This window comes from Crotalus tigris, unplaced genomic scaffold, assembly GCF_016545835.1.
Source record: "Crotalus tigris isolate CLP2741 ecotype Arizona unplaced genomic scaffold, ASM1654583v1 scf7180000017666.27876245, whole genome shotgun sequence".
Lineage (NCBI taxonomy): Eukaryota > Metazoa > Chordata > Lepidosauria > Squamata > Viperidae > Crotalus > Crotalus tigris.
The window spans coordinates 1,493,261-1,757,500 of record NW_024096551.1 but is presented as its reverse complement, the minus strand read 5'-3'; the positions used below and the strand labels follow the sequence as shown (position 1 = coordinate 1,757,500).

Below are 264,240 nucleotides of genomic sequence, written 5' to 3'. Positions count from 1 at the left end.
TATATATATATATATGATATGTGGACAATATTTAATCATAGTATGATTACAGAACTGGGTAAACAGGAAAATAATCAATACCACATAATATGGTGGAATCCTGCCTTCCTTCCCAAATCTTCTCTGGCTCATATTCCACTCCTCTAGGACAGATTTATCTAGGGGAAGAGAGGAGATATAATCTCTTCTGGTTATAGATATTTCTCTGCCAATAAAAATATCCCATTGCATTATTCCCAATACTACAGATTCAAGCAATAAGTTTGAATTTGAAGGTTGGTTACACTTGCAGAAAAGGAGATCAGGTGCAGGACAATATCCCTAATACTCAAATGCCTGGCACCAACTTTATTTTAGTAATAATAAAACCATAATTATCTTATTAAACTTTGAGTACTTCTAAGAAAAAAAGTAAATTCATTAAATCTGATGTAAATATGACCTTATGCATTTGGATTTAATTAAACTGCAGAAAATGGCTGTGTTTAAAGCTGAGCCAATATGCTGCATTCTTTTTCATTACAGGTAGCCCTCAATTTATAATCAAAATGGAGCCTGCCCATCACAGTTGTAAGTCGTGACGGTCATAAAATGGATTGATCACATGATCGACCCATTTTTACAACTTTTTTTGCAGCAATCATTAAACGAATACAGCAATTGTAAAATGGCAGTTGTAGTTGTTAAGTGAATGCCATGGTTGTTAAGCAATCCAGTGTTTTGCTATAGGTGCAGTTTTGCAGAAAACCAGAAGTAAATTCCAGTTTTCAATCGAACTTGTAAAACTAGGCCACAAATGCTGCCTAGTTTCAAAGTGCCTGAAGTTTGGCAATGTGACTGGGGGGAGAGGAAACTGTCAGAACTTCAAATCCAGTTCTGTTGCAACTTTGAACAATTGCTAAGTGACCAATTGTAAATCAAGGACTATCTATATCAGGGGTCCCCAACCCCTAGTCCGTGGACCAGTACTGGGCTGCGGCATGCCAGCAACCGGTCCACACAAACAAGGAAAGCCCCATCTGCAGGAGGCAGGCAGCATACAAAACCAAGCCCCCTCCGGTCTGCAGAAAAACCTCTCTCCACACAACCAATCCCTGGTGCCCAAAAGATTGGGGGCCTCTGAGCTATATCATAAACTACAGACTGGTAGTGAGCTGTCTTTCAGTTCCATTAAGGAAGTAGAAATTTTGAAATGCTACCAAAAAAAAGAAATTTGTGGGTGCCTCTGGATTTTTGCTATGCGCAATATGACTAATATAGCTACTTTCTGAAAATGATACATCATTAATCCATTCTCATCAATTATGCCTTGCAGCTAGAGCAACTAGCAAACCCCAAGACCTGGATTAATGCAGCTACTCAAATCTTCTTCTCTCTCGGCCTGGGCTTTGGTAGTTTGATAGCGTTTGCCAGCTACAATGAGCCAAACAACAATTGTGAGCGACATGCCATCATTGTTTCCTTAATAAATAGTGGCACCTCAATATTTGCCAGCATTGTCACATTCTCCATTTATGGTTTTAAAGCAACTTTCAACTATGAAAGCTGCATGAACAAGTAAGCTTGGTTTTTAATCCAGATTTGTTTTTCTCTTTTAAATCTGCTCAATCAACATACACATTTAAAATTGATTTACTGAAGTTAGGATTTTTTTCAATAAATAATTCCTGATTCATACTCCAAGAAAAGTTTCTTTTATGATATATAAGGTATCTGGTTTTAGAAAGGTTTCTGAAATAAGATGACAACTAAGTATGAAATCTCATTAAAAATGGATCTTAATACTTGTAACCACAGCTAATGTGCTGCTAACAACTGTCTAAAATTTAATAATATTTTTTGTTATGATAAATAAACAGTAATTCTGTCTTCCTTGAATTGCTTTCCCCTTCTTACTTTTTGAAAACTCTAAAATGTTGAAAAGTGTTCAGAATCCTGTTATTTGTTTTATTATATATTTTTTAAATTGCCTTTCAGAGTGATCTTGCTGTTGACTAATTTTTTTGATCTGAAAGAAGGTTTATTGACAACAGAAAACCTTGAGAATATGAAACAGTACCTAGAATCTTCTTATCCTGGAAAATATGCAGAAGTATTGCCACAGATCAAGAACTGCACTTTGGAAACTGAACTAGACACTGTGAGTTCCTCCCTCTCTCATTCCTTCCTTCCTTCCTTCCTTCCTTCCTTCCTTCCTTCCTTCCTTCCTTCCTTCCTTCCTTCCTTCCTTCCTTCCTTCCTTCCTCCCTCCCTCCCTCCCTCCCTCCCTCCCTTCCTTCCTTCCTTCCTCTCTTTTTTCCAGAAATAATATGATGACACCCACTTGCTGATGTCAAGAAATTTGGTCAGTGCCTTGAATATGCAATGGCTGATCTATTGAGAATGGGAGACCTTGTTTAAATCCTCATTTAACCAGGTCTAAGATTTATAAGCTTGTACATCTATATAAACCAACCTGACCTGTTATACATCTAGCTATAATAACAGGTTAATCAACAACTACGTTAAACTTTAAAAGCCCTTTATTAACAATTTTTATTGTAATAAGCTCATAGAAAGTTTACAACAGTTTCTTATAACTTCAATCCTTATCTCTAATCTGGCCAAGATCCTCGTTTGACTTTTGATAATAAAACCATTCTTTAGATTTTTAATTGGGATATTTCCCAACAATTGCATCCCATTTCACAGAGCCAGGAGTTTCTGTTATAAGTATCTCTGCAACATCCACTGTTCAAAAAGTCTGTCTGAAAAGGTAGGATTCATCCTAAAAAACCCAATCACTCATAAATTCCATTATTTCTGAATTTCTTGTATTCGTGTCCTTGTCAAACTTTTCTGCCAGATCTGAATTTTCAGACCAGGTTTGTCCTTCTTCATGTCTTGCAGCAACAAATCATATTCCAATTCATCAAATTGCGAAGTCCAACTGTTATTTTCTGCTTTTTGGTGTTATCCTGAGTTTGATTCTAAACCACTGTTAACCCATCTTTTTTTTATTTAGAAAAAAAGCCAGTAAAATAGAAAGCATTCTTTTTTAAAATGTTCCCAGAAAAGCTTTATCTTCTTTTGTAGATATTTTGAAAAACACACAATTCCTTTCAGGGATAAGAGAAGCAGATATATCATTAGAAAATGTCTATAGAGAGAGAAGTTAAGATATTTTTCCCAGGGTAAAAAGTAATCAAAAGAATTTTCCCATTTTTCTTTCCTTTAAAAAAAATATTGGTAAGAATAAAATTCTTATAATATAATCCAATGTAAGTGTAAGTCCTACACTTACTACCAGAAAGTGAATTATCCCCGCCAGCTTCCCTACGGAAAATGAAAGTGTTTTGTAATTCAATTGCAAACAATGAGAGAACAAAGAAAAAAGTTGTAAAAATCCGGCAAGGGTTGTAAGATAGGTCAGCGGTCAACTAGTCCAACCTTTCTGGCTTTGTGGATTGGCAAGGAGAAGACAAGAATGGTTCCACACAAGTGGCTGGTAAACGTGTGCATGCAGCTCCATTTGTGCAAGCAGCATGGACGCACGCCTACCACTCATACAAATGGAGCTTGCGTGCATGGATTTGCCTGCTGCTCACACAAATGTGGATGTGCATGTGCGTGTGAGCCTGCCACTTCCATGGCCCAGTTGCAAATAGCTTACAATCTGTTACTGGGCTGTGGCTCAGGAGTTGGGAATCCCTGCACTAGTTTATTAAAAAGTATAGATAGAAAAGTAAAGAAATTTTAAAAGTGCAATTAAAACCAAGGCATGCTTAAAAAAATTATCAGCTGAATGGTAAAGATGGTAAAAGACTTGACCTTCTGATTGCTCCTTACTGAGAATTGCAATCTTCAAGATCCCTCTCCTTTGAAGATGCACAAAAGTCCAAAGATTTTCTTTGTCCTTCCTTCTTGTTTCTGTTCGATGCTAGGGAGCAAAGTTGATAAATAGCCAGCTTTGGTGACAAAAATCAGCAATTTGTCAGTGGGAGAGAAAAAAATTGCCTGCTGCTCAGCACGCCATCTTGGGGGAAATCAGTAATTACCTCTTAGTCTTACTTCAGATTATTGTCAGTTCTCCATTTTTATCTTCATAGCAATGCATATTCCTGTTTGGGTATTGAAACTTGTTGAATCTTAACATTTTTTCAAGCAGTTAAGTTCTTCTTCAATTTACATTTCCATGTAAACAAAGCTTCACCAACTTGATTAATTAATACTAATAATTAATATTATTAATAAATAATAAATAAAGTGGACCTAGAACAACAATCCTTTGAAGTGGGTTGATTGTAATTATAACTACCTACATTGTGGTGAATGAATGAATGAATGAATGATAAACCTTGAAAGTCAGGGTAAAATTTTGTGTTTGTGTATGCGTGTGTGTTTGTGTTCAAAACTATATAGTAGTTTTCCCACCTGGTAATCTGGATCAAATTGCAAAAAGAGGCTTATAATTGATGCTGCAATGGCAACAGTATTAAGACTTTTTCCTAATGCTATGTCTCAGTTTTACAATCGGTGTTGTTTTCTTTATATGTTACAATGCTCACAAAGGCAAAACATAACTTTTGAAAAACATTATAATAGTACTAGATATGATTTGGCAAAAAATTAGTAACTATAAAAGATTAACAGAAATCAGGTGTTGCAAAATGTGCAAGGCAACTTTTCACAGGTTATTGTGCACTTATCCAGAATGAATGTCACTTCCACTATCCATACCATTGTTCAATTTCATCATCCCTTCTACAATCCCATACTATTGTTTTGTTTCAACATCTAGTTCTAGATCATAATTAATACCAATTTTGACTGAATGGTATCATCTCAAGCTCTGAAGCACTTATGGAAATCATTTAGATTGGATGAAATACTCATAGTGAGTGTAGGACTATTATTGGATTCTAGCATGCCACCTAAATTGATGTGTGATTTGTTCTGAACTACAAAAACACAGATGATGAATAGTTGGCAACTAAGTTAAGAGTTTTTTGAGTAAATGTTGCCATCTAATTGTCATGTGGATTTTGCAGGCCATATATGGCCAGGCAGATGAAACATAAATGAACAGAGATTAATTTCAATATTCTTTACTGGGTACACATGGTGAAATATGGCTTGCTTGTTTGGAAATTAGGGTTTTTAGAAATAGCTCTTAAGATTTGCTGAATGATTGTTTAGCAAATTAAGTGAACCCAACAAATTGAAATTATTCTGGCTAATCAAATAACCCAGTAAATTTTATATATATATATATGTATGTATGTATGTATGTATGTATGTATGTATGCATGCATGTATGTACATATGTATGTATGTACATGTACATGTATATATGTGTGTGTGTGTGTAATTCTTGTTTAGTAATTCACTAATTTAGCAATCATTCATGGTTACAGTGATAATGATTTTTTTTTTTTGCAATCAATCTTCACATTTACAACAGTTGCAGATCTGTAAAGCAAAGGAAATCTGAAACAGGAATGTAAGCAATCACAGTTTCACATTGCAAATGCTTCGCTTAATAACTGTGCCAATCCAAATTATGATGGCTAACTGAGGACTACCTGTATCTCTTCACTTTATATATTGCTTTTCTTCGTAGAGGTATTGGAAGAGATACAGGACCATTTCCTCCAATGGCTTCGGATATTACATAAAAACAGCCAATAAATGGCTCTCACTGGCTTCCAGTTCATTCTTAGGCTCACTTGAAAGTGCTACTCCTTATCTATAACTTTTTAAATGGTTGAGATCTGATAGCAGAAAGATCTATCAAACAGCAATAAACAAGTGAATAGGACCCCACAAAGAAATAATGTCAAAACAACTTTCTTCATATTTTTTCCAAGCATATAAATTAAAAATATTCAGCATTTTATTTTAGTTCAGCCACATTCTAAAATATTTACATCATAGTCAAATACAGCAGCCATCTGACCTAACTGCCTTGCAATTTTTTTATCCTCTAAGTGAAACCATCGTTGTAATAATAGACTTAGTTCAACTCATTTTTTTTTCTCAAGTTTTAAACAATAATTTACAATTGTTAAGGCAATGGTTAGGCCCTGGGAAAAAAATGATTTTTCCTTTAACCAATGGTTCTTGTATACAAGACACTGAATTTGTTCTTCTTAATAATTTTGCTCTTTTTTCATCAGGCTGTGCAAGGGACTGGGCTAGCATTCATAGTATATTCTGAAGCAATTAAAAATATGGAGATCTCACAATTGTATTCAGTGCTATATTTTGTCATGCTGCTGATGCTTGGAATAGGCAGCATGCTGGGAAACACTGCAGCCATTCTTACTCCTCTGACTGACATCAAGTTCCTCTCTTCTCATGTACCCAGGGAGATTATCTCAGGTAAATTTGATAGCTACAATGATATTGAATAATTTCAAGGCCTGGTAAGACTAGCAGTACAATTAGAAGATATCATGATATGCCTGTAATTGCAATACAGGTAGTTCTCGAATTACGACAGTTCATTTAGCAATGGTTCAAAGTTATGACACAACCCTGCCAAAAGTACTTATGATACAGTCCCGAAGTTATAAATGTTGCAGCATCGCAGCAGTCAGTCACCCTTATGACCAACCACAGAGACACTGCAACCTCCCCTCTGCCTATTCCCCCTCCCTGACAGGAACCTAACAGACACTGGCCCTGCTATATTAGCCCACCGGCTCCTCTCCATCCTGTTACCGATCGCTCATTTACCTTTCGAAGATCCTGAGTTCCAGAACAGGCTGACTGCTCCTTCTCTCTCCCCAAGGGAGCTGTTTCCTCTCCAGCCTCTCTGCTGCGGGGTTTGTGTGGCAGCCTGGTTTCTTTGCCTGCTACCTGAGTTCCAAAAATGGAGTGGAGAGAGTGGAGGAAGAGCAGGAGGGGCATGGTCTGCTCAGCTTGGCTGTCTGCACAGGACACCTGATCCACTTTTGGAGTGCCACACAGCCTTGGTGAGCCAGAAGGAGTGCGAGATCGATCCCCGAACCATCCCTTTGCAAAAGTTTTGGCCATGGAGAACAGAAATCTTTGGGGGCATGAGATTGCATTCCTTCAGGCCTCTATTCTCCACGCTGAAAGCTTTTGCAAAGGGACAGAAGGCTTTGAGCAGCATTAGATCGCTCCTCCCAAACTTCCATCCCTTTGCAAAAGTTTTCGGCGTGAGAACAGAGGATTTGGGGACGCGAAATCGCATTCCTTCAGACTTATAGAGGCCGCCTGGTACTCCAAAAGCAGAATGGGTGTCCTGTGCAGGCAGTCTCGGTGAGTTAACGAAGCTGAGCAGGGCGCACTTGTCCTGTTGTCTTTGCTTTCTGCTTTTGGAATGCCAGGAGCAAACAAAGAAACTGCAGCAAAGAGGCTGGAGAGGAAACAGCTTGCTTGATCATCACGATCTTCGAAAAGTGAATCCCCACAGGCCCAGTGCCTGTGGGGACCCAGTGGGGCAGGATGGGGGGGGGAAGCATGATATATCTCAGTGGATTGGAGGCCTTGGGTGGTTGGAAGCAGAGCCCCCCCATGGTCTTCCTCACCCTGAGATACCTCACGTGTACTTAACGGCCTATGCATTTGACTAGTGAATACATTGGGTAAAACAGGGATCACTTTCATTTAATGTGATCTAATTAATGACTCTTCGGGTTACGAATGTAATTGGCAGGCTCTATTACATTCATAACTTGAGGATTACCTGTATGGCTTTGATCATAATCATGCATAATCCTTCTTATGGTTATATGTGAATGCCAACTGCAGGCAGTTCCTCTTCTAATTAGCAAAATATCCATGACTAGAAATGTGAACATCCTTATTTCTAAAAAGGAGCCAATTTGGTGTAGTGATTAAGGTCCTGAGCTAGAAACTGTGAAACCATCTATTCTAGGCCTGCCTTAGGCATAAAGCCAGCTGAGTGACCTTGGGCCAGTCCTTCTCTTAATCCTAAGAAGAACACTAATGGCAAACCACTCCCCAAAAAGCTTGCCAAGAACATTGCAGAGACTTGTTCAGTCACCAGGAGTTAAAGCTGATTTAAAGGTACCTCCCCACTCCAATTGTACCTATAATCTTGTGAGACAATGCAAATCAGACAATGTTGATATATCAGTTCAATCCAATTTGTTTTCTATTTTTTTAAAGACTGAGATTCAACACTATAGATTATTTTGCTATAAGCTAGTTTTCTCTCTGTAAATTGTATGACTATACCAATTCTAGCCATCATCGGTAAGTTGAAAAAACTGCAATATATCTTGTCTGATTTGAAATTAAAGCAACTATTATTTCTAGCAGGACTACATATTCAGTAAAAAGAATATAAAATTTGTTCTGATCCAAGCTTTTTTAAACATTGAGGTTGAAAGCATTTGTTATTTTTATAGGTAGCGTGTGCATCATCAACTGTGTCATTGGCCTAATATTTACTACGAGGGCTGGTAACTATTGGTTTAATATCTTCAATGATTATGCTGCTACTCTTTCCTTGCTGCTTATTGTACTGGTGGAAACTATTGCTGTTTGTTACATATATGGGTTAAAAAGGTAAGTTAGTAACAATGCTTTCTTATCACATCATTACCATGTCATTGTATAATTTATTATTTTGCACTTACATACCAATTTCTTCCAAGATATCAAGAGCTTTTTAAAGCATTTTAAGATAGCATTCTAACATAATGCTTCATAGCAACTGCTTTATAATAGGAATGATAAATGCCAATTTGGTGCTTATTTTTCTTTAATAGATTTAGTAAAGACCTTTGCGTGATGATTGGACATGAGCCAAGTTGGTATTGGAAAATTTTATGGGCTTTTATCAGTCCAATATTAATCATAAGCCTATTTGTGTTTTACATCACGGACTACATCAGGACTGGGATATCCCAGTATCAAGCCTGGGATGCAACAGAGGTATTTTACTGAATTTGTTTTTTCTGTTTGCAGCTTAAATTTAGCAGTTGGGAGAGATGGGCGATCTAAAAATATAAAAAATAAATAATTCATAAAACACATTGGTGTAAAACATCCTTTCCTAACATGGCAGTTTTTCAATATTATAGAATGCAATTTTCAAATTTGCTGGTCAATATAGCAAAAAATTATATTGGCTGGGAATTCCAGGAATTGCAACCAGTAAAATGGACCCAAGCTGGAAAAATGGTGAAAAATATCTGCCTTTGAATTTGAAATGATTCAATCTAGGCGACTACGGTAGCATCTATATAATTGCCATTCTATAATTGCATTATAATTACCATTACTGAAATTTGAAGCATGAAAAATTATACTATGAAAAGAATGCAAATGAAAAAATGCAATCATTTAATAATAGAAATGTTTTACCATCAACCCCAAGATTAAAATACCAACATATCTTTCCTTGGCATTATTGTAGGCAGTTTCATAATTTGGTTGTTTTTCTTGTAGGGAAAGCTGGTTACAAAAGATTATCCAAGAGGTGGCCTAGCAGTTATTGGTCTGCTTGTGGCATCAACATCATTATGCATACCATTAGGAGCATTAGTAACTTTTATAAAGCTCAGAAGAAATCACCAATAATTGGACTTTAGCAACCGATGCAGCTTTCATATCCCAGTTTGAAGATTATAGGTTTTAAGTCGCAGCAATCAAAAAAGCAAATCCCGGGTAACCAAATATTCCTGCCAAAATAGTCTTATCCATTCTCCATCAAGAAAACGGCTTTGCAGAAGATAACTGGAGATTGGTTTTAATAAAGACAAGATTATACTTGAAAATACTGGTTCTGTTCAATTACACAAAGGAAATCTGGCATATGTGAATGTGAACTCTGGTTGTAAAACATCCAAGAAGTCATATGGTACAAGAAACTGATTTTTCTATATGGATAGTTTGATTATTTTCATAGTAATTTGTAAGTTATATGAACAAAGCATTGTCATTCTTTACTACCTATCAGAACTGTAGCAATCTAATGAATGTCCATAATTCCCAAATGAACTACAAAAACAATGGGCAACAGGGCTGGAAAATTTTAAGGGCTACATTGGAATTATGAACTAAGAAACTAAAGTCATACAAATTTTAGTTATATACTGAACATGGCATCATGTTTAAATAATTACTGTGAAATATTTTTTAATGTTATTATCAAATCACAGAAACCTAAATCAGAAAATCCTGTGAGGAAAATTGTTACTTTTGTTTTACTTGCCTATTTCTTAGTTTTTATTGCTTTTAAGACAAAGGGATTTCGGTAAAATGTTTTTGTTTCCTTATGCCACTCTTCAAAGTAATTTCAAAATACAGATTATCCTTGCTTATTAATTACCTTGTTCAGAAACCATTTGAAATTACAATGGTAAAGAACTTTATAAGCAACTACCATATTTGCAGTCTCCACAGCATTCTCTCAGTCACAAGTGCCATTACAGTCAGCACCGATTGTATTGTAAATGACCTATTATTTTTCCTTGGTCCCCTCCCTTTGTAGAGTGGAAAGATTGGAAAGGGATTACAAGAGAGTAAGGAAGGTCACAATGGGGAATACATATTGAAAGCAACATATTGTCAACGTGGCAGCTAAGAATGCACTATGCAAACCTGGTGCATTTCCCATTATTTATTTGCTTACTCTCTTGTAAGCCATTGATTCTCCAGCAAATATAAATACAAGTGTTAATTCCCTTGTTGCCAATTATCCCAGTGTCATGGTGAGAATTTCAAAGGATAGAGAAGTGCAAAAAAGAAAAGCACTCTTAGAGCCTTAACAACAGAGCTGCTGGTCCCAAATGTGGCTGCTAAATGAGGACTATATTTAATTTCTCTATAAACTGAAATATTCACAAATCCTTCAGGTTTCAGCAGATGATATAAGAAGAAAAGATAGACTGCAAATTTCACAATTCTGGAATTCAGAATTAAATTTTTCTATTTAAAGTTAATTTCTAAGTTTTGGCTATCAATGTTAAAGATAATACATATGTAATCAGGGGTTTCATGTAATGTATGAATGTAGAATTTGAACTTAGTGACACATTTTCCATATTTGTTTATTTAAACTGACACAAAACAAAACCTGTAAAAAAAATACCAGTTGTTTGAGGCCTTTTTTTTAATAACAGATATAAAGAAGTTATCGTCTTGGACCCCCTCTTCCTCTTCCACGTCCTCTTCCACGTCCTCTTCCTCTTCCACGTCCTCTTCCTGCAACTGAACATAAAGAAATAAAACTTTATTTTTAAAAAGGCAATCATACCATAGTACTTTTTACTGTATGTTTGTATTTTGTATATATTATTTTTAAACTTATTTCAAATAACTCAAAAGTGAAAAAATATCACTATTTGCTAAATTTGTTAAATTATTCTCTTTTCTTACAATGATCTTATCAAGTCATTTATCTCTGCTTCCAAATTCGAAAATGAGTAGGTTTTGTGAAATATAAACTTGTAAGAAATAATGCTCTAAAATATGTAACTTGACTGTGTTATTCTAAATATATGGACCAGGTCTCCAATCTTCCAATTTTGCACTAGTTCTTTTTCTATCTTCTGTCTGGTGTCATCTCTGATGGTGTCCAGTCACCATGTTCTTTTGACATCCTGGTTTCCTTTTAGCACTAACACTTCCATAATTGCTTTCTTCAGTGAATTCCTCTGCATGACATGGCCAAAGCAAGGGAGATACAGTTTTGTGATTTTGCCTTCTAGTGACATGTCTGGTGATATGTACTCCAGTATTTGCTGTTAGTCCCTGTTTCTGTCCAAGGAAAATTAACTGTTTAATTTAAGTAACTTAAGAAATATGTATTTGCTATTTAAGAATTATTTAAGCAATTGTTATTGCTCCATTAAAATTACAAGACAAAGGATAGAGAATTTAAGATTGAAAGAACTTTTTTAAAATGAAAGACAGTATGTGATTCCTTTATTCAAAAATTAGTCTTACGTGATATCTAGCCAGGTACCAAACAATCTATACTTAGTTTTATAGAATCAAAGCTGATTTGAAGGGGTGTGATAATAAAAGATCATTACAGAATCACATGATTATGCAAAAATAACAGCAAATGAGTGAGAAATCTTCCAACTTTTATTTTTGAAGTGATACAAATCAATGCGAAATAAACCTTTTATTGTTAAAACTTGTTTTTAAAACCACTACAGTAAGAATTAAAGCTACAATTTAGGCATCATCACAGATGTTAAATTAAAATATTCTTAAATGAAGCAGATATTTACTGCTGAAGTCTGAAATCAAGAACTAACCTGCCTCCCTTTTTTTGGATTTGACTTTTGGTTCAACATCCACCAACAAAGTATCAAGAGGCAAACTGTCTGGCAGAATAAAATATCTGATATTATTGCCTCGAATGCTCAATGTCTCCAACTGGACTGGTTCTCTGTTCTTCAAAGTCATCTTTACAGCTTTAAGATGGGTATTCATGCTGACATCCACTCCTGAAAAATAAAATATAGAACATTTCCTAATCTTATGGAAGGCTATGTTATTCCAAGATTGCCTACCTATGGCCATACAACTAGCATAAATTATCTTATGTAAGATACGTGAGAATGCTATACATTTGATCATCACTATATAGAGCAGTGGTTCGCAAACTTTTTAATGCCGCGACCCCCCAACCGGTCGTAAGTCGAGGACTACTCAACTGGTGCAGCACCGTTTGCAGAATGGGACTTTTGGCGGGCTCAGCAGAGCAGAGGCAGCCTGGACAATTCCTATTGGCTTTTGAAAGCCACTAGAATTAGACTCTATTCAAAAGAGTCTATTCTATTGGCTTTCAAAAGCCAGTAGAATAAAAGGGAGTAGCACAGCTAAGGAAAAGGTGAAAAAATGGCGGACTGCGTTGTTTGGCGACCCCCGTGAAATGGTCGTTTGACCCCAAATGGGGTCCCGACCCACAGGCTGAGAACCACTGATATAGAGCTTGAAAAATCATGAGGATCATTAAAACACATATTTTAAAAAACACTGCACTTTCTTAGACTCTTTTGTCTCACCTATTTCCAAAATATCATTTCTGTTTTCTTTTTTAATATTCTCAATCACATTTCCTACATAGATACAGAAATTCTCTCTTCCATACACTCACTATTCATGTACTTGACCTATCCTCCAGTCATTCAAAACTTTTTTCCTATCACAATCTTTCTCTAACTAGAACTATGGTCTATAACAAGTAAGTCAACTGGCCACACTTCTTCCCTTGGCAACTATCAGGCCTTTTGTTCTACCCAATGTCCTACAATTAAAAAAAAAGCTTTTAAAAAGGAACATAGATATGCTACAACACAGTCCCCAACCTCTACTACCAGGCCTTGAGCCATTCGGAACCAGGCCATGGAAGTAAGTGCATGAGCAGCAGGCAAACACATGCACTTCATTTCACAAGCACAGGTGTGCGTGCCTGCCACTTGCACGGGACCATTCCCCGCCCCGCCCCCCCCCGGCTGGTCAGCAAAGCCAGAAAGGTTGGGAAAATCTGTGTTACAACCAAACTTTATTTTCAAGAATTGCTGACCACAGATGGTCTACATAAGATCAAAAATAAATGTTTGCTAGATATAACCAGATCTTTTACTTGGAGTTGCCTAACTGTCCAAACAAATATAAGCAGGGATAAAGGAATATCCTATGGAAGAATTTAATAGAGGGAATATTCATTACAACCCCTCATTATGACCATTTTATTCAATTCCCCAGCTGTTTGCAACAATGCCACATCATATTCTTAAGATACCAACTGTATACAGTAATTTAAGAAAAGTAAAGACTTCTAGCTGGAATATCATACAAGTATTAAAACATAAATGACAATTTCTTCTTTATTTTGACAATGAAATTTTTTGTGAAAATGTTGTCATTGATTTCTATGAAACACAAAATATACAGAAAGCAATGCTCCAAAAGAATAGCTGGAGTTTTAGAAGTTTTGGAAAAAATCATATAGTGAGTTTGGGTAAGCAGATTTTTCAGTCTAATCCAGAATGCAATTCTAATAATGCTAGATATTTCTCAGTTCTGTAATTTTGTTTCAAAGCATACTTGCATCAATAAAATGGGAACATGTACACACTCGTCATTTAAGTGAAAGATACCTGTGAATTCTGCCAAATGTTCAGAATTTTATTTAGTTACAAATCTTTTTGACTATTTCTTCATCAAAACCTCATACCTGTAATGGTTCCATGTACCTGGGTCCCATTTTTCAGTTCAATGGTGACAGTTTCATGACTAAGCTTCATAAGAAATCTGCATAATTGGAACAAACATGTTAGTTTATATGTAAATGAATTTCTTTACATAATGAGACAATGACAATAAAAGCTGAAATTCATGCAAAAGGCAAGTGTCTCCACAAGCAAATGTCAAAAACCATTTGACATCTGAATCATTCTATGGGCTGATCAATAATATTAAACAAAGGCAGGTAATTCTTTGTAGTAACAATTGGGAACCTTCTAGAGTCCAAGTAAAGTCAACCCAGAAAGATGAGGAATCATGTACAAGAAATCCTGATTCAGGCTCTTGAAGATACAACATTAAGGCCTGTTATAAATGCTACTTTAATTTGCCACTAAGTAAAGTCTGCCTCAGATGACTTCATGTTAGCATTATTAAATCAATTTATATACAGTAGTTGCCCATCTCACAAATGACTTTGGGCAGAAAACAATAGAACTAAAACAATAGATTAAAAAGTGTAACAATCAAATTAAAACAATTAAAAAAAGGAATGCCAAAATAGTGACACCATCTCACTAGTTCACTCATCCCCTAGAGTCCCAAGTCAGCTGGCACAACTACGTCTTGAGAGACTTTCAGAAGTTCAGTAGTGACCAGGACATCCTCACCATAGGGGGGAGAAAATTTCAGTGTGGACACAACTGCAGAAAAATTCTCTTACCTAGGGCCTATGAAATACAGCTCCCTAGGTAAAGGAACCCATAACATGCCCTCTCTGCTGGATCTGGTAGGATGGGAAGATGAAATTGGAGAGAGGCAATCCCTTAAATAACACAGTCTCATGCCATTAATGTTCAGAATTCTGTGTTATAAATTTTCAAATTTAGTCAAGTATCTAAGTGTTCCACTTATTTTTGAATTTTCTTATTACTTGTTTGGACATACTGAAACCAGAGATATGATTCTGATAATTCTGAAGAAAGAATCCCAAAAGTATTTCAACCTTGCATTTTTAATAATTAAATTGTGCAATATGTATGACATATCATGAATGCTCAAGTCGCTTCCATATTTATTATCAAAGCATGGTAAGACTGGATCAATTTTTTCTTCTGTTTAAATATGTTGCTTATTATTAAATGGTTATTGTTTATATTTTTACATTTTTTCAAGCTAAATATATTTATGTAAATTAGTCAGATGTTCTGTTTCCTTGATAGAAGAATCCAGCCATAAAGTTATATAATCCAATCTATAAACTAAACATGTAACTTGGTAGTAGTTTGAAATCTATCAATCCACCTTTCAAATCCTGTAAAATCTAAGCTTGATACTTCTACTAGACAAATAACTAGAACTAAAGTTAGTTATTTGTCTTCCATTTGTTTAATATTTTGTCTTCAATTCTTTCCAAAATAATTTGAAAGTAAAAAAATTAGGCCAAATGTTCATTTTATCACTGCAATTCTTCTTACTCAAAACAATATAAAATGTTTCCATCTAAGGAAATCAGCTAGTCTTTTTCAAGTCTGTTAATAAGTATTTTTAAAAAATGTTTATTACCTTTTTTAATTCTTTATTTTTTTAATTAATTTAATTAAATAAATTCTCAAATACCAAATATTTTCAACAGAAATGTTAAATACCATTTTTGTTACTGCAAATACAGTTTTTTTCTTTTAGGTAAGCTCTATATTATCTGAGTCTTAATCAGATATCATGCCATACTACTTATGTTTTGTTGTCAATTTTAGAAAATCCTTTCAATCAGTATTAAGTACTACATCATCTACATATGTCTTAATTTTATTTTATTTGCTAGTTTGATTCCTGAAATTTTATTTTCTTGTTATAGATTCTCAACCAATGGTCTAATTTCAGTAGAAATAAGGAAGGAGAGGAAGAGACAGCTTTGTCTTGTTCTCTTCAATTTTGTGATAAATAAAAATAGGTTTTAGTTGAATAGCAAAATATCTGTTCTATTGTGGAATCCTTGGTGTTCTCTAAGCTTGGTGGTTTTCTTGCAGATGTTTCATTAAGCAACTAGGTATTATCACCAGTGCTATCTATTCTATTCAATGCTTTCTTGAAGTCTTAGTCCATAATTCATAAATGTTTAGTAAGTATATCAGTATAAAACTTGATTTAAAAAACATGTTTCAAGTTCCTCAGATTTGCATGGACAAACCTGCGTGTGTATGGGAAAATGTCACCCTTCGAAGACCGCTTGAAGGCATTAAAAGTCTTTGAAAAAGGTCTAGCTATATTTAGAGTAGGTAAATTGGTAATTCACAGGACAGCATTTTAGACTTTCTCTTAATATAACAGCCTGGTGGTTTGGCTATTTCAAATTATAACATTTATGTGCCCAATGCATACCTTCATTGCTTGCTTGACTTTGTCTATTTAGGTACATAATGGGCACTCAAGATACAGCTACTACATGCATAGTTTGTTTACAATCTGTCCCAACCTCGATTGTATTTGCCCAATAATATTAATAGTTGCAGCTTACAATACCAGACTGAGCCTTAGCATGTGGTGATATATATAAAATGAGCAGATAATAATCACTCACGCTTCTGAATAAGGTTACCTAAAATCAGATCTGTAAAATACTGCTATTTAAGCAGCTATAGTTTTTCCCTTATTTTAACCTGCATCTGTTAGGATTTCGCTATATACTCTGTACTAGAAATAATAGCTTCGCCGTCCTTTGTGAATGGCCACCTAATAAAGCAAAGTCCTGGCTCTGAAGACATTTAAGGGTGATAATACTGATTCTCTATTTCAAAATGGAGTGGATCTCAAATCCTTATCATTTATCAGTATCAAAGAAAAAAAAGGAGATGAAATGGATTTTATTCTGAGAATAGATGGCCAAAATCAAGGGAAAATTATTGCTCTTCTGAAGATCAAGCAGAACCAAGCCAAAGCTAAAGAGCACAAAACGGGACAACAAAAGGTCTTCAAGCGCGTCGGAAAGAACTCAAGTCTAGTGAAGGGAGAGGCGGCCATGAAAAGAAAGCTAGGGCCTGGCTGAACGTGTTTCCGAATTATTCCCGCTTTTCCCGAAGAGCTGACACTTACCGCACGAGTTTCATGGTGGAAAGGCAAGAGGCGCAACTCGAAGCGGCTAAACCAGAGACAGAGACCTCCCCGAGGGTGAGAAGCCAAAAGGAATGATCAAAAATTGAGCTTGGAGCAGCCACTTCAAACTAGGCCGCTTCCGTTACTCGCGAAGGGAAGCCACTGGCACGCTTCTGACCGAGTGCTGAATGAATGGCCGGAAGCACCGCCTCTCCGTTTTCTCTTCCGGAAGTCAAGATTTAATTAGAGGGCTGTTTTAAAAGAAGCGCCTTCTCTGCAGGATCATCAGATGTAAGCTCATAGCTTCAGTGCAATAAAGAAGGCGACCTTTGTCAGAAAATAGGCGGGGCAGAGCTATCAGTCCAGACAGTATAGGAAAGAAAAAAAGCAGAGGTAAAGCTCATCTCTAAACTGGTCTTTAATGGGCGCCTTCTCAAATACCAAGTTTCCTGTGGTCATTTATGGGAGGGTGCGATAAGGATTTTTCTAATGGGTGAAGAAACATGAGCCCGTCCCAGGGAACTATGGTATAAATCCCGGAGATCTCCTGTTGGATGTAAGAGGTGCTTCAGCGTTCTGCTTCAAATTTTCTATCCATGTCTTAAATTTAAATTTACCGACAAAGAATTAAAGGGAGACTAGCTATTTCAAACCATTTAGCTCTCATCAGCTAGCTCGAAATAACCATACTAGTCTCCTTTAATTCTTTGTCGGTAAATTTAAATGTAATACAGAAATAGTTCGTCACAGAAGCGACTGCCTGTGAAGGCTCCTTGATTGAGACTGAAAGGCGAAAGCGGAAGCAGCATGCTCCGTCGCATATTTGGGTAGATCAGGCTGCTCTAATAGACAGATTTTACCGGAAAACACTGTATCCATGTGTTCAATATTTGAAATTGAAGGAAATAAAAGTTATTCTTTTATAAAATTGTAGAAAAATAATTGTAGAAATGCAATGCCAATATATGACCAAATGTATACTATATCCTGCCTAAAAATCTCCCGGACACAGGAACTTACACTTTGAGTGGAAATCCTACTATCAAAGAAGGGGATTTTAACCCAAAGTGAGAATTCCAAATAAACAAGATAACAGCAGATGGACGGAAGAGGTCAGGTTAACAAAGTACAACTTCAGAGAACACCATAAAGATGAAAGAGCTGTTTAGGTGTGACAATGCATTGAAGGGCTATAAAATGCAAAACCTGAAACCAGGTCAGTGTGCTCCTGGAATCCAATCCATAGGGAAGGATCTAGGGGGCTGCGTTTGCAAACGCTCCTCTCTTCTATTCTTTCTCTTTTCTCTTTTATTCTGTTTATGTTATTCTCCAATAAACCTTTGTTTTGTTAACCAGACTTGTCTTTGTATTGTGAGTATCAAAATTTGGGGTTTTTACATCTCACAAAATTATTTCCGGATAAATGAAAACTCTTTTCTCCCCATATGTTCATGGGTAGAAATAGGGAAGGAAAATCACTGATTCTACACTTGCACAAAATCTCTGTTTGCTAGAAAATGAAATTTTGAAAAGACATGTAGCATTTAGAATTATTTATGTGTTCAGGTTTAAAGAATAACAATAACAAATTTAAAGTTATTTTATTGTATGATTGATTTTTTTCCTTGTAAATCACAGTTGCATAATGGCATTGTTTAAATATATGATAATATCTAATTCTGTAAGATTGATAAACATTCAAGGCCAGTTAGAATGATTGACATATACTTCCATTTTGTACAAGCACATGTGCAAAATAGTATTCAACAAGCAGCAAAACTAGTTCATGTTCCTATAATTAATTCTGCCATTTCTTCAGCTTTAATAGAAAGAAATATTTAAAGGTTCTCCCACCATTTGCATTTAATTTCCAAAAGCATTGAAAATGCTTAAAAATTTTGCTACCCCACTGTAATTTTAAGTGAGACAAAGTAAAAGTATTAAATACATGGGGAAGAATCTTATTAATCATAATTGTAACTTATGTTGTCCCATTGTGGCTGTGAGAGTGTTCTTGGGAGAAATAAACAAAGAATGTTGGGAGTGGTTGCCTAAATCAGTGGTTCTTAACCTGGGTGATATCGCCCCCCAGGGGGCGATTTCATTTTTCAGGGGGGCGATGGAACGAAAAGGGGTGATGTGGGGGCGAAGGAAGAAAAAGGGGGCGATATGGGGGCGATGGAGCGAGAAGTTTTGGGGACACTTTTGAGACTTTTTCGTACAATGAATCGCTGTATATCTGTCGTTCAAAAACATCAGATCTCTCACTATTAGTGGATTGAATTTTGTTTTCAGTGATCATTACATTTAAGTGTTTTGAATAAATAAGATAATAACGAAATACATGTATCACGAAGTTTGGGAATAAAGTGACGGGTGGCACCAAAATTTTTCACACAGTTGAGATATGGGAAAAAGACTGGAAATAAATTATTTGCATCAATATGTCCTGATGACAATTTTAAGGAAAACAAAAAAAGTGTTTGCATAAATTGAAGAATTATTTCCTATGTTGTGATTGAGAGGTTATGTTGGGGGAGGGGGGCGATGACAACTTCCTTATTGGCTTAAGGGGGTGATTCGTTCAAAAAGGTTAAGAACTATTGGCCTAAAATACTTTTCTCCAGTGATCAACCATAAGTAAAAGCCACTCCAGCTAAAGCAAATGCCTACCAGAAGGCAGTGATGAACTACTCCTGTATTTTTACCAAAAAATCCCATATAGATAGAAAATATAAAATGATTGATAACGAGAAAATTTATATAGTCAATAAGCACCGATATTGATTTGATGCACAAATTTTCACTTAAAAAGTCTCTAATTTGAATTCCATTTTAATGAAACTAAACATTTAGTTTTTCTTGTGACTTTGATTACATTGTGGAACATCGCTTCTGCTGTATTTTTCTTTTAAGAATAAATGCAACAAATGCATTTGATATTTGCGGCTCACTTGTCTCCCACTTCATAAGCAATTTAGCAGCAGAACTAATGAGGGAAATTGCAGATGAACAGAAGAATAGAATAGAACAGGGGTGTCAAACTGCTGGCCCATGGGTGGATGCGTCATGGCGAATGGAAAAAAAATTGCAATACGTCATGATACGTCATGTGACGTTGCAAGTTTGACACCCCTGGAATAGAAATAATAACTTTATTGTCACTTTGTATGTACACTAATTGGAATACATTAAAATAAAATTTTGTTGCATACAGCTCTCAAATGGTCACCACCTCCAATATACACTACATAAATATGACAAAATACAGAATTATGCATATAGCCACATGTATTATATGACACAGAGAAACAACAGTTCAAGAAAGCATACACTTTACACCTTAATACATTTACACATTGTCAACTCTGAACACACATCACACGCAAGAAATGTGCTACTATTATGAAACTGATGTTACCTATTTGGGTAATAAAATATCTGTAAGAAAACCACCAAGCTCAGAGAGCATGAAGGAACCCATTAATTCAACCCTGATCTATAAATCTTCTCTATTGGTATTATTAAACTGAACTGGATGTTTCAATAAATGGTTTTGAGTCATGAAGAGGAAAAAATGCCATTGCAAACTGTGGAATCATCAAACTGACACATACTGTGAATAAAGCTGCTATAATCTCTAAAGAGATTGTACATTTAATAGAAGAGATATGGAAAATACCTATTATGTGAGCAGAAACTGTAGGTGGCCCCTCAGGTGACCATGTTCTATGCCCTATAGGGTTTTATAGGGAATGACCATCTTTAATTGTACTTACAAGTTGTTGCCATTACAGCAGTGGTGATGCATAAGCATACTGGGAAGGAACACTGCTTGTGTTGTTACATTTTGTACCAATGTAGCTGGAATGATCTCTTTTCTGCCTTGAATTGGGCGCACTGCAGCTTTGAAACATCTGAGCCACCACAACGGTAGTTTAGCACAATGTAGGAACACAGTGGAATATTTAGTATAAAAACTAACACTAAATACTAATATCTCTGCCAGGCATGGTGTACAAACAATATTGGAGTAAGATAAATAGGTAAGGTACCGCTAGTTTAGTAGTTATAAAGAATGAATTAAAGGTTTGAGGAAGAAGAAAAGTGAAAGCATCGAGCCAGCCAGGAGTCGAACCTAGAATCTTCTGATCCGTAGTCAGACGCGTTATCCATTGCGCCACTGGCCCACGCTGGAGGAAAGAAGAACTTTTTTGCTTGTATTCTAAATTCCGGGGCATTGTAAATTTCATCCACAGGTTTTTTAAGGGTGGCGCCATAAGGTTAAACCAATCAAAACCTTTCAATAGTCTTTCATTTTAGACCAGTATTTCTCAACCATGGCAGTTTGAAGATATGTAAACTCAAACTTACAGAATTCCCCAGACAACATGTTACTGGGGAATTCTGATAGCTGATGTCCATACATCTTCAAGCTGCAAAAGTTGAAAACATTATTTTAACCTCAATTAGGAGCAGCCGTACTTCTATAAATCGAAATTACAACGGATGATGGGCAACCCCAGGTCGCTTTCCATTCGGCGTTGCCTAGAGCCGGAGCTAACGTCACAATTGTGGTTCCCGCCTACTCATCTAGTATAGGTTGGCGTGGTTAGAACGACAGATTCCACCAATCCCAGCTTTCCTAGTCATTGCCTCGTTCTTCGGGAGGCCGTGGAATGCTTTCTCATTAAGTTTGTCCTAAATGGTGTGCCGTCTTAAAGGCCTGAACGACCGGGAAGCAAGGAAAGAATTCTAAATAGAAAGCAGGCAGAGTCCGAGCTTAACTGCGCGGCTGGCGAAGGAGCAAATGGGAACCAAGGTCATAGCCGCGGCAGCAGCAGCCGCCTACGAGGAGCTGAAGCTGTGAGTGAAGCGGCCAATGGTCGGCGGGAACTACCACTTTTAATTTCGTGCCCCTCTAGGGGGTTAAACAAGCCCTCTTATGAAGGTGCCTCTGGCGCCCCCTCCCCTTCTCTTCCCTTTAACAGACTTCTGTTTTCTCCGGCTACGTCCTGGGTCGAGCCTCCCCCAGCTGAGGGTCTCTGCATCTGCGAAATGACCAGCCCCGTTGTAATAAACGCTTGCCGTGGGAATTGCCGTTCAACGCATATGTGATGCCACCAGCTTGGGAAAGGCTATCCCGGACCATCCTTGGCCTCTCTAGCTTTTCTCGCCCCAAGAAATCCTTCTCTTTTCGATTCCCTTTTTTCTAATGTATTATGGCCAGTAATCCCAACCACTGAGCTTTCTGGTGGGTCACTTAACTCCGCCTCGATTTTTGCTTCTTCCGGGGCTTTTCTTCTCTAACATATTGTTATGTTATGTACTTGTACATGGTCGCTTCCAGCACACCTGACTCTCTTCAGAGTCTTTGAAAACATTTATCTGTAGGGTTGACTCTTCACTTCCACTAAAATCTCCCTTGCCTTGCTAAAATTATCTTTGTTTTCTTCACTGCTTTGTCCTGGTAAAAAGTAGAGCTCATCTCCCCTTCCCCAGCCCGAATAACAATTTTCTGTTACTGGCCCTGCCACAAATCATTCAGGTGATCTAACCTGCAAACATTTTTGCAATATAGATTACTTTAACTGGGTAAGATGAAAGCTATTGTCCAACAGATATGAAGGTCATGAAGGGCTGACCAAGAGTGAAATGAATTCTTCTATTGTGCAATGAGTTGTTGTAGGGGAAGGCTTATGTTATTAGAAGAAGCTCCTTGCAAATAGTTATGTAGAGAGAGAACTTGCATTATGAGAGTATGATAAGTCCATGGTTTTATTTGATGTGAATACATTTTTACCTTAACATAACTGCTGCAGTAGTCTGCCTGGTACTAAGTATTAGTGATGGAGAGTCTTTGGAAAGCCCAAGACACTGTCTCAAGTGTCTCTGTGTGTGTGACAGAGCTGTTTTTCAGGGGTTTGTTGTGTGGGGGCATATATTGTATAATGTTCTCCCTTCGCTGTTGCTCCTTGGGCCAGCCTCTTCCTAGTGCTTATCTTATGTAATTATGTGGTTACAGTGCTTGCATAGTACAGTAGTTATAGGAGGGAGTGAGGCAGTATTGCATTCTGTGCAATACTGTAGTCTCCAGAAACAATATATCTAGATAGTGAAAGTTAACTCAAGTTAGATTAAAATCGTGTGTGTGTGTGTGTGTGTGTGTGTGTGTGTGTGTGTGTGTGTGTGTGTGTAAGGTCATTTATCTTACTGATCTTAAGCATATTTACATGGTAATGCTGCTTAGGGATTCAGTGAGGTGAACATCCCAAAAAAATTGCAAAGAAATGTAGAATTAGTATTTTAAAGACTACTGCTTTTATTTATATATTCATTTATTGATAAATAATCTAATAAAGTTGATCAGTCCAAATGTATCTTGGCCTATCAGCCCTTATTTTGTGTTATGATACAGTAATAGGAAACACATTTTATATGGGCTGTCCTTTCAGAAGTGTACAATTAAATCCTTAATATTTATGAGGCAGTTTAATGCTTGATACAAATATTTCAAGTAATCTGATCAAATGGGAATAATATGCAAGCATATTTTTAAGCTAATTCAATTGTTTAATGATTGTTTTTTTCCCCTTTGATAAAATTGAAATCAGGACAAGCTGGCTACAGTGTTTCAACATAACATTGCAGAAAACTTTAAGTAATATTGTTCACTAACTATGGTAGATTTCTTAAGAATGAAGGTTGAACTTCTAGCTTTACTCTTCAATTATAAGCTTTCTATATGAATGCTTTGGAACAAGTTAATGAATAATTTTTATTTTAAATGGAAGAAGTAGGTAATATGTAAGCAGTTATCATAACGGAAAGATTTAACAGTGAGTGTGTGTATGCAGTTTGGTTGAAATTAAAGGGGTTAGCTTCTGGACTTGTCATACTACTGAGTAAAGGTACCATCTAGTGGCTTAATGAGTCAGGATCATCATCATTCCAGATTTTTGGCCACTTATATCAGGGATCCAGGTTTAATATTGAAATCTCTGTGGCAAACAGAGATATTATGTGATTATATCAGATGGAACAGGAAACAAGTAAAGGGATGTTTAAAAAATACCTGATTAAGAGCTGATAGAGTAGAAGGATTGCATCCTGAATGAGAATCTCCATCCTAAAGCATTACACATTCTCTCTGGCAGTTTCCCACCAGCTGTTAGGCTGATCATTTTTTCAAAGCCAGATTGCCTCAGACTTTTTGTTACAAGAGAAAATCCAGTTTGAAAGAACCGAACTTTGCTGCTGCCTAAAGAAGAATGATCCTGAACTCAAGGACCAGAGCAGAAGGACATGCTGGGGTTCAGAAGAAGACAATCTCATAGTGATGCAGAAGAAAAAAGAGTTGTGAACATATTAATGCTGGGATTAGTTGCCAAAGAGAAAGAAAAGGCTTTCAAAGAATGGAACTGTGTATGTTGAGAAAAAGATAAGTAAATGGCAAAATAGAGCTTTAACATTATGGAATAAATTGTTAAAACGTAAATATAACGGTTATGTGAATGAAATTGTGCTTTTTATTGAATCTCAAGTTGCTGGCCAGACAAAAATTATGTTGATCTTCATGCTGGTAGAAATTTTTGTTGTCCTTCTTGCCAATCCCTACTCTTTATATTTACATTTTGAGTCACTGCTGAATGGTGTTATCCTGACTGGTAAATGTACTATCCATTATAAATAACAATATTAGTTTTCTCTTCTGGCTTTGCTGCCTTCCACTTTCAGCATGTCACTGGTCAGTTTGAAAACCGCCTACCAATCTGTAGCACTAGTGACGTGTGTCTTAATTCAAGCCTCTGCCTGCTTTTTCCAGACTAGTTTGTTTGTGATTTCATGTCCCTCTTGGGCATGTTCCAAGTTAAAAAAAAATAATTGGAAAAGATATTCAGATGCTATTCTGATCTATACCTACCAATATCAGAATAGTGCAAGTAATTATATTCTCTATAATAGCCTATGGAAGTAAAAGTTGAATTTTGAAGAAACAAAAAGAGTAATGATGCTTTTAAACTTGGGTGTTAAAAATGATTCCTGGGAATGTTGTGGACAGCCAGAAAACAAACAAATGGATCATCAAATAAAACCTGGAAGTCTCTTTCGAGACACAAATAACCAGACTCAAATTACACTGAACAACAACAGTTTTGCTTCCGGAATGCTTTTGGGTGTATCTGTGGATTTTTGGCTGCTAATCATGAAAATAACTTGTAATTTAACCTGTCATGGATTATTTTATAAAATTCTTCTATTTTTGCAATGATACATACATACATATATACATACATACATAAAACTAATTTTCATTTGTGTTATAAGGTGCTTTTTGAGCTCATGCATGTCCAGGCATGCATGCTGGGCATATTGCATAACATTTGTGGAACTGTGTAGTTTGGACATGCCTAGGCATGCTTAGGCTGGATGAATGATGCTTGGAAAGGTATAAAAGAAGCTTACATGCATAGACACTACTTATTTCATTGATATTAGTTTCCATGTATTTTGATGTGATTATTTCAAGGCTGTTTCATTGTCCATGTGCATGAAATTTACATAACAAGCCAATTATAGACTTGCAATGCTATAGGATGATTAGTAACATCAAAAATGTCTCACCAATGTTGGAATAGCTGTGATCCATTCTGCTATATTTGTAGCAAATAGATGTTTTAAGCCTCAAGATGTACCATGACTAGGCTTATCAAGAAAATGTATGAACTGTACTTCGGTTGAATTAAGACAAGACCTCTGAAAGAATTTGATTCCAGAATAGAAAAACATGGCACATGAACCACTTGTTGGCCCAACAAAGATATTTTTGCCTCCCCTTAAAATAGAACTTAAGCTGGTTAAAAAAAAATTGTGAAAGCAATGAATAAGGAAGATGAAGGTTTCCACGATTTGAGACAGATTTCCAGGAATAACTGATGCCAAGATTGAGAAGAACATTTTTGTTGGTCCACAGATCAGATACACCATCAATGACAAGCAGTTCAAAGATCTTTTAGTAAAGCCAGAGAAAATCGTTTGGAAAGCATTTAGGGATGATGTTGAGAATTTTCTTGCTAACTACAGCGCCCCAAACTACATTCAGCTGATTGACAAACTTTTTATAATGTACAAGACCATGAAGTGCAACATGTCATTGAAGATTCATTTTCTGCATTCACACTTGGACCTTTTCCCCCAAAAATCTAGGTGCAGTCAGTAATGAACATGGTGAAAAGTTTCACTAGGACATTGCTACAATGGAAAAACAGTAGGGCAATTGAAATAGCCATCAATGCTGGCTATTATTGCACACTACAGTGACATGGATCAGAGACCAAATACAAACGAAAATTGATAGCCAAACACTTTTAGCCATGCAGCATATTAGAAACATTATGTGATTAACTACATTATAGTCCCTAAAAGTTAATTTCATATTTCTCCAGCACTGGAGATGGATAATCCACGCAGTGGGTTGAGACTGTATTCCTGGCCAATCAGATCAGTCAGCCAAAGTTGCCACGCCCCGTCTTGGACCATGATCCTCCAGTCTTGACTGATCTCGCCATGAAGACACATCTAGAACTTTTGGCTCCTGGGCAGGTATAGTTCCTTTCCATTAGGGGGGGATTTTTTCTAGTAGCTGAAATTGCTTAGTTTAAAAGTTAATTAGAGATAATTTAATTCAATTTAATTGACCACTCAAAAATTTCCTTGCTAAATTGTAAAACTCAGGAAGTCAGATTCCTACAGGGGAAACCTCCCCCACTTAAAAGGGGGAAATCCCTAACTCCCCTCCCTAACCAACCCCAGCCACCTTCCAACAGCCGGCAGCCGCCTTAAACAAACGGGGGGGAGGCTCGGGCAACCCCTCGCGTTTAAAACAAACAAACAAACAAAAAAAAGACAGAAAGGCAAGCAGTTAGCGAGGGAAGCGGAGGACAAAGGGGACGCATGCTGGGAGGGAGATTGATTAAGGGAAACAGCTGGCGTGCGAAGGAGCAGTCTTTTCACTCCAGGCTGCTCAGGATTTTTTAAACGAGGCGCCATTGTCTGCACAGCTGGAAGCACGCGCAGCTCTTTGTTACAACCGCACGTGGCATAGGCAGCCTTGTTAACACATGCGCAGTAGTTTCCTGGCAGCGGCGGCCATATTTTTTGTCCAAACAGGGGAGTTAAAGTTCCTTAAGGAAGCTAGGTTCAGCCGCTGGAGTGAATAATAGGCAAGCAGTACTGGGGTACTAAAGCATCTATTAGTCATTCAGAGACATTCAAATCAGACACATAGCTACTGATGCCAGGACTTGGTGTCTTCTACCTAAAGTAAATAAGAACCTTTCATAACTAACTGTGTTTAGTTGCCTTTGGCTCCTTCCAGACTTCGGGTCCCCCATTAGTGGCCCGTACGCCTCTGGATTTAGTGGTGGGTTCCAGGCATCCCCAGTCGCGTGCCTGTCCTTACCCACCATAGTCAAGCCGGGTTCCAGGCATTCCCATTAGCGTGCCTGTTCTTATCCGTGCACAGTGACTAACTCTGACAATTTGGCAGAGTCTGCTCCTGAGTTCCAGACGCCCCCAGTAGTGCGCCTGTCCTTACTCAAAGTTGGAGCTCTCCTACTACCTGGGTCCCCCCTATCGCGGCCCAGCGTTAGTGGAGAATGGAGGAAGCAATCATTCCCTCCACTGGAGCCCCGCCTTCATCCTCTGGAGCACCTGCTTCAGAGGATTCGGAATCCTCTGCAGCCCCTAGAAAGGCTGCAAGGAAGTCATCAAAGAAGGCTGACAAACAGGCAATCAGAAGACACCAAGCCCTAGAAAAAGAGTTCGACAGAGCCCAGAAAAGGGCCAGAATTGAAAATAGGCAGAATGGGGGAATAGGTTCTGATCTACCGCTGGGTCTCCCTTCATCCCCACGGGCCATTTGGTCATTAGGGAGCTCATCACAGTCCCAAACAGAGGGTGGGATAGGCGAATTCTCATCGCTCTCCCGATCCCCCTCCCCACGGAGGTTGCAGGAAACCCCGAGGACCATGCTAACCACAGCACCTGCAGGGTCCCAGGCAATGGTCACTCCTCCTGCATTGACGGGGGATCTGCTAGCTACCCTAATAGCACAGGCAGTGGACCGTGCATTTGAGGCCAGGGCTCAAACTTCAAAAGCCAAGTCTCTAGGACTTAGAACGAGGCATCGGGAGGAAACGGAGGACCATCAGGACCTCTCCTCCGTCTCAGACTCGTCGGTCTCTGAGGAAGCTTACCTGGACCAGCCAGGTACGTCACAAGGGATTCAAATGTCTGAGGAGGAGGAGGACACCTCACCTCAAGGGCCGTCCTTCAGCGGCCTGTTTAACCCTTCTCTTTTTGTTACTATTCTGCGCAAGGCTGAGGCCACAGCCCATCTGGGGCATGGGACACCAGCGGAGCCTGTCACAGTTGACACGGAGGCTGAGCCGACGTTCGCCGAAAAGGTAACCACTCAACACCGCATACCATGCCCGACCATGTTCCTAAACACAATAAGGAAACAGTGGGCAGCGCCAACCTCCCTACCGCTTCCTAGCAATGCGGAGAGGAAGCTATTTAACGTAGCAAAGGAGCTAGAGGGAACATTAGAGGTGCCGGTGGTGGACGAACCCATAGGTCCCCTGATATCGGACACGGCCATATCAGGAGATTTTGCTGAGGCTCTTAAAGCCGAGGACCGAAAGAGTGAGTCCAACTACAGGAGAACGCACCAGGCAATAGCTTGGGCTACCAGGGCGTCTACCTCCGCGTCCTTTTTCACCAGAGCCACACTTTGTTGGCTCCGTGAGCTACAGGGCCGGGTTCCCATGGAAGATATACGCACTCATCAGGAACTCAGCAAAATGGTAGCGGCCACGGAATATGCGTCGGACGCAACACTGTTAGCGACCAAGTTTTCAGCCAAGGCAATGGCGGCAAACAACACGAGCAGGCGCATCCTCTGGCTAAAGAACTGGCAGGCGGATACCAAATCCAAGTGGAAATTGGCTTCGGCTCCGTACCAAGGGGCAAAGCTGTTTGGTGAGGCACTAACGCCATACCTGACAGAGAACAAGGACAAGCGCAAGGTCCTTAAACACATGCTTAAAAGGCAGGACAAGAGACCCGGCTCCTGGGGAAGGAAACAATCCTTTCGTACGGAAGCCAGGGTCAACTACTTTCAAAATTCCCAACCCTTCCAAGCTAGACAGGATAGGGAAAGACAGGGGGACAGACAGAACACAAGACATAGGCAAACACAGGGAAGACGGCCCTTTCGGGGGAACAACCGCCCCTTCCGCCGTACCAGATGACTCCCGCCCAGACCTTCCCATAGGGGGCAGACTAGCAGGGTTTGCTCCCCAGTGGGAAGAGACCACCACGGACGTATGGGTCAGGAACACCATACGTCATGGTCTATATCTAGAATTTCTCTCAAAGCCCCCGAACCGCTTCCGCCCGTGCCCCTGCCCCACAAACCCAACAAAGAGAAGGCTCATGAACGAGGCCGTTCAGCACCTTCTAAACATACGGGCCGTAGAGCCGGTGCCTATGAACCAGAGAGACCAGGGGTTTTATTCTATCCTCTTCGTGGTCCCAAAACCCTCGGGGGGTTGGAGAGCCGTTTTGGATTTGAAAAGGCTAAATTTCTACATAAAATACCGCAAATTCAAAATGCAGACACTACGCTCCATCCTTGGAAGCGTAAGGAAAGGGGATTTTCTGGCATCGATCGACCTCACGGAGGCATACTTGCACATCCCTATCTCTCTGGCTCACCGCCGCTTTCTACGGTTTGCCTACAGGGGGCACCATTTTCAATACAGGGCACTTCCATTCGGCCTGTCATCAGCGCCCAGGGTGTTCACCAAGATTCTGGCGGTTCTGGCAGCACAACTAAGAAACGTACCAGTCAGAGTCCAGTGCTACCTGGACGATATTCTAATCCAGTCATCGTCCGCCCAGCAGTCTCGGGCGGACCTAAAGTTAGTGATAAAAATGCTGCAGGACCACGGCTTCTCGGTGAACTTTCCAAAGAGCCATCTAACCCCAACTACGAGAATACTCCACCTGGGAGCGGTCATAGACACAAAGGAATGCAAGGTGTACCTATCACAGGAACGCCTCAGCAGCATAAAGAAAGCCGTAAAACAGGTAAGCCGCGGTCAGTCAGTGACGCTGGTCTGCCTCTCCCAGCTGCTAGGGAAGATGATATCGACCATAGCAATAGTTCCTTGGGCAAGGCTGCACTCAAGAGAACTGCAATGGTTCATGCTCCCGTTTCAGAGACAACAAATCAGTGCATCCCGGAAGAGGGTAGGCATACCTCTGAGAGTACGACACTCCCTCAGGTGGTGGCTATCTCCAGCTCTCCTCAGGGGGTCCCCCTTCAGGGAACCAGACAGAGTAGTAGTCACAACAGATGCGAGCTTATTCGGCTGGGGAGGCCACTTGGGGACCAAGTGGACACAGGGCCGCTGGTCAGCGGTGGATCTCCGACACAACATAAACTGGCTCGAGCTGCGGGCTATTCACCTAGCGTTAAGGCATTTTCACAGCAGCATAAAAGGCAGGCACGTACTGGTCCTGACGGACAACGTGACAGCCAAGGCCCACATAAACCGTCAGGGGGGCACACACTCTCGCTCGCTCTCGGCCGAGGCCCTCCTACTGGGGGCCTGGGCGGAACAAAATCTGGCCTCCATAAAGGCCGACCACATATCGGGGGAGGCAAACATCCAAGCAGATCTGTTGAGCAGATCAACAATAGATCACTCGGAGTGGCAACTACACCCGAGGATCTTCAGGGAGGTCTGTCACCGCTTCGGGCTTCCCCAGGTGGACCTTTTTGCCTCTCCTTCCAATGCCCACCTAACTCGCTTCTTCTCCCGATTCCCATCCAAGGGAGCAGAGCAGACGGACGCGTTACGGAGCCCATGGCCAAGGGGGCTCCTGTACGCGTTTCCACCCTTACCTCTCCTTCCGGCGGTAGTACGCAAGATTCTGCGGGAAAGGGCCGAGGTAATCCTTGTGGCCCCTTATTGGCCAAGGAGACCTTGGTTCGCAGACTTGAGGAGTCTCTCCCGCACGAATCCATGGCGGATTCCTCCGGAGAGGATCTCCCTCAAGCAGGGGGAGATCTCCCACCCAGAGCCACAATGGCTACAACTAGCCGTCTGGCTCTTGAACGGTCAATTTTAGCCAAGGGGGCTTGCTCACAGGGTGTAATTAGGGTCATACAGGCATCAAGGCGCCCCTCCACGAACCGTATCTACGAGGCCACGTGGAGAAGCTTCCAATCATGGTGCTCTAAACAGGAATTGTTACTCGAAGGGATCACAATTCCCAAGATCCTAGAATTTTTACTAGATGGCCTAGAGAGGGACCTCTCGCCAAACACACTGCGCAGGCAAATCGCCGCCCTCTCAACTATACTTTCTGCCAGCCCCGGTGAATCCTTGGGCAAGCATCCCTTAATACGATCCTTCCTCAAGGGGGCTGCAAACATCAGACCGCCAACCGTGCATAGGTATCCATCGTGGGAACTACCACGAGTACTACAAGCTCTTACCAGAGCGCCCTTCGAACCACTCAAAACATGTGACATTCGCTATCTGACCCATAAGGTAGCATTCTTGGTAGCCATCACGTCAGCTCGGCGGATATCCGAGTTAGCTTCTCTCTCAATGAGGAAGGACCTGTGCCATTTTCACAGGGACAAGGTAGTCCTAAGAATAGACCCTTCATTCATTCCAAAGGTCAACTCCCTTTTTCACAGATCACAGGAAATAGTCCTACCAGACTTCTGTCCAAACCCAGCTCATCCCCTGGAGCAACAATGGCACACCTTGGACGTACGCAGGGCACTAAGACATTACATTTCACGCACAGCGGAATTCCGACGCTCGGAAGCGCTTTTCATATCCTTCAACCCTGCTACTAGGGGCCGGAAGGTCTCGTCCTCTACCATCGGTAGGTGGATTAGGGCATGCATCACGGGGGCATACCAGGCGGAGTCCTTGCAAGTCCCCAAGCATATCACGGCCCATTCCACAAGGAGTGCTGCCACCTCAGCAGCATGGGCCATGCAGGCTTCTATTGAAGAGGTATGCAGGGCAGCCACTTGGGCCTCGCCCTCTCCATTCATTCGTCATTACAAAATCGACAGGTACTCCTCTGCAGAGGCCTCCTTCGGTAGGAGGGTTCTCCAGCAGGTGCTAGACCAAAGTTGCACACGGGACCAGTCTATTCCCCAACCCAAGGGACAATAGGCTTTGGTATGTCCCACTGCGTGGATTATCCATCTCCAGTGCTGGAGAAGGGGCGTTGACTTACCTGAACGCCTTTTCTCAGCACGGAGATGGATAATCCACACCCACCCTTATAGACTAGAATAATAGGGTATATTTAGTGGAGCCAAAACGTCTTACTGTCAGTCAATGGCTGCGCTCGAGTCAAGACTGGAGGATCATGGTCCAAGACGGGGCGTGGCAACTTTGGCTGACTGATCTGATTGGCCAGGAATACAGTCTCAACCCACTGCGTGGATTATCCATCTCCGTGCTGAGAAAAGGCGTTCAGGTAAGTCAACGCCCCTTCTCAAGAATCCCATGTGATATAATTGTGAAATTATACTTGTGTTCAATCTGAAGGGGTCTATCATAATCAACAGAAGCTTTCAAGAAATGAAACCTTGGAAAAAAAATCTTGTCCAGTGATCATGTTTTGGACATACAGTATTATGCAAAGTTGTAGCTCTCTGGAGAAGGGTCTAATGCTGGGTAAGGTGGAAGGAAACAGAAGAGTAGGATGACCAGCACTAAGGTACACTATTGGAAGGCCCAAAGGACCAATTCAGGGAGAGATCATCATGGAGAAGATATATTTATGTGATTGCTAAGAATTGACATATATTTGATGGCATATAAGTTAGAATAAGATGAAATAGTGGAAGAATCCAAAGTTGAAAAAGACAGATCCTGCTACAGTTGTGCCAATAATTGGGTCTTATAGAATGGGATAATTGAAATGGACTCTCTGGACACTTTTTACTTAAGGTGAAGGAGATTGATTAAATTCAGATACAATTCTTCCTTCTTAATTAAAACATGGGTGGTCTGTTCTCCTTTATGTTCCTTGAGATCTGGAGAAAGATTGGTTTCAAAAAAGGTAATTTGCTTAAAAGGAGCTTAATAAAAAAAAAAGGATGACGTTAAAGGCTGGGACAGAAATGATTAAGTTGGATGTTGGCTAGAGACCAGAGATGCAAAGCCATAGTTCTTTCTTTCAATGTTCCCCAAATGCAGCTATAATAAATCTGCTGATTTTGCCTGTAACATAATAGATGTCAAAAGTGTATGAGATTTCATTTTCTTGAAATATTGTTAGTATAAAGAGAGAAATACCACTTTTATAACTCAGTGTTTCTCCTTCATGGGTGGGGAATGACATGAAGACAATATTGGGGAAACAAGAGAGAAAATTTGTTTTCAGGGCATATTTATTCTCTACAAAGGTACAAGTAAAGTCAGGATCTGAAGGGTTTTTTTAATCTCTTTACCTTGCATCTAGGCTATCTATCTGTCTGTCTGTCTGTCTGTCTATCATCCATCCATCCATCCATCTTATCTGGCTATTCATCTCACAAGAAATTAGACTGGGTGGTATACAGCAAAAAACAAGTATAAGAACCATAAATATGTCAAATGCAATCTTTTTTGATTGATCAGCAGTGAAACCACCTCAGGATCTCATCAGTCCCTTGAGACTCATAACCTGATGACAAAGCCAAATTAATAACATATCTGGGCATATTTAAGACCAGGCTTGTCTAGTCTGAGCCCACAGGCTACAAACATCCTTGAACAACTAATAATGCATACCTACAACATTATGTGATTTATTTACATTAATTATATATTTTATGTGTGTCCCAAGACAATTCCTCCTCACTCAGTGCAGGCCAGGCAGGTCAGAAAGTCTGACACCTATATTTTAGACTGTTGAAAGTGCTTGGTGATCTTTTGTGTGTCATATCAAGATCTGTATTATCTTCAGAAGATTGCAATGAAGTTATATCTCATAAAAATAATAAGTTGGATTGCAACAGTTTTGATGATGACACTATGCTAGTGTTTCATTTGAATTCAATACTTGTGTGAAAACCTCTTCTCATTGTCCTGAATAGCTAGATTAAGCTCCTTTGATAATTTTAATATACAACAAACATTATTTTGAACTACAACATTACAGTAAGAGTGTCTGATGAGAAAAAAAACACTATGTATGAACAGGAATAGCAATGTGAATACAGTTCCATATACATTTATTATGATTTCATAATATAAGTTTTATACTGTTGATCAGACATGTCAAATACAAGGTGAAGTGGTTTCATGTGACCTGCAAAGCCATCTTGGAAACAGTGAGGGAACAGCCCCTGCTGCCTTGGCCCTGGCCCAGGCCAGCCGGGAGCCAATGTACAATTTTGTGGTGGCCATCTGTGCTAAAACGCGTTCAATCTTAGCTCCACAAGACCATCTGGAAACAGTGAGGAACCCGCCCCTGCCGCATCGACCCCGCCCCCTGGGTGCATGCTGGAGAGGTGTCACCCTTTGTGAGGAATGAAGAAATGCATCATCGCCTGGAAGTGGCCAGCAAATGGCCCTCACCTACTTCACATATCCGGCTTGATGGGCTCCAGGGGAGGGGTTTCGGCAGGCAGCGGTGCGCTCTCCTCACAGCGCCAAGAGGCTGAGCTGGGCAGCATAAATCCAAAAAGAAGCATGACGATGCCCAGCCTCCAGCCTGCCCGGTTTCGGCAAGCAGCAGGGCGCTCTCCTCACAGCGCCAAGAGCTGAGCCGGGTGGCGCGAAACTAATGAGAAGTGCAATGCTGCCTAGCCCCCAGCCTGCCCGGTTTCAGCAGGTAGCAAGGTGCAAAGCTGGCGAGCTTCACACTGCCCAGCTTAACCTTAACCTTAACCTATGAGGAAAGCGCCCCATTGCCTGCTGAAACTGGACAGGCTGGGGCTGGGCAGCATCGCGCTTCTTTCAGATTCTCGTCATCTGGCTCAGCCTCTCTGCGCTGTGAGGAGAGTACCTTGCTGCCTGCTGAAACCAGGCAGGCTGGGGGCTGGGCAGCATTGTGCAGGTAACATTGAATCTCACGCAGCTCATGGCATCTCCTCCCCCAGAGCCCACCAAGCCAGATATGTGAAGTAGGTGAAGGCCATGTGCTGGCTATTTCCAGGCAATTTCTTCATTCCTCACGAAGGGTGACACCTCCACAGCTGCGTTTCTTGCCTGTTTTTCTCCCTCCCTCATCTCAAATATTTTCCCACCACTCTGTACTTAGACAGGAAGAAAGGAAAGAAGGAGATGGAGGGTCTGGTGGAAGTCCTGCCTTAGTTCTGCCCTGCTGCCCTTTTACCATCCTCTTGCCCCCTCCTCCTGTCCTATCCTGGGGGTCTCCCATCTTATTACTAAGGAAGCTTTAGATACAAAGCTGGGTCTCTTCCTATGGAGAGGGAATGGGCCTCCCTCTGACTTTGTCCTCGTACCCATCATGAACAACCTGGCTAAGGAGAGCAAGCACAGCAGCAGCAGCCTTGAGGAGGTAAGTGCAACTGTGCGCCCCCTTAGGAAGTGGGACTGGGCTTTGTGCTGTGGGTGCTCAAGGGCCAGGCTGGGCAGCCCGCACTACCATCCAGTCCCCCCGTATGGTCTGAGAGGAACGATGAGGCTCCTCCAGTGGACCATGCCTTCACACTTTCCCTGGTCCCACCCCCCTTCTGGCAGAGACCCTCAGATCTGTCCCACTCCTGCCCAGGCCCCCACAGGTACCCTTGACACGAACGATGTAGAGCTGGCCATGTCCACCCAATAGGCCACACCTACTCTGTCAATGCCCACCCAGTAGGCCTCACCTACCCTGGCCACACCCACCTGGCCTCCCAAGGGCAACTGCAATACAAATGCAGCCCTCAATGAAATTGAGTTTGACACCCCTGCTGTTGATGAAACAGTATAAATTATACTGTATCAAGAAAAACATTTGCCTTGCTAGCTGGTTTTTAGAATATCAAGGAATTTGTACTTCTTTTGATTTATTATTAAAATTATTCAATATTAGTATAGAATGTTAGAGAGTCATATAAAGGGCACAAAGCCCATACTTGAAACTAAAAGATTTTGAGAAAGTTGTTTTATATGGGCATTTTATGAGGTTGAGGTTTTGAAAGCAGACTTTTCTTTAGAAAAAAAAGGCATTTTCTCTTTCTTATATTTTCCTTTCCCAATCTTTCCCCAAATAGGAGTTATAGTACCTTAATGTTTTGACAGATTATTCTACATTCTATCAGTTTGCTAAGATATTTTACATAGTTGCTAATTTGCTGAAATGTGAAGTATATTAATATCCATCTTTCAGCTTTCTTGTCCCAGCTGCTATCTCCATGGGACTGTGGGAGATGACAGAAGTTCAGTTTACTGCCTTTATGAAGGGTCAGGTTGGTTCTTTGCTTTGGGTCCTTTGAAGAAAAACAAACACTCTATAATTTTTTCCCAAAATTTGCAATCATTTCCACGCTTTTGATTGCCATCCAACTTAGGTGTTTTCCTACAAGTTTTTTTGTAAGCAGATTCATTAAACTAGTCAATTTATTTATGCATTCAGCAATATGATTACTGCTTTTGATACCGAATAAGGAACTCATACTTTTAGATTCCTAGAATTACTATTTTTGACTCTTTTTTTTTTCTTTCCTTCTCTATTTCAGAACCACAACCTTGTAAAACTTCGTATTCAAATAGGATTCAGTCTTACTTTTTATTATTAACATATTTGTGCTTAGGGGAGTGACAAGAATCTAAGAGCATCAGTATTATAAATTATTTATATTAATTCACTTTGCAAATAATTAAAGTCCTCAAGACTACTGTAATCTTGATTTTAGTATAGGATGAGGCAACTTGGCTATTTTTTTTTTTATAAATAGTTTCTGAGTTGTGCCCTTGTTCACAACTGTCATACCCAGAGCTAAATCTGATTTGCATTAAACACCAATTTTTTCCTTCATCTTGTTGCCTCATTATCTTATCTAGGAGAAAGAAAAAAATGAAGCATCTTATTTGCCAGGTTGACTACAGGTCATGATTAGACCACTATAGTAGGATAGGGGAAACAATTTTTAAACCTCCATTCGATAGTAAAGCTCACCAAGTGACTTTAGGCCAGTGATTTCTTGCACCCTTATAAGGTTATTGTGAAAATAAAAAAGGGTGGGTCAACATGTCAGTTAGTATGCTGCCTTCAATATCTGGAGGAAGATGGAAAATTAATGTAAGAAATTATGGGAAACCTAGGTTTATGAAATGATTTTGTCATTGCACACTTCTGAAGAATTTTTATAATTTCTCAGTCTAGTTTTCAGCTCTTGGGATTTCCTGGTAATTTCCCACCTAAGTATTTTGAGATTTTATGCTATGCTTTTTTATTACATTTGTATTAGTTTTTTTGTGCAAATGGGATTTCCCCCATTGTTTTATCTTTGTAGCAATATCCTTGTAAACTAAGATGAAAATTAATCTGGCTGAAATTCACAAAAGGAGCTCCATCTGTATTGCCCAGTGTAGAACTGCTTTTTTTCTGGATTCTTAATATATGACAGCCACTATTTGTGTTATATTTTTTAAAAAAGATATTAAGCATTTTTGAAGAAAATATGCTCATTACTACAATCAGGTTTGGCATAATGAAAGCTGAGAGGTTTCTTATATGACACTTAATGCAATGCTATATTTAGGTACCATTACAGAGCACTAAAAAGTCAATCCATAGTATCTTTCCACTTAATTGGGCAGGAGAGGAAAGAGAAAGGTGCTTTGGAGAATATGGAAATCCCAGATGACTGTTAATTTTTCGAAGTGGTGTGCCTCTGCTGCATTCCATTACCTCTTGCATAATATCATTTCAGTTGAGATTCTGTGTCTTTTAAATGTTTCCAGAAATAGCACTGGGGATGTTGTGCTATTTAAATATAGCCAGAAATATTCAGATATATATGATATTCCAAATAAGGTAATGCTACATATTGATCTTAATCATGAATATCATCAGATTTGTATGTAGGAAGTTCAAATTAAATGAAAGTTCTGACATGCTGCTGTCTACATAATTGAAGCAGATGGAGATAGAGGAAAGAGGGCCATACCATAAATTTTACTGAGATACTGAAATTTTTAGGTTTTACTACTTTGTATTAATTTTAGACTGAAGAGTAGCTATTGATGCTTTAAATCAAATACAAACATTTTTATTCCAATTTTTGTGCCTGTCTTACTTAAACATTAACTTCAAGAGAATAGAGAAATGAATTCCACTAATTTTTGACTAACATCCTGGAGACAGGGAGAATAGCAAAATTCATAACAAAGGAAAATTCAGTTAAGAAGAGAAGGTATCCTGTTTCATTGATGCTGTTCAGTTCCAGGTTTTATTCCCCATTTATTCAATCTGTGGTTATAGACCAACATACAGAAAGGAAGATGAAAGGAAAAGAAAAACCATATTGTGTTGTTGTTTAAAAGCCAACTAAAAGAAAAGGAAAAGAGAGTAAATAATTAGGATATTTTAGGGCAGAATATTTCTCTTCTTAGATCAGAATTTGGCTTTTGATTTAAGCTCCACTTCAAAAATAAGCTCCAGTTAAGATTGTCAGTCAGACAGATTTAGTACCATATTTCCCCGAATATAAGCCCAAACTGGAAAACAAGCCCTAATGCATCTTTTGGAGCAAAAATTAATATAACCCAGTCTTATTTTTCAGGGGAAAATGGTTCCTACTTTACATGCCTGTTAATGCCCAACTATCTGTGGTGATACTCTTTGTAATCATTTATGAGTGTATTAGACTTCTGTCAGCATAATGGATCCAGATGTGTGAAGTTCTCTTACGTATCCTCTTCATGTTTTACTGACAATAAAGCATAATTTTTATTATGCTAACAATAAAATTTAGTTATTTTCTCATTGAAATTGGAGTTGAAATCCCTCTTTTTAACTTACTGGATCATGCCATTTTTAATGAACATAAAAATAGAATCCATTATGGTAGTTGCTTTATGGCAAAGAAGGTTGTATGTAATTTAAACTAAACTCTTTAACTTGTCCATGACCAATGAATAAATAAACAAATACAGGCCTATTTAAACATTTCTTAGATCACACCATTTTGCACCCATATATCTGTTTATCACTATTTACATTTTGTTTTTTGCTACTTATTCTATATCATAACTAACACAATATTGGTAAATTGGGAATAGATTAGAGAGAAGAAGGAAAGCCAAATTAAAGTCTTAGCGGACAATCACTTAAATATGAGCCAACACAATGCTAGGCTGCATTAACAGAAGGATAGAATCAAGATCATGTGAGGTTTAATGCCACTTTATAATGTCTTGGTAAGGCCATATACTGCATCCAGTTTTGTTTACCACGATGTATAAAAGACGTTGAGAGTTTAGAAAGAATATAGAGAAGAGCACCAAAGATGATTAGGGGACTGGAGGCTAAAACATATAAAGAAAGGTTGCTGGAATTGGGTATGTATAGTTTAATGAAAAGGGCACTGCTGTTCTCCAAAGCACCTGAAGCCAGGACAAGAAGCAATGGATGGAAACTTATCAAGGAGAGAAGCAACCTAGAACTAAGGAGAAATTTCCTGACAGTTAGAACAATTAACCAATGGAACAACCTGCCTCCAGAAGTCATGAATGCTCCAACTGGAAGTTTTTAAGAAGAGAATGGACAACCATTTGTCTGAAATGGTATAGAGTTTTCTGCCTGAGCAAGGGGTTGGACTAGAAGACCTCCAAGGTTCCTTCCAACCCTATTATTATAATATTATTATTAAAGAATTGAGTGATCAACTAGCAAAATATATGCCAACATAATAAACTCCAATAGAACAATTTAAATAACAAAACAAATGCTGAATAATAACAAAGCTTTTGAATTTCGTATGTTTTCAAAAATACATTGACACAAATGATCCTGAACATTTTAAGATGGATAATATCATGTAATCATTGTTTACTTTTACTATTCTGCAAAATGGAAATATAACGTTCTAAAGATTGCTAGTATTAGTCCTTATATATATAAGCAGTATATATAAGCATTCTTTGGAATATTAAAATTATGCTGCTTGTCTGTGATCTTATACATTTCTTGTATCTTAGACACATAACACCAGAAAAATTTTACGTGGAAGCTTGCGATGTTGGAGCAGATGATGTACTTACCATTGACAGAGTGTCCACAGAAATTACTCTTACAGGTATCTTCACCATGACTTTAAACATTTTCTAATGCGGCATTCATATTTGTAGAAAAAATTTCTAAAACATCTCTCACTCATTTTCATTCACAATGACATATTTTCCCAAAAATATTTGTTATTTATCTGCACAGCATGAAAATGCAAATTTTATCAAAATTACAGAAGCTGATATGTACATGTCTTATATATACAAGTTAATTCTTTAAAATATAAGCTTCTGAGAAGTTGTCTTTAAACTGTTAAAGTTGAAGAGGATCGAGTTAGCTTCTTATCTATATTATACTGCTAGAGATTAAGCACTGCCAGTAATATTTAAGGTAGGAAGAAGTAATATATTTGGTATGTACATACCAGGAGGGAGAGGACTCCTTTGTAGAGCTAGCTACATGTGGATCTGCTAGGCTCATTTTTACTGCAAAAAGGATATGAGATGTGTGTTTTATTGTATTGGCTTTGCCACTTGAGTTTTGTTTTTGTTTTCCACAGAGATTCAGCTAGAAACACCTGAAATAATAACCCCAGGCCTGAATAATAATTCCAGACTTCTATGAAAAGTACTATTTAATTAGTTTAATTACTACAGCACCTGTGTTGTAGAAGTCTGATTTGGATAGTTCTAATTTACCTTGTTTAACATTGGCATTTTAATTATTTTATTTATTCCCCTGATTGCTTTCTGCTTTCAATTAGTGCCTCCAGGGCAGTTATGTTATGTAGTTCAAAAACAATCCTATCCAGCCACATACAGTCCTTCACAGAGAAGATATCAGTTTTGAGGTGTTTCATACTAAATAGGCTCATTTAAATCAAGGAGATGTTAATAATTATTAGTTTAATTTCCACAGATTTCTCTAAGTCCACTATAAGTATGTAAAGTCTGATCATGATGTAGTACTAATATCAGTTACTATTAAATGAAGTGTTGATTTTGAATTTTTAATCTGTGAAATAACCTTGTGAAATAAATAAATTTATTGTGAAATAAATAAAAATATATAATATTTATATGAGATGTTAAAACACTTTGTACTCCTTTTGTTATCTTTAAAGCTTAAGTTTAATAAAATGGTAATTATTAAATACATAGTGTAATTTACAGTGTTATTAAATCTTACAATATTTCATACAACAGTTTATACTGTTTTTTCTTTGCAGTTAAAAAAGATATTCCACCTTCAGCCATTACCAGGCAAATATGTGGTATTTTGGGAACAATCCGTCTAGTGGCAGGTATGGGGCTTTCAGAAGAAGTGAAATAAAATTACAACCAGAACAATGAAAACTCTTGCCTAATATTTATTAAGTAATAATTATTTTATACAACAATTATTTTATTGATAACAATACATAAAAGTGAAGGTTACATATTTGTGATCTTGTACATATTTAAGTGGTCAAAATTTGGTCTACAAAATGCTTTAGTATTGAAGGGTAAGAAGAGAATTTGAACTGCAACTTTATATATTTTTAAAGTGAATATTTTGCTAGTTCAGATGCAACTTGAGCATTGCTTTCTCAAGGTTCTTATAAGTAAATATTCAATATTTTGTGTACCTTTGTAGTTATTTCAGTCTGCTAGTTGATTAAATACCTATATACAATTATTACAATATATAATAATAAGTTATTAAGTACCTATATAAAATAATATGAAATTATTTTGTTATTAAAGTCATGTTGCATGTAATCAGTATATCTTACCGTGGGTTAAGCTACAGAAGTATAGTTTTTTATACATATAGGAGATTATTTGCTGCCTTCTGAAATGGCAAACAGATTGGAATATGGTTGTACAATTTTTATATCTCTGAATATCATTCTATAAATGAGGTAGACCCATATCAGAAAGGTAAAAGTGGACAGGACAAAAAAAACAAATTAATTTTAACCTTGGAAGGGAAAGGGCGTTGATTGAGAAAATTGTATACGAGGAAGACAAAGGCACCAAACAAACATATTTCCTTTGGGAGAAAAGAAGAAGAGATGGAGCAGATTTTGAAAGTGGTCCAGTGAGATAGGTTAAGGAGAAGAGAATGAGGAATCAGAATGACATGATGGCACTAGCCAAATTTAGGGGGAAACACAGGGTTCCCCTGAGTATCTGGTGACCTATATTCAGGCTGTAGACTCTAGGTTGCATACCCATTGATAAAAATGTATAGCTGGAATGTTTTATTTTTCATTGAGGACTTTAGAAATCTGGAATGTTAGCAATTCAGTAGAAACTCAGTTTGTGAATATATTTTTGTCATAGAAAATCCTTGGGGGCAAAGAAATTAAAATATAGTTCTTAATACAGGTAGTCCTTAACGTATAAACACAATTGAGCCCAAAATTTCTGTTGTTAAGTGAGACATTTGTTAAGTTTGTTTTACCCCATTTTATGACCTTTCTTGTCACAGTTGTTAAATGAATCACTCCAGTTGTTAAATTAGTAACAAAAGTTGTTAAGTGAATCTGGTTTCCCCATTGACATTGCTTATCAGAAGGTCAAAAAAGGTAATCACATGACCCCGGATATTGCAACCATCATAAATATGAACTAGTTATCAAAGATCTGAATTTTAATCATGTGACTAGGGGGATGATGTAACAATTGTTAGTGTGAAGATGGTCATAAGTCACATTTTTCAGGGCCGTTGTAACAGTCACTAAATTAATTTTTATAAGTCGAGGACTACCTGTAGTATGTCTGCTTCAAGGAGGGAGGGGGGATGATCTAACAAATATGTAATAACAATATAATAATGGGGAGAAATAAGAGGGAGAAAATTAGTTTTACTCTCTTTGCCCACCCTTCTCTCTCTCTCTCTCTCTTTTTTTTTTTTTTTTTTACAAAAAATGAGACATAGAAGAACAGTCATCAGAGCTGACCCATCGTTTGTTATTTTACAGGCACTTATCTTATTGTTATAACAAGAAAGAGAAAAGTAGGTGAATTTTTCAATCATGTAGTCTGGAAAGCAACTGATTTTGACATCCTCTCTTACAAAAAGACAATGCTACATTTAACTGATATTCAGGTATGAGTTAATATATTTTGAATGTTTTAGAAATTTCCTGTGGACATGTAAAATAAATGAAAATTTATTTAATCCCTGAAATGTTTCTATAAGAACATGATTGCTGATAAGTTGAACATATAATTTTTCTGAAATTCAGCAGCTAATCCATTAATTGGGATTCAAAGGGCCTCATGAGAACAGATTTTCCAATGCCACTTGAAAAACTTTATAGACTAAAATTCTGTACTATATATGAATTTTCATCGTAATATTTTGTAATTTGCATGTGTGATTTTTGGATCTTGAACAGTTTCAAAGCCAATGACTGTTTTTAGCATAATACAGGTAGTTCTCGACTTATGACCACAACTGAGCCCCAAATTACTGTTGCTAAATGAGACAGTTGTTAAGTGAGTTTTGCCCCATTTTACAACTTTTCTTGCTATAGTTGTTAAATGAAACAGTGCAGTTGATAAGTTAGTAACGCGGTTGTTAAGTGAATCTGCCTTCACTATTGATTTTGCTTATCAGACAGTCACAAAAGTTAATCACATGATCTCGGGACACTGCAACCGTCATAAATATGGGTCAGTTGCAAAGCATCTTCATTTTGATCACATAACCCTGGGAATACTGTAATGGTTGTAAGTGTGAAAAACGGTCATAAGTCACTTTTTTCAGTGCTATTGTAACTTTGAACGGTCACTAAATGAACTGATATAAAGTTGTCAAAGGTGACTTTGAGCCATTCACTTTGTCTCAGCCCAGCCCAACTCACAGAGTTGTTGTTGAAGGGAAATTGGGGGGAAGAGGGGAGTATTAGGTATGTTTGCCACCTTCAGTTATTTATAAAAATAATAAAGAAGTATATGAGCTGGTATGATTATATTTTTAGTTTTTCTGAAACCTCCAAGTTAGCATTTCTTTAATGACCTTCATTATAAATGGAGTTGGATTATGTATTTCTCTCTGCCCAAGAAAAGAAAAACTTTTGAAGATTATCTGCTAAAACGCTTCATCAAATTTTATGAACTCTTAGTAACAAAAGGGACAAAAATAATAACAATGCTTTTTCATTTATCAGGTGCAGGATAATAAAGTCTTTTCAGCAATGATTAGTCATATATTGAGTGTGGATGGATTTTATTTTTCTACAACATATGACTTGACACACACCTTGCAACGATTGGCCAATACCAGTCCAGAGTTTCAAGAAATGAGCTTGCTAGAGAGGGTAAGAATATTTCTTTCAAAATTTTTAGAAAAACAAGACATTATATACAGATAAAACAGCTCTCTCTCTCTCTCCATTTCTCTCTCTCTCTCTCTCTCTCTCTCTCTCTCTCTCTCTCTCTCTCTGTGTGTGTGTGTGTGTGTGTGTGTGTGTATGTATATATATACTGAATAGATTGTCTTTGTTTTTAAACTGCCAGTGAGATAGTTTTAATTTTTAATGTCATAGTGACCAAAGTATAATATACTTTAATAGCCTGGTGGTTTTTAAATTGTCACTTCAATACTTCTGTGAATCCATGATGTGTTTACTCCATATTCTTAGTCCTCTTTTCTTATGTATATTTCTGGAAAGTTGGGTTGGTTCCTTATTTAGTCATCCCTGGAGATCAATTGAAATTTTATGCCGTTTTTCCACTAATAAAACTGCTTCTATTAGCAGGATTGGAAAGAAAAGTCATGCCGTCTTCCCAGAAATCTATATCCTTCCTTCAGATCTGCCCCATAGTATTTAGAGGGCACTCTGAAGCATATTTATAATGGGAAGCTGCAGGAAGAAGGCAAAAGTCCATTACCTGACTAGATTTCATCCTGATTCACTTTCTTCTGGTAGCTTTGTATAGTTCTGCTCTGAAATATAAATCTAGCTCAAACTTGGTTTTTAATTATATTTCTGTTTCTTTTTCTTTTCTTTTTTTTTTTTACAGGCAGATCAACGGTTTGTGTGGAATGGGCACCTTCTTAGAGAACTTGCTGCTCAACCTGAGGTAGTTCATTGTGCTTGGTGTAATCTTCAAAATGTTACTTTGTGTCTTTATAGCTTTGCTATTTGGTTGGCAAATCAGATATGCCAACCAACTACATTAGAAGAGGATTACTCTTCTAATGTAGTTGGTTGGCATATCTGATTTGTTCATAGATAATTTGATGTAGCTATAGGAATTAATAAAGTTAATCTTTATTGATAGAAACCAGTTAGCATCTGGCTCATTGAAAATTGAACGTTTTTACCATATTCAGATAAACATCCTTAAATCTTTCCAAAGGAACTCCCCTAGTCAACCTGGACTTGAGGGAGTAGAACAGGGGTAGTCAATCTTGGCTCTTTTATGACTCGTGGACTTCAACTCCCAGAATTCCTGAGCCAGCCAAGCTGGCTCAGGAATTCTGGGAATTGAAGTCCACGAGTCATAAAGAGCCAAGGTTGACTACCCCTGAAGTAGAAGGTGAAGATCAATAGTGCTTGCTTGCACATATTCCTTTTTCAACACATGAGAAGCAAGCCCCAGTACAAGCTAATATGATGCATTCTTTGTTGTACAAACTCTTTTAAATAGTGAGATAAATTTAATTTTTATGAAATTCCAATAATTTATTTTAATGCTTCTGCAGCTATAGCAACTAAATATTTGATTCGGCTCTTCACTCACTATGTGGGGTAGAATACAGAAAGAATTTTGTTAGGATAGCATAATAGAGATTGTTAATATTCAGATAAAATATTGGAGGAGTGGTTTTTTTTAAAAAAGAAACTGAGCTCAGTGAGATCTAGAGCACAGCATGGCGCTAGGAGATACATGCTGTCTTTCATCCTAAACAAGTCATTGGTGAAGATGTATAAGAGAATTCATTTGTTTTAATAATAAATTCAGAATATATGCCTGTAAAAATGGAAGGGTAATATTACTTTATAATCTTCTTAATATGATGTCATTAATTAGACATCTCCTAATTGTTTGAATATCTTTTGGTTCAAAATTTAAATTTGTGATTGTTATTATGTTATTTCAGAAACAAGAGTATTTAGCTGTCTTCTTCCACAGCTAATTAAATTATGCACAGCCAAGACCTAGTATTATTGGTTCTCACAACTATTAATTCCTTTCTTCTACAGGCAGATAGCAAATATGTTAACTTCTTTGTTAACTGTTGATTATCAAATGAATTAATTAACTCTCTTGGCTTAATAGAATAATACTTACGAATCTGTCCATACTTCCTTGCCAATGGTTTTATTATAAGTTGCAAACACCACAGTTTTATGCTTTTTATTATATACTATATACTATATAATTTTATGATATTTATTATGCTTATAATAATATTATATAATGAATTATCCTATACACTAGCAAGTGATCATTTTATTGCTCTCTCCTTATGACAGTATAGAAATATAAGGAATTCCTAGATTTTGTCTACCCTCCCTCATTTATAATTTGGGAAAAATAATTTGGAAACTGTTTCTAAGCCAAGAATTGTAGAAGCTAAAAAGAGAAGCAAACTTAAAGATTTCAATAAACGAAAGACGACTGTGCATTATTTCCAAATCTAACTTTACTAAAGAAGCTTTTTAAAGTCCTATCAATATTAGTCCTTTAACTTGAGATTTCCTATGGATGTATCCCTCTTATATCAGAATGGATCTATTTTTCTTATGATGTTATGTCTTTGAATAGTTGCATATTGATTTCATTTCATCTAAAATTTCACAGAGGAATTGTGGTTTTTGAAAAGGGTTAAGAGAAACCTAGAGCGCTGCTAGAGGAAAGTGATGGATGACTCCAACCAGACATGACTTAGAGCTGCTATTAAGGTCTATCTCACGCAGTAAGAGCAACAAAGTAGCATTATTTCTCTGCCCTTATTGAGTCTGCAGAGTGTTGCCGGCAGCCCTGTTCCAGATCACCAAGTCTTCCTGGGGCAGGGGGGCTTGAGTGATCATCTTCAGGGCTGTGCAGATGAACTTGTTCAACACCTGATAGACAGAATCATTGGATTTGTTCCCAGTTAGAGCCCATGCATGGAGCTAGTCCATATTAGATGCCTGCGGAGAAGTCTTGCCTGGCAACAGTTGGAGCCTGTTGGATCTGAGGAAGAGGAGAGGGTCCTTGATGCTTTCAGTGCCATCACCTGTCAGTAAGATCCTTGTCACTCCTGGATGTGAAAGCCTCCAGGATAGTGAGTGAGTGCATGGAGCCCCAAGATTAGAGACTTTGACATCTTTAGTTCCAGATGAGGTGGCACTACCCCAGATAGATGCGGTCCTCAACGTGGGGATTCTCCTGGGCTTTTAACTCCTGTTCAAAGAGCAAATGGCAGTTGCAACCAGGAGAGAATTTATACAACTTTGGGTTATAAGTTTCTCTTTTAAGCTGTACCTATTAAACTAAATTTTTGAGATGTATCTGTTCCTCAACAAAGAGATGAAGTTTCTCTAATCACTCAGAAATAGAATTCTTATCTGCACTCCCCTTCAGATTGAAAATGATAAATTCAGTTATGCAGTACTCAGAATTAAGTATTTTTTTTCAGTTCTGGGGTAATTATGATAGAGAGAATGCATGACCAAACAGTCATTGGCAAGTGGGCAGCCTCAGAAATTGGATGGATGAATGGATGAATGGATGGATGGATGGGAGAAGAAGATGGGTCAGATTAGGTCTTAGTGCTAAGATAGTGTACAGTGTAAGTAGCATCAACTTGAGAAACTTATTATAGCAGTTACTGAATAAACTATGTAAAGGGCTCAAAATTATATATTTGTGTGGGATAAGTAAGCATCATAAAACACACATAAGAGGACTGTTTTTCTGTAAAGACAATAGTATTAAATAGTAAAGATACAGTTCTTTAAGTATATTAATTTTCCTGTTTTTTAGCTCCATAGGTTTGCAGTTCCAGTTATACATGGTTGTATCCTTTTATTTGCCTACCATAGAAACTTAATGTGGGTATGAGGGATTGCTCTCAGATGAATTTCAGTAAATGATACATAGAGAAAGAGTGAAATATCTTGACAATTTGTGGATGAAAATTCAGAACTATATATATATAGTCTTAATTCATAAGATGGTTGTTACTTGAGGAAAATTTGGGGAACGAGTGCTATGCATGCTGCTTGGACACTTGGAGAAAAGGCAACATATCAGTTAAATAAAGAGATAAATATATTCTCATATTTCATACTTGCTTCCTTTAATTTAATTATCTTCTGATTATGTGGTCCATCAGTCTTGGTCCTTCAGCTGTCAGACCTGAGCCTTTTTCATTTTAGTATGATATTTTTGCGAACCACAAAAATATTGGATCTACATTGTTGGTTAGGATTATTTAAAAAATATATAAGTTTTTTGTGATACATAAAACCACTTGCTTTATGAGATGGGTGGCTATATAAATTTGAAAAATAGATAAAAATTAAAAAATAATGAAAAAATTTAATAAGCAGTTTTCTTTCCTAATCAAATTCTTACTTATTTGGTGTCCTCTTTCTTCATTATGCATTAATTGTCATTCAGAACTAATAAGAAACACCCTTTTTTCTTATTAAATTGAAAATGGGTGAAAAATGCATCTTTCTCTGCTTAGAATATTTTTTCTAGTTATAGTTTGTTGAGCAACTGTATATTGTATACTGGAATACAGAAAAATGCTGTTGTGCTCATAATATCCACTGAATATTCTAATATGTTTTATTTTTTTTCAGTAAGTGTTAACATGTATTCCTTAATTGCTGTTTTACACCAGTTATTATTATGCATACTTGTTCCATTAATGGTAAATACTTTGACTGGATTCTAATTTCTCGACGAAGCTGTTTCAGAGCTGGTGTACGCTACTATGTGAGGGGTAATATTTCTTTGAAATTGTTACATGAATATGAGCAAAAATTATACTTTGTGAACTATTCTCTTAAATTGCCACACTCTTCTGCCAGTACTAAAAGAGAATTTGCTAGTACTTTCTTGTAGTACTTTTAATATTTGTGTTGATTTATTTTTTATTGGTTAAGACTAAGTGGTAAACTGCTATAGATTGCTTTTAAGAAGCAAGCACACAGGCACACAAACATTTAGTACAGGCTTAGTTTAAAATGTATTTAAAATGGAGTGAAGATTAGATTTGATATGAAAAACTACAATTTCAGATTTCTTCTTGGCTAGAAAGCCTCGCATTGCTGCGCTCTTTGAAGGATGGGTGGAAATCAAAATATATCGATGAACATCTTTCCTTTATATAAATGGATCTGAGGGAAGGATAAGACAGTAACTTCCATAATTCTATTGCACAAGAGGCATTAAAATATATTTAGTGACCTTTATTTTTCTTTGAACAAACTCCTCCTGTGGGGCTGCTACAGTTATCTCATTTCTTTTCCCAGTTTCTTTCCGAAGTGGCATGTCTAAAAGGCAGTTTTAGAGTTCCCTGGATTTTTATTATCATTTTGACACATATAATTGGTAGAGAAGTATTTTCCTTTGTGACTACTTAAACCTCATAGTTATGAAAAAAACAAATATGTCTGAAACAGAAATAGGTTATCATTACCATTTTAAAAAGTCCTGTGATACCCTTTGGTTTTGTTGGTTAGATTTTGCTGCATGAAAGCTGTCACAAAAATAGCTTTCAACTAGATTTGAAAGTAATAAGGCTTGCTCTATATTTTAAATCCTTCCTATTTCACAGGTATTGATTCTGAAGGACATGCAGCTAACTTTGTAGAAACAGAACAAATTATACATTATAATGGAAACAAAGCTTCTTTTGTCCAGGTACTTTTTATTATGCTGGGATGCTTGTCTAGTCTGTATAATTTAATTCTTATCCCTACCCTTTTAATGCACGTCTCTGCATTTTATCTTACAATAAATGACTTGGGAATTTATGCTAGTTTTGTTAAGTTTCACTTCTTATTATCTTTGTTTTCCAGACACGAGGATCAATTCCCTTTTTCTGGTCACAGAGACCAAACCTCAAATATAAGCCAAAGCCACAGATCAGCAAAACAGTAAACCATGTGTGTATTTTCTATATCTTTTCCTGTCCTTCTGTAGGAGAGGTGTAATATACAGCCTTCATATACATATGCAAACTATCTTAAGTTGATTGCTTTAAACAATATATAACTTCAGGCTACAGTTCCCAACCTTTTCGTGCCCAACTATGTCAAGAAGAGAAATTTATGAAGAATAGCCTGCAAACCAGGATTTTGCAATGTCAGACTGCAGCAGATCTTGAACATAATGTTTGCAGATCTCCAAAATTATATAAATGTCTTAAAAGATGTTGAAATTTCATGAGATTGTTGGCTTTCATAACATATGTGTACATGTACATGTATATGTACACACACACATATATACATATATACATACATATATATGTGTTGTATATGTATGTACATATATATATGTACATATACATGTACATGTATATATACATATACATATATGTGTACATGTACATGTGTGTGTGTGTGTGTGTGTGTATGTATGTATATCTCTCCTGATACAGCTGACAAAGTGAGGAGAGCCTGTGGCTTAGAGGTTATAACAACTGCCTAACATGCAGATAGCCCAGGTTCGAATCTCAGAAGAGTAAGTTTGGCTGAAGAGAGTTAAAAGAACTCGAAATAGCTATACTATTCTCTCTTTATTCTTTGTTATATACATATATATATATAATATTTATTAATATAATAATATAATATAAAATTCAAATAGAAATAAAGGGAATGGAAAAACGGAAAAGGAATGGGAATAGAGAGGATAAAGTGAGGGAAGGGAAGGAGAAGAATTTTTTTAAAAAGCAGTGACTTCAGAGTCTTTTCATTGCAATAAGATATATTGTAAAGGTATAATATTAACTTTCTATTTATGCCAAATAAAGTCTAGAAGTGGTTTCCAAATCAAAACTAGTTCATTCTTGTCCCTAATTAATGCAGTCAGCTTTGCCATCTCCACCAATTCCATCATCTTTTCAATAAATTCCTCCATTGTGGGAATTAACACTTCTTTCTATTTTTGGGCATATAGAATTCTTGCAGTTGTCAACATGTATAGCACCCGAGTTCCAATATTTTTTTTCTAATTCTTTATCTAATAGTCCTAAAAGAAAAGTTTCTGGTTTCCATTATAAATCCATTTTTAAAATTTTCTGAATTAATCCATGAATCTTTACCTAATATTTCCTGTCAGGTGCCCACTGTATATGATAAAAAGTACTCTCCTTACATTTGCATTTCCAAAATATATTTGAAATACCCTTCTGAAGTTGAAGTTTGAAGTTCTCTTTAAAATTATAATTCAATGTGAATTGCAGTCCGTTTAGTCTACATATTTTCTCTTTGCTCTAATATCATATTGTAATCAAAATTTCTGCTCACTGAGTGTTAAATGTTTAACATAATTCACTTTTTAGGTTTAATTGTAACAACATTTTATAAACCTTAGTTATAAGATGTTGATCATAGGTACAGAGTTTCATTTCAAATTCATTTTAGTAGCATCAAAACCATATTTGTTTTTGTCTAAAGTGAACCTTTCTTTCAACTGTAAATAGGTAAACCAATAACATAACCTTCCAGTTCCAAATCTTTTGTTTTAATAGTAGGTTCACCTTGAACAAATGATATTATTTCACTATAAATCCATCAGTTAGGATTCACTGTCATCTGCATCTTAAAAAAGGCTTCTGTGGGTAACACCCAAAGAGGTAGTTTAGTAAACAACTTTTCTTTGTATTTATTTCAAACTTTATAAATGGTATTCCTTACAATAGCAGCCCCCAACTTCTTGGGCAACAGGGACGGATCCATGGAGAAACAGTTTTCCGTGGACCAGAGGGGGTGTGGTTTTGTGTGCTGCCTGCATCCCGCAGATGGAACTTTGTTTGTTTGTATGGCCCGGTTTCTGGCATGCTCCAGACCGATGCCGATCCAAGGACTGGGGTTTGGGGACTTCTGCCTTACAAAGTAATTCTTGAAATCTGCATTCATTTTAACTTTATCATACCATAGATAGCTGTGCCATCCAAACTTCAATTCGTGACTTTCCAAGTCCAATAATGTTTTATTCTTTAGGGTTACCCATTCCTTCATCCATATCAAATAAGATGCCTCAGAATACAGTTTTAAATTTGGAACACTCATACCATTTATTTCTTTGGCATCCTACACAATTTATATCTCTTGATTTTTTTTCTTGCCAAATAAATTTAGAGATGTCCTTTTGCCATTGCTTAAATGGAGCCTCATCATCAATATTGGCAGGATCTGAAATAGGAACAGCATCTTTGATACGACATTTATCTGAATTACAGAGATGATGCCCAACAGAGATAGTAGCAGTTTACCCCACTTTACTAAATCTTTCTTAATCATTCTAGATGAATATGTAATTATTTTGAAACAATTTGGAATTTGCATATATTTAACCTTTTCCATCTTAAAACATTTTTTTTTAAATTTCATGCTTGTATGCAGCCATATTCTTGACTGGCATCTTTGCTTTCTGTTTGTTTATTCTAAAGCCAGGCAAAATTCCAAAGTCATTCACCTTCTTCCTCAAACATCCAAACGTTTGCAAAAATACAGCTCAATCATCTGTGAGGGCTCTTAACTTCTAAGTCTCCTTAATTCACAGCAGTTATTTTGTCATCTCATCTGATGTTTCTATTCAAAAGTTCTAAAACTAGAATAAAAAGCAATGGCAACAAGGGATCAACCTTGTCTTGTATCTTTTTGGATCTCACATGTTTTAGACAATTCACCATGAATAATACAGGCATATTTGGATGTGTAGATTGAGCTGATGCCTCAAATACATTGTCTCCGAAATCCATTTCCTTCAGAAGTCTAAAGAGAAAAGCCCAATTGTCAAAAGCTTTTTTTGCTTCTAAGAATCTAGGCTGTCTGGGTTTCATTATGATATTGCAGATATTCAGTAACATTTAGGACATTCTGATATTATCCCTGTTTTTGATAAAAAGCCAAGTTGGTCCTCATGTATAAAGTTGTTCAAAATCGTCTTCATTCTTTTCCTCAACATTGCCATAAAGCAGGGGTGTCAAGCTGCCGGCCCATGGCCCGGTTTCTTCATACCAGAGCCGCATCCACCCCATTGCCGGCAACGGCGAAAAAGCTCTGATATGTTGCGCAACGTCACGTGATGTTGCGAGTTTGACAAACTCTGCCATAAAGAGTTTATATGCATTATTTAATAAGGAAATTGGTCTATAGTTTTTTTTTATCACTGTTAGCATCTTGACCTTCCTTTGAAAGCAAGGCAATATTAGCTTTCCTCCATGATTAAGGCATTTAGATCCCTGTAGTACAGAAGTCATTACCTCTTGGTGGTTTCAACAGTTGGCCTTCAAAACATTTGTAATATTACTTAAAAATCCATCTGGGCCTGGTTCTTTGTCCATTTTCATCTTTTTAATAGCATCTGATATTTCAAAATTAGTTATAAGATCATTCATAAATTATTTTGCCCCTGTGAAAGCTTCAATAGCTGTTGTTTTAAAAGGTATTCAAATATTTTTGTAAGTTTGTGTTCTTTCCCTTGTACAAATTTGAAATAATAATAAATCTTTATTGATTAGCCTTTGGGCCATATCAAAGTGCAAAGTTTCAGCAACAAATTATTATTAAAGTTTGACAAAAGAAATTTAAAATGAAATTTGATAAAATACAGTTTAAAATAGAATTAGAGTAAAATATGACTTAAAATGAAATTGGAATAAAATACAGTCTAAAATGAAATTAAAATAGAGTACAGTAATTTAAAAAATTTGAAATAGAAATTATAGAATAAATTTTTAATAGAATTATTATCTGTCAATACCTTACCAGTCACGGTCTTTTCTCTTTCTTTTCTCAATTTTCTTAGTCTGTATGTCAACCATCTTCCTGGTTTATTTGCAAACTCAAATAACTTTGTTTTGCATAGTTCAATTTTATTTCCATTTTCTGAACAGTCAACATTGATAGTTGTTGGCATAGTAATTTAATTTGATGTAAAATTTGAGTCTTTTGGTGTCTGTGCAAACCAAATTCTTTTCTTTTAAAGTACATTCAATATCTTTTGCAATTTTTTGAGTTTTCTTGTTTTTCTAAATGATTGTATTGGATGAAATAATTTCTCATAACAGTTTTGATCATTTCTCAAACAGTCATTAAGCCTCCGCCTTTACCCAAATTATTAAAATATTCATTCAGTTTCTCTTTACAGTCTTTTAAAATATTCTCCTTCTATAGTATAATCTCATTCAATCTCCATCTGAACTGTGATGTCCTTCTTCTAAATGTCAGAAAAACTGGATTGTATTCCAGAAAGGTTTTAGGCAAAATATCCACTTTTGAGACTTCATTAGTTTTGGAAATCCATATCATATCTATTCTTGAAAAGGATTTATGTCTTTCTGGAAAAAAAGGTGTGGCCTCTTGCTAATTCTCCAATAAACATTAAATTGTCCATCAACTCAAAAAAGACTTGTGGTAGTTTACCTTGTCAAGGTTGTATCCCTTTACTTGATGTTTTGTTGAGAGTCAGCGAAGTAACACTATTCTAGTCACCAAGCAAACACAAAATTGCCTTAAGTAAATGATATTAATTGGTCCATAAGATACTCAAGAAATTTCTATTGTCTTCATTTGGTACATAAATTCCAATTACCATTGTCTTTATCTCATTCAAGTCCATCTCTGTTGCTACAAAACTACCATACTCATCTGATTCTTCTAGCTAATGTTTTAGCTAATGTTTTACATATAAGACAGCTCTATTTCTCTTGTTTAATCCTGCCAAGATAAATTCCTCTCCTAATTTTCTATTAACCAAATATTTTCTGTCTGCTTTTTTAATATGAACTTCTTGTAGGCTAAAGATAAAGGTTTCCCTTGTCCAATTGTGTCTGACTCTAGGGGACAGTGCACATTTCCATTTTTTTAGCTGAGAGAGCCAGCATTGTCTGAAAACACTTCTGTGGTCATGTGGCCAGCATGACTCTATGCTGAGGCACACAGAATACTGTTACCTTCCCACCTGAGTAGTACCTATTTACCTACATTTGCAGGCAAAATATACCCAAATTTAATTTCCTCAAATAATGAAATACTTTCTTCCACTTTGAGAGGGCATAGCTCTATTAATATTCCACATTAAGTGTTTAAGTTCCTTTTTTTTTCCTAAGAGGATGATAAATCTAAATCTTGTACAGCTACTCCTTCCATCACTTCTTGTTTCCAGAATCTACTAACTCTTTTTGATTTTGTTGTGGATCAAGTTTGTTCTCCATTGCTCTCGTTTCTTGTGTCTGGTCTACAATGAGTATGTGTTTGAGAAGAAAGTCTTGTGCTTTCTCTGTAGAACTCAGTCTGAATCTTCTTTCTTAGTATATGAAGATTGCCCCTTTCAATTTATCTCAAAGAAATGGAATCTTTCTCTTTTTAAAAATATCTGTCAGAAAGGCATATGTTTTTCTTTTCTTCAGGATTCTGATGGGGATTTCCTTCAAAACATTATTTCTACTTTATCAACTACAATTTAGTCTTAAAGTGACAATCCAGAACTTGATCTCTTATTCTCCTCTTCTTGAAATGGACTAGCACATTTTTGGATTTTCCTGTCATAGCATAACAAGAATTTATCCTCTAAATTTTATCCTCTTCCCTATACATCTTTTCTTCCTTAAGGTTCAATAATTGTGCCAAAGTTTGACTATTTTACTTCTTACATTCTCCCCAGCTTCCTCAGGGCTAGCACAAAATCTTAATTGAAGGCAAAATTATCCATATTTCCTTCATACTGTAAATCTTTGATGTCCATTCTATGTTCCAAAAAAAAATCTACTTTCTCATTTATCAGTTTGACCTCCCCCACAATTTGATGCCTCTCCTCCTGAAGTTCTTTGACTATGTTATCCATTTTTGCCTTTATTGCCTGTAGTTTTAGCTGGTTATTTTTCCAAAATAGCCCTCATAGGGTCTCCTGATCCTCTTCTTTCCTTATGTCTCCTGGCCATTTTGTAAATTTTATTAATTTTGCTAAATTAAATTTTAAATTACTAAATTTTACAAAATAATATTTATACCAGAAAAATACATTCTGTATTAAACTAGCTATAAAAGGCCATTGATGTATTTTTTTCTATTTTATATTAAATTTCATATTTCAATGCTAGCTTTCTAATCTTATGATATTTAGCTCCCTCTTGTGTCTAAAAAAATTATTCTATCCAGATTTCTGCAACTTTCATCAAATTAGCTTTTTGCTCCCTCTTGTGGTTAATGTTATGATGGCAGTTAAATACAACAAGACAAAGGCAAATCAAAGTTCTTTTGCAATCATGCCCCACCTTCATCAAAAAGTTTCTTTCCCTCACAAAACACACTTTATAAATCCAAAAAGACAAAACAAAGGACTGGAAGGGGAAAAAAACCTCCCAATTCATTAAAGAAGATTCTATGGCCGTTAATTTGCAATTAGCTTAAGACAGTCTGAAGGAAAAAAAACAGCAAAGTGCAAGTTTCTTTACTTCTACATGAACTAGTCACTCCCTTCTCCTTGCTATTTTATTTACCAAAATTCGCTAAATGACATTATTCAACAAAAGGAAAAAGTAATCTGCAAATAAAAAAAATCTCTTACTCTGCTACAGAAAGTAAATAGGCAATTAAGAGTTATTAGGACATACCAGGCAAGTCTTAGTATCTGTATTTGGTTAAAGGAATGGTCTCACCCAAGCGGCTTCTTGCTACAGCTTTAAAGCCCAGGAGTGTCAAACTGCCGGCCCATAGGCCAGTTTCAACATTCTAAAGCCACGCCCACTCCATTGCTGGCAATGCAAAAAGAGTCGTGATACACTGTGACACGTGACATGGCGAGTTTAACACCCGTGCTTTAAGTGAATATCAGCTCTTCAGAAGATTGAAGGAGTTGATTCTTTGGCTTCCCCTGTCCCAGGAAATCTCATCAGACTAAAAGGAAAGAAATTGCCCAAGCCACAGAGAAAAAAACTGGATTGCGAGCTTGTTGTAAAACAATTCTGACTGATTCAGATTGACACAGAAAGTCCTCATGATATATATATTGAAAGGCAACCCACTTCAGGGCCTAGTAGTCCCCAGAAACTCCTGCCTAAAGTAATCTCGAACTAAATATGTACAGCAATATATGAAAGTTACAAATATTGATGCATTAGCACCTTCATTTAACATTAACCAAGCCTCTCTGACATTGAAATTAGGCAGTTCAATGATGCTAAACATTTTTAACATGCCATCTTCTGTCTCTTAAAGTACTGCTCATGTTGTGAGGCCTCAAAATAGCAGTTCAGTTATTTATTAAGCTATTTACATTGGGTGGCTGAAGTTTCATTTATGAAACTATTCATATTACATTTTTTGGCTGAAAATGTCTTCTGTTTCCAGTAATATCTTCCATGAACCCTGAAGGTTTTTTCAGTCTTTTCCAATGGGACATCTTCCAGTTATGTTGTACATGCAACTCTTACAAGCTTAAAGTTCCATGAGATGTAAACATCGAGCAGGGTGATTTTAAATCAACAAAATACGCCTGAATCTTGCTCTCTGTAGTAAAAGAGTCTTAAATTGATGTTAGAACTAGGGATTTTTCTCATTGCCCCCCATTCCCATCTCCAAGACTTATGGCAGATAAATCTCTCACATCAGAAACAAATTTGTGGAGGAATTAAAAGAACAAAAGTTCAGATAAAGAGTTATTTCTTAATATAACTGTCATGCTATCATCTGCTACATTTGTGAAAAAGATGTACAATTTAATTCAAATGCAATTCAAAATATATATTGTGTTTATCATAATCTTTCTGTTATTTTCATGTATCAGTTTGTATTTCTGTTCAAAAGAATTCTTCTATAACAGCTATTCAATATATGTATTGTACCCTCTTTTAGATGGATGGCTTCCAAAGACACTTTGATTCACAGATTATTAGCTATGGAAAACAAATGATTGTTAATCTGGTAGGATTTTAATTTAATTCTATATCCAAGAATTAATGTTGTTGTTGATGTTGTATGTAACTGTTTTGTCCTTCTTTTACAGGTTAACCAGAAAGGTTCAGAAAAGCCTCTGGAACAAACTTTTTCCAAAATGGTAGCTGGTTTAGGAAGTGGAATGGTCAAGTATGTATTAATGGAATGTGCTTTCATCACTTTCAATATAATTGATGATTTAGAGCAAGGGTGTCAAATTGCCAGCCTGTGGGCTATCCGTGTCACATGGAAGCCACGCTCACCCATTGCCAGCAATGGCAAAACAGTCCCGATATGTTGCGTGATGTCATGTGACATCGTGAGTTTGACATGTCTGATTTAGAACATTTAGTAAAGTATCTATACAGTCTGATCTTCTGTGGATGAGAACGCTGACATGTATTTTAGAGCTGCATAGATTTCTTTTAAACTTTATTTAGTTTTGCAAACAACATAAGGGGTTATGGTATAATTTGCTTTAAAGAGCAAATATTTTCCTTCATATTATGGCACATATGCAAAAGCTTTTTTTTCTTAACGTGATCCAATGTGTGCCCATGTCCCTGCAGACCTCGTTGTTGCCTATGAGGCTTCTTGCCTTACCAGAAGCATACTAGAAATAAAATTTAGGATTTTGCTTTGCAGTATAATTTTCTGTTCATCTCTCCTAATAAAAACATACTTTTTATTTCTAATTATGCTGTATCCCCTGAAAATGTGTTTAGAAAATAAAAGTGAAAGGGAGCTATTCCTTCCTCCTTTGTTTGGAAGTATGCCTATCTAACCAAAAAGTGACAGATCAGATCTCAGGTGAGCATTCTATAAAACTAGAGAAAGTAGTAGAAAGCAAGGTAAAGTAAATCAGTGTCCTATGACTGGGAGACCACTATGGAAAAGGAAAGAAAGTAAAGAAATAAAATCTCATTCGCTGGAAACTGCTCCATGATAGAATAATTACATCTCACTTTGCACATGGACATATCAAAGTGATTGTTATACAAACCTATGCACCAATAGATAACTCAAACAATATGACAAAGGACAAATTTTATGGACAACTACAAAATACTTTTTTTTTAAATATTTTTATTCATAATACAATTAAAACAACAATGGACAAACACAACATTCCAGAATGAGTTTTCCTATCAGTTCCTATCATGGTACAAAAGCTTAACACATCGTTCTTAACCTCTATATAAGCCTTATCTTTTATACAATACAATTATATATACAATTATATGTACAGTTATATATATATATCTTTTAATTCTACCATTAACTTGAAGTCCGAGCAGTTCTCCTTGATTCATACCAACGCTAAAATTTGCCCCAGATTTCGAAGTATTCGTGTTCTGTCTTGTCTTTCATAATCATCGTAAGCCTGTCCATCTCAGCACATGATAAAATTTTATACAGGATCTCTTCTTCCGTTGGGGTTCCCTTATTCCTCCAATTTTGAGCAAAAACCAGTCTGGAAGCCGTTAAAATGTGTAGCATTAAATAAAATACGCCTTTGTCATGCTTTTGTGTAGTTAAACCTAATAGAAAGAGTTCTGGTTTTGGTTCTACCATTTGCTCTAATATTTCTTCCAACCATACTTTAATCTTATTCCAAAAATCACGAGCTCGCGTGCTTTCCCACCACATATGATAGTAAGTTCCACTTGTCAAATTACATTTCCAACATTTAGGGGAGACATTGGTACACATTTTAGCCAATCTTATGGGTGGGAGATGCCATCTATAAAACATTTTGTAAAGGTTCTCTTTGTAAGAGGTGGCCAAAGTAAGCTTCTTGTTTCTTGCCCATAGTTCTTGCCAGATGTGCAGATCAAAATTAAGACCAAAGTCCTTACTCCAATTCAACATAGTCACTTTTACTTGTTCCTCGTACATTGCCTGATCTAACAAATAGTGGTATAATTTTTTAATCATTTTATCCTCTGACCCCAATATTATTTTATCCAATTCTATTGGTTCTAATTTAATGCCTAATTCTTTTTTGTCTTTCCAATATCTTGCCTGCAGTTGCAGGTATGCCCACCATTCTAATTCTATCCCTTCATCCTGGAGGGTTTTCCTGGATTTCAATTCTCCTCTTTCATCTAAGATATTTTTATATGTTATGGTCCTGTCTAATTGGGTAAATTTTGGGTGTACATATATTTCTAATGGTGAGATCCAACTAGGTACTTGGGTATAATTTGGTTGCCAAATTTTTGTCCATGCATCAATAAGAGCTTGCCTAATATAGTGTCTTCGAAAATATTTATGTACTTTATATTTATGATCCCATAATATGGCATGCCATCCTATTTGTAGGTCATGGCCCTCCAGACATAATAGTCTCCTGTTTTTTAGTAATATCCAATCTCTTACCCATACTAATGCTGCAGCCTGGTAATATTTCTCCAGGTCTGGAAGACCAAATTCCCCCCTTTCCTTTGAGTCCTGCAATAATTTTAATTTAATCCTTGCTCTTTTTCCTTGCCAGATGAATTTACACATCATTTTATTCAAATTTTGAAAAAAAATTCTTGTCTAATTTTATAGGTATACATTGGAACAAAAATAAGATTTTTGGCAACACATTCATTTTAATCACCACAATTCTGCCCATAAGAGAGAGCTGTAGGTTAGTCCAAATATCAAAGACTTTTTGAATCTGTTCTATTAACTTATCATAGTTATCCCTTTTAATTGTAGCGCATTTGGCAGTCAATTGTATCCCTAAATGTCTAATTTTATTTGTGATTTGAACACCTATTCTGTCAACCAATTCATTTTTCTGTATTTTAGTCATATTTTTGACAAGCATTTTAGTTTTTTCTTTATTTATCTTTAAACCTGGTATTTCCCCGTATCTATTCAGTGTTTCCATCAGTCTTGTCCCTGGCTGTAGTGGTTCTTCAATTATAAAGACTAAATCATCTGCAAAGGCTTGTATTTTAAATGTCTCTTTCTTGATTTCTAAACCTTTGATCTCTTCATCTTGCCGGATTACTCTAGTTAATACCTCAAGAGATAATATAAACAACAGTGGTGATAGTGGGCAACTTTGCCTCGTGCCTTTTTGAATTTGGAAACTCTCAGTCAGTTCTCCATTGATTATTACTTTGGCCACCTGCTTAGAATAAACTGATTTAAACATATTTAAGAAATTTTCCCCAAAGTCCATATACAATAGTTGCTTGAACATAAAATCCCATTTTACATTGTCGAATGCTTTTTGTGCATCAAGAAAAATTAAACACATTTGCTTTTCATTATGTACTTCATAATGCTCCAATGTGTCCTAAACAGTCCTAATATTGTTTTTTATATATCTTTTAGATAGAAAGCCATTTTGATCAGTATGTATAAAATCCACTAAGAATCTTTCAAATCTTGGCGCCATTATTGCCATAAGTAAGAATCAAAGTGAGGAAGGCTTCTTCCCATGAGGCTGGTATTTTAGCTTGGGTTAAAACCTCATTAAATAAATCCAACAGCATTGGGCTTAAAGATTCTTGTGCAATTTTATACATTTCTGCAGGTATACCATCTGGCCCAGGTGCTTTATTATTCTTCTGTTTCTTAATTGCGACTGAGAGCTCTAAATGTGTTATCTCTTTATTCAGAAGAGTTTTAAATTCTGGCACCTTGGGTAAATTGGCTAATTGTAAATATTGTACTATGTCATAGTTATTTCTCTTTTCGTCGTCCTTGTATAAATTCTTATAAAGCTCATATGCCACTAGCTTCTTTCCTTCGTTCTGGCATACCTTATCACCTTAACTACAAAATACTTTTGACAGCATTCCAGATTATGACTTAAGGAACCTAATTGACGATTTTAATACCCAGTTTGGAGATGATCAGCATAGCTTAGAGAATGTGATCAGAGCACACACATCTTCAACTCAGCTTATAATAATGGAGAGTGATTGACACCTGTGAATATAATGGACTGTGTGTTGGAAACACATTTTAACATTCACAAATCCATAAGATGACCTGGCAATCACTAGATGGTTACCTTTTCAATGAAATCAATTTTATTTGTATTAATCAGAAGTGGAGATTGTCTCTCCATGATACAGTGCGATTTGGAAGGCGTCAGTAAGTATTAACAGGAAACTTGACATCTTCCAATAAAGATTCCTTCCAACGAATCCTAAAAATTTGCTATTTTGACCATATTATTAAAGAAGAAATGCTCCAAAAAGTTTCTTTAGCAAACTATATAACATTGTTACACACAGAAGATTCCAACCTATACATCATATTCTTTGCATGGAGAACAATCAAATCTCCAAGATGGAAATAAGATAGACTCCCCCTTCCGATGACAAATGGCCAACAGGATATCCTTGAAATACATGGCAAAAAACATTCTTGGAAGACTCACCCAAGACCGAAAATGCTGAAGATCCCTTGCTGCCTGATATGCCACATATAGCATGGGCAGATCTAATGCTAATGGCCACTATGGAAGCCATTTTATGATTGTGTTGATAACATATTCATGGTAAAATGTTAAAAATACATATATCTCTCTAAAAGTTTCATAACTCCTATAAGTAAGCCCCAAGGTGGGGTAGGAATATGTAAGGTACAATGATTGTTATAGGTATCTTAAATCTAAGACATTGGCAGTGGAACAGGACTTACTATAAGAACTTCCAAGATGGGTAAGCTTATAATTAGAAATTCTGAATGCACTAATAGTAGGCCGAGTATCCTATAATTTTGGGAAAGGTAATCTTCAGCAGTTTTTGCTTTTGTTTGAGAAAGAAAGCAAAAAGCTGTAGACCCATTCATGAAGAGTAAAGAATGCAAAATGTTACACAATATAAAGATTATTTTTAAAAATTCAGTGCTTAATATCATTAATGTTTCTTGAGGAACATTTCTTGACCTTACCTGTATGACTTTGCTGTCCAGTATAGATTTTTACTGTCCCCATAATAAAACAAAATTTAAAAATAGTTATATGGATGTTGCATTTTGAAGGAAAATCTTACCATTGCTTAGTAGAAATTGCTCAGAATATTTATTTTTTATAAGCCTTTTGTCTACATGATCCTTTTTCAAGTATTAGTGAATGCTTTCTTTATTCACATGTTCTTTCTTTGCCCAGATATATAGCCTTTGATTTTCATAAAGAATGCAGTCATATGAGATGGGATAGACTCCAAATTTTACTAGATCAACTTGCTGCACCACAAGATGAATATGGGTAATATATGCAACTGAAGTACAGTAGGCAAACATATCATTGTTGAATAGCTGAAACTGCCTAATAACAGCAGATGCCTGATATGCCTGTTTACTTCCCCCCCCCAAAAAAAACATTCTTTTGGTAATGTTTAAATATGATGATCTGAGCACAGACCTGTATAGGCTGTAATAGAAAGCCCATGGATTATTACCCATGGAGTGCACATCCATTTGAATTTGTATAGAATTGTAATCCAAAAGATCTCATTATCTTTCTCATTGTATTTAAGAATATAAAGATTTGTCTGTGCTTTTGTCATACAGTGTATTGTTTCTGTCAACTAAATGTATAGATAAATCTGGATATATTTGAATTTGCAAAAAGTTATTGTTAGGAAACTGGCTAATTTCATTATTTGAATTTCTAGAAAATATAAATAGTCTTCTATTAGAAAAATGGCTTAGTGCTTATTTCCAATTGTTTATAGATTTACAAATGGGCAGTCCTCGACTTACAACAATTGAGACCAAAATTTCTATTGCTAAGTAAGATATTTATTAAGGGAGTTTTGCCCCATTTTACATTTTTTTGCCACAATTAATAAGTGAATCACTGCAGTTGTTCAGTTAGTAATACAGCTGTTAAATGAATCTCGCTTCCTCATTGACTTTGCTTGTCAGAAAGTTACAAAAGATGATCACAAAACCCTGAGGCATCACAGTAGTTATAAATATGAGTCAGTTGCCGAGCATCTGAATTCTGATCACATGATCATGGGGATACAGCAATTGTTGTAAGTGTGAGAAATGTTCATAAATCACTTTTTTTCAGTGCTGTTGTAACTTCTGTCACTAAATGAGCTTGTAAAGTAAAGGGCTACCTATCTGCAAACTTATAAACATTAAGCTTTTTTCTAATATGATATATCTTTAGCCAAAGAAGCTCTTGTGTATTTAATATCTTTGTTGTCTTACGTGAGTTGTCTGTAGTTACAAATATAGTTAGATCTAATCCTTTCTATTGCTGTTGGTAAGATATCTTGGAAATTTCTTTGGCGGACAAAAGATGAAGGCTAGTTGAAATCAATATTTTTTTTATTCAGCTATTTTCTAGTTGATGCAGAAGGAAAGGTGGATATGCAACAGGAAGGAATATTCCGCAGCAACTGTATGGATTGCCTGGACAGGACAAATGTGATTCAGAGCCTTTTAGCACACCGTTCTCTACAATCACAGCTGCAGGTTAAGATTGCTTTCTGTATAAGGACCTATTGCTGGTATTTTAATAATTAAAGAATGTAATAATTCTAATAGCCATTTGGTATACAAGATGTACTTTTCTTGGAAGTGATATATTAGAACATGCATATATGCCTCTGTGTATGGGTGTTTTTCTGAAACATTAATTAGTTCTAATTTCCATGCTTTTAAACTCTTAGAAGAATTTTAGTTAATAATGGTTTCTTTTATCCTTGTAGAGATTAGGTGTTTTGCATGCTACCCAGAGACTTGAAGAACAAGCAGAATTTGAGAAAATTTATAAAAATGGTGGGTTTCTATTTTGATAAGTAAAACCTTATCCTGTATTCTACTTACTTGCTATCTCTTTTTTACAAAAAACTATTCTCTGTTCGTAGCATGGGCTGATAACGCAAATGCTTGTGCCAAACAGTATGCTGGAACGGGTGCCTTAAAGACAGACTATACCAGGCAAGTTTGAGTCAGCCTTTCTTTACAACAAATATATTGATATGATTTCAGGAAGAGTATTTAGAGATTGTTAATTTCCTTTCTGATATATTAAACTCACATCATAATGTAATAGTGTAATAGTTAATAGCTACATCAATGGAAAAACTTGATGTAAATTTGCAGGAAGAGGAAGATAGTCTTCTCAAAAGAGTCTAGGACAGGGGGAGGCTGGCTCAGGAATTCTGGGAGTTGAAGTCCACGAGTCATAAAAGAGCCAAGGTTGCCTACCTCTGGTCTAGAAGAACTCAGTGCTATCAGCTTGACATGACTAGCTCATCACCGCCAAGCTTCTGCCAACTCACCTCTGTTAAGTCTTTGCATAACAGCCAGCCAGAGGGATAGCTGGGTGGGTAGGTGGACAGGCGACTGAGCAGGTGGGCAAAGTGCAGAGTAGTGGTGCTGGCCAGGGACCTCCCCAGGGGCCTCTCACTGGAGGGAGAACTATGTGGGTGGGCAAATGAGTGAATAGAGCAGAGAGCAGTGGCAGCAGCCAGGGGCTTCCCATTTCCCCACACCATGACCATCGGTGCCATTGCACCAAGTTCCAGGCCATTTGGAATTGGGGCCATTTGCCCTGGTCTTCACCACCTCCCTTAATGGCCCAAACACCACTGCCACTGCTGAACAGCCCAGAGTTCAGTATGGGAGCAGCAGTGGCCTCAGAGGTGTGGAAATGGAAAGCTACTCCCGCCACTCTGTTGCTCACCCACTAACTCACCCACCAATCCATCTCTCCCTCTGGTGAGAAGCTCCTGGTCACCACCAGCGCTCTGTGCTCTGCCCACTGGCTTGCTCACCTGTCCGTCCGCGTGCCTGGCTCTGCTTCCAGCTGCCCGCAGCGAGTTGTTCCTGTAGCGAATTGGCCATGTTCAGTTGCCCTGCAATGATTTTCAGTTGGCAGAGGCAACTTGGCAGAGGCGAGACGGCCATGCCTAGCTGTCCCGTGCTGTTCTCAAAGGGCCTATTAACATTTGCAAGGGCTTTGGAATTTGTTGGTTTCTCTTTTGATTGACAGCAGAAAGAAAAATTCTCTTACTTCAAAAACAGGTATAATTATAATAGCCTAATAAGACTTAGTCCTCCCTTTTAATCATGAAGGTAACACTTACTGAAAGAGCAGTATAAATAAAATTAATGCAAGTAGTTCTCAACTTAGGACCACAATTGTGCCCAAAATTTCGGTTGCTAAGACAGCTGTTAAGTGTGTTTTGCCCCCTTTTATTATCTTTCTTGCCACAGTTGTTAAATAAATCATTGTAGTTCCTAAGTTATTAACACAATTGTTAAATGAATTTGGCTTTCCCCATTAACTTTGCTTGTCAAAAGGTCGCAGAAGGTGATCACATGATCCTGGGTCACTGCAACTGTTATAAACATATGCCAGTTGCCAAGCATCCAAATTATGATTATGTGACTGGGGATGCTGCAACGGTCGTTAAAAATGTGAAAAACAGTCACTTGTCACTTTTTTCAGCACTATTCAAATGAATGAAAGGCTATACGTTTAGGGCTACTTGTAACAGGTGCATCTCAACTGTATATTTACAGAAATAAGTCGATACAAGGAATTTCAATACAGTTCAGTTTCTAGTATGGCAGAACCTGATACTAAATTTCTGATTTTCTTGAGAGATCTTCTGTATTAATGTTGAAATCCTATTTTCAAAAATTCAGAACTGGAAAGAGAACACAATGGGGCCTGTTAATGGATGGTTGGAACTCACTAATTCGTTACTATAAAAACAACTTTTCTGATGGGTTTAGACAGGTAAGCTTTGACATTGTCACTTGTTGCATTTATTTAGCTTTAGCTGTTGCTTTGTATTGAATTTTAAAAAAATGTCATCACTGTGCTCAGGGATATGGATATTTATTTATATTTCTTATTACTAAACCACCTACTGTAAATCCCTCACAGAGCTTCTGCTGCTTTGTTAAATTGTCACAAGTTGGACTGTGTTTTGAAGACCATCAAGTACTTTGGGGTAGGGGGAAATGGTTAAGGTGACATGGCATTTAATTTATATTCTGGGTTGTTTTTCAGGATGCTATAGATCTCTTTCTTGGAAATTATTCAGTGGATGAAGTAGATTCTCTCAGTCCTTTTCACATACAGAAAGACTGGAAGTTTTTGGCTGTAAGAATTTTATAAATGTTTCGCTATTTGTTTATTTTTTAAAAATAAAATTGTTGAATTTGGTTAGACTAATGAAGTTTGTGATTACAGGTCTTTCAGCAGTTCCAAACTTTGTTTTATAAAATGTAGGACATATTTTTACGATATAAATATTCACTGTAAGGGAGAATTCCAAGTTTGTTAGATGAGTCTCATTCTTTTTCCTAAGGGTTGAGAATTATGTAGAAATTCAAACAGTTTTGGAAATGAACTTTAAGTCTTGCAGTAGTCTGATTCAGGCTGCCCATACCTGACTTCCTATCTGCTAACATAGGAGTCTGCAACCTTGACAACTTTAAGACTTGTGGACTTCAGTTCAGCTGAGGAATTCTGGGAGCCAAAGTCCACAAGTCTTAAAGTTGTCAAGGTTGCAGACCCCTGTGCTAACATGTTACCTTCTTTACCAGAAATTTCTACTCTATCTAATCCCCAATCATAGCCAGTGACTTCCAAACAAGGCAGTATTTGAAAGCAAATTTAAAACTGTGGTATCACATCTTGTTGTGTTTGGAAGATTTTAGCTGTAATTATCACGGGTTATACTGGACAGAGTGAAATAAGATGACTTGATTGTCATAGCTTTGTACTTTGTACTTAAATGTGTTGTGTAATTTTGTAATGGCAGAGGATAACAAGTGGAATTGCAGGAGTGATTATAAATGTTAAAAAGAGATTAATGCACTGAATGCAGTTTTTTTCTCAGCTTTTTTTCCATCCATGCAATTTATGAGATTAGAAAAAGAAATGTAAATTAATAATTGGATTTTCTTGTTTAGTAATTCAAGAGGAAATTCATAGGTCAGAAAGTTGCATTTAGTATTATGGGCAATAGTAATTCAGCGCCTTTTAGTTTGTGTTTTTAATAAGCTTAATAGAAAAAGCAGACATAGCAAAGTTTTTGTAGTCAAGGCCTCTTCTTTTTTTAAAAAAAATGTATACTAAAGAAAGCTGGGAAGCGATTGTGAACAAATGTTCATGCCTTTTTTTGAGAGAGAGAGAGATGGAAAGAATAAATCTTAAAGTATCTGTTTTGCTATTCTACTTAAAAAAAAAACCAGGTCGCCACTCATTTCCAGATGACACAAAGATGGAGTTACAGGGCAAACTTCTTGTTTGTTGACCAACTTCACTTTTTTCTTTAAATTTGTTTAGAGAGAATCTGGTTCTTTTAGAACTAGATTAAATATGTAATTTAGCATCATTGACAATATTTTCTATTTTATATATGAGAAATATGCACTGAACAACAAGAGATTTTCTTTTGCAGTGTGCAACATCAGTTTTGTATTTGGGATGCATAATAGGTTTTCATGATGACATACTGTATGTTCTAAAATATTATATATGTTCTTAGAAACGTTAAGGACTGATATATGTATTGTGACTTTTAAAACTTTTTTGGGAGCTGAAGCTATAATACTGTACTATTGGGTTCTGTATGTATATCATATATAACCGGACTTTCAAGTTGTTATGCATTGTGCATTACCTCCTAACTATGTGCATTTCTTTCTTTTCCCAGTTACCTATCATTATGGTAGTTGCTTTTTCAATGTGCATTATCTGTTTGCTTATGGCTGGTAAGTAATCATTCAGCCTTTCTAAACTTCATACCATATTACAGATAGTCTTTGACTTAAGACTTATCACCAGTTACAAGATTTCTCTGTGGTACAGCCTGGATTCAAAGTGGTCCCTGTGGTCATGTGACCAAACTTTGGGCACTTGACAAGTGGATTGCATTTACAGCCATTTTCAACATCCCATAGTCACATGACAGCATTTTATGATGGTTTTGCCAAAACCAGCATTTACATCCAATTTTCAGCAAAACTGCACCTATAGTGAACCATTGGTTTGCTTAATGACTGCTGTAAGAAAGGTTGTAAAATTGGGTTGGTCATGCTATTGACCCATTTACAAGTATCATGACTTATGATCATGATACTTAGACTCCCTTACAGTCATAAATTGAGGTTTTGGGGGGTTTTTTTGTTTGTTTGTTTGTTTTTTTGCAAGATTTCAGAAGTGGCTTGTTGATATCACCCCAGGGCTGAAAGAGAGTATGACTGGTCCAAAGTAACTTTACTTACTTTGTACTTAAGGTAGGACTAGAATTCACAGTCTTCTAGTTTCTTATTATAGTTTATTAAAGGTTAATCAGAAGTGTTTGAATTTGCTTTCTGGAGTTTTAAATCTTCAAGATTCCTGATACCCCTCATGTATCATCTTCTTTCAAATTCACAAATGGGGAAAATAGCTTTTACAAGTTCATATGTTAGAATAACCTTTCACCACAGTGATGATTGTCCTTATCATGTAGAAAAGAGTTTTTTTTTTTTAAGGGAAGGCAGTTGTCATGATCACCATTTTTGTGGCTTGTAATTGAAAAGAATTTATTACATTTTGCAGGGGACACATGGACAGAGACACTGGCCTACGTGATGTTCTGGGGAACTGCAAGTTTTGGAACTCTTGCTATCATCCTTTACAATGGCAAAGATTTTGTAGATGCACCTAGGCTGGTTCAAAAGGAAAAAATGGACTGAATTTGTGTGTGTGGAAAGCGGCTTGGTAGAGATGACTCCTCAGTTCATACATGGAGTCTTTACTGACCTGCTTTCCACACTAACGTCTGGGGGCAGGGTTAGGTTTCATTTTTGAAGGGTGAGAAAGTGATTCCACTTGGTTACTTGGTGGAAGGGACTGACTTTTTTGTTCTGTAGTTGCAATGATTGCATTTGTTGGGGAACTTGCATACACAAGATGGAAATGAAAGCCACTAACGCTGTGCCTAACACAGGGAGACCTGAATTCCTAAAGAATCTGTGACTGTATTATTCCAGCAGTATAATATTGTAAGAAGTCTTAGATAGTTCCATTACTAAGGAAGATTATGATCTTCTGGTGTGTCAAGAGATCTATCTGTTGCTAGGTTAAAGTATGTATCAGTTATCTTCTCTGGTACATGGAAAAGCTTTGCTTATTAATCGTAACAATTGCTGCTTTACTGATTTCGGATTGGATATCCATATAGTCAGTTTGTAATATTGCAAATACAAGGTTATTTTTTTTTAATTACGTAAATCCAAGAGCATCTGTTTTCTTAGATTTCTTTAATAAAATACTTTTTTTTCTGAAGAAAACTTCCTTCAGCCAGCTATGGATGAAAATAATGCAATATTCTGTTAAAACATTGTTGTGAGGATGAGACGTAGAACTGATTTTTCTGGGATATGTCTTGTGCTGCTTTAATAACTGTTGCTCTTAGCTTCAGATAACAAATTTCCATGTGATTCAAATAGTTTTTTTTTTTAAAAAAAAGATGTACATGAAATCAAAGAATGTAGAAAATGGTTATTTAAACCCTCATGCTAAAGGTCCAAAGTATTCATTTCTTTCTGAAGAATCTCAAATGGAGATGGATTTTTGAAATTGGCAATCCAGTTACTGTATCTGCTGCCTTGGATTTAGTAAGAATGATCTATGGAAAATTGAATGAATATTCGATAATTTTTTCTTTGGAAATATTCCATGTTTCCACTTGGGATCAAAATCAGCTTTTTGTGCATGCCATAACTATTTCTCTACAACTGTAACTCTCAAAATGAGCAAGCTATAATATAGTCTTATGCTAATTATTAATAAATACATGTCTCAATTCTAGTGCTTCCAAGCTTTCTATTGAAACTATACCTAAATCAAGGACCAATTTAAAACCATTCTGTCATCTATTTTCTATTTATGTTCAAAACCAGACATGAATCAGCTTCAAGTGCAGTGCATTATTTTTAGTAAATTCAGCTGAAATTATGTTATTTAAATACTAGGAGACTCTGTAGCAAGTTTCAGCAGATAAGGTTTCCTCTCCTAAATTAAAACTAAGCGGATTGCTACAATATTTTCATTGTTTAAAAATTGAACCTCTTATTATATGAACTTTGGAAACAAAAACTGTTAACTGAATGGGGTGGGGTTTGTTTTTGTTTTGTTTTTTTGATTATCCTTTCAGTTATTTGTAACAAATACATGCTGTTCCTGTTTTCTTTTTAAATAATCTAGTTTAAAGAAAGCAATAGAGGTTTGAGTCTGCTTAAATATGTGGGAAATACAAGAAAACTGTGCATTAAATGGATGGTCTCTATGTTGTTGTTTTTCTTTTAAAAGACTCTTCCTTGATCCTTCTGTGCATTTCTTAAAAATAATTGCAGCAGAAGAAAAAGATCTGGATAGTTTCTAGTTGCTAGATGGAAACTCAAATTCTTTAAATTTGGAGGTTGGGAGAATGTCTCTATTCCAGTGCATTATAAAAAAGGTTGCAAACAATATATTTAAACAATAATAAAACTTCAATTTTTTTAAAGTAATGTCTTTTGTGTCTGAATGTTAGACAATGTGTACAATATATATAACATTTACATTATGAAATTCCTTCTTCCATCAAATATCAACTTTGTAAAATCATTCATACTGTATTATTTTCAACATCTTGCAGGTTGTTCTATGGCTATGCATTATGCTAAGTACCACTGTTTTATACCATTGTATCTGATTAGCTAATTACATATCAAATTCATACCAGCAAATGAGCTTTTTTTTTTTTTTACTATAAACTCCTTTAAATGAAGGCTGGAATAAAATAAATTCAGTCTCTTGGAGAAAAAATGTATAAATGTTCCCATCTCAAAAAAAAAAAAAGTAACCATTTCTAGCAATGTGGTTTTAAGTTTTCCAGCAATTTCTAATGCTGCAATTAATTGGCTCTTGTTTTAAAACAATGTTTCCACCTTAATCAATACAGAAGCAGGGATAATTGATTGACTTAGAGTGGGGGGGATTATGGGAAAAGTAGCAAGGCTTGCAGCATCATCTTTGGATCAGGATTGAAATGATTATGAGTGGAACATCACTGGTAAGTCTGCTGCCTTATCTCAGGTAGTTCTGTTCAAGTCTGCTTTAATTTTAGTTTGAAGCACTACAGATATTGGTGAAAGTTTGGAGTGGAAAGAAGACAATAATGCATTAACAGGAGGAAGAACAATATTTTGAAAAACAAACAATATGCTTCTGCTCTCTGCTTGCACATGTAGAATTTTTGGGTTAAAAGTTATTTTGATGGCTGTTCCTTTGCCTGCCTATTCTAGCAACAACTATTTACTTCTTTCCACTATATAAATTAATCAGTCCCAAAAGCTTACAATTGTTTATATTGAATGACTGTTGTGGCTATGAAGAAAAACGTATGTAGAATTTTTTTAAAAAAAAGGTGTACGATGAATTTAGTAAATAAATTTGAAATGACAACAGCCAAATTATGTTTTTTTTAATTGAAAGTTTTTTAAATTTTACAACAGCCAAATTATGTTTTTTTAATTGAAAGTTTTTTAAATTTTACAAAACAAATCCCCTCCCCAAACCCCCCACCCTCCCATACCCTCCCCCACCTCCCCAAACCTCCCAAACCCTCCCCCAACCTTCCCAGAGCTGAGTACAGGCTTAATTAAAATTTTTCAGAAAAAGAAAAGAAAAACTTAAAACACATATAAATCCTAAACAAATCTAAATACATTAAATTAAATAGGTTATCTTCTCTAAAAAAATAATAATTGCAATCATTAAACACATTATAATATACTCTAAACATTTTCTAGTATCATACTTATATTATTATCCATCATTCTGTATAAACTCCCTCCAAAACACAAATTTAAACATTACTTTCTTTGAATATCTATACCTACAATATAAAATCTAATCTCTCCCTCTTTCTTTATCCTAGAACACAAAAATAAACATATAAACCTTCATTATACCATTAAAACTAAATACTCTTTGAATACTTAAACTAAATACTTAAACTTAAACTTCTTATCTAAGATTTTCATTCAATCTCCATAATCTTCTATCAAAAAAAAACCTTAAAAGACATATAAATCCTAAACAAATCTAGGTACATCATCATTCTTTATAAACTCCCTCTAAAACACAAATTTGAACATTACTTAAAACATTAGAATTCCCTTATACACATTTAAATCTTTACCAATAACAAATTCCATCCACAATAAACACATTCCTTATCAGTCTCTCTTGTCCATAAACCATTAAAATTCCCTTATACACATTTAAATCTTTACCAATAACAAATTCCATCCACAATAAACACATTCCTTATCAGTCTCTCTTGTCCATAAACCTCAAAAGAAGTGCTTTGAAAACTGCCCTTAAAGCTAACTCCAAAAAGTTTGTAAATCTTGCTTCTCCCACAGACTCAGTACTCTTTTGAATACTTAAACTAAGTACTTAAACTTAAACTTCTTATCTAGAATTTTCATTCGATCTCCATCCTTGTCAGTCTCTCTTATCCATAAATCTTGAAAGAAGTGCTTTGAAATCTGCCCTTAAAGGTAGCTCCAAAAAGTTTATAAATCCTGCTTCTCTCACAGACTCAGGAGCCAATACTTGTGAGGCTTCCTTAAACTCCTTCTTCTGTTGCTCTTTTTCTTTACAGTTATATGGTTGCACAGGTTATCCTCTGCTCCTCCATCTCAACTTGTTGAGGCCCCTCAAACTGAGGTTTCCCAATTTTCATTAATATAGGGTCTTCAGACTGCAATTCTACCCTTAAAGGTTGCTCCAAAAAATTTATAAATCCTACTTCTCCCGCAGATTCAGAAACCAATAGTTGTGAGGCTTCCTTAACCTTCTTCTGTTGCTCCTTTTCTTTACAGTTATATGTTGCACAGGTTATCCTCTGCTCCTCCATCTCAACTTGTTGAGGCCCCTCAAACTGAGGTTTCCCAATTTTCATAAGTATAGGCTCTTCAGACTGCAATTCTATCTTCTTTTCTTCCAAAACTTTAAACTTAATAGATGGCGATGAACATACCCCCAGGACCGAAGTATAAAAGTCTTTTGCTTGAGAAACAGTATTAAGTCTATAACATATCCCCAGGTAGTTCACCACCATTCCAATCGGAACATCCCATCTGAACAAGATTCGTCTCTTTTTAAGTTCACCTGCTAAAAAAGCAAACTCCTTTCTTCTTCTTAAAATTTTAGATGGGATCTCCTTTAGAATTATAACATCTTAACAGCCAAATTATGTTTTTGAAGAAGCCTTCTGTAAAGAATCCAGATTGCAAGCAAGTGACTTGCACTTGTACAAATGTGGAAAGTAGTGTCACCAACTAATGTGCCTCCTTAACAATCAACCATCTATCTTGTCAAGGCAATGCTCCTAAAGTATACCTGAAATGTTTAATTTCTGTATATATAAAAATACAGACTTCATAACTATGGCGCAATATTCTTATTAAAATGTTGCTGGGATCCTCTGCATCATTTTGTATATGGAGCTATCTCATGGTTTTACCCACCTCAGCATGCTAGAATTTGTGATATTGCAATGGTTTCAATTTTATGAGGACTAAGACCATTTCTAAAGTTAGACATACAAACCAGAAAAGATGTGAAATTAGTTTATTGACACACAATAAATTGGGGTATTATATGGATAATCAAATGATAAACATCTGGGACAAAAAATTAAATTAACATTATCTAATCTGCTTAGGTTGATCCTAAGAATTAGTAACAAGTACACAAGATGTAATATCAGACATATTAAACATAACATCTATGATTTAAGGACCAAGAATTCAAGAAATAGATATTAATTTTTATTCCTTCAGTACAGATAATTCTCAGTGTTTCTCTAAACAAAATTACCTCAGAAGTTCATATCATCTCAAATTGTTTCAAGTGCTCAAATAAAAGTTATAAAAGTAGCTACATCTATCAATTGTCTCCATATGTGCTCTCGGTTATTCTGACCACTGGCATTTCACACATGTACATAATGTCTCATTTCTGACGTTATGTAGAAAGATTGGACTCTAAATGAAATGGGGAAAATACCAGATCAATTGTTTTCAAAATATCTGCAATTTTAGAAATCTGGATCAAATTATAAAGGGGGAGGCAAAAGGCAACCTGCATTAAAAAAAATTAACACTAAGCTCACTAAGACAGCCCATTAATACATTGACAGAACTCAAAACCAGTCACCATCTGGACCAACTAGTAAAATGTATACTGTATCTAATAAGCTAAAGAAAATAGGACAAGAAAATCCTGCTGGTGATGTTACCTAATCTGGCAACCAAACATTCAGAAACTAAATTAAAACAAGCTTGGAGAGCAAACCTCTGCCAAAATCTAAAACCAAGCTACAAGTATTTTCTATTATTTTAAAATATACTGCATCTTCACAAATGACGGTAGGAACTATAATTGACATATATACTGTACAGATCTGAAGACCTACAGTTTGGAAGGCTGTATCACATTTGCTTCTAACGTTTTTCTATCAAATGACCCAAATATCACTTTCCCCTTTTTCAGCCTACGGGCAGAAAAACTACAAGTACTCTGGATAATACCATATGTATCCTGTCAGTCTCCTATGCACATAAAAGATCTTCACTCCCATATGGATACAACTGCTTCCCCAAATTACTGATTCTTTGACAGGATTCTGGAAACTTTTAACACTATTAGCCAACTAATAGTGATGCCAATAGGAAGCTACAGGGCTAGTGCCTTTTTCTATATGCTTAAGATGGCAAGAATGGCAAAGCAAATGTTCATCTAATGGGTAGCAACGGTGACCATCTTCATCATTGAGTTCCATTCCACAGTCCTGTGTAAAAGAGAAGGAAATAGAATGTTGATTAATACACTCACATTGCTCGATGTAAGTAACGGTCAACCGATTCATGTTAAAAGTAAATCATTAAAATATGCTACCTCCCTAAAAGTATCTGCCTGCAGTCCCTATTGATAAGGAACACTCTTCTTATCAAGCTAATTGGTTCATTATGTAGGAGAATCTGAGAACCAGGCATTTCTATTTTGGAGAATTGGCTAAATTCAATTTTTAATTTCATTAAAAACATAACTCTTTGTGATAGCTAATTCAATATACCCAGAACTGTTTGAGTGTGCAAATATCACAATATCTATGCTATTTTAGTCAGGCTTTATAATTGGGGGGGGGAGGGAGGAGAGGAAAAGAAACAATATCAGTAATGAAGCATTTTATCAGCAGAACTAAGATGACTGAAATCTGATTTTCTTGCCATAAATCTTAAACCAAAAGATAGCACTTACAGGTAGTCCTTGACTTACAAGTGATTACTTAGTGACTATTCAAAATTACAACAAATCCCCAAAAGGTTATGTATGTATGTATATATGTATGTATGTATGTATTTCCAAAGGTCTGTCAGCCACCATCTCCTGATCACATGACCCATTTCGGAAACTCGGTAATCGGCCTTCATTTACTGCTGATTGCAGTAACTGCCATTTGACATTTTTTGCTGAAAACTGGTGTTTACTTCTGATTTTTATTAAAAACACCCCCCAATGAACTATGGATTGGCTTATCATGGATGGCATATTTATCTGTCTGTCTGTTTATCCATCCCTATCTATCTATCTATCTATCTATCTATCTATCTATCTATCTATCTATCTATCTATTGCATTTCTAGGCTGTCCATCTCTCTCAGGGATTTATAATTTAATTTAAACATAAAATATTAGCCTTGGTTAAAATCAGTAGAAGAATACAGTAATACAGTAGAAGAACTACAAGACTTTGTTTTTAAAACTAGTTTTTAAAACTATTTGCAAATTATGTATTTCCAGTCTATATACTGAAAGAATTATATGCATTAAACAAGGTTTGCTAATGAGCAAAAATTACACTGAGTGCAATATTTAAAATCTCTACTTTCCCATGCTGGATTTCCAGCACTTGCGGAATAAAAGTTTTCAACTATGGATATGTACAATTCCTAGAAATCGTTAGCTTTGTTTAATATACTGTTTATTCAAGAACACTGTAGTTACCTCACAGCGGTAACATTCTATGTGATAATCCTTGTCCATTGACACCACACGGATAGTCTCATCAGATCCCTGTAAAAGTTTTATTTGTTTAAAGGAGAAATCACATTGTTCTAATTCTTATGAAATGTTCTTTTGGCAAAAGTAAAACATGAACTAGTATGTTTATTGCTATTGCTATATACATCAAATAAGTTTTCAAAATACTATAATTAAATTTCAAAGTTATGTCAGTGGCTCCTAAGGAGACAAATTAAATGGCAAATTCTTCATTATACTGTTTAAATAAGAGATAACATTTAATATGAACAGCACTTAAGCATTTTGAGTTACCTACCTAAGTTCTCCTTCATTTATATCAAGTAATAAGTGTTAATTAGCTGCTGAGTGAGCTTTTAGGAATTAATTCATGTTAATGAAATCATTTGTATACCATTAAAAGTCTTTTATGTGTTTTATTCATAAAACCAAAGGGCACCAACTCTGATTTATCCCACTTTACAAAACCACACAGTGTATTCATTTTGCTTTTAAAAAATATAATTGTAGTTGAAATTTGTGGTATATTAATTTTATGTAAAGCGTTATGCAAATACAGAAGAATTTTTTATTATATCTCAACCACTACAATACATCTTAATATTATCAAACAGTTTAGCACATCAAGCATGGTGCTTTGAAACCAAATCAAAAGAAAAAGAAACCAAACAGGAAAGAAACTCTTGCCATGTCCCATAAGATAAATCATGTATAAGGATCTCATGGAAAATAAAATAAAAAAATCTCAAATTCAAAATTTCAAAAAGAAAGATGAAAACACTCTTCCCATATTTATCCCCCTGTAAATCACATAAAACCTTTTTTCAGCTTCTTAAAAAATAAAAGCAGCTGGATATTGCCTCTTACGAGAACATATAAAGTTGAACATTATCAGATTTTTTACAACCCTATATAAACAACCACAATGAATACAAGCTGAATGCGATGCGCAAATTCTTAGTTATCAATTTTTAAGTCCACCGAGGACTTAAATGGCGTTTCATATTTGCATTTATGAAAATGGTAGAATACAGTAAGAGGCACTTTCCAAACTTGGGGAGGAAAATCATATGAAATTGCAATATAAAAAAGAGATGGATTTATTTAAAAGCACTGCAACCAAAAATAATATAAAGAAATATCATTACTTACTTCAGTTGGCAAAATAGGAAGGCCACAAGCTGCACATTTTGGCGCCAAAACTCTTCACAAAAAAAAATAACACATTTTTTAAAAATGAAAGATAATCTAAGATTCTATCAGTTTTTAAATCGTTTCAGTTGATTTTTTTAAATGTTATTTTTGATGGCATTCTATACTAATTCTCAAGTTTTCTTCTAAAATGCAACCTGATCCAATTTCTCCATGTCAGACAACAACTAAGGATCCCATTTTTGCATATCCCTCTACACAAAATAAAGGCATTTGCAAGAAAAAAATGTGTTAATGTTTTTACTTTTTAAAAAACTTGAGAGGAGCATTGAAAAATAACACAAGGTAATAGCAATTTAAATGGTATCAATCATAATAATACTTCGGTATTCTTCTACCTTATTCTGCTGAAATTGTAGAAGTCTACAAATCTAGGGAATCAGACAAATGTAGAGTTGAAAGTGGGTGTTCTACTAAAGGTATCAGGAAATAAGTGTTTAATTCTCATTGGCTATGCTGGCTATGACTAAAGAATGTTGAAGACTAACATTGTCTATTAGGCCACAGTTTTATTACTCCAGTCTTAACAATGGAAATAAATAGGGCAAAATTCTTCACTTTTCTATTATTTAATTGTACATTCCTAAGACTGTCTCTCTGAATTTTTTTTTTCATTTTTTGTTTTGTTTTCAAGGCATCGAAGTACTTTAGATTTATTTATTTATCAATTTATATAGCCGCCCATATCAGCAAATGATGCTGGGCATCAAACAGAGTTAAAATAAAATAAAAAAATCATAAACATCATAAATACACAGCAATCAAGCAGCACCAACACAAAGAAAGCACTGGCATAATCAAGAAGCAAGCCCCTGCCAACTCTCAGGAGTCCCAGGCCCTGGGACAGAATCTGACTTTTAGAGCCTTAAGAAATGCCAACAGGGTTAGGGGACAACCTGATCTACAGAGGTAAAATGTTCCAGAGGCTGGGAGCTATGGGGGGAGGGAATTGTCTTCTAGGTCCCACCAATCAATGTTCTTTGAATTCATCAGAACATCTGCTACAACACAGCCATAAATTAGAAACAACTTATATATTACTGTTCAATCCTCTCTTACTTCTATTAGGATAAAGTACCATTTGTATTCATGCTGGTTGCTTTACTTCAATACAATTTCTCCATGTATGAAATTGCAATAAATACTTATATTTGTATTTTACACTCTTTTATTTCTGACATTTCCTCATGTTCTAATGTCTTTCCTTTACCTTGTTTTAAAATGCAACAATTTTAGGGCAGAAATCCAATATATGTCAATTAATAAATAATAAAAATGCTTGATAATTCTATTGGCTATTTTTAATTAAACCTGCTTCTAATATTGAATTTCAAGCAGGAAAATAAAATAATTATATATAATAACATGTCATTTAAATATGATAAAAACAGGGCCTTGTTCACTTTCTAGTGAACTTGTAGTAATGAAAAGATAGTAATGACACTTATTTCTAGAGAAAGAACATGATGAAAATGTACGTCCGTGGTATTTTGACAAATTTCCCCATGCACTCATTTTCATCAAATACCAATAATACTCTAAATCTGTATTAGTTACTTGGACACAAATTATATAGATTGCAACTTTTCGAATTTAATTTTTTCCTTACTTGTGATAATCTCGGACACAATAGATTTTGTTCTCACTGTCTACTGTGAATGGCACTCCATCAAGACATTCATTACAAATCACACAACGAAAGCAGCCTGGATGGTATGACTTCCCCAAAGCTTGCAAAATCTACAATAAGAGATTAAAAATTTACTCCTTTAAAAAAAAAGCATGTAGAATTTTAAAATGCATTTCTAAAAATACAAAGAATTGAATAAATGTTAATCAGGATTGTATTCATATATAAATAATAGGTCGCATCATAAAACTGCAATATTGTCTAGTGTTTGATAATCAATTGGGATATATGTTGGTGAAAACTCTGTTGGAGTTTTATCATATGGTAATATTCGTAGTATACCATACCACAGCAAAGAGAAAGAAACCTCCATATTGGAGTTAACATATAAACCAATTGTGAATCTTACATAGCTCTTTATGTTACTGCACCTTAATTTATGACACACCGGATAACTTCTAAGAATAATTTCAAATCAACCATTCAAATCAGTTTTTAAGATAACTATAACCATACTATCAATGAATGCCAAGAAAAAAAAAATACAAAATGATGCAATATCTTTAAAGGTCAATTCTTTTTTGCATTCATGTTGCTTTATTGGAAGCTACTTGTGAGGATTAGAATCCATGAAGAAACAAACATCTACATTTGACAAGAAACCAGTATGTTGGATCATACTTTTCATTTTGGAAGAACATTTTGCTGGAGTTAAAAAGATTCCCAAAATTAATGTACTAGCTACTTTGTTTAATTTATTTTAGACTCAAGAACTATTTTAAACTCAAGCTCAGAGACAATCAAGGACCCCTTTTTTTTCTTTAAAACGACTTTTCTTGTCTGTACCTTTTCCTGATATAATTGAGTAAATAACAAAAAATTCTATGTTATACTGACTAGGAGTTTTCAAACAAGATATTAATTCTAGCAATACTGCTAAGGATTGGAGTGGCTAGGTGACTGTAAGGCAGTGACTCTCTCAGCCCATATGACTGCTTTACTCAATGATCACAATCCTGGCACCTCTGGTTGTGGTCATCCGTCTGCTAATATGATTGTGCACGTTACCAGACTCCCAGATTAAAGAGAGCAGGGTGCCTCAGGAGGAGTTGGGGAGACCCTGGGAGGCTCTACTCAGGTGCTGAAAATCCTGTCCAAATCCAAGCAGAATTTTTCAGCCCAACAGATGGACACTCACATGTGGCCTTCCCAGCCACCTGAGCCATCCCATGCTCCTTATCTTAGCTCACTGTCTTTCCATTCAGTTTCCTCTCATCTCTAGGAGTGGCAGAAGGGTATGGCTTTGGCAGGAGGGAATAACAGCTCAGATCCTGAAAATATCATATTTCTCTACCCCACAAGTCGATGTTAATTTTTATCCAGGCATTGAAGGAAGTATGTTTGGTGCATATAGGAACAGACCTCAGATCTTTAGGATCTGAGCTCCATTTCTCCATTCCACTGAAGGAGTTCAAATCCCCTCAGCAGGCCGCTCTTTCAGCCAACCCCCATGAGACAAGAGGGAGTCTCTTTGGCAGGCCACAGCAGCTTGCTTTTTTTTTTTTTTTCTGCCTTCCCCATTGACTTTCTGCAGAAAATGGAAGATGAAATAATAGAAATGGTCATTCTGTTTGCCAACTGCTTGAAAATCTGTTGTAAGTATGAACTGGTTGCCAAGCAACCAGATCAGAATCACGTGGCTTCAGGGTGGGGTCAGTATGATGTTTTATTTAGGTCAGAAGCAATTGTTAAGCAACTGGTTGTAAATTGAAGACTACCTGTAGTACTGGTTTATTGCATTTTCTCTTAGTTGCTTACATAAATATATTTAGAATGTTTTCTTGCTTGCTTTACTTCTTGAAAGAAATATATCTTGTAAGCTAAATTGGCACACTGAACTGTTAGTGCATTATTCTACACTGTTCTTCTTTCTTCCACTGGTTTTTCCATATATAAAATGTCCCTTACCATATCCATGATCAAATGACCACATATATAGCATCGATCAGCCGACTGCTGAAAGCCTGAATACTGCAGTTCAAAAAGAAAAAAAATCAGAATTGTTTATCACACCAACAAATGATCTCTCTGGCACCAGGAGTCTTAAAAGCCGTTCTCATTTATTTGCTTTTAAAAACTTCCTAAATGCTAATATAGTGTGGCAACTAAGAAAATAAAATCTCCAGTTAAAATTTCAGCAAGATGGAAACATTATTGATCTCTTTTCCAAGCATTGAGGTAAATAATGCTGAGTCACCTGAGTTGTTAACTAGAAACACATGAATTCTCAGCAAATATACATAAAACCCAAACATTTTAGTAGACATACAGGCCTCTGGTATAAAACCCAGTGATAAAAAAAATGAAAAAAACATCTTTGAAGATATCACAATGCAAACCCAACCCTTCCATATTTGCATCTTGATATCACACATCCCTATCTAAATCACAGTTTGCATCATAGCACATAGTGCCATTGGTAACAACAGAAGTAGAACTGAGACAAGAAAATACATGCCACATTTGGTGTTTCGGTTAAGTACTTTGTATTCTTAGAAAAAATATATGAATCACAATCTAGATTCTATTTTTATGTACCTGTAGCTCTAAACATGTTAATCATCAATAAATGTCACAATGCTACATTTATGAAAGATGTCATCATTACTGATTGCTTTATTTAATCTCATTTTTAGAGAGATTCTTAATCAGAGGAAGTTGATGAGAAGTGATTTGTTTAACTCTTTACATTACTTTTAAAATAAATCAAAAGCACAGAGCTGCCAATGAAATACATCCAGTCCATAATGTTACTGTAACTACTGAAATATATACAACTAGTTCATAAGCAACATTTGTGTTGCCATTTTATGTTGAATAAGGATCCTTTCACCTCTGACAAAAACAATTTTTTTGACCATGGTCAGCATCATGAAAGACTGCAGCATACTTACCAGAAAATCTTCTTCACAAAACACCTTCCCGTTAACAAAATAAAAGGCCTTCCCTCTCAATTTCCGGCCTAGAGGATAACAAAAATATAAAATCAAGTATCAGAATGTAGAAATATAAAATGTTTAACACCAGGGCAAAGTAACAACTCATTTGAATAGTTTATGTCAGGGCTTTTCAACCAGTAGTATGGGTACCACCTGTGGTACATTGGCACCTGGCAGGTGGTATGCGACCATCCTAGAAAAGTGGTAGCGGGAGAGGGGAATGAGCTGAACCATTGGCAGCACGCACAAGCCTGAGCGAGAGATGGCTGGAGCTGTAGGGCTGTCAGGGCTCAGCAGAAGCGCCAGGATCAGTGCCGCTTTCCAGCTGATCGGCGCTTCTTCGGGGCTGTCAGGGCTCAGTGGAAGCACCAGGATCAGTGCCAGGCTCCAGTTGGAGCTCAGTGCTGATCCTGGCACTTCTGCTGAGCCCAGAAGAAGCGCCGATCAGCTGGAATGTTGCAGCATCTCCAGGGTCTTGTGATTTAATTCAGATGCTTGGCAACTGATTCATATTTATGATGGTCACAGTGTCCCAGGGTCATGTGAAGTGACCAAAACCTGCTGCAACCACCCAGCAGACAGGCAGAATAAAAACCAAACACCCCCCACCCCACCTCTGCTGCCAATCCCCAACAGAAATGCTCACAACAATGAAAACCTCAGACCGGAGGAAGAGCACCGCCAGGTGGGCAGGCAGGTATCTAGCTGGGCTGTGGCTTGGGGGGGCACTTTTTTCAGTGCCATTGTAACTTCGAACAGTCATTAAGCGAACTGTTGTAAGTCGAGGACTACCTGTACTTTATCACTTTTTTTCCTTTTTTTATTTTTGGTCATCAAGTTTTTGACACCGTGCTAGGCGACTGGTGGTATTTGGATATTGCGATATCCTAAAAGTGATAAAATGGTTTATGTCATGGGAAAAAGATGATCTGAAAAATTATGCCAACAAGTACATGTAAAAGAGATGGATCCGAATGAACTTTATCCTCACTCTGTTTTCATGACGCTTTGCTTCAATATAATATGGGCCTCCAATTTATCTTATCTGTGCAAACTGGGTGCATGCATAGTTACAACTGCAACAAATAGAAAATAACTCTCCATTCTATTTACCACATAATTAACCCCACGGTAATATTTAGAATGAAATTTAGCTTCTGAATAAGAATAATATTATTTAATGCCAATCTGCAACCAAGATATTTATTGTTTATTTATTGTTTTATAACCCATATCCATTGCTCCTTCTTTTTACCTCCCCTATGTTTCTCCCCGTGCAAAACTTAAGTGAGTGTGGTTCCTTTAATGGAACATAGTTTAGGACAGAGCATGATCAGCTTACCAACTTGGTAGTTAATCAACAATCTAATATTTAAAAACACACAAAGCCAACAAGAGCAGAATATACGCATACCACTCCCTTTACCAGCTTAAAGAAAGCTTTAACTTTAGCTATTCATACCTGAAGTTCTTGCTTCATGTAAAGGGTACACCCAAAACAGGTCATCAGTATGAAATACAATATACAAACATCTGAGATTTTGAGCTATTTCCATTATTTGATATTTGGTATTGCCAAATCTTTTTGTTTGTTTGTTAGACAAATAATAAGCTATGACATACCTGTGTTCTGTTCACAGTTGTTAGCATGAAATAAAAATGCAGTTGAAAATCAGTATCTCAAAAATGATACAGATGCATATCCAAGACTTTTACAGTTTAAATGTACTGTTTCTTCATCACTGTCTAAAGACATACAGATAATATACAAGCACATTATGCTTTTAACAGAGAACTGAGAACTCAGCCTAACATATTATATCTTAAAAGCTCTGGCTGACGGTGATCGATAACGAATATACCTGGCACAAAATGAGAAAGTCCTTTTGGTGCTGGCACGCCTCTTTGTATTAGGCACTCCCACAGAGAGGCACAGTTGTACCCATTTAACTATATTTTTGGCACTAGAAAAAAGTATCCAGGCTTTTAACCAGTTAAAGTTATTGGCATCAGGGCACAAGACCACTTCATCTCATTGTATGACAATCAAAAAGCAAGAATTAGAATGGAAAATGGAGTAATTAGATATATCAAAAATGAGAAAGGAGTTGCCAAGATTGTCTCTTGCCCCCCAACTAATCATATATATAAGCAATATATACCATGAAAAATCCTGGGCCAGAAGAAATAAAAATTAGAATTTAAATCGCTTGGAGAGACAACAAAAATACATGATGGTTGGCTGGAATTAAGGAAGCTTAAAGTCTCTCTTGCTGAAGTGAAAGGAGGGAATCAAAAGCCTGCTGTTCAATATTTTAAAAATGAAAAAAGAAAAAGATGTTAATAACAGATAATGCCAGCCCAATGCAATCACAGAAGAAGTCAGAGAGCCAGTTTGATCTAGTTATTAAGCCACCAGGCTAGAAAGCAGGACACCATGAGTTCAGGTCCCACCCCAGCCATGAAAGCCAGGGTGACTTTGGGCCAATCAGTCTCTCTTAGCCCAACTCACCTCAAAGGACAGTTTTTGTAGAGAAAATAGGAGGAGGAAAGTGTGTTGGGTGTGTTTGAGTTACTTGTAAAAATAATAAAGGCATGTTCCTTTTTTTTCCTTTTTAAACCCTTGTAATTCCTTAATTTGGGGTAGAGTTAGAGCGACTAGATGGAGCTGAATGCTTACTGGCCAGATGCTCTTCCTGATGCCATGCAGAGTTCATAGCATATATTTAATTTTTTGTTATTCTAAGAGAGAAACATCTGCCGCTACCTAGGATTGACATCTCAACTTTCCAAATGGGAGGCGAATGCCTTCACCACTAGGCCACTAGACCGCTCTAAGGCAGGATACAAATAAATAAATAAATTGAAATTTTAAAAAAGTTGTAGTAGCAATAGATTTTACCTTTCTTGGCTCAAACTTCAGAGATATGATAAGCATAAGCATGATAGATATCTGCTACTTCAGAGAAAGATTATGAAACCCCTATGATAAAATTATAGAGTGAAGAGAGTTACACTCACAACAAAAAATATTTATTTTCAGGGCCATGTTTTTGCCAGTTGTAACACATGGCTGTAAAAGCTGTTCCATCCAAAGCCAGTATAAATAAAAATTAATGCTTTTATATTGTGGAGCCAATTCTTTAAGCATTGCAAAAAGGCAATACTTACATGAAGTAAGATGAAATTGCTTACTGGAATCATTAAGCTTTGACATTTATTTTATTATGCTTATTTTATATTTAATTTATTTAATCTTATATGCCACTACCATCCAGCATGACTTTGAAAGAGCAGGACTCTTTCCTACAGCAATAATATCAACAGAGTGAAAACCATATAACACAAGAACATAAGTAACGTAACAAAAATGTTAACAAAAAATTACCAAAATGATTATAGCTATCTAGGACCAATAGTCATCCAAACACAATTCAGGATGGGTGCATCAGGCTTACATCAGATTTTCCATAGGGGCTTTCTTTAAAAACACCCCAAGCTTTAATTACTCTTCTAATCCTTAAATAAGTGGGTTCCGCATCATCTATGAATTAATCCAATGGAGGGTTGCACTTGAGAAGACTTGGCTCTTTGGACCATGCAATGGCAGTTCGTCCCTAAGTGAGGTGATCTAATGAGCCTGTCCTACTTGGTTTTACTGAATAGACAGACATCGCTAGAAGTAGAAAGTTTCCTCAAATATCTTGGCTGTGAATCATGAAGGGTTTTAAAACAAAAATCACTTTTATCTTCTTTTTTACATATTCCATGGCTTTAGAATTAATTTTGGAGTGAGAATGCATAAAATTATAACTCTATCCATGAAATGTGACTGTATAATAAAATAATTACTAGATTTTTCCTACTCTTTAAATGCAAGCAGAAGGGTGATTTATATGCTCAGGGTATTCTTTCATTCTACTTCTCTTTGCAGGAAAAAGGATATAAAATATCTTCAGTGACATTAAGGAAATGCAAACATACTGGATGCTATGCAAAATTTATAACAAAATATCTTTTGTGATAAAAAAAATCACTACCAAATGATTACAAAACAAAACATGTTTAGAAAGCTGCTTGTTACTCTCAGTTTAATATTTAAAAGTACAAGTGGCTAATAAAAATAGAATCCACTGAAATATCCTTTGAACAGATGCTGTACTCAGACAATTAGTGGGGGATGAAAGTTCTGAATAAATCCTTCAATTTGGAAGGCTGCCGTTATCATGTGTGACGACCAAAATCATTTAACAGTCAATTAATTCTGCATTGTGTTTGTTTTAAAAAACTGTGGTAATATGACTAGATCAGTGATGGCAAACCTTTTAGAGACCGAGTGCCCAAACTGCAACCCAAAACCCACTTATGCATCGTTGGGTGCTGGGTGGTGTGGCCGATTAGGTGGGTGTGGCCCATTGGGTGGGTGTGGCCCATTGGGTGGGCATGGCTGCAGTGGTAACAGCAGACTGAGTGGGACTAAAAAGTTCAATTAATTCCAACTTTGCAAGATCTTTTTTTTTTCCTGTGAGAAGCTGAAATTGATTGAATCTTTTTTTTTTGTACACGGTGGCGGAGGCCTAAAATGAAAAGGTTTTATAAAACCCAGCTGAAGGCCTAGGACTGGGGCGACGGCGCACTTGCCCACAGAGAGGACTCTGAGTGCCACCTCTGGCACCTGTGCCATAGGTTTGCCACCACCGGACTAGATGATACAATTTATATTATTATATAATTTACATGAATGTGAACTGGGAAGGACAGGGAAGGACTATAGGTTAATTGCAGAGTTCTGTAACCAGAAGATCTCAAAAAGTTTACTCTACCTACACTTAAGTGATCTATTTAGAACCAGGATTTGGCTAGATGGATAATAACACAGAAAAAACTGATTACAAGATTACTAGGAAACTTGTGTTAAAAGTAACTGGCTTCTTAATGTTCATCCTCACTTCACACCGCAGGGTGCATAAAACATGTTATTGGACCGAAATAGCATGAGATGGCAATTTCAGGCCAGTATCCAATATTAGAAAATAGACTCATTTGTAATTTTCAAAAGTTTTTCAGTGACTGTAAGATCTTCACAAAGTTCCAAAACCAATGTTTTATTTATACAACAATTACTATTAGCAGAAACAAGAAGGTGTTTTTTTTGCCGTTAAAAATACAGGAAAGGAAAATTTGGAATACTCTACAATGCTTATTAACAAAATTACTAGTTATAAATTTATGTGGGAAGAAAAAAGTCAGAAAATATTGGAACTTCCAAACTTAAACTGGCATAGACTTACAGAATGAATTATTCAAGATAATTTCATTCTTACAGAATGAATTATTCAAGATAATCTCAAATTAAACCATATTTAGATTCAATTTGTAGGATTTATTGGCATCTATCATTTATTTTGCTCACATATAAATTATGTATATATTAATTCTGATATAATACTGACCAAAATACATTTAAAACAGTAAATCAAAACAAGCTGAATAAGACAAAAAAATATTTTTTATCAATCTGTCTATAAGATTATGCAAACTGCATTCTCTATATTCAAATGGGATTCCTTTTTACTTTGACTTACACCTATAATTAAATCTAAAATTTCTGGGGCTAAGCAAGACAATTATTAAGTGAATTTTGCCCCATTTTACAACCTTTCTTGCTATAATTGTTAAGTGAATCATTGCCGTTGTAAAGTTAGTAACACAATTGTTAAGTGAATATAGTTTCCCCTTTGACTTTGCTTATCAGAAGATTGCAAAAGGTGATCACATGACCCTGGGATACTTCAACTGTCATAAATGCATGCCAGTTGCCAAGCATCTGAGCTCTGATCACACTACAATTGTGAAAAACAGTCACCAGTCACTTTTTTCAGTGCTATAGTGAATTTGAACGGTCACAACAAATGGCTGTAAGTCGAGGACTACCTGTATTTGCTGTTATTTGTATGTAGGTAGAAATCGTGAGAGAAACATAAAAACAAACCGAATATATACTATATAGCAGGGGTTCCCAACCCTCAGGCCGTGACCCACTACTGGGTCTTGAGCCATTAGGAACTGGGTCGCAGAAGTGACGGGTGAGCACATGCGTGCATTCACACTTGCCTGAGCAATGGGCACATGCATGTACATGCTAGCAGAGAACCATCCCCCATCCCCCCTCTGGCAAAGCCAGAAAGGTTGGGGAACTCTATCATATAGTATGCTCAGAAATAGGAATAAACTAGTTGCCTGGTAGATAAGAGACATGATTAAGGAGGGAGAAATGTATTTTATTTCCATTTCCTTCAGAAATATATTATTATTTGGAGGAAGAAATTACAATCACTTCTTTCTAAGTTATGCAGAAGTAACTCTGGAATCATAGAAGTATTTAAGCCCTATTGGAAAGCTGTTTGGATTTTGATGCTGAATTTCATTATTCCAATACTTTATGGAAGAAATCTACTTTTAAAACAGATGGTATGACATAGTACTAGAAAGTATGAGCAAAGTCTGTAGTAGTTATTTTAAGCTAATTACTTCCTAATGAAAACTTAAGGATTTCAAAAACTTCAGATAATTTTTCTTTGCCTAATTCAAAATAGCAGCAATAGAATCAAGCACACTTTGATTGCTTAATATGGACCAAATACCTTAATCACCTTAAGGATGCCTGAGACACTGTCATTTTTGTTGATGTTGTTTAAACCAGTCTGATTTTGAAATTACGTGTATTGGAAATTTAAAATATCTTTGAAATTCAAATTACTGGCATTTATTACTTACACATTTTTTTCTTCCATTCAATCATGTACAATTCTCAGAGAATCTGAGTTGTTGAGTTCTGCAGTTTTTTTGGCAAGATTTTTAAGAAGTGGTTTGACATTGCCTATTTTTAGTTGAGAGTAAGTTACTGTCCCAGGTCATGCAACTGGCTTTGTGCCTAAAGGTGACTAGAATTCACAATCTCCTGGTTTCAAGCCTGATGCCTCAACTGCTATACCACCTGGCTCCCACTTACATAATATAGACCTAAAATATTGATAACGGTGTATCAATGAATGCAACTATTAAAAATATTAAATTCTTTTCAGACTTGAGATACATTAACTCATACAATGTAACTCATATAAGGTCCATTAACTCATATCCAACTTCGGTTTTATTTTGGAACAGTATTGTAACTTATATAGGTAGATGTATGGATAAATGTTTTCACGTTAAAGATGTTAATGGTATTTTGAATTACATTTTATGAAACCATAGATTGTTTTAAAGGAACTTGTTTATAATGGGGAACAGTATTGACAGATTGGAAAGGTACTACTTTTCTAGGTATCAAGGAAAATATTTCTATTCCAGGTTTCAAAAACAAGTTTCAAGAAATGTGTAATTTATCAATATTTGAAAAGGTTCCTTCACCACAAATCAAAAAGTGATACACTATGTTTCCCTTTGACATAGATTTTATTGTATTTTCCAAGAATAAATACTTTAATGTATAATCTAGGCAATGTATACCAATATAACATTATTTTTTTAGGATTTCTAATTTATTATTAAGTTTTTTTTGTTTGATAGTATAACTTAACAATTACATTATTTGTTGGATGCATCGATGTTACCTTTTTAAAACTTATTTACGAACAACAACAACAATAAGGGACCTTGGAGGTCATCTAGTTCAACCCCCTGCTGAGGCAGGAAACCCTACACCATTTCAGACAAATGGCTGTCCAGTCTCTTCTTAAAAACTTCCAGTGCTGGAGCATTCACAACTTCTGGAGGCAGGTTGATTAATTAATTGTCATGATTAATTGTTCTAACTGTCATTATTTTCTGTGTATTTTATTTTTTAAACTGCATTTTGTAAATAAATTGTTTTGTTATGATTTTATCTATCATCACTGAGAGAAATCCTATTTTTGTTTCTTCAGTCTGATGGTTCCGTACTTCCTCAACCCAGATAAATTCAGTGAAGAGCGGGGGACCCTGATCATAAGAGCATTCTAGAGAGCATTTGCAGCTTACTCTTCCTTAGTCTAGTTACCAAATTCCAAGAGCAGTTGTCTTCGTTTAAAATATGTAAACAGTAATAAATAAAAAGTGTAGCAGATGTTGAGAGTTATCAGAGGAGTTAATAATGTGTTATTCAGAGTCCCATCCAAATAAAATATGGCATAGATTGTGACTGGAGAAACCATAACAGAAGCTCCTTTGGAAAAACATACAATATTTCCTGGGTTGACTCCAGATTTTCTGGAGATACCTCATTTTCCTCTTCTGCATAACTATTTTTTTCCTAAATTTTGCCTGACAGTATGTCAATAAGTGTAAATATTTAGGTGGAAGATTAGAAAACTGGACTTGAATAAACATGAAGCAGATAGATTCCTGAACCGCTTAGCAACAAGAAACTAACCCAAAAATTAAACCAAGCACACCAGAACCTGTACAAAAGTCAGTCTAAGTGGATTTTGCCATATTCACCTGCAAAATGCATGGAAACATGAAAATGTTGGCAAAGAGAATTCCACTTCCTGCCAAAGTAGACACCAAAGGATGTCTGACTTTGCTCACTTTTGATAGTAGAGTTCTACTTCTTGTGGAGCAAAAATTTAATAAGACAGCTGAATTTCCAAAGTTAGCTTTAAACATTTTCAAGCACCAGGAACTTGTCATAGTACAAAAAAAATGATATGTGGGCATCAATTACTAGCACAGAATTTCCACTTTAAATAGCATCTACGATAAGAGAGTTTGGTTTAATATAGTTACGGTACTTACTACATGCTCCACAGGTGAAGCATCCATCATGGTAGAGATTCCCCATTGCCTGGCAGGCCTGGTTTGCACCGTATACACCTTTGTTGCATTTCACACAGGTTCCTAAAGAAGAGAAGGAGGAGGAGGAGGAGGAGGAGGAGGAGGAGGAAAAGATAATTTATTAGAATCAGATTACACAAATAACAAAAATTTCAAAAATTATCCCCAGGACTAAATGAGATATTTAGTTTTATAGCATCAAGAATTTGATGAAATGTTACATTAAAGCAGACAAAGGAGGAACAAGGCAGTGAGAAGCAAGGAAATTTAAGCAGATTTTCTTTTTAATTATCAGAAACAAACACATTCTGTGCAATTTCATCATCCTATTACCTTAACAAGGTTCATATGCTCAAAGAAGGAAAAAATGCTCTATGGAAAAAGGATTTTCTTCCCTCTAAATGCTATGATTATTTTATTTTATTTTATTACAGCACTGGCTTAGGAAGTAAGTGTGCCAATGCATGCATATATTCATTTATTTCATTCTTTTGTCGTATGTAGCAGGAGTGGGAATCCAGTAGACCAGGGGTACCCAACCCTTGATCTGTGGACTGGTACTGGGCCGTGTCATGCCAGCAACCGGGCTGCACAAACAAGCCAAGCCCCATCTGCAGGATGCAGGCAACACACAAAATCACGCACCGTCCAGTCCGTGGAAAAACCTCTCTCCACAGAACTGGTCCCTGGTGTCCAAAAGGTTGGGGACCTCTGCAGTAGACTATGCTCATTGGTTACAATTGGCTTTGAAAACTATGAACTGCCAAGACTGGAAGACTTAAATAACATTTATTCAAATATTATTATTTAATACTACAGGATGTCTGTATATGTGTTAAGGAAAACAGAAGAATGTGTCTAATAAGTGAATAATAATTAAATGGGATGAAATCTACTTTGGAATTATGTCCAAAAGGACAATGCATTTATATCGATATTCAGTAGGAATATACCCTTTAATATCATTATTTGTTTTACAATGCTATTGTACTTTATTCTTTTTTGCCAATATCTAGTAAGAAATCTATTTTCTCAACTGAGAACTGAAATTTTCCCACCAGTTTTCAGGTCTTCTCAATACTACTTTATCATGCTTCTGATAATTTTCTCCTTGATTTCCTTAAACTCGAGATTTATTTATTTTATTTTATTTTTAAAATTTATAAGCCACCCCACTCCCGAAGGACTCTGGGCGGCTAACAATAAAAAACACATAAAACATAACAAAACAACAATACAAAAACAATCATCCAGGGGTAAGGTTTTATAAATCCCAGGCCTGCCGGAAAAGCCAGGTCTTAAGTAGCTTACGGAAGACCAACAGGGTGGGAGCGGTCCTAATCTCCGGGGGGAGCTGATTCCAAAGCGTGGGCACCATCACAGAGAAGGCCCTCCTCCGCGGCCCTGACAAATGGCACTGCTTGGCCGACGGGGCCTGAAGGAGGCCCAGCCTGTGGGATCTAACTGGACATAGGGAACTATGAGGTAGTAGGCGGTCTCACAAATAGCTTGGCCCTGAGCCATATAGGGCTTTAAAGGTAATGACCAACACCTTGAATTGGACCCGGAGACCAATAGGAAACCAGTGCAGCTCACGGAGGATAGGTGTTACATAGGTGTATCAAGGAACACCCACTATCACTCGCGCGGCTGCATTCTGGACCAACTGTAGTCTCCGAATACTTTTCAAGGGTAGCCCCATGAAATGGGGATGAAATTTTCTTTCATTTTTATTTATGATACATTTTCCCATTCACATCTAAATGCTAAAGTTGGCTTTCTGGGTATTTTTTTTCCTATTTCTTACAGCAATTCTTATTGGCTTTCTACCTTTAACTTTTTAAGACTCTCTATACCAGGAGGCCTGCCCACCAAACCCAACCCGCGAAGTGGTTTCATGTGGTCCGTAGAGCCATCCTGGAAACAACAAGGGAATGGTCCCTGCTGCCTTGGCCCCAGCCCAGGCCGGCCGGGAGCCAATGCATAATTTTGTAGTGGCCATCCATGCTGGAACACATTTAGTCTTAGCTCTACAAGGCCGCCTGGAAACAGCGAGGGACCGGTTCCTGCTGCATCAGCCCTGCCCCATGGGCGCACTCTGGGGAGGTGTCACCCTTCTTCAGGAATGAAGAAATGCACCATTGTCTGGAAGTGGCCAGCAAATGGCCCTCTCCTATTTCACATATCTGGTCGGCTCCGGGGGAGGAGATGCTGCGAGTAATGTGAGAGTCGACGTTACCTGTGCAATGCTGCCCACCCCTCAAGCCTGCTTGATTTCGGCAGGCAGTGGGACGCTGTCCTCACAGCACTGAGAGGCCAGGTGGCGTTGCATAAAGGTCATAATTGTGAAAAATGGTCAAGTCATTTTTTTCATGACCATTGTAACACTAAAAGCTCACCAACTGAATGGTTGCAAGTCATGCACTACTACCTTGTATTAAAAATGAAAAGGAGCTAAAAGACAGAATAATCTGTTTACACTAAGTGGTTAAACAATTTAATAACAACTTCAAATATTAACCTAGGAAGCACGCCAAAATGCAATTGCTACCACTGAAAAGTCTTATATGCAAGAGACTAATTGTGTAACCCATAAAAGAATCTTTCCAAATAATCTTAGTGATTGTGCAGGTTTATAATGGGGAAGGCAATCTAACAGATATTTTGTTTATTTTATGGCCTATATGTCAATAGTTAAATCTTAAACTAGAAGTAACTTGTAGCTAAGATAAGAGTAAGATTAACATGTGGATGGGAGGGGTCCACTAAGCCACCTGACTATTGCATTTTGCACTAGCAACAACTTCCAGACTACATATTACAGTACTGTACTGTAAGCCAAATATGAGGATGGGCTAGAATAGTCCTGCAGTTGCTGGACTGACCCTGTACAGGAAAGGCATACCATAGTTGGTATCTAAAACTGTTTTCAAAATATAAATATAAAAATAAAGAATCTGAAATCTTAAGAGATTTATGATTTTACAAGATAAATTATAAACATCTTATTTCTTGGTATGCAGCTTTTCTCAAGTTTTTTAAAAAATCTACTTAAATAAAACATGAAGAAAGGTTTGAACAGAAAAGAGAAAGTCAACAACACAGGACTTGTCTGTATGATGTGAACCACCCATAAGGCTATAAATGAGAATATTCCAGGTACCAAGAAAATAAGGCAAAACAGCAAATTGTTTTTTCTTTACCTCATCAAGTCTGCTATTCTTCATCAAAATGTTTTTTAAAGTCTTGTCTGCAAAGTGAAACACATGTCACCTTTATTCAACACATTTTGAAGGAAAGAATAAACAATAGGAAGCATACATGTTTTCCCAAAAATAAGACACGGTCTTTTAATTTTTTTGGTACCAAAAGATGCATTAGGACTTATTTTCAGGGAAACATGATATCAGGGTGATCAGTCCAGACAGGTGCCCCAACCTCCAGCACACACAAGAGGTGGTGAGCATGTGGATGCTGATGGTATCCAGCAGCAGTCTGCTGTCCCCTTGGTGCAGCACAGGTAAGTCTGAGCACGGAGGCGGAGGCGGGGGAGGCAGGCGATCCGGATGTGCTGTGTGGCTACCTGGCTCGCGGCAGGCTCGCATAGCGGCTCCGGCAGCAGGCAAAAGAAGAGGCACAGGAGGAGGCAGGTGATCCTGATGTGCCGCTATTCTGTCCCATTGTCTCCCAGCTTGCCCACAGCCATGCTGGGGCAGGCAATCCTGACATGCTGCCCACTCCATCCCACCATCGCTCAATTTGCCTGCAGCCATGCCAGGCAGATGATCTCAACATGCCCCATAGCCTCTTGGCTCAACGCAGTCGCGGGCAAGCCAATGCACTCACTGCCTCCTATGTGGTCCACACGCTCACTGTCTCCTGTGCTGGCCATATACACTCCTCTGGGCTTATTTTTGGGGGTAGGGCTTACATTAGGCGCACCCTAAAAAATCAGAGTAGGACTTATTTTCTGGATGGGTCTTGTTTTCTGGGGCACACAGTAGTCTTGAGAATTAAATATGCCATATTTAATTGGTCTTTTTAAAAAATGATTTGGAATATCTGTCTCTAACAGTCTTTCATAACTGGTGCCTTTAACATAAGTTGCACTAAATGTTCTACAAATTCTAGTTATACTCGCTGCATTATTTTTGAAGGAAAATCCTTCATTAACACAAGGAGTTGCAAGGAACTGTTTAGAGAATTTATAGTCATTCCTCTCTGCCTGCTTACCTCCTAACACAGGGACAGTATAATACAGTGCAGCTACTTCATCAACTTATATATTCACTCTCTGACTAAATTCCAACATCAATTTAAGTCTTGGCCTTTTATCGATTGTCTACAGAAGAACCATCAATTGGCTGAATTTACACAACATATTAACTTATAAACCAAGGTTCATAGTAGCATTGGCTACTTTCATTACAAGATTCCTTACATGCCCAGTAATTCCCCAAAAATATGATTAATAAATAACTTGCTTAGTAATTGTATCTAGGCATTCACCATATTGAAATACTGTGTTTCCCCCCAAATAAAACCCGATCTTATATTTTTTTTGCCTCCAAAAGAGGCACCAGATCTTACTTTCAGCGGATGTCTTACCTTAGGAGCACTGCAGCCAGGCCTCCCATGCTCCGACACCTGTCACACCGCTGCTTTATTTCTTCAGCAGCCACTTGCTGCCACTTGTGGCTGGATGCCACGTGGCACATTGCATCGTTGCCACTGCTTGTGGTAGGAGGCCGCATGGTGCTTCAGGCTGCCATTGCCACTCAAGGCCGCATACCACATGGCACCAATCATGCCAGCACCGCCACTTGCGTCAGGAGGTCATGCAGCGCTTTGGGCCAATGCTGCCACTCATGGCTGCATGCACAAAGTGCCACATGGCCTCTTGCTATGAGTAGCAAAACGGCCTGAAGCACTATGCAGCCTCCTGCCGCGAGTGGTGGCACCAGTCCAAAACAAGTCATGTGGCTGCAAGCAATCACAGAAGAACTCCGGCAGCAGCTTGGCAAGTGTCGGGGCGTGGGAAGCCTGGCTGTGGCAGTCCTACCATGCCCTAGCTTGATTTTTAGGCATGCACCTCACCTCAAAAATAGGGCTTATTTTGGGGGAAGGGTTTATATTAGCCCCCCCTCAATCAAGCTAGGGCTTATTTTCAGGGTAGGATATGTAATTATAATGGTTGCAATGTCCTAGGTTCGTGTGATCACCTTTTGCAATCTTCTGATGAAGTCAATGGGGAATCCAGATTCACCTAACTGCTAACTTAACCCATTGTAGTGATTCACTTAACAACTGTAGCAAGAGAGGGTATAAAATGGGGGCAAAACTAACTTAGCAATGGAAATGTTGGGCTCAATTGTGATCATGAGGTGAGGACTATGGGTACAGTGACTAGCACCAATACCAAACAAACCCATTATGAATCAGCATGACATGCATGCCCAATCAACATATAGTACAGAATGTGCCACTAATTGTACAGAATGTGCCCTCAATTGACTCATTGCATTGCTATCATTTACACAGGTGAGGAGCTTAAGCAGCAACTGTTCCTTCTAAAATAATGAAAAGTCTTGGCACTTCATCCCAACAACCATACAGTGAGTCCAACAAATAGGGATTGAAAGCCAACTTTGCAATTATTCCTTGACATCAGCTGGGAAAGTTGTTGACTTAGTTGCAAACAAAAACAATCTAAAATCAGAACAGATTACCATCAAGTACAACTGCAAAGAATCTGAAACAGGTGCTTTGCAAAATACATTATTATGAGCAAATAACCTCTCCTTGAAGCATTAAGGCCTCAGCATCCTTTGGAAAATGGGCATGGCTGCCCTGAAAGCAGTCCATGGCTGTCTGTTGCATGCATTTGCTGCCATAACAGGAAGTGTTATCTAAATATGTAGAGGTACATGAAAACAAGTGGAGGGAGTCTTCAAAGCAGCTATGTGAATCTTTAAAGGATGTAATGCCCTGAGTGAAAGTACTTTGCTTTGCTAAAGTGCTTGGTAAAACAACTCTTTCAAATGCTTTGCACAGCTGTACAGTTAAGTGCAACACTTATCTTTTTACCATTCACTTCAAAATAACGTGTGTGGCCAATATTATTATTTATGCTATCTGCCAAATTCCCAAAAATGTTGGTTATAAACACTCAGTTATTAGCTTTTAATTTATTGCTCCAGAAAAAATGATTTTAGGAAACAAAAATTGGGGCTGCATACTTTAAAGTTCATCTTTAAAAAGGGGGTTTAATTCATTTCTTCTCTAATTTATTATCTACCTAAGTTATTACATTAAAATAGTAGTTTTCAGAAAGTATAATTTTAAAAGTATTAGTTAAACCAGTGATCAACAGTAAAGAAAAATACATGAAAAAGTATGTTCACAGGTACAAATATTGTAACATTTATCATTAAACACACTATTTTAAAAGATGTACACTATGCTATAAAGAAAATACAAATACTTACCAAAGTAGTCAGCCTTGGGACATGCATCCATCTCCTGCTCCAGGCGCTGAGTAAGAGCTTCTAATTTTAATTCAGCAGTAGAGGGCCCTTGGTCTTGCTGTGAAAGGAGCATCTGACAAGGTAATTTTATTTTTGCAGAACCAGACATTTCTTGGGGACCAGAGTCATGCTGCTGAACAGCGATACTCTCCTTAAAAGGAGATCTGGGAACATCAGAAATCATCGGTCCATGAGATGTTGCAGTGATAGAATTCTGTTCGAGACTCAGACCAGAGCCAGAAGAATTAAGCCTGTGATTTTGACCATGAACTACAAAATGATCTGAAGTATATGGATGAATATTGTGCTGCTGATAATCTGCACTTGAAGGCACTGGAGTAGAAATTGAAGGTTGAGTGCTTTTGCTGTGCCTTGGGTGGTTGTCTCCACTACTTTTATTTGGATGAAAATTAACAGACTGATGAGTCTGAGAAGAATGTACTGATGAAACAGAACATGATGGAGATTTCTGCTGTGAATATCTCATGGCTGATTCATCATCAATCCCAACTGAAGAAGACAAGGGGGTACTATCATGGGAAAAAGATGGTCTCTGGCAAGTTAGGTTTTGGATACAGCTCTTAAGTCCAGAGCCTTCATTTCCACTTTCCTGACTTCCATACCCACTTTCTGAAGATCTGTAAGGGGTTTGGGATTGTTGGCAGAGATGAAGATCCGCATGAGGTTTTGTAGGGCTTCTCTGCAATGAGCCATCTTGGCTGTTTGACCATAAATGGGAGCCGATATTTGATTTGCAAAGCTTACCAGCACTTTTCCTCCTTCCTTGAACACCTGTTTGATTATCACCATTGCTGTGTTCATCCCATGACAGGGAAGGAAGAACTGTCTTAGAACCACCTGGGTTTGTCTGACCTGACCTGTGGCAGCTTGATCCTCCAGGAGTTTCTGAACTCTGTAGACTGTTGCTATATCCACAGTCATCTTGATATATTTTTGTTCGCTCCCCATCACTGTGACATTGAGGCTGGCTTGGAAAAGCGAGCTGATGACCTGCACATACTGTTGATGATACAGACAAAGGGGGCTTAGCAACATTTTCTCCTGGATGCAATTTATTTGTTTCTGTGGTGTCTTTGACTACAAAATAACTTGGAAGCTGACCACTAAAATTAAATCCACCATTCAAAGCCCCCGAGGCTCCTTTCACCAGTTCCTCTTGTTCTTGTTGTTTCTGCAGATGAATTTTAGCCATTTTTGAAGCAAAAACTCTTCTGGTTTCTTCAAATTCTGGGTTATTTCCAACAGCTTTGTCTACTCGAAAGAGACCATCTTTGGAAGCTTCATACATATTGAGGTCTTCTATAAATTTACTTGCCTCTAAACCCAGATCATCGTATTTATCCATTTTTAAATGTTTATTTGTTCATTCAAATTAGTCAATATTTTCAATATTAAAGTTAATATATTATGTTTAACTCAACAAAATTCCACGGTTACTAAAATTCTTTGCTACTTCTTATGAGAAAAATAGAGAGGGAAAATTTCACATTTCAGAATATTTTTCAAAACAGCAGAATATTTTTTAGATTATCCACTGGAACCTTTAAGTCCTGATTACTCCTTAAGAAACTTAAAGTCCAAGTTCTTTGAATTTTCAATTTGTGACGAAATCTATGGCTCCCACAAATAGTTCTTCAATTCTGCCTAGCATCATTTCAGCAAAAATACTAAAATTAAAAAAGATAAGATTAATTTAGCAATAAATCCAAGACAAAATGCACCTTTTGTCATCAGAAAAAGGAATTACACTGTAGTTTAATATTAACCTTCAGGCCAACGTTATCTCAGTGAATTTAGTTTGCGGTAGCTCGAAAATTTTTAGGCTGAAAAGAAAACATTTATACTATGACAGAATATACTAGAAAAGCCCCCAAACTCTGGAGAAAGAAAGACAAGCTTCGGAAAAATAACAATTTAGTCAGAGGCGGAAGGAAGCCCGTTCCGATCTTTTCCCCAGCTAGAGGAAATCTTGGCTATTCGCACGTCTTGCCTTTCACCGCCCACCTTATACGTGAAAGAGTTATCTTTTTCTCCCCAAATCGTCTCCAGATTTCCTTAACTTCCTCAAGACTGGACCCAATCACTGCTTAAAATGAGCCGCTAAAGCAAGAGAGAGAAAGAGACATTGGCCCATGGCAAGCAGCCCGAGTATATTTGCTAGTCCTACCCCGATATAGTATGCAAACATTCGGATGATCACTGGTTGGCACTACAGAACTGGAGTTTTCTGTATCCGTTTGCTGCCATTTAGAGGTAAATGTGGAGCTTTCTGTAGCCCCAATCTTTTTCATCGCTGCGGGGCGCGGGCTAACCCGGGATATTCCGCTGCGCACGAAAGAACGAAGCCGAAAAGTCGTCAGCCCGGTCTTATGGACGCTTCGTCTGAAAGAACAAGGCCGGCTTGTTCTCACTGACTCCATTGTAAGCACGCGCTTAGTCACAGACTTACTTACTCCAGTGCGGGTCCTACCTGCGGCTCGCGGGAAATGAATCGTTTGCTTTGCTTTCTCGATGTCGTGGCACTTTGAGGACTGTGGCTGTAGTGGGAGGTCACGCTCCGCTCAAAACGTCCGTGGCGTGGCGGCTGGATGTTCTCTCCGCCCCGCGGTCGGGTTTGCTTTAATTTCTTCGCGCTTTGACCGTTCAAGCTCAAAGCTGTGGGCCGCTGAGGCGCTTCGGGCGCCGCCGCCTCTTCCTTTTCTTTCTACAACTCCTCTCCTTCCAATACCCGTAAAGTTATCGGAGGAGGAGTTTGCAACGTGGTTGAGAGAGCGAGATGTGTCAGCACTCGCTGGCAATGCAGATTTGGGAGGGGAGGGACGTTGCGGGGGGCGGGGACAATTCTGGTCTTCTCTCTGCTGTGTCAGTCAGTCCTAAAAGGCGAGAGGAGCAGGCCGTAGACTTTTTTTCTGCTTGAGTCGAATGCTTCGGCGCCGAGCTGGAATTTAAAAGTAATTCCAAAGCTGTAGAATTTGTGATCCGGGAACCAGATTTCTATCTCGGGCGGGAAGGACGCGCCTCGGCACATGTTCGTTTGAAGACAGCGCTTGATAAAGAGACCTTTCACTGCGTTCTGACTGATGCATTTTTCAGAGGCCCTAATACTTCCGGAAAACTGTTCCTAGCAAAGCAAGAATGAGCAAGCTACAACTTTAGGACCTGTATAATTCCCCCACTATCCCCTTTTCTCTGTCTTCAAAGCTCATTTTAAACAGACTAGACTGAAAGTCCTACTTCTTGTCGTTTAGAGATGAAAACAGTTAAAATTAACAAACTTAATATTTTTAGAAGCAGCACAACAGTGTGCCATGTTCTCCATCCCATTCTTTAGCTAATGCTGCCATAGCCTCTATTTATTAGCTGATGCTCTTATCCACTAAAACGGGGGTGTCAAACTCACCTCTCTAAACTTGGTATGTACCCAGATGTGTTGAGAATGTAGCCTGAGAATTCCAAGGTCATTGACAAGAAAGTTAACTTGGAAAAGTTGGTTTATCTATTACATTTTATGCCAGTTTACATAGCAGACAACACATAAAATCCGGATACATGTTTATGGAGTCTGAAATTAGAAATGAACCAGTGCTAAACTATATCACACCAATGAAATATTGGGAACAGGCAACATAAAACAAGAGGTGGTAGAGATGGATGGATGGATGAATAGATAGATAGATAGATAGATAGATAGATAGATAGATAGATAGATAGATAGATAGATAGATAGATAACCTTTATTGTTATTTTTACTGTGGGCACAATGGCACATATTAAAAATGAAATTTAGTTGCTCTCAAAGTGTACACATAACACACATTTAAGCATCCTATATACAACATATGTATAGACCTATACCCTTACATATCAGTAATATATAAATAATATTAATCACTGTCCATCCTGAATGCATAACGAAAGGAGGAAGCTTTAGAGTTCACAAGATTAATACTGTATGGAACAAAACTGACTGAATCTGGATGTTCTGTTTCAGATACCACGGAGCCTTCTCTCAGAAGGTAACAAGGAAAACACCATGAAGAGGATGTGTAGCATCCCAGACCATCTTGCAAACCCTGCTCAAGCAACGCTTATATCCCATGTCTTGGATGGAAGGGAGGGAGCTGCCAATGATCTTTTCAGCCATTCTCACCACTCTCTGCACCGCCTTCCTGTCTGAAGCAGTGATGCTTCTAAACCAGACTGTTATGCTGTTTGACAGGATGTTCTCAATTGTTCCTCTGTAGAAAATGGTAAGGATAGGGGAAGGAAGATGTGCTTTTCTTATGCGACGCAGAAAATGCATGTGCTGCAGTGCCTGCTTCATAGTGTCTTGCTGTTGAGCAACCAAGACAGCACACCCAGGAATTTGATATTGGTAACCATCTCTACAGGTGAATCATTAATGCAGAAAGAAGGGTGGCTTTGCCTGCCTTTTTTGAAATCTACAATGATCTCTTTGGTTTTTCCAGTGTTTAAAACTAAGCTGTTTTCCTTACACCAGTTCACCAAGCCCTCAAGCTCCTTGTGGTAAGCACCCTCATTGTCATCATGAATAAGGCCCACTACTGTTGTATCATCTGCGAACTTCACAATATGATTGATGGCAAACCTAGCACAACAGTGATGGGTCAACAGGGTGAACAGCAGCGGACTTAGGAAGCAGTCCTGAGGAGAACCTGTGCTCAAGGAAGTGGTGTTAGAAATATTTTGGAAGCTGGCACGTATTGGGTTGTATATTAGGAATGAACTCAGCTGTATTGCATTCTATTAAACTTAGTAGGACTAAAATCCAGTTTGGTGATAGTGGTTAAGACATCAGTCTAGAAACCAGGAGACTTTGAATTCTAGTCTTGCTTTGGGCATGAGGCCAGATGGGTGACTTTGGCCAATCGTTCTCTCAGCACTAGGAAGCAGGCAATACAAAACCACTTTTGAAATTTTGCCAAGAAAACTTTACTGATTTTAAGGCATGAAGAAAAAAAAGCCCTCTCTGTAGTAATATGCAGTGCTTTTTTGTAAAAAAAAAAAAAAAAAGTGCCGGAACTCACACATGTCATATCACCCGCCTTGCCTACCCTACAAAGTTCCATCCAAAAAAGGTGCCGGAACTCCATTCTGGGCGTTCTATGACAAAAAAAAAAAAGCCCTGGTAATATGAGTGTTGAAAATATTGGGTTAAGAGAAAAGATCTGATGGTTTGCTATAGACCACCAAAACAGTCAGGACACACAAATAAAGATTTATTTATTATTCCAAACACAAGCCGTCAGATAAATTCTTCATTTGGGTGGATAGAAATTTTTCTTTTGAAATACAGAGGTGCGCTTTAGGTGCTCTTTCTGGGTCCTTACCACAGGAGTTTATTGAAGATATTAAGATTTTGGGAACTTTGGGTGCAATGACTGTGCATTGTTAAAGTTCTTGATTTACAGAAAAACTTGGGAGGGGCAGACACAAAGCATGGATTTTAGAAAAACTGACTTTAATAACTAATAGGAAGATTTTTGATTGTTTGTATCACAACAAATTGTGGCAAATTCTTAAAAAGATGGGAGTACCAGACCATCTTATTTGTCTCTTGAGAAACCTATATGTGGGTCAAGAATCAACAGTGAGAACTGGACACTGAACCACTGATTGGTTCAAAATTGGGAAAGGAGTTCAGCAAGGCTGTATTCTATCACCCTGCCTATTTAACTTATATGCAGAGCACATCATAAGAAAGACAGGGCTAGATGAATCAAAAGTTGTAATTAAGATTGCTGCAAGAAATATCAACAACCTAGGATATGCAGATGATACCACTCTAATAGCAGAAAATGGAGAGGAACTAAAGAGCCTTTTGATGCGGGTGAAGAAGGACAGTGCAAAAGTTGGCTTGAAACTCAACATTAAGAAAACCAAGATCATGGCATCCAGCCCTCTCAATTCCTCGCAAATAGATGGGGAAGTGACAGATGGAGGTAGTGACAGATTTTATCTTCCTGGGCTCCAAGATCACCACAGATGGGGACTGCAGCCAAGAAATTAAAAGATGCTTGCTCCTGGGGAGGAAAGCTATGGCAAATCTAGACAGCATACTAAAAAGCAGAGACATCACCCTGCCAACAAAAGTGCATATAGTCAAGGCCATGGTTTTCCCAGTTGCAATGTATGGCTGTGAAAGTTGGACCATAAGAAAGGCTGAGTGCAAAAGGATTGAGGCCTTTGAACTATGGTGCTGGAGAAGACTCCTGTGAGTCCCTTGGACTGCAAGGCGTTCAAACCGGTTAGTCCTAGAAGAGATCAACCTGACTGCGCTTTAGAAGGCCAGATCATGATGTTGAAACTCAAGTATTTTGGCCATCTAATGAGAAGGAAGGACTTAATGGAGAAGAGCCTAATGCTGGCAAAGATTGAGGGCAATAGAAGAAAGGGACGACAGAGAATGAGGTGGCTGGATGGAGTCACTGAAGCAGTAGGTGTGAGCTTAAATGGACTCCAGAAGATGGTAGAGGACTGGAAGGCCTGGAGGAACGTTGTCCATGGGGTCACAATGGGTCGGACACGACTTTGCAACTAACAACAACAACAAGGAAGATGTCAGGGGAAGATAGCCTTAAAGCAAAGGCATTATACTTGTCTGTGTTTTTTTGAAAAAGATATTAAGGTGAGCACAGCTTCAAACACTTCAGTGAGGAAGAAAACTAGGAGATTTCTAAAGCTAATGTAGTTGAATAGAGAAAAAAGGTTGAGATTAAGGATGAGTACTTATGGCAATGGAAGCAAGGATAATTCCTGAAGAATTCTATAGAGCTGTAGCTCAGAAGTATAGGAATGAGGCCAGGAAGGCAAAGATGGAAAATTACAGCTAATAAGAGACAAAATGCAACAAGAAAAATATTTCTTCAAATATGCCAGCAGCAAGAGAAGGATGAAGTTGGTTTATTACTTATTCCACATGAAGAAATTTTAATAGATGACCTAAGAGAAAGCAGATGAGCTCAACTCTGTTTTGCTGTGGCCTTAACAGCCAAAGTAAATGGCAATTTAAATTGTGAACAAACATAACAGGAAGTTTCAGGTCAGCAAAGTTATGTTAAAGCAACTGCTGCTAATTCAAATGGCTTCAGTGTTTATGTTTAATGACCTGGATAACATAGTTAATGGGCATCTTATCAGATGGCAAAGTTGGGAGGTCTGGCCAACACTCAAGATGACAGAATGAAATTGCAAATGAATTTGGATAGTTTGGGTGACTGCTAAGAGGAAAAGATGTCCTTTTACAGAGAAAAATATAAGGTATTATATTTAAGGAGAAAAATGTAAGTTCACATATATGCAAGATAGGGAATTCATACACACACACTCCATCAGAAAGAACTTGAATGTGGTCATTGATACAAACCAACAGTGTGAGACAGCAGCTAAAAGGGCTAATGTAGTTGGTAAGTAGCATTAGAACAGGCATGTCAAACTCGCGACGTCACATGACGTCGCGCAACATGTTGGGCGAGTTTTGCTATTGCTGGCAATGGGGTGGGTGTGACTTCCACATGATGTGTCCAGCCCGCGGGCCGGCAGTTTGACACCCCTGCATTAGAAGAAGCATAATATCAAAGTTGTGGCTTTGCAATCTGCAGTTAAATCATAATGTTAGGCCTACCATATCTGGATTGTAAATTTTTCATAATTGCTAGTTGGAGAGCTGCATATCTTTTTACTGCCATCTAGTGGTTACCTAGATTTTTAAATCTAGTAGCCCTAAGCAGCATAATTTATCTGTTTGGGATTAATGCTTTTTATATCTTTATTTTAGTTTATAAATTATGATTTTGGTTTAACAGTAAACAGTGATTTGTAATTTGTGATGTTCTGTCTTACCTTATTCAGACTATTTCATACTAGCATTTCTTCTTCTTCTTTTGCTATATCTGTTATCGGGCATTGGCGATCATGTTGGCGATCCAAACTAGCGTTGGCTTAATGAAATTTTCAAAGCAGTTTCTCACAGCTCTGGTTCCAGTCCTGTAATATTTCTAGGCCAATCAGATGGTCTTCATTCCTCAGAAGACAGATTTAGAATACAGTAAGAATAAGTTTTCCTTCTGGTCCCTGAAACTCAAGAAGCAGAAGAGATAGGACAATTGCTTGAAAAGTGGAAAACTAGCTCCAGAAAAGAAACTGACAATGTAATTGCAAAAAATAAGGGGTTAATGATGATAATGATAATTATGATTTTACATGATTTGGATTTAAACTAAACTAGAAATAAATTAGTTCAGCTTCTAAAAGCCATGAGATTACAGAAGTTCAGAACTGCTTTTGAACTTTTTCAGAGTCTTCCGGTGGAAGTGCCCTCAGCTTAGTCTGCCTCAGTGAGGATATAAATTCAAGAAATAATTGATTATGTGTATCATTGGCAACTTCTGGAGATAAGATGATACAGATTTTAAGTAAAGATAGATAGGCTGCAGTAGCAATGTCATTTTGATGGGTGAACAAAGTAGCTTGAAAGCACTGTACCTGAGATTGGTATATTCTGGATAGTCCCACATAATATTATGGGCAATTAAGTAAGTGACCTTTGAAAGGGATCTTGCCATTATTATCAATTTTATTCAGCGATGCTACTATGGGGAAAGTACAGGGGAAATTAAAGGAAGCCTTTTTCCTGCATTTTTATAACTGCCTAAAAAAAATTTAGATCATTTCTATTGTTGGTAAGATCAACTTGTGAAATTGTGGAAAAGGGGACAACGGGAAGATTAGGAGAGACAACATTACTAAAAATGATTTTATATAGATTCTGGTTGGCCAGTCATTGTTTGACCATGGATAAATGGTCTTGGTGATTTGGGGAGTGCTGGGGAGAGAAGCAGCTAAACTTTGTAATGTCTTGGAACTTTTTAACATCTTGAAATTCCTTGCAACTTGGAAGCCACTAATCCTGAAAAGAAAACAAGGGAAAAATTGCTTGGACTTATGACTGAAGATTCTGGCTAGTATTTATCAGCTATAATTTAATTAGGAGCTTCAGTATCCTCTAGCCCAGGTATGTCAAACTCGCGACGTCACATGATGTCCCGTAATGTATCGGGCTGTTTTGCCATTGCTGGCAATGGGGTGGGCATGGCTTTCATATGACGTGTCCGGCCCGTGGGCCGGCAGTTTGATACCCCTGCTTTAGCCAGATTAATCATCCTGATCATTTGGAAACATAATGGCTTATGTAGGGGGGAAAGGGAAAATGCAGTATAGAAGCACATTCTAATCCTTTTTATATCCACACATTCTTGATTTAAATCATTTTTCTTGGATTGGTTTGTCTGTAACTTATTGTTAAGACTTTAGATAATTACAGTTTCCCTAATATCTATGAAAAAGTATCTTTTGAATATAAACAAGTGTTAATCATACCTAATTAGGAGCCGTGCTGGCACAGTGGTTAGAATTGCAGTATTGCAGGCTAATTCTGCCCACAGCCAGGAGTTCAATCCTGATGGGGCTCAAGATTGACTCAGCTTTCCATCTTTCCGAGATTGGTAAAATGAAGACCCAGATAGTTGGGGGCAACATTTGTAACCTGCTCAGAGAGTGCTGTAAAGCACTATGGAGCGGTATGTATGTCTGAGTTCTATTACTATTGCTATTTCTAAAAAAAACCTCCATCCATATTGTTGCCACTTTTACTTCAAAACAAAAGTAGTCATAGAACTCTTGTAGTGTCCAACATTTGCTCCCATGCACAACTGAGACCTTGCATTGGCAAAATGTGGCTCTCTCCAAATGCTATTTACTCTCAAATGTACTACCTTGAGAGTAATATGTCAGTGTTAATACAGCTAGTCTTTAACTTAATGGCAATTCATGACCATTTGAAGTTATGCCAGTGATGAAAAATGTTATTTTCCTCCTTTAAAAAATTAGTTTATTTTTCAATTGAATTGTACAGTTTATATGCTACATTAAAAACTCTGAAATGATTTATCTTGGTCTGACTTTTTACATCTCAAAAACCTGGCATTTCAACAGGAGTGTGTAGACTGTTTATATCCAGTGTACAATTGTCACAGCATTCCTGCAGTTACATGATAAAAATGTAGATGCTTGGCAATCGGCATGTATTTATAATGATTGCAGTGTTCCAGGGTCATGTGATCATTATTTGAGACTTTCCCAGGGGACTTCTGATAATCAAAGAAATGGAGATAGCAGTTTTGCTTAATGACCATGTGATTCATTGAAAGATTATGGTGGTTCACTTAATGACTGCAGCAAAAAGATCATAAAATTGGGCATGACTCAGTTAAAATTGCATTGCTTAGCGATGGAATTTTTGGTCCCAATTCTGGTTATAAATTGAGACCAGCCTGAATTAGTTTGAAGGTATATAGCAATAGAATAGTAAATCTTTATCTAAATCTGGAACTTCAAAATAGAAATGGTAGCCTGCCTTTTTTTTTAATGATTTGTCTAACACACATTTGATCCTAAGGCTGCAATACTATGAAAAACCCACTGAAAGTGGAATATAATTCTCTGTAAATCTGTACAGGATCATGCTGACCATATTTTTCCTTTCAAATGAGCAAATATTTAAACAGGTGAGCAATTCTTAAGGTGTTTTTTTTGCAGTTTCTTTTAACAGTATACCAAGTTATTTTGAAGTAGAATGAACATTACAGTATCTAGTCTAAAGTACATTAATACATTAAAAACACAAAAGGACCCTCTCAAGATGGAACCCTATTTCAAGATGGAATAAAGAACCCTCCTATCTTGAAATATCTTGCCATATGCATAGTCTTATTTTTGTTGCATTATTGCTCAGTCATCAAGCCTCTGTATCTTCCATGCCATTAAATGAGACCCAAGTACTAAACCACTTTAAAAGATGTTTAAATAAGTCATACTGTATTTTTTATTGGCTTCCAAGTTGCCACAGCTTGCTAGGAAAGTCATGTTAAATTATTTGTCCTGTCTGGGAATAAAATGATGAACAAAAAAGAGAAAGAAACATGGACTTTACTGTAAAAATTTTTTGTGTTGGTTTGCCTTTTTATGAATCACTACACACTTCGTATATCTTCTTCTCTTTTTTCCAATCTGTAGTATTATTCAGTTTTCTAATCTGAACTCAGTATTTATTAAGAAGGAAGCAGCCATCTTATTTTCTTTTTCCCTGACTTTGCTTGGCCTTAGCAAACAATGTAATACATATAGTATATCCTTCCTGTTCACAGAGAATTAGATTGGGCATATGTAAAACAATATGGATACAGACAGTATGGAAAGTATTCCTTTGTTTTTTCACATTTGACCTGGAGATCTTTTTTAGAATTTCGTCAGCCTCTATGGCAATGTGTACATTCCCAAGAGCAGGTCTGCAAATATAAAATTATGCCAGACTTATCAATGCTGGAATATTTTCCTATCTTTGCTTTCATATTTCAAGTGAAGTAACCACTTTTGTTTTTCTAGTAGCAGGATATATTTGTGACAATCATTTTTTTCACATGTGACAATAACAATGCTTTTAAAATGTAATTTATTTAGGTACTTATTTCCTGATCTTCAGGATGTTACCTGGGTTAATAACACGGGTCAAAGAAAACATTTTCTTCTCACAATGAGAAATACAATCCTACATAGGAAAAATGCTATGCCTGGTTGCTCTCATCCTTCTTTTTAACTAAAGGAGCAGATAGATTTTATTGAAAGACATAGACCCCTGTGAGCATCTGCTCACAAATTCTCATGCCTTAGAATTAATTTATAGGAAAAGGTGCTACTAGACTGCTATTTTTTTTACCACTGTCAAGTAACATAATTCTTCTCAAACAAAGCTTTCATTTTACTGTTTTCTTAGTCAAACAAATCCTTGTGTTTGCCTGCAGGAGATAGGAAAAGGGAGTAGAGTCAAAGGAATAGATGGTCATGAAAATTGGAAGCATACTTTTAAGAATTTATTAGAACAGAACAGAAAAGAACAGAACAGAGAATTATCTAAAGTAAATAATGCTTATTTCTTCAAAGACATTTTATTATTAAATGATAATTTTATATCTAGCTTCTCAATTCAGATTTATTGTACAGAAGCTCATTCAGGCAATACAATAACATGTAGAACTCATTACATATCTTGTGGCATGCACCCACCCCTTCAGTAGGTTTTGCTATATATGTAGAATATGGGTGCCCTTTCCCCATTGTGCTTTTCCTATGGAACTTTCTCCCACCAGAGATCAGAGGAGGAAGCTGCTGGCCTTTCATGGCCCTAAGTATCTACTTCTGTGCCCAAGCCTGGAGCCTGGAATATGTAAAGGGACCTATCTCCTGGTTGTTTTAGCAATTTTGCACTGTGATACTTCCTTGGCTGTTATATATTTTATGTTGTCTATGTGTTTTTGTTTGCATTTTGATATTGTTTGCTTCTCAGACACTCTTGTTAAGATGGGTGGCTGTACAAATCAATTAACTAAATAAACAAACATGGCTGCCTTATGGGAAACTTTTTATATAGAGAATTGTCCGTGCAAAGATTTTGCAAAGATTTGCCCTTTAAGAGGAAGAGTTTTAAATTAAGTCAATACTTGTGTTAGATTTAATTTTTTCTGTTTGCTTCTTTTACCCCCATAAAATGTCCTTTAAATTAAGGTAACCAACTTTTTTACAATGAAAAGGAGGACACAAATAAATTGAAGAAAAAATATCGTAAATAAAAGAAACATTTTATTCATTGCAACAATAATACAGAATACACTATAATATGATAAATGCATAATAAAAACATTTTTAACAATATTTTATATTGTAATTATGTTTACACGCCTATTAATTATTATTTAAATGAATTCTTTTCCATTGAATGACTATTTTTTGTCAATGTATTATCTTCTAACAATATATTGGAAATATCTGAACAAGAAATATCCTTCATATTGAATTTTACGGCAAGTGCTTGATTTCTCTCTTTTCCAAAAATCATTAGCAATTTTAAAAATGCTTTCAACTGCTGCATTAGTTCCAGGGCAGCACAACATAAATTGAACAAGAATAAATAAATTTTCACATGGAATATGTTCATTTTTGAAATGGCTGAATATTTCCACCCATCTTTTATCAATTTCAACGTGTTTATTTTCCCATTGTATTAATTTTTCAGAATTTAAAAATACATTCAGTCTTATAATTTCTTCAAAGAGACAATTGTTGTCTATTTTAATGACTGGCATTTCTTTAAATAAAAACTCAACACAAGATTCAATATCTGTCCAATATACTTGCGATAAAGTCAAAAAACACCATTGAAAACTGTTATTTCCTGTGATGTTTGTTTCAGATCATTCTTCGATATATTGAAAACATGTTTGATAAAAATTCTGCACTTCTTTGATAAACTTTTCCGTTATGCCTGGATTTGATTCCTCTAAGTCTGACAATTTTCTTTTTATAACTAAAGGAAGAAATTTTTCTTCAAATTGAGTTTTATATTGAAGGATAAAGTCATTCAAAATAAGACTAACTTCTGTAGCTGAAATGTGTTCACCTTCAATCTTTTGAATCGTTTTGTGAAAAATAGATGCTTGATTATGTACAAAATATATTAATATCTCAGATATTTCATTATTGAAAAACGATTCCAGGATTTTAGGACATTTGTCTAAACTTAAAAAATATGGAGAGGCTCAAATAATTGTAGAACACGCTCTATAGCAGGTGTTAGAGCAAACCATCTAACTTTTGAATATCCTAAAAGTTTTTTGCATTGAACATTCACTTCTTCACAAAATTGTTTTAAAGTAGCCACATGAACGGTAAAATGACTAAAATACAAATAAATTGTAGTTATTATTACTTCTACATCAATTGGCATGGCATATGACACCGTGTTGATTGCATTTGACAAAATATGTGCATTACAACCTATTCCTAGTATTTTCTTTTGGAATAAATCTTGTAATTTTACGTACATATTATTCATCCCTTTGCGTCTTTGCCCACCAAAATTTGTGTTTCTATTATCAGCTGTTAGTGCAACAACTTTGGATTTCAAATTGTTTTCATTTATTACTCTGTATAGATGGTTTGACAAAATTTCAGCAGTTTTGCCCTCAATGGATTCTAAATTTAAAATTTTTACTTGAATGCCCTTGGTAACATTAAAATATCTTACTAGTATTGGATACAATTTAGTTTCATTATGATTGGATGCATCAGATAAAACTGTTACAAATGCTGCAGTTTTCAAGTCTTCTGTAAGTATTTTGTCACAGTAATTTTTAAATACAGATTTAATAATAGCCTCGCATTTTGTCCTGGTGCATGAAAATTTAGCATTGTGAAACTTTTTCAATAATTTAGTTGTACAATCCATACTACGAAAACTGATTGTGAATTATGGTATGGTATGGAATGCAAATGTTCCCTCCATTGCAACTAACTGTTTTTCATCTTCAGAATATTTCGAAGTTTTAAAAAAACTTGTTACTTTACAACTGGAAGCAGATGCATCTGATCATTTCTTATGTTTCTTAGTGGTCAAGTGTTTTGTAATAGCTGCTCTGCCCCCAACTGCAATACAAAATTCTCCGCTGCAAATATTGCAGAAAACAATGTTATCCTTCTTTGATATGATGAATGGAAATTCCTTATTCAATTTATCGTTGAAATGGCATTTCCTCTTTTTTGATTTTTCCATCCCTAAATGGAAGTTAGTCTCCTCCAGGTATCTTTGGGACTAACTAGGACACAGGTTGGCAACCTGTGCCTCCGGAGCCGCATGCGGCTCTTTGAGCCTTTCCCTGTGGCTCCCAGCCTCCTCTGCCATTTACAGAGATAGAGACAGAGAGAGGCACTTGCGTTTCCCTGCTTCTCTCTCTCTGTTTGTGATTGTGTGTGTGTGTGTGTGTAAAAGAGAGTAGACTCACGGTGTTCTCCGACAAGCTGAAAAGCTTTTTGGGTGGGGCTCCTCCCTTTGCTGCGTCTCTGCAGGAAGCAGGAAGCAGGAAGGGCAGGAGAGAGCTAGATAGTCAGCTATGCTGACTCAGGAATTCTGGGAGTTGAAGTCCATGAATCATAAAAGAGCTGAGGTTGCCTACCTCTGAGCTTGTTGGACTATGGGTGAATCCATAGTCAATTACCAATAAAACGTGAACACCAGGAATATAATAAACTATAAAAGTTTAATACCATCACCGATCACCAAGCTTTCGTCAGATACTTCTGACATTGTCAGGGTTAATGCTGGTCTGTGGGAGAGTGCCTTTATAGGTGAGCTGTCATTTGCACACGGCTCCTAGATCTTGTCGTAGGTCCTAACTGATTTAACTGGTTTTTAATTATGGCTTCCATACTGATGACTCCTCTTTTCTTACTTTTACTGCTTGTGGGTGTGTCATTATTCCCCTCTACCTCCCACTGTCTTGAATTAGGGAGGTTCTTTCCTCCCCTTTTTTGGTCATTCGTATGTCTAAGTTGTTCCCTCTTCACACCTCCGTGTCTCCTACCTTCCTCCTTCTTCTGGTCTTTACTTGCTCCCCAATTGTCATCCCTCATTCTATGGGGGCGCACTCTCAGCCTTTCTCCCCATCCCTTGCTTTCCATTTCCCTCTCTTTGGCTGCATAAACTCCGTTTCTGTCATTGCCATTCCGTCTGACATCTACTTGCTCTTTCATTTGCAGAGACAGAGACAGAGAGAGGCACTTGCACTTCCCTTCTCTCTCTTTCTCTGTCTCCGATCTTCTGCTCACCTGGCCAGCTGGCCTCACACTGTTCTCCGACAAGCTGACAAGCTTATTGGGTGGGCTCCCTGCCCTTGCTGCATCTCTGCAGGAAGCAGCAGAAAGCAGAGAGCAGCAGCTCTCTCTCTCTCTCTCACACACACACACATACACACACACTTTTACTTACTTAGTGGGGGGAAAAGGACTGGCAGACTAAGGGCAAGAGAGAGCCAGCCCAATAACAATGTGTGTCAGTTTGTCGGAGAACAGTGAGGCCAGCTGGCCAGGTGAGCAGAAGATCGGAGAGAGGAAGAGAGAGGAAAGAGAGAGAGAGGAGAAAGAGAGAGAGAGGGAGAGGAAAGAGAGAGAGAGAGGAGAGAGAAAGAAAGAGAAAGAATGAGAATATGAATATATGTTGTCCTTACTAGACTTTTAGTAAAGAATGTTTAATGAAATATTTTGATTTTTTTAAAGTTAAGAGATGAGATATGGGGATAATTATGCTGTATTTAAAGATGGTAGATAAGCTACTAAAATTGTTTTCACCTGTTGGGATGAAAGAGAAAGGGTTTTTTTGCCCTCTTTCTCCAACATAAAAATTTGTTTTCTTTGTAGCAATTCATTGATTTCATAAATGCAACACACTATAGCTTTTTTATACATAGCATAAAGGTAAAAAAAAGGATATATGCAGTGTTATCTTCATTTTAGATGTCAAAAGGGTTTTGTGGCTCCCAATGTTTTATTTTCTGTGAGAAACGGGTTCAAGTGGCTCTTTGAGTGTTTAAGGTTGCTGACCCCTGAACTAGGAGATGGTGTAATTGGGTAGCAGAGAGAGGTGCAAAGTTCCTGCCAATTCACCTTCGCTGCAGACAACTTGCATGTGCAAAGTTTGCCGACTGGGTGTTTTGGTGCACTTAGCAGCAATTCCTATTGGCTTTCGAAAGCCAATAGAGGGAGTAGCACAGTTCATGCAAAAGTTGAAAAAAAAACATCAAAAAAAGGTGTTGGAATGTTCTATGAGAAAAAAAAGCCCTGCAGATTAGTCTTCAAATATCGAAAAGGAGGACATTTAGGAGGACATTTTTTGAGGGAGGACAGAACTTACAAAAGGAGGACTGTTTAAATAACCTTATTTAAATTTGACCTTCTGGCAAGTGTTGAGAAACATGGTAGGGAAAAGCCATTCAAAACCAAACTGCAAGATTAACCATTGCAGCCAAAAGAATGAGTGGCACCAGGTATCAAAAGAACAGGCAGCAGCAGGAATGATCCAACAAATCAACAGGAAATAATTCATTCCTTGAGCATATAAAAAAAAATCCAATAACCCAAAACAAGGAAGGAGAAGGGTAAAAGGGAAAAATTAATACATATCAGCAAACACTTTTAATGAATTTCCGATGAACTGTTAGATCATTAGAATAACATAACACATGTACACACTCCTCTTCCACAGACTATGTTCCCCTTTGCATGCACCCCCCCCCCCACACCTTTTCCTATAAATTTAAGCCCCTGGGAAAAACATTTCCATAAACTACTTTTTGGGGAGACAACCTCTGTGCTATACTTTTAAAAATTAAATGGAGAACTTCCTCTTCTAGCAACCTAATTTTGAATATTAATTTTCAATTTTAATCTTCCAATACTTCTTGGAAGACTTTTTGAAGACTTTTTTAAAATCACCATTCTGTTCATTAATTAATATGGTGCCCTGGTACTGTGAATGAGCCTGTTCTTTGGATATATTGAATGGATGCTTGTTATAAATTGTTGCCTGGCCACTGTTTATGACATCTATAATTTTAGCTTATTGTTTTTATTTTGCTTTTGCTTTTGCTTTTTAACCTTTCAGAATCAAACATTTAATTCCAATGATATGAAGAAGTCTCAGATATTATATCTCTGCACTCGTATCAGATCTAATCAGCATGGCCAATATTCTAGAACAATAGAATTTGAGCTCTAAGCGAATTTGAATTGAAATAAGACAAAAGGAGTAGTTGGGATGCTACAAAACCCCAGCTTCTAACTTTTTGTTTACAAGAATATTTCTGGCCCCTATGAATTTGCATAATTTATTTTTGATTTATAACATTAGCTTTTCTCGAAGCAGATTTTTTAAATTTCTATTCAGTGTTCAAGTTGCACATGTCACAAACTATTATTACTTCTTTCCCTCAAATCTAATATTTTTTGTTTAGTATGAGAACAGGAAATAAACATTTTCATTAATTTCCCCAGTGACTGCTAGAGGCTTAAATTCTCTCTTTATTAATACAAAGAGTCAATCCATGTTTTTACAATACAATAATGCACATAGTCCAGAGAAGGATTTAGGGTGTGTGAAGAGGGAACATTTTCATTTCAGCCTTCTATGAACAAACACAACCCTTTTCTAAAGAGGAATTTAAAGAATTTCTCTGCTTTCCTGGAGGGCAACTGATTGCTCTGTCTTGGTTTTAAAGACAAAGTGAAATTGTGCCTTGGCATGCCAGATCCGCCCACTGGAATGCATGTGACCAACTGACAGAAATATTTCTGGAACTGGACTCAAGCAGACAGCATTATTTGTACTTGGGAACATTCATATTTGGACATATAATTGCCGTTAAATCACGAACCAGTTTCAACACTGAACAGCTGAAATTAATTTCATTTTGTCTGATGTGGACCATTTTGTCCCATATTTGTCACCAAGACATGCGTCAATATTGTGGGCAATCATGGGATATCATAGAGCAAGAAGTTACCTCAGAGACTAGTCCAAATCCTTAGTGCAGTTTCTCTAAAGCAGTTTGGACAGATAGCTATCCAGACTCAGCAATCTCCAATGAAAAGAAACAATCCAGTTTACAAGGTAATTTGTTTCATCAACTGACAACTCTGCTGTTGTGAATTTCTAACCAATATCTAGCCAGAAGTTTGAATAGAAATAAAAAAAAATCTGCATTAAGAAAAACCAACATTATACATCAAAATAAATTATGCAAATTCATGTGGCGCTAGAGACTTTCTTGTAAATAAAAATTCTTCCTTATAGTTTGAATTCAGTGGTTCTGCCACAAAAATGAACAAGCCCAATCCTTCATCTACAAGACAATTGTTCAGTATTTGAAAGCTACAATTGAATCTCTTCCTTAGTCTTCTTTTCTGTATGTTATGCATACAGTTTAATTATGGTTCAAGGATATGATTTCCAATTTCCTCACCATCTTGACAGCCCTCTTCCAATTTCATTTTTTGATGCCCTTTCCAGCTGTATTACTACTATTCTGAAAACTATGGAGCCCAAAAATGGGCATAGTGTCCAAAGGGGCCTGACCTAGTAGAATGGAAAAATCCCATCTCATGATCTGGACTCTGCTCTTGTGACTACATCCCAAAATAGCATTTGTCATTTTAGCAACTGGGTCATGTTATTGGCTGGTGTTCAGTCTACAGGAACATCTTGATCTTTTTATATGTTTGACTATCAAGTCAGATTTTTCTCCATTTCACACTTGTGCCTTTCATTTTTTTTTCCTGTCAAGATATTGTATTTTTAAAACCTCATTTTCTATTCTAAACTATTAGCCATTCTTCTGAATTTTGTGTCATCTGGGGATTCGATCAATATTCTCTCAATCTCTTCCTTCAGGCTGTTAATAATAACATGACAATGTGTCCAATTAAGTCATAATTTCAGAGATCTTTCCTTATCTAAACAAACAGAATGATCACAGGCAGGCAAAAAGGCATGGGAGTGGGAGGGATGTCCATCCTCCTGACAGTTCCAACTTCCAAAACTGACAGTGAGGGTCCTGGTATCTAGGCCAGCACAAAACCACTCTTTTATCCCTTTTCTTTTCAATATTTTGTTCTATGTGTATCCAGTGTTTTTTTAAATGTCCATAATTTTTCCTCCTAGTGAGAATTTATCCATTACCACATTTTCTAGAATTTCCCATACTTTCTGAACACAAAAATCTTGAGTCTTGGTTTATCTTGCGAAATGATTTTTAAAAAGTGTTTTAATTATGGAGGATAGTAGGTACTGTGCTGCCTGTTGCCTGCTTATTAAAATGTCTTGGGCAATTTAACTCTAAAAGACAAGACTATTAATTACAGGCCTATTGGAGTTCCATAGAAAATATGCCAGATTCAGCTTTAGATGACGTTTAAAAACAATTTAAAATGCTAAGGAAGTAAAGAAATTTCCCCAAACAGAAAATCTCTAAATATTATTTTTGTCTTATGAGAAGTGTAATTGCTGTAATCACTTCTACTCTGAGGAAGGTGGAAGAGGAAGGGTGCATGTGGTCTTTTTTTAGGGAACTGAAAGGGATTAACTGCAAATAGAAAAGTGAGATCCAAGGAAGATTCTGCCAGTCTCTAAACTAAAGCAATGTTTCTCAACCTCATTTTAAGACTTCAAATCCCATAATTTCAGAGCCAGCATAGTGGGAATGGGTGAATTAGGGCAGGGAAATCCCAGATTCAGATCTGCAACTATTTAATTCTTTCAGTCTTGGGAGGAAATGGGAGGTACTCTTTTCCCTTCACTTCTTTTAGTTCCATTGATTTATCAACAACAGTGTTTCTCAGTCTTGGCACCTTCAAGATATCCAGATTGTAACTCTCAGAATTCCTCAGATAAACTGTCTGCATTATTAGAAAACTATAATCTTTATCTGTGAAATATTAAAGAAAGCAAAGAGAGGGTTTATGGGGCTAAAAGAAAAATTAGTCTGGTTTATTAACCAAGTAACAGCTGCATATTTGAGACTATTAACAAGCAATATAAAAATGAACCCCTAATGGTCTGATTCTGTAGCCTTGAAGTTTCATTTCTTTTCCTGCCAGAGATATAGCATATTTGAGCCCAAGCAATTCCTTCCACATCCACATGGATAATGACGAACCAAAAGAGGGTCTAAGGCCATCCTTAAATGAAGGACTGGACTGTTTAGTGAGGATGGTTTTATTCTTAGTGAGGGAAGTTTGTGTTAAATATTGAATAACACATTGCCTTTGGCATTTCTTTCTAAATCATGTTTTTAATATCCTGGAGAATTGCCCATCGTTTTGCTATTGCAGCTGGATTGGTTGCACTGTCACCTAATTGCACACACTATTAATCCAGATTCTTGTTCTCAACTTTTGACTTTTAATTTCTAGATATCCACTGTTATTCAGAACAAACTTTACTAGACATAACCTATGGGGATGGAGAATTCAGTTAAATAGTTTGCAGACTAATGTCAATATGGAAAATAGAACTAATTATAGTTTATGTAATCTGTATTTTGCAAATAATAATTGGTGCTATGATTCATTCCCTTTTTTCTTTTTTTGGAATCTTTGGCTGAAAAATTCTTAAGCCAATTGTTAAGCCTATTGTTCGTCTATTTAACATACCCATCCATAACAGATTTTAGGAACAGTAAATGCAGCTAATTCCCAGGATGTCTTTGAAGGTTTGACTAGTTGTAGATCTTATATGGTTTTCATACAAAGAAATTTTTGAAGTGATAATATTGTTTCATCTTTGCTTTTTTTATACACACCCAAAACCAGACCAGACTTTGCACATAGAAAACCCATTAGCAAAATAAGTATGATCTACTAGGAACTTCTTTATTGCAGGCTTCATTGAAATGAAATGGCAACTTTGCAGGAACACTACTGTTCTTGCATAGTTTTATTTATTACAATAGAACTGAATTAAAACATGGATTTTGCAAACATTTTGGGATAAAATATATTTTGACTGATCATCAGTGGAAAAATACTGATTTGCTTTTGAAAGAGTAATTGAAATTCTTTCCTGATGTATAACTAGTCATACAATTTCAGACTATCACTTTTAAAGCTGTACAATTACCATTGAAGTCTATTGTGTTTTTTTTTAATCACCAACTAGCAATAATTTATTCTTTTGTAGAGGGTGGAGAAGTAAACTTGCATCCAAAATTACAGAATGCAATTTTAAAGGCTTGCTTTTAAAATAGCAGAAAAGTAAACCATATTACAATCAATGTAGTCTGCAAACCTGAAGATTCTATAAATTTTTTGTAATATAATTTTTAGACACACAGTATGAAATATATAAGATTTTCTCTTGGTGCCCCCCACTATATATACATATTTCTTGGGATGTTGAGCTGAACTGCAAATTTTTCCTTATATGAAAGTTTTCTTGATCACAGCTTATTATTTAGTTCAGTACTAACATTTACATATAGTTGTCATAATAGCTCTACAAAAGTAATTAAAATTAACTTTTTTCCAAGTGGAACCTTAGAAAGCAATTTGTCTACCATTTTTCAATACCTGTACCTCTGAAATAATCATGTTTAGGACTACAAATCCTATCATTTCTAATTGTATTATATGATTTAACATTACAATCAAAACTTTTTGATGTTTGAACATTGGGTTGCTTATTATTTTTCTCAGGTGGAAGAGAAATTGATAGGGAGAATAGAGATTCATGCAACCCTTCCACTTGGAAATATTATTAGATAATTGTCATAATAGAAAACTGTTAACATAGATAACACAATTAAGAGCTGAAATTATTTGAAATGTAAAAATTATATGTATCCATTATACTTCATAAACAACCATGAGCTAATCACAAATGCAGGCTCATTCATTTTAATGATTCTTTCATAGCATAAACAGCTCCAATTGTTCTTATCTTAACAGATAAAAATTCAGTTGTGATATTGAATGAAACCAGATTTTTAAGGTGACATAGCAGAATTACAGAATTTTTGCCATATTTAATTTAATTTTAGTTTTGGCTTCCATGATTTACTTTTACATTGTATTTAGGGATGAATGTCTGCAATGCAAGATTATATATGATTTATAGAGATTACTAAGATAAATTATTAACTTTTGAAACTGTTGAATGAAGTCATTTGGCCTCCTTTTTTGATCTTTCCTGAAATAAGGATATCTTTATCCTTATTTCTGCCACAATCATAGTTACATAGACAATTCTAAGAAAATATATTCTTAATCCTGGATGAGGAAGTTGATGAGGGCAGTTCGAGGAGATAAGAAAAACTTTGTAATTGTTCTTCCTTGAAGGTGTTCACTTCCTAGTTCACTTTGAATAACCAGTTCACAAACTACTTCTGCATCTCGGGATACTTGTTGGGGTACTTTAACTTTACCACAGAGTTTATTGTTGATCTGAAGAGAAAGGAATAAACAGGTGAAAACTGAAGAAAGCATCTAAAATCTCTTACTTTTGTTTTAGCTTCAGTCAATTTATACAAGGTTGTAATAGATAATCCTCATTTAATGACCCTAATTGGGATTGAAATTTCCATCATTAAGCAAAGTGTAGTTAGGCGAAGCATGTGTGTGTGTGTGTGTGTGTGTGTGTGTGTGTGTGTGTGAGTGTGTGTGTGTGTGAGAGAGAGAGGGGGGGGAGAGAGAGGGAGGATTTAGACACTGGGGAAGGACATAACTCTGGGATGTGTGCACAGCAAGGCAGATGAACCTTATCTGCCAAATGGCCTGGGGATGGAAGAAGTAGTAGGCCAGCGAAGAAGGAAAGATAAGTGGTGTGGGTAGTGCTTCACACAGCACCTAAATTTTGTGCCAACAATGGTAAAACTTCAAGATAATTATTAGCTGGGGGTGGCAGGGGTAAATTGTGGCCAAAGAATGCAGGGTAATTAAGAGGGCAGGGATGGGAGGGGAATAGGTGGGTGGGGGAATTGAAGCACATGCTGCAGTTGTGAATGTGGCCTGGTTCCCTAGCATTTGAATTTTGATTCCATGACCACAGGGTTGCTGGAATAACTGTGACTTCAACAAGCAGTCATAAGTATTATTTGTTCAGAGCCGTCATAATTTTGAACAGTGATTGAATGAATAGTCATTAAACCAGGACTACCTGTACTGTGAAGCACAAAATATTTTTGTAACAGTTCAAATATTGCTATTGAAAACTTAGAATCTGTTACTACTAGTTTATTTATCACAAATATGTCAACACACAAACACACACATATGTGCGCATGCACACACATACACACAAAAATCAAAGAGGCTCCTGGAAGATATATATCCATGGCTGGAGGACTGGCTTCCAGAAACTCTTAGTAAAAAAAAGAGTCTGACTATTTAATTTTTATCTTATAAAATGAAGGATAATAAATATTCTTTTGTAAAATGAGTTTGTATAGTTATTTCCAGAGTATTTTAGTCTCGTTTTATACTATAAAATTACTTTTTGAAAAAGGCCTATTATAGCTAATACACAGCCTTGCAATAAAATCTGGAGCTACAGTCAGATAGATGTATCTTTCATTATGTTTGCTGCAAAAATCCAAAATTTGTGGCAACTTTTATTATGTTATTCCACCCGGTACTTTTGGCTAAATATAAGCAGGGATAGAATGAACATCAAATGGAAATAATGGAGTATGTTATGCCAACCCAGACCAAATTACAATTGTCTAGGAAAGCAACATGTCATTGGCCTGGGATACTGAGACAAATAGTGAGCTGTAGCTTAGAATACCAATTCCCTTTTGGAACCTTATTAAAAACAATATTTGGATTTTCTTATTTGTCCTGTGAATAAAGAAGTACTTATTATATCTAACTTTTGTGTATGCTACCAAAAATGGCAATTTGGTACCAGATCCCATTGCCCACTCATAAAATGGAGAGGTGTGAAAACCTGTGTCACTATATTGCCTTCTAGTTTCTATTATGCCTCTTTAAGAAGGAGTGAAATACACTAAACAGAGCTTCTGGATAAGTCTGTTGCCAGATACTTTGCCTCCCACATCAACACACTGTAGGCTCAAATATCTATGCTTGGATGACTTTGCTTTTTTTCTTTTCTTTCTTCATTGGTGCTCCAGATATCATTTCTGCCATTTCATTCCCTGGAGGGTCTCAGTAAACCAAGATGCCAGTCAAGATTGACACTTCAAAAAAAAAAACAAACCAATTCCAGGGTAATAGAGTCCAGCACCTGATTTATCTCCTGTTGCCAATATTTCATCAGACACCAGACTAACCTGCCTACCACAGTTCTGAGAAACTCCTGGAGTCCTTTCAAGAAGCTAACAATTATCTGTGTTCCCATGACATTTCAATGAAAATACTAGGACTAATAACTAGACAAGTACCAGATAAGAAAAAGCAAGATTTCTCAGCCTTTTACGGGTTCGAAGCAAGAAACCAGTCACAATCTCAGTTACTTTTCAATTTAATTTCTGCCCCATTTCTTAACTGAAATATATGCGTTTCAGTTGTATGGAGAATATAATTATAAAAATATTCATGAGAACCAGCTAACATACTGTGGTATCAGACATACTTTAGAATTCTCCTCTGTAAAAGGTATGTAAATTAAAGGGTAGGTCTATGTTTCTACATGCTTGAATGTTTACTTATCTCCATCACATTTGACATATTTCTTGTAAGCAAACATAACAAAAATTAATTACTAAAAAAACCATGCATTTTCTGAAGGGACAGAAAAATTAAGCACAAATTGCACAGGCATATATATAAGTATATATTTTATATCTATCTGGATAAAAAACTATATGTAAAGGAAACCTTACTGATTATTATAGTTTACTCTCTACACCTTGCTTTATATGTCTGTGCTACTGACCTTCTACTTCCGGGGTGTCAAACTGCCGGCCCATGGGCCGGACGCATCACACGCAAGCCACACCCACTCCATTGCTGGCAATGGCAAAACTATCCCAATATAATAATAATAATAGTAGTAAAGTTGGAAGGGACCTTGGAGGTCATCTAGTCCAACCCCCTGCTCAGGCAGGAAACCCTACACCATTTCGGACAAATGGCTGTCCAGTCTCTTCTTAAAAACTTCCAGTGTTGGAGCATTTACTGCTTCTGGAGGCAGGCTGTTCCACTGATTAATTGTTCTCACTGTCAGGAAGTTTCTCCTTAGTCTTAATGTCCCCAAACAGCTTCTAAAATTATCAAAATGCATTCCAAAAACGTTTTGGAAAGCTCAGAGAACTTTTTACAATAAAAGAGAAAGCATCAGCATTACGAATTTGCATTTAAACACTGTCCCAAACCTATTACTCCAGGGAGATATATTTTCATATTAATGCAACTTAAAAACAATAATATGCAGTGGCCAGAAAACAATAATAAATACTCAGTTCTTTAAGGCAATGTATTTTTAAGCACTTCTCATTTTCCTGAGCTTTAGAGGAAACATGTATTTGGGAAGGTAACAAAGTCCAGTGGTCTCTATTCCAAACTGTCTGCTTAGCTTTAACAATTTGGCAGCACTAAGTGTTCCAAGACAATGAGCAACAAGGCATACATCCACATACTTCCCCAGTTAATTTGAGGTGATGAGTATTCAAGAATATTTACACATCTCTTGTTGGTCACTCTTGAAATAAAAATACATTTACTCACCAGTACTGACATTTCTACTATGTCTGGCAGTTGAAAATATTCAGGATCTACCATGGGCCAAGGCTGCTGCAGTATATCTTTGTCCCAGTGATGACGAGTACAGAGTTTATTTGGAACATGTGACAATCCTGAAATGCAATATCAATAGATTACTTATATTTAGGAAAACATTTTTATTTTTTGAAATAATAGAAAATACTTCTAGCTCGGGTTTTAGATTTTGGCAGTGATTTGCTCTCCAAACTTGTTTCAATTTAGTTTCTGAATATTTTGTTACCAGACTAGGTAACATCACCAGCAGGATTTTCTTGTCCTATTTTCCTTAGCTTATAACTGTCTTACATGCCTGGATTGTAAGTTGGCCATGTGATTGGTTGTTCGTTTGGAGCTATATTTAAATTCTGAGCAGTTGATTGATTCTCTTGTTGACTGATAGTTCAAATGGTCTGGTTTTGAACTACCAACCAACAAGAGAACCAATCAGCTGCTCAGAATTTAAATATAGCTCCAAACAAACAACAATCATATGACCAACTGACCAGTCTGGCACAAAAGACATTTATAAGCTAAGGAAAATAGGACAAGAAAATCTTGCTGGTGATGTTACCTAATCTGGTAACAAAACATTCAGAAACTAAATTGAAACAAGCTTGGAGAACAAAGCGCTACCATTTTTATAGATTGTTTAATTAAGTTTTACAGATGCTAGAGTGAAAATGCTGGTAGCTTGTTTTATTACTGATGAGCTAATAGACCAAAAACTGAACATTCAAAGAATCTGAGATTACATCTAAAGAGTGGGAGGTGAAAAAATATATAACCATTTTATTATTAGAAAATCATGCATTTAGCTGAAAAGAAGGTTGATGGCTCTGTGTTTTAAAAACAAAAAGGATTATAAAACATAACCACTAGATTTGATCCTAAAATTTAATAAAATATGCATTCCTAAATTTATTTTCTCAGAGATATGGGATTAATTACATGGCATAAAAAGAGACAAACTGCTATTTGGGGCTCTCAAGAAAGAGTGAGACCAAAAATGTGGACTTTTTTTGCTTTTTTAAACAAGTTTTGGAATACTTAACAGGTTAAAAAATGATCGTCTTAAACTTTGCAGAAGCTTATGATATGCATAGCACTTAAAGAACTCAAAATCAGGCTTCCGGTTTTGTGCAGTAGCGCAGCAGCCGAGGGATCGTGGGGCTCCGCACTCTATGGCTGATTTTTTTTTTTCTGTTTGGGGACCACAAATGAGCCTAAACTCGCCCCAGAGAGGCAACAAAGACGGACGGGTGCCCTGCCGACTGTGGAGACTGCAGTTGATCCAGTCATCCAGGGAAAGCCCTCCAGAAACAAGTAGAAGAAAGGCTAGGTTAACTCCAGAGTCTAGCCCAAGCTATAAGCATCTGAAGCCCAAAAGCACTATTTTAAGCTGACTGTAAACAACGTGATTGGAACTAGGTAAGAACTTCTATTTTCTCTCTTCTTGGAGGAAAAAAAAACAAGAAGCAAAAAGCCTCCAAAAGTGAGAAGGAGGGGGATTTTTGCCCCACCCTCCTACAGATGAAAGCGGCAAATTAAATGTTTTATGGGGGACAGAAATATATTGAAATGAAATGAATATAAGACCTAAAGCTGGACAAGTTTGAAATTGGTGGAATTTGTTAAGATTTTCTTTTTAAATTATGAAAACAGAAGAAAGTTATTATTTTGAAAACTGAAAAATGAACTAGTGCTGACATCTAGTGGTGGAGCAAAATAGTTGCTCCAATATAGGAACTGGCAAAGTCCAGGAAAAGATAACTTGATTTGGTGACCTTCAATATCTTAATAACAGAGAACAGCTGTGACAAAAAATAAAACATTTTGGGCTACCTACAAAGCAAGAATTATAAACTTTAGAAAAAATATTGACCTTTCTGCATTATAAATACCTATTCTAAAGCTGTTTCTAGAGAAAGGAAAATCCTGATTTTTGGCTATCATGGAAAATCAGAGATCTGCAGAAAGAATATACCAAGAAAAAACAAATACTTTCCAGGAGGAGATGTATGCTATGTTGCAACTAATTCAAACAACATTGATCTCAACATTGATCTCTCTCTCTCTCTCTTTCTCTCTCACACACATACACTTTTACTTACTTAGTGGGGGAAAAGGACTGGCAGACCAAGGGCAGGAAAGAGCCAGCCCAATAACAAGGTGTGTCAGTTTGTCGGAGAACAGTGAGGCCAGCTGGCCAGGTGAGCAGAAGATCAGAGACAGAGGAAAGAGAGAGAGAGAGGAAAGAGAGAGAGAGAGGGAGGGGAGAGAGAGAGAGAGAGAGAGAGAGAGAGAGAGAGAGAGAGAGAGAATGAGAATATGAATATATGTTGTCCTTACTGGACTTTTAGTAAAGAATGTTTAATGAAATATTTTGATTTTTTTAAAATTAAGAGATGAGATATGGGGATAATTATGCTGTATTTAAAAATAGTAGATAAGCTACTAATTTTTTTCACCTGTTGGGAGGAAAGAGAAAGGGTTTTTTTTGCCCCCTTTCTCCGGCATAAAAATTTGTTTTCTTTGTAGCAACACACTATAGCTTTTTTATACATAGCATAATGGTAAAAAAGGATATATGCAGTGTTATCTTCATTTTAGATGTCAAAAGGGTTTTGTGGTTCCCAATGTTTTATTTTCTGTGAGAAACGGGTTCAAGTGGCTCTTTGAGTGTTTAAGGTTGATGACCACTGCCTTAGGTACTTAAGTGTAATTGATCTTGAGAAAACTTCAATGGATAAAAATGTTTTGAATAGATCTAAAAGATTAGATAATTGGATTTATTAAATGGAACATTTAAAGATTAAATATATGTTTGAATATGATTAAAAAGAAAAGAAAAATGTTGGATATAAATGTAAATTAGCCTAAGAGAGACATGTATTTTAAGTAGTAAACTATCTTCTTATTCCTTTTTCTTCTCTTTGTTGTTGTTGTTATTTTAAAGAAGTGATAAAGGTAAATTAATTACACTTAAATATTTAAGTGTAATTAACTTTGAGAAAATCTTAACCAGTAAGAATGTTCTGAACATTGCAGGAAAAACAAACTTAAACAAGAATTTTGTAAACAGGATCTATGACGAGGGACGATCAGTTAAAAGAGAAGCCTTATATTAACGTGGTTGTTATTTGCAGAAATATTAGAAAAATATCTATATTTAATTGTTATTATCAAAATAATAAGAATTGTATTAATTCAAGGTTGGCAAAAGAGAATATTATTGGAAGAAGAGAAAATCAAGCAAAGTTACTATGTGGACTGTAGAATTATAGAAAGTAATTGTTAGTGATTGTTTTTTTAAAATATAAACCCAGACAACATGCTGTTTATCAAATAGTATGGTGATTGTTAAAAAAATCAATAAGATATATTTTAAAAAATAAAAACAACTTTGAAAATATAACTGAATCTTCAATTTAACTACACAACAAAAAAACTCTCAGATAATTAAAAAAGAGATTGATTAAATAAAGCAGACAATTGAACATAACCCAGAGGAAAGACATTTAAAGATGGAACACAACAATGGAAAGAATTATGACTTAACCCAGGTCAAGAAAAAAACTTGCAGGAAATATCGGTCATGGAAAAGTTAATTTATAGTTCAAGATTGCAAAATAAATCTGAGGACAAGAAAAAAAATTCGACAAAATGGATTATAGAACTGTTAGGAGAACGAGAACTTGACAAACAAAAAGCTCCCAGCAGGACCGCTACCGCCAGAGGACGAGTGTAGAGGGAGGAGGAGAAAAAGCAGTTATCGTAGGGAGAGGTAGATATGGCGGGAGCCAAGGGGTGGGCTATCTTCGGGGAACAAGGACTCGCTGCATTAAAGCGATTACCTGTTCCGACCCCTTGGACTCTTCTCCAATACCTGGAGAGGGGGGTGTTCAGGACCCTGGCCTCAGGTTGCTGCTTCTTAATGCCAGGTCGGTTATTAATAAAGCCCCCCTCATCCGGGACTTGATACTAGATGAGGAGGCCGACCTGGCATGTATTACTGAGACCTGGCTGGGCCAAGAGGGAGGTGTTCCTCTCTCAGAGATGTGCCCAGACGGGTTTCAGATAATGCACCAACCACGACTCCAGGGAAGGGGTGGGGGAGTAGCGATTCTTGTCTGAGAATCCTTGAGACCTCGCAGGATCCCAGCCCCAGAGGTTGTTGGGTGTGAGTCCCTTCTCTTGAGGTTGGATTCAAGGGTTCACTTGGGCTTGTTGTTGACATACCTGCCTCCCAGCTATGTGACAACAGCCCTGCCTGAGCTGCTGGAGGGGGTAGCCGGCTTGGCAGTGGAATTCCCCAGGCTTATGGTGCTGGGGGATTTCAATCTGCCGTCACTCGGCGAATCCTCTGGTGTGGCTCAGGAGTTCATGGCTTCCATAACAACCATGGACCTGACCCAGATAATTCAGGGTCCGACCCATAGGGGAGGACACACGCTCGACTTGGTATTCCTCTCGGGGCAGTGGAGACGTGATTTCGATTTAAGGGGTATAGTTACTTCTCCCTTGTCATGGTCGGATCACTTCCTGTTGAGGTTAGATTTCTCGGTCCTACTCCCCCACCGCAGGGAGGTGGAACCGATTAGGTGGTTGCGCCCCAGGCATTTAATGGACCCGGAGGGGTTCCAAATAGCGCTTGGGGTTTTTCCTGATTCCCTCCTCCACGAACCGGCTGAGTCCTTGGTTGCTGCTTGGAATAAGGCAGCATCAGGGGCGTTAGACCGGATCACGCCTTTGCGACCTCTCTGTGATTGTGGATCCGGGAGGGCACCTTGGTTTACCGAGGAGCTACGGGAGATGAAGCATCAGAAGAGACGTCTAGAGCGACGCTGGAGGGCTAGTAACTCCGAATCCGACCGGACACTTCTAAGAGCCTATATTAGGACTTATTTAGTGGCGATACGAGCGGCAAAATGTTCGCATTTTTCCGCACGTATTGCATCTGCAGAATCTCGCCCCGCCGCCCTGTTCAGGGTGACCCATTCCCTACTTAACGTTCGGGAAGCCGGGGAGCCCTTACAGGGGAGAGCGGAGGAATTTGTGCAATTCCTATCAGACAAAATCGCTCGGATTTGGACAAACCTAGACTCCGATTGGGCAGGGCCTTCTGAGATGACTGGGGCAGGTCTTAGCTCAGTTTTATGGGATGAATTTGAGTCTGTGACTGCTGAGGATGTTGACAGAGCGGTGGGAGCAATGAGCACCTCCACTTGTTTATTGGACCCGTGTCCTTCCTGGTTGGTCTCGGCTGCCAAGGAGGTGACACGAGGCTGGCTCCAGGTGTTGATCAATGCTTCGTTGAGGAAGGAGTCTTTCCCACAATCCTTGAAGGAGGCGGTTGTGAGGCCCCTTCTCAAGAAGCCTACCCTGGACCCGGCTGACTTAAATAACTTCCGTCCAGTCTCCAATCTCCCCTTTTTGGGGAAGGTTGTAGAGAGAGTGGTGGCGCTCCAGCTCCGATGGTCTCTGGATGAAGCGGATTATCTAGTCCCTTTTCAATCTGGCTTCAGGCCCGGCTTCAGCACAGAAACTGCTTTGGTCGCGCTGATGGATGATCTCTGGCAGGCCCGAGACAGGGGTTATTCCTCTGTCTTGGTGCTACTTGACCTCTCAGCGGCTTTTGATACCATCGATCATGGTATCTTTTTGCGACGACTTGAAGGGGTGGGAGTGGGAGGCACCGTTTTACGGTGGTTCTCCTACCTCTCTGGCCGGTCGCAATCAGTACTGGTGGGAGGGCAGAGGTCAACCCCGAGACCCCTTGAATGCGGTGTGCCGCAGGGGTCGGTCCTCTCCCCCCTCCTATTTTACATTTATATGAAGCCGCTGGGTGAGATCATCAGACAGCACGGGGTGAGGTTTCATCAGTATGCTGATGATACCCAGTTATATATCTCCTCCCCGAGCTCTCTCAGTGAAGCGGCCGATGTGATGGGCCGTTGCCTCGAAGCCGTGAGGGTCTGTATGGGGGTTAACAGACTCAGGCTCAATCCTGACAAGACCAAGTGGCTTTGGATGTTGCCTCCCAAGGATCATGTCGACTGTCCAGTGTTGACTCTTGCGGGGGAAAATATACCCCCTTTGGAGTGGGTTCGCAACTTGGGTGTCCTCCTTGATCCACAGCTGAATTTGGAACATCATTTGATGGCTGTGGCTGGGAGGACCTTTGCGCAAGTTCGTCTATTGCACCAGTTGCGACCCTACCTGGACCGGGAGGCTCTCCTTACAGTCACTCATGCCCTTGTCACCTCACGTCTGGACTACTGCTACGCGCTCTACATGGGGCTACCCTTGAAAAGTATTCGGAGACTACAGTTGGTCCAGAATGCAGCCGCGCAAGTGATAGTGGGTGCTCCTCGATACACCCACGTTACACCTATCCTCCGTGAGCTGCACTGGTTGCCTATTGGTCTCCGGGTCCAATTCAAGGTGTTGGTTATTATCTTTAAAGCCCTATATGGCTCAGGGCCAGGCTATTTGTGAGACCACCTACTACCTCATAGTTCCCTTCGTCCGGTTAGATCCCACAGGCTGGGCCTCCTTCAGGTTCCGTTGGCCAAGCAGTGCCATTTGGCAGGGCCACGGAGGAGGGCTTTCTCTGTGATGGCACCCACGTCTTGGAATCAGCTCCCCCCGGAGATTAGGACCGCTCCCACCCTGTTGGTTTTCCGTAAGTTGCTTAAGACCTGGCTTTTCCGGCAGGCCTGGGGTTTATAAAATCTGACCCCTGGATGACTGTTCTTGTACTGTTTGTTTTGTTATGTTTTATGTCTTTTTATTGTTAGCCGTCCAGAGTGCTCCGGGAGTGGGGTGGCTTATAAATTTTAAAAATAAAATAAAATAAATAAGTGATAAGAGAAATTAAGAAAGAAAGAAAGAAAAAGATTTTCAATGAATATGAAGGGATGAAACATTCCTACTAAAACATCTTACTTGACTTGTCTCTTGTACCTACAACAACATCTACAAGACTATGGGAAGATCTTCTGGTCCAGCAGAGCATACTGATTAGGACAAATGTTTGGCGCAAAAAAAAAAAAAAAAAAAAAAAAAGGCTAAAGTTAGAATCAAGAAATTAGATGATGGGATTTATCAGATGGAATATTTAAAGATTGAATATGGTTAAATAAATAGAAAAATTCTGGATATAAATAAATTTCAGTTTAAGAAGGATGGGCCCCTCAAGTAACATGGTATTTTTTTTATGATATGAGAAATATAAAAATGTTGGGATGATTTATATGAGAGAAATGTCTCAGATCTTAAGTGTAATTGATTTTGAGAAAATTTCAATTGATAAGAATATTTTGAATAGATTTAAAAGATAAGATGATTGGATTTATTAGATGGAATACTTAAAGCTTAAATATTTGTTTGAATATGGTTAAAAAGAAAATAAAAATTCTGGATATAAATGTATTTTAGCTTAAGAAGGACATGTTTCTCAAGTAGTATACTATTTCCTTTTTTTTCTTCTCTCTTTTTTTTAAGACATAAGAAATGTAAAATTGTTGGGATAGCTTGTATGAGGAAAAAGATTTAAATACTTAAGTGTAATTAACTCTGAGAAATCTTAACTGGTAAGAATGTTTTGAACATTGTGGGTAAAACAAATCTAAATAAGAACTCTAAAAACAGGATTTATGACAAGGTAATTAAGATTATCAATTAGAAAAGAAGCTTTATATTGATGTGGTTGTTACTTGTAGAAATATTAGAAAAATGTTTATATTCAATTGTTATCAAAATACTAAGAATGTACTAACTCAAGATTGATAAAAAAGAATATTATTGAAAGAAGAGAAAATCAAGCTACTATGTGGATTATGGACTTATAGAAATTGTTATTGATTGTTTTTAAATATAAGCCCAGACAACACACTATTTACCAAATATTAACGTGATTATGTTAAAATAATTAATAAAATATATTTTTAAAAAAGAATTCAAAACCAAGCAGAATAGTGTTAAGCATTCATTTTACTACTTCACTCCAACCCTAATAAAGGTTCTAAAATTTTAGTCCCACCCCTTACAGCATCACTATTGGTACTACTTGTGGCCTCAGGCTAGCAAAAAGAGAAAGTGGAGAACCTAGGCTTAAAATAATGTAGAATATACAGGAAGGAGCAACACATCCATTGTTAAATCACAACTCTAGTGAATACTGTCAGCAGTGGGGAAGAAACTGCAATGCAAAAACATCTCCCCACTTGTACATAAAGAACTATATAAAATAAGTATTTTGCCAATAATACTAAGCAGGTGGTACTCTTAAGTAAGGACTGTAACCTGGACAAGTTAACACCTCAATAAATGTTCTATTGAAATCAACGCTGTGTAACTGGTTCATTTCAAAGTTGAGAATAGATAATGTAATATTTTAAATAGCTATCCTTCAACAGAAAAGAATTATCATTTGAAGACAGCCAATTCTTTCCTCCTTAAAACAACAACAAATGTCCCATTATGTGCAAACAATATCTACAATATGGTCAGTTAGTGCAAAAAGTTGTTTTCATAGTAGAAATGTTGAATCATGCAGCCAAGTGTAAAATCATTTTTAAATTAATTAAAGAATGTTAAGTAAGGATTTTGGAGTGAAGATTCATTTTCCTAATGGTTCCTTCTTCTTAGAACATGTTCATTTAAAAATAAGCACAGTCCTTATATAATGCTCACATGGACAAAAAAAACATAGCAAATGGTGCTCCTTGTTTCCTACCTAAACAGGATTTTTCATTCTCTTAAAAGCCCTTCAATGATACGCTGAAATAACCACATGACACATAAAAATAAATATGTGATGTTGTATCTTTCCCAATAATACTGTCTCGTGTTTCAGCCATCTTGTCTGGCCAAAATTTGGAACGATGACTCCAGATGGGAAAAGGCTAGTTTAGGAGAAGTAGAGTTTAGAGCAAATTGAGTACAGACAATCTGCAATTTACAACCATAATTGAACCCAAAATTTCTCTTTCCAAACAAGGCAGTTGGTGAGTTTTGTCCCATTCTGCAACTCTTCTTGCCGCAATTGTTAAGTGAATCACTGCAGTTATTAAAGTTGTTAAGTAAATCTGGCTTTCCCACTGACTTTACTTATCAGAAGGTTGCAAAAGGGGAACCAATGACCTTAGGTCTAGGACACTGCAACCATCATAAATACCATTTGCCAAGCCTCCAAAATCAACAATCATTAAGTGATTCATTCAACAATCATTAAGTGTGAAAAAAGTCACAAGCCACTTTTTTTCATTACCACTGTAATTTCAAATGGTGACTAAATGAATAACCATTAATTAAATCAAGGACTACGTGTATCTTTTGATTAATAAGGCTTACTAGGTTGAATGTCCAGGATAGATGCAGAGAATTGCCTTTACACCTATTTTCTGATCGGGACATTCAGACTAGGTTTACTTTTATTGTCCTACTGTCTAATAACTGTAATCCAGAAGGAAAGATTAAAAGCTTGTGTCTTTTCTCCCCTTCTTTTTTTAAATTATTTTATAGTACAGGCAATAGAAGGGAAAAGATTAAGGATAACCAGCTGGAATATTAGCAAAGCTGCTGAAATGATAAGGGGGAATCCCACGTTAGGACACACCTTTGTGTCTCCAGAGGAGGGAATTCAAACAATTCCATGCTGATATGCCTTTAATGATGGAAGAACAATGCTATTTGCCTATATTATCAAAAAGTATTTTAGATATAAAGTACTTCAGTAATACAAAAATTATTTCTTGTTTAACTTTTTAATTTAAAAAGTATGTTTTTCAATTTCATATTTTTATATACATCTTGATTATAAACAAACATAATTCAAATGTGGAATGCTGTAATTATAGTTTATAGATGAATTATATGAGAATAAAAAAAAGTGTAATCAACTCCCTGAACATTCTAACAAAATATAGGTTAAATGAAATGGAAAAAATCTGATAAGACATTAATCTAAGACTACAAATAATATAACTGGATTCAAATCATCCTCAGGAGGTTTATATGATTTGTTGTGGGAATGTAAATCCACTAGGAATGGACTGAATCCCCAATTTCAGATTTGTTTTCTCCTGATGAACAATTCCTCCATTTTATCTGGATTAAATCTTACATCTAGATAGCCACAGTCTTCCTGGTATCCATTGGTAAAGAATAAAAAAGCACAATAACATTACCCAATCTCCAAACCTGAGGTTGTTTTACTTTGCTTTATTTATATCTGCCTGGGAAACAGAATCCTGAAAACATTGCACAGACCAATTTCACGGGGCCAAGTAAAAGTCCTGTTGGACTATATTTTCAAAGTGCAGAAACGTTTAAGATTAACCCCTGTAAAATAATATCCCATGTTTAGCAAATGCTTCAAAGGATAACTTGCTTAATAGTACTGAATGCTCTAAAAGTGCAGTTGAATCCATGGGAACAAAATTTTCTTCTGCAAAGGTCATTCAATGAATCAACAAAAGCTGTTTTTTACCTCCAAGTTGCTTTTTTTTAATACAATAGTCTTAGATATATCCGAATGTTTTTCAAATTCAAGCTCTCAGGAAGGAAATGTATTTCTACATCCTGTTCACCATTACCAGTTGCCAAATTATCAATCTAATTAGATTTAATGAAATGCAAGGAAATACTCACAAATATACTAAGGGAATTGCATACAGACTAATGAAGCATACCATATTTTTAAAAGGCTGTGGACATCCACCTTTCCATATGCTACTTTGCAGAGAAGAATGCTACAACCAAAATAAAAACTATCAATAATACTCTTAATTACACTTGATAAGTGGATTTTTATTTTAGAATAAGCTTTTTCCTGAATAGAATCCCAAGAACATTTTATACAACTAAAAATCAACAGTAACAACAATACTGTATTTGGTTTGGAAAAAAAATAGTTATCCAACCCTATTCTCAACAAAATATTGAGAATTTGACTATTATATGTCATTTCGTTTCATGTGACATTATGGCTATTACAAGTTTTGTCATCAGTAGAAAACCAACTAAGAGGTCTAACTAAATAAGATTAAAAAAGGAGTGGACAGCGGTAGAAAAATTTATAACAGAAAAATATGCCTTTCCCCTTCTTTTTAATGACATTTTGCAGCTTTAGGTAATTGACCCTACATAAAGATAAGCCAAGCAATAACAATAATTAACAATATTAGCAGAATGCCAACTATTGGTTTTTATGGTTTTACTCATAAACTATCAAGGAATATGATTTAAAGGTAAAAAGACCTTAAGAAGTAACACTAAAATTAAAAAAAATAACAACTGCACTTAAACTTATATACCACTCCATAGTGCTTTACAGCACTCTTTGAGAGGTATACAAATGTCAGCATACTGACTCCAACAATCTGGATCCTCATTTTTCCAACCTCTGAAGGATCAAAGGCTGAGTCAGCTTGAGCTGATCAGGATTGAACTCTTTGCTGTCTTCATTCTATCCACTGCACTGCATTCTAACCACATACATTGCAAAAATGTAATTCAACCTAGTAGACTATATAATGAATTAGTCAGTGAATGAAAAGTGTATCTTCTAGTGAACCACAGAATGATTAGTAGTAGATTAACAAAGAAGGCTGATTCCTTGGTAGCACAACTCTCATCAACATCAAATCTTAAATTATACTGCTGTAATGAATTCTAGTCTTGTAGTCCAAATCAATTGTTGATTAATTCTCAGTGTATTTTTTTTTCTTACCATGTTTCAGTTAGTGGATTTGGAGTTCTGGTTTTTTTAATTTTTAAAATCTATTCTGCAAGTTTATTATTTGTAAGCTGCCTAAAGTCACCTTATCAGGGAGATGGGCTGCATCTATATTTAATAAATAGTTTTTATAACATTTGACCGCTAAATATTGCTAGTTTTTTTCTTCAAAAAGTCATAAAGAAATAACTGAGTAGAAGAAATATATGTGAAATTTATTTTCTCTCCTGCACATATTATCTTGTTTATAAACCAAAAGTCCTGGTTTATGTTTTTATTTAGCTGCATTATGAACCATATGAAAATGAAAGAATTACAGATTTGTTACTGGCTAGTGGCTAATCATCCCTTATGAAAAGCAGTACATGTGACAGTTTTTACTACAATCTCTGCCTCATAAATAACAGTCCTATGGACAGACTCCTCTAAACAACATATGTTTTAAGCTTCATATATATGGTGGTAGAGGAACTGAAAGGTCAGGAAACGACCTGGAAACAAGTAGTTGATGTTTAGAATTGAAGCTAATCAGGTCTTGCTCTGTAAATTGCTTAGAAAATATTGGTGGGCAATTTGCATTATCTGGAGAAAAAGAACATCAGAGCAATAAGTAAAATTATGACAATATTAAGGATATTATGAGTTTAAGAAGAACTTAGATAGAGGTGTTCCTCTGTGAAGCCTGAGTAAAAATAATTCCAAAGATTTCAAGTAAAAGTTTTACCTTCGTAGGAGAAACTATTTCTGTACCTTCTTTTCCAAAGCCTGGCCTGAATGAAAGTTTATAGCAGGCATGTCAAACTCGCGACGTCATGTGATGTCGCGCAACATATCGGGCCGATTTTGCCATTGCCAACAATGGGGTGGGTGCGGCTTCCATGTGATGTGTCCGGCCTGCACCCCTGGTTTATAGCATGTAAAAGCTGAAGAAAAGCTCCATCAGACATTTAAATTAAACTCCGCGTTCCAAATTGAGAAACTTTGTTAACATGAGTTTGCTGCTTTTTTACCTTAGTGATGGTTCTATGCTTTTGAACCATTTTGAGCTATCTGACCAGGTTAACAGATAATGTTGCCATGTTTTAAACAACAATATACATCAACTAATCTTTAAACATTCCACATTTATATGCAGAATCATCTATTACCATAAAGTTTCTAACAGCCATCTTTTAATCAATGTCTCCAATCTGATATATTCCACATATATTTGAATATAATGGCCATCGTCCCCAGCTGAGATAATTAATGGGCATGCTAATCAGTATAATGAGATTTCTAAGCCAAAGCAACTTCCAGGGACCCATTTCAGGCTGTCTTATGTAACCAACTGAATGCAGTTAATTCAAGCACTGCATTTAGAATTTTATTTCATAGTTTTTTTTCTCCAGTTAAGCAAATCAGGAGAATAATACTTTGAGTGGTCTGATACTAGTGAGAAGGAGTTTGTCTTGATTCTTGTTTTTACTGCTTATTGTAAGCTACCTAGGACCATATGAAATAGGTGCCCATATAAGTTCTATAAATAGCACTAAATTCATAAAGTTACCTTTCCAGATCTCTGAAGTCAGGAGTGGTGCCAGTGGGGCAAGCATAATAAAGAGAGTTGCCAGAGCATCTTCAAATTCTGCACTATGGATAATAAGCTGTTCAGAAGTTTGCTATGAAAGGAAAGAATGAAGAAAATGGATTTTGTTAACAGTGGGAATAAAATTAAAACATTAAGAAGTTTGTAATAGCATACTATAGCATTTGATATTAGGTGAAAAATTATCTATAAATATTTTTTTCATAATAACATGATAAATACGTTGTAGAATCCAATTCATAGGAATGTCAGCATTTAGCAAATTTCAAAGAATGCTCCAGAAGACCAATTTATAACAATAAGGCTTCAAAGAGCAAGCCAGAAATAAGCAATTGTGAAAGATACGCTAGGCAAAATATGTACGCCTGGCTAGGCCTGGGTTTTGTGGACTTCAATTGCCAGAATTTGGGGAATTAAAATCCTCACGTTTTAAAGTTGCTAAAATTGAAAAACATTAGTCTAGATCAGTGGTTCTCAACCTGTGGGTCGGGACCCCATTTGGGGTCGAACGACCATTTCACGGGGGTCACCAAACCATGATGTCCGCCATTTTTTCCCTTTTTCCTAGCTGTCCTACTCCCTCTTATTGGTGGCCACACCCACTTGGGGGTCACCACAACATGGGGAACTGTATTATGGGGTCACGGCATTAGAAAGGTTGAGAACCACTGGTCTAGATAAAGTCATAGAATGAAAAGAAGTGAAGGAAAAACAGTTCCTCCCATTCCCAATATTGAAGGAATTAATAAACAATGGCACATTTGAATCTGCCTTTCTCCTGCCCTATTCCCAGTGAAAGTGATGGAACTAAGGATAGGAAATAATAAATTAAAGTCCAATCTCAAACAAGGCTATATTAATGGGTTTGTTGCTATCTCTCAGTACCACCTGTATTTGAAGTGAGTTGGGAGGATACTCTATACCAGAAGTCGCCAACCTTTTGGGCACCAGGGACCGGTTCTGTGGAGAAAGGTTTTTCAGTGGACTGGACAGTGCGTGGTTTTGTGTGCTACCTACATCCCATGGATGGGACTTTACTTGTTTGTGAGGCCCGGTTGCTGGCATGCTGCGGCCCGATACCGGTCCATGGACTGGAGGGGGGGCATTGAGGACTCCTGCTCTACACACTGACAAGAACCCTTGGAGGCACAAGAATATACATAATAAAAGCACCAACTTCACATGCAGGCTCTGCCATAGCTACATTATTCCCCCAAAAATTCTGCATGTGTAAAAACAGAATGATTTCACATTCACACATTCAATGTGAGTGGAAAGGAGGAAGTGAAAAAAGAAAATTTTCTGCTTCTTTGAAACCAAGTGAGAAATGATGAGAGTCATAGAAATCACCCAGTCAGGCAAACAATTCAAAAGCTTTAAGGGAATAATTTTGTTTTGTCTATTCAAACAAGCACTCATTGGATAGATTTACATAATACTAAATAAACACAAAATGGCTAGAATGGGCAAAGCTGTATCGCACATTAGAAGCAAGAAAATAAGCATTAATCAGTAGGAAGTAAGTGCAGTTCAATTCCACACAATAATTAGGGTAGTAATAAACATTCTAATTGAAAATATTTCTTTAAAACTGCTATGAAAATATAAAATTCCTCTAATATACTTGAAATACACACCAGCCATTTCCCCAGCTGTATTGTAAGGCTGATTGTCTTGCCACTTTCTATCTATTATCAATCAACTTGATTCACAACAGGACTTCAGTGTTTGTGTTTACCACTACTGGAAGAAGAAAACTTTTTAAAGGAAAACTATCCTGTCTTTGGAAGACGTGTACTTTCTGGTTTTAATTTTAGCTTTCATATTTCCTCATTCGGGGAGAAGTGAAAATTAATATTAAAACTTGTTCTGCCACACTAAGTTTTACTCTACTGCTCTGTTTTATTCAACCCTCCAATCAGTTAAGGATGTAAAAAGATAGCCTGCAGAAAAAATGCTATTATATTAGCAGCAAGAGATGTAGTTTAAGTCTTTTCTTTCAATGTAGTCAGTCTATGCCAGATTCTGATTTAGCTGTTAAATATTTTCAGATAGAAAATGAAAGTTTTATTTTTTTTTAAAAAAGTAATAGTTATCTGATTGCCTTTTAAAACTCCATTATTAGAAATACATCACAATTTACAGTCAATAAATAAATACAGTGATTATATTCATAATATTGCAGGGCACAAATTTACTTGATACCTATATTTCACTACTAATAGTTATCAATTATATTGAAATTAAATTTTATATATTTCCAAAAGGACAACTTCATATTTTCTTTTATGTGAGTGTGTGTGTCTGTTTGTGTGTATATTATGAAAATTATTTCATAGAAATACAAGATGAAACATTATGCCACATGTATTGATATATTATATTAGATAGGATTGATATTGTACATTGAAGGAATAAACAGACTTTTTGTAAAATAGCAAATTTACACAGCATACTCACCAACAATATGTTACTGAGACCCATTAGTCGAGAAATTATGCCATTAAATAAATAATCCTCCAGGAAGTATTCTGTTACCTAAAATACAAAAGCAAGCATTTTCTTCAGTTAATTTGGATTACAACAGACGTTCTCCAGCAAAGGTTTTGTTCTCTATTTTTTCAAAATTTGACACCTTTTATAGACTACGGAACTTACATAGGAACATATAGAAACAATGCTTCATTGATTTTTAAAAAACAGTATTTTATCATAAAAAAACGTAAACCAGTTGAGTTTTGGTTATTATCCCTTTAGCTTCGAAATATTAAGAGCTATGGGATGGGAGAACAGCATTCTAGATATTCTATAATTAATTGGAATTGGTAGAGTATGTGAATTGGCTTTAAGTGGTAATCTTTAAAAAAGATAAAATGAAGGCAATTTAACATTCCTGGCTTTGGAGCAGGACAAAGATAGTTGCTATTTGATAACATCTGAGAAATCATTACAATTGTCATTCATGACTTTTTTTTTTTTTTGGTGCTACAATATTATGGAAGAAATAGAAACAAGTACGGTATGTGTGAAACAGAACATTGTTATTTTTATCTGCAAAACAATAACTGATTTTCAAAAAACATTCTCTAGTTCAGGGCTTTTCAACCTTTTCACAGATTGTACCACTTTTAGGACATGACAATATTTGAGTACCACCAGTGCTTAGCAAGGTGTCAAAAACTTGATGACTAAAAAAAAAAGAGGGGGGGGATTTTGGGTTTTACTGATTAGATTCATTTGTTATAGAAATGGCTACTTTATAATATTATGGAAAAGTAAAAAGTTGAGGTTCAATGTTAATGCTTCCTTCTACTGCAACAGAGGAACTATATTCTTTTTCCCTTCTCCCCCTCACTTTCCCCCCCTTTTTCCTCCCCACTGTGTCCTACTATTTGCTTTTGTATTTTATTCTATAATCTAATAAAATATTACAAACTGTAGAAAAAAAGAAAAAAGTACCAGTTTTATTTTCTTTGGTGGCTGTTCCTTTGCTGAATTACTTTCTCTTTGCACTGATAAATGTATGATGAATTTAACCATGTTTATTAATATGCACCACTACCAGCTAGTTCAGGGTCTTCAAACTTGGCACTTTTAAGACTTGTGGACTTCAACTCCCAGAATTCCTCAGCCCTCATGGCTGGTTGAGGAATTTTGGGAGTTGAAGTCCACAGGTCTTAAATTTGCTAAGTTTGTAGACTCCTGAGCTAGCTGGTTTGCCCTTCTGAGCTCTTTCACAGTGTTGTAAGAATGCACTTCCCCAATCCCTTCCCTGTACCCTTAAAGACACAGGAATCAAGTGCAAAGCAAGAAAATAAAGAAACAAACTTTTTTTTCTCTTTAAGCTGCCTCAGGCTGTCATGTGTCACAATGTTGCAATTCTAGACTGAAAGGCTCTGGCAATTGCGAAAAGCGTTAGCTTTAAATTAAGCCTCTTTACCTTCAAAGAAAACTTTCTAAAAGCCAGACAGACTCAATTAAAGGGGGTAAAACTAATTACATTTGTTTAAAGGGATTGAACCTTTCCTGTTGTCTTTTTTCCCCTTCTCCCACCCAAACCACATTGGTTTATAACCTCTCCTCTCTTCCGCCCCTTTTTACTTCAGTTCACTTCCAGCTCCGAGCTGCTTCTGGAAGCGCCAATCAGCTGGAGCCCTGCCAGCACCTGGGGCTTCTGCCAAGCCCAGATAGTCTTGCAGCTGCCTTTCCCTCAGGCTTAGCTCACTTCGCCTCATTCCCCTCCCCTGCTACACTTGGCTAGCAATCGCATACCACCTGCCATGTGGCAAAGTACCACAAGTGCTACGTGTACCACCGGTTGAAAAGCTCTGGTCTAGACAAATAAAAAATTATATCTCTGTTGCAGTTGGTGTTAAACATCAGTTAAAATTTGCTAACATGTTTGGAATAGGCAGAATCTCTTTCCAACCTCAGAGACAGTGAAGTTCTTCTGAATCCAGATATGTTTGGCATTCAGCTTATCTTTCTGGCTAAGTAAGTGAGGACTGGGTAGAGGACCAGCATTTCTGGCTTCTATAAATTTAGTTGCCAGGTGCCAGATGCGGGTTTGCCATCGTAACACCCCAGGGATTGCATCAGCTGAATGAAAAATGATAAACAGAAGTTTTCATTAGCTCACATTAAGACAGCAATTTCATCTAGGAAAAAAGAAAAAAAATAATGAATAGTTCTGCCCTTCTTTACTAATCAGTCATTAGTGCCAGTTTTTAATTTTAGAATTAAAAACATTCTTATTTAATTGGGATAAAATGATATTCATCTTGTTTGATGGTATAGTAAGTAGTCATTGTATTTAAAATATTCTGTTTTTTCTTTCTTTCTTCAGGCTTATGATTTAGTGCTAGAAACCATTTACCAGATCTGTCCACTGTAAAGTTAGATAAAAAAGTGATGTCTAAACAAATTGCTCTCTTAACATTGAAATAAAAAAATAGATCCTAGTAGTGCTGCTTACAGAAGGAAGATAAGACATTCCCACTTTCTACAGAATTAAAGAATATGAGCTTATAACAGTTCAGATCCTCATTTCCGAGTTGCTACTTGATAGATCCGCATCATAAATACTTCTGCAAAATCACTGAAAACCCTCTAATTCTCACAATTGTACCCTCTATGGCAAGGGTGTCAAACTGGCAGCCTGTGGACCGGATGCGCAGGCCATGCCCACCCTGACTCCGCAAAAGCAAAAACATTGCAATACATCATGTGACGTGATCGAGTTTGAAACCTGTGCTCTATGAGCATCCCTTCTATATGAATGTTAAGGATTCTTCTGCTCTTCTAACTAATGGCAAAGTGCAAAATTCTGTGGTCAGCCAATATCTATTTACACACATTTGTTGTGCAATAAAAAGCAAACTACTCTGTGTGGGGAACAGAGCTACCCTCAGATTGTTCAACTAGGATGAGGAAGGAATGATGGGACTAATGTCATTAAGGCCCCATGACCTCATGAGGAAAATAGGCCCAGAGGCAGGGAGTTGACAAGAGGTCAGCCAGCAATCAAATAATTCTTTCCCTCAGTTCCATGAGGATTATTGTGTTAACTTGCAACGTTAACTGACTCATCTATGACCCTTGTATGGCTTTGTACAGACAGAGAAGTAACAATGTGGTTTCAAATCAATGAAGGAGTTATACATAGGAAGAATCTAAATTAATACATCCTGTCAGGGAGTTACATTTATACTTAATATTAAATGCTTCTTTCAAAAACACATCTGCTTCTGTTTTCAGTAGTGTTCAAAATATCTCCAAAATAAAAATCACTCATTACACTCTAATGACTTTTTTCCAGTGTACTGAACTGTAGTTTCCATGAGTTGGAATATTTGATGACTGAGAATTAAGGCACACCTGGATGCTGCCAGCTTGAGGAAGGTTGCCATAAAACATTTGTGCCTGGCAAATATTTGGAATGGAAAGTGTGTTTGGGCTATAGGTTAGAAAAGGTTGCTAGAAAGAGAATTGGATGTCTTCCTATGGCAACTTGTAAATAGCACAATTATAAATAATGTATGAAAGAAAACCCAATAAACATACTTCAATTCAGACCAGATGGTTTCTTCATGAAAACAACAAAAAGATTTAATCTGAGAATTTTGTCAGCATTTTGAAAGTATAAAAGGAATTTTGCAACAAAAATACCAACTGATATCAGAAGAATTTGGATTTTTGGAAGGATTCTTACTCTTTGCTTCCCATAAGATGTCCTGCTCTGGAGGGGCAGTAAATAGGATGTATAGTCGGACTGTATCAATTCCATACTTCTGAATTATATCTTCAGGTTCAATTCCATTGTACTTGGATTTGCTCATTTTTTCCCACAATAACTGTAGTTTCTCTTTGTTTTTTGCATGAATGGGTTCAGGACCTAAATATATACATCAAGAAAAATGTAAGATACAACCTCAGAAATATTTCACATTAAAAGCTGATTGCTTTAAATCCTTTGCTGCACCCATATTCAAAATATATTCTACTCAATATCATCTTCAATAAGCAGGTTGTAGTCATGCTGTCTGAGGTGAAAGGAATGATTCTCTTGTCTGAAGGAATTAAGTTAGAAAGGCAGGTCTTTGGAATAAAAAATTGATTTGTTTATTCTCTTCTAGGAATTTTTACTTATCCAAATTAGATAATATTTGTACTGTACATAGAAATTTTAATTTTTCTTACTTTAAATTCAATAATGTGCAAAATAATTTGTTTGTATTAAATGTGATCTCATATAAAATATATTTACCCCATGTAATGGTTATCTAATGTCCCACTTATAGCAATTCACATCTGGTTCAGCATCTGAATGTGAGCCCCAAATGAACTATGCTTTTATCAAAATATAAAAACCCCATAAAGCTCACAATTTAACTATCTGCAACAGCTTGATCAGCAATAGTAGATATTATTGTGCGTATCTATGGCAAAAATTTACATTTCTACACCCTCAAAGCTGATTAATTTGATTAAAGGTGCATAGTATTTAAATGAAGTAAAGATTAAATATCAAAGTTTAGTCTCTAGTCAGGTATTCAACAATTTTTCCTATCACATTAAATATATATAATTTAGTAATAATTGTAAAGATCTCTAGGACTCCATCCAAAATTTTGGGGTTGTTAGATATAATACTGTTGAGTATCAGTTATGCATAAAAAAGCCAACATTCTTCACTTAGAAATACTATGGGCCAACTAGAAACACTCAGCTAGTGGCATCTTAGGCATAAAATTGTTTATCAATCAATAAAAACATTCATTGTTGAACTATAATATCTCTAGTAAATCAGCCAGCTCAAGGAGTTAAATAATGTTACTAAGGTCTGATAAATAACATTCTCTAATAAATACTGGCATTTGATTTTGTCTGATTATACAGTGGATATAAAATGTCTACTCCCCCTTTTTGAGATATATATAAAAAAAATCGGACCAAGATAAATCAGATTCAGATTTTTTCTCACCTTTAATATAACACACAAGCTGTACCATTCAATTGAAAAACAAACAGATCTTTTAGGGAAAAAATAAAAAACGTACAATAAAGTAGTTGCATAAGTGTGCACAACCAATAATATTTTGTTGAAACACTTTTTGATTTTATGACAGCATAAAGTATGAACAGTAAACAGGATGAACTAGAAATCCAGGTAAATGAGGGCAGATATGATATTGTTGCCATTACGGAAACATGGGTGGGATGAAATCCACAAATGGAACACACAGCTAGAGGGATTTAAATTCTTTAAAAGAACCACTGAACCATAATTTTCAAAGATCCTGGAGTACTGGGGAACTACCAGAGGACTGGAAAAGAACTGATGTAGTTCCCATCTTCAAAAAAGGGGAAAAAAATGGATCCAGGAAATTACAGACCTATCAGCCTGACCTCAAAACCTGGGAAGATTCTGGAAAAGATAATTAAACTATGAATCAGTGAACACCTAGAGGCAAAAATCATTACTAAAAGCCAACATGGGTTTATCAAAAACAGATCATGCCAGACAAATCTTATTGCATTCTTTGACCAAGTGACAAATTGGTGGACCAGAGGAATTCTGTGGATATAATTTATTTGGACTTCAGTAAGGCATTTAATAACTTACTACTTGATAAGATAGAAAAATGTGGGTTAGACAGCATCACCACCAGATGGATTCATAGCTGGCTGATCGGCAGTACTCAGCGTGTGGTCCTCAATGGAACTGCATCTATATGGAGGGAAGTGTGTAGTGGGGTGCCCCAGGGCTCTGTTCTGGGCCCAGTGCTCTTCATCAATGATTTGGACGAGGGAATAGATAGGGAACTCATTAATTTTGCAGACAACACCAAGCTGGCAGGTATAGCCAACACTCCAGAAGATAGGTTTAAGATACAGGAGGATCTGGACAAACTTGAACACTGGGTGCTATCTAAAAAAATGAAATTCAATGGTGAAAAAAGTAAGGTTCTACATTTAGGCAAGAAAAACCAAATGTTTTAGGTGGTACCTTGCTCAATAGTAGTAACTGTGAGAGGGATCTTGGAGTCCCAGTGGACAATCATTTAAATATGAGCCAGCAGTGTGCTGCAGCTGCCAAAAAAGCCAACACAGTGCTAGGCTGCATTAACAAAGGGATAGAAGCAAAATCACGTGAAGTATTAATACCACTTTACAATGCCTTGGCTAGGCCACACTTGGAATACTGCTTCCAGTTTTGGTCACCATGATGTAAAAAAGATGTTGAGACTCTAGAAAGAGTACAGAGAAGAGCAACAAAGATGATTAGAGGTCTGGAGGCTAAAACATATAAGGAACGGTTGCTGAAATTGGGTATGTCTAGTTTAATGAAGAGAAGGACAAGGGGAGACATGATAGCAATCTTCCAATATCTCAGAGGCTGCCCCAAAGATGAGGGGGTCAAATTATTTTCCAAAGCGCCTGAAGGCAGAAGAAGCAGCAACGGATGGAAACTAATCAAGGAGAGAAGCAACTTAGACCTAAGGAGAAACTTCCTGACAGTTAGAACAATTAACAATTCACCAGAAGCGGTAAATGCTCCAAGACTGGAAGTTTTTAAGAAGAGACTGGACAGCCATTTGTCCAAAATGGTATAGGATTTCCTGCCTGAGCAGAGGTTTGAACTAGATGACCTTCAAGGTCCCTTTCAACTACTACTACTACTTATTATTATTATTAATAATAATAATAATAACAATAATAATTTTTGCCTATTTTTTCATGCAAAAGTGCTTCAAATGTCAGATTGCAAGGGCACAGCCCTCTTCAGGTCACCCACAGATTTTCAATTGAATTCAGGTCCAGGCTCTGACTTGGCTTTCCCAAAACTTTGATGTATTTCTGGTAAATTCATTCTTGTATTGATTTAGAGGTATGCTTTGGCTGGTTGACATGTTGAAAGGAGAAATTCCTCTTCATCTCCAGAATATTAGAGGCCTGAAGATTTTGTGCCAAAATTAATTGATATTTGGAACTGTCCATAATTCCTTCCATCTTCATGGAAGCCCCAGTTCCAGTTGAAGAAAAGCAGCCACAAAGCATAATGTTGCCGCCATCTTGCTTCACTGTGGTATGGTGTACTTTTGGTGTTGTGATGCACTGTTTTTGTGCCAAACACACTTTTTGGAATTATGGCCAAAAAGTTCAACCTTGGTCTCATCACACCATAAAACATTTTCCCACATGCTTTTGTCAGACATGAGTTTTTGCAAAATGTGATTGGGTTTGGATGTTTTTCTTGTAAAAAAAAGCTTCTGTCTTCCCACCATATTTCACAGCCCACATATATGAAGAATAAGGGAGATTATTGCCACATGCAGTACATAACCATACTTGTCAAAAATTCCAGACTCTCTTTTAACATTGCTATAGGCCTCTTGACAGCCTCTAGAACCAGTTTTCTTTTTTTTTTTCATCATTTTTGGAGTGACATTCATTTGTTAGAAATGTCAGTGTTCTACCACATTTTCTCCACATATTAATGACTGTCTTCATTGTGTTCAATGGTATATCCAATGCCTTGAAAAAATTTCTTCTCCTGATGGATACTTTCTAGGAATGAGATCCCTTTGATACTTTGTAATCTCTTTGTTGGCCATAGTTTTTGCTGCAAGAGGCAACTGAATAAATGTCAGAAAAATCCTATTAGAATAGCTAAACTTTACATGGGCTTGATCAGAATCATTTAATTAGGAAGTGTGTACTGACTACTATTTAACATCAAGTCGAATGTAATTGGTTAATTCTGAAGACAGTTACATCCCTATTTATAGAAAGATATGCACCTTTATGCAACCTCATTATTATAGGTTTTTTATTTTTATTTTTCCCCCTGAAAAATTCTGGTGATTTATCTTGATCAATTTTTTTTTAGATCTCAAAAATCTGGCATTTTAACAGGGGTGTATAGATTTTTTATACTCACTGTATCTAGAATGATATCATACCTGTAGCAACATCACTAGAGATGTCATGAAATGGAGAAACTGTTTGTGTCAAACTTGGAGAAAACCATTACATCACAGAGACCCTGCTGAACCATTTCAGATCAGCTATGATTCAGCAGACTACTTTGCTACTTTCAGATTTCAGACAAAACAAAATCCAGGCAGGCAAGTAGGGCAAGGCTCATACACATTGCCTCTTCGCTTTCAGCCTCTGCATAGAAATTTCCAGCAAGAATATCCGACTGAACTACCACTGACATTTTCATCTTCCCTCTCTCTGTTAGTTTCTGCCAAAGTCCAAAATACACTTTCTTCTCAGGATCTACTCTTTCTCTCAGTACTGCCAACATCCAAGCATGGCATATCTTACCAGACCCTCTGTCAGCAATGTTTTTGGCTGCCTTCTGCCCAAAGCAAGAGTCTCAAATATCAAACATGAATGTTTCAATTCAGGCCCAGGCACCGTGCAAAACACTATGCACATTGCTAAGCCTCACTTACCAGAAAAATCAACTTCTTCTCTTTTCAAATACTGGCCCGTTTTTGGTAGCTTGAATGTTTGATTCTTGATTAGTCCTTGAACTAAGAGCTTATGAAAAGGTTCTCTAAGGACAGAAAAATGTTGAAATGGTCAAGATACATTTCAAGAATATTCTATTTACATAATTTTAATAGTGGAATATCACAACAAGCATATAATGAACAGAGATTTGGGGCTTTTCAAAGTCAACTGTACATCAATATATTTGAAGGATTTTAAACTGGGGAATCAGAGAAAGATAATATAGCTCATTGACTAATAATTAGAAACATAAATGCAAAAGTATAATAAAATTAGGAGCTATTCAATGAGGGAACTATGAAGATGTACGCTATCTAGCCTTTTCTAACTTGGTAGCCTGCAGGTCTTTTGTTCTGCAATTTTCATATTTCTTAGCCATTGTTACACAGGAAGTGGTCTGCCCAATCTTTAGACAGTAAGTGTTTCCTGTTGGATAATCCCAATTCTGAACAGCATGAAGGATTCAAGACCAGTCATGAAAGCTGGGCAGATACCAAATTCAGACTTGGATGTCAATGCTGTCTCCAAGAACTCTTTTAGTCAGATATCCTTAATTTAGATTCTACTCCACTTCTTGCTGTCCAGTTCAAGAAACAGATAAGTTAGCAGTTGAATGCTAGAGTGCAAGCCATTCTGCAAGATACTGAAGGCAGTTACATTCTTAGGTAGATGAACATATGCAGCTGGGTGATTTTAGTAAAAGAACATAACATAAAATAATATACAAAATATACAGTACAATTTTCCAAAGTAAATAGTCATAATTGGTGAAATTGATAAATAGCAAAAGGACAGGACTTCTTTTTTATACACAGATATTTTGCCATTAAAAATCGATCTATCTAAAACTTCCAAACTTTACTAGACATGGAAAAGTCAACTTAAGGTAAGGTTACATATGTAAGCTTAGATAGCCAGTTTGGTCTAGCAGTTAAGGTACTAGGTTAGAAAACAAGAAACAGTGAGCTCAAGGGCATCAGCCAAGAAAGCCAGCTGGGTTACTTTGGGCCAGTCAGTCTCCCTTAGTCCAACCTACCTCACAGGGTTGTGACTGTGGGGAAAATAGGTGGAGGAAGGATGTCTTGGATACATTTGTTGCCTTGAGTTATTTGTAAAAATAATAAGAGTGGGATGCAAATAAATAAGTAAGATAAGCTTCCAGCTCAAAGTTAATCGTTTAGAGAATGTTTTATTTTTTATTATATAGTGCAGATTCACATATATTCCCTTGTTGATTCAAGCTAAGTTTTCAGTTTGTGTTTGCTTGTAGAAATTGTTACTTGAGAAAGGTCAAATTATTTTACCATCTATGGAAGCAAATACAAATTCTTATTTATAAAGATGAAGAAGAGGAACTAATGAACAAACAACTTAAATAGAGTGCTTTTAAATGTATGAAAATCTGGAAACAGGTCATACTGAATTATTAGAAAGTCTACTTCCTAGTCTACTTCCATTTATTATTCCATTCCTTAGCAGTTATTGATGATATTACAATTAGAGCTCCCTCTCCTGGTGATAGGAAAAACTACAAGCTAACTGCTTGACAATTAATTTAATGGAGAAGTTTGCTTTCAATTTTAGTTATGTTATATACTTTAGCACAATCCTGGACTCCTATTATTTTTTTAAATAGTTAATTTTGTATCATTGTCTATCCTTTTACTAGCTCTGATATAGCACAGTAATTCAGTCGGTCCACTTTTTTGCTTGTTCTCCTGAGTAAGGAAATTACTTGAGTTTAAATTACTTGAATTTAAAGAAAAAAAACAAAGAAAACAAAAAAAATGAACGTACAGATGATACATTCTACATATACATATATAAATGTATAAATGAAGATATAGATTTTTATTGTTAAAGAGGAATGGAAATCTCCCACTTTAATCCTAGATCAGAACAGTTAACCAAAAGCTTTCCCGTTAAGACAAAGAAGAGGGAGATTGTTATAAAGGGAACTCCTTGGGCTCCTTAGGTGATTTCCATTTTAAAAATGTGGACTTACCATCTATAGATGTAACATAAAAGAAACAAAATATGATTGGGCCAAAACAAAGGCACTAGTATCACTGCTCCCCCCCCTTTTTTCATGTCTTTCTCCAGATGATATCTTTAGACAGTAAACCCTTGGTTTAAGACTTTTTTAAAACAAGATTGTACATTAGCTATCCTTAGAGCTCTTCATGCTGAAGAATGAGGAGGAAATCCATTAATAAACAAATAGTGTAAATGCAGTGAAGGAGAAAGCATTCTGACACAATGGGTAATCTCTGCTTCACTTCTTAACCACTGATTTCATGCCCTTATTTCCATACGTCAATATTATTATCTCTCTCTCATACACACACACACAAACCCAGAGAAAGAGAGGGGGGAGGGAGGGAGGAAGAGAGAGAATTTATATTGTGCATTTGATGGAGGTAGATTGAGATCAGAGTCACTGAATAGCTCAAAAGTTAATGTCTGAGTGGCATCTTCCCAGCCTAGTCTAACATTAACAAATGTATGATATTGTGACCAGATTAGACTATATACTTTTCTTCATTACTATTTTCTACAAATCAGGAATGCATATCCCCCTCTTTTTTTTTTTTATTGAAAATTTTTACATTTTACAAAAACAAATCCCCTTCCCATACCCCCCCCACCTCACCCCCCCCCCTTCCCAACCTCCCAAACCCTCCCCTGGACTTCCCAGAGCTGAGTACAGGCTTAATTAAAAAAAAAACTTAAAACACTTTTAAAACCTAAACAAATTTAAATACAATCATCATTTTATATAAACTCCCTCCAAAAACACAAATTTAAACATTACTTTCTTTGAATATCTATATCTATAGTATAAAATCTAATTTCTCCCTCTTTCTTTATCCTAAAACAAAAAAATAAACATACAAATCTTTGTTATACCATTAAAGCTAAATACTCTTAAAGAACTTAAAGTAAGTACATATTTCCTTCAATCTTCATAATCTTCTCTCCTATCCAAAAAGAAAAAAACTTAAAAAACCTATAAGTCCTAAACAAATCTAAGCACATTTAATTAAACAAATTATTTTCTCTTAAAAATATTAATAATAATATTTAAAAACTAGAAACACTTTTAAATCCTAAACAAATCTAAATACAATCATCATTCTATATAAACTCCCTCCAAAACCACAAATTTAAACATTACTTTCTTTCCTAAACAAATCTAAACATTTAATTAAACAAATTATTTTCTCTTAAAAATATTAATAATATTTAAAAACCAAATTTAAGCATACTTAAAACTTGAACAAGTTATACTCCCTTCAAAACACAAATTTAAACATTACTTAAAATTTAAAACATTAGAATCCCCTCACTAAAATAAGCAAATTATAATCCCTTCAAAACATAAATTTAAACAATATTATCATTAAAGGTTCAAAACTTAAAACAACAAAATTAATAAATACATTAAACATTTCAATCTTCACCAATAACAAATTCCATCCGTAAGAAACTGCATCCTTATCAGTCTCAATTATATTAGTATTATTAATTATTCACATTCCAGTTTTTTCCATTCTCCATTCTTCCATTCTTCCATTTCCCTTCTCCATTCTTGTATCAAACTCGTAAGAAATGCTGCAAGTTCTGCCTTAGGAGACTGCTCCAAAATTCCTGAATCTCCCATCGACTCCGAAGCCAATAAGGGTTCCTTGAATTCCTCCTTGTATTGGTCTTTACAATTGTAAGTTGTACAAGTTATCCTCTGCCCGTTCCTCTCTTGTTGATGCCCCTCAAACTGAGATTTCCCAATTTCCATTTCAGGCAGCAATTCCACCCTTAAAGATTGCTCCAAAGACTTTGTAGGTCTAACATCTCCCAGAGATTCAGAAACCACTGAGTATGAAACTTCCTTAACCTTCTTCTGTTGCTGCTTTTCTTTGGAATTGTATACTGCACAAGTTGTCTTCTGCTCCTCAACCTGGACTTGTTGAGGCCTCTCACACAAAGATTCTCCAGTTTTCATAAATATAGGCTCTTCAAACTGTGATTCTACATTCTTTTCTTCCAAAGCTTTAAACTTAGTAGATGGCGATGCACATACCCCCAGGACCGAAGTATAAAAGTCTTTTGCTTGAGAAACAGTATTAAGTCTATAACATGTCCCCAGGTAATTCACCACCATTCCAGTCGGAACATCCCATCTGAATAAAATTTTTCTCTTTTTAAGTTCATTTGCTAGAAAAGCAAACTCCTTTCTTCTTCTTAAAATTTTAGATGGGATCTCCTTAAAAATTATAACATCTTGTGAAGCAATTTGAAATCTCTTCTTATAATAGGCTTGCACAATTTCATTGCGTAAAGATCTTTTACCAAAGTAAATTACCACATCTCTTGGCAGATTCTTCTGTGCTGCCACCACAGAGTTAACCCTAAATAATTTTTCAATTTCACTAAGTATTCCCTCTTTTTCTTTATTCAAAATCAATGCAAAGTCCTTTGCAACCATCTCCTTCAGATCTCCTTGCAAAGACTCTCCCAGGCCTCTAATTCTTAAGGCATATTCCATTTGTCCATATTGAAGCATAAGAATCTCATTTTCCATTTCTTTTTCCATACTTTCAATTTTCCCCTCCATTATGTCCACTTTTTCAGCTACCTCTTCCACATGGGAGTTCACCTTTTCAAGAACAGAAGCAACACCTTCTAAAGCCAAAACAAAATCTTGTCTCAAGATCTTATTGTTTTCCTCTAAAATCTTTTTCATTTCTGCCCTAATTTGAATTATAACATCTCCCATCATGTCTTGCAAATCCTTCATAGTTATTAGCTGACCCCCAGAAGAGGGTGAAACTGTTGATTTAGAAGCTGTAGAAATCCCTGGACGCTTTGGAGCCATCTTAAAGAAAAACCTTTAGTCCTTCTTAAAAAATTATAAAAATTCCTTCAAAAATCATAACTCCCTCCAAAGAGTTATAATAAAAAGAAAAAAAGGGAAGAAAAAAAAGAGAAAAGGAATTAAAAAAAAGCTTTACTCCTTCTTAAAAATTACAAAAATTAAACAGAAAAAAGTCCTTCAAAAAAGGGTCATTACAATAAAAAGAAGAGAGTTCAAAGAGAAAAAAAAAAAAAGGGAGAAGAAAAAAAAATAATTAAATAGAAAAAGTCCGTTCCAAAAAAAATACTTAGAGATACCAAAAACAACCATTCCAATCATAAGGAAATAAAAAGAGAAAGGGAAAGGAAAGAAAGAGAAACACCAAAAAGCCTGCCGGTCAGCATTCTAACTTCCAGAAAAAAAAACACCGAGGGATTTGCCGATCGCCATTTTACTTTCCCTTTCAACAAAGAAAAATAAAAAGAGAGAATAAAAATAGAAACAAGTCTTAAAACTTAAAATCCAAATAAGTCAAAGAAAGCAAAAACTAAATCCTCTACTCAGCTCTGTCCGTTTATAAAAAAAAAAACTCACCAGTTCTCTTTAAGCACGGAGGTGTTTGCAGCGGCTCGTTTTGTCCCTGAGGACAAAAACAGCTGGGAAGCGGAGACAAGTCTGAACTCCGTGGGAGCACTCCTTTCACCCCCCCAAAAAAACTTGGGGGGTGCAAAAGAGGCTCTACCACTATTCAGACACTCTCTACCCCCCCCCTTTGCCCGGGAGGGGGATTTTGAACCGCTGAACAGCTGATGTCTGCTGTTCATAGCGGTTCTTACACTTACCCAGGAGAGACGGCTACAAAGTAGCCGCCATCGCGCGCGCAAAATCCATCGGAAGTCCCTGCATATCCCCCTCTTATCAGATTTTCTTAGTTCGCCTTTGTCACCACTGTATGTATCCTCATGGGTCTAGTGTTCAATAGATTGCGTATACATTAAATCCAATGTATTAAGCTCATATCTCATAGTTAGTTTCCTTGACTGTACCACCAGAGCTTTATACATATATATGAATCTTTTTAATATTAATAATATTTATGGATAACTGACAATAGTAAATGTTGGACAAATATTTTGGAGGAGAAAAACAGACATCTTTTGATTCTCTGTTGAATACCTTAAAAGTATTAAGTATATTGTTGAATCCACCTGACAATTACTGGACTTGCATTCATCTGTGGGAAAGCGGGCAATAATTTATTAGGTGTGCACGTATGTATGTATTGTGTACTCAAGCATGTTTGTAGGCACACCTACACATGAACATACTTTTACATGCATATCTAGCCTTCTTTGAGAGTTGCATCTGAATAAAGCCACAGATACTATAAGACTGACTTTGCCCTAACCATGCCACTTACTTGTGTTTAGTCATATTCTGATTATGACAAAAATGACTGAAAAACCTGGCAAAATACAAATGCAAGACTGCGTGCTCCTTTCCTCCAATGTACAAATCTACAGGCATCCAGTAATCAGCCAAATCTTTATCAAAAGGCCTAATAGGAAAAAAAGATTTAAGAAATAAAAATTATGAAAGAATGTTAGAATCACCTCAAGTCATAATAGTCACTAAAACATTATTATCCTGATTTAAAGGGTGTTGTTAATTTGAGACTACCATTAGGGGGCAACAAGAATATATTATATCACAACAAAATCTATTCTGAACCACAACTCAAAAGATAGTACTTCCTTTTTAAGTCACATTGTGTATGTGGCCTTGAACAATGGTAAAGGATGTCAAACAGCTCTGTAGGAGTTATCCAGGTCTGTGCTTTTGGCAGGTGATCAAGCAGCTCTTTCAGGATAAGAATATTTATAGAAGTAGTCATTTAATACATAGGAATATGACTTTAAAAGTACTAACTGATTGCAAGGCAAAAATTTATTCAGAATTAGACATACACGCACACAAACTATAAATCAGGATTAACAAAATATTAATGCAAAATCATTTCAATTATAGAAAAAGTATTCTCCAATATAGAAATAAATGATGTCTCATGGATTAAGAACAAGTACTGAATCCAAGTTATGTCAGAGGAAACTGGGGAGGTAAGGATAGATTTGGGAGATATTCAAATCAATATTGCTCTTACAAAAAAAGATAAAAATTTGAATTCTCCTAAAGCAGTGGTTCTCAACCTTTCTAATGCTGTGACCCCATAATACAGTTCCCCATGTTGTGGTGACCCCCAAGTGGGTGTGGCCACCAATAAGAGGGAGTAGGACAGCTAGGAAAAAGGGAAAAAATTGGCGGACAGCGTGGTTTGGCGACCCCTGTGAAATGGTCGTTCGACCCCAAATGGGGTCCCGACCCACAGGTTGAGAACCACTGTCCTAAAGCATCTTTAACCATCTGAAATTTGATACAACTCATTCAGGCAACACAGCTACACAATGCTGTGTTTCTCTTTAATCTTGCTGTACAAGGAAAATACAATATGGAAATAGATGAGGCTCTAGTTTCAGGATGAATAGCTCGAGTTTCTAATAATTTTACTAAAGTTTTTCTTGGGTTCTTCAGTAATGGTGTTTCAAGGGAAATTTCCTGAAATAACAAGTTAGAGGATTGTTCTATGGTTCTCTTTCTTCATTATCCACTGATGGAATCTTTGAGATGTAGCAGATTGTGGTATGGGAAGCTGGCTTGGAAAATGCTGGAGGTTCCTAATCCTTCCACATGTGCTTCCTGTTCATCTCACACACATTATATGCTGCAATCTTTAAATGATACCAATCCCAAAAAAGCTTTAAACTGTTTTTCATTTGCTTTGAAAATTTGTATCACTCCACTGAAGATTTCTTACTAAAGAACACTTCTATCAGAATTGATCTCAAAAACGCAAATGAAAATATGTTTTTGAAATCCATTATCTTGAATATCTTCTCTAGCATAATATTGCTGTCTGTCTGTCTGTCTGTCTGTCTGTCTCTGGGAAACTTGGCAAATGATAACTTGCTTGGAAATCTCATTCAACTCTATTTTTATTTCAAATAAGTTAAATATATTTGTAATATTATCTCTTCTGAATTTAAATAAGTTGTATCCAAAACACTTTTTATCCTAAAGTAGCTGTCGAAAATCTGGAAAGTTTTGACAATATACATCCTTCCAAGAGGGAAGAGGTCCACAACAGGTAAGAGAGTATCCCATGACATTTAAAGCAATGAAAGGCTAATCTTTTTACATTCTGTATCTGCAGTGAAGCCAATAATAACTCACAAGAGATTCTCTTAGAAGAATCATTTCGGCATAAGCTGAAGACAAGTAATAGAAATATTAGCTAGAGGAGAACCTTCCACCTGGGCTATAAAAAGACTAATGAGCCTATAGAACTATATATAAGTGTAAAATGAAAAATATTCAAATACTTACCTTTCTGTATTATGAGGATCAGTGTACCTTAAATAATACCAAGCTGAATCAACAAATGTATCCATTGTGTCAGTTTCTCTCCTTGCAGGCTTCTTACATCTGATAATAAATTATAATTGATATTTCTAAGGATCTATTAAGATAAAAGGGAGTAGGAGAGGGGAAGGGGGTCTGTTTTTTTAAGATGGGAGAAAATACATATGATCCAAACTGTGAACTACCGTTCTCTCTTCACCATCTATTGTGCTAATACAAGTAAATGGCGGTCTAATGAATGTAAAATCCTTAAGTCCTTACTGAGGAAATCAGAAACTCAAAAGTATTCAATAATATTCCTACTGTGATTAAGAAAAGAATGGATTCTCATATTACCATTTATTTTATTTTATTTTATTTATTAAACAAATTTATATAGCTGCCCAATCACCCCACAGGTGATTTTGGGTGCTTACAAGATCAAAAATCTGTAACATAAAAACCATAAGATCCACATTCTTGCACCCATATGGCAGCAGTATCATAATCAGATCAACCACTTAATCAGCTGCATCTCCTGCTTGTGGTCCTTGGGCCCATTGACAAAACCATGTCTTCGGGGCCTTTTGGAAAAACAACAAGGGTGGAAGCCATTTGTACATCTGGGGGAATGATATTCCACAGAGAAGGCATCACCACCAAGCAGGTCCTTTCTTGATGTCCCACCAAATGTGCAACCCTAACAGATGCAATCTGCAACATATCCTGCCTTCCCACCCTGATGGGCTGGGTGGATATAAAGGGTGAGAGAAGGTCCTTCAAATAGCCTGGCTCCAAGTCATGTAAAGTTTTAAAGATGGTAACCTGCACTTATAAGCAGATTGGCAGCAAATGCAGCTCCCGCAAAAGAGGTGACACATGCACAAGTCTAAGTTTAAGCAAAAGTGTTCAGGTTGCTGAATTCTAACTCAACTGAAACTTTTGGATACTCTTCGTGAGCAGCCCAATGCAGAGCACATTACAATAGTCCAGATAGGATAGACTTCCCATTTAAAAAAAATCTTTGTACTGGGCTTAGGATTTATTCTACCTCTTGCTCTCTCTGCCTGTTGAGACCACTGCCATGTGGAACATTAATAATCAATTAATTTTGTCTTGATAATCTCAAACAATCTCTATTAATCATCTTGTCACTATTATCTTAGTATTAAAGAAGCATCAGCTGCCAATGGGTTTTTAACGGGAACTAAGTACAGCTAAATTAATATGGAGCCATCCCTTTTATTGCAAAGGATAGGCAACACTGAATTATTCCATGATTTCCAATTAGCATGGCCAGCAGCAAGAAAATTATGTTATTGCAGCCACAATTAGATGCACCAGGAATCTTATTCCTGGTCTTGAACAAATAATTCTCTCTTTCCCACATGCACACTTTCATATTCCAGACTTCACAAGGGCTGAACACATAATTCCCTAATGCTGAACTTCACTGAATGCTGAATCACAGCATACTCTGTGGAGAAAATTCTATTAACAGGAAGAAGGAGAATGCCAACACCTAAATCTTAGAACTTATGGCTTGATCAATAGTTGGATATAACATGGCTGATGCAGATTAAAAAAACAGCACATCTATTAAAAGAAAAAAATATTTTATGTTTTTACTCTGCTTACTGACTGGATTAACTATACCACTTTGATATATCAATTAATGTAATAAAGAAATTTATTAAAAAAGAATGTATGATTTTAGATAAGAGGCAAGAGTGTTTTTCAAGTTAAGCACTGATTAATCCTCTTCTGTAACAGAGAATTACTATGGTCTAGATTGCCCAATAACATTTTTACATTAGCTATGTTTTTAGAGGAAGACTGCTAATGACCCTAAATAAGAATTTCTCAAGATTGCCAGTGTCTGAACCTCACTTTTTATCTTGAATGCTCCTTGCAACAGCAAGAGTAAAGAATGAGCTGTGAGGCGTTACAATACAGAGGTAAGCCTTATTACCAGAAGGAATTTATTCAGAACCTCTTTGAACTATAGAGAGAAAGTGACAGGTTTACTGCCTCTGTGTTCTGAAGTATGAATGGTTTCAGATCGCTTAAAGCTCTGGCAAGGCAGCCTAATAATAACAAATTCATCATGTTAGCTTTGCTGAGAGCAGTGTTCCATAATGCACATGATGAAGAAAGTCTTCCAAGGAATCTTGATGGGTCTTTTCCACTCACCAACCTCATGCCCTTAAAGAGTATAGATTTAATTTCCTCAGTGAATATGTAATGTTCTGAATTTGAATTATATTCTTGCAGACCAAACAAACAAGAATGTTAAATGTGGCCCGTATAAAATTTATTTATTTATTTATGAAACTTATATACCGCTTTAAGTGCAAGCACTCTCTAAGCGGTGTACACCAGTAAGCAATGTATATATATATTTACATTGCCCCCAACAATCTGGGTCCTCATTTTACCTACCCCGGAAGGATGGAAGGCTGAGTCAACCTTGAGCCGGTGAGATTTGAACCGCTGACCTGCTAAAGTGGCCTGCAGTACTGCACTCTAACTGCTGCGCCACCCTCTCTAATTCAAATACCCCTTATATAGAGCAGCAGTAGGTCTCAGACTGATTGCAAAAATATAAGGCAACTCATGCATTAAAATTTTCTAATGCAGAGACAGTCTTTTGGAACATAAAGCAATAGCTTTTAAGTTCCTATGCTCCTATTTTTTTAGACAATGTAAAAGAAAAATGTGTTTGTAATATCTTGCTGCAAATAAATGAACACAGTTCCTTAATTTCTAATGTAAAAATAATAAAAAAGTAGTAATCGATCTTACTTAAACTCTAAAAATAGATTTCTTCTTTATTTTTTTTAGCAGCTGCTTAACCTCCCAAAATGCAAAAACAGTACAATAGTTAACAATTTCCTTGTAGACAAACTATGGTTCAAAGATGTAATGTGTAAACATTAGTTTATTTTTAACTGAGCTGAACTATTTAATAATATGAGATTTTTTTAATTCTAATTCAGGGCAGAATATTTTTTAAAAGCCATTAAATATTCAGCACCATGAAAACAACATAAAACCTAAAAGACTGTGCATAATATAAAGGACCAACTTGAATGTAAACATTAAAATATTAAATATACAGAAAATATACTCACCTTGGACATGGGCAATTAACCCATTGTGAAATGGAAAGTAAAGGTGAGACCTCTTTTTCCTTAAAGGAAATAATGCTGGGCAATTGCACAGGTAAGTCCTCATAAGGTACAGGAACGGTACCACAATTCTGACAATGAATAATTGGAATAGGAGTGCCCCAGTAACGCTGACGTGAGATCAGCCAATCTTTTAGTTTATTACTTGTTAGGAATCCTCCTATGTTTTTATTTTTGGTTTGCTGAATGATCGCATTTAATGCATTTTCTCTAGTCATACCTGTAAACTGTTTAAAAAAAAAAAGATGTGCTGCTTTACTCAACAATCACATTTTGCAACAAACTACTTCAAGTAGATAATCTAATTAAAAATAAAGTACATACTATTATGAATAATAGTATGTATATTCACTTATTCATGATAGTGTGAATACAACTGAATTAATTTTGTACACAATAACAGATGGAATTTATTTTAATTAATTAAGAGACAGAGGGAAGATTTTTCTATCTCAAAGGGAAGTTAAAAACCAAAGAACTGGTGGCTTCCAATTGTAATATGTACCTTAGTAGTAAACATAGAAATTTTCTGAAGTTCTATATAGTAAACATGCTTTTCTTTACTAAATTTGGTACATCTTACCTCATACTGTAGCTCTGGCAACATTTGCTCTGAGATAACATACTTGTTAAGTTTTTTACCATGGCAATGAAAAATAAATGCCTGAATTTTTTTAAAAAATGTATGCTGCTTAATACTTCATCACTGACAGAATGGCCAACTGTGTTAGAGGACATTTGCAGGGTCTGGCAGCTGAAGGGAGTTGAGCTTTTCATATTCTGGTCAAAATAAAATCTACTTTACTAGCACAATTGTGGATCTATCCTGAATCCATCTAAAAACCAGTGCCTATTCAAGGCAGCAGAATGTCATGAGCATTAAGCAACTTAGAGCCATTGCTGCAAGTAATTGTGGCTTGTTCATATAATTCCTGGTTTTTCTCTCCATAGCTTATTTTGATGCTAAATGAAGCATAAAGACATTGCATAATTTGGAAGTGATGTAATCTGAATAATTTAACATAGCCTATACAGATTGCCTTTAAATTAGTTTCATTTATTATTGTATTCTTCAAGTTTTAAAAAGTGCCTGATATATTACAGTACAGTACAATATGGAGAGGAATACTATGCTCAAATTATTTACAGGCAGCATGGAAGAATGGGGAGATAAAGCAGAAACTCACACTAAAATACGAACCTCTCCAGAGTTTATCAGCTTCTCTGAGCCATCTGGAAGTGTTTCAATTACTTCAGCAAAAGCAAGGCCCAATTTTTTAGCAACTTCAGCATCATCTGGACTAATGCAAGGGATTCCTGGAAAGAAAATTTTATCTTAAAACAAATTTTCAACATGATTTCCACTTTTGTGTGAATATACAAAAGTAGCTTCCTATTAAGTGTTTATCTAATGATGGTAATTATATGCTCTGGTGATTACTTCTATTTTCCTGAAATCATGATTCTCTATTTCTTTAAGCCTTCAGTCTTCAAATTCAAAGTGCCTTCATCTTCTTTAAAGTAAGATTTTTGTGTATGCACAAAAGTTACATATAAACATAACTTTACAAGAATCAAATATATATTATATGAAATTATTTGTCTTGTTTTTATCTATACTGTACATTCCAAGAATTATTACTTTTATAAATAAAACCAAGTTGCAAATATACCTAATACTCCTTCTTCTTTGTATTTTTTCTATAATAACCCAACTCCCATGAAATGGATTGTACTTACAAAGAGTGACTGGCCCAAAGCCACCCAGCTGACCTTCATGCCTAAGGCAGGGCTAAAACTAATGATCTCCTGATGTCTTCAAAATCTAAATGTGGTAACTATAATGATAACTATGTCAAGTAGATCTTCTCTTTCAAGTCAAAGAAGTTAGTTTTAATGTAAATTAAACTGAAATAAAAATAATAGTGATGGTCTATTTTACTAACCTATTTTAAAATCAAGGCAGCCTTCAAACTCTGATTTTGCTGAGATGACTACAGGAATTTCCTGATTGGTGAGTAAATTCATAGCAGTCACTGAAGTAAGAGAGTCTGTAAAATGTAGTTTGTAGGTATTGAAGCATTATTTCACATGGTATATTACTCCATCAATAATATCTAAGATAGATAAATCATACAATAATGGATATAGGTATTGCAGATGTCAGGAAGTAGAAAAAACTTACCACATGTGGTGGACATGTGAAAAAATACAAAAATAGCAGAAATACATCCAGTGGACAATGCAGAAAATGTTAAAATTAAAATGAAATAACTTTTTTATTAGGAATAATTTCAGTAAAATATTAAGAAAGATAATAATTTAATGAGATATATGATCACAGGAGCAAGAATAAATTATGCTCACTAATGGAAAAAGGAAACATTTCTGATAATATCTGATAAGGAATTCTTGGAAACTTGGAAAATAGGTAGCAATGGCAAACTAATAGTAATAATAGAAATTTAACTAAATTTAAGAAGAACCATTCCATATATGTAAAACACATCATGCAGCATGGCAAATTTAATAATTTACAGACTGTCTCAGTTTTTCCGTGAGAAAGAATAAAATGTTTCATTTCTCATCCAAGAAGCTTCATCAGTCATTCATCAGGAAAAAACAGTCCAGCTGCCTTTTGAAAAAGCAACTTTGAGACAACCATGACCTAGATCAGTGCTTTTCAACCTTTTCATAGATTGTACCCACTTTTAGGACATCACAATATTTAGGTATCACCAGTGCTTAGCAAGGTGACAAAAACTTGATGACTAAAAAAAGGGGGGGAAGAATTTTGGGTTTTACTGATTAGATTTATTTGTTGTTATAGAAATAATATTATGGAAAAGTAAAATTTGAGGTTCAGTGTTAATGCTTTCTTCTAGTGCACAGGTCGGCAACCTAAGGCTCTGGAACTGCATGTGGCTCTTTGAACCTTCCCCTGTGGCTCCCACCCTCCTCTGCCATTTGCAGAGAGAGACAGAGACAGACAGAGACACTTGCGCTTCCCTGCTTCTCTCTGTCTCTCCCTCCCTCTCTCTCTCTCTCTCTCTCTGTGTGTGTGTGTGTGTATGTGTATAAAAGAGTGGACTCACGGTGTTCTCCGACAAGCTGAAAAGCTTTTTGGGCGGGGCTCCTCCCTTTGCTGCGTCTCTGCAGGAAGCAGGAAGGGCAGGAGAGCTAGCTAGCCCAGCTATGCTGGCTCAGGAATTCTGGGAGTTGAAGCCAATGAGTCATAAAAGAGCTGAGGTTGCCTACCCCTGAGTTTGTTGGAGAACAGCTTGAAACCAGCTTGCCAAGTGAGCAGAAGATCGGAGGGAGGGAGAGAGAGGGGGGGAAGAGAGAGAGAGAGAAAGAGAGTGGGGCAAACCAAGGGCAGAAAGAAGGAGGGGAGGGAGAGAGAGATCCTTTTGATATTTAAAATGAAGATAACACTGCTATATCCTTTTTTACCTTTATGAGATAAATACACATACACACGCACAAACACATTCATACATACATATATACATAAACAGACCGGTCTGATTGATTGCACCTTGGCATTTTGATTGCTATAGTGCAGTTTTTTGTTTTTTATTTAATAATCATTTTTGCCTTGCAGCCCCCCAACTAGGGGCATTAAGCAGGTTCAAGTCGCTACTGCGATACATTACAAATTCAGATTTCTTTTTGCTGACAAAAAGATGTCAGTAAAAAGAAATCTGAATACACACACACACACACACACACACACATTTTCATTTTAGATATCAAAAGGGTTTTGTGGCTTCCAGTGTTTTGTTTTTGGTGGGAAACGGGTCCAAGTGGCTCTTTGAGTGTTTTGGGTTGCCTACCCCTGGTATATACTGTAAACATTTGTGTTAAATATTAAAAATGTTAATGTAATGTTGAATTTTATGCAAAAGCTTTCGAATTTAACTGTTTATCAAGAATGGGGGGAAGGAATAAAGAATTACATTTAGAAATTAGAAACCAGACGCTAAGGAATAATTGTCAGGCATGTGTGATCTGTTTCAAAAAGTATTATCTACTAATCAAAGGATTATGAAAAATATTTTGTAACATTTTAAATAAAATTTGTACTGTTCATATTATTTAAAAAGGTAAAGGAGTTCCTCTATAGTCAGCAACGACTATAGGGAGTGGTGCTCAATGTTTCAAGGACATTGAGCCAGGGCTGTCTAAAAACATTTCCGCGGTCATATAGACTATATTCCAAGGTGCACGGAATGCTGTTACCTTCCCACTGAAGTGGTATCCATTTATCTACTTGCATTTGCATGCTTTCGAACTGCTAGATTGGAAGGAGCTGGGGCAAGTAATGGGAACTTACCCAATTCCATGGTGCTCCGGTCTCAAACCCTGGCTAACAACTGCTTTTGAACTGCTAGGTTGGCAGAACCTGGGGTGAGGACAGGAGCGTATCCCGTCGCAAGGTGGTCAGGTTTCGAACCTGGGCTGTTGGCTTTCCAACTTAACTTTTGAGACACCACACCATCCAGTTAATGTTATAGTAATATAGGGACTGTTGATGAGTATAAAATATAAGGTAGGTTTTTCCATCTTCTTTCTTTGTATTTTTACTGGTTTGGTGTTGTCTTTCTTTTTATGCATACATTTGTGTATGCATAAAGTTAAAAAAAGGAAGGTTTAACATTATGTTTTGCTATTAACTATGCATAAAGCCATCTTTGAAGATCAAATGTTATTTGTTTGAAGTGAGATCAACATTTTTCAACTTAATTAGATTTTAAAGAATACAAAGCTGTTTTCCACTTTTAAAGAATACAAAGCTGTTTTTCACTTTTTTCCTCTTCAGTTAATTTTTCTTCCTGAATTATTGTTCTCTAAGGCTTTATGAATAACATCACAATGGAAATTAATAGGCAAAGAGATCTTCTTAAATTTTTATTATTATTCTAAGAGATTTTTGTTCTTTAAACTGTTAAAAGATTGTTCCTTAAAAATCCATGTATTGTTTACATATGAATATTTGTTTATGTTTTAGCTGTTTTGCTTACCAGTGTTTGTTTTTAAAAGGGACCGTTTCTCTCTTTTACGCTTGACTAATACAATAAAATGTTATATTCTAATTAATAGGAGCAGAAGCAAACATTTCAGGGGAAAATTAGCTATATACAGTATAGTGATCATATTGATTGATAACCATCATAATTCATATTATATATTGTACTATTTGCTTTGAATATGTATTGTGATAATCTTGACAGATAACCATCATAATTCAGATTATGTATTTGTATCTATTTTTTTTGCAGGTGTGCCTTCTCATGATGCAATATGATATGTGTGAACTGACCAATTCTGATGATCAAATCATGCAATATTAAAATAGACAATAAATAGGGAGAAAAAAAATCACCTTTTCCTTGAACAAACTCCCTCTGGAAGATTTCTTTCAGATGGCTATTTCCATGTAACAGTCGATGGTTAGATAAGATATACAAATGGGATGAACCATATATAGCTTCAGGTGTTGAGGCATACGCTGCTACTGTTTCTCCTGTCGATTTATTATTAATCTATCAAACAAGGAGGTAGGATTATCACAGTTTATTCAAAACATTATTTCTTTGCAGGTATATCTGAAATATTGAAGACATACCAGTTGTGTTCTGAGGACCATATTTTGCATCTGAAAATATCATATCATGGTTTGAATTGAATACAGTGCTAAACTCTATTTTGTTTATTTTGACCGAATTTCTGGACCTAATCAAGCTGGCCAATTATAGTCTGTAATCATTAGCTAAAATCATAAATGGACTGTAGTTAATTACTTTGTGAAACTTGGCTTGTGTTCACCTCTTAGAAATTCAACAGAGAAAAGAAGAGTATCTTGTTCATTCATTTCAATGAATGAAATTACTCACATACCTTGAGAGCTTTTTTCTGGGTATTTCTTCCTTGTCTAAAAAGGCTTTTACCTGTTCATTTTCTTATTAATATATTTTTATTAAGGCGGCCATACACATGTTTATATTTTAAGAGCCATATCTAATATGGGCTACATATTGAAAGTTCCCCTTTGCTCTTAAATGCAACTGTAGCCTTCTCCGTCATCAAAATTCATTTACCTTCTGCTGTCAGAAAGTACACCAGTGGGAATTTCAATTACTTTTCATATAAACCAGTTTCAAAGGACTCTACCCATATTTCACAGATAACTTCTAATAGTTTTCAACCATTTGCAATATATACTTCTCAGTGATTTCCAAGGAACAACTTACTTTCAGCATAAACTCAAAATAACATCCAGTGCAATCTCCAAGCCAATTAGCTTGCATTTCCTTTATTCCATACCATTTGGGGAGATCTGACAAGCCATCAAGCAGGGCCTGCAATAATGGTAAGAAGACATTTTAAATCTTTGACATTAAACATACACAGAACAAATTGTGTATGGCCTCTACATATTTAAAATGTAAAAAGGTAAAATGAGGACCCAGATTGTTGGGGGCAATGTAAATATATATATACATTGCTTACTGGTGTACACCGCTTAGAGAGTGCTTGCACTTAAAGCGGTATATAAGTCTCATAAATAAATAAAATAAATAAAAGAGTACACAATTAAAAATACACAGCCATTTGGCATCTGCAATTAGTTCTAAAGATAGTACAGAGATTGTATTCTTCCTTGAATTTTAATAGCTTCTATGGTATATAAAAGACTACTTAGGTTTAGCATTAATTTCAACAGTGTAAAACAGTTCTCAGAGCTTGGAAAAAAGCTATCTGCACATTCCCCCTTTATTAGGAAGATGATGGTCATCTCTCTACTTTATTAATGGATGGTTAGCAAGAATCCCCATCCTAATGATAAATAGGATCCTACAGTCAACATATCTTCTTTTCAAAACTGTTACAACCTAATCCCTTTTCTCTTTTTAATACATTTGTAATAAAATTCATAGAATTTTAGCTTTCTTAGTAATAAGCAGCTTTCGGGACCTTGAAAATCAAGCTCAAAATTACATATAGTAGGATTATTATAAGCATTAGAATAATGTGCAGTATTTGCTTTATGTTTCCCTCTTGGAGAGTCTTAATGTTATCCATTATCAAGCTAAAGATGAAATAGCTGAATCCTCATGTCAGACAAGCACAGAACAGAAATATTAATACAACAAGAAAATACAATGCTGAGTTGTGCTATAAATATGCAGTTGTAAGAAAGCTGCAGGAATTGTGATCCAAAACAATCCAAATGGCATACTTTACCAGTCTAAAACATCTCAGGAAATTCAATAGCAACATATCAGTTAATAATAATAGAACCAAGTTGGTAACTGAGACATCAGCTTTCTTAATTGCAGATTGGACGCTTTTAAGAGATTTTTGGGGTGGGTCTTATTTTCGGGAAAACACGGTATGTGTATTTTAGTTTACGTAAGCCTACTAAGACCACACAAAATTATTAAATAGAATTCCAGTAAAAAACAGAAGCCAGGCTTCTGTTATAAAGAAAGGTTAAGTTCAGCATATATTAAGAACCTATCAGAAACACTCATATAATATAAAGAAAACAAAGAAAATAACAAGTTATTATTCGGATTCAAAAACAAAAACAATGGATGCTATAGCAATCAAAATCATCTGAGTAAAGACAGAAAGAACTTTAATAAATACCAGAAGTCTTAAAATTAGAACATTTAAGCTGACAATTTTGAGGCTGAAGATGACATTTATTTAACGCACCCACAATATTTTAAAATGCTATTTCAATAGACTAATGGGACACAAACAATTAGTTTGCAACATGCAGATTTACCTGTACCTTTCTAAATATTGTTCTGCTAAATATTTTATGACTGATAGCCATGGTGCAAAATTCAAATAGGGCAACATTCATTTTTCAGAAATATATGGAGAATAATATAAAATATATTATTTTAAATTTACATAAAGGTATCAGTAAAGGTTTTCCCTGTCCAGTTATGTCTGATTCTAAAGAGTGGTGCTTATCTCCATTTCTTAACCAAAGGAGCCAGTGTTGTCTAAAGACACTTCCAGGATGACTATACCAAAGTGCATGGAATGCTATCATCTTGCCACTATTTATCTACTTGTTTTTGAACTGCTAGGTTGGCAGCAGCTGGAACAAATAATAGGAACTCACTCAGTTGCGTGGTGCTCAGATCTCAAACCCTGGGTGTCAGCCTTCCAGCTGACAATTTCACCATCTTTAATTGTTGAGCCATTGTGCCTCTTCTTAAATTAAATCAATCTATAAATATAATGCTATATTCTATGGTGCTTTTTCATTAATATCATAAATAGATTCAAGAGGAAATAATTGGTGGGAAAAAAGCAGTAGGCATATACAATTGGACACAACTCATACAAAATTGGAAATCGACAGAGGTAAATTGTATCAATTAAGACTGTATTTACGTAATACTTCAAAACTTCGATGTTTAATGGATTCCCCCCCCCACCCATTCCATCAGGTTTTCACATGTTCCCAACCCAGCCACATAAGGGAGCCTAAAGCTGCAGCAGTAGCTAATAGCCCACAGCAGGCTGATATAGTTTATAGGTCTTTGCCTGCTTCCACCCTGTGTCAGTAATTTTGCTGTCTGGTTTTAGGATACCTTGCATGGCTTAGTGACCGGGTTGGGAACAGGCCAAAGCAATTGGGGGATGCCTCAGGGAATGGGGTAGGCCTTAGGAGGCTCAGGGCAGCTGGACTTTCCTATGCTAGGCCTCCGAAGGCCTCCCACCACCACTGAAGCAGTCCAATATTCTGCTTAACCACCCGCATATTTCTTTAATGCTTCATGAGAGCAGGGGTGGGCTTCATTAAGTGAAGTCATCACTATTTTCAACTGTAATGGGCAGGCTCCATTATAATCATAAGTTGGAATTATTCATACTTGTGAAACCACGCTTTAATACAGCTAGCATTATAGACTTAGCATATCTGGTTGTTGCTATATCTGTATATGCCAAAATATGCACCAATGGGAATTATGAATATCTTTAGAAAAACGAGGGCAGGTAGATGAAGAACCATCAATGGAACTAAATGTGACTCCTAGGGGAAAAAAATCTGCTTCTTAGTGGAGCTGACAGTCATGCTAAAAGCAGCTAAATAAAGGAAACAAAAGAAACAATAACAGGCACAACTGAATCCTTGCAAACAAGCGTGTCTTTATAATCCTTGCTCTGAATCTCAAATAGCTAAAACAGGCAGCTACTGAAAATAAATCCTTAGTTAAAAAGGACATATCTCTACTTTAAGGATTTGGTCAAATTTCACTTGACTTCTCCTTTACAGTAAAGAATATTTCAAATATTTAGGAAAAAAAAGAGATAATGTAAAATCCACCAAACAGAATTAGTTCATATTTAGCAAAATTTATGCCCAATCAGAGTTTATTCACATACAAACTATGTGTTCACTATGTCCTCCTCCCTGTTTTGTCCTTCCTCCATTAGCACATCTTTCTTTGGCTAAACTTTTCAATAGCTTAATTTGATTTTAAAATTCACAGACAATGTGAATTAAAGAGTTCCAACTAATACTGAGAAAGTCTGGAAGCATAATCACAATAGCTACCTTGATAGGTAAATAATGATTGTATCCCACCTTCCTTATGATGGTCTATTACCTAATAAAGATTTGATGGATGGCAATCATTAAATCAGTTTTCTGATTTGGATGTTACAAGAAACTGAGGCTTTAAGAGAGACTTTTAATGAATACAGTGAGCAATAAAAGAAGGAAAATGAGAAGCAAGGCAGACATGTACTGTACCGGGGCCAATTGACCATCATTTGTTGAACTGATTTGTTAAATCTGCACTTAATTACATGAAAATTACATGAAAATTATATGAGCAGGAAAAATAAAACCAAAAGACTTCTGAGGGAGCTACATGATCCTTTTTAAAAAGGAGCTTAAATTTTAGATTAAAGAAAACAGACTGAATTCAGCTTCCAGGTAGATAGTAAATTTACAATTTATCTCACAATAAAGGAAGGTAATTTGGTTTAGATGGTTAAGAAGATGCAAGTAAAAAATCCAAAATACCAAGCTTGAATTTAGCCACATAAAATAAGGTAGTCCTATTTTACAAATTAAAGAAAAATCTAAAATAATTACTTTGAGACTGGAACTAGAGTATAGGATATCTAATGTGGGATATAAAGGATGAAAAATTTCACTGGTATATTTGAAAATAACAATTGTAAATAAACATAAAAGGAAACAACACTAATTTCATAAAGTAAGCATATTAAACAAGCCTATATACCTTCATGTATCGAAACAGGGGGACAATTTTAACCAGTTTTTCATTTCTGTCAGGCATTTTGATATTAAAATAGATAATGAAACTAAACAGCCATTAAACACTAATCCATGTATATTTTTGAATGTAAAAAGTGACAGGAGAAGGAAGAACTTTTTTTACTCCTTTTCAAACTATCTATTATAAGGCATAATTCTAGCACTACAGGAAGAAATCTTGACATGGTTGGAAAGTGGCAGTCAACAGTACCAGTTGCTAAGAGACAGTGAGACAAGGGAATTATAAGCTGGATGTTTCAAGCAAAGTGATGACCTAGATTGAAAACTGATCTGAGATGTTGCAAAGAGAAATGATTATTATCCAGAACATTTCATTTTTTCTCATTCTCTTTCATTTCCCCCCTTCAAAAACAATTTATGTAGTGAAATTATCCTCTATTGAACATCAAAAACAACATGTGACTCATTAAAAATAAGAATTAAAAATAATTCTTCCAACTTATGGAAAACTACTACTAAGCCATAAGTATTGAAAATATGAATTTTTTACAAAAAAAAATAAGCCACCTGATAAATGAGCATTTTTTCTTATCATTTGTAATATAACCTCCCACCTGATTCACCAAATGGAAGCTCTGAATACCAATTCAAAGGAAAGGTCTCTGACAAAAGAGGGAGGGGGAAGATGGTTTTATATCTATAAGATCATTTCAAAATTCATATTGGGGCAAATGTATTTAATAGGCAGTTAAGATCACAAAATAGCAAAAACTTTTCATTAGATAAAATGTTAAATAATATTTTTAAAGGGGGGAAGTAATGGAAAAAAATGAGATTGTTGTTAAACATGGAGTCTGCATTTAGCAAAAGTTTCTTGGAATGTGTGAATTGTACAGTATATAGTGAGTTGATGTCATGAAAAATAGAAGGTGTTTAGATTTCTATTAAGAAAAAAGAGAAATGGATTTCCCAGCATTTTTCAGAACATATACTTCAACTAGTGTCTCAACTGTATTTCCAATATCAGACAAAGAATATGTTTAATAGATGAAAACAAAATATAGAGAAACTAGACAGTTATATTATATTATATTATATTATATTATTACATTACATTACATACCATATCTGAAAATAGTTTTAGAAGCTATTTTAAAATGTTAAAAAATAATAAACCAAATTACAGGGCTTGCCTTGGTGGTTAGGTCCAATAATTGGTATCTCCATTTAGAGATGAACAAGACATAAAGATTTCATCACCACTAGCAAGCACATGCCTGAACTTCATCTAGACTTTCATCTATATTTGAATCTCATAATATTATGCTCGTTACTCTGCAGAAGTTGGGGGGGAGGGGGAAGGCACACATTTAGTCCATGGCTGTTTTGTGATTAAGCTTGTCGTACATTACTGAATCCATTGTATAAAGCATTGAAGATACATGAAAGAAATCAAATGGGTCTTGTCAAATATTAATGACAAGGGACACATTCTTTTATTACAAATGTTTAAAGCACACAGATTAGTTTTCAAAAAAATAAATCTCAGGTTGAAGTTAAGGAAGCCTTCCAATTTGCCATAAAGGAAAAAGAATACCAAATATTCCCTAATTCTCAAAAATAGTTCCAATATCATATCCAACTATTTTTCCTCTATACAGTAGATCTTCAGCAAATAATATGATCTGTGTGTGTGTGTTTGCCTGTGTGGGGTGTTACTTCATTTAAATATTGGTATGCAAGGAAGGCTGAATCCCAAAAATTGGGCAAAGGCATATTCTTTTAGTGTGGATAAATCAGGATTTAAGACATTCAATTTATCTTTGTCACACAAATGTGTTTCATTTGTTACTGAATATAAAGAAACTGTCATAAAAGGACAAATTTTATTAGTTTAGCATGACCTATTATTTTAACACATTTGTTCGCAACAAAAGACATTATTAGAGAAGCAAACTGCCCTAAGAACATTACATTAATGCAACTCTATCCATTTTTGTAAGCAGTTATAAAGGCACCACAGGAGAGAGGAGAAAAAATATACAATAATTCTATATTGATGTACTGATACTGATTTCTACTGATATAAAGATATAAAGGTTTGCTTATGGTTTAGAATTTTGGGGGACTAACTCCCCTCTCCAAAACAATTTATACTCATACCTTTGCATAAGCAGTTGTCTTAATGAACCACTGTTTAAGATATTTTTTTTCCACCTTTGCTCCTGAACGCCACGAACAGCCATTTTCATCAACTTGTTCATTAGCAAGGACAGTCTGATCCACTGGGTCCCAATTCACCATTGCCTAAGTAATGCCCAAAATCAGAGATAAGAAATACTCGCATGAGCAAGCCCATAACTTGGGCAATTTTTCAAATAGGAGATTGACACAAATATTTGTACTTCCTGAACCCTTAAGCACATACCAATTTTTCAAAGCTTTTCCAAAGCTTTTTTTTCTAGAACTCAAGTTATCTTTTATTCTTCTATGCCAAAATCACATTTTGCTTATTCTCTAATCATTTTCAAGCCAATGCAAGGAGTTAATGTTTAATCAAACGTTCTATCGAGATTGGAACCAAAATGCCTGAAAGATCATTTACATCAGAACATACCTGCAAAATAAAATGCTAAGCCAGTGAATCCAGTTGTGATTATACCATGGTTATATCTAAGACATATTTTTATTTTTCTGAATTGGGCCACTATTGTTGTTGTTGTTGTTAATTGCGAAATCGTGTCCGACCCATCGTGACCCCATGGACAACGTTCCTCCAGGTCTTCCTGTCCTCTACCATCTTCTGGAGTCCATTTAAGTTCACACCTACTGCTTCAGTGACTCCATCCAGCCATCTCATTCTCTGTCGTCCCCTTCTTCTATTGCCCTCAATCTTTCCCAGCATTAGGCCCTTCTCCAGTGAGTCCTTCTTTCTCATTAGGTGGCCAAAGTATTTGAGTTTCAACTTCAGGATCTGGCCTTCTAAAGAGCAGTCGGGGTTAATCTCTTCTAGGACTGACTAGTTTGAACGCCTTGCAGTCCAAAGGACTCGCAGGAGTCTTCTCCAGCACCATAGTTCAAAGGCCTCAATTCTTTGGCGCTCAGCCTTTCTTATGGTCCAACTTTCACAGCCATACCTTGCAACTGGGAAAACCATGGCCTGGACTATACGTACTTTTGTTGGCAGGGTGATGTCTCTACTTTTTAGTATGCTGTCTAGATTTGCCATAGCTTTCCTCCCCAGGAGCAAGCGTCTTTTAATTTCTTGGCTGCAGTCCCCATCTGAGGTGATCTTTGAGCCCAGAAAAATAAAATCTGTGGGCCACTATATCTTATCCAATAAACCATATATTTTTGACTGCAATATGTGAATCTAGCTTGCATTTTTGAAAAACCTTCTCTGGCTGCAGCATTTTCTTTCTGAACTGGGACCTCCTCAGATGAACAGAAAAACCTTCTTGACTATGATGTCCCATTTTAGAATGTTATCTTCAAAGAAGTTTGCCTGGCACACAAATTTATTTGTTCTGATGCAAGTATTTTTTTTAAAAAAAATTTAGCTCCTATGATTCTTTAATGTTATGGTTGTGTTATTTTTGCTGATGTATTATTAATTCTAATGTTTTATTTCTTTGTATCACATATCATAATGGAGACAAAAACACTGAAATGTAGTGGAAGAAATGTTTAAATACAAAGCAAATCATCTTTCTCCTTTCCTTTATGGATTTACCGAATGAAGTTTTTATCTTTCGAGCTACATACTTGTCTCAGAAGCAATAATTACTCAAATTTGGAAAGGTAATCTAAAATATCAGTTTGAAAGCAATAGTAAAACTTACTTCATTCTGATAAACTAAACCAGCTTCATAAAGCTTAATAAAAAGATACTGTGTCCACTTGTAATACTTAGGAGAGCAAGTGATTATTTCCTGTAAACATAAAAAAAATCTATCAAATCAACATAGTATACGTTAGAAGAAGAAAATAATCTGATGCAGAACTCATCTATACTTTATGAAAGGAATTTAGTATTTTGTCCATTAAAACAAATGAGAATTTTTTTTTAGATTAGGAGAAGTCTCAATACTCAAATTAAGCAAAGAATTAAACTCATTCATTTTGCAGGTTATTGTATGGGAACACTGTTTAATAATCTCTAGATATTTATTATATTTTTATGTCACTCATCTCCTCTATAACGTGACTCTAGGGAAGAATAAGATAGGAATTAAATTACTAAAGATTCTGTCAAGATTCTGCATAAATTTTAATTAAAACTGCAAAAAATGTTTTGTAATCAAAGACATTCTCCCTCCCCCACTTGCTAGAAGTGCTTTGATTCTGTCCTGGATTATTTCAACTTTTGTTTCATGATCAAAGTGGGATTGTTTAAGGTCAAACTACTTTCTAAAGTAGATGAAGTCTGTTCCAACATATTTTGAGGCTCTTAATATTTCCCCTTCCCCAAATATTTGGTATACCTCTAGTCTTGATACCAAGAGCAAAGATCAAAGCATTATTTTGGCCACAAACAAAAGTAAGCAGCTTTCTAAATTAAATCAGGATTGAGTACAAAAGTAATTCCCCAGCAATGTTATTACTTTCTTTTCTTTCATATCCTTATTTATATATATATATCTCATGCCTCAGGAGAGAATGTTATCACACCGGGAGAGTTGAAGTAAAAATACTTTACTAAAAATATATTAATACTAAAAAGTTGCCAAGCTTTCACTGTCCTCCCCCCGACACGGCAGACGTTGGTATTATCGGAAGAGGAGGGGATGTAAGGTTACTAACGCCTCTAAAGACCAATAGTGGAGGGATAGGGAAGGGCATCCGAAGAAAAGAACATAACGTTATAGACACATCTTGGCTTTCAGCTGGCCAATCAGGGCCAGTAACACCGTCTAAGAGCCATGCGCAAACGTTACTTGAACCTACTTAAACCACCTTTACTGCAATGGCCTTTTAGCCCTGACGATGCTGGGGAGTTCCCCCAGCGAAAGCTTGGCAACTTTTTAGTATTAATATATTTTTAGTAAAGTATTTTTACTTCAACTCTCCCGGTGATCGTGTTTTTTTTATTTATATATATATATATATATATATATATATATATATATATACACACATACATACATACACACACACACACACACACACACACACACCAATATTCTTGAATACACACACACACACACACACACAATTTAATATTTATGTGCTGATGAAATATTTTCTCCAGCCAACCATATTGTATCTAAGCCTACATGCAAGTAAATTCTTTTCTACCTCCTTCTCTTTTCTCTGTTTTTTTTTCCTTATTAAATTCAATTCTGCCAGCTTCTAGGTGTGAATAGTCACACAGTAAAATTAATACAAAAGAAATCATAAAGAAAGGAGTAGCTTCACATTGTTTCAAATACACGAATATGCATATTTTAGATAGTTCATAGGTAAGTTACATTCTAAAATATATCAATTTCATTTTAAAAATAAAATAAAATAAAATATTTATTTATTTATTTAAACCAGTACATTTATTTATGTACTGGTTTGGACAAAACTCAGTAGCACTTTTTCGTGTGGCTGCTGATAAAAACAGGATCACCAACATAAGAGCCGAGGTGGCGCAGCAGTTAGGGTGCAGTACTGCAGGCCACTTTAGCTGACTGTGTTCAGCAGGTCAGCAGTTCAAATCTCACTGGCTCAAGGTTGACTCAGCCTTCCATCCTTCCGGGGTAGGTAAAATGAGGACCCAGATTGTTGGGGGCAATGTAAATATATATATATACATTGCTTACTGGTGTACACCGCTTAGAGAATGCTCGCACTTAAAGCGGTATATAAGTCTCATAAATAAAATAAAATAAAATAATAATCGCCAATGTCTGATAATGGATATGGCACAACAACAAGAAGAATTTATTTATTTATTTAAAAAAACCTTACCCGATCCCAGCTGAAAGATAAGCCTAATACATCAAGCTGCTCTCGCATATGTTGAATATTACTGTAAAGCAAAACAAAATCTCTGTGAAAAATTATCAGTTCTCCAATATGAACCATGATGGTTAGAACAGAAAGTTTCTCCAATCTGCACAATAGTTTTAACTATCATTTATTTTGCTACAATATTTTTGAAAGACTATTACTTTGCTAGACAATACTGTGATCTTCTCCATTCAATTTAAGAGACAACAGATAGCAACACACACTAAATCAAATAAATTTATGTGGTCCCAGATTTTTGAGACAAACCAATTTATACACAAACTTAACATTGTTAAGAGGGTTAAATTAATGTAGGAAGGATTAAGTACTGCAAATTCTCACTTTATTGTTGAATGAGTTTTCATGAGCTATAACTCCCTTCATCAGATTCATGAAATAACTAAACTGATGCACAGAATCATAGGATTTGAATGGACCTTGGATATCTTCTAGTACAGCTTCTTGTCCAAGGTAGGAGTTCTCATTTCAGACAAATGGTTGTTCAATATTTTTTTGAAAATCTCCAGTGATGAAACATCAACAATTCTTAGAGACAAGCTGTTCCACTGCTTAATAGTTCATCCTTAGTTCCAGATTGGATCTCCCTCTGATCAGCCTGCCTTCAGCTACTATGGAGAATAAATTGACACTCTCTTGCCTGTGGCAGCCCTTCAAGTATTGGAAGACTATTATCATATATCCCTTTATTCTTCATTTGGTAAAGTTTCTGCATGAGCAGTCCTGCAGAATGCCTTTATTCTACAGTTAGTGGCCAAAATTGTGGAAACCTTTTGGGAAAAGTGTATTTTTGAGGTTTGATGGCTAATAACACCACTTTTTTTGGAGCAGTACCATAAAATTATATATCAATGGAAAGATAATTTAATCAAGAACGTAATGCAATAAAGTTTGTTCAATTATCTGTACTGTATTCTATGAAATGTTATAGCCAAATAAGGAAAAAGGAAGCACAATTTACTTAGGTTGATATCAGATAGCTTTCCTTCATCTGACTGTAGCCAATGAGCATGAGTGTTTAGACAGCCAATCAGGTGTCATCTTGTTTTGCCAATGAGCCAATCAGATCACAGTAGGATTTAGTTATTGATGTCATCTATTGAAGCTGAGAAGAGGACATTTGTCAGTGTGTTATGTGATCGCCATCAAGTTGGCTAGTTTTTTTGTGTTCTTTCATTTAGTGAGCTTGTAAAACATAATAAAATTAAAGAAATGGTGCAAAGAGTTGACTGGTTACCCAGAAAGCGATGTAAAATAGTATTATTAAGTGAACAAGGCTATAGTTATAAAGAAGTTAGAAGAAAAAATAGTGGAAGTTTAACCAAGGGTGGCATTTCTACTGTACACTTTTCCCAAAAGATTTCCACAATTTTGGCCACTACTGTACTTTCTTTGCTTGAGCTCTTGTGTTGGAAGACAGCTATACTATAGTTCTGTTCCTTCTTCAAAAAACAACAGTAGCTGTTTCTGTTGATTGCTGCCAACCTCACCTCCTCTGCCTGCTCAGACGGCAATCCATACAGTTGGATTTGACTGCTCCAGCCAACTGACTCCACATTTAAGTCCACAGTGAGACTCAGTCAACCCACTGCTGACTCATACTTAAGTGGCCTACCAGAACACTTAGATCCCTTTCATAGGCATTATTGCTGAGTCACTGACTATCCTGTATCTGGATCTAGTATCTCAAATCTGTTTTTTCCTGCTTAAGTGAAGGGTCTTACTCTTCTTGCCTCTGAACATCTTGTTGAATAGGACCCAGTGCTCAAGTCTCTCAAGAGCTTTCTGAATTTTGAGTGTTTTCTGAAATGTCAGAAATCCACCCCCCCCCCAGCTCTGTGTCATCTGCAAATTTGATTCAATCTCTTCATATAGATTGTTTATTTAAATGTTGAAGAGCACTAGGCTCAAGACAGAATCTTGTGGAACATCACTGCATATTGATGTAGGATTTAAATTGAAATGAGGTGATGGAAAGGAAGGAAAAATAGTTGGCTATGCAGATAAAATTTCAGTCTCTGGATATTTAACTACCCACCCAATAAAATCAAATTATCTGTCCAAGAGGACCAGTAAATAAATCAACAGAAACAGATCAATTCTCAGGTTTTAATCAGCTTTTCTGATAGCATGAAATATAAAAAGGGCAACAAATAAACATAATAATAACAATAATTAAGAAGCAGATTACAAACACAGAACAGCAAAGCACTACTGGTTGTCACTACAGTAGCTCACAATTCAAACCACTCAAATTCATTATGTAGCCCATAATGGATAATTATATTGCACTTTCTCAGAAACTGCCCATACCACATATATACTATTGATCAATCTGAAACAAATTATCACAAACGACAAGAATATAACAATGATGCTAAGATGGGAACCAGACTCTGCAACAAACCCAGATGTCTACTTTGTCACCAAATCTACACCAATAGCACCATCACAGGCCTTAATAAATACACAAAAGATTAGAGGCAGCTTTGCATGCCTCTATAATATAATCTGACAGCAATGTCCTTCTGGATTCTACATAGGGCAAGCTTGGTACAAAAGTTTGATATCAGGAGTCAAAATGAGAACAAAGTAATATCAGAGCATTTCAACCCCCCAGGATTCTATTGCAGACCACAAAAGCGACCATTTTGGAAGTAAGAGACTTTAATAACATAACTGAGCAAGAAATTGCTGAATTACTATTGTAATTATTAGTAATCTATCATACAGATCTGTAACAAATCTATATAACATGTTTCTCCTCTCTGCCCCATACCCATTTCATCTCAATTAAAATTCTACATTCAGTTAAGCAACTCTACGCATCTGATGAAGTGAGTTGTAGCTCATGAAATCATATCCTTTTAACTAAAATTTACTGAACTTTGTTAATCAGAAAGGGCACCACCAAACTTCTATTTTTTGTCTATCCTTTATCAACATAGTTTTCCTCTTACTATGACAACTTCTGTACTGTTATATTTGACAAAGAGCTAGGAAAACAAAAACCTTTGGGTCCACTCTGCAGGATGGAATCCATGCTCAATTGCTGCATTTTCTGCTGGTAATCCAAATGCATCCCATCCCATTGGATTTATCACCTGTGCAAAACCAAGAAATGTTATTTTTCTCATTTTCCAGAGTTTCAGGGCTCAAAATAATGAAATGTTTCCAAATTCAGCATTTTCAGTTTGTTTCAAAATCATACAAGCTATGCTTGTCACATACAATTTAAGTATAATGCATAGGATATTTTTTATGTTACTTGAAAACAATCAAACTAGTGTATATGCTATACCAGTGATGGCAAACTTTTTAGAGGCTGAGTGCCCAAACTGCAACACAAACCCCACTTATTTATCATCGGGTGCCGAGTGGGTGTGGCCCAGTGGGTGGGCGTTGACCACTGGGTGGGCATGGCTGCAGTGGTCATGGCAGACTGGGTGGGCGTGGCCAGGGTGGGCACGGCCACCTCGATGTTGCTCGTGGAGAGGGATGCCTGTGGGGGCCGGGCAGGGGGAGATCCAGGGGGTCTCTGGCAGGTGGGACGGTGGGCAGGAGGCTCGTCCTGCAGGGTGAGATGAGACCAGACAGGGGGCAGGGCAGGGGTGCCATTGCCGCAGGGCAAGGCAAGGACCAGGGCGGCTGCTGCCTGACACCATCAGCCCCCGCACATAGTGAGTGCATGGGGACCACAGCTTACCGCCCCCTCAACCGGTGCACTCTGAGGCTCCACAGCCTGCTGCGAATATCAGGCCAGCCTTCCAGCTTTAGGCAGAGTAGGGGAGGGGGATCCGGTATATCAGTTTCTTACTGCCGCGCGGCTTGTTCCGCGGCCTCATGGCAGCATTGTGCAGAACATGGCAAACAGCTGGTTTTGGTGTGGTTCGGCTGTTTGCTACCTTGCGTATTGCGTCCAATCCCGCTGCAATGCAGCTCGGCTGAAAGAGGCCATGGAACAAGTGTGGCAGGTTCCCCCCTCACTTGCCCATTCAGCTATAGCTTTGTTGGTACTATAGGCAGTGTTGCGAAGTTCTCTTCTCTGTCAGTCCTTGTGAGAAGTTAGAAAGTCTGATGAAACTTTTTTTTTAACTGATAGTCCCACAAACACGCGGCGAAGGCTGAGAAGTGAATGGAGAAACGGAATGCAGCTGAAAGGCAGGCTAGTAAAAAAAACACTTGGAGGTGAGGGTATCTGGGTGGGGGTGGGCCCGGCAACCTTACCCTGTGCAGCTTCGGCAGTGTCTGGCAGGGGGATGGAAGTAACTGGTCTACCACCATGCTACCACCACCGCATTGCTTCTTACTCCATGCACAGGTCCCGCCCTTCTCCCGCTGCTCTCCCACCCCATGCAGCACCTTTCCAGTTCCGACATGTCATTTCCTCTGCCACTATGTGGGACTAAAAATAAAATTCAATCAATCAATTCCAACTTTGTGAGATCTTTTTTTTCCCCGTGAGTTGAAATTGATTGATTGAACTTTTTTTTTTTTTTTTTTGCAATGATGGTGGAGGTCTAAAAGCGAAAAGGTTTTATAAAACCCAGCTTAAAAAGCCACTTGCCGGGGAGATTTTGATGCAGGTTGCCCATCGACGGGACTTAAGGCCTTGGACTGGGTCGACAGTGCGTGTGCTCACAGAGAGGGCTCTGTGTGCCACCTATGGTACGCGTGCCATAGGTTCACCACCACGGAGCTATACTATGTACTTGTACATGCTAGTGTACATCCAGTCATTTTGATGATGTCCTATTATGTTTAGTACACATATACTTATAACAAAATAATCCCTCCCTTCGTCCCGTTTCCATCAGTACATATCTGCAAGGTTTTTTTTTGTTTAGGTTAAATAGAGTGATCAGGAATGAATTCTGCCTTATTGTTCTGGCTTCTAAAGATAGAATATGCCAAGAATCCACTTTATGCATAATCCTAAAGTAAGTTTCAAAGGCCTTTTTATTTATTTAAATAATCCTCTGGAAAGAGATGCCAAGGAAAGCCCTTAAGGACACCTTTGCTTTGGTCTTGATAAGCCAGGTACTAAAGTACTGTGGTTCATTCTAAATTCCAAATCAGACTATTGTTAAGACGTGATTATCTGCATGTATGAAAGAAAAACAGTTGAAAGAGATAAGACTAATTAACAGTAACCATGTTTTTACCACTCGGTAGGTAGATTTCTGAATTATCAACGATTTAGGTATCAGATATTATTATCAAATGGATGAGATCTTACTATTTCCAGAAGAAAAACTGAAATTTCTTATTCTTCCTATGTGGCAAGGTGATTATATAAATGAAGAGCACATATATCTAGCTATTTTGATGGTGTGGTATTATGTTTGTTATATGACAAAGCAAATGTACACTAGAAAAGGGATACAACAGTTATTTATCTGGGAAAATAAATTTATTGCCAACAAAAAAGACAAGTGGAATTCTGTGAAATCATATGTTATGCAAAATAAAATATCAAATGTGTATTCTGTGTAGTAACAATAAAATACAAAGAATAGAGAAAAAGGTTATAGAATCTCCTGCTTTTGATGTATATTCAACACAACATCATTTATTTATTCAGTATATTTATTTCCATCTCCGTCCTTCCTTCCTGTTTTTCTCCCTCCCTCCCTGCCTCGCTTTCTCATTCCCATCTTTTTCCTTCCTTCCTTTCCCTCCCTCCCTCCTTCCCTTTCCCATCTTCCTTCCCTTTCTTCTTGTTTCCCTCTCTCATTCCCATCACCTTCCTTCTCTTCTCCCTTTCTCCTCACTGCTTCTCTCACAAAAAGGCTTTTCTCTTTCTCATGCACACATCTGTCCAAAAGCCTCCCCATTCTCACGCACACGGCTCTGCAAAGGTTCTCTCTCTCTCCCCCCCCTTCTATGACAAAAGCCTTTTCTCTTCTGACTCTTTTTCCAACATCTTTTTTCTCTCTCCCTCTTCTGCAAAACTGCCTCCTTTTATATCGCACTGCGCCACTTTGGCTCGTTCCCTCAACTGTTACACTTGGCTAGGCTAGGTCGGGTCGCGTACCACCTGTCGGGTGCCAATGTATCACCGGTGATATGCATACCACAGGCTGAAAAGCTCAGTTCTAAGGTATCTTGGATGTTGACATCTCTGTTGCATAGTGTTTCAGTAAGGCATTTGATAAAGTAGATCACAATCTACTACTTGATAAGATAGAAAAATGTGGGTTAGCCAGCATCACTACCAGATGGATTCTTAACTGGCTGACCAGCCATACTCAGTGTGTGGTCCTCAATGGAAATGCATCTACATGGAGGGAAGTGTGTAGTTCTGGGCACAGTGCTCTTCAACATCTTCATCAATGATTTGGATGAGGGGATAGATGGAGATCTCATCAAATGTGCAGACGACACCAAGCTGGCAGGAATAGCCAATACTCCAGAAGACAGGCTTAAAATACAGAAGGATCTTGACAGAATTGAACATTGGGCGCTATCTAACAAAATGAATTTCAATGGTGGAAAAAAGTAAGATTTTACATTTAGGCAAGAAAAACCAAATGCACAGGTATAGTATAACTGGTACCTTGCTCAATAGTAGTAACTGTGAGAGGGATCTTGGAGTCCTAGAGGACAATCACTTAAATATGAGCCAGCAGTGTGCTGCAACTGCCAAAAAAGCCAACACAGTGCTAGGCTGCATTAACAGAGGAATAAAATCAAGATCACGTGAAGTGTTAATACCACTTTATAATGTCTTGGTAGGCCACACTTGGAATACTGCATCCAGTTTTGGTCACCACAATGTAAAAAAGATGTTGAGACTCTAGAAAGAGTACAGAGAAGAGCAACAAAGATGATTAAGGGACTGGAGGCTAAAACATATAAGGAACGGAATTGGGTATGTGTCGTTTAATGAAGAGAAGGATGAGGGGTGACATGATAGCAGTGTTCCAATATCTCAGGGGCTGCCACAAAGAAGAGGGAGTCAAGCTATTCTCCAAAGCACCTAAAGGCAAGACAAAAAACAATGGATGGAAACTAACCAAAGAGAGAAGCAATCTAAAACTAAGAATAAATTTCCTGACAGAACAATTAATCAGTGGAACAACCTACCTCCAGAACTGTGAATGCTTCAAAAGTGGAAGTTTTTAAGAAGAGATCGGACAGCCATTTGTCTGAAATAGTATAGGGTTTCCTGCCTGAGCAAATGGTTGGACTAGATGACTTCCAAGGTCCCTTCCAATTTTTTTTATTTTTTTATTTTATTATTATTATTTGCTTTCCATCTTAGTTTGATCTCTATTTAATCATTTACTAATTGTCCATTGGTCCCCTTTAACACACCAATTTGAAGTTGGAACTTCCTTCTAAGTTTGGGCTCCTGTAAATATATGAATGTCATATTTTGTTGCTAAAATGTTGTGTTTATTGTTTGCTTTTGTAATGTGACAATTTAACCTTGCTAGCCATCCAGAGTCACTTTGAAAGTGGGTTTATATACACTGAATAAATAAGTAAGTGAAAACTGCACTTTCAGCATTGCAGGATAAATCTACCTGCTTCTACCCTAAGAAAGGAAAGATATATTACTATATTAGAATTGTGGGCTTCCACTGAAACTCATAATTCTCTTTCAATGTCTTTAAATTGTAATTATGATCTTAAATAATCTTTCCCCATATTTTGATATTATTATCATGCATTTCCTTGTTTTCTTCAATTACTGACTATGTCTAGCAGGGTTAAGGAAACTTATATTGAATTTTCTTGCTAAGGCACAGCATGGTTTGTTTGTTATTGGTTTAGCGTGATTTGTGAATTCAGTTGTTGTTTATAAATTATATTTGTGGCAACTGTTCCCAATTGTGGACCACAAGGATTCTGCAAGGAAAGTTGAATTTGTTTGAGATTTTGGCAATTATTTTTAAGTATTTCTGGCCATTGACTTGGAAGCCCATTATTTAATTCCAATTTTAATCCCGCTATTAAAATAAATTATTTCTTAATGACTATGTAATTATTGCAAAATCAAGATTGAGAAAATATTGAATTAATTTCCTTGAGCCCTGTTTTTTGCAATCTGTAATTCTAATTTCACGGGAGGCTTAAAATGGAAAAATCACTTTTAATTTTCAAATTGCCAGTGTTTTGAAGTATGTCAACACTGCTAGACATGTGAAATGAATACTGTATTATTACTTTTGAAATTGTTACTAGTACTATTATTCCTATTATTGTTTTTACATTACGTTTCATTATTCACAATTGTATCTAGTAAATTGGAAACACATTTTGCACCAGAGGCTCAGTTGCCACTGGGATAAGTAAAAGCAATTCTTAGACAAAGGATCTCTGATAAAGAACTATAAACTGAATCCAGCAAAAATACCACCTGGAATATAATTGGCACACAGTAACTTCTATTTCAACTAAACTAAAATTTTAGCCAGCTCTTACTTAATAAATTCCATTGGGTCTTTACACTGTAGTGCTTTGACAACCTGCCATCAGCTGTAATGGAGGGCAACCTTCAGAAAACCACTATGGAAAAAGGATTTATCTCTGTTATTCCAGGATGAATTATTGGCCCATGTGTTATTTTATTGTCACTATTCTGGAGATATGCATAGTAAGCGTCTAATACCCATGATTAGCTATTTACCAGATGACCAGATAAATTGTATGCAAAATTCTTCTGGCAGTTAACATTTTTAAAGAAACAATTTATTGCTAAGTTTGTATCCCCAGGTTACAAAGCTCATCTTTATTCATAGCTTTGTACAAACTAACTTTGGATTGATAACTCGATATATTATTTATAGTATTGTATAGCATAACAGAATGTTGTTTTCTACTTTTTATTATTCTTTTACTTTTTTATTCATTTTCTTATTTTACTGAATTTTATGTTAAGTGCTCCAGTCAGTTATTTCTCACAAGAAAATTGTAACACAGAAGTCTTACTCAAGCTGCAGTTAGAGCTTTGAAATCAAACTGGATTAGCATACTTCTTTTTCTAATCACTTTCATAAATGGCTTGTTTACCGCTTTTCAACTGTGAGAAATTTTTGGATCAACAAGTTTGACAGTACTGGGAGTTTCCCTTCAATTCTTAACAAAAGAAAGTTTTAACTACAAGTTCAAGAACTTAATTTTTTTTTGTTGGAGTAAACAGCAAAAGAATGATTAAAACTTTTATTTTAGAAAGTTATTACATCTTAAGGGCCCAGATAAATTTTAAATAAGATTCTGGAATTAATTATGAACAATCCATTCCGTTTTGTTTTGAATTTTTAAAAAACAATAAAGATAAGACTTTAAAAGTTGGATACTAGAGGGAAAAAGAAGTTAAAGAATACAATTAAAGGAGAAGAATATGCAAACTCGACTATAAATGCAAAATGAAGTAAAATATTTTAACATTTGAAACACTGAAGGATAGTTTTGAACAATGAAGTTAATTGTAAGATATTAGTCTCTATAGATTTTTTTAAAAATTTCCATTCAAATGGGTCCAATTCTTGGAGACTGCCTGGACAAGTCCTGCAGATTTCTTTGCAAGGTTTTTCAAACGTGGTTTCCCATTGTCTCCTTCCTAGGACTGACACAACATGGCTGGCTCAAGGTCATCCAGCTGGCTTCATACTCAAGAGGGACTAGAACAGTGGTGGCAAACCTATGGCACGCGTGCCAGAGGTGGCATTCAGAGCCCTCTCTGTGGCATGCACGCCATGCTCCGGAGATGGCAACCTCTTCAACCAGCTGCCTACTAACTGAGGTCCCACATGGCCGGATGCATCCCAGCACCCATCCGCTCGCTGGCCTCTGTGTACAGGGGCTGATGGTATCAGGCAGCAGCCACCCCGGCCCCTGCCTCACCTTGCCCTGTGACAATGGCACTCCCGCCATGCCTCGCCTCGCCTCACCCCGCAGGACGAGCCTCCTGCCCATTGTCCCATCTGCCAGAGACCCCCTGGATCTCCTCCAAACCTGCCCAGCCCCCACAGGCATCCCTCTCCACGAGCAACATCGAGATGATCATGCCTACCTTGGCCACACCCACCCAATCTGCCATGACCACCACAGCCACGCCACCCATTGGGCCACACCCACCTGGCACCCAGTGATAAATAAGTGGGTTTTGGGTTGCAGTTTGGGCACTCAGTCTCTAAAAGGTTCGCCATCACTGGACTAGAACATATGGTCTCCTGGTATCTAGCCTGATGTCTTAACCACTACATCAAATTGGCTCTTCTATATCAAACACAGATCGAACACACTTTTATAGATAATGTTATAGAAAAGGACCAGTTTTTTCCTGATATATTGAGACTGATTTATGTAGATTTTAAAATAAATACAACAGGAACATGGAAAAAGATGGTACATTGGATATACCAAAAGAATCTGGCTGATGTTGTCATCATCATCATCATCATCCCCCAAGGAGTGTTACCCTGTTATGGGGGGGGGCTTGTGTGCTCTGTGGAAGAGCCAGACTAAACTTGCTCCAGAGCCATTTAACTATGATAAAAACATGTTGAAGTTGAATGATTGTGGAGGTAGAAATCAATGGTTGTATCAATAATAATAGGAGACCTTGGAGCCAAACCCAAAGGAGTACCTAGTTTCATGAAAATTTTGAACTTAGTAGACCTGAATATTCTGACTTTGCAAAAAACCACTTTACTTGAAACTGCCTATATCAGGCTTGTCAAACTGCTAGTCTTTGGGCCAGATGCGTCACGCCGAAACCATGCCCACCCCATTGCCGGTAATGGAGAAAAAGTCCCAATACGTCACGCAACATCATGAGTTTGACAGGCCTGACCTAAGTACTCAAATACTACCTTAACAGCTCTTAAACCCTTGGTTGGAACTTGAACTGTTAAATTTTTACCAGTCCCAGATTGTGAATCAAATTGAAGATTAAATCAACAACAACAACAACAATAAAGATGATGATGAAGAAGAATTGGCTAAAAAAGGGTTAAAAATTTCCAATTTGTTCTATATCAGGGGTGTCAAACTCACAACATCACATGACATGTCGCAACATATCGTGACTTTTCTATTGCTGGCAATGAGGTGGGTGCGGTTTTACCATGACGCATCCGGCCCGTGGGTCAGCAGTTTGATATCCCTGCTCTACATGGATGATTTAAAACTGGAGAAAAAAAAGCTGAATTAGGCTCACTGTTGAAAAGCACTGAGGAGTTTAGCAGAGACACTGAAATGCAATTTGGCATGGACAAATGTGCAACAATTGCTGCTAAGGCAGAAAATATTATTGAAGATGATGGATTCGAACTTAATAATAAAGAGTTGACGAAAGCAGTAGTACCAAAAGAAGGGTACAAGTACTTACGAGTTTTGGAAGCCTCTGAACCTGTTGCAGAATCAAGTCAAGGAAGCTACTTTAACAAAAGACATAAAGCGAGTCTGGAAAATCTTGAGATTAAAGCTGAGTGGAGGAATTATCATAAAGGCAATTAACACTTGGGCAGTGCCTGTAATATGATACTCAGCTGGAATAACTGATTGGACTCAGCTAGAACTTGATAACTTAGATCGAAAGATAAGAAAACTAATGATAATGCACCATGCTCTGTGGTATTGATCGATTGTACTTGCCTAAATCTCAGGGTGGCAGAGGACTCTTATAGGTTTAATAAACTGTGGCAGAGGAAAAACATGGCTTACATCAGAAGTCCCCAAACCCCGGTCCGTGGACAGTACTCTGCCGCGACATGCCAGCAACTGGTCCACACAAACAAGCAAAGCCCCATCCGTGGGATGGAGGCAGCACACAAAACCACACACTCTCCGGTCCGTGGAAAAACCTTTCTCTACAGAACCTCTTTGATGCCCAAAAGATTGGGGACCTCTGACTACATAAAAAAGCAAAAGAGCCTTTACTGAAGGAGGTGAACAAGGGAAACCTCTTGAAAACAACGAGACTGATAACAGAATATTGAAAGGAAACAATTGAGCATCAAGTTTCTAACTGGAAAAAGAAGCCTATGCACAATCGATACCTGAAGGACACTGAAGGAAATATAGATACAAAGCTAACATGGAACTGCTTGAGATCAGGGTGCTAAAGAAAGAAACTGAAGGCTTCATTTTGGCTGCCAAAGAACAAGCCCTGCAAACCAATTCCATGAAAGCAAAAATTCAACATGTCAGTAACAACAGCAAATGAAAGGAAGATGAAACAATGGATCACCTTATCAATGGCTGCAGCAAATTCTCACAGACTGATTATGTACAATGTCATGATCGAGTTGCAAAATCATATATTGGAAGCTTTGCCAAAAATTTTGGTTCAAATGCAGCAAAAATTACTGGGAACACCAAATTGACAAAGTTCCTGAAAATGAACAGGTTAAGAACCGCCTAAATACTTAAACGTTACCTTAACAGTTTTTAGGATAGGTTAGGACTTGAACTGTTAAGTTTTTACCAGTTTCAGAGACAGAGGGGCTAATTCTGGCTGCACCAGACCAAGTCTTAAGAACAAATGCAATGAAAACCAGAATTGAGAAGCCCACAACAAATAGCAAATACCGTCTCTGTAAAGCTCTGTAAGCAGAAGAAACAGTAGACCACCTGGTTAGCTGCTGCTGCAAGAAAACCACTCAGACTGAATACAAGCAATGGCATGACAAAGTAGCAACAATAGTGCACCGGAAGATCTGCAAGAAATATCATTTGACTGCAAACAAGAACAGGTGGCACCATAAAATAGAGGAAGTTATAGAAAATGAAGAAGTTAAATTGGGACAATTTAGAATACAAACAGACAAGCACCTGTCACATAAAACCCCAGACTTAACAAATGTCAATAAGAAAAAGGAAAAAATCTGGACAGTGGATGTAGCAGATCCTGGAGACAGCAGACTAGAAGAGAAAGAACTAGAGCTGATAACAAAATGCAAGGACCTGTAAATAGGAATAGAATGACTGTGGTTAAAGCAAGCAAAAGTAGTATCAATTGTACTAGGTACAATCCCAAAACAACTGGAGCACCACTTGGATACCATCGGCACTGACAAATTCACCATCAGTCAATTGCAAAAGACAGCTTTATTCGGAACAGCTTACATCCTGCAATGATATCTGTAACACCATCAAACATCCAGAACTGCCTATCCAAGGCCCTTAGAAAGGATTTGAAATAGTAGACAAAAATGCCAAATCCAGTTTGAATATCTAGCTGACTGTGCGATGAACATAATATAAATAAATAACAAAAGGATATACAAGTAACAAATCAAAAGAGTGACCTGGACAAGTTTCTTATATTCGATTTATAAAAAAGATTTGTTAAAGCTCAAGAAGTTTGACAATCTGTCCCTTTTGAAAGGAGATAAAGAAAAAAATGAAAAGAAATCAAGTTCTAGGACATTATTTTAAGGGTTTAAAGACCAAGACTATTAAAGTAAAAGGAAGAATTTGGTTTATTTGATCAGTGTTAATATGCTATTATCTCTTATAATCTTTCTTTTAATTATAGAATGTAAATATAGATTTTAAAATGTTTTCTTTTTAGAAAAGTCCACACATTTTTGTGACATCAGGACTGAAAGGAGGTTTTAAGTATTTGTTTATACATAAGATATAGAGTATTGGAAGAAGACCTCACGGAGAAAGTGATAAGTTATATAGTGTCAAGCTATGAAGACTGCTTGCACTGAGACAGCCATGCTGCTTCTAGCTTGCCAACAGATCCAAGGGGGGGAGGAAAATCTATGGAATGCACAGGTGGTTTCTATCTGTATGGGAAGCAAGGTCACAGAAGAGATGTTAGGGAGAGCAGAGAGATTCTTCTCATAACCACTGCCTGAAGACTAATTGGACAATTTATTTATTTATTTATTTTATTTATATGCCGCCCAATCCCAAAGGACTCAGGGCGGCGTGACCTGAACTGTCAAAGAGGGGAGGGAAAGTTTTACTCTTTTAATTATCTTTCTGGTGCCATATTTCCAGAGCTGGTTTTCCATTCATTAATGCCGATATGCTGTGCTCAATAAAATTTTGCATTAGAGATCAGAATGTCTCAGATGTGCCCCTACGCCCCATCTGGCAAACTCCAGAGGGATAGTGAAAACTCAGGGGAAGATGCCGTAGCTAGCTGGATTAAGAGGGAGAAATTATTTATCTTTTTTCTTTTTCTTAATAATATTATTATTTTTTCTTTCTTTTCTATTTTTCTATTTCCTTCTCTTCTTTGCATTTTCTACTTTTTAAAAAGTTTGTATTAATTTTTAGTAGTCATTTTTAATAAAATTACTATACAAAAATGAAACAATCATTTCCCACTTTGCTTTTTTAATCATGTGCATTTGATTACATCTATTCCAGTTACTTTTAAGTCTTACGTTTTGCATGGAAGTACTAATAATTCTATATATCTTTGTAAGGGTTTCATTTTTAAAAAATTAAAAAACCTTCTTGTATTTTCTATCAGCTACCTGGTCATTTGTCAAAATTACTTTATATGCTCCTTCCAGACCCTTAATTATTTCAGAGTTTAAAATATTTTTATATTATGAATTCTGAGAGTTAAAATTCATCTATTCTAAAACTGCTTAGATTGAGAAATTTAAATGATAGAGTTTAAATCAGTGTTTCTCAACCTTGACAATTTTAAGGCATGTGGACCAACTCCCAGAATTCCACAGCCAGCAATGCTGGCTGTGGAATTCTGGGAGTTGAAGTTCACATGCCTTAAAATTGTCAAGGTTGAGAAACACTGGTTTAAATGATAAAACTTGTGGATATTATTAAAGCTTCTATACTATGCAATTTTGATTTCTTTTTATCTTATCATGAGCAATGCAAGGCACTTCTATTAACTCCTTAGAGCCAGGCAACAGGACAGAAAATATCATTCTCATTCGCTTGATCTGATATGAGGGAGAACAAAGGCATGGCAATTTTAAAAAGCTGACTAATTAACTGTGCCCAAATGTACGGTCATTTAAAATGGACTTTCAGAAACATTTCTTTTTAAAACAATTCACTAGTGAATGCAGTGTAGAGAGATTTGGTTATTACTGTAAGATAAATATATTGTGAGGTAAAATTAGTGTAAATAGTTTCAGGTCCACTGTCAATTATCTATAGATTAATCTTAGGAGCAGATGTATTTTTGTGTTACCATGGTGACTAATGTATCCTTCAAACTACATTCAGGAAAATCCTTGCTTCGGTTCCATTGTCTCTACACTCTAGGCTGTGAATAGATTCTAAAGGTGCTTATGAAAATGCACTTTTCTGAAGTTGTAGAAATTGGCCAGTATTCAAAGGAAATGCAATACCAAGTTTGAATAAGAGCAGTGAAAAGGGGAGAAAAAGGAATTAGTAAGGATAGCCTCAAATTAAAAAAAAAATATCATGGCACAATTAAAGAGCCATTTCTTGTAATGAGAGAAGGAAGAGAGGAATTCAAATATGGACTACGACATATGGATACTCCCACTGGTTCTCCAGTTTCTGAATCATTTGCTCTTTGCTATTTTGATATATTATGTAAAACTACTGAATTTGAATCAAAGCTCAAAATGTAGTTAATATATTAGATAAAATCTATGAAAACATTCTAGTTAATAGTAGATGAGGCTTTTTTGTAAAATACACAAATGGCAAAATCCATCTCAATAAAAGTATATTGTTAATAATGAAAGTGGGGGAAGGAGTCTGCAGTATAGACAGGCTTTTCTTAATAGCAAACAAAAACTTTTCCTGCAACAACCTTCCAACCCACCTATCATATGAGACAAAAAAAATTTTAGTCAAAGGGTCTTGGGGTTAAATCATACGTTGAACAGCTAAGGGAAGTAGGTATGTTTAGCTAATGAAGAGAAGCTTCAGGAGAGACATGATAGCAGTCTTCCAATACCTGAATGACTGTCATAAGAAAGAGGGCGTTGATTTATTCTTGACAAGAAGTAATGGATGGAAGCTCATCAGGGGCAATTCAACCTGAAAATAAGGATGAATTTCCTGACAGTAAGAATGATTAATCAATGGAACAGCTGGGCTCCCGGAATTGTGGATGCTCCATCGCTGGAGGATTTCAAAGAAAAATTGGACACTATTTTTTTGGTATAAGGACTCCTGCTTTGGGCTAAAAAACCTCCAAGATCCGTTCCAGATCTATGATTCTATAAGAACCAAGTTTTCCAATAATGCAACCTTGTATAGAGGCAGTGTAAACATTTTAAAAAATATTTTAAGATTGCACCGCACATCAAAGTTATATCATATAGGCAGGAAAACAGATTTTCATAACATGCACAGGGAACAGAAAGGAAGCTCGAATACCGAAAAACTGGAAAATGGAAGTTATCAAAACAAAAGACAACTCCACAAGCAATCATGAACAAAAATGATGAAGACTTGCTTATAATATACTCCTTAATTCCTTTAATGGTTCAGTTTGGATCCTCACAATTTACACTTTAGTGAGTTCCTCAACTTTTCCAGCTTTGTGACTGGAGGGGGGGGGAGGCAGCAAAGAGGGGATGGTGTTATATTAGTGGCAGGCAAGTGCGTGCGCACCCCTCCATTTGCTCAAGCTTGCCCGCCGCTCACATAAATAGAACACGCACATGCTCACCCGCTATTTGTGCAAGTTGGGATGTTTGTGCGAACACTCTCCTGCCACTTCCTTTTTCCACTTCTGAACAGCTCAAGGTCTGGTAGTGGGCCGCAGCCTGAGGGTTGGGGAGTTCTGCTTTAGTGTCTCTATATCCTTCTTGGTTGGGAGGATGACTTAGTGTACTACTAATGCATTGGGATCAACTCTCCAGATTTACAACTAACATTGATATGCTTTATCATCATTTATGTAATAACTGTTATATAAAGATTTTCCCTAAATTAATCAGAATTAATTAATTTTTCTGAACCATTAACCTTATCTATATATCAATAGGAAAACCTATCTCATTTGACAGAAGGAAGGAAGGAAGGAAGGAAGGAAGGAAGGAAGGAAGGAAGGAAGGAAGGAAGGAAGGAAGGAAGGAAGGATATTCTAAAATACGTACCTGAAATCCTCTCATTTTTTGAAACCGTGCTACTGTGTCACTTATGGTGTATACTCGAACATGGCCCATGTGAAGTTTTCCAGAAGGATAGGGGAACATAGACAAGATGTAATACTTTGGCTTTGATTTCTAAACAAAAATAAATAAATAAAATAAAATAAAAATAAAACCCACTTTGAACAGAAGCTACATACTTTTTTAAAACACTGCTTATTTTAAAAGGAAAGCTACACTTTCTATGCCAAGATACATTTTAATAACTACAGATTTCCTATCCTTTCCTATGGATCACAAAATGTTACATAATGCTTTACCTTCCATGATAAAGTTTTTTTGAGAATAAAATGGATTCTCATGCCTTTCTCAAAAGGTCAAATTTTATTTACTGAGATTTTGGAAATAAGCAATTTTATTTTATGATCTATTGGGATTCATAAGCATTCTAAGTGAATAAATATACTGTGTAAGAGCATGTGCAGGCTATATATATTGTATATCCTGGCTGATCCCACTGGAGAAAAGAAACACATATGTACTGCAAGTACTAACTAGAAAAAGATTAAAGAACAAAAACACTAGATGGCAATAAGGTTTGGAAGAATTGATATGCCCCAAAGACTGCAATGAAATGCAGAAATAGTTTAAACAGTAGGTACAACTTGCTGTACCAGCCTCCCTGCTACATGGCAATTCCTCACCTGGGCTCCTGGACCTCACTGCAGGCTGTAGGTGGAGTTCCTCAGGCTTATAGTTCTCAGAAACTTCAATCTGGAGTGGAGTTAGAGGTAGCTTGGGATTTCATGGAAACTATGACTTCCATGAGCCTGTCCCAGGTTCTGGATGAGTAGGAATAGTGGTTACATACCTGATTTGGTGTCCTTGTTGGAACAGTGCCTATGTGATTGGGAACTGGTGGGCTTATCTTAGTTTCTGCCACAGACAAATCACAGATTGTTGATGATGAATTCTCCAGAACTGTACCCATTGGTGACTAAGGAACTTGGATGCGTTTCAGAAGGAACTAGGGGTTATTACTGAAAATATGCCATGTAGCCCTGCCTGAGAGTCACCACTTGCAATAGGAAGGTGATTGAGGCTCTGGATAGGATAGCATCCATGCATCTCCTAATTCATAGATCTGTTTGTCCCTTGTGGTATACGGAGGAATTGAGAGAGATGAAACAGATGAAGAGAGATCTAGTGTGCTATTGGCAGAAGACAAGGGATGAACTTGATCGAACACAGGGAAGAGTTCCTATTAAAACCAACCTCATAGTGATTTGGGCAGCAAAGTGTAAGTGCTTCTCTGCACTAAGTGCATCTGCAGATAATTGGTCAGAGATCTCTTTAAGGTGAGCTGTCTCCTTTTGGGAAGGAGGACATAGAAGGCCACCTGAACGGACACACTGAGGAATTTGCTAATTTTCTGGAAGACAAAATTGCCTGGATTTGTTCCCATTTAAATGCCAGTGTGGTTGCTGGTCAAATGGAGGCATCTGGGGCAGGTTCTTGCCTAGGTATCTGGGAACATTTTGATCCTGTTGCTCCTGAAAAGTGGACAGGATCCTGAGGAGTATTAAGTACAAACCATCCGTATTTTAGATCCATGTCCCTCCTATCTTATGAAAGCTTCTCAAGAGGTGACATGTAGATGGGTTCTGATAATAATTAATGTTCTTTGTAGGAGACAGTGTTGCCCAGCATTTAAGGAGACTGTGGTCCACCCTCATCTTAAGAAGTTATTCCTAGACTCTATCCTATTGGATAATCTTTGTCCTTTTTGGGGAAGGTTGTTGAGATGGCTGTGCAGCAGCTCCTGAGGTTTCTGGAAATAATTATCCTTTGATACTATAGTATAAATCATGGTATCCTTTTGGAGCAGCTTCAGGGGTTGGGGAGGGGCTCTATGTTTTCCTGGTTCATTTCTTTCTTCTATAGTCAGTCAGTCAGTGCTGATAGGAAACAAGAGGTCTGGCCCTCAACTCCTACTTTGCAGGGTTCCACAGAGCTCAGTAATTTATCCACTTCTGTTTAACATCTACATGAAACCATTGGGTGAGGTCCTCCACCACTACGAGCTAAGATATCATCAATATTCTGATGACACTCAGCTATGTGTCTTGGCTCACAGTAAGTTAAGCAATGCCATGACCTTTCTTTTGCATTAAGTGCTGGATGGGGAACAATGGGCTGAAACTGAATTCTGGTAAGATGCAATAGCTCTGGGTTTGGGATTCTTTGGTCCATGGAGAACTGCCATCTTTGATCTTGGATGTGGTGACACTGCCCCAGACAAGCTCAGTGCATAATCTGAGGGTTTTCCTGGACTCATGATTCCTGCTTAAGAAGCAGGTAACAGTCATGGCCAGGAGGGCATTTGCACAACTGCAACTTAGGCAACATTATGCACTTTCCTGGACCAACAATCCCTGCTCACAATCAGTCATGCCCTAGTCACCTCTCATCTTGACTATTTTAACATGCTCTACATGGGCTGCCCTTGAAAAGTATCTGGAAACTTCAGTTGGTTCAAAATGCAGCAGCACACATGGTTTTGCATAAACCTAAGTGTGCACATATCACCTCTCCTGCAGAAGCTGCATTGGCTGCCAATTTGCTTCTGGATCCAATTCAAGGTACTGATTGTCAGCTTTAAAGTCTATATGGCTTGGGGCCAGGTTATTTGAAGGACTGTCTTCTCGTGGTGCCTGACCCACAGAGTGGGGAAGCAAGGAATACTGTAGGTGCCCCCTCCTAAGGACCTAGTGGGACCATGAAGAGCCTTCTCTGTGGTGGCTCCCTCCCTGTGGAACATCATTACCCAAGAAATAATATTGTCCCCAACTTTGACACTCTTTTGCTAGGTCCTGAAGACCTAGTTTTGCCAATGGGCTTGGGGAACCTATTTGACAACTGACTGTTGTTGCGAGAGGGATGAGAATTATTGCTTTTTATTGTTTTATATTGAGATTGAGTTGGGCAGCTGTATAAATTTTCACATACATACATCTTAATTTTGTTTGCTTTTGTGCTAACTCCTGATGGATGCCTGGACTAATTCCTGTAGAGGTTTTTGACAAGGTTATTTGGAAATTGTTTGCCATTTCCTCCTTCCTAGGGCTAAGAAAGAAGGACTGGTCCGAGGTCACCCACCTGGTTTGTACCTAAAGAGGGAGTAGAACTCGCAGTCTCCTAGTTTTCTAACCTGTTGCCCTAACTGCTACACCGAACAGGCTTCATGTAGAGATGATGTAATTGGGATAAGAAAAACAATAGGTTTTAAATATGTAATCTTGATTGTTGCTGCAAGACTTACATCTGTTTCTGTGATTTTGCTGAATGATTCCTTTATTCTTGAACACCACCAGTTTTCAACTTTCTTCCTGGTCTCTGATGTATAATTTTGTTCCCACTTTCCTGTTTCACTAAAAATAGTTCTGCTGCATCTTAGGATTCGTCTATTCTGCCATTTACTTGGGTCTAGTACTCCACTCAGTTGTCTTCTCCAACATGATGGGAACAAAAATACCTTATTGCAAAGGAACCACATTCTCTGCAGAGTATGTTGGCAATCCTATTGAAGACAGATAGATAACCTTTATTATCATTTTGTACTGTGGGCACAATGGCACACATTAAAAATGAAATTGAGTTGCTTGCTCTCAAAGTGTACACATACATAACACACATTTAAACATCCTATATACAACATATGTATATGTATAGACCTATATCCTTACATATAAGTAACATATAAATATTAATCACTGTCCATCTTGAAAGCATAATGAAAGGAGGAAGCTTTAGAGTTCACAAAATTAATACTGCATGGACCAAAACTGTGACTGAATCAGGATGTTCTGCTTCAGATATCACGGAGCCTCCTCTCAGAAGGTAACAAGGAAAACAGGTCGTGAAGAGGATGTGTAGTGTCCCAGACAATCTTACAGATCCTGCTCAAGCAACGTGTATGTGCTATGACCTGGATGGAAGGGAGGGAACTGCCAATAATCTTTTCAGCCATCCTCATTACTCTCTTCAGCGCCTTCTGTCTGAAGCAGTGAAGCTTCCAAACCAGACTGTTATGCTGTATGATAGGATGTTTTCAATTGTCCCTCTGTAGAAAGTAGTAAGAGGGCAGGGGAAGGAAGATGTGTTTTTTTCATGCAACACAGAAAATGCAGATGCTGCTGTGCCCACTTCAGTGTCTCGCTGTTGAGTGACCAAGCCAGCCTAGTTGTTAACTGCACACCCAGAAATTTGATCCTGGTAACCATCTCAACAGGTGAATCATTCATACACAGAGTGTGGCTGTGTATGAAATTGACAATGATCTCTTTGGCTTCAAGAGCCAGACGGCTAGTTGTAGCCATTGTGGCTCTGGGTGGGAGATCTCCCCCTGCTTGAGGGAGATCCTCTCCGGAGGAATCCGCCATGGATTCGTGCGGGAGAGACTCCTCAAGTCTGCGAACCAAGGTCTCCTTGGCCAATAAGGGGCCACAAGGATTACCTCGGCCCTTTCCCGCAGAATCTTGCGTACTACCGCCGGAAGGAGAGGTAAGGGTGGAAACGCGTACAGGAGCCCCCTTGGCCATGGGCTCCGTAACGCGTCCGTCTGCTCTGCTCCCTTGGATGGGAATCGGGAGAAGAAGCGAGTTAGGTGGGCATTGGAAGGAGAGGCAAAAAGGTCCACCTGGGGAAGCCCGAAGCGGTGACAGACCTCCCTGAAGATCCTCGGGTGTAGTTGCCACTCCGAGTGATCTATTGTTGATCTGCTCAACAGATCTGCTTGGATGTTTGCCTCCCCCGATATGTGGTCGGCCTTTATGGAGGCCAGATTTTGTTCCGCCCAGGCCCCCAGTAGGAGGGCCTCGGCCGAGAGCGAGCGAGAGTGTGTGCCCCCCTGACGGTTTATGTGGGCCTTGGCTGTCACGTTGTCCGTCAGGACCAGTACGTGCCTGCCTTTTATGCTGCTGTGAAAATGCCTTAACGCTAGGTGAATAGCCCGCAGCTCGAGCCAGTTTATGTTGTGTCGGAGATCCACCGCTGACCAGCGGCCCTGTGTCCACTTGGTCCCCAAGTGGCCTCCCCAGCCGAATAAGCTCGCATCTGTTGTGACTACTACTCTGTCTGGTTCCCTGAAGGGGGACCCCCTGAGGAGAGCTGGAGATAGCCACCACCTGAGGGAGTGTCGTACTCTCAGAGGTATGCCTACCCTCTTCCTACCCCTCTCAGAGGATTACCAGATGACTAGACCTAAATATAAATAATTTTTGCCAAAAAGACAAATTAAAAATAATTTAAGAGTGATAATGGATGTATTGGAATATTATGAATTACATCCAGGGAAACAACTGGCACTAATATTCCTAGATGCCCAAAAGGCATTTGATAATGTTTCCTGGCAATATATGATTCAGCAATTAAAAATAATGGACTTTGGACAGAACTTTATAAACATGATAAAAAACAATATACAATAAACAAACAGCGAAAGTGATTGTGAATGGAGACTATACTGAGAACGTTGAGATAAGAAAAGGCACAAGGCAAGGATGTCCATTATCTCCATTGTTATTTATTTTCACATTGGAAGTTCTAAATAGAAATATTAGATAAGATATAGAAATTAAAGGACCAGAAGTAATGGAGAAACATATAAATTACAAGCATTTGCTGATAATTTGGTATTTATTCTAGAAGAACCTTTGGGAAAGATAGAACAATATGGAAAAATGGCAGGAGTGAAAATAAACAAGAAAAAACAAAGTAATAGTTAAAAACCTTACAGTTAAGCAAAAAAACCAAATGTCGGAAAAAACAAAATTGCAAATAGTTAAAAAGGTCAAATATCTGAGAGTATATTTAACAGCAAGATGTTCAACGATAAAAGAAGATAATTATACAAAACTATTGAATCAAATAAGACTGGATTTAGAAAAATGGAAAAACTTGCAATTGTCAATATTAGGAAGAATTGCTATAGTGAAAATGAACATACTACCGAAAATCTTATTCTTATTCCAAACAATACCTATAAAACTTGAGAAGAAATTCTTTGAAGACTTACGTTTATTAATCTTGAAATTTATTTGGCAAGGAAAGAAAGCTAGAATTAAGACGAAAATGTTACAAGATGCCAAGAAAAATGGAGGTCTTGGTTTACCAGAGTGGGTTTTATATTATTAAGCATCTGCGTTAACATGGGTAAAAGAATGGATCTTAGAAATAAGGTTATTATATCTGGAGGGGCATAATTTTTAATTGGGGTGGCATGCTTTTTTATGGTACAGAAAAAACATACCAAAAGTTCATAAACATTTCCAAAATCACTATAGAAGAAATGCATTAACAACATGGGAAAAAATAAAATGTAAAATATATTTGAAAATTCCAGGGTGGTTGTCAACAATGGAAGCATTTGTACACCCAAATTTAGTGAACTTTGAAAAAATCTGAACATATAGAGATATTCTAAACTCTAAACGGAATTTAAAATCTAAACAAGAAATGGAAAATTAAGGTATCAATTTATCATGGTGGGCACATTTACAAATGCAAGTACATATGATAAAGATATTAAACTGTATGGATTTTATAAGGAACAAACTGTGTTTGATAAAACATTGTTAACTTCTGATGAGAAACTAATTAAGAAAATGTATAATTTTCTATTAACTTTGAAAATGGAAAGCAAACAAGTTAAAGAAACAATAAGATGGGTGAAAAACTTTGGATACAATATAGAATTAGAAAAATGGCAAAATTTGTGGGAAAGAAATTACAAACTGCAAATGACAACTTCCTACAAAGAAAATTTACATAAAATGTTTTATAGATGGCAATTGCCACCAGCAAGACTAGCAAAAATGTTCAAAAACATGTCAGATAGATGTTGGAAATGTAAACATAAGTCAGGCACTTATTATCATGTTTGGTGGATTTGTGACAAAGTAAAGAGTTATTGGAAAAAGATACATGCGTGGCTAGAAAAGATGTTGGGAGAACATGTAGATTTTAAATCTGAACTTTTTTTATTAGTATAATGCCAGAAAAGACTAACAAACAAAGCATATATTTGATTTTGCATGTCACAACAGTGGCAAGAATTATATTTGCGCAATACTGGAAAAATGAAGGAATACCATCAGATGAAGAAATAATTAAAAAAATACTAGAATGCGCAGAGATGGATAGACTGACTATAACAGTGATGAACCTATGGCATGGGTGCCAGAGGCGGCACTCGGAGCCCTCTCTGTGGGCACGTGTGCCTCATGGGCACACGCGCCGTCGCCCCAGTTCTAGGCCTTCAGCTGGGTTTTATAAACTTTAGGTCTCCACTGCCGTGTGCAAAAAAAAAAAAGTTCAATCAGTCAATTTCAACTTATCGCGGGAAAAAAAAGGTCTTGCAAAGTTGGAATTGATTGAACTTTTTAGTCCCACCCAGTCTGCCGTTACCACCGCAGCCATGCCCACCAAATGGGCCACACCCCCAATTGGCCACACCCAGCCAATGGGCCACACCCACCCGGCACCCGACGATGCATAAGTGGATTTTGGGTTGCAGTTTGGGCACTCGGTCTTTAAAAGGTTCGCCATCACTGGACTATAAGACTGAAAGAAAAAGAAGATACTGAATATTATCAATCTTGGGACTTATTTTATCGATGGCTAGAGGAAAGAATAAAGGATTAGGAATTAAATATGTATTAGTGAATGTAAACTCAGACAGCACGTTTCTTGAAAAATTATTACTGAATGTATGGGGGAAAAAATAATAAGAACTTTTACAAAAAGAAAAAGAAAATCAAGAATCCAGTTGCACAAGGAGTGTTTAAGTCTAAAAGGCCCAATTTGTCTACTAGATGTTGGGGAATGATTGTATTAAATGCAGAACTGAAGTTGACAAACAACAAACGCACATGTGTATTACTTTCTTCTAAGTGCTTCAAGCTCAGATGGAGAACAGAAGAAATAGTATCCTCCATATAGTGATTTGGTCGATAAGCAAACTGAAGAGAGTGAAATGCTGGCGGGAGGCTAGATACAATAATGTCCTTTATCAGCTTCTCAAAGCATTTCATAATGATGGGTGTCAGTGCAACCAGACGGTAATCATTGAAGCCTGTAATTGTGGACTTTTTTGGCACTGGCAAAATGATGGCCATCTTAAAACATGATGGGACCACTGCCTGCTGCAATGAGAGATTAAAAATATTTGTGAGAATACATCTGTGCATTCCCTAAGGACACATCCAGGGATGTTACCTGGGCCTGCTGCTTTCCGAAAGTTAACTTTCTGCAGTATTTTCTGGACAGAGGTGACATCAAAGCTAAGCACTTGCTTGTCAGGATGGGGCACAGCTTTCCTAGGAGGAGTGCTATTTGATGCCTCAAATCTTCCAAAAAAATGTATTCAGCTCGTTTAGGAAGTCTGTGTCATCCTTGCATGTCAATGGAGCCACCTTATAATCCAGTGGTAGTCAACCTGGTCCCTACCGCCCACTAGTGGGCTTTCCAGCTTTTTTGGTGGGCGGTAGGGGTTCAATCGAGCCGTTTAAATTTTCGGATCCATCGAGCCCTCTGATCGGCTCACAGAGCTTTCCAGCAGACGCGGGGTGTTAGCCTCAGCTGTGCGACCACCCACGGAGCTCTCGGAGACCAGAGAGCCTTGCCGAAGCGCGCCATCATCGCGAGGCTCCCGTCGACTTTCTCGACAATCCGGATCGCAGCAGAGGCTGTGCAATGAGATAAACTGTAAGTGCCTCATTTTCGGCTCCGGGGGGTGGAAATTAAAGGCACAACAAACAACAAGCTTCCCCTTAGGGCCCCTCAAGGCTGGGAAGGCCCAGCCCAAATACAAGCGGCCGCTAATTTTGGTGCGGCCGCCGTTTTGAGAGCCGCACAGAGCCCTCAGTCATAGAGGTTTCATCTCTGGCAAGAACCAGACTCTCTCTTCATTCTGCTGTGACAGGCACGGATCGGGGGCAAACCAGACTCCACTGGGCATTCCCTCAAGACCAAGGTAGAGGCCATGTCTCAAAAAAAGAAATACGCTCGTGGCTATTTGCCAGAGTATCTGAAGATGGGTTTCATAGAATCTGTTGTAAATAAACAACACCCAATGTGTCATAAAACATTATCCAATGAGGCAATGAAGCCAAGTCGATTGCGAGAACATCTTTCTACAAAGCATCCAAATGATAAGGACAAGCCCATTGAATATTTTCAGGAAATATATAAAAAATTTCAAAATCATTCAACAATCGTTGCATCATTTAAGAAACAACATGCAGCGAACGAAGATGGATTAATTTGCGCTTATCGCATTTCACAATTAATTGCAAAAAGTGGTGAAAGCTATAATATTGGAGAAACAGTAATAATACCCTCTATAAAAGAATTTATTTCAACAGTAATGCATCAGGATATACCTGAAAATTTAAAAACGTTGCCCCTAAGCGATAGCACAGTAAAGCGATGAATTGATGAAATGGCAGTTAATGTTGAAAAAAAAACTGATAAGTATTCTCCAAAACACTTCATTTTCTATGCAATTGGACGAGTCTACCACTGCAGATTAATAATGCTTTATTGATAGCATATGTACGTTATTTTGATGAAAACAATACATTACAAGAAGAAATGCTATTCGCAATAAATCTCATTACAGATACAAGAGGATTATCTATATTTAATACTGTGAAATCATACTTTACAAAAAATAATATTCCTTTGAATAATATTGTTGCATGTGCTACTGATGGAGCACCATCAATGGTAGGTTGCTATCGTGGATTTGTTGCTTATTTGAAGGAAGAAGTGCCAAATGTTTTATGTATTCATTGTGTGGTGCATAGACAACATCTTGTAGGAAAACATCTAAGTACAACTCTCCATTCATCATTAAATATAATAATTCAAGCCATAAACAAGATCAAATCCAAACCAAAAAATGATAGAATGTTTTGACAGCTTTGCCAGGACAATAATGAAGATTTTATTACGTTACTTTTGCACACAGAAGTTCGGTGGCTGTCAAAGGGTACATCTTTGGCTCGTTTTGTAGCATTATATGATAGTGTCATACAATTTTTTGAAAGTAATAATGAGACCAATCTATGTCAACAGTTAAAAACAGTAAAGAATGATGCCTTTTATTTGGCAGATATTTTCAAGAGATTTCATGATGTCAATTTGCAGCTTCAGGGAGCTAATAAGACTCTTATAGCTTGCCAAAGTATTGTGTCATTATTTATTGACAAACTTGAACTACTTCGTTATAATCTATTGAAGAGAGAATTTCATCAGTTTCCTGAATTATCATCTATAAAAGATGATGTAACTCCAGAGGATATTGACAGATTTAGTAGCCACCTCAACAAACTTAAATTGGACATGGAAAAACGATTTGAAGATATTTTGAAATTGAAGGTGTATGACTGGATGAAAAATCCTTTTACCGCAAATATTGAAGAGGCTGATATAACTTGCCAAGAAGAACTGTTAGAAATTAGATATGATGAAGAAAGTAAACATAAATTTGATAGTGGTGGATATGAAAACCTATGGCAAAGTAAAAAAAATGCCTGCCTTATATCCAAATATGTGGAAAATGATATTCAGTTTATTGATACCTTTCCCTACCTCATATCTTGTGGAATCAGGCTTTAGTGCTGTTAATCATATTATGACCAAAGAAAGAAACCGCCTGAATATTTCCGAAAGAGGAGACCTTCGTTTGTTCCTTACAAAAATTGAGCCAGATATCCAGTATTTAGTTTCGCAGCATCAGCCTCAGGGATCTCATTAATAATTTAATTAATTAAATGTAATTTCATCAGACTTCCTGTTTCTACAATGGGGCAAAAAAGTATTTAGTCAGCTACCAATTGTGCAAGTTCTCCCACTTTAAAAAGATGAGAGAGGCCTGTAATTATCATCATAGGTAGACCTCAACTATGAGAGACAAAACGAGAAAACAAATCCAGACAATCACATTGTCTGATTTGGAAAGAATTTATTTGCAAATTATGGTGGAAAATAACTATTTGGTCACCTACAAACAAGCAAGATTTCTGGCTCTCACAGACCTGTAACTTCTTCTTTAAGAGGCTCCTCTGTCCTCCATTCATTACCTGTATTAATGGCACCTGTTTGAACGTGTTATCAACCTCAGTCACACTCCAAACTCCACTATGGTGAAGACCAAAGAGCTGTCAAAGGACACCAGAAACAAAATTGTAGACCTGCACCAGGCTGGGAAGACTGAATCTGCAATAGGCAAGCAGCTTGGTGTGAAGAAATCAACTGTGGGAGCAATAATTAGAAAATGGAAGACATACAAGACCACTGATAATCTCCCTCAATCTGGGGCTCCACGCAAGATCTCATCCCATGGGGTCAACATGATCACAAGAACGGTGAGCAAAAATCCCAGAACCACACAGGGGGACCTAGTGAATGACCTGCAGAGAGCTGGGACCAACGTAACAAAGGCAACCATCAGTAACACACTACACTGCCAGGGACTCAGATCCTGCAGTGCCAGAAGTGTCCCCCTGCTTAAGCCAGTACATGTCCGGGCCCGTCTGAAGTTTGCTAGAGAGCATTTGGATGATCCAGAAGAGGACTGGGAGAATGTCATATGGTCAGATGAAACCAAAGTATAACTGTTTGGTAGAAACACAACTCGTCGTGTTTGGTAAGTAATTATTATTATATGCTTTAACTTGCTATAACTCTGCTTTATAAATTTTATAAAGTAAAGTTACTTCCCTAATTTATAAATCACCATTACTGCGGAATTGGTGGGCGGTTAGAAAATTTTACTACTAACAGAGATACAAAAGTGGGCGGTAGGTATAAAAAGGTTGACTACCCCTGTAATATAATCCGTAATGTCCTGGATTCCTTGTCACATTTGCCTGGTGTTTGTTGGGTCCTGAAAAAGTTCTGAATTTTCTGGCAATGGGTTTGCTTTGCACCTTTTATGGACTTTTCAGATTTGCTCTGGCTATTCTAAGTGCCAACATGTTGCTGGATTGCCACATTTCATGCTTTCAGCATCTTGTGGACCTCATAAGTCAGCCACGGATTTTCATTTGTCCTCACAACAATGCTTGGACACTGACATCCTCTATGCACTTTTAGATATATACAGACATCATGGTGGCATACTCTTCAACATTTATATGTTGGTTATCAGTTGCTGCTTCTTTAAACATGCTCCAATCCATGCACTTAAAGCAGTCTTGTAATGCTTCTATAGCTCCCTCTGTCCATACCCTCACCTGCTTTACTGTAGGTTTCACTCTGATTAATAAAGGTTTATATGCTGGAATAAGCAGCACTGAGAGATGGTCAAAGGGGCCCAGGTGTGGGCGGGGGATAGCTTTGAAAACCTTCTTGATGTTGGAATAAGCAAGATCCAGTGCATTGACCCCTCTGATTGCAAAGTCCACATATTGATGGAAACGTGATAGAGTAGTTTTCAAATCTACTTGATTAAAGTCCCCCATTACAATAAATGCACCCTCTGAGTGAGTAGCTTACTGATGGTATGATAGAGAACTTCAGGGCATCTTCTGTTTGCATCAGGGGGGATATACACAGCTGTGATAATGATAACAGAAAATTCTCTAGGCAGATAGAAGTTCCACATCAGGGGAGTACAGACTTGAAACCACCTTGGCATTATTACACCATCTGTCATTTATATAAAAGCAGACGCCCCCTCCCCGGGATTTGCTACTAAGAGCAAAACTCGGGTCCATCACCTTCAGTAATAATTAGCTCCCAGGAATTTATTTAGTTTAAGAAAATGATATTACTTTTTGGAGAATTTCTAATAGCAAAACTTTTTTCCAAAATATCATAGGTTTGCATGCTATATGTCAGTGGTGGCGAACCTATGGCACGGGTGCCAGAGGCAGCACTCAGAGCCCTCTCTGTGGGCATGCACCCCATCGCCCCAGTCCTAGGCCTTCAGCTGGGTTTTATAAAACCTTTTTGTTTTAGGCCTCCACCGCCGTGTGCAAAAAAAAAAAAAGGTTCAATCAATCAATTTCAACTTCTCGCGGGAAAAAAAAGATCTTGCAAAGTTGGAATTGATTGATTGAACTTTTTAGTCCCACCCAGTCTGCCGTTACCACTGCAGCGACGCCCACCCAATGGCCCCGCCCACCCAATGGGCCACACCCAGCCAATAGGCCACACCCACCCGGCACTCGACAATGCAGGGTGCCATTGTCGCATAAGTGGATTTTGAGTTGCAGTTAGGGCACTCAGTCTCTAAAAGGTTCGCCATCACTGCTATATGTATATTAGTTTTTTTAATACTTTGGCTGGATTACATGGAACTGTGTTATTATAGTAAATAAATAAAACATATTTGGTAGCCAAAAGTCAACATAATAAGCAAACTGATATTATAATACACTTCACATTATTTCATATTTTCTAAACACTACTGTGCAAAATTTCCTGTGGAAATGAGAATACACTTAAAATAAACAATAAATGTGAATGGCAGGCATATCCATACAATAACTGTATTGGGATTGTGCTTTCATGAAATTTGTTCATTTATAATCTTATAAATATAATAAATATTGGCAGTGTGCCACAGAATGCAAAGGAATGTTTGTTAGTTAAGACATAGATTTACATGTTGAGAACATCTCTTGAAAGTGTATGAGTCTACCACTACAGAAACACAAATTGAAAAACTATAAATGATACCTCCCGAGTTAATTGTTCTTGAAATCTATCCTTTCAGAGATAAGAGTTTGTGTTCTACAAAAAGATAATTTTGTAAATGTAGACAGTTTGCAACTGAATCTTCTAATGTGCCCTAAATGAACACATCCACTAGAAATCAAGGCTAGTACATTTAATTTTTTTAAAAAAAATTACTGAATTGCCTGGTTATACAACCCTTTTTCATTAGAGCAGAAAATAGAAACAAGATAAAAGCACTGTCCTGCAGGATATAGCAAGCGCACAGATATATATGAGAGGGAAAAAAAAATAAAGGTGTCATTTGCTGCTGCAAGATCCTAGACTGGACAGCCATTTGTCTGAAATGGTATAGGACAGTGATGGCGAACCTTTTAGAGGCTGAGTGCCCAAACTGCAACCCAAAACCCACTTATTTATCACCGGGTGCCAGGTGGGCATGGCCCACTGGGTAGGCGTGGCTGTCGTGGTCATGGCAGACTGGGTGGGTGTGGCCAAGGTGTACGTGATCACCTCGATGTTGCTCATGGGGTGGGATGCCTGTGGGGGCCGGGCAGGGTTTGGGGAGATCCAGGGGGTCTCTGGCAGGTGGGCAGAGGCTCGTCCTGCGGGGTGAGGCGAGGCAAGGCAAGGTGAGGGTGCCATTGTCGCAGGGCAAGGTGAAGCAGGGGACGGGGCGGCTGCTGCCTGACACCATTAGCCGCTGCAAAGGCCAGTGAATGCATGGGTGCTGGGATGCATCTGGTCATGTGGGACCTCAGCGAGTTAGTGGGCAGCTGGTTGAAGAGGAATGTTGCCATATCCGAGGTATGGCACATGTGCCCACAGAGAGGGCTCTGAGTGCCCCCTCTGGCACTCATGCCATAGGTTCGCCACCGTTATAGGATTTCTTCCCTGAGCAGGGGGTTTGACTAGATGATCTTCAAGGTCCCTTCCAACTTTATTATTACTAACATTTTATTTCATCTGATTTACATTCATTACCATTTTAGTTAATCTCAGTTTATAACCTGCCTTGTATTAAACGAAGTTGACTGTTATAATCCGGAATGATCCCACAGGCTATAGATTACTCATTTTGTGTCAAATTTAAAATATATGTCTTTATAATTATATTATTACTTCCGGGCCTCTTCAACTAAAAAAAATAGATTGTAGGACTGTCCCGTGCAGGGTTAGGAAACCTAAATCCGTCTAGAGCCGCGTTTCTTAAACTTGGTAACTTGAAAATGCCTGGACTTCAACTCCCAGGATTCCCCAGCCAACTATTTTCCGCTGGCTCTGTAATTTCAGAACAAAACTGAATTAGACGGAAACTGCCCGGATTCAAGGGATCCTCTACGACTTTGTAAACTAATCTATAAAGAAGTGGAGAACGATTAATACATGTGCAGATTGTGCCTCTAACTCGGGGGGGGGGGGAAGAGAATGACGCAAATAGAGGAAAAGAAGGTAAGTTCTTACATATGAATAGGAAGGAACGTGGCTCACATGTCCGACACCACAGCAAGGCCGCTGCCATCTTAATTTGCGCTCCTCCTTCGGCGAGCAAAAGGCCGGCTCGCGCATGCGCAGAACTACCCAATGTGGAGAAGTGGCTTGATTAAAAGTTAGAAAATCTGCGCTCCTTCGGCTAGCAAAAGGCCGGTTCGCGCAGGCGTAGAACCATCCCAGTAGCTTGATAAGGGAGTTAGAAAGTCTGCACTCTTTGAAAAAGGGGTTGGGTTCGATTGGAGTGGAGTCTGATGAGTTGCAAGAAAAAAGGTAGGTTGAAATGTTTAGCTTGCTCTTCTTCCTCCTTTTCCTCTTTTTCTTATTGTAGGGAGAAATGAAATCCTTCCTAAAGAAAGATCCTTCCTAAATTGTTCAAACTGTTTTCCTACTTCGTTATGTTTCTGTTCGCTGAAATTACTATTGTACGTTTTTCCTTGCCATGATCATAAGCTATTTTTTTGGGTACGAAGTTGCCTCATTTTTTAAATAGATTTGAGTACTTTTTTTTAGATAATTCTGCAGTTACAACCTAGACAGGGGGTCTTAAAACTTGGCCCTTTTATGATTTGTGGACTTCAACTCCCAGAATTCTTCAGCCAGGCACGCTGACTGAGGAATTCTGGGAGTTGAAGCCCACAAGTCATAAAAGGGCTAAGTTTGAAGACCTCTGACCTAGATGGTTCTTTTCGTTATTGGTTGATTATAGTATACAAAGTATCCTATCTTGGTGAAATTACACAGATTTATTATCTGATTATACTTCTGTTTTTCCTCTATGAGCTGAATGGATAAAAGTTGACATTCACTATCTCTCTTTCCCACTTTATTATCCCTGAAAAATATGGCATTGCATTCTGGGATAAAATTTGATCAGGCTATTAATTTCTCTTTCAAAGTTCAGGTGGGAGGCAACAAAAAACAAATCAGTCTCAGAAATTTGCACTTCTCTGGAAAAAACTTAGTTTTATATTTTGTTAGCATGAAAATAGCAAAACAATATTGCTGCTTTAAAAAAATTATTATTCAAAGTAGGATGCCATATAAGTTATAGGTTTCTATTCGCTCCTTCCTTTCTCTCCCATTTGGCATTTATTGCGTTAGTTTTTTAAGAATATATTTTTATTAAAAGTTTTTTTTCTTAATACAGATAGTCCTCAACTTACAACCACAACTGTGCCTAAAATTTATGTTGCTAAGTGAGACATTGGTTAAGTGAGTTTTGCCCCATTTTATGCCATAATTGTTAAGTGAATTATTGTTAAGTGTTATGTGCTCCTGGCTATTTTCCTTCGTAACCAGAGGCAAGCTCGCCTGACCAATAACCAACAAAGACACAGTGAAGGCCTTTTGTTTTGTTTATTGCAATAAGCGGAAGAGAAGTTTTCAAAGCTTGGTTCTCTTCAAAGTTTTAACCCAAAATATCTCCTTCTTTTATCCGTGTGCAAAAGAAAAGGTTCAATCAATCAATTTCAACTTCTCGCGGGGGAAAAAAAGATCTTGCAAAATTAAAATTGATTGATTAAACTTTTTAGTCCCACCCAGTCTGTCACTACCATTGCAGCCACGCCCACCCAATGGGCCACATCCACCCAATGAGCCACACCCACCCGGCACCCGATGATACATAAATGGGTTTTGAGTTGCAGTTTGGGCACTCGGTCTCTAAAAGGTTCACCATCACTGCCCTAAAATATTGGAACCTTACTTTTTTTACCATTGAATTTCATTTTGTTAGATAGCGCCCAGTGTTCAAGTCTGTGCAGATGCTCCTGTATCCTAAGCCTGTCTTCTGGAATGTTGGCTATTCCTGCCAGCTTGGTGTCATCTGCAAATTTGATGAGTTCCCCATCTATCCCCTCGTCCAGATCGTTGATGAAGATTTTGAAGAGCACTGGGCCCAGAACAGAGCCTTGGGGCACCCCACTACACACTTCCCTCCATATAGATGTAGTTCCATTGAGGACCACAGCCTGATTACAGCTGGTCAGCCAGCTATGGATCCATCTGTGGTGATGCTGTCTAACCCGCATTTTTCTATCTTATCAAGTAGTAGGTTGTGATCTGCTTTGTCAAATGCCTTACTGAAGTCCAAGTAAATTATATCTACAGCATTCCTCTGGTCCACTAATTTTGTCACTTGGTCAAAGAATGCAATAAGATTTGTCTGGCATGATCTGTTTTTGACAAACCCATGTTGGTTTTTAGTAATGACTTTGTTTGCCTGTAGGTGTTCACTGATTTGTTATTTGATTATCTTTTCCAGAATCTTCCCAGATATTGAGGTCAGGCTGATAGGTCTGTAATTTCCTGGGTCCTTTTTCCCCCCTTTTTTGAAGATGGGAACTACATCAGCTCTTTTCCAGTCCTTGTCAACGTTGCATATATAACCATAACAGTCCTTTGACAGTTCCCCAGTGCTCCAGGATCTTTGAAAAATACAGTTCAGTGGTTCTGAGATCACATCTGCCATTTCCTTGAGAACCTTGGGTGTAATCCATCTAGTCCTGATGATTTGAACTTGTTTAGGCTGGACAGGTGCTCACTTAATCATTTTCTTGCCTATCTTAACTTGTATTTCTATTTTGTTTTTTATGGCACTATTTTTGATAGGTTGGTCTGTTTTTTCCCTTTGTGTAAAGACAGATGCGAAAAACGAGTTAAATAGTTTTGCTTTCTCCCTGTTGCTTGTCACCTTCTTGCCACTTTCACCCACTAATGGATCAATCATTTCCTTCACTTTTTTCTTGTTTTTACATGTTGAAAGAAGCTTTTTTTGTTATTTTTGACTTTGGTTGCAAGCCTTAGTTCATTTTGAGCCTTAGCTTTCCTCATTTCATCTTTGCAGGCTCGAGCTATTTGCTGATATTCTGACTTAGTTATGTGTCCCTCTTTCTACTTTCTATACTTGTCCTTTTTTATCTTTCAATTGATCAGAGAGTTTTTTATGCAGCCATGCTGGTTTCTTTTGAGAGCTGTTATTTTTCCTCTTTGTTGGTATTGTGCTAAACTGTGCTTTTATTATCTCACTTTTCAAAATTTCCCAAGCCTCGGTTTTCCCCTGGAGGATTCTCATCCATAGAATCCTTCCCAAACCCTAAGTTTATTGAAATTAGCTCTCTTGAAGTCCAAGACTCTAGTTTGACTGTGTTCTATTGCTTGTGCTTCCATAATGTTGAATTCCAATATTGCATGATCACTTCCTCCCAAGGTTCCTATGGCTTCCACACCTTCTATCATTTCATCTCTGTTAGTGAGAATTAGATCCAAAATGGTTAATCCCCTAGTTTTACTTTTTGGGAGACAAAGTTGTTTGCTAGGTTTGTCAGGAATCTGTTTGATCTTCCACTTGGTGCAGAGTTTGTCTCCCAGTTGATGTCAGAGTAGTTGAAATCCCCCATTACTATTGTGATGTGCTTCTTACATACTGTTAGAGAATTTTAATTTCTCTATTGGTGAAAAATAAATCAGAAGCTCTCACAGTTGACTGCATTTAGCTGATTCAAATAACTTTATATTTATATAAAAATATTTACAATACCATTCTTCCTTACAGCAACATAGCTCAATGAAGATTTCTTACAGAGACAGACCAGAGACAAGACCTTGAGACTGGAAATCCAGCTCCTAACTCAATACTCTTTTTGCACAGACTCAGTAGCATTTTCTTCCCATTGGCTGACTGAGTTATCACATGACTCTTCCTGTTCATGAATATTCCAACACTCCTCCCTTCATGACAGGAAGAGACATCAGACTTATTGACTTAACACATTTTCCATAGTGAATACCACCCAATAGTTTAGTTATCATGTCTGCCAAATTATCTTCAGAAGAACAATGATGTAAACTAATCAATTTTCCTTTTACAGCTTCCCTGACATTACAATACTTAATGTCTACATGTTTACTTCTTCACCCTGTCACCAGTTGCCATTTTTATACAGGCAGCATTGTTTTCAAATACCTTTACAGATTCTTTTGCATTAATATTTAAATCTTGCAACAACTGTACATACCATGTAACTTCAGAACACAATTCAGATAAAGCAATAAACTCTGCTTCCGCTGTTGAAATAGCAACAGTTATTTGTTTTCTGGATTTCCATCCAATCAGAGTCCCTCCAAACAATATTATAATCCCAGAATTTGATTTCCTTGTGTTTATGTCATTTGCATAGTCACTATCGACATAACACTTTAATTTCAATTCCTCAGTAATCTGTATTTGAAGACCCAAATTTATAGTTCCCTTTAAATATCTGAGAACATTTTTTACACCCATCCAATGTAACTTTGTAGGTGCAGCAGTAAAACGACTCAAAATGCTTACTGCACAAGCTATGTCTGGTCTGGACCACTGTGATAGATATAACAAACTCTCTATTGCTGAGTGATATATCTCTTGATCACAGGTTTCACCTTTGTCCGCACTTAAACTATTATAAAAATCCGCACTCATGGGTGTGGGAGAAGTATTGCAATCCTTCATATTATATTTCTCCAATAATTGCTCAATTTTTCTCCTTTGACTGAGAATATAATCACCTTTTTCATTTTTCTGTATCTCTACACCAAGATAATTTTTTTATTTCTCCCAAATTCTTTAATTCAAATTTCTTTCCTAATTTATCAGCAAATTCTTTGACTTGTGATGCATCCTTTGCGATGAAGCAAAGATCATCCACAAATGATAACAGTAGACAATTACCTCCTTGTAACTGTCCAGTATATATACAATTATCAGCTTTGCAACTTTTAAATCCAAGATCCTTTAAAGCAGTATCTAAATAGATATTCCAGTTTCTGGCTGACTGCTTCAGCCCATAAATAGCCTTGTTTAATTTATATACCATGTTAGGTTTTGCAATTTCATATCCTGGTGCTTGGATCATATAAATTTCTTCCTCTAACTCAGCATTGAGGAATGCAGTTGTGATATCAAAGTGCCAGATTTTATGCTTATATGCCGCTGCCAACGCCAGTGCTAATCTTATACTCTCACTTTTCACAGTTGGCGCAAATACTTCATCATAGTGCACATTCTTTAATTGTGAAAAACCTTGTGCCACTAACCTGGCCTTATACTGTATATCATTATTTGGCAATACCTTTTTTTTATATACCCACTTACAACCCACAGCTTTTGTTCCCTGTGGCAAAGTCACTGATTTAAATACTTTATGGTCTCCCATGGATTTCATCTCTTTATCCATGGCCTCCTTCCATCTTTCTTGTTCAGCTTTTGGTAATGCCAACACTTCTTTATAACTTCTTGGCTCATACCACACATTGCAAACCTTTACCTTGCTGGCAGAATACCTGTCAGGCGGAATTCCTTTATTACATCGCTCTGACCTTCGTGGTATTAACTGCTCCTGTGTCTCAAGTCTTTCTGGTTTCATGTCTTGTTCAGCCTCTCCTCCCTGAACATTGACATCTTCTATAATCATTTTTCCATTATTAGATGAGTTATTGTCACTAAACAGATCACCGTCATTAAGTGAGACATACCCAGAATTTGCAATAATTCTGTCCCAATTGTGTTCTGCAAAATTAGCAGACCTTGAAATTATAATTCTTTTACTTCCATCACTAAAGCGATATCCTTTTGACCGTGGCTCATAGCCCACAAACCTGAGCTTTCTTGCCTTTCTTCTGATTGCTTTTGGAATATGTACCCATGCATTACTTCCAAAAATTCTCAAATGTGCGAGTGATGGCTTTCTCCCATATAGGCATATGGAGTATTATTAATGGAGGAACTCCACAGCCTGTTAACTATATAATTGGCAGTCAATATGGCTTCTCCCCAATATAACTTGCTCAAACCAGAATCCTCCAATAATGAATCTTTCATTGTTTGCAAAACACCATTCCTTCTTTCAGCTACACCATTCTCTGCTGCTGTGTAAGGATTTGTACGTCTGTGTCTTATCCCCAACTGCCCCAAACCATTGTTGGAATTTAGTTGACATAAATTCAGTACCTCTGTCAGTTTGCAACTGACACACTTGTTGTCTGTGCCTTCTCTCTACAAAACTTACCCACTGTTTGAATTGTTGTAGCACCTCTGTCTTATCTCTAAGCTATAATCATCAACAATTACCAGTGCATATTTCGCTCCTCCCAAACTGGCTTGCATAGGTCCCACCAGATCTGCATGAACCAGCTCTAGAACTCTTTTTTGTTTGTCTTGTGCTACATTTACTAACTGGGAATGCCTTTGACTTTGATGCTTTGCATACTGCACAGTCCAAATATGTTTTGCATCCCTTCAAATTTAGCCCTTCTGCAAAATCTTGCATTTGCTGCAAAACTTTAAAGCTTGCATGGCCAAATCTTCTATGCAGAAGATGAACACATGAATCATGCTCTGCAACATTCTTAAATATATGGGAACATTGAGCCTTTTGTCCCTGCAATACATATAGATTATCTACCTTTATGCCTTCTGCACAAATATTCCCATTCCTTTTGATGAGACATTTCCCATTTACAAAAATGACCTCAAAACCTTGTTTGTCTAAATTAGACACACTTAACAAATTATGTTCCATCTCAGGGACACAAAGCACATTGGTAAACTTTGATTCCAAATATGGAATTTTTACATCGCCTTTTCCAATGACTTTTGCTTTCTGGCCATTTGCCAAAGCCACAGCTTCTTATGCTACTGGAACAAACCTGCAAAATAATTCAGAGTCATTAAAAATTGTTTGACTTGCCCCACTATCAATTAGCCACTTGTCTCTGTTGTTGCTATTGCAAACTTTTGCAACACCAAAATGTTCCTTTTGCAAATCAGTCCTTTTTGGTTGCACAAATGTCCTTCGCTGCAAATAGTTCCTCTGCAAACAGTTTCTTTGCAAATGTGTCTTCGCTCCACAAATGTAGCAAGTCTTTTCCCGCAGAGCAGCTCTCTGCTTGCAAAATCTCTCCTTTGTTGCAATTTGGTCCGGTCAGATCTGCTTGTTTCTTCTCCTCTGGAGACTTGCAATCTGGACTCCCTCTTCAGGAATTTCTCCTCCTCGTGGCTGTTTCTAAAATGGCGTTTTTCCTCTTTATTAAGCAAACATGCCTTTAAAGTCTCAAACTTTAAGTCTTGCTCTTCTTTGCATTCAAATATTGCAGAAACTGTGTCCCAGGTTTTATCTAAACTGTTTAACACCAATAAAACCTTCTGGGACTCAGGAAATTTAATCCCACGTTGTTCTAAGTCCAAAAATAAAACTTTGCATTTTATTTAAATGCTGTTCCACAGATTCACCTGGTTGCAAACAGGCTCTGTAAAGTTTTCTTGACAATTGCACTATGTTGCAAGCAGAAACATTCACGTGCACAGCTCTCAATTTCAACCAAATCTCCTTTGCAGTCTTTAAATTTGCAACATTTAAAAATTGTGCATTATCTAAATTCAAGATGAGATAAGCCATTGCTGTATCATGATTTTTCTGATCAACTGCTGCAAACACTTGTGGTGGATTTTCAATAATATACCACAGCTCTTTAGCTTTCAGCAAACATTCCATTTTTGCAGCCCATATAATGTAATTCTTCTGGCCCAAACTAGGCACACAGCTTTCTTTAAATTCCATTGCAGCCATTTTGCTAATTCTGCCTTGTTCTTAAATTTTCTAAACACAGGCAATTTCTTCCAGCTTTAAATTACAATGCAGTCCTTAGTAAGCTCTGGGCCCATAACCTGTTAGAGAATTTTAATTTCTCTATTGGTGAAAATTAAATCAGAAGCTCTCACAGTTGACTGCATTTAGCTGATTCAAATAACTTTATATTTATATAAAAATATTTACAATACCATTCTTCTTTACAGCAACATAGCTTAATGAAGATTTCTTACAGAGACAGACCAGAGATAAAACCTCGAGACTGGAAATCCAGCTCCTAACTCAATACTCTTTTTGCACAGGCTCAGTAGCACTTTCTTCCCATTGGCTGACTGAGTTACCACATGACTCTTCCTGTTCATGAATATTCCAACACATATCTTAGTTAGCTGACTAGCAAAAAGTTCATCTATTTCCTGTGTTTGGTTGGGAGGCTTATAGTGTACACCTATGGCAATGTCGTTCCCCCCCCCCCCTGGTTTTATATTGATCCATATGCATTCAGGACAGTTTTCATCATTGTTGTACTCTATTTCTGTGGAGATGTAGTTATTTCTTATATAGAGAGCAACTCCACCTCCTCTTTTATTTGATCTGTTTCTTTTAAATAATTTAAATCCCTCTAGCTGTGTGTTCCATTTGTGGGTTTCATCCCACCATGTTTCCGTAATGGCAACAATATCATATCTGCCCTCATTAACCTGAATTTCTAGTTCACCCTGTTTGCTGTTTATACTCTGTGCCTTGGTGTATAGACATTTGAGTCCTTTATGACCGACCCTGTGTTTACTTCCTACATAACCTGTGTGGTGCCTGAGTTCCTCTAATGTCTTACCACCTATTTGGTTAGTGCACTTTGTGTGGCATTCGCTATTAGGAGCTTGATTTTGCTTGACAGCAAGGTTGATGTTCTTGCCCACACACACATCTATGTTACATGCACTGATAGTCCTATAATTTTTAGATTGCCGGGGACAGGGATGTTCTGTATCAGTTAGCTCACTGTCCCCGCTGTTTAGTTTAAATATTCCTCCAGAAAATCTGTGAATTTATAGCCAAGTAACTCAGTCCCTTTCTTTGGATGCAAACCATCTCTTTTGTACATGTTTTCATTGGACCAGCTGCTGATATCGTGATTAATATATCCAAAGCCTTCCCCTTTATTCCACTCCTTTAGCCACATATTGAATTGTGCTATACGCTGGCCTTTTCCATTTTGGTCCTTATGCACTGGTAAGACCTCTGAAAAAAATAAGCCTACAGCCTATTCTGCTAAGTTCCTGCCCTGGGCTCTGGAAGTCATTCTGCACAGTGAGTACATCTTTTTGGGACAGATCGTTAGTGCCAAGATGTACAATAGCCTCCATATCACAATCCTTGCTGGCATTCTTGATTATTTTACAAATACGCTTCTTGTCCCTACTGGCAGTAGCACCTGGAAGACACATGACCTCTTTCGAAACCTCTGTCTCCTTTCCTAAATTTACATCCCTTATAATTGAATCATCAACCAGAAGGTGGCTTCTCTTTTTGGGTGCCTTTCTGTTCTTGCATGACTGATGTATAATACCTGATTTGCACTTCTCCCTGTCGAAAACAAATTCTTTATCTCGGACCAAGATCCCCTGCTTATTTGAGTTATCATCACAAATACCTTTACCTGTCTCCTTAATTTCCCTATTAAGGTCAGCAAGGGCACTGTATCTGTTGTGCAGGGACACAGCAAAAGCTTTGTGCTTATGGTTCACAGCTCTCATACACCTAAGGTGTATGAACTTCAGCTCCCAGAATTCCCAGCATTGGAGACTTCGGGAAGTAGAAGTCCACACATCTTAAATTTGACAAAGTTGAAATATCTTGACCTATAGTAAGACCTTTCAAAATGTGTGCCAGAGAAACTTTGCATTCGATAAGAACATGATATGCCTCTGAGAGAGATTAAAAGAGAGAGAAAAGTCACTAAAATGTAGAATGTTCTATTGCCAGAGTTCTATATTTTTTTTAACAAATTCCTTGGCATGAAAAAGTTTGAAAATCGCTGATTTAGAACACAGTAGGATGGAGAGTGATTTTTGTGAGTTTTTCTAACATTTCCTTAAATAATTGAGAGCTAGAAATCATTGTGGATTATTGCTAGATCTGTGTCTATCTTTGGCCTGCCTTTTTCAACTTTCTTTTTTTTAATGTACTTTATTATTTTGTTATAATAACATTCGTTAGTGCTTAGTAAAAAGCGTGTTGTCTAGATTCAATGTTTAAAAAACTCATGATTAATTTTATAATTCCATAATATGTTAATTAGTGATATATTTCTTTGATCTTCTCTTCATGCAATGGTATTCTTTTATCAACATTTAGCAAATATTCTTAAAATTCAATACATATAAAGATAAATATAAACCTTTTTCTTACATTTATACAAATAACAGTAACATTAGCATATAACATCTTTTTTAAAAATCTGTTTATATTTCAGTTGTATTTATAGTAATCATCTTATTAAATTAAGGCCTGCCTTTTTCAACCTTCTGAAATGCTTTACACTTTCTGCTAAATCTTTAATGTGAAAGGAAGAGGCAGGAGGCCCAGGTGCCATCTTGTCAGTGGGGTAAAGTAACATGGCAAGAAAAGAAATGTACTTTGATATCCATTTGCTCATCCAATAAATCAAGCATCCTAAATTGGTGCCTTCCAGATGGATTGGTATATAAGTCATTTTAGCTTCAAACTGATGGAAACTATAGTCCAGTGCACTTATTGGGACAGTAAAAACTGCTAATAACTTCAGTGGACAAATTTTCTTGTATATGGAGAAAAATGGAAGTTGGTTTTACATACTCTTAACTTCCTTTATCTTCTGTTTCTTGTTTAGTTTCTAAAATGCCCTGCCAAGGCCATAAAACTACAAAATGCACTTCTGTTCTTTCAATATGCACCCCAGTCAAGGACTCGTCATGTCTTCCACTCTCAATGGACTACAGCACACTAAACAGGAGCCAGTTGCAACTGCATTGTAAAAAGCTGGGTCTTCCTGCCACAGGAAAGGTGAGAGAAGATTGTCCCAGATTTCTGTCTTATTTTCTCACCACTATTGATGATTATATGAGAATCTGTATTTGCACAGTTGCAAACTCCTATGTGATTATCTCTTCCATTGAAAAAATGTCCGTTTATTGAATTGTTTATTCAAAAGCAATTGCATTCACTCTTTTATTTTGCATTATATTTTTATATTAGCTTTCTCCAACTCAATCTCATTTAGATATGTTGGATTATGGTTATTGCTTTATTTATTGCATTTGTACACCTTGTGCTCAATATATACATCTCATCATGGTGGTTTGTAAAGCATTGTGGCTTTATTTGAACTAGTTTGTTAGATTTGTTTAACAAAATACACTTGGAATTAGTGGGAATCCATCTGTCTTTTAGGTTTGATAGAAGAGTTATTTCTATGAAACGTAGGTGGGTTCCCTCATGCCTGCAGAACCCCATCAGCTTTGACATTGTGAATTGCCAATAGGTTCTTTCCCCTCCTTCTGATCCTGCCAGCAAAGGTGTCTGATATCACTCTGAGGATCATTGAAGCTACTGAACTGCCAGATAAATGTAATCATTTCATGAGAGGACTAAACTCCTGACATTAATTCTTACATCCTCCTATTACTGCAATTGTTATTTTTTTCTTCTCAGAATGTTCAACTTATAGAAAGGCTGGAAGATTATCATGAAAAATCTTCATTGAAAATCGCTTGTAATAAAGAAGAAACAAACAAGCCAGAAGAAAAATCTGACAATCTTGGGGTTAGTTCCGGATATAGGTTAATGGGATTTCAGGAGGGGGACTTTATTTATTTGTTAAATTTGTTTGCCTCCTGTCTTGCTGTGAGGCTACTCTAGGCGGCTTACAATAATAAAAAGGACGAAAAATAAAAGGAGTGTAAACAGAACAGAAGTAAAATAATAGAATAAAATAAGCAATGACAAAGGAACACAATGAGAATAATACATCAATATAATAACCAAAAAGATGGATAGGTGGAGAGCAGAGAGTAAGCACGAGGGGGGGGGGTGAAGTCTGTCATCAATCTAGCAACCACCTCTAGTGTGGAATTCCCTCATCTGGTCCTCAGGCCAACCAGCAAAGCCATATCTTCAGGCTCATGTGGAAAAATAGGAGGATATGGGCAGATCTTACCTTAGAGAGTAAGATGTTCCAAAGGGCAGGCACTCTAGCAGATAAGGCTCTTCTTTTGAATCCTGATATTTGAAGTATTTTGACTGACAGGATCTGAATTAGATCCTCTCTACTGGCTGTAGTAGAACGAAATATTACTAGAAAGAAGAAATGATTAGAAAGGAAGTTGATAGAAACAATAACTTTGCTTAGAAGGACCAGGGCTTTTTTTTTTTTTTTTTTTGTCATAGAACGCCCAGAACGGAGTTCTGGCACCTTTTTTGGATAGAACCTTGTAGGGTAGGCAAGGCGGGTAGTATGATGTGTGTGAGTTCTGGCACCTTTTTTTTTTTTTTTTTTTTTTACAAAAAAAGTACTGAGAAGGACAATACCTGGCAACTCTAGGTGAGGAAAAATCAGGTTTTTTTTAACAATGGAGGCAGACTTCTAGCTATAAATTGGTGAAAACAATTGCCATTTAACATTGGTGACATTTTATTGTATGGATTGGTAGTCTGCCTTAGCAAAAGGTAGCTTCATATACTGTTTTCTGAGATAGTGAAAATAAGCCTTTCCATGAATACATATTGATAAATTTCTCATGATTGTTTCTGACTATAAAAGTTTCATTTAGCTATTTTATCTCTGAATAGTAAAAGATAGTAGTGCCTTGATGTTCTATCTGTGAGCATTTCAAATGTAGCTACGTATCTTTCACAGTTGATTTAGAAAGTCTATTCTATAATATTGCTAATTCTGATACCCACTTGCCCTTTCAGACTCTTGTGAAGACCCCTTCTCCAGACATGACCAAGAATATAAAAACAGGAACCTCTGAAGAGAAAACAGGTGATCAGATCTTGGATGGTAGGAAGAAGGGAAGAAGCCAGGGCAGAAATAAAAGCTTAGAAATAATAATGGATTGGTTGAAATAATTTGGGACTGTGTTCAAAATGATTAGATTCCACAGAACAGAATTAAGGAATACTAATAATACCAGATCTTGAGTCAGCCTTATTTATCTTTTAGATATGGTCCGTGGTTGGTGTGTGGTCCATGGAATGGTGCTGGACTGTCCAGCATCCAGCTGGGTTCCTTTGTTACTTCACAGAGGCTTGGTTTGTGTCCAGGATGGAGAAAATATAGTCCCTTTTCATCTATCACCATTGAATATTCCTGTACCTGAGGGATTGTTGGACAACTATATCTGCATGGATTGCGTGCTCAGGTACAATTATCTACCCTCCTTATGCATCCTCTGTCTCAAGAATGGAAAATGAACTTCTCATATACTGTTCTCAGCATCCTTTCTTATTGTCTGTGGGTGCAAGTACAGCTGTTGAGATTCTAGTTCAGGGCTTGCTGTTTAATGCCTTACTGATTTATTATAGGAACCAAGAGAAACCAAAGAAATATTCCATATGCCAGCAAATCCAAAGAAAAAATAATAGAGTTTATACACCCCAGAGTGCTTTAAAGAACTCTCCCCCTTTGAGGAAAACCACCTCTTCTTCATTCCTTGCAACTGATGGTGCTAAAGAAAAAAGGTGAATTGCATGTTTAAGGAACTACCAATCTCCAGAGTATTAGTAGGTTAGGGATTATAGTGATAAACATAATAAACCTTAACTTAATGAACCATTTGTGGGAAGTAGTGTGCATATAAGCAAAATTGCCCTTAGGTATAAATTTATCTAATTTGCATGAATTATGTCATTTACACAATTATATAGTAAGTTACATCGTCTGCATATATATTCAGATATATAAATTGCATCATTTACATTTCTAGGTTTAGGAAACAAAAGAATTTGTTTGCAGATAAGTCCAAATTAAAATGTAGTTTATTATGATATTGGAACTTTCAGTTGTTTATGAATACTAGTGTATTTTTTAAAAAAAATCAATGAAAAATTGAAATGCATATAAAAGATTGTTTGATTTTTGTTTTATTTAAGAATTAAAATAAGGATTTACTTTTTATTAGAACAAGAATATCATGCTGATAACAACATCCTAACTATTCTTTGCCTCTTTCCTACTCAGTGTAACTTATATATGGATAAAAGCAGTCTGCAGTCTCCAGGTTTGAAGCTCACATAAGTATCTTAAATTTGTTCAAGGAAGATTGGAAATATCATCAGCGCTAAAAAGAGAAAACCACCAAGATTATTAGATTGTTGTTGTTGTTGTTAATTGCGAAGTCGTGTCCGACCCATCGCGACCCCATGGACAATGTTCCTCCAGTCTTCCTGTCCTCTACCATCTTCTGGAGTCCATTTAAGTTCACACCTACTGCTTCAGTGACTCCATCCAGCCATCTCATTCTCTGTCGTCCCCTTCTTCTATTGCCCTCAATCTTTCCCAGCATTAGGCCCTTCTCCAGTGAGTCCTTCCTTCTCATTAGGTGGCCAAAGTATTTGAGTTTCAACTTCAGGATCTGGCCTTCTAAAGAGCAGTCGGGGTTGATCTCTTCTAGGACTGATCGGTTTGAACGCCTTGCAGTCCAGGGGACTCGCAGGAGTCTTCTCCAGCACCATAGTTCAAAGGCCTCAATTCTTTGGCGCTCAGCCTTTCTTATGGTCCAACTTTCACAGCCATACATTGCAACTGGGAAAGTCCATGGCCTGGACTATACGCACTGTTGTTGGCAGCGTGATGTGTCTGCTTTTTAGTATGCTGTCTAGATTTGCCATAGCTTTCCTCCCCAGGAGCAAGCGTCTTTTAATTTCTTGGCTGTAGTCCCCATCTGAGGTGATCTTTGAGCCCAGAAAAATAAAATCTGTCCACTACCTCCATTTCTTCCCCATCTATTTGCCAGGAATTGAGAGGGCCGGATGCCATGATTTTGGTTTTCTTAATGTTGAGTTTCAAGCCAACTTTTGCACTCTCCTTCTTCACCCGCATCAAGAGGCTCTTTAGTTCCTCTTCACTTTCTGCCATTAGCTTGGTATCATCTGCATATCTTAGGTTGTTGATATTTCTCCCGGCAATCTTAATTCCAACTTTTGATTCATCTAGCCCTGCCTTTTTCATGATGTGCTCTGCATATAAGTTAAATAGGCAGGGCGACAGTATACAGCCTTGCCGGACTCCTTTTCCAATTGTGAACCAATCAGTGGTTCCGTGTTCGGTTCTCACTGTTGCTTCTTGACCCGCATATAGGTTTCTCAAGAGACAAATGAGATGGTCTGGTACTCCCATCTCTTTAAGAACTTGCCACAATTTGTTGTGATCCACACAATCAAAGGCTTTTGCATAGTCAATGAAGCAGAAGTAGATGTTTTTCTGGAACTCCCTAGCTTTCTCCATGATCCAGCGTATGTTGGCAATTTGATCTCTAGTTCCTCTGCCTCTTCGAAATCCTGCCTGTACTTCTGGTAGTTCTCGATCCACATACTGCTGGAGTCTAGCTTGTAGGATTTTAAGCATAACTTTACTAGCATGTGAAATGAGTGCAATGGTGCGATAGTTTGAACATTCTTTGACATTGCCTTTCTTTGGAATTGGAATGTAAAGTGACCTTTTCCAATCCTGTGGCCACTGTTGAGTTTTCCAAATTTGCTGGCAAATTGAGTGTAGCACTTTTACTGCATCGTCTTTTAAGATTTTGAATAGCTCAGCTGGAATACTGTCACCTCCACTAGCTTTGTTGTTGCTCAGATTTTCTAAGGTCCATTTCACTTCACATTCTAGGATGTCTGGTTCGAGGTCAGTGACCATCTCATTGTGGTTATCTGGGACGTTAAGCTCGTTCTTGTATAGTTCTTCTGTGTAGTTTTGCCATCTCTTCTTAATCTCTTCTGCCTCTGTTAGGTCCCTGCCATTTTGGTCCTTTATCATGCCCATCTTTGCATGAACGTTCCCTTCATATCTCCAATTTTCTTGAAGAGATCTCTGGTCCTCCCTATTCTGTTGTTTTCTTCTATTTCTTTGCACTGTTCATTTAAGAAGGCATTCTTATCTCTTCTAGCTACTCTCTGGAATTCTGCATTCAATTGGGTGTATCTTTCTCTTTCTCCTTTGCCTTTCGCTTCCCTTCTTTCCTCAGCTATTTGCAAAGCTTCCTCAGACAGCCATTTTGCTTTCTTGCATTTCTTTTTCTTTGGGATGGTTTTAGTTGCTACCTCTTGTACAATGTTGCGAACTTCCATCCATAGTTCTTCAGGCACTCTGTCTATCAGATCTAGTTCCTTAAATCTATTTGTCACCTCTACTGTATATTCATCAGGAATATGATTTAGTTCATACCTGAGTGGCCTAGTGCTTTTCCCTACTTTTTTCAATTTAAGCCTAAATTTTGCAACGAGAAGCTCATGATCTGAGCCACAGTCAGCTCCTGGTCTTGTTTTTACTGACTGTATAGAGCTTCTCCATCTTTGGCTGCAGAGCACATAGTCAATCTGATTTCTATGTTGACCGTCTGGTGATGTCCATGTGTAGAGCCGTCTCTTGGGTTGTTTGAAAAGAGTGTTTGTTATGACCATCGTATTCTCTTGACAAAATTCTATTAGCCTGTGCCCTGCTTCATTTTGTTACTCCAAGGCCAAACTTGCCTGTTATTCCGGTTATCTTTTGGCTTCCTACCTTAGCATTCCAATCCCCCATGATGATAAGGACATCATTTTTTGGTGTTAATTCTATAAGGTGCTGTAGGGCTTCATAGAACCGGTCAATTTCATCCTCTTCAGCACCAGTGGTTGGGCATAGATTTGGACTACTGTGATATTGAATGGTTTGCCTTGGATTCGAATTGAGATCATTCTGTCATTTTGGGGATTGTATCCCAGTATTGCTTTTCCTATTCTTTTATTGACTATGAAGGCTACTCCATTTCTTCTGAGGGATTCTTGCCCACAGTAGTATACCTGATGGTCATCTGAGTTAAATTCACCCATTCCTGTCCATTTTAGTTCGCTGATTCCTAAGATGTCGATGTTCAGTCTTGTCATCTCTTTTTTGACTACGTCTAGCTTGCCTTGATTCATGGATCTTGCATCCCAGGTTCCTATGGAGAAAAAATCTTTACAGCATCGGACTTTCCTTTCACCACCAGATATATCCACAGCTGAGCGTCCTTTTGGCTTTGGCCCAGTCGCTTCATTCTTTCTGGCGCTACTAGTACTAGCCCTCTGCTCTTCCCCAGTAGCATATTGGACACCTTCCGACCTGAGGGGCTCATCTTCCAGCGTCATATCTTTTTGCCTTTTAGTACTGTCCATGGGGTTTTCATGGCAAAGATACTGGAGTGGTTTGCCATTTCCTTCTCCAGTGGATCACATTTTGTCAGAACTCTCTGCTATGACCTGTCCGTCTTGGGTGGTCCTGCACGGCATAGCTTAAAGCTTCATTGAGTTACACAAGCCCCTTCGCCACGACAAGGCAGTAATCCATAAAGGGGATTATTAGATTAGTGATGGCAAATTACTGATATTGCTGATACTATAGGCAATCATAGTAATATGGTCTATTTCTGATTTTAAAAAGCAAATACAGATTAGGACAGTGTTTCCCAAACTTGACAATTTTAAGGCATGAGGACTTCAACTCCCAGAATTCCACAGCCAGCTGGCTGTGGAATTCTGGGAGTTGAAGTCCTCATGCCTTAAAATTGTCAAGTTTGGGAAACACTGGATTAGGAAATCAGATAAGTCCAGTTGAACCTGGAGGCTTCTTATTGCTCACTTTTCCTTTAACTACTCTTGCCCTAAAAAAAGACCTGCTGTATCCTGCTGTTTTTTAATCACAACTCTGTCTTCTGAAATGTGGGTAGAATACTGTGAATATTATAAATATTGAAAAAAATTACACCATCTATTCTGTTCAAGTGAAAAAGTTGTATTTTTGTTTGTCATTAAAATTTTATATTTTCAAATACTGGAGTTTCATAGTGGTTCCAGTTAAAACATATAAATGACTAATTATATTAAACTAACATACATTAGTTAGTTTAAAAACCTGTTCAACAAAACACTTTTTACACTCTGAAATTTCAACAAGAAAGTTGAGTCCCTGAATTTGATTAGGAGCACATTCGATAGACCAGGTGGCTGTAGAGTCAAGTCACTCATAGCTTAGGTGACCCACTCCAGAGAACTTTAATGAACAGGGAGGTTGAAGATAGTAATAATGATATCAGATAATCATTCTCTAAACTAAAATGAGCTTAAGTAAGCATTTTTTCTCCTGAAATATTTTTTTTCCTGAATTAGATGCATAGACGGTGGAATATGTTTACATGCATAATCCTCAATTAATGACTACTTGTTCAGCAACCATTCAAAGTTAAGATAACACTGAACTAGGAGACTTATTTGTTTGTTTGTTTATTTAATTTTTACTCCATCTTTATTTCTTTATAAGTAACTCAAGGCATAAAAATGTTACTAATACTCCTTCCTCCTCCTATTTTCTCTACAACAGCAACCTTGTGAACTGAGCTGGGCTGAGAGACAGTGACTGGCCCAAAGTCACCCAGCAGATATTTACTACTGCTCCTTGTTGTTATGGCCGTTGTAGCATCCCTACAGTCAAAACAATTGCCACTCAAACTTTTGGCAACTTGCTCACAGTTACAATAGTGGCAACATTCCATGGCTCACATGATCCCTCATTGTGACCTTTACTGCCAGCAAAATTAATCAGAAAGCTGGCAGGTCAGAAATAACTGCCACATGACATCACGCTTTATGATCACATTACTTAGCAACTGAGCTGCCGTTCCTAATTACCAGCAGCAGTGAATTGTTAAGTGAGGATTGCCTATATATAAAATGCTTATGCAGCAGAACATGATACTACAGATATATATGTTATCCAGGAGAGGATAAGATATAAAGAAAATTCCAGATCCTTTCAGTCACCATTTCTCCTATCACATTCTTAACTTAACAATAAGTCAGGCTTTCGTTTTTATATACAGAGGAATAATAATTAGAAAGGTCTTATTTTACAGTAACTTGGAGGAATGACATTGCATCACTTGGCTAATACCTCTTCTTTCACATTATCCTTTACCTGCAGAACTATAGAGATTAAAAAGCTATATCAGCCCCAAGAGGACCAGGCCTATGCTCAGCGGGTAAGTGTCAAGCAGTAGGGGGGGGAGGTGTTACCAAGTCCTCAGTAGTAGCATTCTGCTTGTATGGCTGCTTAGAGAAATTCACTACAACAGTGGTGTTTTGATTTAAAAATGGTTTAAATAAATTCATGAAGAATATCAGTGATCATTAGTCAGGAAAATATATTCTAAATCAGACAATAAAACTCTTCAGTATTGGTTCATTAGGAAGATACTTGAGAAAGTGTCCTTTTGTTTTTGTGGGCTCCTCATAGACTTCTCATTTATTTATTGGGTGGCATAAATTTGATCCAATATTGTGAGGCTTTTAGGGGCTTCTCTTTCATTCCCAAACTTGATGCTGTCCCGTATAGGAATATATGTCTAAGATCAGCTGTTCCTTTCTCAAATATTTTCGTCATTTTAACCAGTAATCTAGTCTGGTTGATTTGCAGATAGGAAAGGAAGAAGCTTCTGTATCAGATATGGATATAACTCATTTCCAAAAGGCTATTTGGATAGCCTAATAATTGATTAATAATATAACCTAATAATCACTTCCCAATTATTAGGAATATATAGCCTACTAATAGCCTAATATCACATAGCCTAACCATCACCTAATAATTACTTCCCTCCATGTAGGTGTAGTATCATTAAGGACTATGCATTGTGTAACTAACTGACAAACCATACACAAGAGTGATCCTTAATGGTACTAGATCCACATGGAGGGAAGTAAGTAGTGGGGTACCACAAAGTTCTGTCTTAGGCCCAGTACTCTTCAATATCTTCATAAATGACTTAGATGAGGGATTGAAGGGGAACTCAACAAATTTGCAGATGATGCTAAACTGGCAGGAATAGCCAACACCCCAGAAGACAAACTCCGGATCCAAAAACGATCTTGACTTGAACAATGGGCCCCATCCAACAAAATGAAATTTATTGTAGAGAAATGCAAGATTTTACATTTAGGCAGGAAAAATGAAAGATATAAGTACAGATTATGTGAAACCTGGTTCAAAAACAGTAACTATGAGACGGATCTTGGGTGGGCGATCACTTAAATATGAGCCAGCAGTGCACTGCAGCAGCCCAAACAGCTAATGCAATCATTGGTTGCATAAATAGAGGCATAGAGTCAAATTACATGAAGTATTAGTACCGCTTTATAAAACCTTACTAATACACTTGAATATTGCATCCAGTTTTGGTCACCACATTAAAAAAAAGATGTTGAGACTTTGGAAAAAGTGCAGAGAACTGCAACTAAGATGATTAAAGTCATGGAAACTAAAACATATGAAGAACAGTTGCAGGAATTGGATATGGCTAGTCTAGAGAAAAGAAGGATTAGGAGTGACATGATAGCAGTGTTCCAGTATTGGAGGGGCAGCAATAAAGAAGAGGGAGTGAACTTATTTTCCAAAGCACCAGAAGGCAAGACAAGATGGATGGATGGAAATTATTCAAGGAGAGATGCTACCTGGAATTAAGGAGAAACTTCCTAAGAGTGAGAACAGTTTAATCAGTGGAACAGCTTGCCTTCAGAAGTTGTGGGTGCTTCGTCGTTGGAGGTTTTTAAGAAGAGACTGGACAGCCACTTGTCTGAGGTGTTATAGTGTCTAGTGGCTTTTCAACCTTTTTACCCATTGTACCACTTTTAGGATATGGCAATATCCAAGTACCATCAGTCGCCTAGCAAGGTGTCAAAAACTTGATGATCCTCCCCCAAAAAAGGAAAAAAGTGATAAAGTACAGATACTCCTCGATATACAACAGTGAATGTTTGAAGTTATAACAGCACTTAAAAAAAGTGACTTATGACCATTTTTCACACTTATGACCATTTCAGCATTCCCAGGGTCATGTGATTTACATTCGGATGCTTGACAACTGATTCATATTTATGATGGCTGCAATGTCATGTGATCCCTTTTGCAATCTTTTGACAAGCAAAGTTAATGGGGAAACCAGATTCACTTAACAACCTTTTATATCAGGTGTCAAACTCAATTCCATTAAGGACCACATTAGCACTGTGGTTATCATCGGGGGGGGGTCTTCCTTTTTCCCTCCTTCCCTATCTCCCTCCTCATTCCTAACTCCTCCTTCCTCTTCTTTTCCTCCTTCTCATTCCCATTTTCTTCCTTTCTTCTTTCCCCCCCTCATTTCCCTGCCTCTCATTCCCATCTCTTTCCTTCCTTTTTCCCTCCCTCCCTCCTTCTCATTCCCATCTCCTGCCTGCCTGCCTGCGCTGATCCTGGCACTTCTGCTGAGCCCTGACAGCTGATTGGCACTTCTGCAGGGTTGTCAGGGTTCAGCAGAAGCATCAGGATCAGCGCAGGGCTCCAGCTGATTGGCACTTCTGCGGGGCTGAGCAGAAGCGCCAGGATCAGCACCGGGCTCCAGCTGATCCTGGCACTTCTGAGCCCCGCAGAAGCGCCAATCAGCTGGAGCCTGGCGCTTATCCTAGTGCTTCTGCTGAGACCTGACAGCCCTGCAGAAGTGCCGATCAGTTGGAGTCCAGTGCTAATCCTGTTGCTTCTGCTGAGCTCCGCAGAAGCGCCGATCAGTTGGAGCCCGACGCTGATCCTGGCGCTTTTGCTGAGCCTTGACAGCCCTGCAGCTCCAGCCGTCTCTTGTCGCTGCTTCAGCTCATTCCCCTCCCCATTACCACTTCTCTAGGATGGTCACGTACCACCTGCCAGGTGCCAATGTATCTAGGTTGAAAAACCCTGGTCTAGAAGACCTCCAAGGTCCCTTCCAGGTTTATTCTGTATCAAGTATGTATTGAGTCAAACATAATAATAATAATAATAATAATAATAATAATAATAATGATGATGATGATGATGATGATGATGTTGGAAAGTAGCAACAATGGTGCATTGGAAGATCTGCAAAAAATATCATTTGCCTGTAAGCAAAAACTGGTGGGATCATAAAATAGAGAAAGTCATAGAAAAATGATAAAATTAAACTGCTCTGGGACTTCAGAATTCAAACAGACAAGCACCTGCAACATAACACCCCAGACTTAACAATTGTCGATAAGAAAGACAAAAAAGTCTGGATAGTGGATGTGGCAGTGCCTGGAGACAGCAGAATAGACGAGAAAGAAATGGAGAAGATAACAAAATACAAAGACCTACAAATAGAAATAGAAAGACTGTGGTAAAAGCAAGCAAGGGTAGTACCAATAGTAATAGGTTCCTTGGGTGCAATCCTAAAACAACTGGAGCACCACTTGAACACCATTGGCATTGACAAATTCGCTATTAGTCAATTGCAAAAGGCGGCCTTACTAGGAACTGCTTCCATCCTGCGACGATATCTGTAATACCATCAAACATCCACATCTGCCTATCCCAGGTCCCGGGTAAGGACTCGATAGGTAGACAAAATGCCAAATCCAGTCTGAACATCTGGCTGACTGTGCGATGATCCATAATAATAAAGTTGGAAGGGACCTTGGAGGTCATCGAGTCCAACCCCCTGCTCAGACAGGAAACCCTATACCATTTCGGACAAATGGCTGTCCAGTTTCTTCTTGAAAACTTCCAGTGTTGGAGCATTCACTGCTTCTGGAGGCAGGTTGTTCCACTGGTTAATTGTTCTAACTGTCAGGAAGTTTCTCCTTAGTTCTAGGTTGCTTCTCTTTTAACTTAAAAACTTAAGTTTTTATATTCTTTAATTAGTAACTTAATGCTAATGAAGCTATTTTTCTCATGCAGGTGGATGGGCTCCTTTCCCAGATGGCCAGGGGAGAGCTTGGTATGGATCGAGCTTTGCGTCCTCTCCAATCCCTGGTTGTTCACTCTCCAGCTCCATATGAAAGAATTTCACCTCCTACTTTGCATGGAATGGAATATCTGAACCTTCAAACTTAGAAAAATTAAATAGGTAGGGATTTCTATTTTGTTAGGCTAGGCATGGCACAGACTTCAGCCTGGAATGGATATCTTTCATCCTTGATTAACAGCTGAGAAATTTCTGATATTGTCTAATACCAAGATGCAAAAAAGGAGCTAGCATGAAAGATGCATGCTGATTTTTTTCATAGCATTTGTGACATGGTGAAGCCATCCATGCAGGTGTCCCAAATATGCCTCTTCAAAAGTCAGTTGGAATTTCTGTGGGGTTTTTTTTTTCTGTTGAAAAATTTTGCTTCTAATCCAAAAATATCTTTAGTTCTTGGATGAGAAACGAAAGGTCTTCAAGGAGGGGGGGACACAGAAGGTCAGTTGTCTTTTGAAAAAGCATCTTTGGGAACTGAGAATCTCTGCAGACATCCATGTAGATATTTTTGCTTTTCAGTTGGTTTGTTGTTTAAGTGTGAAAGGACATAAATAGCCTAAGGTCACTTAAGTGGATTCCATGCCTAAGGGAGAATTAGAACCTAATCTCTTTGCTCTTATATTCATGGTGATTTAAACCTTCTTATTTAAAAGGAAAGGAAATGTGTGAGTGCACTCATGTCTCTATGAATGTATACAACTCTTGTAATTTTTGATATTGAACAATAAAAAACTATATTTTTGAAATGCTTTTTAAATGATAACTTTAGTGTTCTTATTTCTCATGTCTTGTTACTGTTGATCCTTTCAACAAGCTCCTTTGCTGAGGATAGCCTTTGACAATACTGTCACTCAGAGTCTCATTCCCCTTCAGCCCTGGAAAAAGAAGAAAATGTTTTTTCTATGGTTTTCCAAATTAGTTTTTATTTCTTTTAATTTGATAAGTTTCCAAAAAACAAGTATAAAAAGGGCCCTCAATCTGTCTTCTCTTTTTTCATCCTTTTCAGCTAAGCCATTTTCCAATTCATCAAGCAAACTTAGGGCTACCCAGAAAGATAATCCTCTTTATGTCTATTCCTTTCTCCCTCTTAAATAAGAAATCCTCTCTCTTCCCTTTCTCACAAACAAAGCAACCTCTCTTGCTTTATATTATATTCCCTATTTGGAGTCTAGTTTTGCTGCTCCTCTTACATATGTCTGCATATGTATTTATGAATGCTACATTTTTAAGAGACATTTGTAAATCTCTAGCTATAGTATTTCTTTGTTATAGCAAGAAGCCATAATGTTACCTTTTTGTGCTTTTTCATTGAATTTACTTGCTTCTCCACCTTTGAACTAACTTTGTCTTTCTCTCACTGAACTAAATTCATTAAATACCATGAACAGCTGAAGATTTCTGTATAACTGCTATTTGCATCTCACTGGATGCGAAGTATTAATGGCTTTGTATGCTATTAGCTTGAATAATTCTTTAATACATTTTATAGATATTAATTATGGTTTCATTTTTTTGCCTTCTAGAATGCATATACCTGTTTAATAACCCATTGTAGTCAGGTTCTCAACACAACTGGTATTGTAGAAAAATTTACTTTTTATGACTATGGTTAAGCAAATATATCTTAGCTGTTTTATAAACCTAGCCTTCACTTAAATTTGTGAATAAATTATTTGAGGATTTGCTTGTTATCTTATTTTGCTGAGCCCCATCCACCTCAAGAAAAGTCTCTCTTAAGTTTTACTGGGGCAGAATAGGGAACAGCTGAGAGCACAGCTGTCATTGGAAAATATAGTTATAGCAGGAGGTTTTAAGAATGACAGAGCTCATGATAGAAATTGCTTGATAGAAATTGGCTACTCTCCTAGGGGAAAGCATTGTATGGAAAAGGTCATTAAGCTAAATTTAGAGTTGAAAGCAACTGTTGGATGCTAAAATGAATTTGGATTCAAATGGGATTTATAATATAAAAATAAACCTGGTAAGGTTAGTGCTTTCCTGTAATGATTGTTACCCAAATTCTTATCTCCCTATTAATTATTGAATGTCAGCACTTCTAATAAATCACCAATTTTCATTAATAAAAGTCTCTCAACAGCTAAAATCTTCTGCTAAATATCCTGGCATTCTCAACTAAGTCCTCTCCTTAGTGCAGTGATTCTCAACCTGTGGGTTGCGACCTTTTTGGGGGTCGAATGACGCTTTCACAGGGGTTGCCTAAGACCATCAGAAAACACATGTTTCCGATGGTCTTAGGAACTGAGACACCGCTCCTCTGTCTGGCCACCGCCGCCGCCCTCCTCCGGCTTCTCCAACAGCGCCGGCTCCTGCCACTGTAGAGCCATCGTGTGCACCTCCGATGCCACCTTGGGCTGGCTCAGCTGCATGGGCAGCCGAGCCGGGTCTGGGCCGCTGCTGGTGCTGCCGCTGGGCTGCTCCGCTGCTGCCGCCACTTCCAGCTAAGCTGAGCTATGGCGCCAAGCCGGTTTCCATGCCTCCTGGTTGCCTGGCCATGCTCCGCCCCCAGCCACCCTCTGCGCCGCGCGGGAGCCTCCCCCTGCACCACCCGGCCCGCCTCCCTTGCCGTCAGAGGCCGCCTCGGTCCTCTAGCGCCTGGCGCGGCCATGGGGCTGCCAGACAGGAGCGGCTTCTTCCTGGCTTGCTGGGCTCCGGAAGTGGCCAGGGAGCAGGGAAGAGGGCGAGATGGTGGCAATGCTCACATGTGCATTGGAGGCCAGCCGGCCAGGCCGGGAGGGGAGAAGCAGCGCCTTCTGAGCAGGAGCACCTCTGTCACTACCTCCATTTCTTCCCCATCTATTTGCCAGGAATTGAGAGGGCCAGATGCAATGATTTTGGTTTTCTTATTTGGTTTTCCATTCTGCCTACTACCCCCAAATGGCCACAGTAGCAGCAGTGGTGGGGTATATGAAAATGGGATGCACCTGGCTGCCACCACTTCCCCACTGACTATCCTGCTCATTGCCACTGCCACTGAATGGCTCAAATACTACTGTTGCCAGCATATGGGTAAATCCTGAATAGCCTGGAGTGTGATGTAGCAGCAACTGTGGCGCAGTGGCTGTCATGGTGGCAGTGGCAGCAAGGGTTATGAAAATGGAAAGGCCATGGATAGAAATTTCAGAGACTAAATAGTAAACTAAACATCTGAAGATATCCCAAGTGGAAATAGTAGCTTAATAGCAGAAGAGGTCACAGGAAGGAAGAACATTCATTTCTCTGTCAATCTCTCCTTCATGGATTATTGCCTTGTTGTGGCGAAGGGGTTTGCATAATTCAATGAAGCTATGAGCTATGCCATGCAGGGCCACCCAAGATGGACAGGTCATAGCAGAAAGCTCTGACAAAATGTGATCCACTGGAGAAGTAAATGGCAAACCACTCCAGTATCTTTGCCATGAAAATCCCATGGACAGTACTAAAAGGCAAAAAGATATGACGCTGGAAGATGAGCCCCTGAGGTCGGAAGGTGTCCAGTATGCTACTGGGGAAGAGCAGAGGGCTAGTACTAGTAGCACCAGAAAGAATGAAGCGACTGGGCCTAAGCGACTGAGCCTAAGCCAGTAGGCCACACCCACTCCATCCATGCCCACCCTGGCCATACCCACAATGTATGGCCAGGGTGGGCATGCAACTGCAATGCTGATGCAGCCCTCAATGAAATTGAGTTTGACACCCCTGCTCTACATATCATCCACAAGCATCTCCACACCAATAACTTAGAAGAAGTTGTGAAATATATGAGTCAATTTACATGAAGCATTTTACCAGACATATTGCCTTTTTTGTATGTTTAAAACCCCATTTTTTTTACCCTATGGAGTATCTTGTTGATCAAGGCAGAAGCACAGCATCATCTTTTATCCGGATCATAAAGGGAAACTTTTTTTAAAGGATATCTTCTCTTCAGAAACAAACCAAAACAAGAATTATGTTTTGGTGGTAGTGGCCCATGTTACACCATTGTTCCGCAATTGCTTCAGTTTGCTTCCAGTTCAAAATATTAGTTATCATCCTTAAATCTTTCATGGCATGGATCCGAGTTATTTGAGAAACCCGAATGGGATGTTCTGTTTCCAAAAATATTGGATTAAACAATAAGTACACGCTTATTATTTGTACATCCATACACATATACACATGTTCAATTGAACATGTTGTTATTTCTAAATATAGTTATGCCTGCTCACAGGCAACCCAAGATTTACATCTCTTTATTCCAACAATAATACATCATAATTTATAGTACCATAAAGTATAACACCCTTCTTTTGAGTGTATACTGATTGATAGAGAACTACTAGGCTTCCCCCATACTTGACAGGAACCTCACATAGTCCTTTAAGTGTTTGGGTGGACCCTTGGCCTGCTCTGACCTTCTTGGATCCAGTGTGTGTACCTGGCCTGCCAGCTCACCTGCCAGGCTAGGCAGACCAGAACTTTGATGCCCCATAGACCCAGGCGACCCCCCACGCTGCTGACTGGCTAGATCCTCTGAACCCAAACCAGAGTTCCTTGGGGGGGTGGAATTCCCCATGTCCAATGGTGGGGTGGAATTCCCCAAGGCCACAATGGACCCCTCTTGGGAGCACTGTCCCTCAAGCCCAAGACCAGCAGGTGGAGTAGCCTGAGAAGCCGATTGACAGCAATATCCCATTGACCCGGTCCCTGTGCCAGAGTCAGGAGTCGCCTCCATGGCACAACCCCCATCTGGAACATGTGCTGCAGCATGTGAAGGTCCGCTTTGGCAGAGAGACTGTGGTCCACAATCTCTCTCAAGGCATCTTGGAAAGGGACATCTTCTTTGGCGAAGATCTTCTGCTGCAGCTCATGATTTCTTAGTCCACAAACTAAATGATTCCGCAGCCTCTCTTCCAGGTCGTTGAATTCACATGGCCTAGCTGCTTGTCAGAGCGCAGCAATAAAGTCCACAGCAGACTCACCAGGCCTCTGGTCCCTCTAATCAAATGCGTGTCGCCATGCAATCACTGAGAGCTTGGGTTTGAAGTATTCTTGTAGCATCTTCTTTAATTCAGCGTAAGTAATTGATTCCAGTGGTGCTGGGGTGACCAGATTCTCAGCTATATCGAAAGTCTCTTGCCCACAGACATAAAGTAGCAGCTTTGAGGCCGTCTTCCCTCACTTGGTTTACTCGGAAGTAATTCTCCATTCGAGCCACGTAGGAACTCCAGCGTTCTGGTGTGATGTATCAAATCCCGAGAGACGACCGATTTTGGACATTGTTGCTGCCCTGGAGCTTCATCAACGCCTCTAGCTGCAAGGTTTGAGAATGGGTCCCTCTTGCTGAGCTCACCTCCAGCGTTCTCGTACTGGCAGGCAGAGTCACAATCTCTGGACGCCGAACTTCCCAGCACTTCAGGCCTCCCTTTGTGAGTCAGCCTAGCTTTTTCTTTGTTGTTTTCCTTGCCTGGGAGCGCCATGCATGCGTGGTGCTGCCCCCTGCGCCGGCCGTGGCGTAGCTGGCAAGAGGCAGCAACGGCACAGGGCGACCACCGGCTGGGCCACCAGCTGGCCCAGCCCAAGGGAGGTAAGGCACCCACCGGGCCCCACGCGCACCAGCAACCCTCCCTGTGCACACCGGCCTCCCACCTCACACCCCTGGCCCTCTTTTACTTACATTTTTAGTAGTTGCTCAGCAGGGAGGGGTGGAAACTTCCAGACAGCTCGCCTTCGCTACAGACAACTTGCAGCACCATTTGCAGAATGGGACTTTTGGCGGGCTCAGCAGGGCAGAGACAGCCTGGACAATTCCTATTGGCTTTCAAAAGCCAATAGAATAAAAGGGAGTAGCACAGCTAAGGAAAAGAGGGAAAAAATGGTGGACTGCGTTATTTGGCGACTCCCGTGAAATGGTCGTTTGACCCCAAATGGGGTCACGACCCACAGGTTGAGAACCGCTGTTCTAAATACTTCCTTACTCATTTGATGAATGATTTTTGAACATTGCTAAGTACAGTAACATTTTATCTGGGGGGGGGGAAATAAAACATTGTGATTTGGGCTCTGGGACATGTCTTTTGATATATTTGGGTGTGTGTCTATGCACGTATGTGTGTGTGTGAGAGAGAGGGAGGGAGGGAGAGACACAGAGAAAGACACACAGAGAGAGAACTTTTAAAACAAATATTTTAAGTGCTCTTCATTCTTTTATATTTTGTGGGGTTTTGTTGTACAGATTTGTAATATCCTGTACCATTTGTTATAGCACATATGCAAACACACAGTAGATACACTCACATAATATTTTACTTTGTGTTATCCAAAGAACAAATAAAAGAATGGGCAACAAATCACTTTCTCTACAAGTTTTCCTTCCATAGCAGTGGTTCTCAACCTTTTTAATGCCGCGACCCTAACCGGTCGTAAGTCGAGGACTACTCAACTGGTGCAGCACCATTTGCAGAATGGGACTTTTGGCAGACTCAGCAGGGCAGAGACAGCCTGGACAATTCCTAATGTCCTTTTGAAAGCCAATAGAATTAGACTCTATTCAAGAGAGTCTATTCTATTGGCTTTCAAAAGCCAATAGAATAAAAGGGAGTAGCACAGCTAAGGAAAAGGGGAAAAAATGGTGGACTGCGTTGTTTGGTGACCCCCGTGAAATGGTCATTCGACCCCAAATGGGGTCCCGACCCACAGGTTGAGAACCACTGTTCCATAGGAATACTAGTTTTGATGTTTTGTCTTCTATGATATCACTGTGTTCTCATCTCCTTCCTTTGCATTATAGTACTCTAAAGATAACTGTCAGAAGTGCTGATTTATTAATTATCAAAATAATACTGTTCAGCTAAGCAATCTTCTGTGAACTTTATTAGCCACACAGGAGGATTTGTTGAATCCTAGATTTAATATCTATAATAAATACTGCTATCTCCAGGTGTTCAAAGTCTCAACACAAGCTTTCCTCTGTATCACTAAACAGGTTTCATTAGAAAATATATGTTTTGTTTTGTTTTTTAAATTTAAATGCCAGCAATTTTACATTTTTTGTTTCCTCAGATTTTCAGATATTTTTATGTAAAAGGTTTAAGGATGTAATGTTCTCTCAAATCCATTGCCCTGGGGCCTAGAATTCAATGGAAGCCTTGTTATCTGATAGAATAACATACTCATTTATTACAAAAGACAAGTTGTTACTCATGCAGGGAGGAAGAACAAAAATAAGATCAAAGTAAGTTATAATAAGGAAGAAGATGGGGATACTTATGAAACTTTTTGAACAACTAGTATTCTAGGCTGAGCTGACATGTTTTGATGATAGATCTGAACATGGCATTTCTGAAACTTCTGGAGGTCCCTATACCCACCTCAGTTATATTCAGTAATTATAACATTGATTTGAGACAAAAAATTCCATAGACTTCATCAGCACAGAGAACAATTAAACATGTCAGGGAAAGTTGGCAAAGAATGGCATCTCAACTTTTTTCCAACTTTAAAAGTTATGGCCAACATATATTAATGTTGGAGTCAGAGTTAAACCTGAACTTTTCCTGTTGGGAATAACCACAGAGAAATACAAAAAGGAAACAATCTATTTGCTGTTACATGTCTTGACTGCAGCTAGGCTTGCGTTCGCACAAAAATGGAAGAGCAAAGAAATTCCTACAGAGGAAGAGACACTATATAAAATATTACAATGTGTGGAAATGGACAGGCTCACAATGGTATTGAAAGATAAATATAGATCAGTTTATTTCGAAACCTGGGATACATTTTACCTCTGGAAGGATTTGAGGAGGACAGTTGGGATTATAGGCTAGTGTTAAGATAGAAATACATGTAATTTTAGAATAAGTATTGTATATAAAATTTAGATGTATATTCAGAGATGAAGAACCGATTGTAAAATGTGGAATAATTTGATAAGAATGTATATACTGGAATGTCACATTATATCCAATGTTTTTTTAATTGTATTATAAATAAAATTTTGTAAATAAAATAAAAAGTTATGGCCAAGGTGGTCTACTGATTACTTTGACTGGCACTAAGAAAACCCATGTTGTAATCCAGTCTTAGACATGGAAGCTCAATGGGTGAGTTTTAGCATTGCCTCTCAGACTAGTCTGCCTCAGAGTTGTTGTGGAGAAAAATAGGAGAAATAGTATCTATGCAGCTTTAAACCTCTGAATAAAAGGCAGGATATAAATCTAATTTATAAAAATAGCCCTGATCTAAGTCACATGACTGGGAAGGAAGATTTAGACTAAAGGAACCAGTGATATTCAAAGCTACTTCCCACCATCTTTGCTGTAAGAAGGTTTTTTTTTCTTTTAATCTTTGTTTTCTCTTTGCAACATTCACACAAATTTAACACCTTTTCAAATGATAACTGACACTATTTCCACTAGCCTGCTGTTTTTCAAGTTTTGATTTCAAAGATGTTCTGAATGTTTCCTCCCCTGATACTCAACTCAAAGCAGTGGTTGAGATTGGTCAAAGGTTTGACTATGACTTACTGGTTTACTTCAGATGATTTTATCCTGTATCAGTTGATACAAATAAAAAAAACTTACAACAAAAATGGATTTCTTTGATACTAGGAATTACAGATAACTAGTCAATTAGTAGTCAGGCGAACTCTCATCTTTCTTTCTTTCTTTTATTTAAAAAGTTTTATTAACAATTAACAGAATAACCCACTAACCCACCCATCCCCACCCTCCTACCCCCCCCCACTTCCCAGAGCTGAGTACAGGGTTATTAAACATAATCTAATTAAATTCAACAAATAGGTTAAACATAATCTAATTAAATTTAACAATTTATACAACAACTAAATTCATACTTAACCTTTAACTCCCTTTAAACCTTAATAACATATTATTAAACAAATTCATTTTTAAACAATTATTATAAAAAACCATAATAACAGTAAATAAACTAAATAATTCCAATTATAAAATACTATTAATAATACTTATTATATTAAAATTTAATCATAGAATAAATGGAACTTTCTAGTTCCATATTTAATCTGAATATAATCTATCCATCTTCTCCATACCATAATATATCTTTCTTGTGTATGATCCTTTAAATAAGCAGAAATTTTGGCCATTTCTGCTAAATTAGAAATCTTAAGTGTCCATTCTTCTATTGTAGGCAACGAGTCTTTCTTCTAATATTGACCTATCAATAGCCTTGCTGCTGTAATTAAATTCAACATTAAAATAGTTTCTTTGACATCAAAATCCTTCATCTTTCATTTTTGATATTTTTCCCAGCCATAGATAGAATGACAGCTTTCTGTTATATATATATATTTGAATATATATATATATATATATATATATATATATATATATATATATATGCATATGCCAAAGCTGTTTGCAAGTACATTGATACCTGTAGGTTCCACATGCTCAATAACATATTGTATGGCTGTCATTTCTACTATGGACACAAAGTACTACCAGTATTTTGAGCCCTGGTGGCACATTGGTTAGAATACAGTATTGCAGGGAAATTCTGCCCACAGCCTGGAGTTTGATCCTGATGGGGATCAAAGTTGTCTCAGCCTTCCATCCTTCCAAGGTCAATAAAATGAGGACCCAATTTATTGGGGGCAATGTGCTAAAAATATAAACCACCCAGAGAGTGCAGTAAAGCATTATCGGACAGTATATAAGTCGAAGTGCTATTGCTATTTTGTTCCAAAACCTATTTCATAACTGAGATGCTATTCTTGAAGATTGATTTCTTCATCTTAAGCTGATGACACTTAGTTCAATTTTTCCATGAGATCTGAATCAGGAAAAGGTGTTTATGAATCAGTACCAAGATGCATGAATCAGTTGGATAGGAGTTAACAGGGTAAACTTTATCAGATAGTATGTAGGTGATCAGAAACAGTGAATAGGAAGAACCATATGTGACTGAATTATTTACTTAGTATAATACAACATGAAGCATAATGGAATTCATCTCTGCGTCCTCCCACATCTAGTTTGGCAACCTTTATATTTTTTTTACATGTTTTTATCACTTACTTTTTATACTTTTTGTTTTTTAAATAACTTTATTAACAGTTTTACAAAGAGCATGAAAACTAACAAAAACTAACAAAAAATAAATGCAAAAAGAGAAAAAAGAAAACAGAAAAAGACAAAAAGTAGAAAAAGAATAAAAAGAAACAGAAGGTCCCAATTTCTTTTGCAGCATATATAACTACAAGTTATCTCTTATTTACCAGTACAAAAGAAAGCTCAGAAAGTGTTTCTCTAATCACCAAAATCACAAATCATAAGTGCTTTTTTCTATTGTATGCAGAAATTCCACAGTCAACCATATAGATATTTACTTTTCACTAGCCAAGGAAATTCATTTATCTATTTCTATAAGTTCCATCATTTCACTAACGATTCCTTCATTGTGGATATTGTCAAACTTTTCTACTTTTGAGCATATAGTGGTCTCATTGCAATTGTCATATGCAAAAACACAGTTCTATGATTTTTTCCTAGTTACTTGTTCATTAGTCTCAAAAGAAAATCTCTGGTTTCAATTGTATTTTAATCTTTAAAATCTACTGAAATAAGGTGTCTTTGTGTCTAAAGTTTTTAGCTTCTTTACATGTCCACCAGCCTTTTTATACTTTAGTAAAATAGCCAGAAATGTCTTGTTTGCAACTAAAATGTACAATATTTATTTTTATGCTGATTTGTGTGGCAGTGATGAGGGGAAGATAATTCCTTTCCCATCTTTAATAAAAGCTGAGCAATCAGGCAACACAAAAAAGATTCAAAAGGTTTTTGTTAAAGAGGAAAAATGAATTTTGGCATAGAAGAAAAGCAGCTATTTTTAAAAAATATTGGCAGTAGGCACAATAATCTTTCTATTCTTACTGAGTAAAGTACAAAGAGGCTATCCAGGTATTCTGTCTGAGCATGTTTTCCATATTCTATAGACAGAAATGGTTTATGATTATAGTCAGTGCAGAAAATAAAACTTTACCATTATTGTGCTTGGTTCCCAACTACGTGATAAAGAACAGTGTGGTCATATCAGAAGAAGATGAAGAATTCGTTCCTAGGTTTCCTATTCAATTCTTCCAAATCACCATTTGACTGTAAGGCTTTCACTTTAGCTAGGTTGGACACATTGCCCTCAGCAGTCCTTTTTGAACATTTTGAGGATGCCCCTATATTTCTCTGGTTATTTCCATGTGGTAATGTCTCAGTAGAAACTCCAAGTCTACTTTACTGCTCCTTTAACTACTCTAGACCAGTGGTTCTCAACCTTTTTAATGCCGTGACCCCCCAACCGGTCGTAAGTCGAGGACTACTCAACCGGTCGTAAGTCGAGGACTACTCAACTGGTGCAGCACCGTTTGCAGAATGGGACTTTGGGCGGACTCAGCAGGGCAGAGACAGCCTGGACAATTCCTATTGGCTTTTGAAAGCCAATAGAATTAGACTCTGTTCAAGAAAGTCTATTCTATTGGCTTTCAAAAACCAATAGAATAAAAGGGAATAGCACAGCTAAGGAAAAGGGGGAAAAAATGGCGGACTGCGTTGTTTGGCGACCCCCGTGAAATGGTCGTTCGACCCCAAATGGGGTCCCGACACACAGGTTGAGAACCACTGCTCTAGACAGACCTTCAATTATCTGATCTTGAGGAAATTTTCAGGCAGGAAGTATGATTTCTATTTATTGTTACTTCTTTCAAACAAGGACTCAAAAATATTCTCCCAAGTTGTCCAGTTTTGTGCCAACATCTGTACAATATGTCATACAATTAACTGTCTGGATACTATTCATAAATTTTTGTTTCATTTTTATTTTATCATTTATTTATTTATTAATCAAACTCATATAGAAAGTGCTCTATGGCAGGGCTTTTCAACCTTTTCACCCATTGTATCACTTTTAGGATATGGCACTATCCGAATACCACCAGTTGCCTAGCAAAGTGTCAAAAACTTGATGACAAAAAAAAAAGGAAAAAAGTGATAAAGTACAGGTAGTTCTTGACTTACAACAGTTTGCTTAGTAACTGTTCAAAGTTACAATGGCACTGAAAAAAGTGCCTCCCAAGCCACAGCTGAGCAAGACACCTGCCTGTCCACCCGGCCACACTCTTTCTCCTGTCCAAGGTTTTCATTGTTGTGAGCGTTTCTGTTGAGGATTGGCAGTGGGGGTGGGGTGGGGGGGTGTTTGGTTTTATTCCCCCCATCTGCTGGGTAGTTGCAGCAGGTTTTGGTCTCTTCACAAGACCCTGGGACACTGTGACCATCATAAATATGAATCAATTGCCAAACATCTGAATGTAAATCGCAAGACCCTGGAGATGTTGCAACATTCCAGCTGATAGGTACTTCTGGGCTCAGCAGAAACACCAGGATCAGCGCCGAGCTCCAGCGGGAGCCAGGTGCTGATCCTGGCACTTTCGCTGAGCTCTGAGAGCCCTGCAGCTCCAGCCACCTCTCGCTCAGGCTTGTGCGGTACTGCCACCGGTTCAGCTCATTCCCCTCCCCCACTACCACTTTTCTAGGATGGTCGCGTATCACCTGCCAGGTGCCAATGTACCACACGTGGTACCCATATCACTGGTTGAAAAGCCCTGCTCTATGGCATACAACAGTCCAGTAAAACAATAAATGACTAAGACAATCATTTGTTAAAACCATTGTATTATTCAAAATAATTATTCATCTTTAGATATTATACTCATTGTTTTTTGACACACACACACTTTTGTTGTTCAGTCATTAAGTCATGTCCAACTCCTTGTGACCCCATAGACTACAGCATGCCAAGTTCTCCTATCTTACCATCTCCCATAGCCTGCACCCAAATTCATGTTCAATGTGTCAATGACTCTATCTAAATATATATGTTGTGATTGTAATATGAATTTTACATGTATGTAATTCATTACAGTTGATTAATCCTTTCTGCCTGGTTATTGTTGTTTTTTTAAAAGTCTTTTGGTATGAAGCGCTGCAGTGTTAACGATTGATTGATTGATTGATTATGGACCTTTGACTCATTATCAATTCTTATGTTCAGATAAATAGGTTTTCTCCATGACACTTCCTAACTTTGTCTTTCACGTTTTCCAACAGTGCACTCATTGTCATTATAACTCAATCCGTTCATCTTGCTGCTGGTTATCCTCTTCCCTTTCCTTCCACCTTCCTCAACATTAGAGCCAGAGGACTGAATCTGAAGTAGAATAATCTAAGACCAGTCATTTGTATCTCTAATAAGGCATTTGTTGTACTTCCAACAAATCTGGATTGATTTGTTAAATGATCCCTTGGTTTGCTTTCTTGACTGTGCACTGTATTCTCAGCAGTCTTCTCTATCACTGAAGTTCAGAAGCTTCAGTGCTCTTTCTATCCTCTTTCAAAATCTTAACTTTCACTTCCACAGAGTCATAGGAATTGCTGTTGCTTGCACAATTCTGATCTTTTGCAAAGTGAATAGTTTCTAAAAAATAGTTATACATAAATAGCAAACAATGTTTTGTTTTTAATCATAATATTTTAACTTTCTTTGATAATTGGCTTGCAGTTTTGTGACTTGATAGTACTTCCCCCTTGTTCTGATAAAAAAAAAAACATTGTTATCTGATTGTATATTTTCTTAAGGCAGAAAATATAATTTAATCTTAATACACAGTTAATTTCCCCCATTTATATGGTTATCAGATATTTTCTAGATAAATTAGTAAAAGTATGATACAAATACATAAATATAATTATATAAATAAATAACTTTGATTTTGAAGTCCAGCACATCTGAAAGCCACAATTTTGAGAAGATTATATTATTAATCACCACAGCAAGGAAATCTACAGTACAAAGGGGGTACAAAATATGGACCATCCTGCTATTAGTCCAAAAAAATCCAAACAACCACTACATAGTAATATAAGCTTCAATAGCTTTGTGTTTCCTTCTAGTTCTCATTTGGATTTTTGTAGGCCACTACCATAGCCTTTATTTTAGTTTTAATTCTTTCTAGACATCAACTAACTACTCCATTAGATCCATTTGCTTTTTTAAAGAAAAGCATATATGAATGGGGGGAGAAAATATGTATAAGTAAATTTGCCAATAATCCCCTTGAGTTATATATTTAACTGTGACATTAACTTTACATCTAATTTTAGATTTTAATTTATATTTAAAAGCAAACCGAGAAGCTAGAATTAGAACTACAGTATATTAAAGCTAATGTAATATAGTTCTTTGAATGTTGTTCTCCATTGTAAAAACAAAACACAATACTGTACATACCAAACACATGTGACAATGAATCTAATTGGATTCCTCTTAGAAGAGAGTTTTTCATATGAAATTATGGCATTTTCTTATCCTACAGTTTCAGATGGTTCAAAATTTTGTTTTTCAGAATTTGTTGATTGGAAACTTTATTATTTTAGTTTAATAAAGCATACAATTCAAAAAGATAACAGAGAAATAATTTCAATAGTAGAAAGCAAAGCAGAGTAAAATAACAGCAAAGAATATCAGACAGCATAATTGTTGATTACAACTTGTGATTTGATGTGAAGACAGAAGTGCAGAGATGGCCTCTTCATTAGTTTTAGTTGATCAGTGAATAGGTTTTAAGACCTCTTCAAGTCAGGAGCAAATGTGATAAAAAGAAGGCATATGATAATTTAAACATGTTTTTTTTAATTAATCAGCATATTGTTTGGGATGTATGGAAATATCTCAGAGATTCCTAATACTGTTATACTACTTACTAGTCAAGCTTGTAGATGATTCTACAGTATGTTCTGCCGTGTTGCTACAGCTGTAAGGATGGTAGTGGTGCTATGACAATATAATTGTCTTTCAGTAAATGTAGAGGTGCTTAGGATCAAGTGATATGGTAACTTAGCAACCACTATATGCTTAATTCTTTCCATTCTGTTTCTCTGTACTGTTTCTATTTTACTGGAAGAGTTTTAGTTGGTTCCTAAAAGAGAAAGGATGGATTGCCATATAGAGAGCATTTCACTCAATGTCAGTCAATTCAAACATGCTATGTTGAAATTTACATTTCATTGGTATGAGACTGAGAATCTCAGTCCAAGCTTGGATCTGGTTGAACCCCTGAGCCTGTCTGTGGTTTGCCAGCTTTCGGAATCTCTGGAGTAAGAAGGTAGCAGAACTAGCCAAAAATGATTTACTTCAGTAGTTTGAGGTTGGAACCTTCTCCTGAATGTAGATATCTTTTAGAAGCTTTTCTTTGTTTTCCATTTCTTTTTTCATCTTCATTGTCTTTACAGATATTGTAATCCTTGTTTAACGTTTCTCTGAAAATCTTTGTGGCTGTAAGATAAATTTGAATGATTATCATATTAAAGGGTTGTTCATGAAGTCTAATCAATATATCTTATCACTGATTGCATTATAGCAAGAAATGTTCTTGCTAACTGTAACTTCCTTTGTTTTTCATGTCCTAATTAGTAATTTGGTTTTTCATGTTCTAATAAAGTTTTTTATGTCCTGATAATTGGCATATCCTTGTGCAATGAAGTGTGATCAATCCCAGATATATGTCTAAAATGAAATTATAGTTTTCTCATTTCATCTTTCATTGTATTTAGTTTTTCCATGTTAATGCTTCTGGTGTACCATGTTCCCCATTTTTTTCCTGTATGATAAACAGCTATAGATCAGCAACTAGATGTCCTAAAAGGTTTACTCTACCTATATCATAATCTCCATTAATAATATGAAAACTTCTTCAGTAGCATGATGAATGCCATCCAAACTGAAACGCCTATCATTCAGCATTGTATCATGAATCATTTTATATTTTCTATTCATGTGTTTTTTTGGGGGAAAATATAGAAGTGGTTTACCATTGCCTTCTTCCACGCAGTACAAATTTATGTCTTTGCCATTGTTATCAGATCTTCCTATATTGCTGCTTCCAAATATAAGTAGCAGCTTGCTTTAGCTGGGCAGCTGGAATAACTTTTACACCACAGATGATATTGTTGGGAATATATACCATTGATACACACTCCTGATATGCACACTTCTTTGTGCATCACTCCCAAGAGAACAAATGGGCAGACAGACAGACAGACAGACAGACAGACACACACACACACACACACACACACACCCCAACATGATAAGGCAGCGATAGCAGGATTTGGGAATGGGGAAGGGGGAAAATCAATGAATGAATAAGTTTGTGTATACTGTATGTGTATATTGTACATGTATATGTATGTATACATACATTTGGATACACACACAGACATTCATGCTCACACAGATACAATGGAAATCATTTTGCATATATTTTGCATCTTTCCTCCCACTACAGTACTAAGTAACTGTTGCAAATTACATCAATTTTTTACAAAAAAAATAATGATGATGATCTTAAGGAGTCAGACTTCCTAGCTAGGAGCAAATAAAGATAAAAATTAATGTCTGGAATTGTAGAACACTTCTAATGATTTTTTGTAAAGGAATTTTTAAAAATTCATCTTGCTAAATTCAGTAACCAACAATGATATTTAAATGCTTTATATTCTTTCTTTCAATCCATTCCTACTCTTTACAATATAGAAACTGCATTATGGAAATGAATTGAGAAACTATCCTATATTTTACAAGGGCAGTATTAAGAACCAAAGAGGCAATCGCTTGACTCTGGAAGTATATGTGTATCAGGAAACACATTTGGCCCTGCATATATTATAGAGCCAAGCTGAATATATTCAGTACCAGAGGATATTAATGTAGTTAACTTTATTGCATAGCATTTTTGTTTTTAATGTTATATCATTTTAAACCACCCAAAGAAATTGTGCAGCGTACAACATTAGCAAAAAGTAAAATAAAAGCTTACTTAATTAATAAGTAAATCAGGGCAATATAAAAAAAATCACAAAAAGCAAATATAAATCCCAATTAAAAAATAAGCACACCAAGATAGATATCTATAGTCAGTCAGTTGGAACTGAAAGCCTGTTTAAATATCTTGTTTTAACCTCTTTCCATAATTACAGCAATAGCTCAATTGGAACAACATAGCTTGAAAACATACACAATGTAATTGAATGCTGGATTATGTTTACCATATCTCAAATCTACTATTTCAACAGAATTCATGTGACCACTGTGTTTAACTATAGTTATATTCACAAATTGCACTAAATTATTAGTTTTCTAAAATATATTTTATTAATTTTTAACATAATCACCTTAATATTTGGTAAACAGCATGTTGTCTGGGTTTATATTTAAAAACAATCAGTAACAATTAATTTCTATAATTCCATAATCCATATAGTAGCTTTCCTTGATTTTTCTTTCAATAATATTTTCTTTTATCAACCTTAAATTAGTACTTTTCTTAGTATTTTGATAGATAACCATTGAATATAAACATTTTTCCAGTATTTCTACAACCACATCAATATAAAGCTTCTTTTCTAATTGATCATCTTAATTACCTTATCATAAATCCTGTTTTCAAAGTTCTTATTTAGATTTGTTTTCCTTGCACTAAATTATTGTTTATTTGGTTTGGATAAGTATGAAAAGTTAACCCAGCAATAATAATTTATAATTCCATAAAAAATTGTGATAATATGTAAATCAATGGTTAAAGAAATTATACTTACAGCAAAACTGTAACATTTGTTAGCTGCAGAAAGATACTTTTATGTCAAATCTCTTTTGTTTAATGGGCAGAGGATTCTTGCAGGTTTTAGCCATCAAACCAATGATAGATCATTTATTTGCAATGGCAGATGAGAACAACTCACAGTTCAGTGGAATCTCCTGTGATTGTTCTCAAGAGCCGAACAATAGAATGATATATCAGATTCATCTGAACTGATGACAGAAAAGAGAGAGAAGGAAGTAATAAGAATAGTTAAAAGAAAATGAATGTCACATATTGGAGATCCAAAAGAGCTTCATAAAATAATCCTAGTGTAATGAAATTCCTTAAAACAGTTCTCTATCTAGCTCAGGAGTAGGCAACCTTGGCTCTTTTATGACTCATGGACTTCAGATTTCCTGAGCCAGCATGGCTCATCATGGATACCTCTCCCTTTTCCCTCAGCATGGCTGGCTCAGGAATTCTGGGAATTGAAGTCCACGAGTCATAAAAGAGCCAAGGTTGCCTACCCCTGATCTAGCTGAACCAGCACACACTTCTCAAGAGAAAAGTATTTATCAGGTTTAGAAAAAGGATTTAAGCAGTAGAAAATAAAAATTTAGAGCATTTTTTCTCTACTTTGACAGCTTTAAGAATACTGACTTCAGTATTCTGGTAGGGGAATTCTGGGAGTTGAAGTCTATATATCTTAAAGCTGCCAAGGTTGAGAAAGACTGCTTTAGATAAAAAAAAATGAAGAAGAAATACAATCCAACAATGAACAAGCATGGTAGTGATCCTAGACCAGTGGTGGTAAGCCTATGGCATACATGCCAGAGGTGGCACTCAGAGCCCTCTCTGTGGGCATGCGTGCCGCCGCTGCCAGCAACTTGCACAGGTCCATTAGACTGCTGCCACCACCCAGAATGGCAGCCCCACCCAGCAGAAAGGAAGCGAAGCAACCAGCTAGCAAGCTCAAGTAGAAATGGTAGAACATGCCCACACCCAGCAAGCCAAAGGCCACCCCAAGCAGACAAAGCCGGATCCTCATCGGTGCCATGGTTCCCCGTCCCAGCTAGGATTGTGTGCCTCCTCCCATCTATACTGGGCCTCCTGCCCACCACCCCACCCACCAGAGACCCCCTGTATCTCCTCCAACCCTGCCTGGCCCCCACAGGCGTCGCCCCCATGAGCACCATTGAGGTGGCCATGCCCATCCCAGCCATGCAGACCCAGTCTGCTGTGACAATCGCAGCCATGCCCACACAGTGGGCCATGCCCACACAGTGGACCATGCCCCCATGCCCCTGAGGGCACCACAATGCTGATGTGGTCCTGGTACTTTGCGATAAATAAGTGGATTTTGGGTTGTGGTTTGGGCACTCGGTCTCTAAAAGGTTTGCCATCACTGTCCTAGACTGCTGACTAATCACTATGCAGTAAGTATAATTTTCCTAGAAAAGAACATTTCTGACTAGCTGGAACCCTGAATACAGACACTCCATTTTATCACAACATTTTTTTGCAATTAGAATACATTTGATATTCTGATTCTTCATAGTTCAAAGGTCTTCATAAACATCTTACTAATCTGGGAAATATTCTGTAAGGACAGACAGTTATGACTGAAATATTATGTACAACCTGCTTTTGCCAGGTTGTTTGATACGTTTAAGCTGAACAAAGAGCAAAATTATCTGTTTTGTCATTCACAGTTCATGTTTTTAACCACAAGAATACATGATATCATTATATAAATTTAGAAAGAATTTCAAAAATGAAAATGAGATAACTTTTACGTATAAAGAATTGCGCTTCAGACTTATAAATACAGCAGCTATATTTGGAAAATAAGACAATTTGTTTCCTGGGTTAATCTTTCAAGGACCAAGACAGATGCATAGACTATGTGGCTGGATTTTTTTTTTAAATAATCCTTTTTATTTTATTCAAAACATTAAAATGTTCCAAAGAAAAAATACAAAAATAATATATAACTAGACAAGACTACACAAAAAGAGTACATAAATTGAAAAAAATAAAACAGACATATGCATAAATTGCGCTCCCTAGTTGAATACTGATAAATATACTTCAGATATAATAACTCTTCCCCCTTCAATGTAGACACAAATTTATAAAATTCTAGAAAACTGTTTACCCAACCCTCATATCCTGACATCTATCTATCTCAAAGAAATATAGTTAATAGATAAAACTAACAGGTACAGTTAATTAAACTTCAAAACTCTCTATTAACAGTATATTTATTGTATTTCACTCACAAAAAATCCACAATGGCTTCAGATTTATTGTGATAAATTATCACAATCATTGTCTCTGGTCCATCCAGGATCAAATATCCTCAATTGATTCTTAATAATAAGGCTTTTCCTTAAGATACTAATCAGGATCTTTCCTAACAGTTGAATTTTATTCTTCAAAGTCATAAATCTCTGTTGTGTATATCTCCATAGCATTTGTTGTACAAAAGAAGTTCCCTGTAAATTGTAACATAACATGTCTTAACATTTGTTTTCCAATTAGTATAACAAATCCATTCCCCAATCTTTCTCAAAATCTTTGAAAAAGTCGAGCTCATCACTGGTCAATTCTATCAACTCTGAGTAAATCCATACCTGTCTCGAAATTTATCTAACCAACTTGTATTTCTGAAGTTCACCTTATCTTTTGGTGTAAGTTACATTCCAATCCATTTGGTTGCAAATCTTCTTTTACTGCTGTTACTTGCATCTGGGTACCATCTTCGAGTTAAACCTATAATCTCAATCTTTTTATCCAAATTTTCAAGTTGGACTTGTAAGTTAAAAAGTTTTCAATTTTCCCAACTTACCCAATGTCTTGATACATTGCCATCATTTTGACTATATTTTGATAAACTGTTGCAGATGTAACTTTTTTTTGTAAAGGTTTTATTAATTTTTAAGAATTACAGTCTTTAGTGCTTAGTAAACCACATGTTGTCTGGGTTCAAATATTTAACATTAACTCCTTCAATATAAATCTGTTCAATACTACACAATCCAGTATTTTTTCCATGATCCTCTTTTCTTCTCCATATTTTTTCCATTACACAGTTACAGTTTTTGGTATTGTTAATGTATACAGAATTAAATATAAGCATATTTTACTGATATCATACAAATAGCAATTGGGTGAACACAATGAAATGGAGAAAAATCTGACCTAAATGAACAGAATTATTATTTTTAAATCTTTCTTCTTCTGAAACAATTTTGAGATATATTGTTCTGATCAAAAATAATTAAACATAATGTTTCTTCCAGTTTCTTCATTTCTCTTGGTTCATTATTAGTTTTCTTAATTCATGCTTATTACTTTTGTGGTTCTGGAGAAGAATCTATTATTATTATTATTATTATCATTATTATTATCATTATTATTATTATTAAAGAACCTTAGTTCTTACTGAAGACCTTACAGAGTAAACAAAGGTTGTATAATATTAATAGAACCAATCATCTCATTAATATGCTATATATTTTATTTTATGGATTTGTTATTACTATTGACATAAAAAAAATCAATTCCTTCCTGCTCAGTTGTATTTTAATATTAAGATAGAAAATATCTGGATTTACAGTGATAAGGAATAACAAAAAGCACAAAGAAAAATGAATAAATTAAAATAGCAAATAGTAAATTTGATGGGCTTCAGTATGAATGATAAACTAAAAAAATTGAAAAGTTAAATTGAAAAAAACTAATTAAAATAAATTTAATAATACAATATGGTAACACTCTGAAGCAAGGCTACTTCTAAAAAGGATAATGGAAGGGTAATAGAAGGCATTGCTTTTGATTTACCCCCCCCCTTTTTTTAAAAGAAAATGTGCTTACAAGAGAAAAATGGGAAAGCAGTAGAAGAATACCAATGAGTTATTTAAAAAAAACATGTTAAAAAGCAAGTACAAAGTAAAGCGTAATGTCAGGCATGCTAATTTTTGTAGATGTTAATGGAGAGATTTTAAAATAGTTACTTAGGAATTAAAGACATTGCATGTCAGGCATAACTGAAAATTCCCAGTTCAATTATAATAGAAAACAATCCTATCAGTTGGAAGCCAGTACAATTATAGAAAATGTACTGAATAAAGAAATAAACATGAAGTGTCAAAAAACCCCAATATAAAATGGATAGCAAACATCTGAGAAAAAAAGGCAGGGATTAATGGCTTTTTGCAGGCCAGCAGAGTCGGACTTGTTGTATATTATGATATGGGATGATCACTCCAGAAAACAGGGGTAGCCACAGAAAAGGAACACTTCCTGGGTACTATGAGTAGGCAATGTTTAAATGGGAGCATGCCATCAATATGGGAACATGTGGGACAGGCAGATGTGCCTGGGAGAAAGGTCTCATCTTTCTCTTTGCTTGATTTTTCTCAGATTCAGGTCTTCCCCTGCTGACTATCCTATTTCTCTTTAGAACTTGACTAAGTCAGGAGGTAGTAATCTATGAAATTCTTATTCCTTCATCCTCTTTCAAGTGTAGTTTCATATGAAGGCAACATTAAATTTCAGAATGTGGGCTGAAATCAAAAAATTTTAGAGGTCATCATCATGCATGTCTAATGTTTGACCAATAAATTACATTTGAAATTTCATTAATAATACAGCAGTACTTAGCCCATTATAAATTATATAATTCTTCGCTCCAATATACTCCTAGTTTTCATCCCTTGTTTATGAATAGTTATTAGTGCACTTCTGTATGTTTATGAATTGGTTTAAGAGGATTACTTTACTAATTATGAACCTGTATGCAAAATAATACAGAAATAAGCTTTCTTGTTAATAAAAACCAAGCATTTAATACCAGGCTTGTAAATTTTATGCTAGAAGTCATTATTTCCCAGGTCTGCACCTCCTAGGATGAATCATATAGTGAATTTATAATCCATATAAATCAGAACTGTGAGCTACCAGTCTATGACAATATGATTCTGCTCATTCTAATTCTGCCTCTGTTGAATCTTTATTTGAACTATTACTTGCAAATAATATATTTCTTAACAATGATCTTTACAAAGAAAAAGGAAAAGAAGGTTTGGAGGTAAGAGTAGTAGTCTCATCATCACTTTTGATTGTTTAAGATGTGTCATTGCATTGTTATGTTGTTCAGTTTTGGGTTCTCAGAATAGAGAAAAAAAGATGTTATGGCTTTATAGTAATATAAAAGTGTTTTGAATTAAGTCTGTTAAAAAATTAAATTAGGATAAGCAATTTGTTATTAACTTACTTATTTCATATAATAGTGATGTTCCTTCACCTATTATCATTTACCATGACACTGGGATTGATAGAGACTAGAATCTAACAGTATCCAGAGAACTATATGTTAAACCCTTTCTTTGCTTTAGATCAGGACAGGGCAATCAGTGCTATAGACTATACATGTCCCAATTCACATTTTGGAATCTCTCAAGAATATGCAGTTGAAATCTAGCTTCCAAGCACAAAAAACAGTGATTTCATTTCCTATTGCTTTCCATCTGAAAAATAAAGAAGTCCTGCCTAAATTTTGCTGTATCTTAGCCTTATGCAACATAAGTATATCTTAAGCAGCAAAACACCTATACTCACTCCCCCTCCCCCAAAATAAGACCACTTTTCAAATTTTCTTACTATAAATTGCTTATCTGCCTTAGAAAGATCCTGGCAGCTCTTCTTTCTATTCTTAAGAAAGCCCTACACTTCTATTACTGAACCACTAGATCTAGCCAGAACTTCACTTAAACTAATTTCCACCCACACAGCTGCTTTGCTCTGCTCTCAGTCTCCCAAAGCCATTAGGAAATCATGCTATCCTAAAACTTGCTGATCCCACACTGTACCTTTACTGCACACCCAAAATAGATCTGCACTTCATTGCTGTTCATATAGCTTTAACATACAATATTTATGGGGTGTATTTAATTTTCCTTTGAACTTTTTTAAAAAATCCTTGAAACTATGGACTAGCCAGTAGTTGTTGGGCATAATAAACAATAGATGGCAGGAAAAAGGTAGGGATTTTATATCTTTTTGTGGCCTTCTACTGATTATCAACAAGCACACCTGAGATAACCAGAAAAATAACCCAGGCTCTACCCTCCCAAAAAGGAAGGCGAGTGTTGGTAATATAATATTCTATCCTCAAAGGAACAGAATCAGCCATCTACAGACCAGATACAAACCAGGGAGGAATGTTGTCTCCCTGGAGCAAAAAACAAAGATGTGGCCAAGAACATAACCAAAATAATTAGGCCCACAGATTACTACCCTTTCCTCCTCTTCCCTCACATTGGGACGAATGACACAACAAAGAACCTGAGTACAATAGAGATTATAAGCAACTAGGCAATAAAGTTAAGGAGCTAGGAGCACAAGTAGTGTTCTCATCAGTACTTCCAACGAAAGACCAAACCCCATTGAGAGAAAAAAGAATTCTAGAAATAAACCATTGGCTAAAGGGTTGGTGTCACCAAGAAAACTTTGGTTTCTTCGATCATGGACTGCATTTCCTATGCAAAGGACTCTTGACATGGGATGGGCTGCACCTCACTAAAACTGGAGAAAATGTACTCAGAAAAAGACTGGCTCAACTCATCAGGAGGGCTTTAAATTAAAATTGAGGGGAAAGGATGACCAATCTTCAGAATCTCCAGAACACAAAACCAATCGTAGATCCCAAGAAAACAAATCAAACAATGAGGTAGGGAGTGATGAGAAAAAAAGAAAAACTCCAGCAACAATCAGGAGATGCAGGAAACGGACAGGCATAAAAGTCTTAAATGCTTATACACAAATGCTCAAAGTTTGGGGAACAAACAGGGTGAATTAGAAGCAATAATACATAAGGCAGGTATAACATAGTTGGCATTACAGAAACCTGTTCAAAAGAAATAGATCTACAAAAAGAGGAGGGGGAGTTGCATTATATCTAAGAGAACATTACATATCTACAGAAGTGCATGTGATCAAAGATAAAATCCCTCCAGAATGTATATGGGTCAATATAAAAGGAAAAAAGTGACATTGCCATAGGTGTATATTACAAGCCTCCCAACCAATCAGAAGAAATAGATGAACTCTTTGCCAGCCAGTTAACAAATATATGGAGGAAGCATACCACAGTAGTAATGGGAGATTTCAACTATCCAGACATCAACTGAGAGACAAATTGCAGCGAGTGGGAGATCAAACAGATTCTTAACCAACCTGGCCGACAACTTTATCATCCAAAAGGTAGAGGAGGGAACTAGAAGTAAAGCTATACTGGACCTAATCCTCACTAATTGAGAAGAAGAGATAGAGGGAGTTGAAATTGCCAGAACCTTGGGTGAAACTGACCACATCATGGTGAAATTCAATATAATGCAAACACAAACAATAGAAAATAATCCAACTAGGATTATTTTCAAAAGAATTATCAAAAGAACTGATTTTAACAAATTCAGAGAGAACCTAGCAAATATTCCATGGATGAAAATCCTAAAGGGGAAAACAACTTGAGAAGCATGGGGAACTCTGAAAAATATGATCATAAAAGTCCAGTCCAGCACAATACCACTGAAAAGAAAACCAAGAAATTCAAGAAGAAACCAGCATGGCTACACAAAGCTCTCTCTGACAAACTGAAAGACAAAAAGGACAAGTACAAAAATTGAAAGAGGGGCATATAACTAAGGCTGATTATCAGCCAAAAGCCAGAACATGCAAACATGAAGTCAGGAAAGCAAAGGTTCAGAATGAACGAAGACTAGCAACAGAAATCAAGGACAATAAAAAACATTAATATGTTTCTTTCAACATATTAATAACAAGAAAAAAGGCAAGGAAACAGTAGGTCCACTAAAGAGAGAAGATGGCAAGGAAGTAAGAGTCAGTAGGAAGAAAGCAGAGCTGCTTAACTTATTCTTTGCATCAGTCTTCACACAAAAAGAAGTTATAGCCCAACATACCAAAAAAAAAAAAACTACTGCAAAAGACAAATGAGAAACAAAAATTAAAATAAGCAAGAAAATGGTAAGAGAACACGTATCCGACCTTGATGAATATAAATCACCAGGACCCAACAGATTACATCCCAGAGTTCTGAAGGAGCTGGCAGATGTTATCTCAGAACCATTGTACCATATCTTTCAAAAATCCTGGAGCACCGGGGAAGTACCTGAAGATTGGAAAAGGGCTGGTGTGGCTCCCATCTTCAAGAAAGGAAAAAAACAGATCCAGGAAACTACAGACCAATCAGACCAATACCTGGGAAGATCCTGAAAAAGATAATCAAAAAAACAGCAAACAACTAGAAGCAAACAAAGTTATAACCAGTAGCCAGCACAGGTTTGTCAAAAACAGATTATGCTAAACCAATCTTATTTCATTCTTTGATAAAGTGACTAAATTAGTAGACCAGCGAAATGCTGTGGACATAGTGTACTTAGACTTCAGTAAGGCATTTGATAAACTAGACTACAACCTGCTGCTTAGTAAGCTAGAAAAAGGTGGGATAGACAACAACACCATCAGATAGATCTGTAGCTGGCTGACAAACCATACTCAGCAAGTAGTCCTCAATGATACTACATCCACATGGAGAGAAATAAGCAGTAGGGACCACAAGGCTTTGCCTCCGTATTAGGCAAAGTACTCTTCAATATCTTCATAAATGACTTAGATGAGGGAATAGAAAGGGAATTCATCAAATCTGCAGATGACACTAAACTGGCAGCAATAGCCAACACCAGAAGACAAGCTCAGGATCCAACAAGATCTTGATAAACTTGAACAATGGACCCTATCCAACAAAAAGAGTTTTAACATGGCGAAAAGCAAAGTTTTACATTTAGGCAGGAAAAATCAAAGGTTTAAGTACAGATTAGGTGAGAGCCGGTTCAAAAACAGCAACTGTGAAAGGGACTTTGGAGTCCTAGTGGATGATTACTTCATTATGAACCAGCAGTGTCCAGCAACAGCCAAAAAAGCTAATACAATCCTGGTTGTATAAACAAAAGCATAGAATTGAGATCACACGAAGTATTAGTACCACTTTATAAAACCAGTAAGACCACACCTGGAATACAGCAACCAATTTTGGTCACCATACTACAAAAAAGATGTTAAGACCTTGGAAAAAGTTCAGAGAAGAGCAACTAAGATGATCCAAGGCCTGGAGACTAAAACATATGAAGAATGGCTGCAGGACTTGTGTTTGACTAGTCTAAAGAAAAAAAGAAACAGCAGCAACATGATAGCAATATTCCAGTATCTGAGGGGCTGCCACAAAAAAGAGGGTGTCAAACTATTCTCTCCACCAGAAGGCAAGACAAGAAACAATGGTTGTAAACTGACCAAAGAGAGAAGCAACCTGGAATTAAGGAGAAACTTTCTAACAATGAAGACAATTAACTAGGAGAACAGCTTGCCTTCAGAAATTGTGGGCTCTCCATCACTGGAGATTTTTAAGAAGAGACTAGACAGTCACTTGTCTGAAATGGTATAGGTTCTCCTGCTTGAGCAGGGGGCTGGACTAGAAGACTTCCAAGGCCCCTTCTACCTCTATTCTATTCTAATATTGATTCTATTCTAATGGATTTATACAACCAAGATACAGTCAGAGGTGCTGTTGAAGAGGTAGAATCTGAGAAAGAAGATGGTGTGTGGATCATGTAGGACCTATGAACTCTAATATCATAATGGGAGCATCAGCCTCTAGGAAAGAAATTCCCATCCATACAGATTGAATGGGGAGATTTCAGGGAAAACCAGTTAAACCAACTGAGCCACCAAATTACCGTCATAAAGCATGTAATTTCCAGCTGCTATCTAGTGCACATTAAAAAAACTCTCATTGCTTGCACATGTTATCTTGAGGCAGGATATTGGAGATAACCACAGACAACCACTTCAATAATCATGTTGATCTATTATATTCTTCTTACAAAAGATCACTAAGACAAAGGTGGAGACATCTAGATGCTCAGGAAACAACAGGTGAGTCATTTTTATGTTGCAGCAAGAGGGTTTGTCAAATTTCCCTTTGTGTAATCTAGTTCATTCATTCACACACGCGCACACACACACACACACACACACACAAGGGGGGAGAGAAAGAGAGAGAAAGAGAGAGACAGAGAGAGAAAGAGAAAGAGAGACAGAGACAGAGAGACACAGAGAGAGAATTCAGCAATTGGACTTCATAAGTTAATGAAAGGCTAGGAATGTATACAGGCATGAAGAGGCAGATAAATTATTCCAGCATTCATCAAACTGCTGTTTTGAAATCTCTCACGTTACATATTTTTCCAGATGTTATTTTGTGAAATGAAGTACCCATATGTGACCCAAATTCCAAATAAACCTATAGTCCACAGTAATTCAGAACTACCAGTCTTAAAAAACATGTCTTCTCTGTGGCAATACCCATCCTCTGGAATGAGATTCCCCTCTGAGATCCATATGGTTACTACTGGATGATCTGGGTATTTATCAGTCCTGTTTGTAATGTTCAATATTTGGTTTGATGTTGAATTGCTACCTTGTAATTATTTTGTAATTATTTTTTGTACTTTGGAGGTTAATTTTTGTATTTTTTTTTGTTTTTGTGTTATTGCTGTGAGCTCAGAGTGACTTGGCATCGACAGTAGTCCTCACTTAATGACCTAATTGGAATTGGAATTTCCATCATTAAGCAAACCAAGTGAAACATCACATGACCACGATGCTTAGTGATTGCAGTCTTGGTAGTTATTGTTGTGGTCATTAGCCAGGATCATACACTTCTCCTGCCTACTGCATTCACCTCCACCTTAACTCTCTCCATTTGCCTATTTTCCCCACATCTCTGCCCTTTAGCCTGCCCTCCCCTGCCCTCCAACACCCTCTACCCCTGCTGCTCCTGCTACCCCCAGTTGATCTTCTCTGTTTTCCTTCTTCTGCTACTGATGAGGCACTGACTGTAAGCAGTGGCCAAGGAGTGCAGAGCAGCCAAAGGACAGAGATTGGGGAAAACACAACGGGGAAGGTGGGGGAGAATTGAAGCACACACTGTAGTCATAAAGGTGGCCAGGCTGAAAACCACTCAGATTTTGATGATGTGATCACAAGACCGCTGCAATAGCTGTAACTTAAAAGTTACAATTATTCAGCACTGAGGTAATTTTGAATGAACAAATAGTTGGTAAGTGAGGACTATCTGTAAATGGAATAAATAAATGAAAATATTATTATTTGATTACAGGTTTCAGTCCGTTATATATAGTTGCTATAAAAAAGAGCTAAAATGCAATAACTGCAGTAACAAATGCAGTAACAATAACTGCCCTTTAGTTGTCCCGGCAGCCTTAACAGTTTCTCATGAAGATTTAAAAGAAGCAAGCTCCCCAAGTTCGGAGTAGGGTATTTTCATGGGAAAATCTTCAGTAGACTTTCCCAATTTGCTGCCCTCCAGATATTTTTTTTTATAATAGATTTTTATTGATTTTCCAGTTTTACATTTAAGTATTTAGGAAGCAGCGTGGTGATTGGGTAGTCAATAGTACAATAACAAAATCTTTAGTACATATCTCAGGTTACATCATCAAAAAATTTCTTCTTTGTGTCCCATAACATTTGCTATAGTATATTTAAGCTAGTAAATTTCTAATTATAACAAGCTCAGTTAAAACATTTATCAATATATTTTTGCTTATACATATCCATGTCCTGTGTTTAAATTTTATCTAATTTTTAATTACAGTATTCCAATTTAACCTTTAATATCCCTAGTATTTAAATTTCGGGTAACCCAAATTTCCTTTATTTCACTACATAAAAATTATAATATCTAAAATATACCTATTACTTACTTAAATATATTCTTATTTTATTTCATAAACATTTTCTATTTCTCATCCTAGTTCATCACAACTTACTAATGGAGTATCCTTTATTGTCTCAAATCCATTGTCTTTGTTATCTGGGCTAAACAATAATTCGAAGCTATTTCCTAATAGTTAATTTTTATTTCCCTTATAAATCTAAATCCTCAATATTAGGCCAATTAATCCCTTATTTTTTATCATTTTCCAACAATAGTTAAATCTAATAATCATACTTCCCTTCATCTCAAAATCTCCCTTTAGCCTATTAGTTGAGACTTTAGGATCCTCTCTAATAAATCAAAAGACCCCATTTTTTAAATCTAACCCTAGCTTTTTTTTTATGCCAACCAGGCTTCCATACCAATGGCTTTAGATCATCAGATATATCTCCCTTCATTCTTGTACATGTTATTTGAATCAAAGAGACCATCTAGTTATCAATTTTCCAGAGGAATTGGCCCGTTTTTGGTCGTTATCACCTTGGTGGCGCAGATCCCCATATTTGCTCTAGTATATTTGTCTTCAATTCAATCTAGTCTTCTTCCTCAGGTTTCTTCTGGTGTAAATAGAAAGTTATGTCCAATTTTATGGTTGTTGTAGATTTTCAGTAGGCTGTACTTGTGATCTTTAGCACCCTGCATCTTGATATTACTTCCTTCCACTTCTGTTGTTTTTTGGGTTGTAGATTCTTTAGTTGCAATCAGGGTTTGGTTGTCTAGATTTTCAGTACATTGTACTTGTTGTTCTTTAAAGTCCTCTGTCTTGGTATTAATTTCTTCCGCTTCTGTTGTTTTTTGAATTGTAAGTTCTTTGATTGCAATCAAGGTTTCACTTTGTAGGTTTAAGCTGGCACCTTTGTCTTTCAGTCTAGCTTTAATTATCTCAGTAGCTTTAAGAATTTTTTCAAGTATAAGTTTGTAATTAGCCAAAATTTGTTGCTGGTCTTCCTCCACTTCTGATATGGTTATAGATGTCTTTTAGTGAAGGCTATTTATTAAGCGAGAGTCAGTGGGTGTTCACCTCCACAGTTCTAAAAAGCAATTTCACCGCCCAGCTGTTCTCTCAGCTTTTAATCTCTTTTAGATAATACTAAGGACAGATGTGGGCTATGAGCAGGTCTTTTTGTCAAGAATATTCACTTGCTGTACCCAGGTTTCGCCACAAGATGTCCTCAATAGCATTTAAATTCTTTTTCAAATCCCAGTCTAGGTTTTTATCCAATTTAAGTTCTTTTTAAACTTTTTTATGAGTAGAGTAGCAAATCCCTGTGAAAGTAGGAACTTTTTGGGTCCCTGAATATCAAATAGATGCAAATCCAATTATTTAGTTCTTTTCAAGGCTTTATTTCCTGGAGGTAAACAGATGCTGCCATTTTAGAGGGTGGGAGGAAAACGTTCCCTTCCCTCTCTCCTCACAGGAGAAAGCAATTAAGAAGCTTTTTACAGGAAGATACTTGGGGTACAAAGAAGGTAGGATCGCATCCAATTCCTCCACAGTGCTTTTGAAGTACTTGTTAGTAATTTTGGCCTCGGCTGGTAGCGGCTTAGTGATGGGCCATGTTAATGGTCAATCTTTTCCCCATCAGTTCAAAGAGTTGCCCAGGATCAAACGGGAGGGCTGCCGCCCTTCCACGATCGCTCGAGAGTCTTCTTCACGCTCGTTGCCCCTCCAGGGCAACTTCTGACCCTTTTCAGGATCCCCCGGCAGGAGAAAACCGGACGGCGGAGGGAGCAATCACCCCGCACGTCTGCCAGTGCCATGATCGCAAACCGGAAGCCCTGACCTCCAGATGTTTTGAAGGACAGTTATTATTATATTATCTGCTAATTAAAAAAATGAAGAAATCCAGGATTGTAATGGCCAAGCATCAATAGGCATACGAAGACCAAGGCCACTTCTCTTCATGATTGATTTAAAGGACCACCCATCTCTCCTTGTGTTAACCCAAGCCACTGAAAATACAAATTCAGTTCTCTAAAGTCTCAAGTCTATTCTGATTCTGTAGCAAATGAAGCCAAGTTGTGCTTACGAGCATGCTAATAACAACAGAGGAAAGAGTGACAAAGAGAGGCATTATCACTCCTCTCTTCTGCTACCGGTAGTATCATCTGCTGGAGAAACATACACAGAACAGAATATTATAACTAAGAAGAGCTGGGCTGTTCCAGTTTTCCCTGATGCTGATTTGTGCTATTTTATTTTTGCATGATTTCAGCTTTTTACTTGTTAATTTTAAAGCAAATTTATTTTCCTTCTTTTTCTTACCATTGACCACATTTTATTTCTAGAGACTTTGAACAAGAACAAAATTATCCAGATGCTAAAGAAAGCCAGTGAAATTGACAAAAGAACCCATAGATATTTTCAAGCATTTCCCCCTACCCCTCATTCCTCAACTCTATTTTTTATTGCTTTGTAAAACCATCCTTTTTCTTTTAAATTTTTATTATTATTATTAATTTTCC

General features: G+C 37.0%; 6 protein-coding genes and 1 non-coding gene across 17 annotated transcripts in view; 3 read left to right on the top strand and 4 right to left on the bottom strand.

The window, feature by feature from the left end:
- Positions 1 to 10,861, top strand: part of SLC6A20 (solute carrier family 6 member 20) — a 44,426-nt gene extending 33,565 nt beyond the window's left edge. For 4 of the 5 annotated variants that reach the window (XM_039336139.1, XM_039336138.1, XM_039336141.1 and 1 more), the window contains 6 exons: positions 1,316 to 1,557; positions 1,978 to 2,140; positions 6,159 to 6,363; positions 8,385 to 8,544; positions 8,748 to 8,913; positions 9,430 to 10,861. In XM_039336139.1, coding sequence (XP_039192073.1) covers positions 1,316 to 1,557; positions 1,978 to 2,140; positions 6,159 to 6,363; positions 8,385 to 8,544; positions 8,748 to 8,913; positions 9,430 to 9,561 — 1,068 coding nt within the window. In that variant the 3' untranslated portion in view covers positions 9,562 to 10,861. Of the gene's footprint in view, positions 1 to 1,315; positions 1,558 to 1,977; positions 2,141 to 6,158; positions 6,364 to 8,384; positions 8,545 to 8,747; positions 8,914 to 9,429 lie in introns of those variants that run through there. The other variant, XM_039336143.1, reaches the window with a different exon arrangement.
- Positions 10,862 to 11,008: 147 nt separating this feature from the next.
- SNRPD1 (small nuclear ribonucleoprotein D1 polypeptide) lies at positions 11,009 to 17,484 on the bottom strand. The gene is made up of 4 exons (XM_039336144.1): positions 17,281 to 17,484; positions 14,180 to 14,256; positions 12,252 to 12,443; positions 11,009 to 11,193 (listed from the first exon to the last, which is right to left on the bottom strand). Exons 1-4 carry the CDS (start codon positions 17,292 to 17,294, stop codon positions 11,117 to 11,119), a joined length of 360 nt encoding a protein of 119 aa, XP_039192078.1. The 5' UTR covers positions 17,295 to 17,484; the 3' UTR covers positions 11,009 to 11,116.
- A 3,913-nt stretch (positions 17,485 to 21,397) lies between these two features.
- On the bottom strand, positions 21,398 to 21,470 carry TRNAR-ACG. The gene has a single exon. It is a non-coding gene; the product is annotated as a tRNA-Arg (tRNA).
- A 445-nt stretch (positions 21,471 to 21,915) lies between these two features.
- Positions 21,916 to 73,067, top strand: SACM1L (SAC1 like phosphatidylinositide phosphatase). 2 transcript variants are annotated; one of them, XM_039336134.1, is made up of 20 exons: positions 21,917 to 22,146; positions 40,530 to 40,627; positions 41,786 to 41,860; positions 43,526 to 43,653; positions 44,720 to 44,869; positions 45,576 to 45,635; positions 48,531 to 48,564; positions 49,399 to 49,500; positions 50,338 to 50,423; positions 50,582 to 50,668; positions 58,589 to 58,657; positions 58,740 to 58,819; positions 63,795 to 63,893; positions 64,978 to 65,116; positions 65,353 to 65,422; positions 65,512 to 65,584; positions 67,301 to 67,394; positions 67,671 to 67,763; positions 69,325 to 69,382; positions 70,215 to 73,067. In XM_039336134.1, the coding sequence occupies exons 1-20, from the start codon at positions 22,091 to 22,093 to the stop codon at positions 70,349 to 70,351; spliced, it is 1,788 nt and encodes a 595-aa protein (XP_039192068.1). In that variant the 5' UTR covers positions 21,917 to 22,090; the 3' UTR covers positions 70,352 to 73,067. The 2 variants fall into 2 exon arrangements, with proteins under 2 accessions (XP_039192069.1, XP_039192068.1); XM_039336135.1 differs by lacking the exon at positions 63,795 to 63,893 and having other exon boundaries at positions 21,916 to 22,146.
- Positions 73,068 to 75,267: 2,200 nt separating this feature from the next.
- LIMD1 (LIM domain containing 1) lies at positions 75,268 to 101,735 on the bottom strand. 3 transcript variants are annotated; one of them, XM_039336133.1, is made up of 9 exons: positions 101,415 to 101,735; positions 98,906 to 100,632; positions 92,379 to 92,480; positions 83,556 to 83,623; positions 82,570 to 82,632; positions 80,581 to 80,711; positions 78,912 to 78,963; positions 77,724 to 77,792; positions 75,268 to 76,506 (listed from the first exon to the last, which is right to left on the bottom strand). In XM_039336133.1, exons 2-9 carry the CDS (start codon positions 100,308 to 100,310, stop codon positions 76,369 to 76,371), a joined length of 2,028 nt encoding a protein of 675 aa, XP_039192067.1. In that variant the 5' UTR covers positions 100,311 to 100,632; positions 101,415 to 101,735; the 3' UTR covers positions 75,268 to 76,368. The 3 variants fall into 3 exon arrangements, with proteins under 3 accessions (XP_039192067.1, XP_039192066.1, XP_039192065.1); XM_039336132.1 differs by having other exon boundaries at positions 101,419 to 101,735; XM_039336131.1 differs by having other exon boundaries at positions 101,436 to 101,735.
- Positions 101,736 to 119,380: 17,645 nt separating this feature from the next.
- LARS2 (leucyl-tRNA synthetase 2, mitochondrial) lies at positions 119,381 to 209,670 on the bottom strand. Of its 3 annotated transcripts, none has more exons than XM_039336125.1 (21): positions 209,551 to 209,670; positions 197,660 to 197,917; positions 194,344 to 194,472; positions 180,320 to 180,411; positions 177,248 to 177,308; positions 175,132 to 175,221; positions 173,453 to 173,596; positions 167,262 to 167,369; positions 166,394 to 166,553; positions 162,954 to 163,058; positions 162,209 to 162,324; positions 160,951 to 161,234; positions 157,802 to 157,900; positions 155,781 to 155,918; positions 149,445 to 149,548; positions 144,689 to 144,871; positions 142,907 to 143,076; positions 140,938 to 141,015; positions 138,439 to 138,550; positions 125,111 to 125,238; positions 119,381 to 121,864 (listed from the first exon to the last, which is right to left on the bottom strand). In XM_039336125.1, the coding sequence occupies exons 1-21, from the start codon at positions 209,653 to 209,655 to the stop codon at positions 121,685 to 121,687; spliced, it is 2,844 nt and encodes a 947-aa protein (XP_039192059.1). In that variant the 5' UTR covers positions 209,656 to 209,670; the 3' UTR covers positions 119,381 to 121,684. The 3 variants fall into 3 exon arrangements, with proteins under 3 accessions (XP_039192059.1, XP_039192060.1, XP_039192061.1); XM_039336126.1 differs by having other exon boundaries at positions 209,578 to 209,670; XM_039336127.1 differs by lacking the exon at positions 209,551 to 209,670 and adding an exon at positions 205,485 to 205,535.
- A 10-nt stretch (positions 209,671 to 209,680) lies between these two features.
- On the top strand, positions 209,681 to 233,811 carry LOC120304964. 2 transcript variants are annotated; one of them, XM_039336128.1, is made up of 8 exons: positions 209,681 to 209,850; positions 220,078 to 220,250; positions 220,899 to 221,009; positions 222,162 to 222,231; positions 222,412 to 222,610; positions 222,774 to 222,929; positions 228,406 to 228,463; positions 232,183 to 233,810. In XM_039336128.1, exons 1-8 carry the CDS (start codon positions 209,832 to 209,834, stop codon positions 232,336 to 232,338), a joined length of 942 nt encoding a protein of 313 aa, XP_039192062.1. In that variant the 5' UTR covers positions 209,681 to 209,831; the 3' UTR covers positions 232,339 to 233,810. The 2 variants fall into 2 exon arrangements, with proteins under 2 accessions (XP_039192062.1, XP_039192063.1); XM_039336129.1 differs by lacking the exon at positions 222,774 to 222,929 and having other exon boundaries at positions 232,183 to 233,811.
- Positions 233,812 to 264,240: the final 30,429 nt, after the last annotated feature.

Coding starts and splice junctions, on each gene's coding strand:
- LOC120304964 (XM_039336128.1), top strand. Junction 222,232..222,411: donor AACCTCTGAAGAGAAAACAG/GTGATCAGATCT, acceptor TTTATCTTTTAG/ATATGGTCCGTGGTTGGTGT. Junction 222,611..222,773: donor TGCATGGATTGCGTGCTCAG/GTACAATTATCT, acceptor GATTTATTATAG/GAACCAAGAGAAACCAAAGA.
- LARS2 (XM_039336125.1), bottom strand. CDS start 209,655: ATGCGCGAGCCGGCCTTTTGCTCGCCGAAGGAGGAGCGCAAATTAAGA. Junction 175,222..177,247: donor TATCTTTCAGCTGGGATCGG/GTAAGGTTTTTT, acceptor TTATGTTTACAG/GAAATAATCACTTGCTCTCC. Junction 144,872..149,444: donor AGAAGAAGTTGATTTTTCTG/GTAAGTGAGGCT, acceptor GTATATATTTAG/GTCCTGAACCCATTCATGCA.
- LIMD1 (XM_039336133.1), bottom strand. CDS start 100,310: ATGGATAAATACGATGATCTGGGTTTAGAGGCAAGTAAATTTATAGAA. Junction 80,712..82,569: donor GTCATTTGATCATGGATATG/GTAAGGGACATT, acceptor CTCTTATTGTAG/ATTTTGCAAGCTTTGGGGAA. Junction 77,793..78,911: donor TTCCTATTTTGCCAACTGAA/GTAAGTAATGAT, acceptor AAACTTTTACAG/GGATCTGATGAGACTATCCG.
- SACM1L (XM_039336134.1), top strand. CDS start 22,091: ATGGGAACCAAGGTCATAGCCGCGGCAGCAGCAGCCGCCTACGAGGAG. Junction 22,147..40,529: donor GCCTACGAGGAGCTGAAGCT/GTGAGTGAAGCG, acceptor CTTGTATCTTAG/ACACATAACACCAGAAAAAT. Junction 58,820..63,794: donor TTAGGAAGTGGAATGGTCAA/GTATGTATTAAT, acceptor TTCTTTGCCCAG/ATATATAGCCTTTGATTTTC.
- SNRPD1 (XM_039336144.1), bottom strand. Junction 12,444..14,179: donor GGTACATGGAACCATTACAG/GTATGAGGTTTT, acceptor TTTATTTTTCAG/GAGTGGATGTCAGCATGAAT. Junction 11,194..12,251: donor ATCCAAAAAAAGGGAGGCAG/GTTAGTTCTTGA, acceptor CTTTATGTTCAG/TTGCAGGAAGAGGACGTGGA.